At 43.7% G+C, this 275,477-nt stretch overlaps 1 protein-coding gene and 1 long non-coding RNA gene across 7 annotated transcripts; one reads left to right on the forward strand and one right to left on the reverse strand.

Annotated features, from left to right (window-relative positions):
* The first annotated feature begins 4,456 nt into the window (after positions 1-4,456).
* Positions 4,457-235,757, forward strand: DPF3 (double PHD fingers 3). Of its 6 annotated transcripts, XM_044271696.1 has the most exons (13): positions 4,461-4,491; positions 72,936-73,061; positions 89,180-89,340; positions 100,511-100,618; positions 143,729-143,853; positions 150,027-150,122; positions 156,043-156,109; positions 175,719-175,760; positions 177,435-177,581; positions 189,641-189,769; positions 221,826-221,938; positions 230,654-230,735; positions 235,276-235,757. In XM_044271696.1, the coding sequence occupies exons 3-13, from the start codon at positions 89,316-89,318 to the stop codon at positions 235,335-235,337; spliced, it is 996 nt and encodes a 331-aa protein (XP_044127631.1). In that variant the 5' UTR covers positions 4,461-4,491; positions 72,936-73,061; positions 89,180-89,315; the 3' UTR covers positions 235,338-235,757. The 6 variants fall into 6 exon arrangements, 4 of the variants coding, with proteins under 4 accessions (XP_044127629.1, XP_044127630.1, XP_044127632.1 ...); XM_044271694.1 differs by lacking the exon at positions 72,936-73,061 and having other exon boundaries at positions 4,457-4,491; XR_006387043.1 differs by lacking the exons at positions 72,936-73,061; positions 221,826-221,938; positions 230,654-230,735; positions 235,276-235,757 and adding exons at positions 194,665-195,666; positions 211,144-214,591 and having other exon boundaries at positions 4,457-4,491.
* LOC122921601 lies at positions 48,242-55,955 on the reverse strand. Its single transcript, XR_006387046.1, has 3 exons — positions 55,895-55,955; positions 48,597-48,741; positions 48,242-48,506 (listed from the first exon to the last, which is right to left on the reverse strand). It is a non-coding gene; the product is annotated as an uncharacterized LOC122921601 (long non-coding RNA).
* Positions 235,758-275,477: the final 39,720 nt, after the last annotated feature.

The raw sequence follows: 275,477 nt of genomic DNA on the forward strand, positions 1-275,477 counted from the left end.
AATCAACACAGATGGTGAGCGGCGATGCCGCTATTATCAGCGTAACCATCCCGCTTCTGTGTCTACTGAAACGCTCGCTGCTCACAATGAAGGCGGACACTTTGCATGTGGAAGAGGTGGAAATGTACACAGGGTAATAGCCAGACCACCCTCAGTTCGTCTTCTCAGCGCGAATTGGATGATGATGATGATGAGGAGGCGCAGAAGACAGTTGCCTCCGCTACAGGGGGAAGTACCCATAGCAGGTTTATTCCATCTGTTCAGCATGGATGGGTCGAAGAGGATGAGGAGATTGAGAGTCATTCTCCTGATGAGGACCGCAAAGTCTTGTCTGTTGGGACTGTGGCACACATGGCTGACTTTGTTATGCTGCTTTTCCCGTAACCCTCACCTTATACGCATTTTGGCCAACTCCGATTACTGGTTGTTCACCCTTCTTGACCTCCGCTACAAAGAGAACTTCTCATCTCTCATTCCTATGGTGGAGAGGAATAGCAAAATGGTGCAATACCAGAAGGTCCTTGTGGAAAAATTGCTCCAAGAATTTCCAGCTGATTAACACAGGCGGCAGAGTACGTAGTTCCTAGGGCAACCGAGCAGGGGAGCACAAGGCACTTCCAACAGAGGCAGGGCAACACTCTCCAATGCCTGGGACAGTTTTATGACACTCCGCCAACTCCCTCATCCTGATACATGGCCTAGTGTCACAAGGAGGGAAACATTTTGGAAGGTGGTGAAGGAGTAAATAGCAGACCGTGTCAGCATCCTCAGTGACCCCTCTGTGCCTTACAACTATTGGGTGTCCGAGCTGGACACGTGGCACAAACTGGTACTCTACGCCTTGGAGGTGCTGGCCTGCCCTGCTGCCAGCGTTTTGTCAGAGTGGGTATTTATTACTGCTGGGGGCATAATAACTGATAAGCGTATCCGCCTGTCAACTAAAAATGCTTACAGGTGGCTTTTATGGTGTATTGAATACACTATATTCCCATGCACCCCTTCCACCACTAAAAAGGGTATATGGTTTAATCTTCCTTTTTCTTGTCCTCCTTCTCCATCATATCAACATGCTTATTAGGCTGCCCTCACTCCTAATGTTTTAGAGGGTCAGCTCAGCAGCAGGCCCTCGCCCATAATGTTTTAGATGGTCAGATCAGCAGCAGGCCCTCGTCCATAATGTTTTAGATGGTCAGATCAGCAGCAGGCACTCGTCCATAATGTTTTAGATGGTCACACCAGCAGGCGCTTGCTCCAAATGTTTTTGAGGGTCACCAGCAGGCCATCAATCATAATTTTTCAAGGGTGTGTATGATGCCCTCCTTTATGTGTAATACAGGGTGCCGATTCCTTGTAATTTTTGGCAGCCCTTGCACTTTATGTACAAGTAAATATACAGGAAAGAATGTTTCCTAACAATTTTTCCTCTAAAATTGATTTCATCTTTGGTTTTGTGTGTATTATTGTCAGTCTGTAAAAGTGGTGTACTACTCGGACAACATCGTTCCCAGCAGCGACCTGGGAGTCCATGATGCATCCAGACATCCTTCCCATGCTGAACCATTTCAGTGGTGTTTCCATCAATTTCTGACCTTTTCCTATGAACCAGACATCCTCCTCTCTTCAGAGCAGGGGGTGCCTGGTTTAATGCTCTGATTCTCCCATTGACTTCCATTGTGCTCGGGTGCTTGGTAGAGCACCCGAGCATCCTAAAGTGTTCTACTTGAGCACCTGAGCACTTTGGTGCTCGATCAACACTAGTACAGTGTTTTGTTTAGTAATAGTATGTGGTAATGTTCAGTCACCATTTAGTGGTATTGGTAGCAGTCATGGTTTGGCATTACCTGGATTTGGGGCGAAGTCAAAACATTTACAAGGTGCATACTCACATTTGTTAATATTAGGGTGCTAATAGACTTACATTGTGTGTCAGGATAAATACGTCTCGCTCCGCATCCCAGGACAGACAGATAAACGCTGCAGGCAGCGTTTTGGTGTCCGCCTCCAGAGCAGAATGGTGACTGATTGCAGGCAAACTGACGCATTCTGAGCAGATCCTTTTCTATTCAGAATGCATTAGGGCAAAACTGATCCGTTTTGGACCGCTTCTAAGAGCCCATGATTGATCTCCCAAACGGAAAGCCAAAACGCGAGTGTGAAAGTAGCCTTAGGGTACTTTCACACTTGCGGCAGAGTGATGCGGCAAGCAGTTCAGTCGCCGGAACTGCCTGCCGGATCCGTCAAAGCGTATGCCAACTGATGGCATTTGTAAGACTGATCGGGATCCTGATCTGTCTTGCAAATGCATTGAAATGCCGGATCCGTCTTTCTGGTGTCACCAGGAAAAAACGGATCCGGCATTTATTTGTTTTCAAAAAAAAATTCGGTCTGCGCATGCGCACACTGGAAGGACGGCACTAATACATTCCTATAGAAAAAAGTGACTGATCAGGCATTCAGGCAAGTGTTCAGTTTTTTGGGCGGGAGATAAAACCGTAGCATGCTGCAGTTTTATCTCTGTCCTGATCAGTCAAAAAGACTGAACTGAAAACATCCTGAACAGAATGCTCTCCATTCAGAATGCATAGGGATAAAACTGATCAGTTCTTTTCTGTTATAGAGCCCCTAGGATGGAACTCAATGCTGGAAAAAAACGCTACTACTTCCTTTTCACCCCCCCCCCCCCCCCCCCCCAAATCAATTTCATGCCATAATTTATCATGTTTCCAAAGTTTGTAGTCAATACTTTTTGCAACATGTAATAATTACTTAGGCTACTTTAACACCTGGCGTTTTGGCTTGCAGCGTTTTGGTGTCCATCTGACGAAACTGAGCTAAACTGATTCGTTCTGACACACAGTGTAAGTCAATAGGGACGGATCTGTTTTCTATGACACATTCTGGCACCATAGAAAACTGATCCGTCCTCCATTGACTTTCAATGGTGTTCAAGACTGATCCGTCTGTGGATGCAGACGGTTGTATTATCTGAACGGATCCGTCTGTGTAGATCCATGACTGATCCGCACCAAACACGAGTGTGAAAGTAGCCTTAGGGTTCTTTCACACTTGCGTTGTTTGATTCCGACAGGCAGTTCCGTTGCCTGAACTGACTGCCTGATCAGGCAAACTGTATGCAAACGGATGCCATTTATTCTGACTGATCAGGCATTTTCAAAATGTCTGATGAGTCAGAAAAATGCATTGCAATACCGGATCCGTTTTTCCGGTGTCATCAGGCAAAACGGATCCGTTTTTTTCTTCTTTTTAAAGGTCTGCGCATGCGCAGACCGGAAGGACGGATCCGGCACTAATACATTCCTATGAAAAAAAATGCGGGATCCGGCATTCAGGCAAGTCTTCAGTTTTTTTTCGCCGGAGATAAAACCATAACATGCTACGGTTTTCTCTTTTGCCTGATCAGTCAAAATGACTGAACTGAAGACATCCTGATGCATCTTGAACAGATTACTCTCCATTCAGAATGCATGAGGATAAAACGCATCAGTTCTTTTCCAGTATAAAGCCCCTGTGACGGAACTCTATGCTGGAAAAAAAAAACGCTAATGTGAAAGTACCCTTACATTATTACATGCAAACCCTTATGTTTAGAGCAAATACAGAAACATTCTAAAAGAAACAAAAACCTGATCTTTCATGCAAATTGTGGCCGGTGTTGCTTCTGTCCATAGGCATTTAAAACTCAGAAACCAAACTGCAGCTGGTGTTTCATTTCACCTGTCAAAACAATGTCTCCAGAGGCCAAGTATGTGCCCAGCACAGAAGGCAGGGAGCGGGGGCACAGGCACGCTGCAGTCACCTTGTTTTTTGGAGTTGACAACATTAAGTGACCCCTTAGTGCACGGTGATGCCGGAGCACCGACTGCAGGAGATTAGCTGACACTGAGAAATCTAGGGCCAGAGGTGGGAGGAGGAGGAGTGTGTGTGGAGGGGGTCATATATCATTGCCAAAGAGCCCATCGGAAGAAACTGGAGAGAAGTGGGGGAGGGTTAAGGCAAGATAAAGCTGTGGGCACTGAAAAGAAATGTCAGGCACATGCAGCTTGTGGCTGGAGTCCAGGGTCTGCATGACGGGCAGCAAGTGCAATGCAAGCAGTGAGTTCCCACCTCCTGTAAAGTGCCCAAAAACGCATCCCACTCAGTGTTAACCCCTCTGCTCTGGGCAAAGACTGTACTTTCTGCACAACAGCTAGTAAAACGTCCCCCCTTCTACCTCCTCCTCCCCTACTGCTCCCTGTCCGGCCACCCAAGGGAGTGACCTCTGGTGCTTTGACAGCTCTCTAATACCTAGCAGAACAACCCTTCCAGGACACGCCCCCTCGTCAACCATTGGCTGCGACGCCGGTAGGGCCTGCGCTCATTGGCTCCCTCTCTTTGCCCCCCTCCCTTATCGAACGTTCAGAACTCCGAGACAGACAATATTCTGTTACATTGTAGCAAGATGGCGACTGTCATTCACAACCCCCTGAAACCGTGAGTAGAAATGTGCACAATCCGCGTGTTTCCATATGAAAAAAAAAAGGCGCCTTTCTCAGGCGGAGCCGTCCGCACATAGAGACAAGTGCACACTCCTGCAGGCTGCGCTGCCGCCTCCTCGGCTCCAGGCAGTGGCTCCCACTCCTATCTTTCATTACAGTGCAAATAGGATTTCTTTTAGAAACTGCTTCAGGTAGCTGAGCTGTAAGTTCCTGAGATGGCTCCTGGGTGCAGGGCACGGGTGGTGGCGTCCTGCAGGATTAGCTGTGCTCCCTGCCAGGAGGAGGCTTGACAGCAGCGCCGAGTTTGAGAACTTGGGGATTGAGCTGAGGCAGTGTTGACAAATGGGGGCTGTCACGTCGTCTTTTATCATCCACCACCCACTTCACTGACTGATGTGGAGATTGTCTCCAAAAGGATGAACCGATCCTGGAGTCATGGAGATAGAGCTGCCCATTATCACCAGCTGAGACCACTAGCCTCCTCTGAATGAAATCACATCTGACTGTCTTACTTTTCAAAAGGGCTGCAAATATAGAATCATTTTTGGTCAAAATGTAGAGTTTTTGTATTATTATTATTATTATTATTATTATTATTACTATTGTTGGCTGTCAAACTATCTGTAGTTAGATAAGAGCCTCCAGAGGTGTTGTATTGTTGCACCTGACTATTTCTGCTCTGTGCATGGTTCTACACATTTGTAATGCCATGGGCCAAAAATACTGTCAGATGAGTGATGGGTTGTCCATCTGCTCTCATGTCTGCAGGCAGCTGTATGGCAATCTTATGTGCTTCACAATAACAAATGATTCGTTAGCCCCCTGCAGTGCTGGTTTGTACACTCTGACCCAGGTTTACTAATGGATCTGCAATAAATATTTGCCATTTGATGCTTGAAAAGGGGGTGGGGCTTTGTGGAAATTGGACAGAGATTTGAAAAGGGGAGGGGACTAAGATGCACCATTTTGCTCCAAAATTTTGGCACAATTCCGGTGGAAACATTTTTGCGACAAGAAGTCGCACAACACTTGTCGTGTAGCCCTAGCCTAAGGCCTAGTGTGCGCTCCCTGGCCGTATTGAAGACCGCATTTGCAGATACGCAATACACGGGTTCCGTTCTGTGGGCATTCTGCATCACGGATGCGGACCCATTCACTTTAATGGGTCCGCAAATCCGGAGATGTGGAATGGAACAGTAGCACAGAACTGAGACCCACGGAAGCACTACGGAGTGCTCCCGTGGGGTTTTGTCCTGTACTTCCGTTCCGCAAAAAGATAGAACATGTCCTATCTTTTTTTGCGGAACGGCCGGATCGCAGACCCATTAAAGTGAATGGGTACGCGATCCTCTGCGGCTGCACCACGGTCGGCGTTCGTGAATTGCGGCCCGCAACACTGCCATGGGGCGCACACGTTTGTGTGCAGGAGGCCTAATTCTGCAGTTGTGTTAGCATGATAAATGGATATGGGTGCTCATCATTTATTAAAGACATGACTGAAGCAGCTTCCAAACAGTTAAAGGATTAAAAAAATAAATCTTATTGCTTTGTAAGCATGTTTGTCAATAACCACTATTATTTGTGAGAATCTGTTAAAAAAAAGTTTAGACTAATTAAATACAAGAGACGATTTAGGCTGAGTTCACAACAGCATTCAGCCTTTCCGTTCTCCCGTTATAGGAGCAGGAGAACGGAAAGGACGGATTCGGCACATAACTGAGCCAAACTGCGCGCACAACTTTTGTCTCCGCTCCAAAATAATCTTCTGAGCGGAAACCTAACGACCCCATTATAGTCTATGGGGTCCGTAGGCTCAGTTCGGCTCAGTTATATACCAAATCCGTCCTTTCCGTTCTCCTGCTCCTATAACGGGAGAACGGAAAGGCTGAACGCTGATGTGAACTCAGCCTTACACGTTAACTTTTTATGTATATATGAGGCTACATGTTTATTACCCCACTGACTATTTAAAGTAGGGGTTGTCCAATCACAGCCTTTAATGGCTTTGGCTACTTTCAGATGGAAATAACTCACATTAAGCTGCGGATCGGAGAGGCAGAGTTACGGAAACACACGGCGTTCCGCTGTTTCCATAACTCCCAGAGACATTATCATTGCTTGCTGTCCCCAGTGGAGCTCCCTATCAGTATATCTTTGGAGTGTGGGAGGAAACTGGAGTACCCGGAGGAAACCCACGTAAACATGGGGAGAACATACAAACTCCATGCAGATGTTGATCCATTTCATGTTTGATCATTACAGGAAAACTATTACTATGCAATGAATAGTGCAGTGCAAATTAAGCATTATTGCAATATGCATGCATTAAAATAGTTTTGTTTATGTACATTATTCTCATTGGTAGCACCCCCTGCTGTTAATTCTTTTGGTCCACCTTCCCCTGCATTCAGTGGTGGACTAACATGCTCAGTAGCTTCTTTCCTCTCCTCTTAGTGCTAGTGTTGTGCTCTCATGGTGAAAAGCTACATTTCTTTCTTTCTTTCTTTCTTTCTTTCTCTCTCTCTCTCTCTCTCTCTCTCTCTCTCTCTCTCTCTCTCTCTCTCTCTCTAAATTCATAAAAATATATAGCTATACCTCTTTGTACAGTAGAGAAATAAATTGGGTAGGGCATTACATGCCATATCTCTGCAGCTATAGGGACTATTTTGTATGCAGAGGAGGAAGGGGGCTAACGAGCTAATTGCAGTGCATCCTGGGAGATGCAGGACAGGTGCTTTGTTTTATGTGAGCTAATGCACACCCACAGAAAGGAAAGAAAGTTCTCATGATAAGTGAGTGAATAAAAGTTTCATACTTGTGGCATAACTCCTTTAAAAATGGGTTGTGCAGCAGTAGTATATTGATGACCTATCCTCAGGATAGGTCATCAGTATCAGATAGGCGGGGGTCCGACTCCAGGCACTACCGCTGATAAGTTGTTTGAACGGGTTGCAGCACTCGGCCTCTTAACTGTGCACCATCTAGCATGTTGCGGCGGTGCAATGTAAACGGAGCCTCCGTCTGCATTATTATGAGCGGATCCGTTCAGAACGGATCCGCCCGAACGCTAGTGTGAAAGTAGCCTAATTACAACTTTCAAGTGAATGACTGTGTGCAGTTAAACAGTGAAAAGTTCAGCCTTGCCAATCCGATATTGATGACCTATCCTGAGAATAGGTCCTCAATATACCAGTGCTTCACATACCAGTGCATTCACACGTCCGCAAAATGGGTCCGCAGCCGTTCCGCAATTTTGCGGAACAGGTGCGGACCCATTTCATTTTTAATGGGGCTGGAATGTGCTGTCCGGATCCGCACTTCAGTTCTGCAAAAAAAATTGCGGACAAGAAAAAGTATTTTCTATGAGAGTGCCGGTGATGTGCGATTCGCAAAATGCGGAACCCACATTGCTGGTGTCCGTGTTTTGCGGATCTGCAAAACACATACGGACGTGTGATGTGAATGGAATGGACCCTTAATGTTGTGTTTGCAAAAAACAGTGATAAATTCATTTCAGCCTGAATTCAATAAGAAAGCGCAGACCACAAAAAAGTCTTTGTTTTTATTTTAGTCTAAGGCAACCATAACAACTCAAAAAATCATTTTAAAATCGCCTGGATGCTCCATTTCTTTTGATCTCTTAGTAGAAGAAAGTCACAAGTGACCTTGCAAATCTGACAATAGTTTCAGTGGTGTCAGAAAATCTTAAAGCCTCATTCACACGTCAGTGTTTAACGGACGTCTGCGGTTTAATGTGTGTATTCAGACATCAGTGTTTTAGCACAGTCCGTGGGTCCGTGTTTTTAGCACGGATGCATTCTCTATTTTTTTCAGTGTTCACGGATTCATCACGTCCATTATAGTCTATGGGTCCGTGAAAACCATGGATGCAACACGGACAGCAAAAAACGGACACACGGACCCAACACCGATCCTTCACAGACAGCTTCACGGATGCATCACTGACACGGATTTGAGAAAGGACGCTGACGTGTGAATGAGGCTTAAAAGTGCAGGGTTTTATTACTGATGGCCTGTCTTCAGAATGAATATCAGATCGGCGGGACTCCAACACCCTGCACTGGCGCTGATCAGTCTCCAGCACCAGAACCTCACAGCTCTGTTCGGCTACTTTCACACTTGTGGTAGCATTTTCTGGCAGGCTGTTTCGGCGGGGGAACAGCCTGCTGGATCTCTGCTACTGCAAGTCCAACGTGCACGCTGCGGTTTTTGTCCGGCTGCCTCTCGGTTTGTTTGCAGTGCTGCGGCCGGACCTCCAGCCCGCCCCTATTTATAGTGAATGGAGCCGGAGCGGACCTCCGACGGCACGGTGGACGTGCGGAACAGCCTGCTGGAAAAGGCTACTGCAAGTGTGAAAGAAGCTTTCATTGTGGAGTGGACACCGGGCTTTTAACTGCAGTAATGCTCCTATTCACTTTAAGTCAAACCTAATAGGCATCTGGAGTTCAGGCGTCTATAGGGCTTTGGAATACGTACACTCGTACACCTCTTAAATATCCGTAGGGTACGGGAGTACAGATTTCTCTGTGGGGCTGCATTGAGCGATGTGCATAGACTGCATTGAGCACTGGCATAGACTGGAGCACCGATGTGTCCTCTCCTTCCTGCACATTGCTCACTGCGGCCCCTCAGTGGAATCGGTACACCTGTACACTTCTGACATGTCAGCTGTGTACAGATTCCAAAGCGTGATTGACACCTAAACTTCAGGTGCCTATTAGGTCACTAAAGCAGAAAAATAAGTAAATAAAGTATATTATAAAAATGAATTATGGACCATTTAGAATAGCTTGCGAATAAAATTATTCAAAAGCTTAGGGGCCCTTTAAACCATGCAATTCAAAATAAATTAGGCAAGTAATTGTGTACAGATCTTGGATATTCCTCTGAAAATATCAGCCCTTTTTACCAGGGGCTATCATTAATTGGGGGAGCCAATGGCAGGCGGTGACTGGGATGAGCCAATGGCATTGCGAGCGACAAGAACAAAATCAAAGTGTACATGAGATTTGTCAGATCTCATTTACTTTGCTGGTACTGTATAACGCTGGGGTTTTCTGCACATGAATCCACGCGGAAAAACCGCCCATAATCCACATCGTGTGCAGGCACCCTTACCTTGCCAAGCTCCCTCTCCTCCGGCACCACTCCATCCTCTTTCCAGGACTGCAGCCATGAAATATTATTTTGGCTGCAGCAGTGTGCAGGCGTCTCCACTGTAACCAAGCCATTGTCACAGCTGCAGCCTGAGGAAGAGGACAGTGTACTAGTGCTGGATCGGAGTTGTCTCTGGAAGGTAAGGTATGTTATTATTTTAACAGGATTATCATTTTGCTGCAATAAAAAAGGAACTCAGAAAATCCCTGTAAGCCATTCTTGAGTGGCTTCATTTGTGTGGGGACTGTGTGATTCAGATGTATGTAATGTTATTTGGATTGTCAGACTCTAGGCCGAGGGTAGGCAATCTGCGGCACTCCAACTGTTTTGTAACTACAATTCCCAGCATGCTCCATTTATTTCTATGAGTTCTGAGAAGAGCAGAGCAAGTATGCATGCTGGGAGTTGTAGTTTCACAACAGCTGGAGTGCCGCAGATAGCCCGCCCCTTCTGTAGGCCATGTCAGAAATTGAGGCTGCAATAACAGCTACCTGAAACTGGCCTAGGAATCTGTTCTTTTGCCAGGATTTTCCCACATTTAGGGCTCATGCACACAACCGTATGCCCTCCAAGACATAGGTTACTATGATTCTTTGCGCATAGGGCTGCCCATGGGACTATTGTCTTATGATCTTATGAGTGCAATACAATAGTCCCGCCGGTGGCCCGATGCGCGCAGCATTATAGTAACCTATGATGCTGTGCGCTCCCGTGCGCAAGATGTATGCCGCTCACGGACCGTATGTCTCGGAGGGTATACGGTCGTGTGCATGAGCCCTTACTCTGTAACTTTGTATCCCCTTTATGGCCTGCTTCTTTGCTGTAAAACTCCTAAAATGGTCAACGCAGATATAATACCAGTGAAGCAATTCATAGCAGTGAAAACCATTGTGCTGGTACTTCTTTCCTGCTCTATGGTGCGCCAACAAATATAATTCTTCCTTCATACTGTGTAAAATATCATAGAGGGGCGTCCCCTGCAGCTCTTGTGCTGAGAAACGTTTGCATCACCCCATATTAGAGGGGAAATATATAGCCAACGGAAGCTCTCACACTTGCATCCCGACACATTTTATACATTCATGTGTACCCATGCAGTACACATATACATTAATCACACTTTCATACTTGCCTTGGTAAGGAAAGAATGTGTCAGGGCAAGTGGATGATGCCAAACAGGACAGGAAGCAGCTGCTGCATCATAGGGGAGAGAGATCCGGTCCAGCAACTCAATAATTTTATAGAGCCGGCGTGCTGCCTCCTAGTGGCTGTATTATGTATCTATAATATAATATGCTAGTATGGAAGCTTGTACTGTTTGGCAGAATCTCTCTCTTTGCGATGATGCAGCAATTGGGGCTTTAAATGGAGGACAAATACGTAATTAAGTACTTAAACAGAACCTGTTATGCTGAAAATGGTATAGCGCAGGGGAAGCTGAGCAGATTGATATATACCGTATTTTTTGCACCGGCCCATAAGACACACCTAGGTTTTTGAGGAGAAAAAAAAGAAAAAATATATTTTGAACCAAAAGGTGTGCTTTTGGTGGGTTTTGAACTAATGGTGGTCTGTGGAAGACACTATTATGGGGGAGGGGGATCTGTGGAAGACACTATTATGGAGGGGATCTGTGGATACGCACTGTTATGGTGGATCTGTGGATACGCACTGTTATGGTGGATCTGTGGATACGCACTGTTATGGTGGATCTGTGGATACGCACTGTTATGGTGGATCTGTGGATACGCACTGTTATGGTGGATCTGTGGATACGCACTGTATCATATTGCACTCTATTCATATGTAACCTGTAGGCATGGGAGCTTTGTTAAACTTTATAAATCCCCTGAAGCAGGCTGGGCAGGCACGTGACGTAGTGAGTGACGTTACGCTGCCGCCCGACCTGCCTGCTACTGGAGTTTGGAGTGAGTACCACGTGGATTGCGATACTGCTTCAGAGGATTTCTATAGTTTAACAAAGCTCCCATGCCTACAGGTTACATATAAATACTACAGTGAGTGGGGCCCGGTGTAATAGAATACAGTGCTGCATCGGACCCGCTGCCATTCCAATATCAGTTGCCGGCCCCCAGCCCCTCCTCCCTCACCGCTGATACATTACCGATGTATCAGTGTTAAATGGCAGCATTCGCCCCATAAGATGCACTGCCATTTCCCCCCCACTTTTTTTTTGGGGGGGGGGAGTGCGTCTTATAGAGCAAAAGATATGGTAGTTTTGTGGGAAAGTATTCACTGTAACTTATAATGTATTCCTTTTATATCTGTGCCAATTCTGGGCGTTCATGTCAGCGAGACGTCCTATCAGTAATTGACAGCCTTCCCTCTTTGAGGTAGAGGTCCTGTCGGTGATTGACAGCCTTCCTTCTATCACTGTGTATATATAGATAGCTGTCAATCACTGATGGGACCTCTTCCTCATAGAGGGAAGGCTGTCAATCCCTGATAGGACCTCTTCCTCATAGAGGGAAGGCTGTCAGTCACTGATGGGACCTCCCCCTCATAGAGGGAAGGCTGTCAGTCACTGATGGGACCTCCCCCTCATAGAGGGAAGGCTGTCAGTCACTGATGGGACCTCCCCCTCATAGAGGGAAGGCTGTCAATCACTGATAGGACCTCCGCCTTATAGAGGGAAGGCTGTCAATCACTGATAGGACCGCCTTCTGTACTTCAAAGCCCAGGATGAGCACATACAGTCCTGATCAAAAGTTTAAGACCACTTGAAAAATGGCCAAAAAATCATATTTAGCATGGCTAGATCTTAACAAGGTTCCAAGTAGAGCTTCAACATGCAACAAGAATAAATGGGAGTGAGACAAAACATTTTTTGAGCAGTCAATTTAATAAAAACAACGAATAAACTGAAACAGGCTCTTTTTCAGCTGATCAAAAGTTTAGGACCACACCTCCCAAAAGATTATGAACTCAGTAATGAGTAGCTCCGCCGTTATTGTTTATCACTTCAAAAATTTGTTTCGGCATGCTTCATGCAAGCGTTTCCATGAGGGGAGTGGGAACATTTCTCCAAGTGGTGAAGATGGCCGCACGAAGGCCATCTACTGTCTGGAACTGTTGTCCATTTTTGTAAACTTCCCTTGCCATCCATCCCCAAAGGTTGTCAACTGGATTTAGATCAGGGGAACATGCAGGATGGGCCAAAAGAGTGATGTTATTCTCCTGGAAGAAGTCCCTTGTCCTGCGGGCATTGTGTACTGTAGTGTTGTCCTGTTAAAAAACCCAGTTGTTACCACATAGACGAGGGCCCTCAGTCATGAGGAATGCTCTCTGCAACATCTGGACATAGCCAGCGGCCGTTTGACGCCCCTGCACTTCCTGAAGCTCCATTGTTCCACTGAAGGAAAAAGCACCCCAGACCATTATGGCGCCCCCTCCACTGTGGCGCGTAGAAAACATCTCAGGTGGGATCTGCTTGTCACGTCAGTAACGTTGGAAACCATCAGGACCATCAAGGTTACATTTCTTCTCATCAGAGAATAAAACTTTCTTCCACCTTTTGAATGTCCCATGTTTGGTGCTCTCTTGCAAAGTCCAAACGAGCAGTTCTGTGGCGTTCAAGGAGACAGGGTCTTTAAAGACGTTTTCTGTTTTTGAAGCCCTTCAGTCTCAGATGCCGTCTGATGGTTATGGGGCTGCAGTCAGCACCAGTAAGGGCCTTAATTTTTGGTCGAGGATCGTCCAGTGTCTTGAAGGACAGCCAATTGGATCCTCCGGCTCAGTGCTGATGAATTTTTTTTGGGTCTTCCACTTGACCATTTGTTCCATAACCCTCAGGATCATTTAAGAAATTCCAAATGACTGTCTTACTGCGTCCCACCTCAGCAGCGATGGCGCGCTGTGAGAGACCCTGCTTATGCAGTTCAAGAACCCGACCACGTTAAAAAAGGGAGAGTTTTTTTGCCTTTGCCATCACAACATGGGACTACCTGAAAGAAAATGACAATGAATCCATCTTTGCACAGATTTGGCCTTTTAAAGGCATGTGGTCCTAAAATTTGGATCAGCTGAAAAACAGCCTGTTTCAGTTTAATCGTTATTTTCAGTTAATTGAATGCTCAAAAAATGTTTTGTCTCACTCTCATTTCTTCTTGCATGTTGAAGCTCTACTTGGAACCTTGTTAAGATCCAACAATGTAAAATATGATTTTTTGCCATTTTTCAAGTGGTCTTAAACTTTTGATCAGGACTGTATATAAAGAAATACATTGTTACATTAAGTTACACTGAATCCTTACCTACAAAACTATATATCAATCTGCTCAGCTCCGCCTGCTCTATAACATGCTGTCTGTAGCTGACATTGAATTTTCATGGTGAAAGTCTCCCTTTAAGTGTGAATGAGACCTAATGCTCTGTTCACGACCAGTGGTAGATATCATATATAGATTAGTTACTCTGCTTTTGTAGACAGTCTAAGTGTACTGCAGTCGTTGGAATATACCTGCTCATACCTATACATAGACATACCTGTTTTATATGTAATTCCTATAGTTATTTAAAGAGGACAGTCAACCGCTTTGTTCTTTAATCTTAATCAGACCACCCATTCTGGATATGTGCCTCCCCCCATTACTTAAGGGGCGTGGACGCTGGGTGTGGTTTGCCAAGGAGGCAGCATCAACATCACTTCCGTCGAGGTGGAGTCTCTCCATGGCTTTGATATTGATTAGACCGCATCAGAGCGATAACGACGACTCCATCCTGAGAGAAGAGAATCTAGTGCCTTGGCAAACAACACTTGGCTATATAGCTCCATAACTAATGGAGGACGTTTCTCTGGATCGGGGAGTAGCGACTTCTTGTGTCATTAGTCACTTTCAATTCTTTTTAGTTCTCAAAGCTTCTAAAAACCTGTGAATGGGTGATTCATATACAGTTGCAAGAAAAAGTAAGTGAACCCTTTGAAATGATATGGATTTCTGCACAAATTGGTCATAAAATGTGATCTGATCTTCATCTAAGTCACAACAATAGACAATCACAGTCTGCTTAAACTAATAACACAAAGAATTAAATGTTACCATGTTTTTATTGAACACACCATGTAAACATTCACAGTGCAGGTGGAAAAAGTATGTGAACCCCTAGACTGAGACCTCCAAGAGCTAATTGGAGTGAGGTGTCAGACAACTGGAGTCCAATCAATGAGATGAGATTGGAGGTGTTGGTTACAGCTGCCCTGCCCTATAAAAAACACACACCAGTTCTGGGTTTGCTTTTCACAAGAAGCATTGCCTGATGTGAATGATGCCTCGCACAAAAGAGCTCTCAGAAGACCTACGATTAAGAATTGTTGATTTGCATAAAGCTGGAAAGGGTTATAGAAGTATCTCCAAAAGCCTTGCTGTTCATCAGTCCACGGTAAGACAAATTGTCTATAAATGGAGACAGTTCAGCACTGCTGCTACTCTCCCTAGGAATGACTATCCTGTAAAGATGACTGCAAGAGCACAGCGCAGACTGCTCAATGAGGTGAAGAAGAATCCTAGAGTGTCAGCTAAAGACTTACAAAGTCTCTGGCGTATGCTAACATCCCTGTTAGCGAATCTACGATACGTAAAACACTAAACAAGAATGGATTTCATGGGAGGATACCACAGAGGAAGCCACTGCTGTCCAAAAAAAAAACATTGCTGCACGTTTTACAGTTTGCACAAGAGCACCTGGATGTTCCACAGCAGTACTGGCAAAATATTCTGTGGACAGATGAAACCAAAGTTGAGTTGTTTGGAAGAAACACACAACACTATGTGTGAAGAAAAAGAGGCACAGCACACAAACATCAAAACCTCATCCCAACTGTGAAGTATGGTGGTGGGGGCATCATGGTTTGGAGCTGCTTTGCTGCGTTAGGGCCTGGACGGATTGCTATCATTGAAGGAAAAATGAATTCCCAAGTTTATCCAGACATTTTGCAGGAGAACTTGAGGCCATCTGTCCACCAGCTGAAGCTCAACAGAAGATGGGTGTTAAAACAGAACAACGACTTAAACAGAAGAAAATACGCCTTCTGGAGTGGCCCAGTCAGAGTCCTGACCTCAACCCGATTTGAGATGCTGTGGCATGACCTCAAGAAAGCGATTCACACCAGACATCCCAAGAATATTGCTGAACTGAAACAGTTCTGTAAAGAGGAATGGTCAAGAATTACTCCTGACCGTTGTGCACGTCTGATCTGCAACTACAGGAAACGTTTGGTTGAAGTTATTGCTGCCAAAGGAGGTTCAACCAGTTATTAAATCCAAGGGTTCACATACTTTTTTCACCTGCACTGTGAATGTTTACATGGTGTGTTCAATAAAAACATGGTAACATTTAATTCTTTGTGTGTTATTAGTTTAAGCAGACTGTGATTGTCTATTGTTGTGACTTAGATGAAGATCAGATCACCTTTTATGACCAATTTGTGCAGAAATCCATCATTCCAAAGGGTTCACATACTTTTTCTTGCAACTGTAGATACTCCAATACATTCCTTGTAACTGTGTAGCATTGGGTCCAGGAGTTGGCAGAGTATATTGTTCATGGAGTAGGAGTTGTTTTATTTGCTTTAGCTATCATATTGTCTTTACTATAGCACCTCCCTTTAGCTGATAAGATATCCGTAAAAGTGTATTATGCATTAAAGAAAATACAATGTAAAATGGGGTAGATTTTTTTTATTGCATAAACACTTAAAGAGAATGTGTCATCAGAAATTACTTTAAATACAGTTTTTAACTCTCTCTCTCCTGATTTGTAGGGATTACTGTTTTGCAGTCATCTCATTGGCATCACAAGCAGAATTACAATGGCAGACGAAACCTTTGAATAGTTACCTCAGGGTTAACGATTCATAATTAGGTGATACTTGCAGCTTATCTACTCCCCCTCCCTGTACGGTGACCCCTGCAAAGGTCACGGATCATGCCTACAATCCCCTCCAGTCTATGGCCTGTGTGGCAAATCTAAATGCTGTTAACAGCCCAGGCAAGATGGCTGCCTCCTAATCTTGCATAGAAATAGGAAGTAAAAAATATGCAGTCAAAAAATAACAAAAGATTAAAAAAAAATGTAAATGTGTTGCTGTCTGATTGATAAGTTGTAATTGAGAGAAAAATAATAGGTGACCCATTCCATTCAATTGTAAGTATACAAGGCGTATGGAAATTTCTTAGAAGAATTTCTGTGCTAAGCGTAAAAATACATCTTTCAATGGTGAGATTTCTCACAAAAGTGCAGCAGTTGCAGAGAGAGAGCAGAGCCTCTAGGTGTAATGGCAACGCCCCCGTTGCTCCTAGAGGCTAATTTGCATATTTTAAAACATAATTTTTTTGCAGTGCGGACACATATGAACATGGGACCAACACAGATGTCTTCAGCTGCCGAGTGCACATGTAACAGGTCAGCCAGTGTCATAGGGACAAATCTGCTGACAGATGCCCTCAATGCAAAGTACCATATACATGTAAACAGTACGGCACCTGTAATTATAAAAACAATAAATACATCTTACGAAAACTGTAATCACAGGCAGATAAAAATAGTTGTTTGTGTCATTATTGTGTTTTTCACCAGAATTATAGGTGGCAAAGAGATCATTTAACAGAACGTTTTATTTTAGGTCTTGGTAAACAGGTTAGTGCAGACGGGTAATAAATGAGCTGAGAATCAAACCCATTTCTTTAGCTGGAAGGGGCTTTCCAGCTTTCACAAACTTTTAGGAAGCATACTTACCTGCTCACCGCCACTCTGTTTCGGCTCCTTCAGTCCACCGCATGCCAGTCCCCGCTTGTCAACTTCAGTAATGGATGGGGTTACATGTGTCAATGCAGCCGGTGACTGGCCTCCATGGTTATGTGTCCCCAAGCGGCACATCATGTCACCACTGCAGCCAGTCGTTGGCTGCAGCAGCCCATTTGACCCCCCCCCCCCCCCCATGCACCCCAGAAGCTGAAAAGCAGGGAGCTGGAAAGTATGCTTCCCTCTAAAGGTCTGACGAGGAGTGTGTGTGGGGGAAGGGGGGGGGGGAGGAGGTGCTGCCCAGTACATTTTCAACATTTTGTGAGACAGCGAATAATGCCTAAAGTTTTGCTTCTATGTGGCAGATATGGGGAGCATGCAAGTACAAGTAGCGTTTTACAAATCTCCATTTCCTATACCTGTGAAGGGAAAGAAATGGTGTGGATTTTGGGGCGTGTTGCAGATCTCCTCTATTGACTGCTGCAAGGGGATGAATGGCCAGAGATGCCAGACGTGTCTCCAATCTGATTGCCAGATCACGTCTTCTCTCGGTGAGACAATCCCTTTAAGCAATGTCTACAACGTGAGTGTTTTTGTATAGCACCAGAATCAGTCCCAAGGTTAATTTGCATACTGCTAATTGCTTTTGCATGAAGATCACATCTGCGCTTCCTGAAATGTGATCATGTAATCATAATACTTTTCTGTCATCAGTCCTGATGTTTGAAGCTGAAAATAGACCGAGCCCCAGAGTGGACATGGCTGGTATCCGGAGAAATGCTTGACTTTCTGATGCCAAAAGTAATTCACTTGTGTGGCTATAGACGATGTGGCCAAAAGTATGTGAAAACTTGTTCAGACTGATTGATCCAGTGATTCATCCACACCCATTGCAAACAGGTGCATAAAATCAGGCGCAGAGTCATGTCCTCTCTATGGACAAGCACTGGTGGTAGCATTGGTCATATCAATGCCCTGTATATTGAAGGCATTCTTCTGATATATGCCCTAATGCAGGGTCATGGACCTTTTTTTTTTTTTTTCTCTCTCAAAATTGTGCCCAATTATAGCCTTGTGATTACTGGGTTTGACCTAAAACACCAGACTATATTGCATATTTACATTTACAGTCCACCCTCCTCCTGGTAAGATTTTCTGTTTTTTGAGAGCAGCCTCAAGGCCATAGACACAATGGTCAGGAGGGGACCTCACTAACTTCTATGGAGGAGTTTTCTAGGCATGCTCTGTGACGTATGCAGAGGTCAGGAGGGAGAAGATGAGCTGTGATATCACCTATTGTGAATGGTTCATCTGTGTTATCTTTCTAGAGGTGTTACTTGTGATTGTAATTCTGCCTGTCCTGATAATGATAATGGCTGCTAAAAAGTTACCTCCTGACTTAGGCTACTTTCACACTAGTGTTCGGGGCTCCGCTTGTGAGTTCCGTTCAAAGTCTCTCACAAGCGGCCCCGAACGCATCCGTCCAGCCCTAATGCATTCTGAGTGGATACGGATCCGCTCAGAATGCATCAGTCTGGCAGCGTTTGGGCTCCGCTCAGCAGGCGGACACCTGAACGCTGCTTGCAGCGTTCGGGTGTCCGCCTGGCCGTGCGGAGGCAAACGGATCCGTCCAGACTTACAATGTAAGTCAATGGGGACGAATCCGTTTGAATATGACACACTATGGCTCAATTTTCAAACGGATCCGTCCCCCATTGACTTTCAATGTAAAGTCTGGACGGATCCGTCTGAGGCTACTTTGACACTTAGAATTTTTTTTTACAATATAATGCAGACGGATCCGTTCTGAACGGATACACCGTCTGCATTGTATGAGCGGATCCGTCTCAGACGGATCCGCTCTGAACGCAAGTGTGAAAGTAGCCTTACTAGAACTAGTGGCCAGTGTGAAAATTGCAGATTATATACATAAAAAAATTATACATATATAGATAGCGTCATATTCCTGCATAGGGGTTACAGGGTGAAAATCAAGGGGGCATCAGGATAACCCCCTTAGGACTAGCCCAAAGTCAAATCTGTTAGTTGGTACAGTGGTCCTCACCCACTGCCTGTTACATGTATAGAGAGATCTTGTATATATGGCATACTCCATGCCGCAAAAGGGATTATTGAATGTAATATGCACCCCTTAGATGAAATCAAGGAAGTGGAGTCCCCCGCTGATACAAATAATCAGCTCCTCAAAGATCATGGACCACATTTCAACGGAGAAGAAATCCTAAAAACTTAGACTGCATATTGTTATTTCCCGTATGGTCTGTCTTTTTCTAAAGCATTCCTTTTAAATGCACTTGCATAAGAGTCCGCTTCATTTTATTTACTATGTTTTATTGTGAGATACGCAATTTTCCATAAATCCAACATGCTCCAGTACAGCTTCAAATGGTCATTTACGTTTGACTCTCGTCCATATAAAATTCCAAACATGGGGTCCCTGCAATCAGTGAACATAGACATGCACACTTTGGTTTGCCTCCCTGTAGGCCAGCATCAACTTTATCAAACTGGAAGGTTTTCAAGGGTACGCGTTGCTTAGCAGCGAGAGCGCAGTGTCTAATACTGGTCATCTCAAGGTTGAGTGTCGAGATGATTCACCACAGTGTCGAAACGTCTGAATAGAAAATTCTCCTGAAATGTGTGAGAAGACTTGATTAGAAATCCCTAATCTACTTTGGGCTAATGCAGTGTAAACTTGGTTTGTTGTTACAACAGTAATTACAGAGAGAAAGCTTTCGTATTGAGTGAGACAATAATTTGACCTACTTGTTTGACCAACTTTTAACGTCTCTTTCATCCCTTTGCTGCACCTCCCATAAATCTTATGGTTCGTGCACTAAATATTTTTTTATAAAAGTTGTATTTTAGTTTCCTTCATCGTTAAGTGTGATAAGTTGGGTACCTAACCTTTTGGGTCTCCTAATTCACCTTTTATGTTATTGGATGAAAAGTGCCAGTTGTCCCATGAACTTCTTAAAGCCGTTTTGCTTTATTGCAGTCGGTTTTCTTTGTTATCATTGTTATTGCTATTGTTGGCAGTATGCTTCTCTTACCTTTTTGTATTCCATAGTAAAATTTAAAATGTTTGATGCCCCTTATAGAGCTACGTGACTAATGATGTTCAGCCTGAGGACAGTAAGTTTAGCCTCCAGCAGTGAACGTTTATTTTGTTTTTATTTTTTTACTGTAAAGCCATGGAATATAATTGTATCTGATCCCTTCAAGTGAGGCTTAAAGAAACCCTGACACCAGTCTTAATTTTCAAAATTGTCTTGGTACTCATTGTACTCTATTAGACTATGGTGTGGAGTGAAAGGTTCACTGGGATGCACTCCTTTGTAGTATAACCAGCATTTACAAACTTTAGCTGAAGGAACAATATTGGCAAAAAAGTAATATTTTATATACGACGCAGGTAGTAAGTAATGGAGATATTATTTCATTTGTAGAATTAGCACAGAGAGAAAAAGCACAGAAATTATTATGGTTTCGGTACCTATGGTTGAGATCGGCACTTTTGAGTATAAAGGAAAAAAATTGGTTTCAAATAGACACTTCAACACAAGTCAATGAGTGAATAGGGAATTTGGATCAGAAGATTTCTCACCTTTATAAAAATTTACTTGTATCTCGATTTGGAGGTGTTTCTTCTGCTGGCCAGAGGACCTTGCAAAATGAGTGTCCAATGATCCATTTGGATGACCAACAGAAGGTAACTTTGAATTTAAAATTGGTTTCACATAATTTTAATCACGTGGTGGTGCAGTTTAATATTTTACATAGACTTTGTTACATCTCTCTGGCTTAATAGATGTGGGATTAGGAATGACTCTAACTGTCCTAGGTGTGATATTCTGTAAGCGGATTACTTGCATATGCTCTGGTCCTGTGCAGATTTGAAACACTATTCATAAATATATTGAGGGAAAATTGAAGGTGTGGATCCCTTTCTCCGCGGAATGCTGGGTACTGAGGGAGCTGGCCAAGGTGAGCTGTCAGCAACATAAAAAAATCTTTTATTTAGGATAATGTTTTTGGCACGACTATTGATAGCACGCTCCTGGTTTTCACGTAACAGTCCCACTATGAATACATGGCTAAATCTGGTGAATACTACTAAGAGATATGAATATATTTTGTATAAGCGGAGAAATTCTGAGAAAAAATAGATTGGAATCTGTGGAGACTGGAACTCGTAGAGCTTCCTCGCACTTCACCCGTCACCACTACTCCTCGGTCTTAGGACGGAGGAGTGGTGGCAAAGGAAGACGCATCGCGCGGGGGGGGGGGGAGTATTTGCGGGGTTAAAGGAAAATATGTTGATATATGTTAATAACGACATGTTTTATGTAATGGTTGTTGTTGGATAATTAATAAAGTATTTAAAAAAATAAATTTGTCTTCCTACATGTGTGGCTATCGTTCCCACCATTCTTTCTTTTTCATGTGTCCCAATTCCTGAGCTATCAAGGCTGCCAGTTCTGGTGGCTGATATACTTTTGAGACTTAGGCCTGTATTACAGTGGCCAAGGGTCAGCCAGATCAAGTGTATACTACAGAGCCATGCCATAGAAGTGGATGGGACAGCTTCTTGTAATTACACCTGCTCGCCGCAGGTAAACAGAAGGCAGCACTGGCACGGCGTGCGCCTTCTTTTCAACCAGCTGGGTGCCGGGTGTTGGACTCCCGCAGATCTGACATTGATGACCTATCCTGAGGATGGGTCGTCAATAAAAATAACTTGGACAACCCCTTTAAGATTGGGGTGAAAACCGCCAGTCTTAAGTGTCCCACTGTGAGTTCAGGCCTCAACCAAAATTCCAAATTATGGCGCAGCAAAATTAATTCACTAGCTTTAGAGAGTTCATCACAGAAAATCTCTGACAGAGATTCTAACAAAATCTCATTCAAATCAGTGGACCATCTGATGTATATTCAAATTTATATTATATAGTGTATACTTTTTGTTAATCTGAAGACTATACCTCTCTGTTATGCCATCCCCAATGCTGCATGCTGCTGTGTGTTTGGTAAAAAACTAGTTAAAAAGATTAAGATCCTGAGGATTAATAATCTAGAACCATTAATAATGCACAGCTATTGAGCCATGGATAGCTGCCATTAAATCTATCTGGTGGCTGACTCCCACCTCAGCTGACTGTAATGAGATCGCTGCCAGAAGTGCGTGGGGTGTTTGAGATGACAGTGGGGAGAGGAAAACTGTTCATTTATATGACATTGGTCAGAAGAAAGATGCAAACCACCCTTTGTACTGTGCATACGCATGTTAAAGAATAAGTATAACCATTGTGAAGTTTCAACATTTTACATAATGCCTTATACCGAGGGGGTTAGGCTAGGTTCACAATGAACCCAAAAAAGAGGAAAAGGTATATTGTCTGGCAAAATGCCAATATTTATGCAGCAAACCCAACAGTCCCCATTATAGTGCATAGGATCTGCAGACGGTGTCCGGTATATGTAATTTCTTGGCAATTATGGTATACTGCTCCTATGTCAGAACGGAATACCAGAATTTGGATACAGACCGGAATCTAGCTTTATATATTGGAATATGGACTTCAAGATGTAATGGTTCCAGGTTACAATATTTTAATTTAGTACAGTATGGCCTTATCATATGAAATCACATGCCATGGGTAGTTCTAATCTACAATGTACAGTGTAGCATCAGAACCAATTGCAAATTTTCCACTAAAGAGGACCAGTCACCGCTCCTGAAATATATATTTTAGTAATTAATTTTTTCCATGTGAAAGGAGCCATTCCTCTATTTTTCCTGGGTGGTATGAAGTGGGTGAGTGTCATTATACACTGTGCACACAGAATTATGAGGGAAGAATATTTTTTTTTATGGGTAATAATGGTGAGAGGACCTCTTAAATACCTTCCAGACACACAATTTTGCAAATCTGACGTGTCACTTTAGGTGATAAAAATGTTTTTACTTATTCAACCGATTCTGAGATTTTCTACTTTGTTAGTTGTGAATTTGAGTTGGTATGCCTTTCTATTTAATAAAATAAAATTCAACATTTACAGAAAATTTTGAAAAATTTGCTATTTTCTAAAATTGAATTTCTCTGCTTTTAGGATGGATAGTGATACCTCATAAAATAGTTATTAACATTCACCCTATGTTTACATATGACATTTATGTCATTAAATTTTTTAGGACATTAGAACTCTTAGAATTTTAGAAGCAATTTCCAAAACCCACTTTTATTAAAGGGGGTTTCCAGGAATTGATAATGCTGACCTTTGCCCAATCATCTCCATGACAGCACATCCTGAAAACTGACTTCCTCTGATAGGACAGGAAAAAACACAGAGAGTGTTTGTTTGTTTTTTCTTGTCCTGCCAGGGAAGGAAGACCGGAGAGGTTCTGGGAGCTCTATGGGGTTCCTGGCAGTATCCTTCTTGACGCATCTTTGCGTATCTTCCAGTTCCGGCCGCTCGGCTCTCCCTCCTCCTGCAAAGGTCTGTGCTCGGGCCCCTGCTGGTTCCCTCCTGCGGCAGTCCAGGCGGGCTATATGCAGAGTGATAGGGAGGCTGGAGCGACGCTAGGACTCGCTTCCCTCCAGCCGCTGGGTAATGACGTCAGACACCGAGTGCATGCCCAGTAGAATAAAAAGGGCAAAATGCCGGCTGAAGATGGCGCCCAGCGTTTTCACCCCTGCTTCTGCCTCTGGCGATTTTGGTGGACGGGACCTGCTGAACATGAGTTCCCCTACCACACCTGGCTCAGGATCGGAGCCTCCTTCTACCCATGGTCCAGTGAGTAGCCTGTGTCAGGCACCTTGCCCTGTGGTGGCTGACCCTTCTTTCCCTTATGTTTCAGGGAGAAAAGGAGTCTTCCTCCTCGGTTAAGGTTAGGGACAGGAAGTGCTGCGTGTGTTTTTAAACGTCTGCCCTCTTCTGGTTTTAAACCGCTGTGCAAGGAATGTACTGCATCTGTTGTGAAGTCTGAGTCCTCTAGACTGTTGAAAGAGATCAAGGCCATGGTTAGAGAAGAGGTTAATTCTGCCCTGGCATCCCAAAAAAAAGATGCGTCCCCCTCTCCCCCCAGGCCCCCTCCTCCTAGACCGAGATCTTCTAGAGATCTTATCAGTGGGTGAAGTCATTCCGATTCAGTAAATCCTGATCTGTCGGATCCTGAGATCCTGATTATACCACAGGAATCTGACGAAGATAACGAATACAGAAGATTTCTGTTTAACCCTGCAGATATTGATGAGTTAATTAAAGCCATAAGGGCCACAATCCGGATGGAGATTCCCAGGAAGCCCAGAACAGTTCAGGAGGAGATATTCAGGGGTTTGGGGGAAAGGCATCGGTCTGTGTTTCCAGTGCCGGATAACTTACAGAAGCTAAATCCAGGCGAAAAGGGATAAACCTGAAAAGGGTTCCTTCATTCCCGCGGCATTAAGAGGAGGTATCCCTTTGACGAGGCAGATTGCACAGACTGGGAGTCCATCCCTAGAGTCGATGCTCCAGTGCCAAAGTCGCAAAATGCACGGTTCTTCCCTTTTGAAGATGCCGCACAATTGAAAGATCCCATGGACACGAAGACGGAAAGCCTTCTAAAGAAAACATGGGAAGCTACGGTAGCTGTGACATGTGTGGCCTGTACCTTAAAAGTCTGGTTGGAGCAGCTAGAGCTCCATTTATTTAATAAAACCCAGTGGGAGCAAGTCTTGTATAGCCTTCCCCTATTAAAGATGGCCACTAGCAGACGCCTCAGCTGAGTCCTTAAGATTATCTGCCCGTACAGCGTTCCTATCCAATACCATTAGAAGAGTCCTTTGGCTGAAGGCCTGGTTGGGTGATATGACATCCAAAAATAAGCTGATTTCTCTCCTGTTCCATGGCCAGCATGTCTTTGGCCCCGACTTGGATAGAATCCTGGAAAACGCCAACGACCACAAAAGGGGGTTTGCCAAAGACAGATCCAAAAATAAGAGTAATTTTTTTGGGAATAGACCACAACATCAGGATTCCAAAACAGATAAAGAAAAATCAGGAAGGTGGAGCTATACAAAAGGGGGGAAAGGAAGGAATTTCCTTTTTCAATCCCAATAAGGGGGATCCTTCCTCCTCCTCCTCCAAACAATGACGCCATCCGGGTTGGAGGAAGACTCTGCTCTTTTGTACACACCTGGGAGCAGAGAATCACAGACCCCTTTATTGTCAAAATTGTAAGAGTGTTATGTGATAGAATTGAAATTTCGCTCCACAAAAATTCACCCGGCTCCCCTTCTCTGAAATGTCCTTTCTGTCTGACGGCATAAGAGTTATTATGCCTGGGAGCAGTGGAATGTGTTCCCAACCGAGAAATAGGAAGGGGTCGCTATTCCCCATTAATTTTAGTCTGGAAACAAACCGGATAATTCAGGACTATAATAAACCTGAAACCACTAAAACAAATTTATCACTTATCGCAGATTTAAGATGGAGACAGTAAGATCTGCCATAAATCTCATCAAGAAGGGGGCTATGATAGCCACAATAGACCTCAAGGATGCTTACTTCCACATCTCAAGCCACCCAAAATCAAGGAAATATCGAATATTCGCAGTTCAGCTGGAGGGAAAGATCCATCATCACCAGTTCAATTGCTTTCCTTTCGGAATATCTTCTGCCCCTCGCATCTTCTCCAAAGTCATGGCAGAAGTGGTGGCCTCCCTAAGCCGGAAAGGAATGCTAATAATTCCATACTTGGACTACCTTTTAATTATAGCAGAGAATGCGGATCTCCTTCATTCCCATCTTCAGGTGGTCCTTTCTCATCTTCAGACCCTGGGCTGGATAATCAACTGGGAAAAGTACAACCTCCTTCCCGACAACAGAATATTTTTGGGCATCCTTCTAGATTCCGTTCTACAGAAATCCTTTCTACCTCTTCCAAAAGTCCAGGACCTGAAGTTCAGAATCCAAAAATTCTTGGAGTCCCATTTGTTCCATGAGAGAAGGCATGAGGATGCAGGGACGCCTCTCATCCTGCATTCCTGTAGTTGCCTGGGCACAATACCACACGGGACCTTATCCTCAGGAATTGGAACAGGCCACAGTTCTCCCTGGACCAGAAAAGAGCATTGAACAGGGAGGTAAGAAGCTCTTAACAGTGGTGGTCTTCTGGAATCAGAAAGAGGTTTTCTCGCTAACGACAGACGCCAGTTCCTGGGGCTGGGGCGCTCTTACAGCCACAAGCTTTTTTCAGGGGACTTGGACCGAACCTCTGAGGAGGAGATCTTCCAATTACAGGGAACTTCGGGCGATTATGGGAAGGTCTAAAAGCTTCACAGACTCGGTCATGAAACAGTCATGTACTGGTCCACCCGGACAACTCCACAGCAGTGGCTTTCATCCGTCATCAGGGAGGAACAAGGCAGAGTCCTCTTCTGGGTCTCTCAAGACAGATATTCTCATGGGCAGAGAAGAATTTTAAGATCGCTTGCAGCAGTGCACCTAAAAGGCTCTCTCAACCTAAGAGCAGATTTTCTCAGTCGACAGATATTGGATCCAGGCGAGTGGTCTCTTTCTCAAACAGCCTTTCAGAGGATCTAGTTTCATTGGGGCACGCATTGCACCCGCACTGAATCCGGACCCCTTCATTTCTATGGGGCTGTGCACATGAGCGGTGATTTTCATGCATCACTTGTGCTTTGCGTGAAAATCGCAGCATGCTCTATTTTGTGCGTTTTTGACGCAACGCAGGCCCCATAGAAGTGAATGGGTCTACGTAAAAAATGGCAAGCATCCGCAAGCAAGTGCGGATGCAGTGTGAGCTTGCGGATGCAGTGTGATTTTTCACGCATGGTCGCTTAGGAGATTATTGGGATGGGGACCCGATCATTATTATTTTCTCTTATAACATGGTTATAAGGGAAAATAATAGCATTCTTAATACAGAATGCTAAGTAAATTAGGGATGGAGGGGTTTAAAAAAAAAAGAGTAATAATTTAACTCGCCTTAATCCGGCTTCTCTTCTTTCTTTCTTCTTTGCTGTGCAGGAGGAAAAGGACCTGTCTCATCACATAGTCTCACATGATCCATTACCATGGTGATGGATCATGTGATGAGCGCTGGAATGTCATCAAAGGTCCTTTACCCAGGTCCTGAAGAAAGAAGAGAAGCCGGGCTACGCGTACAAGTGGATTAGGTGAGTATAAATATTTTTTTTTAATTATTATTATTATTATTATTTTTTTTAAACCCCTCCAGCCCTATTTTACTAATCATTCTGTATTAGGAATGCTATTATTTTCCCTTATAACCATGTTATAAGGGAAAATAATTACATTTACACAACCTTAAACCAAAACCTGAACTTCAGTGAAGAAGTTCGGGTCTGGGTACCACATTCAGTTTTTTTATCACGCGCGTGCAAAACTCATTGCACCTGCGTGATAAAAACTGAGCAACGGAACACAATCGCAGTCAAAATTGACTGAAAATTGCGTACCTACTCTCGCGAGTTTGCCGCAATGCACCCGGGACGCATCCTGAGCCAAAACGTGACGCCCGTGTGAACCCAGCCTAATACTCATATCCTAAGGACCCCTGCTGATTAGCTATTACAGGGAGCCACCGTGCTCACTGGAGCTCTGGTGAGTGTAGCAGACTCCCTGCATGTCTCCCAAACACAGCGCTGAACATAGTATTGCAGCTCAGCCTCATTCACTTGTATGGGGCTGAACTGCAACTAGGCCATGTGACCGATGTACAATGATGTCACATGACCTAAGAAGAGGCCGCAGCGTTTTCTGAGTGCCTGACTTCTAACAAGGGTCCTGGGGATAGATCATCAATATTTATTACTGGATAAGGCTACTTTCACACTTGCGGCAGTGTGATCCGGCGGGCAGTTCCGTCGTCGGAACTGGCCGCCGGATCCGCCGATCTGCTGCTGCCTGAAAGCATTTGTGAGACGGATCCGGATGCGGATCCGTCTCACAAATGCATTGCAAGGACGGATCCGTCTCTCCGCTTGTCATGCGGACCGACGGATCCGTCTTGTACATTTTTCGCATTTTTACCGATCTGCGCATGCGCATGCCGGAACGACGGATCCGGCATTCCGGTATTCTGAATGCCGGATCCGGCGCTAATACATTCCTATGGGAAAAAATGCCGGATCCGGCGTTCAGGCATGTCTTCAGTTTTTTTCGCCGGAGAAAAAACCGTAGCATGCTACGGTTTTCTCTTTTGCCTGATCAGTCAAAACGACTGAACTGAAGACATCCTGATGCAAACTGAACGGATTACTCTCCATTCAGAATGCATGGGGATATGCCTGATCAGTTCTTTTCCGGTATGGAGCCCCTGTGACGGAACTCTATGCTGGAAAAGAAAAACGCTAGTGTGAAAGTACCCTAACCCCTTCAAGGAAAAAGGTTGTCTCTGCAGTTTACAAAAACACTCTATATGTGGTCATAAACAGCTGTATAGGAACACCGCAGGGCTCAGAAGTGAAAGGGTGCCCTATGGTTTTTGGAGGGCAGATTTTGCTGGAATGGTTTTTGGGTGCCATGTCACATTTGAAGAGACCCTGAGGTACCCCTACAGTGGAAACCAGCAAAAAGTGACCCCATTTTGGAAACTGCATCACTCAAGAAATTTATACTGAATGCTTTGACCCTGCATTTCATAGAATTTAGAAACTCTTGACTATGACCATAAAAAATGTCATCTCCACCAATAAAATTTGCCTAAGGCCTCTTGCACACGAACGTGCCATGTTTTGTGGTCTGCAAATTGCGGATCCGCAAAACACTGTTGCCGCCCACGTGCCTTCCGCAATTTACGGAACGGACGGCCCATTATAGAAATGTATATTCTTGTCTGCAAAACGGGCAAGAATAGGACATGATCTATAATTTTTGCGGGGCCACAGAACGGAACAACTGATGCGGACAGCACACGTAGCCCATTGAAGTGAATGTGGAACCAAACCACGGTCGTGTGCAAGAGTTTTAAGCCCCACGTTTTTCATTTTCACAATGGGTAACATAAGAAAAAAACATGCTAAAATGTGTTACCCATTTTCTCTTAAATAATGCAACACCCTTTTATGTGCTCAAATCATATTTTTGTGTCACCATTTTCTGAGAGCCCTTTTATTTTTTTCTGATGATGATCTTGTGTGAGGGCTAGTTTTTTGCAGAATGAGTTGACTTTTTCATTGGTACCATTTTGGGGTAAATAAGACTTTTTATTTTTTTTATTCCTGTTGAACACAAATTGTTAACGTTTCTAAATTCAGTTTTGATTAATGTGAAGGGGGAGGTTTCGAAAATGGGTTCATTTATGTAATGGGTTCAATTATTTGTCTGAATTGATCTTTAAGGTTGGTTTTGGAAATTTTTGCATTCTAAGGCTTCTCCAACTTCCTAAATTAAAAAAAAAAAAAAAAGACATTTACACAGTGATGCCAACATAGAGGTAGATATATGGTGAATGTTAAGTAGTAATAATTTTTCAAGGTATCACTAAAAGCATTAAAAAAAAAGTTTAAAGGGATTCTGTCACCAGGTTTCGCCCCCTCCAGATAAAAATATGGTTATGTTCAGGGAGCTTTAACCATTCCTAATGTTGTCTTATAAATGTAATCTGTAGGCTCATTTTGCTAAAAATTCGCTATTACTAACCTGTCATTCATAAAAATAAGGTGCCCAAGGGGATGTAAATGGCTCCAAGCTGCCCGCCCGCACCTGCTGCCGTTCGTGCCCAGCGCCGCCTCATAATCTTCTGTGACGCCTCCTGCTGTAAGATTGCTGTGACGCCTCCCGCTCTCCCTCCCTCCCCCTCCTCCTGCTGTAACATTGCGATGTTACATTAGGAGGAGGGGGGAGGGAGGGAGAGCAGGAGACGTCACAGCAATCTTACAGCGGGGGGAGGGAGGGAGAGCAGGAGGCGTCACAGAAGATTATAAGGCGGCGCTGGGCACGAACGGCAGCAGGTGCGGGCGGCAGCTTGGAGCTATTTACATCCCCTTGGACACCTTATTTTTATGAATGACAGATTAGTAATAGCGTATTTTTAGCAAAATGAGCCTACAGATTACATTTATAAGACCACATTAGGAATGGTTAAAGCTCCCTGAACATAACCATATTTTTTCCTGGAGGGGGTGAAACCTGGTGACAGAATCCCTTTAATTTAGAAAATATTCCAAATGTTGCCAAACTTTCTCAAATTTTTTTTATTTTGATTTTTTTAAATAAAAACGTACTGACCCAAATTTACCACTAACGTGACGCACATTGTGTCATGACTAAACAATCTCCGACTTGGTTGGATAAGTAAAAGCATTCTAAAGTTATTACCGCAAAGAGTGAGACATGTCAGATTTGCTAAATTAGGCTGGGTCCTCAAGGTGAAAACTGACTGTTACCTCAAGTCATTAAATTAAGTATTACTGCCATATACATATTCTTTTTATGTACATTACTTTTTTCTCTCTGGTGACACCCCCTGCTATTTATCCTTCTGGTTTACGTACTTCTGCATTCAGTTGTGGACTAATGTGTTCTGTAGCTTCCCTGTCTTCTCCCCTAAGTGCTGGTATAGTGGTCCAGACACAATTTATTTATTTATACCTTTAAATTCATAGAAATATACAGCTATATATCTATGTAATCTATGAAGAAGGACATTTGGGAGGCTTTACATACCATATGTATCTCTTGGGCCAGGGGCTGACATACCGCCTGTGCAGCCAATTAAGCTGCACAGGGGCCCATACAGCTTGAACTGGCCCACTGGAGAGCCAATGAAATCCAACAAACTAACTAGTGAGCTTTCTCAGTTGCCGGTAAGCTCCGCCTCCTTGTGTGCACACAGTAGGTGTGGCTGGCTGCAGTGTGGCCCCCCCCCTTCCTGAACCGGAGAGGGACTGAGAGTTAATGTGCTGCTCAGGGGCTGAATATCAGGGCTAATTCATAGGAGGACTGACAGGTTTTAGTGTAATCAGCACTCCTGGTTAGTAAGGCTGTGTCCACAGGGTCTGATTTTTACTAAATTGTGTAAATAAAAAATAAAATAAAATAAATGCTGCATTTTGCTGCAATTTTCTCAAAAATAGGACCTTGTGTACCCATCCTGACTGACCAGGAGAGCTGATTGGACTAAAAACTGTGACTCAAAAGCACTGACAACCTCTCCTCCAATGAGCTAGCTCTGCTAATCAGGAAGGAATGAATGCTGCTGAGAGGGAGGAGCCTGGTCGAGAGGGGGAGGGGCCTGAGACTGCTGCTGAGAGTGGGAGGAGCCTGGCTGAGGACAGATGTAGAAGATGCAGCCACAAGAAACAGCAATACAGTGGGCCATGAGGTGAGGAAGGGATCTATATGTCATGTAGTGTAAAAGAGTGTCTGCATGTATGATAGTGTGTGTATGTGAGAGTGCCTGCATGTGTACAAGTGTGTGTTTGTGTTAAAGCACCTGCATGTGTACAAGTATGTGTATGTAAGAGCGTCTGCATGTGTACAATTGTGTATGTAAGAGCGTCTGCATGCGTACTAGTGTGTGCATGTGTGAGGATGTGGGAAATTTGGTGAAAAAGAGCGGCTGCATGTATAAAAGTCCAGTATGTGTGTTAGGGCCCATTCAGACGGCCTTATTCCGCATCCGTTCCGCACCCTGCAAAAGATGTGAACAGCACACTGTGTGTTGTCTGCATCCGTACTACAATTCCAAGGCTCCGCAAAAAAAATACAGCATGACATTTTCTGTCATAGGACGCACACGGCCAGTCTCCGTGTTTTGCAGATCTGTAAAACACATATGGCCAACTAAATGGGCCCTTAAGTTGGCTGTGGCTGCAACACACATTGTGCAGCCAAAGATTGCTGCAACACTATGTTACATCACGACTAGCAAAAGTAAATGGAGCCGTGACCTGACGGTCACAAAAATCCAACCTGCTGAATTTCTTGCGACTTTCTGTGATTGTAAGAAACTTCAAGGTCACAATGCAAGCCCATTCATTTTAACTCCATGCATCGCAGCATTGTGCTGCTGTGATCCTTGGTTGCCTGACACATTGTTGGTCAAAAGCAATGTGCAGCCTTAAAGGGGTCTTTTTATTTTATTTTATTTTTCATTTTCCCCCTTTTTCATTGGTACTGTACTTGGTAAATGTTGGTTACTGGGCCAGCGCTGCGCTTCTGGTCCTTACATGCTCCTTCCAGGATTATGCACATATTGTATATGTTTATGTCTGTATGTGTGCTTTGGGAAGGGGGGCACATTCTTTGCATAGGGGCCCTCTGCTGTCTGTGTTTGCCCCTGTCTTGGGATGTACGTGAGGAACCATTTTGTTTGTGGGGAGGAAGGGGTAAATAGGAGCTAATTTATTGTGCATGCTGGGAGACGAAGGTGCTTAATGACTTGTTGCCCACCCACAGAAAGGGAAGAAAAGTCCTTCTGATGTTAGTAAAAAATATTTAAAATTTATGGGATAGCCCATTTAAAGAATTGTCGTAGTTTTATTCCGCCCGCCTCTCGGCATGTTTGCCCGGCTGCCGCCGGAACTCCAGCCCACCCCCATTATAGTCGAAAGGGCCGGAGTGGTAGTCCAGGGGCACACGTGCAGTAGTGGCAGCACTGATCAGACAGGCTGTTTACCCGCCGGAACAGCCTGCCCGAGTTCTTTGCCGCTAGTGTGAAAGTACCCTTAGGTGCTTTCTCCCCAAGGAGAGATAGTACCCCCCAAATCCTGACTTGGGCCTCTCAACCAGTTAAGCCAGTACTCTCTGCTCTGCACTGATGAGGGGCAATCAACCCGAAACAGCTGTCTGCAGATGCGATGCTGGCTTATTTAATATCTGAGTCATGTCTCAAGGCCTATTTAAAGGGTTGAACATTGACTTATAGGATAGCTGCCTTACATCTGGTGGCATCAGAGGCAGAGCTTGTTAAGAGCTCATTTGCATCCCTTTCTTATCAAAGTAGCCTGCATGGTTTTGACCCTTTAACCCCTATACAGGGACCTGGACTCTGCTGCAGGGAAACGACCAGACCGTTACTTCTTGGAGTAGTTTCTGTTCATTAGGCTGCTGACCCACGGGTATCAAGGTACACCAGCAAAAATATAGTCGGGGACAAGCCAAGGTTATTGCAGGCAGAGTTTGTGCAATCTAGAGTCGGTCTGAAGGTCAGGGCAGGCAGTTCATGATCAGAATAGAGATCAGGCTGTCAGGTCAGGCAGTGAATGGTCCATCCCGAAGACAGGCAGAAGTTGGTACATTGGAGAGTGAACAATAAAAAAATGGCGCACCTTAGTTGGTACTAGAGTACTAGAACATATTGCTCAGGCATCTTCACAGAGGGGAAGGTGCATTAAATACCCTGGTGTTGGGCAGCTATAGGCTGGGGAACATTTAGGTGCGCACTCCGGTCCTTTACGAGCTGAAGAGTGACAGCATGTGGCCTACAGGCAGAAGCATTCAAGAAGCAGTCTCTGCTTGGTGTGGTTGAAGCAGTGCTGCCTTGCTGCTGTGCCTTCCGGGAAAAAGCAGGGGGACGCTGGCAAGCACAAACCACTAGAGAACCGAAGCAGGGGTACAGGTGGGTGCTCTGGTGGCCATAACCACCAGAGAGAGGGAGATGGCAGCCAGTGTGGACCACCAGTGTAACAAATAGCAGAATTGCTGTGCTGTGCCCCCAATAAAGGTGAATAAAAATTATGCAATACAGTACATATACCTGTATGTCCCCAAAATGGTGCCAAAATCTTGCATCATGATGTACCAGACTTAGGGCTCATGCACACGAGCGTATTTTTTGTCCGCATCCGATCCGCATTTTTGTGGGTCAGTAGTGGACCCAACACTGTGTGCTGTTCGCATCCGTATGTCCTTTCCGTAGCATCTGCAAAAATATAGAACCGGTTCTATTCTTGTCTGCATTATGGACAAGGGTAGGACTGTTCTATTTTGGGCCGGATCCACAATTTGTGGACTGCAAAAAACAGCAATGGCCGTGAGCATAAGCCCTTAGGCAGCACCCTTAAAGTAGTACTTGTATCTGGACATTTATGGCATGTTGATGGGATATGCCATAAATGCCCAGTAAATGCGGCTCTTGCCTGTTGGCTCTGCTCATATCTCAAGAACCCAATGTAAATGGAGAACAAACCGCACATTCCGAAAATTGCCAAGCATGAGCTGTGTCGTCTCCATTCATGGCTATAGTCTTTTCAAAAATAGATGAACACGCTCATTCAGCTTTTTTTCAGATGTCTCACAGCCGTGAATGGAGAGGACGCTGCTCATTGTGTTCTTCATTCAATTCAGGGCCCCGTTCTTCTGATACAGTAGATGTGGGTCCCACCTAAGGAACTTGCTCCTGTCAGATATTTTTGGCATATTGTAAAGATATGCTATAGATGTCCAGATGGGACAACACTTTTAAGGGGATAGCCTGCTATTTTGAGTTTGAGAAACCCATTTAAACTTACAGAGAATTTCTTAGATTTTAAAAAGCTATATCGTATAGTTTCCTGGCAGCTGTAAATTCTGGGTCTGTCCCACATTACAGGGAAACCCAATACTCCCTGTAGTGTTTTTTAGGATCTGTTGGTGCTACATATAATGTTCTGGGGAACCTCTCGGTAACTTTCCCATCCATGTGTCAAAACCCGTAAAATTATTTGTTTTCTCTTTGTATTTTGATTACTGTAACATGCATTTAATGTGACCTCCCTCGACTGAATGTTTTATCTTATAAGCAGCACAGCCAAAATGTTCTCATGGTTGCTTAGTTTCTTATCTGCTTTTGCCTTCCTGGAACTCGCATAACTTTCCTAAGGAAAAGGGAGGAAATTTAGTCAAGAAGTTATTGCTTCTTGTATCAGAATGTACATTGAAGAACAGTGTACAATTAAAGTTCTGGCATGCTCTACATGGCGTTAATAAACCAGAGTTTAGAGGCCATGTCCAGATCCTGTATAATTTATCTTTGCATTGCCTATTATTCCACATAATACATTTGGCAAATCTACCAACATGTGAACAGGGGTGTAACAAGTAATGAAAGTATTTCCCCCCAAAAACTTTTGTAGAACCACTGGAATATGAAAATATATTGAGTGAAACAGTTACACCATGTGTAACAAAAACTCTGGAAGTAGGAAATCCAGGAGCTTCCATCTTCTCAAAAATGTGCCCCTTGTCTGCCACAAACTGGCCTTTAAAACTATCTGCAACTATCTTTTTGTTTCTTCAGTGGATCTACAATACAAACATTAAGCAACTCTGAAAATATCTGGGACAACAACAAAAAAAACTCATCATGTTTGGTCTATAACTCCTATACAGATCTATGTTTCCCTTTCATCTGTCCCATATATCTTGCTAACAAGGATTCATTTTAGAGGTCTCTAATCAAGAATATTTTATAGGTTCCTCTGCTTTTATGTTGGATGCATTGGAGTAAAAATTAAAATAAAAAATTGCAAATATAGACATACCCTTTAATATTAAAAACAAACATACCTGGTTGAATACTAAACCCAAGTCTTTTGTTGGTGTTTTAACTTCTCCTTAACTTCTGCCATGTGTTGACACTGGGTATTTTTGTTAAGTGATAATAGAAAGGTGTCGGGGTTCGTTATTTGGATATATAGCTACCCAAGCTAGTCCTTGATGCTCTATCATGTTTTGCAGAGTATCAGATGATTTGATCACTTTCAGTTATCTGTGTATAAGTATTATGAACAGGTATGTAATAGGTTCATCCCGGCAGCTTTTGTTTGATGTGATGTGGATTCCGAGCCTCCCATTGTATCATTACTAGGAGTAATCCTAAAAACCAACTGGGGCAGTCACTGCATATGAGGCAGCCGGGGACTGCAAATAAAGACCCCTTCTAATTTTGTGGTTTACCACAGGCATCACTTCACAAGAACGGATCTGTCTTCTCTGCTGTGAACTCATTTGAGTCCCACTTTGAGGCTGATATCTCCCCTATATAGCTATATATATATATATATATATATATATATATATATATATATATATATATATATATATATATATATATATAGAGGTGACACCTCTTATCGTTGTCTAGAGGACCAGGGATGGGGAATATTTAAATTTTTATAAAATGAAGAGACCATGCGTGTCTGTTTTTCATTAGGTTTTTAAATTGGGATGTGAAAAGTAAGTGTATCCTAATTCCCACAGACTGGCAATTGTGTTTTCTTTAGGCACTTACTTCTACAATAGAACAGACATAACAAAATTAGTTTTTCTGCGAGTCTTGCTTCTGTGCTTATTGAAACTTTCACCAGACCACTGATGAATCCCATGCCTGAGGACTTCTATTTTGCCAAATATCAAATGGAAGTTTGACAATTCTAATTACATATTTAGTGGAGTTTTTTTTACCTTTTTTTTTTTTTTTTTTTTTTTTTTTTAGCTTTTATATAAAAATGTGGAAAATGTATGCTGCTTTGCATATTCATTATATAAAGCTTCTTAACATTTAGTCCCCAGATGCAGATGGGTACCACTTTTTTATGCATCTAGACATCCTATTGGATATAGTATCTAAAGGACCATTTACACATGCCTAGGAGAAGCCGATTGTTGGGAAGGAAGCGTTTCTTACAGACAGTCGGCAGCTTATTAAGTGGAGGTGAAGAGCTGTATTTACATGCAATGATCACCTATACTGTATGAGGACAAGTGATGGCTGCTGCTTTCGTTTGTCCCCATACAAAATTATGGGCAACTCCTGGGCAGCAGAGGCTGGTTAGATAGCACGATCTGCTGCCCAGGACTGATGATTGAGGTGTTTCGCTCGTTCATCAGGTGATAGGGTTTGTAGGAACGTTCGTTCCCTATAAATTTAAAGGTGATGTATCCTAAACAACCCCTGTCCATATGCTCAGTTATGGTCTATGGAAATCATAGATGGGAGCCCCCTCTGAACCAGAGACGTGTTTGTGGACCCATCTTTATATTGCAACTCTGGTCAATTACTTGAGCTAAATGTATCGGTAGCTTGATCTTCCTTGGTGATAGCAGCTGATCTTTGCATGGTCCAGGAGCCAGATATGCAGCATTTAACTGATTGTAGGTTGTCTTCATGAGACATCTCCGTTGGGGTACAGCTACACGATCAGTTTTCTGCATGCAGTTTTGGAAGCCAAAATCAGGAGTGGGTTAAAAAAAGAAAAGTCTTATCTTTCCTGTATGCTTTCTCTCCTTAGTCTTGCTAGTGTGCCTAGGCCGGCGCTTTTTCCCATAGTATGCAAGCACTGCGGCTGGGAGGAACTAAAATAGTTCAGGTCCTCTAGAACATCATGGAACCGGATTGAACCACAATTTTGTCTATATTTTCCAAGTTTCTATTTTGACCACTGCCTCTTTTTAAGAGGTTTTTCAGGACTAGAAAGTAGGGTCTTCCCTTGTCCTATAAACGGTGCCCCTTTTTTATCCATGGATCCAGTTTGGTATTTATATTTTTTAATTTAATTTATTTTTACAAATGCTAAACTTTAACAAGTATCTCTGGATGATTTTAAGTTTTTGGTAAATATACAGATAATGTGTACAGATAGCTTTGGGCTCAATTCTCATTTATGTCAACTTTTCAGTTTTTCTGTTTTGTCTGAAAAATGGAAATGTGCTTGATCCATTGTATGGCAGACACTAGTGGCACCCAAAGAACCCAGTTGATTCAATAGGTTTGTCTCATCTCGCCGTTACGAAGGCAAGATGAGACTAACTCCTGACCACCAGATGGCCGAGAAACAGCGGTGTGGCCCAGTACTCGCTGTTTCAGTGGCTCCCTTTGCATTGCATGGGAGATTCGGAAACTGTGTAGGACTGCATATGCAGTTTTTGAGTTAGGCCTCATGCACATGGCCGTTGCCTGACTGTGGCCGTATTGCTGCACGCATACAGCGGGTCCGCAATACACGGGCACTGGCCGTGTGCACCCCGCATCACGGATTCACTTGAATGGGTCCGCAATCCGGGAGATGCGGTGCAGAACGGAAGCACAGATCTGAAGCCTACGGAAGCACTACAGAGTGCTTCCGTGGTGTTTCTGTCCGTGCCTCCGCACCGCAAAAAAAAAATTGAACATTTTTTTTACGGTGCGGACGGATCACGGACCCCTTCAAGTTGAATTGGTCTCGATCCGTCCCGGCCGCCACACAAATGTTGCCCGTGCATTGGGGACCGCAAATTGCGGTCCCCAGTGCACGGAACGGCCGCACAAAGGCCATGTGCATGAGGCTTTATGCTGTTCCCGTAGCTGCCATGCACCGGAAAGGAAGCTACTGAAACAGTGGCCCACTCTGCTGCTTCCCAGCCACCTGGCGGTCAGAACTTCTCATCTTGCCTTTGTAGCGGTGAGATGAGACAACCCTTTTAAAGCACTGCATGGTGCGCTATCCTTCCTGTCAAATATGACACATTTCCCTGATGGAGGCTGCAAGCGGAAAAGTGAATAGAGCTTGAAGTTCTACTTCAAGCACAAAATCAAAGGTCTATAGAGCTTTAAAGGGAACCCGTCATCAACTTTATGCTGACCTCACTGAAGGCAGCATAAAGTAGTGACAGAAATGCTGATTTCAGCGGTGTGTCTTTTCTGAGCTAAAAGTAAGTGGTTGTCGAGAACCAGCATCATAATCATTTCAGGATGGGCCTTGAAAAGAGTCAAATCTACCTGAGAAGAGTCCTGGTTATTCATAATCTCCTGCTCTCCTAGAGAGAAAGGGAGGAAACTAGGTAGAAGACTGTCAGTCATCAGCAGGTGGGCAGGAGATCATGAATAACCGGAGTAATCGGCCCCACTTCTCGGTGGCTGTACCCTTGCTAAGCAATCCCTACCTGTCCAATGTTCCCAATTGCTGATGCCAATTCTTGAGAGTAGATGTCCCATGCAGTATAAGATCTCCAAGAATAAAAAAAGTCCCTACGCGTTTCCCCCATTTTATGTATCGGTTCATCAGGGGACCAGTTGAAAAAAGCGCAATGGCGTAGGATGATATGCGGCCAATGGATAATATCGACCTGTGGCCACAGGTCGATATTATCCATTAGGAACATTGGACAGGTAGGGATTCCTTAGCAAGGGTACAGCCACCGATAAGTGGGGACGCCCCTTTTGGGGCGATTACTCCGCTTTTAGGCAGGGACAGGATGGATATCTAGGGATAGTTTCTCTGATGCCTAAAAATGGACTTTGTAGTTTGGCCTCATACCTCTGCAAATCACCTGGAATCTCTACAATCAATATATCAGCCAATGCACCAAAGACCTGAGCAACCTAAAGTGACTGATTCGATGAATGAAAATCCATCTATCACAAGGGTCTTCAGGGCTGTGAGTAACCATACCTGTGGTAACATCAGAGTTTATTTGACCACAAATGTGGTAATATTCAATTGCTTTTTATACTATGTTTACGTCCCATTTGTTTTATAATGATCTCTTTACATTTATGTTTAGTTTGATTTTCTATTTGTGGGGATATATCTACAGGTGAAACTCAATTTTTTTTTTAATTAGAATATCGTGCAAAGTTCATTTATTTCAGTAATGCAACTTAAAAGGTGACACTAACATATGAGACTCATTACATGCAAAGCGAGATATTTCAAGCCTTTATTTGATATAATTTGGATGATTATGGATTACAGTTTATGAACCCCCAAAGTCACAATTTTGAGGTCCCCTTTGCTCAGTCGATATGGATTAATTAGCTGACTACAGCGTGACACTTTGAGCCTAGAATAATGGACCTTTTCACAAATTTCTAATTTTAAGCTGCATTAATGCAATTCCTTTTAATTTGTATTACTGAAATAAATGGACTTTTGCACAATATTCTAATTTTTTGAGTTTCACCTGTATATACATTTTATAAGAGTAATTAATAAATGTTATGTTTTAAAAGGTATTTACTCATTTAGTGAATTCCCTCATATATTTACCCTGTTTAATATTGTTATATGCCAGTGACTGTGGGTTTACGCATCCCAATGTTAGTCGATTGTCGGCTGCTCGTGAGGTGAAGGAGACCACTGCATTTACATGCAGCGATCTCCTTCACAGTATAAAGACGAGCAATCGCTATAGAGATCCCTTGTCCCCATACAAAATCATTGTTTCTGTCCAGCAGATCACTGTATAGATAGCACGGAAACGATGATTGAGGTGCCTGCACGAACGACAGATAGGCAGATTGTTGGGACCGAGCATTCGCAGTAATCTGTCAGAAAATCGGGCCATGTAAATCCACCTTTACATGCCCCATTGTTTAATTTTCTGAGTGGCACTGATATAGAGATCCTCTGCCGCCCATTTCAAGGTCACGGTTGATGCCTGTTTTGTCTTAGCATTGATTACATAAGCCATCCAAAAATGTGTGCAGTCCACCTTCCTTTATTAGATACCACATTTATTGTCTATTGCATGTATGCAGCGCATGGTTAGGGGGCTCAGAATTTGTTGCAGAAATTTATGCGACTAAAAACCAGTTCCATTGATCTTAATTTAATGGGGCTTGTGGAAATCATTGTGCTTGCTGCCACCACCATGGAGATGAGTTGAACTGTTTTTCAGTTGCAGAAATTTCTGCAACAAAATCTGCGTGAAGCCACCCTAAAGCTGGGTTCACACGTGACTGATTTGCGAATCTGCAGCGTTGTACAGTAATAACAAAGTGAATGAGCGTTCAGCAATTCTCAGTCACATGTGGCAGAAAAAAAAATCTGCAGCGGAAACAGACCTGTGGTGCGGCTTTTAAATCTATAGCATGCAGATTTTATTGCAGATTTCATCCTTTCCAATGCAAAGAACGATACTGCGTCTAATATGCAGCTTTTCTGCAACAAAATCTGCAGCGTGTGAAGGCACCCTTTTGGTTCCTTTCTTTTTTTTGCTGCAGATTAGAAGCAGAAATGCAGAAAATCTGCAGCTAATTAGTCACATGTGAACCCAGCCTTAAAATGAATTATCTGTGGGTGTTTATTGGCACCTGTGACAGCAACAAATCATGTTTAGTGCATGGTTAGACGCCACTTACGGTATCTGAGTGATACCGCTCTAAGGTTCCTCCACAGTCCTGCGTTGGTTGTGAAAACTAATAACCATAAACTTTTTTAGAATATGTATTGGAAATGGTCTCCTCTGTTTATTTTAGTGACCACATTTATTGTGTGTTTCATGTATAGAGAATGTGGTAAATGATTTGGGTCACTGACCGCTATGTAGCAGTAGGTGATCAAAAAAAAGTGGAGACTGCTTAGAGCACCATTGTAAAATACTCTGCTGTCCCTGGAACTCCTGTAGAGATGAATGGAGCTCCACCTGCCGCTCCCTTCATTTGGGGGTGTTCTGCCGAAAGTCTATAGTTTTACCGAAAGTCTATAGCGGAAGTCACGTGGCACGCTGCACAAGCGTACTTCTGCGAATCATTCCTGCAGCCTCCACTGCAGTAGTTCACACACCGCGCGTGCGCACACTTAAGGGTATAGAGACTTCTTAAAGTCATCTCCATTAAAATACAGCTCCGCCGGCACCCCCCCCCCAGTGCTCATCAATCTACATTAATTTGTACCCTCGCGGGCTCGCTTTGCTCGCCACGCACCGGGCTCGGCCTCGCTGAGCTCAGCATTTAGTAAAACTAACTCTATGCCGCCATTGATAGTAAAGAAGGAAATGGATGGTAAAGAAAGAGACTATCCATCTCTTTCTTTACCATCCATTTCCTTCTTTACTATCAATGGCGGCATAGAGTTAGTTTTACTAAATGCCGAGCGCAGCGAGGCCGAGCCCAGCAGGCCCTCGAGGGTACAAATTAATGTAGATGCTGTATTTTACTGGAGATGACTGTCACTTTAAGACGTCACTATACCCTTAATTGTGCGCACGCGCGGTGCGTGATGTACTTCATTGGAGGCTGCAGGGATGATTCGTGGAAGTGCGCTTGCGCAGCGCACCACGTGACTTCCGCTATAGACTTTCGGCAATCTATAGCGATCTGGCAGAACAGGGGCCTTGAGGAGTATGGCGTCGTCTTTCTTGTGATCGATGCTGGCCCCAGCGATCTTATAATTATCCCCCCATCCTGTGGATATAGGATAACTTGTCACTATCCGAATACCTTCTGTTTTACAGTTAGCAGGCTCCTTGGTATAGGAAGACTTCTTGTTGCATACTATAGGAATGTGCAAGGAGAAGGATAAGGAAGATGATCTTTCATCGCCCATTCTCAATAATGTGGAGGTATTGGCCTCAAGCTTTATTAGAATAGCTTCACACAGTTATTTTTCTGACAAATTGCGGTTTTTGTTGCAGTTTTTCATGGAGAGGTAGATACCTGTTTATACGTCTCCATCTTGCTAAATCCAGGTCAGGCTTTGGCTGGGAAAAAAATAATAATGCAGTTCCAAAAACTGCAGTCACATTCCCCCCCCCCCCAAAAAACTGTGTGTAACCCCCCTATGGGTGGTGTCACTGTCACACACAGCTTTTGTGGGACAGTTTTTTGTCCCAAAGCCAGAACTGTATCCAGCAGAAGAGGAGATGTATAGGTCCATCCTTTAAATGGCTCCTTCCCTTTAACCCACTTCTGGCTTTGGCTCAAAAAGCTGTGTGTGACGCCAGCCTAATAGAATGTAATTCTGCATGGTAATAATTAGGGATGAGCGAATTGACTTTGGATGAAACTTTGTTTCAATACTGTACAGAGTGAGCGCTCCGTACAGTATTAGAATGTATTGTCTCCGATGAATCGAAGTTATTACTTTGCGAAGTCTCGCCAGACTTCGCATAATATCTTCAGAAATTGATTTATATTGTAAAAAAAACATTTCCCGAACTCAGGTTCGGTTCCAGTAATAATAATAAGTGATATCTAGAGAACAGGAAATGTCTGCATGTTAGACAATGTGCACACTGCAATGTTTTATTTTGTTTTTAATATAGATGATTAAAGGGGGGTGTCCGTGAGATTTAAAAATCTTCAACAAGTCCTCCAGTATCCTGAAATTTTAAAAAAAATCATGTTCTCCTCACCCCTGTCTTCAGCACGGTTCTCTGGTATGCTAGTCCGTTCCTCCTAACGCTGCTTGTTTACAGACTGCAGCAGTGATGCCAGTGTGCAGCACATGACCGCTGCAGCCAGTCAATTTACTCAGCAGTTTAACGTGGAGGACACGGATTGGCTGCCATGTAATTTATGAAGTGTTCAAAGCCTCTTAATAACTACAAAATAATGGATAGATCGCATCTGAAGGGGCTCATGCTTAAAATGTAACTGTCATTCTTTTTTTTGTAGTATACTTTAATTGCTGAAATTGTACATTTCTGTTAGAAAGATAGTTCTAAAGTGGCCCATTTTGTGCCTTAGTAGCACCCCGTCTTTTGTTTACTTAAAGGGGTTGTCCCACGAAAAATATTTTCATCCCAGCACCAGGATCTGAATACTTTTGTAATTGCATGTAATTAAAGGGGTTGTCATACCCAGAATTTCATCCAGGCAGCCTTCCTGATATTGGCATTGGAGCATTTTATGCTCCGATGTGCTCCCTTGCGCTGCGCTGGACTGCACAGGTCAAGGGCTTTTTTATTTGCCATAACACACTGCTAGACTGAGGCTTCCTCCCAGCAGTATTTGGTGAAGTCACTGGCTCTGATGGGCTGGTTTTAGCGCTGCCCTAGCCTCCGCTGGCAGCCCTATGAAGAGCATGGTACGTTTCCGGATCTTCTGAAAATGCCTTTGTCTGGCGCGATTCATCAGGGGGACTGCCTGGATGCAATTCTGGGTATGTCAGAGTTCAGCTCTGAACCCGGACAACCCCTTTAAAAATTTAGCATAGCCACTGAGCTGTTCAATAAAATGTAACTGTATAGCGCCATCTGTTTTTTGTTATTTCTTTGTCCTGGCTCACTGAGATGGTTGCACATGCTCAGTTTCATCCTTCAACTGTGATAGGGAGAGAGCTGCAGCAGACTGGGCACGCCCCCTGAGCTGCAGCAGACTGGGCACGCCCCCTGAGCTGCAGCAGCCCTGCATTGGCCACTATTTTTGTAATGTATCATTTCAGTAATTAAAGTATATTACAAAAATGGTCAGTATCATTGCTCCTACACATTACAAAAAACAGTTACTCTGTATCCCAGGCTAAAATACTTGATATAATTCACAGGCTACCACCCTTAAAACTAACTTTTAATGTTATCTAAAACATACACAAAAGACCCTCCAACATAGAACAAAAATGATAGACAAACACAAAAACATGGAGCAAAAGCGCTAGGTTAGTACTTGATGTTAGGGTTAGTACTTAGCAGGGGTGGGGCCTAATATTAAGCAATGGGCTCTCTCCCTATAGCTGACCCTCTCGCTATTTATGCCCTGCCTATAAACGGAATAGCCGCCCGATAGGGCGATCCCGTATCAGGAACCTCCTGGGTACCCTCGGATTGCCCTGATTAGGGATGTCCCTGATAGCTAATGTATGCTATCCTATTAATAAACCATCATTATGATACCTAGCGACTATAATTGCTAAAAACAAAAAAACGATATACCATGAAAAAAAAATATTAAAACAGAGATTCAAAGATGTGTTATGTGATAATCAATATATCTCCTAATTGTAATCATAGATGCTCATTGTTAATTGTGAAATAGCACAAAATCCCATCCTGTAATATTAGCAGTGTTTGGCGTCAACCAAAATTGGTGACATCAATATCCCTTTAATTCAAGAACATTAGGATGCCTAAATTGATGACTTCCTCGTCTCAACGCGTTTCACCCTTATTGTCTGAGTTCATCAGGGGACAAATTGCACACAGAATGATAGGAGTATAAATAGTGCCTTAATATTTAGATGATATTTAAATTGGTAGTATATGACATTGATAGAAAATTGTCTACTTGCGTATCACAGACGTGGGTAGTATACCCAATATCTTCCTATAGTGACAGCCACCAGTAAAATGATATAGTGTGGATGAGCCACCAACTCACTTTAAAGTAGCATAGATTCACATTAAATACTTTTATGATTCAGTACCTGATTAGACTGGCCTTAGATTGTGACATACAAGGAGACGTGTCTGTAGTGAATATCCAATACAGATTATATTGCCGGGGTCCGGTACTCAGAAAGATTTAATAATGCTTCACATGTATCTAAGCCGACTTATAGTTGATACATGAATATATATGGGCCCAAAAGGTATATGTAGACTGCAGATATCTTACGGTGCAATCTACAAGAGGGTGAAATACTTGTTAATCAACACCAGGGGCGTTGCTAGGTTAAAACATTCGGGGCCTGGACCCCTGATGTTTTGTCCCAGGCCCCATATGTCCTGCCTGCCAGGACGGCAATAAAATTTAATCTAATGCCCTGCAAAAGCTCACAGGTCATGTGATCAGTTCTAAATGCAGTAGCTGAAAAGGACCTGCGATGATGTCACCATCATGTGACCAGTGCAGGACAGGACAGCTCAGCAGTGAAGAGAAGTCCTGGGAAGAGGCTGAGGTGAGGTCTGCTACATGAGGAGAGGTAAGTTAAGATTACTCTGTGTGAGAGGCAGAGCAATGTTGGGAGTTGTAGTTATTTAACTGGGACTGTATGTTAGGACTGAAGGAAGGGAAGTTATTTACATGGGACTAAAAATTGAGGGGGTGATGTTATTTACATGGGAATGCACGTTGGAGGTTGCTAGGGCAGGTGATGTTATTTACATGGAACTATATGTTGAAGGCGGCTGTGGAAGGGAGTGATATTATTTACACGGAACTGAATGATGAGGGGTAATGTTATTTACATGGGGCTGTATGTTGAAGGTGGCTGGGGAGGGGGTGATGTTCTTTACATGGGACTGTATGTTGAAGGCGGCTCAGAAGGGGGTTGTGGTATTTACATGGGACTGTATATTGGAGGGGGCAGGAAAGATGGTGTGATGATATTTACATGGAACTGTATTTTGGAGGGGGCTGTAGGAAGAGAGGGATGTTATTTACATGGGACTGTATATTGGAGGGGGCTGGAGAGGTGGTGTGATGTTATTTACATAGGACTCTATGATGGAGTGAGGGAAATAATGTTATTTACATGGGACTGTATGGTGGAGGGGCTGAGGAATTATAATTTCTGAGGACACTAAACGGAGGAATGCAACTATAGGGGGCACTGCAGGGGGCATTATAAATACTGGGGCGCTTCAGGGTGAGCATTATAACAGTAGAGGGCGTTATAAATATGGGGGCATTTTAAAGGGTTTCTACCACTTAGGTGTCACATATTTAGCTGTCAGACACTAGCGATCCGCTAGTGTCTGCTCTGGCCAACCATCCTAATATAATTGCTTTTGGGGTGGTGGTTTGGCTAAAAAACTACTTTTATTAATATGCTAATGAGCCTCTAGGTGCTATGGGGGCATCATTAGCACCTAGAGCCTCCGTCTACCTTCAGAAACTGCCGCCGCCCAGCGCGTCCCTCCAGCCCGCCCATCTCCTCCTGAATGCGATCCTCCTTGTGAGCGCCTGTATTCGGCGCATGTGCAGTAAATGTCTGACAGCTTCCCTGCTCAGACATCTCCACTGCGCCTGTTCCTCGGAGCACTATGGCGTCATCGCGCAGGCGCAGTGGAGATGTCTGAGCAAGGAAGCGGTCAGACATTCACTGCGCATGCGCAGAATACATACGATCGCATTCAGGAGGAGATGGGCGGGCTGGAGGGACGCGCTCGGCGGCGGCAGTTTCTGAAGGTAGACGGAGCCTCTAGGTGCTAATGACGCCCCCATAGCACCTAGAGGCTCATTAGCATATTAATAAAAGTAGTTTTTTTAGCCAAACCACCACCCCAAAAGCAATTATATTAGGATGGTTGGCCAGAGCAGACACTAGCGGATCGCTAGTGTCTGACAGCTAAATATGTGACACCTAAGTGGTAGAAACCCTTTAAATCCAGGGGACATTAGGCTTTCTTATTACTACTGGGGGCTCTATAGGAGGGACTTATAGATCTGCATTATTTCTACTAAGAACATTATAGGTGCCATATTACTACTGAGGGTTCTGTAGATATCTTTATTACCACTGGGGGAACAATAGGGGGTCTTATTTCTACTGGGGGCTCTGTGAGGGTATTATTAATACTGGAGGGCTCTTCTACTAATGGGGGGCACTCTTTGGGAGCATTATCACTGTTGGGGGCACTGTAGGCACTAATGAGGGCATTCTAGAAGGGAATTACTATTGGTGGGACTATTAGGAGCAGTATTACTATGAAGAAGATTATCTGTATGGCACTCATTTTTCTTCAGTATAGTATTTGGGGGTACAGAAAAGTGAGGAACCTAAGATGTCTGTGTGTCACACTCTGCTGAGCGAAGTTGTCCGGATCGAATAGAGAAGATGATGACATGAGAGGAGACGTCACCTTGGAGGCCCTGGATGTGAGAGGTATAGCTATATAGCAAGTACAGTAAAATGTCTTCAGTGCTAGTGTTTGGGGTGGTGGTGGGGTTCGGGTCGGTTGGTCGACTTAGAGAATTGGTCAATATGCATTGGGGCTTGGGCTTGGGCCCCGGATCTTTTGAGACCCTAGCCCCTGATCAACACCAAGCTTGTTTAATTTGCAAGAATGATTACCATGTTGTTTGAAGCTTCACTATATAAATATTTTCTACAGTGCAAGTGTCTGTTAAACGCTAAATTTGCAAGGATGTGATTAAACATTAGCCCAGCCAGACGTGACTGCAACAACATAGTAATTTAATGATCTGATTTCTACAAGTGTTTAGACAATGGTTAGGTAGCAGGGTTTTGCAAGTGAGCTAGTGAAGGAAACACAAAGATCTCCACTCGTGCTTCACTTTCTTGACAAGTCGCTTGTGTTACATTCTCTGCAGAAAGTCTCCTAGGGACTTGGGTTGCATCAGCTCAAAACGCTTTTCGCCGCTGGAGCTCCTCTCAATCCTCCTTCACACTTCACAGCGTGGCTGATGCAGCTCAGGGAGGGACGGGGAGCCTGAATTCCAATTTTATCTCGTCAATATTCAGATGGCTCTTTCCAGTCTGTCTAAGCTGTCACCCCACTGTGTCCTTACTGCTTACTGACCTGATGCACCTGACTTCATTTTGGCTTACAAAAACCCTCTGCGTCTTTTGCTTTTTCATATCCTGCGTGGTTCCATGATGGCGGATTTTGAGATGAAGTCCTGGCCTTTATGCAGTAGCTTTGATTGCAGTGTCAACGTTGTTTTCTAGAATCAAATCTGTATTATGAATTAACTATTTAAAATCTGGAAAATGAATATTTATTAAGAGAACTATATAAAAAAAATGCAATAAATAAAAATGCTATATGGAAGAGTACCTGTGACCAAAATTTTAGGTAGACATATTAGGCCACTTTCACACATGACTGAATAACTGCAGATTTTCTGCAACAGAAAATGTGCGGCTTTTCCTGCTTGTAATCTGTAACAGAAAAGAAAACGCGCCAAATGGAGTCAAATGCTGCAGATTAGATGCTGGTCCAAGTTTTCCTGGATTTTAATACTGATGATCTATCCTCAGGATAGGCCATCAGTATCTGCTTGGTGGGGGTCCGATACCCAGGACCCATCAGCTGTTTGATAAGGCAAACCGGCGCTCATGTGAAAGCATGCGGCCTTCTCTTTGCTTACCAAGCAAAGCACTGTACATTGTATGGGGAAGAGTGCCCTTGACCAAAATTCTGCCTTATTCAGTTCAAAATCCCAGAAAACTCCCTTAAATGGGACTTTCCAGGCGTTCTGCATTTTTTGTTGTTGTTGCGCAGCTTAGTAGCAGTTCCAGTTAGAGAGCATGCTACACGCCATGTTTTCCTCAGCGGCCACACGTGGAGAAGGAAGGACCGTGTCTCTCTTCCTAATGTGACGTGGCCGGAGAAGTCTCTGGGCGGGAGGAGAATGGTGCAACGTGCAAGTGGAGAGTTCCGCTTGCTTCTGATGCTGTATAGCGCAGGGCAAGGGCTGTTTATTTATATTTTTTTAAACTGCTAGGTGGAGGCTTCCGCCTAACAGTGTTCCCGGTTTTAGTGCATTTTACAGGCTAGGGCAGCGCTAAAGCCCGCCCATTGGTGCCAGTGATGTCCCCGGGCTCACTGCTAGGCGGAAGCCTTTGTCTAGCTTTACCCATGGAGAGTACAGTCACTGGATCTCCTAAAAATGCCTGTGCCCTGCATGATTCAGCGCAGGGCAAAGGAGAGCATCGGGCCATTTCATGCTCATCGCTTATGTTAGAGGGGCTGCCTGAACCCAGATAACCCTTTTAATTTGTGACACATGGTTATATCATTTTGTACTTTTATGATGTGTCTCACATTAACCCCATCAGATTAACAAACAAAAAAAAAAAATGGAAGGACTTTTAATTTTTGTGTTTTACGGCAGCATTCTGTTTTGCGACCAGACAGAAAACTGCTGCAAGCTGCAGTTTTGTGTCATTAAAACTGATCCGGCACTGAAAACAATGTAAGTCAATGATGACAGATCCGTTTTCTTAGGAGCCTAAAAAACCTGATCTGTCACCCATTGACTTTTAATGTATTTAGTGATGGATCTGTTTATTTCCGTTTTGATTTCACACAACCGCATCCTAACGTAACAGATGAATCCTGATGTGCAAAATCAAAATGGATCCGTTTAATTCTGGTATTGAGATAATCTGCCGGATCTCAATACTGGAAGTAACAACACAAGTGTGAAAGTAGCCTTACTTGGGTTTAAATTCAAATTCTGGTATCATGATAACCCTAATATCAGATAATGAAGTGCAGTCGCCTGTTATTGCATTTTATTACTCTTCTGTTCATGGTTTATATGACTCAGATTAGAAATAAAGCTTATGTAACTGTATGCGATCTTCCCGTGTAAGCTCAGCTGTTGGCTCACCTGGACTCTACTGCCTTTAGGGCTCATTCACACGACCGTTGTGCCTCCGTTGCCGTATTGCGGCCCGCATACATCGGGTCCGCAATACACGGAGTTCCGGCCATGTGCATTCCGCATCACGGATTTGGACCCATTCACTTAAATGGGTCTGCAAATACGGAAATACGGAACCCTACGGAAGCACTACGGAGTGCTTCCGTGGGTTCCGTTCCGTGCCTCCACACCGCAAAAAGATAGAACTTTCTCTATCTTTTTGCGTAACGGACGGATTGCGGACCCAATTTAAGTGAATGGGATCGAGATCTGCATGCGGCAGCCCCACTGCCGGTGCCCGTGCATTGCAGAACGCAATTTGCAGTCCACAGCACGGGCACAGAGGGGCAACAGTCGTGTGAACAAGCCCTTGGGGTGAGTCTTTCACCAGCGACCCCCCTATCCAACTGCATAGACACATAGCTGTGGTTCACCTGATTAAAACACAGTTTTTCTTTTGGTGATGTGAGGTTCCATTCCCGAGTTATGGTACTTTTTTTTTTAATATGAAAATTAAGCTTTTGGTGCAATGAGGGCACCACCATTGCTCTTGTTGCATCCAAGTTCTTCTTTCTGTGGCCAGCCTCTCCCTTACTGTTTTGCCGCTTCCTGGCCTTGTCAATGTAAACAGCGAGGGCTACAGAAAGGAGCGAAGCTTTGCTGCAACAAGAGCAATGGTGATGCGTTCATTGCACCAAAAGTAAAATTTGCATATTAATAGCAATTAGCATAACTTGGGAAAAGAGGCTCAGATCAACAAAAGAAAGAGCACTTTAATCAGGTGAACCAAAGCTATGGGTCTATGCAAACAGTTTAATAGGGAGGTTGCGGGTGACAGCACCGTGTCCGTATCTGACCACTGTGCCCGAGCCCACCCTTCAGCAGGTCACCCCCTCGGCTCACCTGCACACCGAGGTAGTGGTCAGTAGGACAAGATTGAGCTGCCGCAGCCATGATGTGGAAAGAGATGGCTGACTGCTTTATAGTAAGGAAATATGACCATGGTAAGACGGGTACTCGCTAAGGCTACTTTCACACTAGCGTTCGATCGGATCCGTTCTGAACGGATCCGATCATAATAATGCAGACGGAGGCTCCGTTCAGAACGGATCCGTCTGCATTATTTTAGCATATAACAGCTAAGTGTGAAAATAGCCTCGTACGGATCCGTCCAGACTTTCAATGTAAAGTCAATGGGGGACGGATCCGCCTGAAGATTGAGCCATATTGTGGCATCTTCAAACGGATCCGTCCCCATTGACTTACATTGTAAGTCTGGACGGATCCGCACGCCTCCGCACGGCCAGGCGGACACCCGAACGCTGCAAGCAGCGTTCAGCTGTCCGCCTGTCCGTGCGGAGGCGAGCGGAGGCTGAACGCCGCCAGACTGATGCAGTCTGAGCGGATCCGCTCCATTCAGACTGCATCAGGGCTGGACGGCTGCGTTCGGGTCCGCTCGTGAGCCCCTTCAAACGGAGCTCACGAGCGGACCGACGAACGCTAGTGTGAAAGTAGCCTAAACCTGCTGCTGGTCATTGGATCTGTGCTTTTCACTTGGTATGGAACATTGCTGGCTCCTGTACTGTGGACCGACGCAAGTGTTACATACTAGGTAAATGTGAACACCCAGCGGCATAGCTAAAGGCTCATGTGCCCTGGTGCAAAAGTTCAGCTTGGGCCCCCCTTAAAGGGAACCTGTCACCTGGATTTGGGGTATAGAGCTGAGGACATGGGCTGCTAGATCGCCGCTAGCACATCTGGAATACCCAGTCCCCATAGCTGTGTGTGCTTTTATTGTGTAAAAAAAAATGATTTAATACATATGCAAATTAACCTGAGATGAGTCCTGTCCCTGACTCATCTCATGTACAGGACTCATCTCAGGTTAATTTGCATATGTATCAAATCGGGTTGTTTACACAATAAAAGCACACAGAGCTATGGGGACTGGGTATTGCGGATGTGCTAGATGCCATCTAGCAACCCATGTCCTCAGCTCTATACACGAAATCCCGGTGACAGGTTCCCTTTAAGTGCTTTGAGGCCAGGGGCAGGGAGGCACATTTAAAGGCCCCCCCATGTGAAATTCTTGACCTAACCCCTTCCCTCCAGCCAGAGGTGTAACTTGACCATCACTTTCTATAAAACAGGTGTCTTTTCATGTGGTACAAGGGTTTTTGGGCCCCCTCAGGCTCCTGGGTCCAGTAGCGACTGCTACCTCTGCACCCCCTATAGCTACGCGCCTGTGAACACCAAAAAATCACTCAGTTTCTCATAGTCCTCACAACATTTTCAAGCTCCTGATGTTGTGTTCATTAGTGTATGTTGGCATCGGGAATAACCCTGCATAGTCCTGTCCACAAAAGAAACACATTAAAGGGGTCGTCTCACTTCAGCAAATGGCATTTATCATTTATTATGTATTGTGATTGTCCATATTGCCTCCTTTGCTGGCTTGATTCATTTTTCCATCACATTATACACTGCTCATATCCATGGGTTAAAACCACTCTGCAATCCAGCAGCAGTGGCCATGCTTGCACACAATAGAGAAAGGCGCTGGCCCACTTTATGCACACTCACATGGTCCTAGCCACCAGAAACACCAGCACTTTTTCCCATTGTCTGAAAGCATGACCCCCAATGATGGATTGCAGGGTGGTCGTAACCATGGAAACGAGAAGTGTATAATGTGATGGAAAAATGAATCAATTTAGAAAAGGAAGCAATATGGACAATCACAATACATTAGTATTTGCCTTGTATTCACTTTATCTACATGATAAATGCCATTTGGTGAAGTGAGACAACCCCTTTAAGGAACAAGAAGCGGAGGGACAGTGAAAGAAAATGCTGGGAGAGTTGTGAGATGGTAATAGCCCTTCAATTTGTGACACAAGAAGAAGCTTCTTCCTGCCAACCATATGAGCTGCCATGGGGCAAATTAGTCTCCCAATCAGAAGCTGGTTTTATCCTTTCCTCCTTGTCTGCTGGACATGGTCTTTCATCACTTTTAGGCCTCTTTCACACGGGCGTGTGCAGCCCGTTGCCGTATTGCGGACTGCATTTGCGGATCTGCAATACACGGGTGCCGTTCACTGGGCATTCCGCATCACGGATGCGGACCCATTCACTTGAATTGGTCAGCAAATCCAGAGATGCGGAATGGTGCAGAACGGAACCCTACAGATGCACTACGGAGTGCTCCCGTGGGGTTTCGTCCCGTACTTTCGTTCCGCAAAAAGATAGAACATGTCCTATCTTTTTGCGGAGTGGCCGGATCACGGACCCATTCAAGTGAATGGGTCTACGATCAGATGCGGCTGCCCCACGGACTTTGCTTGTGCACTGCGGCCCGCATTTTGCGGGCCGCAGCACGACCACGGAGCGCACGCGCCCGTGTGAAAGAGGCCTTACAATGCAGACACATAACCGATGGATCAACTGCTGAGAAAAGAGTTCCTGCTACCCAGCATTGGACTGGTCCACCAGAGTACCAGAGGATCCCCCAGTGGTCCCAAGCTCTGACAATGATGGACCCCTAATAAAACAGGGCCCTGTATACACAGAGGATGGGCCCTCAGAATAATTTTCTCCAGGACTTAAAGAACTGAAGTCCAGCACTGCTGCTAAGCCCTACATAGGTCAATTCTTGCATAAATTTTTGTATTATTGTCAACGTGCCCCATAGATCTTGGAACGCTCTGAATTTGCATCAATTCAACCTTCAGTCTTTCGCTCTAAATAAGTCGGGATTTAGAACAAATCCAAGGCAGGGTGCACTCCAATAAAAGTGTCAACATGTATTCATGTTATCGTTGAAAAGCAGCAGTTTTTTGGCCCGATATGGCCTTTATTGGGCCGAGACAAAAGCAAGCATAGCATCAAGAGTGCTCCATGAGAACCGTAAGCATACTATGAGTGCCGCATACATGTACAACAGGTTGCAGACTATCGAGAATATATAAAGTCAACCCATGCATGAACAGTTAAATATATACAAAGTATATAAATAATGCACATGCATTGAAAGAGCAAACTGAATAATGTATAGGCAGATATTGATAGCTGTCCAGTGAGCTATCCAGCAGTAAGGTATGCTCGGCAATGTAGTTCATGGAGAACTTCCTTGTTGGATATAAACTCCTTTCACAGATGCCAATAGAGTCTACCACCTTGTGCATTAAAGCTCGAAAATGGTAAAATAACAAACTTAAAACCCCTGCCCAACACCAAATAAAAAAAAAAGGAACAAAACAAGTGTTTACCGCTCTTACTTCTACATCCTATGTAAATAGCCGAAATATTTTTTTTTCTGTTGAGATTACTGGAAATCTGCTTTAACGTTGATACTATCAGTCCTTGGGAAAGTTGTTGGTGGTTTACATTGTGGCTTAGCACCTGACATAAATTGCCTTTCACACCTTTTTAGATGGAGAAAATACTATTTCCTGGTAGAAAAAAAGTGTTAAATCACGATATATTAGATAAGAACTCTCAGTAATATAGCCATAATCTCTGTACATCACGGGTCAGCAGCAACCTGTGGCACTCCAGCGGTTGTAAGACTACAACTCCCAGCATGATCCATTGACTTCCATGGGAGTTTTGAGAGTAGTCGAGAAAGTGTACATACTGGGAGTTGCAGTTTCATAATAGCTGGGGTACCTAAGGTTTCTGAGATGAATAGTGACTTCAGGGCTGCAATATATAATGGCTAACTCTCTGTTTTGGGTGAGGTGGCTCTCTGGCCCTTAGGACTCATGAACGTAAGGGCACCATGCTGCGGACCGCAAATAAGGTCTGCAGGGCCGGTGCAAGGATTTTTGCCGCCCTAGGCAAGATAAAAATTGCCGCCCCCCCCCCCCCCCCCTTATCAGATGATCTGCCCATATCATGACATCACATATGTTCCACGCCTTTCTCAGCATTTAAATCAAAAGAACTGCTATGTTTCCCTTAGGGTTAATAAAGCTTCTTGTAGCTGTCTCCTTGACAGCCGCTAGAGGTGCTTCCGCGATTCTCACTGTGAAAATTACAGTAGGAAGACGCAGAACATAGTTTTGAATGCGTGCGCATGCGCATTCACAGCTGAGAGGAGGATCGGGGAGAAGAGTTCCCAGTGCTGGCGCTGGAGAAAGGTAAGTGGCTGAAGGGGTTTCAACCCCTTCAGCCCAGTGGGAGGGGGACACAAGGGTGCCCCACTCCTAACAACTATATAGTGCCAGGAAAATGAGTTTGTTTTCCTGGCACTATAGTGCTCCTTTACCACCAGTACTGCACAGTGTCTTTTCTCTGCAGGAACAGGCTATAGGCACCAGTACCACTACATTAACTGTACTGGTTCTGGGACTATAGTGTCCTTTTAATGTGAGGTAAATTAGTTTCCAATGTAGTATTAATAACTAAACAATTAAATAATAAACATATTGCATTGTCTACTTACCACCAGGACAATAAGATGATCTGGTCTCTGGCTGCAGTCTGGCTCTGGGGACTCCCTTGTCACTCTCTTCTCCCCCCCCCCCCCCCCTCATCACTCTCTTCTCCCCCCTCCCTCGTCACTCTCTTCTCCCCCCCCCCCTCGTCACTCTCTTCTCCCCCCCCCCTCGTCACTCTCTTCTCCCCCCCCTCCCTCGTCACTCTCTTCTCCCCCCCCTCCCTCGTCACTCTCTTCTCCCCCCCCCTCCCTCGTCACTCTCTTCTCCCCCCCCCTCCCTCGTCACTCTCTTCTCCCCCCTCCCTCGTCACTCTCTTCTCCCCCCTCCCTCGTCACTCTCTTCTCCCCCCTCCCTCGTCACTCTCTTCTCCCCCCTCCCTCGTCACTCTCTTCTCCCCCCTCCCTCGTCACTCTATTCCCCCCCCTCCCTCGTCACTCTATTCTCCCCCCCTCCCTCGTCACTCTCTTTCCCCCCTCCCTTGTCCCCCTCCCTCCCTTGTCACTCTCTCCCCCCCCTCCCTCGTCACTCTATTCCCCCCCTCCCTTGTCACTCTCCTCTTCTCCCCCCTCCCTCCCTTGTCACTCTATTCTCCCCCCCTCCCTCGTCACTCTCTTTCCCCCCTCCCTTGTCCCCCTCCCTCCCTTGTCACTCTCTCCCCCCTCCCTCCCTTGTCACTCTATTCCCCCCCCCCTCCCTTGTCACTCTCCTCTTCTCCCCCCTCCCTCCCTTGTCACTCTATTCTCCCCCCCTCCCTCGTCACTCTCTTTCCCCCCTCCCTTGCCCCCCTCCCTCCCTTGTCACTCTCTCCCCCCTCCCTCCCTTGTCACTCTCTCCCCCCTCCCTCCCTTGTCACTCTCATTCCCCCCCTCCCTCCCTTGTCACTCTCATTCCCCCCCTCCCTCCCTTGTCTCTCTCATTTCCTCCCCCCCTCCCTTGTCACTCTCTTTCCCCCCCACCTCTAGTGTAGCGTGGCTGAGCTCTGTTCGGTCCGCGGTACAGGAGCTTTTGTTTCCTGTACCCGGCCAGACTGAAAGGAAGTGCTCACTAAGTGAGCACTTCCTGTCAGTCCAGCCGGGTACAGAAAACAAAAGCTCCTGTGCCGCGGACCGAACAGAGCTCGGCCAGGCTAAATTAGAGGCGCTTCCATCCTGTCAAGTCCCTCTCTTCAGGCTGCGCCCGGGCGGTGCACAATCATTGACGCGCCAGCCCGGGCAGTGCAGGCCCGGCCGCCACTTAACGGCCCGGCCGCCACTTAACCAACGCCTGCTAAATTGCGCCCTAGGCGGCTGCCTAGGTCGCCTTACAGGTGGCGCCGGCCCTGAAGGTCTGCAATGTGCGGACACTGGCCATGTGCACTTTGTGTTGCGCATACAGACACATTTAACTTGAATAGGTCCGCAATCTGTAAGATATGACAAAAGATAGAACATGTCTTCTCTTTTGCAGTGCGGAGGCATAGAACCGAAAGCCCACAAAAGAGCTTTGCAGCGTCTCCATGGGCTTCCAATCCACAAGATATGACATGTCCTTTCTTTGGCCATATCTTGCGGATCATGGACCCATTCAAGTAGTTGGGTTCGCACCTGCACCATGAGGTGCACACGGCCAGTTCCCGTTTATTGCAGACCTGCCGTTTGCGGTCTGCAATAGGGACACGAAACCCTTAGTTTCAGTCAGCCAGCTTGTTTTTAAAGTCCGAGGCAACTAATTCCCCTGCCTACTAGGTGTGAACTCTAAGGCTGGGTTCACACGGGCGTTACAGGAAAAGGTGCGGGTGCGTTGCGGGAACATCGGCATGTTTGGTACCCAAACCTAAACTTCTTCACAGAAGTTCGGGTTTGGGATCGGGGTTGTGTAGATTGTATTATTTTCCCTTATAACATGGTTATAAGGGAAAATAATACCATTCTTGATACAGAATGCTTAGTATAATAGCGCTCGAGGGGTTACATTTTTTTTAAACTCACCTTAATCCACTTGCTCGCACAGCCGGCATCTCTTCTGTCTTCTTCTTTGCTGTGTACAGGAAAAGGACCTCTGGTGATGTCACTCCGGTCATCACATGGTCCATCACATGATCCATCACCATGATAAAAGATCATGTGATGAACCATGTGATGAACCATGTGATGACCGGAGTGACGTCACCACAGGTCCTTTTTACCCCTCCAGCGCTATTGTACTATGCATTTTGTATTAAGAATGCTATTATTTTCCCTTAAAACCATGTTATAAGGGAAAATAATAATGATCGTCTCCTAGCAACCGTGCGTAAAAATCGCACCGCATCCGCACTTGCTTGCGGATGCTTGCGATTTTCACTCTGCCCCATTCACTTCGTGATAAACGCACAATATAGAGCATGCTGAGATTTTCACGCATTGCATAAGTGATGCGTGAAAATCACCGCTCATGTGCACAGCCCCATAGAAATGAATGGGTCCGGATTCAGTGCGGGTGCCATAGAAATGAATGGGTCCGGATTCAGTGCGGGTGCAATGTGCTCACCTCCCGCATTGCACCCGCGCGGAAATCTCGCCCGTGTGAACTCAGCCTAAGGCCTCTTGCATACGAATGTGTGCGCCCCGTGGCTGTGCTGTGGCCTGCAAATTGCGGGCCGCAATGCACAAACACCCACCGTGGCGCAGCCGCAGCAGAGGGCGGACCCATTCACTTTAATAGGTCCGCGATCTGGCCGTTCCTCAAAAAGATAGGACATTTTCTATCTTTTTGCGGAACGTAAGTACGGGATGAAACCCCACGGAAGCACTCCGTAGCGCTTCCGTAGAGTTCTGATCCGTGCTGCTGTTCCGCACCATTCTGCATCTCCGGATTTGCGGACCCATTGAAGTGAATAGGTCCACATCCATGATGCGGAATGCACACGGAACGGTGCCCATGTATTGCGGATCCACAAATGCTGTCCCCAATACGGCCACGGGGCGCACACGTTCGTGTGCAATAAGCCTAACAATCTTCACCATTACCACTTGCATAATCAGATCATGAACTGGTCTATACACCCCCTGCCATTTGTGGCAATTACGTCTTGCGACTGTCCAGTACAGACCCCATTGTAGTGCTTGGTATGTCTGCCTTTTTTGTAACTGACTCGATTCCTGCGTTAACCCTTCGTTAAGACTGACTGAAGCCAATATTTTTCTTTGCTACAGTGAACTAGAGTTCGCTGTAGTTATAGAAAGTGTACAGTATAGCACCAAAATCTGATGTGTTTAGTGTTAGCTTTACACACTTGGGCACAGATGGGTTTTGTTGCTTTATGTTTGAGACCCTTCGCCACAGATACATATTTACGTTGTGTATTCCATGACACATTGGATCTCGACATTAACCACAAAAGTTCCTCCTAGAAACAAAAATGTAACAGACACAACGTTTTCTTACATTAAGCTCTGCTTTGGTGGTGAAGATGTTAAATGGTAAAGCTTCTCAGACTTTATTTTTTTTTTTATGCCTTGGCACAAAGGGGAGTGCGGCGACTGAGTGATGGGTACAGGCAGTTGTCTAACCTCTCAGCTAACCTCAGGAGAAGGAAATTAATTGCTCTGTCAGAGGCACTGGAAGCCCCATAGAGCGGATGCTACTGCAGCCCCAATCAGCTGCCAATGCAGAGTATGTCGGAGGAGAAACCAAAGCAATGCAGTAGGACAGGACTGTGACAAAAGTGCAGCTTTTGCCGTTCTGTGTGATACGTACTGCGCCAAAAAGAACAATGGCAAAATTCTGCTTTTTGCTATAAATAAATAAAATACATCCCAGTGCTCGCGGAGAGTGTGGCCTTTCTATTGACCTCCGTCAGAGCTTCTATTTTCCTTTTTTCCCCCCTCAATAGTAATTGAACAGTGAGCCAAACCCCACCTAAGCAAGAAGATGGCGAAGATCACATTTCAAGGGAGTCTGACACCAATATGTAAACAATATAAACTGGTGACAAATACCCTGAGCAAAATTGGGGGTCACTTAACTTGAATTGACCCAGTCATTTTGCTAAAATTAGCATTGAGCAGCTCCAGCGCTCAGTCCAACGCTCAGTATAGCGCTCAAGCTTGGGAGCCCTTATATTGATGAGCTCTTTACCTCTCTTGAAGGGGTTGTCCCATCTTGGACATTGGGGGCAAATCGCTGGGACCCACCTCGTATCATTAGAACAGACTCAGAGCCCGCAAAGTGACGGAGGGCCCACACGCGGCCGCCCTCCATTCATTTACATGGGTCTGACGAAAATGGCCAAGAGGTGGCTTGGCCATTTCCGTGCTTGTGCAGTGCGCTTTCCATTTATTTCAATGGGACTTCCGAGAATAGCGCTTGGCTATTTTTGCCAGTCCCATAGAAATGAATGGAGGGCGGCTGCACGTGCACTGTGCGCCCTCCGTCGCTTTGCTGGCTCCATTCTAAAGAACCAGAGGTGGGACCCGCACCTATCAGACGTTTGGGGCTTATCCTAGCGCCATGCCCCCAATGTCCAAGCTTGAACAACCCCTTTCAGCCAGTCGGAAGAAAGATGTCAATAACTGCAGGGGGTGGCATGAATATGAAGATTCCTAAGCTCATGCTCAATATGGACTGGACTCCAGTGCTCCTCTTTCGCTGGAGCTGTTCAGTACTGGTTTTAGCAAACAACTGTATCAATTCAAGTAAATGACCCAGTGTTTGCCGAGGGTCTCGGTCACCAGTTTATGCTGCCCTCAGCGTGACTGGTGATTGATTCCCTTTCATTTGTGTTTAGAATTAAAGGGAACTTCTTAAACAGTTGGAAAATTAGCAGTGTAGCAAGTATGTTAAACTGACCTGTGTATTAGACAGTGTGTTTTCTGACTTTATACTACATCAAAAGCCAAGTTATATTTCAGGGTTGTTATTGATTTTTAAAAGTTTTATGGTATAACTACATCTGGTACATTTCTATTAGTCACAACTGAGGGCCGCGTCTCAGCTGAGTTCAGGCCCGTGGCATCAAATGAATGCAGGGAGCTATTTTTCTAAAGACAGGAATTGATCGGTTAATTTATTTTATTTATTATTATTAAATCATTAGCTGAATTTCAGGCTATTGGTGACTATGGATGCCAACACAGAACTATTCTTCAGTAATTGACCTGAATTATTATATAGCAGCTTTAATATTGTGTATCTCCATCACATTATTCTACACAGGCCCTCCCAAAGTATTTTACATTAAAATACACCAAATAGAGGGAAATCCTTACAGTCATACATTTGAATATGTCTTTGAATGGCGACTGCTTCAAGAAGTAACAGTCTGTGCTTTAAAGGAAGCTGAATGCTGCCACATTGTGGAAAACACATCAGAACAATACAGAGTAGCATTGGATATTACACGCAATCTAGTTTTTACAACCTATTTTGTCAGACATTGCACAGGTTAGAAAAGTCGATCCTCGGTTTCTACCTCCTACACATATCTGACCTTCCAATGAGAACATATAGGAAAATGGTACTGAAGCACTTTCTAAGTGGTTATATCCAGGCTACCGCGCCACCTTTTTGTATCTCACCGGATCCACAAAGTGGATGTGATTATGAAAACTATGGATGTGTTCATCACATTGCTATGGGATATCCTTACTTTTTTCAACTCTTTGTGGACCCCCTCATTATTTTTCAGGGTTCAACAACAAATTGTTGCCTCCTAAATAGACCTAGATAGGGTGTCACCCCCTTTTTATTTCCACCCCTTTTCTTTCTCCCTCTTTGGTTCTTCTTCTTCTTGTTCTTCATGGCTACAGCTACATATTGGGCTAGCAACATTTCAGAAGGTTGTATTACACTGGCAGATATTTTGGCGGATAATCACTAGCGATCGTCTTGCAGTGTAGCACTGCCGCTGATTGTCCGAGGAATGAGCAATTCATCAGGCAATTCGGATTTTTAAGCATGCTTAAAATTCAGGTTTTGCCGGCAGCAGATCGTGCTGTCTAATAGCAATCTGCCGCCGGCAAACCATTAGACAGTATGGGGATGAGCGATTTGCATGCTGTGGAGGAGATTGCTGACATCACTTGCTGATCTGCCAGTGTAATAGAGGCTTTAGTCTCATCCTTGTTAGGGCTCATTCACACGGCCATTGCCCATCCGTTGCCATATGACAGCCCACATACGGCAGGTCCACAGTACACGGGGCACCGGCCGTGTGCATTCCGCATCACGGATGCGGACCCATTCACTTGAATGGATCAGCAAATCTGGAGATGCGGTGCAGCACGGAATGGAACCCCACGGAAGCACTACGGAGTGCTTCCTGGAGTTCCGTTCCATGCCTCCGCAGCGCAAAAAGATAGAACTTGCTCTATCTTTTTGCGTAATGGACGCATCGCAGACCATTTGCGGTCCACAGCACGGGCAATTTGCGGTCCACAGCACGGGCACGGAGGGGCAACGGTTGCGTGGACAAGCCCTTAGGCAAGCTCATTGTAAATTGTTTGAGGAATGTTGTCCTAGACCTACTGCGCAGCCGCCGTTCCTGCTTTGGCTTTGTCTTGTTTTATTGTTATTTTGCATTAGGTTTATTTTGATTTATCAACCTCAACATGACCTTTTGAGTATGAGAGACATATATAGTATTCTAAGAAAAAAACTAATGTTTATTCTTCATACAGTATATTTTATTATTGGTACTGTACTTGCATTTTAGACTACATGCACACGACTGTATGTGTTTTGGGGTCCGCAAAATAAAAAAACGGATGACATCCGTATGCCATCATTTGCCTAAATGCCTAAAACGGACAAGAATAGGACTTGTTCTATTTTTTTGCGGGGCTACAGAACGGACATACTGTTGCGGATAGCACACAGTGTGCTGTCCGCATTTTTTGCGGACCCATTGAAATTAATGCATCTTATCCTATCCGCAAAAAAAACTGAACGGACACGGAAACAAACAACGTTCGTGTGCATGTAGCCTTAAAGCCTCTTTTCTTAGAGCTCTTGCATTGCGCCATTCTTCAGTTATTCCTCCTGGATATGCATGATTTTAATACAACTGGGCGTTGCCTCTACCATGGTCAGTGAGGAGTCTACATAGTCTGAAACCATGCAGCGAGTGCTGATGATGTCAGGCTGCAAGGTGAAGAGAAAACCAGCTGTGGATCAGAAACGGAAGGAAAGTATAAAGGTCAGCGTCTCCTCTGTTTTTGAATCCACACCTGGTTTTGGTATAAAAAACCCTAATGAAAACTGTATGTGTATATTGAAAGGGCTATTATTGTCCACATTATGGACAAGAGTAGGTCATGCTATATAATTTTTAGAACTGCCACATTGATCCGCAGAAAATATAGATTTATGCATGGCCCCATAGAAATGAATGGCTCATTGTTCTATCCACCCAAAAAATGCAGATGGCACAGTGAAGAAAAATGTGGTTGTTGTGCCTGAGCCTTTAGTGAAATGGTGGCCCTCGTGCATTATCACTGCTTTCAATCTCTGTTGGACTCACGGAGGAAGCAGAGAACAGCAATCTGCTATCTCATTAAGTCCCATAGACTTTGAATGAAACAGTAGTGCACGTGTGTGACCACCTCTCAATAAAACCAGGGACCGGGGATCCAGCAGCTGAACCCCTAGCAATGAGACGCTTATCACCTGTCCTGTGGGTAGGTGGTAAGTGTTAACTATTAGGCCCCTTTCACACAGGTGAGATTTCCGCGCGGGTGCAATGCGTGAGGTGAACACATTGCACCCGCACTGAATCCGTACCCATTCATTTCTATGGGGCTGTGTACATGAGCGGTGATTTTCACGCATCACTTGTGCGTTATGTGAAAATCGCAGCATCCTCCTCTTTGTGCGTTTTTCACGCAACGCAGGCCCCATATAAATAAATGGGGTTGCGTGAAAATCGCAAGCATCCGCAAGCAAGTGCGGATGCGATGCAATTTTCACGCACGGTTGCTAGGTGACGATCGGGATGGGGACCCGATCATTATTATTTTCCCTTATAACGTGCTTATAAGGGAAAATAATAGCATTCGGAATACAGAATGCATAGTACAATAGCGCTGGAGGGGTTAAAAAAATAAATAAATAATAATTTAACTTGCCTTAATCCACTTGTTCGTGTAGCCGGCATCTTTTCTGTCTTCTTTTGTGAGGAATAGGACCTTTGATGACGTTACTACGTTCATCACATGGTCCGTCACATGATCCATCACGCGCGAACAAGTGGATTAAGGTGAGTTAAATTATTTTTTCTTTTTTTTTAACCCCTCCATCGCTATTGTACTGTGCATTCTGTATTCAGAATGCTATTATTTTCCCTTATAACCATGTTATAAGGGAAAATAATACAATCTACACAACCTTGAACCCAAACCTAAACTATCGTGAAGAAGTTCGGGTCTGGGTACCACATTCAGTTTTTTATCACGCGCGTGCCAAACGCATTGCACCTGCACGATAAAAACTGAACAACTGAATGCAATCGCAATACACCGGGGCGCATCCGGACCTAATCCGGACACGCTCGTCTGCAAGGGGCCTTAGGAGACTCTTTCACTGGAGACATCCCATTAGCTTATAAGGGCTCATGCAGACAAATGTATTTTCTTTCCGTATGCGTTCCGGGTTTTTTTTGCGGACCGTATGCGTAACCATTTAGTCCGAAGGGTCCGCAAAAAAGACAGAAGTTACTCCGTGTGCATTCTGTTTTCGTATTTCCATTCTGCAAAAAAATGTCCTTATTGTCCACTTTACGGACAAGGATAGGACTGTTCTATTAAGGGCCTGTTCCGTTCTGCAAAATATGGAATGCATACGGACGTCATTTGTATTTTTTGCGGATCTGTTTTTTTGCAGACCGCAAAATACATACAGTCGTGTGCAGAGCCCTAATACTGTGTTATGGTAATGTTAGTAATAGCACAGCCTTGTTTTGCAATGCTTTCTATAGAAGTAGAAAACTGCAGTTCTTGCACATAGCAGCAAATCGGATTAATTCAGTGATTAGTTGCTATGGCACAAAACTAGTTTTACTATTTGTCATTTTGGATACATGAGCCCCATCATTACAACACCACTCTTATTATTACTTTCAGGCTTAAAGGGGTTATCCAAACGATAAAACATGCCCCCCAATGTCCGGGCCCCTCATATAGATTAGGCTACTTTCACATCTGCGTTAGGTGCGGATCTGTCTGGTATCTGCACAGACGGATCCACACCTATAATGAAAACGATTCTATCCGTTCAGAACGGATCCGTTTGCATTACCATTTTTTTTGTTAATGATAATGCAAACGGATCAGTTTTGACTTACACTGAAGTCAATGGGGGACGGATCCGTTTTCAATTGTGCCAGATTGTGTCAGTGAAAACGGATCCGTCCCCATTGACTTACATTGTAAGTCAGGACGGATCTGTGTGGCTCCGCATCGTCAGGCGGACATCAAAACGCTGCCAATGGCAGGCCACAATAGGGACGAGCTTTCCTAGCATTGCGGGAAATGCATCGGCGGCCGTGCGTGATAAGGAGCGATGCAGGGGATTATAGAATCTATATGGGGGGCATGTTTTATAGTTTGGATAACCCCTTTAAGATCTTATATGTTCAGTTGTGTTTTCAATAGCACCATAAGCTTTAAAGCCAGTGGACTAGTCACCAGCCTCGCCTTCAGTAGTTTAACAATAAGACCTCATGCACACGACCGTATTTTGTTTCCGTGTCAGATTTTTTTTTTTTTTGCGGATAGGATGCGGACCCATTCATTTCAAAGTGTCCGCAAAAAACGCGGACAGCACACCGTGTGCTGTCCGCATCAGTATGTCCATTCCGTTGCTCCGCAAAAAAAATAGTGCATGTTTTTTTTCTAGTTTGCGGAAAAGGATAGGCATTATTACAATGGATCCGCAAAAAAAAAACGGATGCCATACGGAACGTCATCAGTTTTTTTTGCGGATCCGCAATTTGCGGACCGCAAAACACATACGGTCGTGTGCATGTAGCCTAACTCAATGCTTTTATCCTCAAGCTCGCTTGAACACTTCCCAATTAAACACTTGGCATTGTTTGTTACTTAGAAGTAATCATCTATCAAGCCACCCAATGCATAACCCCTTTAACCTAATTAATATTAAAGGGGTTCTCTGGAATTTTTATACTGAAGGCCTGTTTTTAAGATAGGTCATTAATGTAAGATCAGGAGAAGGTGGGGTGTCCGACTCCTGACACCCCTGCCAATCAACTGTTGAGCGCTGGGGCCTTCTCACAGCTTACTAAGCATAGCGCCATCCATTGTATAGCGGCTGTTCTTGGTATTACAGCTCAGCCTCATTCAACTGAGTGGGACTGAGCTGCACCTAGGCCACGTGACAGATAAACGTGAAGTCACTGGCCTAAGAAAAGACCTAAGTGCTCACGGATTGTCTCTGCCTCTTCATACAGCTGATCGGCGGGAGTGCCAGGAATCGGACCCCGCAGACATTTGTGTAAATATAAATACCTGTATGCCGTACTATTCTCTATAATGTCTATACAACTTGTCATAAAGGCCTTCCAGGCCTGGTCTTTACCATGTTCTCCTTTCTGATTTGTTCAAGAAATAAAGATATGATTTAGGCATCTTGCACACAAACATTTTTTTTTCCCGTTTCCGTTCCGTTTTTTGCGTACCCTAGACGGAACCATTTAATTCAAAGAATCCGAAAAAAAAACGGAAGGTACTCCGTATGCCTTCTGTTTTTCCGTTATATTCAGGCTCCATTCAGACGCGGATCTGCAATACACCCGGCCGGCACCCCCATAAAAATGCCTATTCTTGTCCATAATTGCGGGGCCGTTCTCCGGAAATGCGGATGTGGAGAGCACATAGTGTGCTCTCCGCATCTCTTCCGGCCCCATAGAGAATGAATGGGTCTGCACTCGTTTCGGATAACTGTGGAACGGATGTGGACCCATTCTACGGACGTATGAATGGAGCCTTAAGGATAGAACATGTCCCATTATTGTCCACATAACAGAGAAGGATAGTACTGTTCTATCAGAGGCCAGCTGTTAGGTTCCGCAAAAAAACTTATTTTTTGCGAATCCGTTATTTGCTGACCGCAAAATACTGAAAAAGCCATACGGTCGTGTGCAAGAGTCCTTAGGCTACATGCACATGAACGTTGTTTTGTTTCCGTGTCCTTTCCGTTTTTGTTTTTTTTGTGGATAGGATGCAGACCCATTAATTTCAATGGGTCCACAAAAAATTGCGGACAGCACACCATGTGCTATCCGCATCAGTATGTCCGTAATGTAGCCCCGCCAAAAAAATAGAACATGTCCTATTCTTGTTTGTTTTAGACATTGTTACAATGGGTCCGCAAAAAAAAACAAACAATGGCCTAAGGGCTCATGCATACGACCGTATGTATTTTGTGTTCCACAAAAAATACGGATTACGTCCGTGTGCATTCCGTATTTTGTGGAACGGAAAAGCTGGCCCCTAATAGAACAGTCCTATCCTTGTCCATAATGCAGACAATAATAGGACATTTTTTTTTTGTCGGAACGGACATACGGAAACAGAATGCACACGGAGTAACTTCCGTGTTTTTTTTTTGCAGACCCATTAGGCCCCTTTCACACGGGCGAGTTTTCCGTGCGGGTGCGATCCGTGCGGCGAACGTATGGCACCCGCACTAAAACCTGACCCATTCATTTCTATGGGGCTGTGCACATGAGCAATGTTTTTAACGTATCACAGCAATGTTTTTAACGTATCACTTGTGCGTTCAGTTGAAATCGCAGCATGCTCTATATTTTCCGATTTTGACGTGACGCAAGCCCCATAGAAGTGAATGGGGTGTGTGAAAATCGGATGGCATCCGCAAGCAAGTACGGATGCCGTGCGATTTGCACGCATGGTTGCTAGGAGACCATTGGGATGGAGACCCGATCATTATTATTTTCCCTTATAACATGGTTATAAGGGAAAATAATAGCATTCTGAATACAGAATGCATAGTAAACCAGCGCTAGAGGGGTTAAAAAAAAATTAAAAATAATTTAACTCGCCTTAGTCCACTTGCTCGCGAAGCCGGCATCTCCTTGTGTCTCCTCTGCTGATGAACAGGACCTGGGGTGAGCTGCTCCATTAAATAGAGCTTAAGGACCTTCAATGACGTCACTCCGGTCATCACATGGTCTTTTACCATGGTGAATCACCATGGTAAAAGATCATGTGACGTACCATGTGATGACCGGAGTGACGTCATCGAAGGTCCTTAACCTGTATTTAATGGAGCAGCTCACCCCAGGTCCTGTTCATCAGCAGCGGAGACACAAGGAGATGCCGGGCTTCGCGAGCAAGTGGACTAAGGCGAGTTAAATTTTTTATTTTTTTTTAACCCCTCTAGCGCTGGTTTACTATGCATTCTGTATTCAGAATGCTATTATTTTCCCTTATAACCATGTTATAAGGGAAAATAATACAGTCTTCAGAACATCAATCCCAAGCCCGAACTTCTATGAAGAAGTTCGGGTTTGGGTACCAAACATGCGCGATTTTTCTCACGCGAGTGCAACGCATGACAATGTTTTGCACCTGCGCAGAAAAAATCGCGCATTTTCCCGCAACGCACCCGGCTCTTATCCGGGCAAAAAAACTCACGCCCGTGTGAAAGAGGCCTTAAAGTGAATGTCTCCGCATACAGTCCACAAAAAAAACGGAACGGACATGGAAAGAAAATATGTTTGTGTGCATGATCCCTAAGTCATTAAAAGATCAGGATTTGGCCTCTTGCACATGACTGTATAGCTTTTTCAGTATCTTGCGGTCCTCAAAATACAGATCCGCAAAAAATTTTTTTGCAGAACGGAACAGCTAGCTCCTGATAGAACAGTACTATCCTTGTCTGTAATGTGGACAATAATAGGACATGTTCTATCTTTTAACGGAAATACGGAAACAGAAGGCATATGGAGTACCTTCCGTTTATTTTATTTTTATTTTTTTTGCGGATCCATTGAAATGAGTAGTAAAGTATATGTCTGTATACGGAACGCAAAAAAAAAGGAACATAAACGGGAAAAAAAAACAACATTTGTGTGCAAGAGGCCTTTGGGCAAACGTGTGAAGCCCGTGCCTGTGCTGTGGACCGCAAGTTGCAGTCCGCAATGCACAGGCACTGTCCGTGGGGCAGGCGCATGGGGATCGCAGACCCATTCACTTTAATGGGTCCGCGATCCTTCCCTTCCGCAAAAAGATAGAGCAAGTTCTATATTTTTGTGTTGCGGAAGCACGGAATAAAACCCCAGAAAGCACTCCGTAGTGCTTCCGTAGTGTTCTGTTCAGTTCTGCATCTCTGGATTTGCAGACCCGTATGGCGGAACCGCAAATGCGGTCTGCAATACGGCACGTTCGTGTGAAGGAGCCCTCTCTGTAGCTGAAACTGCTATGTTAACACCAGTAGTGTGGCTTCAGTTCATATCGAAGACACAAAGCTCTGCCAGATGAGGCGCGTGATGGAAACCATAGTCTGCATCATGTCCATCATTACTGTGGGAAAGAGAGACCTGAATGCAGTGCTATTTTTCCTGTAAAATAGAGTCTACAAAGAGGCTCTGGATGGAGACTCCTATGGAGATCTGCACAGAGCCTTGTGTAAAGGTTCCGCCGATCACTCACTGAACCAGCAAACGCTCCCTGTTGCAGGCGCCAAAATTCTTTGTAAACTGCAGTCTACATATATAAACATAGAAAAGGTTTGAACCTATCATATCTTGAACCCACCCATACTTTTGGCATACAAATATTTGATGCCGAATACTGCTAAGTGTAAGTGGCCTCTATGGTGACAGGTGTTGTGAACTTCTGTGAAATCACAGCGGAAATATGCATGTGACATGCTAAGAGAAAACATGATACATCATGTGACTTCACAAAACTTTCGTTTTGGACCGCTTTTGTCACTTACTGGAAATGTGTGTGTAACTGTACCCATTGGTATAATGCTAGTAAGGAAGCTTAATTCTATTTGAACTTTAATTTTAACTTTAAAGAGGACCTTTCACCGATCCTGGCATTGTGAACTAAGTATACAGACATGGAGAGCGGCACCCGGGGATCTCACTGCACTTACTATTATCCCTGGGCGCCGCTCCGTTCTCCCGCTATGCCCTCCGGTATCTCCGCTCACTAAGTTATAGTAGGCAGAGATTTCGGTCACTAAGTTATGGTAGGCAGAGTCTTCCCTTGTTCTGCTGTAGCGCTGGCCAATCGCAGCGCAGAGCTCACAGCCTGGGAGGTTATTTTCTCCCAGGCTGTCAGCTCTGCGATGCAATTGGCCAGCGCTACAGCAGAACAAGGGCAGACTCCGCCTACTATAACTTAGTGAGCGGAGATACCGGAGGGCATAGCGGGAGAATGGAGCGGCGCCCAGGGATAATAGTAAGTGCAGTGAGATCCCCGGGCGCCGCGCTCCATGTCTGTATACTTAGTTCACAATGTCAGGATCAGTGAAAGGTCCTCTTTAAGTCTGTTCGGGGTACTCAATTTGGGAGGGAAAAAGAAGCAAACGTTAAGGTATGTTCACATCTGCGGTAGCAGATCTGGCAACCTGTCAGGCATAAATGCAGTGCTTCCGACTGACAAATACCACTGCATGCAGAGATTTTTGTCTGTCCGACAGCTGGCATTCTGGAAGAGCCTGCTGAATTTAGAATCTCAACTGTGAACATACCCTAATAAAATGGTTAAAAAAAAAAAATCCTTACTGCCAGCTTGTGAATGGAGACTGGATTGGCAGGAGATTGAAGAGTTTCTTTTTTGTTTTTGTGATGTATACCACCCCTCGTGCCCGCTTGACATCAACTACGTCGAGCTCACGAGACGCGGTATGGTCCCTGGTTACCAAGACGTGACGTTACACCCTCCTGGAGGAGTAGGTAAGGTCAGATTTGTACAGTTTACACAGACACCTCCTGTCCACGCGGGCACAGAGAGGCAACAAGCTGAGAGAGCCTTTTCACTGACGCAGTAAAAACAGTGCTGTCTCAGCCTGGGAAATCTGCCACCAGCTTCTCGTTTGATATAAGCCCGGTCCATTAACGGGATTATATAGGGTGAGAAACCCGCGGATAACTAGGCCGAAACACTGATGTGGGGATTCGTGATCGAGATACAAGACAGCAAAAGATTAAATTATATATTTAATCGCCATAAGGGCACACTAGCTAACACAATATACACTAAGAATATATACAGGGGTCTGAGGTTACGAATACAGGTAGTATGGTACAAATAGGATTACACAGATCACAAGTCAGTTACCGGGTAGATGAATGTTCCTTTGCTGTATTCATATGGAGGGCAGTGATGTCAGCTGGTTTCCAGGTCTCTCCAAACACATTTGCACGATGTGACCCCCTTTCAGAAAAAGACACGCCTGCTTACTGGCACAAGCCATTTAACCTGTAGCCGGCCACTCCTCTGGGAAGGGTCCTCTTCCTCCTTTTCTGGGCTGGCAGAAAATGACCCACAAAACCCCATAGGGTTCATAGGACCAGAATGTCATAGGGAGGTGGTCCGGGCCCAATTGATCCACCTGGGTTCCGGATACAACTAGAGTCCAAACATGGTGCCGCTATTGGGTTTCTGTGGGGAGATATGTATATCTCCCTTCCCTGGCATCCCACCATCAAACTAAGACCATGGGCATGTTCATCGTGGCCACCAGGACACAAATATGTATCCGGTTTGCACCTGTGATTCCTTATAAATCGCCGGTTCCATGCTGTCTGCTAGGTTCGATTGAACTGGGGAATGGCTTAGACCCCCTGCGGGGAGGTTTTCCTGCAGGATCAGTGCTGTCTGAATGGAGGTGTGAAATGTAACCACATGTGGCCTGCTAGGAGTTTTCTGCTATCTGGCTGCGCTTTGAAGCAGGGCCCTCCTGTGGAGTTCACTACCTCTGCTATCTTCCAGCAAATGGTGGGTGTGAGGATATGGCTGATAGTAAATATTAATCCATATTCCTTAGGGCTCATTCAGATGGCCGTATGCTGTCCGCAAAAATGTGGATCAGTTTTTTTGTGGATTAGATGTGGTCCTATTCACTTCTATGGGGCCTTTTCTTCCATTTCACGGCTCAGCAAAACAAATGAAACATGTCCTATACTTGTCAGTGAAAATCAGGACATATCCCTATTGAAGTCTTGGGTCAGCAAAAAAACGGAATACAATCCATTTTTTTGCAGACATGCTGAACTGTCCGCAAAAAAAACGGATCAGCATTTTTGCGGACAGCATACGGCCGTCTGAATGAGCCCTTACAGTTTTGTTTTGTTTTTTGTTTTTTTTGCAGCCTTATATATTTTCAACAACTGGGACAACCCCTTTAAGCATGAGATTAAAAAAGACATGGTCCATCTGCCTTCAGCATGTCACACATTCTCAGCTACTATATATAGATACGCGTGTTACATCCTTCGGCTGGAAGTAAATAGAATAGACTGATGACCGATTGCTTTTTTTATATACTCATGGCTTTGACTCTAAAAACTGCATTGAAAACTGCCACAGAGACTGCGATTCCTGCCTTATACCTTGGTTTGGCATACAAGGGAAATTAGAGACTGGCAATATAATGAAGAGCGCATTAGGAAAAGGGTATCGCGTAATGAAGATGTTATGATGGGGGGTTAGAGTAGTCAGGTTGTGCTTGGCTATAACTTGTAAGCTGTTGGATATAGTGATAATCTATGGCTTCTAAACATAGCTTCTGAGAGCCCCACGTCTACTTGTTTTAGCAGTAGCTGTAGAAGCTTGACCTACTTTCCAGTACTCTTACTGGGACTAAAATCCTTGTGGTAAAGCTGCTAATGAGACTTGTATTTGAGCCACAAGTGTGATCTTGTTTGTGCAACCTGGGGGTCTTTTAGAATGATATAAAGCAGTTTAGCTGAATATTAGATGCCGCCATGTACATTATTGGAATTGTATCTGGGAAGAACAGCCATTATGGAAAACCAAGGCGTAGACCACCTAAACTTTCCCGGTGACCATACTGTAATGTGTTTTACAGATACCGTACATGCATTGGCGTATAATATCAGTTTGTGTACCTGGATATAAATCGAGTGCTTGCTGATCCCTATGGAAGGGTTTAAAAATAACTCCTACTTCTCTTGGATCCTATCTGTGGATGACGGTAAAAAAACATATTCTGTCCAACTTCAAGTCATTGTCTAGCAACCCACAGACAACCTTATCTGCTTGATAACTTCATATTTTACATGCCGTGGCACTAATATTTGGATACTCCATAAGCTGCCTATAGATATTTATATTGAGTACTTCAAAAACTGTTCATAGTGATAAGTGGAGGTGTTTGGGGCAGCCAAGCATCGTCATGAAATTAAAAGGAATAACCTATTGTTTAAATCAGATTTTTATGTTACAATATCATTTTTTTTTTTTACATTTTCCAGTGCTGTTGATGGTAGAAGGGGTTAAACTTTGCTGAAGAGTCCAGTTGGGGGGGGGAGACACAGGGCAGACAGCTAAGGCTACTTTCACACTAGCGTTCGGGTGTCCGCTTGTGAGTTCCGTTTGAAGGCTCTCACAAGCGGCCCCGAACGGATCCGTCCAGCCCTAATGCATTCTGAGTGGATGTGGATCCGCTCAGAATGCATCAGTCTGGCACCGTTTGTCCTCCGCTCCGCTCAGCAGGCGGACACCTGAACACTGCTTGCAGCGTTCGGCTGTCCGCCTGGCCGTGCGGAGGCAAACGGATCCGTCCAGACTTACAATGTAAGTCAATGGGGACGGATCCGTTTGAAGTTGACACAGTATGGCTCAATTTTCAAACGGATCCGTCCCCCATTGACTTTCAATGTAAAGTCAAAACGGATCCGTTTGCACGATCATGAACCAAAAAAAAAAATTTTTTTTTTTTTTGTTCATGGTAATGCAAACGGATCCGTTCTGAACGGATCTAAGCGTTTGCATTATAGGAGCGGATCCGTCTGTGCAGACACCAGACGGATCCGCTCCGAACGCAAGTGTGAAAGTAGCCTAAGCCAGCAGATTGGGCAGTGCAGAGGGCGTGGCCAGAAGATTGGGCAGTGCAGAGGGCGTTGCCAAAAGATTGTGCAATGCAGGGGGCGTGGCCTTTTGCTCCAAGCAGCTCAGCCCTCACTGTGGAGTTCTGTGTACAGAGGCAGACCCGCTCCCTCCTGCTCCTCAGGCTTGTGCACAGAACTTCATCAGAGCGAGCAGGGAAAGAAGCTAACTAGGACGACAGGGCCCCTGGAGATGAAGTAAGTGAATTGAAAACCCCCTTACATTTGCTTAGAAACATACAAAGAACAAAAAATTACTTTGACAACCCATTTAAGTGTCCCATTTTGAGGGATTTAGGATACCGGCTCCACACATGAGAAATTGTCATCTTATCAGGTTTACAGTAATAATTCTCAGCATATTATTTTGAAATCCGATTTTTATTAAGGTTTTTTTTAAGATTTTCAAAACTGTGATAGGATATAAAACAATTTACAACACCGAAGATTGTCACCGTATTATTTCCAAGTTTATTACGTGTAATGGGGATATTATGCCTAGTATGAGGGTTCACATAGCTATATTATGTGTAGTAACTTAGTATATAAGTGGTTCTCTCAGGTTATGTTCATTGTAACTTAGAATTGTGCAAATAAAAAAAAAACGGTTATATATGAGAAACTATTTAGGCCTTGCTTGAGGGACAAGGATTAAAGAGAACCTGTCACCATGAAATGCAGTGCAGTCTGCAGGCAGCATGTTATAGAGCAGGAGAAGCTGAGCAGATTGTTCTATAGTTTTGTGTGAAAAGATTCAGCAGAACTTGTAATTTACCCTTCAAATTCTGAGCTACCTACCTACGGGCGGTACTAATCAGGGATTGACATCTATAATTGTATACACAGTCACTGACTCCTAAACTCAGAAAAACAAGATTTAAATGTCTAAATTACATATTGTGCTGAAGCTTTTTCCACTGTATATCAATCTGCACAGCTCCTTCTGCTCTATATCTTGCAGATTGCAATGCATTTGCATGGTGACATTCAAGACTGACAGCATGCACCACAATTGCACCTGCATTTTGGCACAAAGTAAGCCGACCAATAGGAGTTGTAAAGTTAGACAAAGTTTCTAAAAATGTGCCTGATACCCTCCAGCCTGAGCCACTTTAATGAATTTGGCACGTCTTAGACTGTATAGTCTGAGTTTAAGCTGTCTAAATATTAGAATTAGTAAATCTGCCGCAGTGTGCCACAGGCGTTACTGATTTGTGGCACATGAAAATGATTTTTTTCCCCAACCTTAAACTACTTAAAAAGATCTATACAACCACATTACCTCTCCTGCGTTGTTTGACAACATGCTTTATGAACCTAGGTTCATGAATAGAGAACAGTGACCCTTTTTTGACATTTCAATATCAAATTTCAAAGTTAAATATTACACGTGTTAAGACTTTATTCAAAATACAAACAAATGAAGAAATCAGACTAAATGTCAGTGCAGACCATAAACCCATAGAAGTGACTTCTGTAAGAGCAGGGACTGTGGAACTCTCCGCCAGAGGAAGTTATCCTAGTAAGGCCTCATGCACACGGCCTTCGTGCGGCCGTTCCTTGGTGACCGCAATTTGCGGTCCCCAATGCACGGGCAACGTCCGTGCGGCGGCCGGGACAGATCGAGACCCATTCAACTTGAATCTGTCCACACAGCAAAAAAAATAGAACATGTTCTATTTTTTTGCGGTGCGGAGGCACAGACAAACCCCATGGAAGCACTCCGTAGTGCTTCCATGGGGTTCCGTGCCTCCGTTCCATGCCGAAGCTCTGGATTGCGGACCTATTCAAGTATAGGTCTGCATCCGTAATGCGGGGAGCACACAGCCGGTGCCCGCATATTGGGAATCCACTGTTTGCCGCCCGCAATACGGCCACAGCTGGGCAGCGGCCGTGTGCATGAGGCCTAATTCAAAGGCTTGGCTACTTTCTAGGGAAATTTCTAAAATATAGACTGTAGTGCTCTGGCACAGGAAACTCTAAAGCACCTAATTTCTTACTGCACCTCCTGCTGCCTATGTATATGGTGTATAAACATTGGATTTGGACGTCTGTCTCCATAGCTGTCTGTTTCGTGATTTATACACGAGACTGCTTTCTCTGCTGCGTCCTCTTCTGCCAGGCACTGAATGCATCCAGCGCATGCGCACACAGATTTCTCTGGCATCTCTCATGCAACATTGATGTTTGTCGACAGCTCGTCGCCCTGTGTAACCTGGATGTGCTGCTGTCAATATGCAAGGTGAATTGTATCCGGCTCTACGTAAGTCCCTTTAAACCGGATCCAACTAATTGGTGTATCATTGATAGGCCCATAGTACAGGGAAATGAGCAGGTTTACAACTTTACACCTCATATTACTGAATCTTTTGTCACATTAACAATTTAAACAAAAATATGCAAATAAATACAAAGTCTTTCTTTTACACATATGTAAAACGGTGCTGTGTATATATGTACATACATGTGGGCAGTTGCCATTTACACAGATTGAGAGGTGACTGTTCTGCCACATTAATCAAATCAAATTTTAATTCATTCGCCCTTTCAGAGCCCGGCGATTGTGCGTTTGTTTGTTTTTTTGTTTTTAAATATCACAAAATCATTTTTTTTTTTCTGTCTGGTGGGCTGTATTGTGTGGTGTGCTCAGTCCTGCAACATTAAGGCTACTTTCACACCTGCGTTAGGTGCGGATCCGTCTGGTATCTGCAGAGACGGATCCGCACCTATAAATGCAAACGCTGGTATCCGTTCAGAACAGATCCGTCCGCATTACTCTGTCAAAAAAAAGTCTAAGTCAAACGGATCCGTCCTGACTTAAGTCAATGGGGGATGGATCCGTTTACAATTGCACCATATTGTGTCAATGTAAACGGATTCGTCCCCATTGACTTAGATTGTGAGTCAGGACGGATCCGTTTGGCTCTGCATCGCCAGGCGGACACCAAAACGCTGGTGTCCGCCTTCAGAGCGGAATGGAGGCGGAACGGAGCCAAACTGATGCATTCTGAATGGATCCTTATCCATTCAGAATGCATTGGCGCTAAACTGATCCGTTTTGGGCCGATTTGTGAGAGCCTTGAAACAGATCTCACAACCTGACCCAGAAACGCCAGTGTGTAAGTAGCCTTAACCTGTTGTAAGGGATTTCCCGTTCCGGCGCTGGAGATGTGAGGTGGTAGAGTCGGGAGCTGTAGTAAATATATATGTATATAAGGAAATGCTCTGCAACTAGAATATATAGCAAGGGTCAGCAACCTTCAGCACTCCAGCTGTTTTGAAACTACAATTCCCAGCATGATCCATTCATTTCTATGGGGTTATGAGAAGAGCAGAGCAAGTGTGCATACTGGGAGTTGTAGTTTCACAACACCTGGAGTGCTGGAGGGTTTCCTTACCCTGATATATAATCAGTGTGGGAGCGTAAAGGGTTTTTCCCTGTATGCATTAGAAAAGTTAGGTTTCTTTCTTGAAAAAGCAGTGCCACAAATCTGTCCACCGGTTGTGTATAGTTCTGCAGCTCAGTATAACATATTTTTTAAGTTAATTTACCATTTTTTTAATGTCTGACAGCTTACGGGATTATATAGGGTTAGAAACCAACCTGCAGTAACTTATAACTAGGCTGAAACACGGACGTGGGCATTCGTGATCGAGATACAAGACAGCACAAGATCAAATTATATATTTAATCGCCTTATGGGCACACTAGATAACACAATATACAAAAAGAATATATACAGTGGTCTGAGGTTACAAATACAGGTAATATGGTGCAAACAGGAGTACACAGAGTACAACTCGGTTACCGAGTAGACAAATGTTCCGTGGGGTTATTAGTCCTTAGGCTACTTTCACACCTGCGTTCAGGTGTCCGCTCGTGAGCTCTGTTTGAAGGGGCTCACAAGCGGCCCTGAACGCAGCCGTCTGGCCCTAATGCATTCTCAGTGGAGGCGGATCCACTGAGAATGCATCCGTCTGCCAGCGCTCAGCCTCCGCTCCGCTCAGTGAGCGGACACCTGAACGCTGCAAGCAGCGTTCGGGTGTCCGCCTGGCCGTGCGGAGGCGAGCGGATCCGTTCCGACTTATAATGGAAGCCAATGGGGACGGATCCGCTTGAAGATGACACCATATGGCTCAATCTTCAAGCGGATCCGTCCCCCATTGACTTTCAATGTAAAGTCTGAACGGATCCGCTCAGGCTACTTTCACACTTAGAAAATTTTCAAAGTTATAATGCAGACAGATCCGTTCTGAACGGAGCCACCGTCTGCATTAATATGATCGTTCAGAACGGATCCGCCCGAACGCTAGTGTGAAAGTAGCCTTAGCTGTATTTACCTGGAGGGCAGTGATGTCAGCAGGTCCCTCTAAACACATGGCACGATGTGACCCTCCTTCAGAGAAAAGACACGCACGCTTGCTGGCACAAGCCTTTTAAACTGTAGCCGGTCCCTCCTCTTCCCGACTCTGGAAAGGATCCACTCCCCCTCTTATGGGCTGGCAGCAAATGACCCACAAAACCCTTTAGGGTTCATAGATACCGGGCTTATATCAAACGAGAAGCTGGTGGCAGATTTCCCGGGCTGAGACAGAGCTGTTTCACTGTGGCAGTGGAAAGACTCTCAGCTTGTTGCCTCTCTGTGCCCGCGTGGACAGGAGGTGTCTGTGTAAACTGTACCAAGCTGACCTTACCTGCTCCTCCAGGAGGGTGTAACGTCACGTCTTGGTAACCAGGGACCATACCGCGTCTCGTGAGCTCGACGTAGTTGATGTCAAGCGGGCACGAGGGGTGGTATCCCTCACACCGGGTGTGTGCATTTCACATTATGCAGAACAGCCGGCCTCTAATAGAACAGTCCTATCCTTGTCTGTAATGCCGACAATAATAGGACATATTCTATCATTTTGCAGAACGGCCAATGCGGACATACAGACACGCAATGCACACAGTCTTTCTTTTATTTTATTTTTGCGGCCCCATTGAAGTGAAGTGAACGATACAGACATGGAAAAACAGTTAGGCCTCTTTCACACGGGCGTCAGTTTTTTTGCCCGGATAAGAGGCGGGTGCGTTGCAGGAAAATGCGCGATTTCTCCGTGCGAGTGCAAAACATTGTAATACGTTTTGCACTCGCGTGAGAAAAATCGCGCATGTTTGGTACCCGAACTTCTTCACAGAAGTTCGGGTTTGGGATCGGTGTTCTGTAGATTGTATTATTTTCCCTTATAACATGGTTATAAGGGAAAATAATAGCATTCTGAATACAGAATGCTTAGTATAATAGTGCTGGAAGGGTTAAAAAAAAATAAAAAAGTTAACTCACCTTATCCTCTTGATCGCGTAGTTCCCGGTCGGTCTCTTCTTTAGCTGTGGGCTAAAGGACCTGTGGTGATGGACCATGTGATTGGAGCATGTGATCTGACATCACCACAGGTCATTTAGCCCACAGCTAAAGAAGAGACCGACCGTGAACTACGCGATCAAGAGGATAAGGTCAGTTAACTTTTTTTTATTATTATTTTTTAACCCTTCCAGCACTATTATACTAAGCATACTGTATTCAGAATGCTATTATTTTCCCTTATAAGGGAAAATAATACAGTGAATAGACTGTCACCTAGAACTCATGCGTGAAAATCGCACCGCATCCGCACTTGCTTGCGGATGCTTGCGATTTTCACGCAACCCCATTCATTTCTATGGGGCCTGCGTTACGTGAAAAACGCAGAATATAGAGCATGCTGCGATTTTCACGCAACGCATAAGTGATGCGTGAAAATCACCGCTCATGTGAACAGCCCCATAGAAATGAATGGGTCAGGATTCAGTGCGGGTGCAATGCGTTCACCTCACTCATTGCACCCGCACGGAAAACTCGCCCATGTGAAAGGGGCCTAAGTGTCCCAGCATCAGAGCAAGCCGTGTTTCTTATCGTGCAGCAAGTGGCGGTGATGGCTTCTTTCAGTTTTATGTATACAAAAGTAAACCTCTTCTAGCATTCAGATACATGTCCTATGTGTCTCATTGCCAGCTCAAGCCCTGTTGTTTTGATGTGTGAATTGGCTGTACAGAAATTTGAATTCCATCACACCATTTTTTTGTATTCTTTAGGCTCTATTCGGTCACTGTGTCTCACTGACAATGAGCCAATTAAAGGGAACCTGTCACAGTGACTCAACTCACATACAGGACTCATCTCAGGTTAATTTGCATATGTATCAAATCGGGTTTTTTGCACAATAAAAGCACACAGAGCTATGGGGACTGGGTATTGCGGATGTGCTAGCGGCCATCTAGCAACCCATGTGCTCAGCTCTATACACAAAATCCCGGTGATAGGTTCCCTTAAAAGACTCATGCACACAAACGTGCGCAGGCCGCAATGCACGGTACCTACAGTAGGACTGCCGTATGCGGATGCAGGACCCATTCACTTGAATCAGATATGGAACAAAGATACGGTTGTGTGCATGAGGCCATAATCATTGGTCGAAGTGGGTCACCTGGCTGTCCAAATGATGTAACACAGGCATGCTCAACCTGCGGCCCCCCAGCTGTTGCAAAACTACAACTCCCAGAGCATTGTGGGAGTTGTAGTTTTTCAACAGCTGGAGGGCCGCAGGTTGAGCATGGATCCATTTGGGAAGTTTTTTTTTAAAGGGGTATTCCCATCTCAGACAATGGGGGCAAATAGCTAGGATATGCCCCCATTATCTGATAGGTGGGGGTCCCACCGCTGGGACCTGCACCTACAACGAGAACAAAGCGGGGAGCGCTGTGGCTGGAGGACCCTGGGTTTCCCACCAAGTGCAGCGCCCATAGAAGTGAATGGGAGCGCACCGTGCATGCGCGGCCCATGCTTCCATTCATTTCTATGGGGCAGATGGCAATAGCGGTCAGCTATTTTCGGCGACCCCATAGAAATAAATGGAGGGCGGCTGCGCATGCGCAATGCGTTCATTTCCCGGCTCCGTTCTCATTGTAGGTGCGGGTACCAGCGGTGGGACCCGCACCTATCAGACAATGGGGGCATATTCTAGCGATATGCCCCCATTGTCTGAGATCCTTTAAGAAGCCAGATCACCCCTTGGTGATACTTCTGATGCAAACACAATGCCTTAAAGGGTTGTCCGGCTAAATAGGATACCAGTTAAGTAGATGAGAAATTTTCCATTTGTAAATTGTAGTGCAGATTTTAAAATCTACACAGGACTCATTGAAATCGGCATAAGCTACGCTTCTCTGTGCATGTGACCTAAGGCAGCACCCTGTAAATTTCACAAGTGGTTTTTGCTTTGGTTTTTCATGTGCAGGCTTCTGCTGCAATAATGGCACAGATTTACTAATCCTGTAGATGGCTGATCATGGTGCCTGAGATGACAGCATATTACAGAGCAAAAAGAGCTGAGCATATTAATAGTTGGGGGGATTCAGTATAACTTGAATTTCATTCATTTACATTCCTGCCCATTCTGGGCTTTGAAGTCCAGTTGGCGGTCCTATCAGTGACTGACAGCCTTCCCTCTATGACTGTTTATACAGAGATGGTTGTCAATCACTGATAGGACCTCCTCCTCATAGAGGGGCGGCTGTCAGTCACTGATAGGACCTCCTCCTCATAGAGGGAAGGCTGTCAATCACTGATAGGACCTCCCCCTCATAGAGGGAAGGCTGTCAGTCACTGATAGGACCTCCTCCTCATAGAGGGAAAGCTGTCAATCACTGATAGGACCTCCCCCTCATAGAGGGAAGGCTGTCAATCACTGATAGGACCTCCCCTTCATAGAGGGAAGGCTGTCAATCACTGATAGGACCTCCTCCTCATAGGGTGAAGGCTGTCAGTCACTGATAGGGCCTCCTCCTCATAGAGGGAAAGCTGACAATCACTGATAGGACCTCCTCCTCATAGAGGGAAAGCTGTCAATCACTGATAGGACCTCCCCCTCATAGAGGGAAGGCTGTCAATCACTGATAGGACCTCCCCCTCATAGAGGGAAGGCTGTCAATCACTGATAGGACCTCCCCCTCATAGAGGGAAGGCTGTCAATCACTGATAGGACCTCCTCCTCATAGGGGGAAGGCTGTCAATCACTGATAGGACCTCCTCCTCATAGAGGGAAGGCTGTCAGAACGGAACAGCTGGCCTCTAATAGAACAGTCCTATCTTTGTCCGTAATGCGGACAATAATGGGACATGTTCAATTGTTTTGTAGAACGGACATAAGGAATCTGAATGCACAGACTTCGTTTTTTTTTTGTGGACCCTTTGAAATGAATGGTTCTGCATACGGTCCGCAAAAAAAAAAAACGGAACGTACACAGAAAGAAAATACGTTTGTGTGCATGAGTCCTTAGACAATGCCTCAGGCTTGATAATAAATCTGGTGCTGTGATAGATTTTTTGCCTAACTCTATACCAACTATTGTTTGGCTTTGAGACAGAATTTTATGGCAGAATTGTGATGTTGCATCTTAAGCCCCACCTCCTTGTTGTAAAAACCCTAATTGCAACAATTTGCACCACTTTTCAGGAAGATGTGTGCCCGACAGATCATCCCATGCAGATTAGTGCCCTTTCTCTGCATTACAAGCCATCGTCCCCTTTGGGGAAGCCATAAATCTGTTTGCCTGTTTAGCTCTAGCGCTTATAAACGTGGCATGACTTTGGTAGATTTATCATGCTTGAAGTGGTAGACATGGTGCCACCGCTTATTTAATTAATCGGTGACTGATGCTGTTACTGTTGTGCCTACAGACCGGCCTGCTTTCTAGCACTTTATAACCAGTCTCCCTCTTTGTGAGGCTTCTGTTTAGACTCCATATCATGAGGTGACAGCAGAGCAGAGGGATATTTACACGTTGTTCCCAAACTCTGCGCTCTTGGAGCCTCGTTTTTGTTAACTCTTGTAGTATTGGCAGGCAGCTCGTGGACGCCAAATCCTCTTTTTATTTCATTTCATAATTCCTGCTCTCCCGGTTGCCTGGAATCTTGCAGAGGAAGTAATTATCTCGTGGACAGCAGGGTCCTTCTGTGGATCATTTGCTGTCGGTAGGAGCGATGGGGGAAATTTATGAGCCAAATTATCTTTTCAATAAAGCCCTGCAGACAGCGCTTGGGAATCGGTGACAGCTAGAATGTAAAGGTGTGCTGGTGCCTCCTCGCACTGGAGTCCTCTCGTTAACCCTTTAGTTACTTTAAGATTTTTAATTTCACCACGGCGGCTGTAATGTTATGCGTGTGGTGCCAGCAGCTAGCTTTCCGGAAGGTATCCAGGCAAAAGGAAGCCAACGACCAGTATCGTGGAGGCCCAAAACAAGGGAATCCGAGGACCCGAATACTTTTTCAGATTCTGTCAGCAGGAGTTCCTTTTGAATAAAAGGCATTTAAAGCATGTTGTAGACATTTAAAAGATTAAAATGTAAAAATGTCAGCGCCATTGCTTTCAGGGAACTTCAGATCCTGCTTTATATAAAACAAAAATTCCGGGCTGTGCATTCAACGGTTTGTGCATTTGCTTTTATATGTACACATTTGCCAAGGCTCACAATGAGTGCACATAATACTCCAAGTTTATTTGTTCTTTTAATTCTTGAGCTGTGTTCACACCTTATATACTTAGGGAGTTAGTTTATAGCTAAGATGGGAGAAAGCAGACAACTGCATTCTTGCAGTGTGAACAGGGCCAAAAGAGTTAAAGAGGTTTTCCAAGATTATGATATTGATGGCCTTTCCCAGGATAGGTCATCAATATCAGGTTGGCGGGGGTCTGAAACTCATTACCCCTGACTATCAACTGTATGAGGAGGCCGCGGCAAGACAACTTATGAAGCACAGCGCTCTGCATTGCATAGCGGCTGTGCTTGGTATTGCAGCTCAGCCCCATTCTCCTGAATAGGAATAAGGCTCAGTTCACACGGGCGAGATTTCTGCACGGGTGCAATGCGGGAGGTGAACGCATTGCACCCACACTGAATCTGGACCCATTAATTTCTTTGGGGCTGTGCACATGAGCAGTGATTTTCATGCATCACTTATGCGTTGCGTGAAAATCGCAGCATGCTCTATATTGTGCATTTATCACGTCAACGCAGGCGCCATAGAAGTGAATGGGGCTGAGTGAAAATCGCAAGCATCCGCAATCAAGTGTGGATGCGGTGCGATTTTGACGCATGGTTGCTAGGTGACAGTCTATTCACTGTATTTTCCCTTATAACATAAGGGAAAATAATAGCATTCTTTAATACAGAATGCATAGTAAGTGGTCAATTGAGGGTTAAAAAAAATAAATAAAAAATTAACTCACCTTCTCCTCTTGATCGCGTAGCTGCCGGTCTCTTCTTACTACTTTAATCATGAGCTGCCAGCTAAAGGACCTGTGGTGACGTCAGTTCACATGGTCCAATCACATGATTGTGATTGGACCATGTGATCTGACGTCACCACAGGTCCTTTAAGCCGGCAGCTCATGATTAAAGAAGTAAGAAGAGACCGGCAGCTACGCGATCAAGAGGAGAAGGTGAGTTAATTTTTTATTTATTTTTTTTAACCCTCAATTGACCACTTACTATGCATTCTGTATTAAAGAATGCTATTAATTTCCCTTATAACCATGTTATAAGGGAAAATAAACACATCTACACAAACACCGAACCCAAACCTGAACTTGTGTGAAGAAGTTTGGGTCTGGGTACCACAGTCAGTTTTTTATCACGCCACGCGCGTGCAAAATGCATTGCATCTCGCGCGGGTTTGCCGCAACGCATCCGGACCTTATCCAGACACGCTCATGTGAACTCAGCGTAAGGGATCATGCACACGACCGTGCCGTGTTTTTCAGTCTAAAAATTACGGATCCGCAAAACACAGATGCCGCCCGTGTGGGTCATAAAAGAAATGCCTATTCTCGTCTGCAAAACAGACAAGAATAGGACATGTTCTATTTTCTTTGCGGCCCCACAGAACGGAGCAATGGATGCAGACAGCACACAGAGTGTTGTCTGCATCTTTTGTGGCCCCGTTTAAAGTGAATGAGTCTGCATCCGAGTCGCAAAAAATGCGGCTTGGGTGCGGAACCAAACAATGTGCATGAGCCCTAAGCTTGTCACGGTGGGGAGTGGGGGAAACTCCCCACCCTAAAATAAAGGTTAATCGGGGAAGCAGCTAGGCCAGGATGCCGGGATAAGGGAGCAGGTCCCCTCCTGAAGCGTCCCTAATCCTCGCCCTAACTCCTCACCATATGAGCGGACCTGGATGGTACCCAGTATACCTAGGACCCCGAGTCGCCCTGATAATCCTTCAAAAAGCAGGGGAGAGACGACCTGTTCTTCCCCGACGCGGATGAACCAGAGTCTCCCACAGCCCCCTTTCAGAGAAAACAACAGACAGGGAAAATGTCTAGCAGACGTGTAACAACGCACTAGTCATACACCACACCCTGAACATAAACCCACACCAGAAATACAACAAGAGAGGTGAGGGTACATAGAGGAAAAAGGGGAGACAATCTATGTCCAACAAGGAGGCCCTTAAAGACTGGGCAGGTTTACCCAGGAAAGAAGCAGAGCTCCATCACCAAACAAGGCTGGAGTACAACTGGCTCCAGCCAGGAAGCCACAGGTAATATCCACATAGTGGCCACACCCAGGACACACCTAAATCCCCACCAGCTAGAAGATTAACCCCTTGCTCATTAAACAGCAGGGAGACGCACCTAAAAGGGGAAGTGCACATGCAAACCGAAAACTACACGTTGCCCCCAGGCAACCAGTCTGCACAACAACCGCGTCACAGTCAAACAACAATATGACCGTGACAAAGCTGCACACTTGCAGAAGCACCATGGCTGCTTTAAACAGCTGATCTGCAGGGTTGTCGGGAGTCAGACTCCTGCACACTCAGAATAACCGTTAAGCCCTTAACCATTACAAAGGGTGGGGGGACGTCTGAATTTTATGTTTGTGATACAAAGCTCCAAATCCTTAGCATGGCTGCCACTATAGGCAGTTTATGTATGCAGTAAGTTCCCTTGCTCCATCTAGTGGTGACTGCAGGCAGTCGGCATGGTATGTTTTAATCAAAACTTTATCAAAAAGTAATCAGCACTTTCACATGCAGTATTTTGGTCCGTATTTGTAAGCCAAACCAGTGATGGAAAATAAAATAGAGAAAACATGTATTATGAAAAGATTTGTTACCTCTTTTGGTTTACAAGTCCTGATACTGCCATGTGAAATTTAAACACATTTCTGATGTACCATCATGAAAAGCCATCCTGTGCCATGGTCTTTATTTCCAGGGCCTAAATAACAATTGTGTGCTTCTCACCAACTTGTTTTCTGTAGGAGTTTATAAGTCTCATATCATACAGCAGAAATGTTGTTCCAGTCTTCATGATAACATTGCTTTATTTAATTGACATTTAAGGGCATTTGTTTTTGCACAGCTCCCGTGAGATCCCCTCACAGCATCTTAATGTGGTTGAGGTCTGGACTGTGACATGAAAATTTGGTATTTCCTTAGACATTAAGATGTCCGTTCGCTGCTTGGCATCATTTTCCTGTTGTAAGTCCTAATTTCGTCTGAGCTTAAGCTGCTGGACAGATGGGCTCAGATTTATCTCACATAGTCTGGCAGAAAGGTCATTGTTGTCTCAATGTATCCCAGGTCCTAGGGCTGCAGAACAAGCCCCAACCATCGCTTCTCCACCATCCTGTTTGACAGCTGGTATGAGGTGTGCATAGTGACATGCTGTGGTATGGGAAAACCGGACATCTCCACTTTCCTGAAATTCCTATTCCTGTGTTGACAAGCAACTTTCTTGAAGTCTCTTAATTTGTTAAAAACTTCTCTGTAGAATGGTGAATTTCAAATTATTTGGAAATGGCCTTACAACCCTCCCTAAAGTTTGTTTTCTAGGATCATGGCTGATGTCCATTCTGCTTGGCATAATGTAGACACACAGAACTGCCACAAGTTCTGCTTTTAGAGTGACCCTACACATATCAGTTCATGGCATGCATCTAAGATTCATATGGGCTCTGTTCTTAAAGGTGTTTTCTAGGAATTGATAATGATGACCTATCCTCAGGATAGGTCATCATTATCACATTGGTGGGGTTTGAGTCCACCCCCCCCCCCAGCTCTGGTGAGCTCCGCTGGCTCCCTGCATTTCTCCAAGCCCTGCACAGTACGTTGTATAGCAGCTGAGCATGTAAATGTACCTTAAAGGATAACTGTCATATTTTTTTATTTGCTAGTTTATTAGAGCTAGGCATGTATGCCTAAGTTAGTCTGTCAATGATTATCAAAAGATCTGTAATTACCCTTTAAAAACAGCTTTCATTAATGTCTCCTGTCCCTTTCCACTGCTCCTTTAAAAGACCGTTACTAGGGCTTATCTGTCTCCCAACTTAATGTAAACAGAAGACAGAGGCGTGGTCCTCCACACTGCATGCCTGAGTGAGGAGGCGTGTCTCTCAGTAATCCAATCTGATTGGCAGGCAGGGAGCTGCTGGTTACAGCATGTTTGTATGTGACCTGAGGAGCCATCTTGAGAAGATCCTCATAATGTAGGATTCAAAACAGCCATAACTAAGGGGAAAACTCAAGGAAAACAGTGGTAAATGAAGAAACTAAAGATTGCTTTATGCATAATGCTGCTGCAGCAGTAACATATGCTAAAATTATTATAATTTTATTGACATTGAAACGGGCACGTGTATGAAGCCTAACTGCAGATATAAGAGGGTGGAACGGAACCCCGTTTGTGTACAGGGACTAAACTTTAAAATAGGAAGCCACCACAAAAGGAAAGACCAATTCTTCTTATTTCACTTGAATGTCTATTAATTTGATATTATTTTTGCACCCCTTTGTTAAAGTCTCAGCATTCAGCAATATGTTAATTTGCATTTTGTCACCAACAAATGAAATGTGTTCTGTACCTGAACGCTTCCAGGCTTTTGTCATATGTAACTTACAAGCAGATGGTCTGCAGAATACCAGGCCTACCCTTCATATACCGCCTGACTGCCTGGTCACCCTGACCAGGCGGGCAGGTGGTATATAAATTGAAGGGGCAATACTGCCTGGTATATGGACAGCAGAGATGGCATCCTCTGGGCAGTACTGTCTATAGTCATCCTTCACCAGCACCCTGACTGCCATCTGCTTGGCCTGGCTCTCATGGCACTTCACTGCCTGCTGCTTGGCTATCAGTGACTCACCCCACACCTAACACTCAGGGTCAGGGAGGTGGCAGTCAACGTGCCTGTGAAGGATGAATTGACCATAGACAGTACTGCCCAGAGGATGCCATATCTGCTGTCCATATAATACCAGGCAGTATTGCCTCTTCATATACCGCCTGGTCACCCCACACCTAACACTCAGGGAGTACTGTCACACTGACTGTCAGTCACTCACTGTGTTAGTGTCGCTCTCGCTCATTCATTTAGGCTGCCTGTGGTTGTGGAGTCCTGAAGCGGCCGGCACACTGCAGGCGGCTCTTCTTCTTGCTCCGACTCCGCAATGTCTTTCCCGCCTGGAAGGTGGGCGGAGCTTCGTACTGCCGTGCGCGACCCGGCCCTGGTGATTCATCAGGGCGCGTGCATGCTCCAGATAGATACCGCTCCTCACTCTGCGGCGCTCCGCAGTGCAGCAGCTGCAGAGCAGAGGCAGAACTCAGTTCACAGATTTCCAGGCCCCCCCCCCCCCCCCCCCGCGGATGCCCATGATCGGGCTGGTATTTTGTAATAATCGTTGTTTAGTTCCTGACCGCATAATCATGAAAGATATGATATTGGCTTATCAATATGTTAGAGTGTTCAATACTTCGCTATCACATGTTCTTCTGTACTGAGGTAGTCTTATTTCTTTATCAATGGACTGAATGGTATACAGAACAGGACTGCTGAGGCCAGTGATAGGCTGCAGTAGTCACAAAAGGACATTGCAATGTATACACATAATGGTAAGAGGATGAGAGGTGTGCTGAAAAAAACAGCACTGGGGAAAAGTATATGATTATTTTTTATTTTATACAATGAATAAGCTTGGGGCAAAGTTTAATATAACACGGCCAACCCATTTATATTTTACTTGACACAATGTATACACACTTGTGTATGATTATTATTCCTATGTGTGTTCCTAACAGTATGTTAGATACTTACCCAGTGTTGTAATGGTTTTCTTTGCAGACTTGGGGATCAGTTCTACAAAGAAGCGATTGAGCACTGTCGCAACTACAACGCAAGGCTATGTGCTGAACGCAGTGTTCGCCTCCCTTTTCTTGACTCACAGACTGGTGTAGCCCAGAACAACTGCTACATCTGGATGGAGAAAAGGCACAGAGGACCAGGTATCGGTCATCAAAAATGCAAACATAGTATATAAGGCCGAAAAAAAAGATTTGTTCATCCAGTTCAGCCTGTTATCCTGCAAGTTGATCCAGAGAAAGGCAAAATATAAAACCTGTGAGGTAGAAGACAATTTTCCCCACTTAAGGGGAAAAATGTTTTTTTTCCCGACTACATTCAGGCAGATAACCCCTGGATCAACGACCCCTCTCTAGTAGCTATAACCTGTAACATTATTACACTCCAGAAATACATCCAGGCCCCTCTTGAACTCTTTTTTAGTGAACTCACCATCACCACCTTCTCAGGCAGAGAGTTCCATAGTCTCACTGCTCTTACCGTAAAGAATCTTTTATGTTTGGGTACAAACCTTCTTTCCTCCAGACGCAGAGGATGTCCCATTGTCACAGTCCTGGAGATACATTGATGATGGGAGAGATCTCTGTACTGACCCCTGATATATTTATACATAGTAATTAGATCTCTGTACTGACCCCTGATATATTTATACATAGTAATTAGATCTCCCCTCAGTCGTCTTTTTTTCTAAAGTGAATAACCCTAATGTTGATAATCTTTCAGGGTACTGTAGTCCCCCGATTCCAGTTATTACTTTAGTTGCCCTCCTCTGAACCCTTTCCAGCTCTGCCTTGTTCACAGGAGACCAGAACTGTACACAGTACTCCATGTGTGGTCTGACTAGTGATTTGTAAGGTGGTAGGACTATGTTCTCATCACGGCCATCTATGCCCCTTTTGATGCAACCCATTATCTTATTGGCCTTGGCAGCAGCTGCCTGACACTGGTTTTTACAGTTTAGTTTGCTGTCCACTAAAATTCCTAGGTCCTTTTCCATGTCAGTGTTACCCAGTGTTTTACCTTTTAGTATGTACGGGTGACTTGCATTATTCCTTCCCATGTGCATAACCTTACATTTGTCAGTGTTAAACCTCATCTGCCACTTCTCTGCCCAAGCCTGCAATCTATACAGATCCCTCTGTAGTAGTATACTGTCCTCTTCCGTGCTAATTACTTTACACAGTTTAGTGTCATCTGCAAAAATTGATATTTTACTGTGCAAGCCTTCTACAAGATCATTAATAAATATATTGGAGAATAGGGCCCAATACTGACCCCTGAGGTACTCCACTAGTGACAGTGACCCAATCTGAGTGTGTACCATTAATAACCACCCTCTGTTTTCTATTACTGAGCCAGTTACTTACCCACATACAGACATGTTCTCCCAGTCCGAGCATTCTCATTTTATATACTAACCTTTCATGCGGTACAGTGTCAAATGCTTTGGAGAAGTCCAGATATACGACATCTATTGATTCGCCGCTGTCAAGTCTAGAACTTACCTCCTCATAGAAACTGATTTAGTTTGACATGACCGATCCCTCATTAAACCATGCCGATATGGCGTTATTTGCTTATTTTCATTGAGGTACTCCAAGATAGCATCTCTTAGAAAACCTTCAAACTGTTTACCCACAACCGATCTTAAACTTACCGGCCTATAGTTTCCAGGCTCTGTTTTTGGACCCTTTTTGTATATTGGCACCACATTTGCTATGTGCCAATCCTGTGGAACATTCCCTGTCAGTATAGAGTTCTTAAATATCAGAAATAAGGGTCTGGCTATTACATTACTTAATTCTCTTAGGATACGTGGGTGTATGCCATCTTTTTAGGACGCCGCTGTACTTCCTGAGTCAGACAGGGCCCTTTTAATGGGGAATTTACTTTTACATTCTGCATTTCATCTGACAGTTTATTTTCCTCAGTGAATACAGTGGAACAGTGGAGAAAAAAATATTTAATAGCTTTGCTTTCTCGCTTTCTCCTCGTCGCTCTCTGCAACTCCCCCCTCATTACTCTGTAAAGGGGCGACACCTTCAGATTTATACTTTTTACCATTTATATAATTGAAGAACATTTTAGGGTTAGTTTTGCTCTCTTTGGCAATGAATCTCTCTGTCTCTAGTTTGGCCACTTTTATTTATTTTTTACATATTCAATTTTTTTCCTTTATAGTTTTTCAGTGCTTCCTCGCTACCCTCCTGTTTTAGTGATTTAAATGCTTTCTTTTTGTCATTTATTGCTTTCTTTACAGTTCTATTTATCCACATTGGTTTCTTCTTGTCCCATAACCTTTTTTCCCCCCATAAAGTATGTACCTCTCACAATTAGATGTTAAGATGCTTTTAAAAAATGTCTTATTTTGTGGCTCTATTTTTGAGGACTTTGTCCCAGTTAGTTAGGCCTATGGCTTCTCTTAGTTGGCTATATTTAGCTTTTTTGAAGATTGGTATTTTTGTTCCTTCCTGAAGAAACGCTCTTTTGAATGACAATTGGAAGGTTATTACTTTATGGTCACTATTTCCCAGATGCCCCCCAACCTGCACATCTGTCGTTCAGTCAGGTCTATTGGTTAATACTAAGTCCAGTATGGCCGTCCCTCTAGTCGGGTCCTGAACCAGTTGGGAGAGGTAATTGTCTTTGGTTATTGCCAAGAACCTGTTTCTCTTATGAGATATACAAGTTTGTTTCCCAGTCTATATCTGGGTAGTTAAAGTCCCCCATAATAACCACCTCATTATGATTTGCCGCCTCGTCTATCTCGTTTAGTAGTAGATTTTCTGTGGACTCTGGTATATTAGGTGGTTTATAATAAACTCCTATTAGTATTTTATTAATGTTTTTGCCTCCATGTATTTCTACACACAGTGACTGCACATGTTCATGTCCCTCACTTATATCTTCTCGGACTGTGGGCTTTAGACAGGACTTTACATAAAGGCAGACCCCTCCCCCTCTCCGGTTTTTGCGATCCTTTCTAAACAGACTGTAACCCTGTACGTTAACCGCCCAGTCATAGCTATCATCCAGCCATGTCTCAGTTATTCCCACTATGTCATAGTTCTCCTCAGACATCACTAATTCCAGCTCCCCAGTTTTATTAGTCAGGCTTCTGGCATTAGTATACTGTACATACATTTAAGAGGTTTATGTATATTTTTTACCCTACACCTTTCCTTCTGAACTGTTCTAGTCCCTCCTTTCATTCCTCCCCCAGTCCCACTACCTTGCCCAGGTCTCTATCTGCACTATCTTCCCCTCCTATAATGTAATTACCCTCCCCCCAGTCCCTAGTTTAAACACACCTTCTACCCATCTTCTCCCCCAACACAGCTGCGCCTTCCACATTGAGGTGCAGACCATCCCTACGATAGAGCCTGTAGCCGAGAGAGAAGTCAGCCCAGTTCTCCAGGAACCCAAACCCCTCCTTCCTACACCAGTTTTTGAGCCACTTGTTAATCTCCCACTGCCTTTCTTGTGTGGCTCGTGGTACAGGTAGTATTTCGGAAAATTCTACCTTTGAGGTCCTTGCCCTAAGCTTTTGACCTAAAACCTGCAGCAGTGCTCTCCCTGATCTGACATCCCCCTCATCTGCCAACCTTGCAAACTTGTTGGTGTGTGTCAGATAAGGGCTAGCCTCCCTGGCACTCTTCCCTCTACCCCGCTTACTAACTGTTATCCAGCTAGCTACCTCACTTTCCTCAGCCTCCTCGCTACCACGCTTCCCCTCATCTACCCCATAGAGTGCTTGCTCAGTGAGCAGCAAACTCTTTTCCAAATTGTGAACGCCTCTCAGTGTTGAAACTTGCCCGGTTAGATACTTTGATGTGCGATTCCAAACGGGCAATTTGCTCACATTTTGAACAAAGATATGCACCCTCAAACGGCTGTTCCAGGACTGCATACATTAGACAAGATGTGCACTGGTCTGCGTTGTCAATAATGGAACACATACTAAATGGGGATTACGCAAGAAAAGAGAAAAATACAATATAATGCAGTGATAAGAAAATTATTTACTGCAGTCCCCCACTAAAGTCCTGTAATCTGAAGTCACTTAATCTAAATTCACACACTTAATACAAAATGAAAAGTCTGTGAATTCATGTGGTGTAATTAAACGAACTGACCAGCGGGGTCCCACACCCTGCACCCCTGTAGACCAGTTGATCAGCTCAGCAGTAGCCTTGGCATCGGAAACAGACAGTTGTAGTAATAATAATCTTTGTTTATATAGCGCCAACATATTCCGCTGTGCACTACAATCGGGGTGTTCAAGTACAAACAGAGTCCTAAATAATAACATAGCAGAAAACAGGTCAACAATTAAAACAAGAGGAATGAGGGCCCTGTCCACAAGAGCTTACAATCTATGAGAAGATGGGGGTGACACAGTAGGTAAAAAGTGCTTGTTTCATACAATGGTCTGGCCATCATTACACAGTGGGGGAGAAGATATAAGGCTGCATGAGCCAGTCAGCAGCCGATATCTGTAGTGCTTCTAAATGCATAGGGTGTGGTGGACACAGGTTCAGAGGAATAATTCTGAAGGGGGTTGAATGGAGAAGGGTTAGATCAGGGGATGCAATAGGCTAACCTAAAAAGATGTGTTTTACGGAGCGCTAAAAACTGTGGATGTTATGGATTAACCTAATTGCATGGGTAGGGCATTCCAGAGAACTGGGGCAGCTCGGGAGAAGTCTTGGAGACGAGTGAGAGGTTTGGATTACGGTAGATGTTAGTTGTAAGTCATTAGCTGAACGGAGGGCACAGGTAGGATAGGTGACAGATGAGGGAGAAGATGTGGGAGGGTGCAGCACAGTGTAGGGGTTTGTGGGTGAGAATGACCAGTTTAAATTGAATCCTGTACTGTATGGGCAACAAGTGCAATGACTGGCACAGGGCAGAGGCATCAGAGTACTGGTTAGACAGATAGATGAACTTGGCTGCTGCATTCAGGAGAGATTGATGAGGGGAGAGTCTGGGGGAGCTGGAGGGGAGGCCAATTAGTAATGAGTTACAATAATGAAGGCGGGAATCCATCAGGGCAACAATGAGAGTTTTTGTTGTTTCCACAGTAGATTCTAGAGATGTTTTTGAGGTGCAAGCAGCATGAGCGGCCAAAAGATTGAATGTAGGATGTAAAGGGAAGATCAGTGTCAAACATAACACTGAGACAGAGGGCTTGCTGCCCAGGAGTTATGATAGTGCCACACACTGGGAAGGAGATATCGGGTTTAGGTAGGTTAGTGGAAGTAGAGAACACCAGTAGTTCATTTTTTTGAAAGATTTATTTTAAGATAGAGAGAGGACATAATGTTATAGACAGCAGACTGGTGGACTGTAGTACATCAAGGGTAATGTCACAGGAAGCAGTATATAGTTGGGTGTCATCGGCATAGAGATGGTACTGGAAACCAAATCTGCTGATAGTCTGTCCAATAGGGGCTGTGTAGAGAGAAAGAGGAGAGTATCAAGGACTGTATCAAGGAGAGTATCAAGGAGAGTATCAAGAACCCAAACCGCAAGGAGAGGAGGGGAGGTAGAGCCAGAGAATGATACACTACAAGAGCAGTCAGAGAGGAAGAAAACCAAGAACGAATGTGTCCGTAAGGCCGATAGATTGGAGCATGGTGAGGAGTAGATGGTGGTCTACAGTGTCAAAAGCAGCAGATAGATCAAGGAGTAATCAATTAGTAAAGAGTGGTCACCATTGCATTTTGCTGTCAGGAGGTCATTTGTCACTTTGGTGAGGGCAGTTTCTGTAGTATGTAGGGTGTAAAAAACAGATTTGTAATGGATCAAGGAGAGAGTGAGTGGAGAGATAGGGGATGAGGTGAGAGTAGACCAGACGCTCCAGGAGATTAGAGACATGTCTGTAGTTAGCTGCAGGATGGGTCGAGAAGTTTTTTTTTAAATAATGGGGTTATGACAGAATGTTTGAAAGAAGAGGGGAAGATACCAAGAGAAAGAGAGAGATTGAAGATTTGGGTTAGGTAAGTGGTGACAGCTGGAACGAGAGAATGTGGAGAGTGAGCCAGGGGAGGTGTGAGTGGCAAAGGGATCAATGACACTTAAAGGATAACTGTTGTATTTTTAATATCACCTTGGTGGCCCTATTTCAATTTTTACTGTGTATTCAATTACCCCTTAATTCCACATTTTTGTTCCCTGTACTGCCTACTTTTACCTGTGATTAAAATAGGTTTGCTAGGCAGGGTCCGTCTATCTGTTGATAGACTGAGCACGCAGTGTGCAGGCTCACATTACTGACAGCCAGGGACTGTAAGTAAATGATTAAAGCCAGGTCCTCCCCAGCAGCTGATAGCAGTGCCTGGGCTGTGTGCACTTCTCCCTGTCCCTGCGCTTGGCAGACGCTCCCTCACTCAGCAGAGCTGAAGAATGCAGAGTTGAAGCAGCGCAGACCAGGGAAGGGAGATATGCCGTCTCCTCAGTGTATAAATGAAAGCAACATGTGGTAAGAGGACCCCTTTGTGCTGCAGGAGATTAACCCTTTAGGGGGGAGGGCTCTGGTTACTGACACTTTTGGGGGGCTATTGTTACTGGCTAGTGAGGGCAGGCGGGATTAGCCTCAGGCTGAGGGCAGTGGCGGCCATCTTAACTGAATAGTGAAATTGCAGTTTTATGCAGACTGGTTGCGAAGGCCTGAATCTTATTAAATATGGGGTAAGTCAGTCTAATAGTAACTGATTCTGGAATATCATGTTATTAGTAACTACATATATGAAAATTTTAATTGGGGTCTAAATGTGACAGTTATCCTTTATAGACTGGGAACCGATTCCCTGCCGGATATTTTAAATTTCAGTTGTTCTGTTGACAAACAAGGGAACTGTATGGGAGTAAGCAATCGCAGTAACATTCATTTAGACCCACACATCACTGATCCTTCTTTCATGTAAATGCTGCTAACAATTGGGCAGTGATCGGGCATAAACATCCCTAATTCCCAATCATTGACTGCTCTGTTGGCCTGCGTAAAAGGGCCCTACGTTCCATGACTTGTATAAGTGAAAGTATCCTCCAGCCTTGAACTTTGTATATGATCACCAAACTACTTGGTAACTTTTACATTCTTCTATATATGAAGAGGAAAAAAAGTAAAAATAAATAAAACCCTTATAAATGTCAAAGGGTCTTCAAAAAACATTTTTAATTGCTATAGCCAAATTTGTGTAGTTTATTTTAAAAATGACAAGTGACCAAACTTTTCCATTAACAGGGTTATTGCATAAGCATTGCATAGTCTGATTTTCTTGAAGCTGACTATAGATAAAAGATTCACCTCTTCAGGAATGCAATCTGTATATTTAGGTTTTAGGTGGCATTTTTGTGCACTTTTACAGTTTTCATGGTGTTTTTTTGCACCTGCGTTTTTGTTATAAAATGTAATCTGAAGGTGTATGGTAAATATCAAACACAATGTTTTTTGTTTTTTTTTGCTGGTGTATTTGTTAATTAGGTGCCATGTTTGTCTTTTTGGCTTCTTATGAAGAAAACTCAGAATGCATATTTTTTTTTTTTTACATCATTGTCTCTATAGGGGAAAAAAGACATAAAGAAAACACTAGTGGGAAAATGCAGTGGAGGAGATGTATCATAGACCGCCCTTTTACATGGGTCTATGATATCCCCAACGCTGCCAGAGGATGCCCCTAATGTTTGACAAGGCACAGGCTACTTCATAAATCTGGTGCATCCTCCGGCAATTCATGCGCCTAAATAGAAATCTGCGGCAGCTCTAAGTCACAGCTGATCGGCGGTGGTGTCGGTAGTCGTACCCCTGCTGATCTGATATTGATGACCTATACTGAGGATAGGTCATCAATATTACAAAACTGGACAACACCATTAATGACCGTTGATCCGGAAAGGGTTATTAATCGGAACACAGAAATGTTACCATAGACTGCAGTAAACGTTTGTAGTTTATGGTAAACCTAATCCAATGATCCCATGTTCAAGTCCCTTAGGGTGACTGAAAATAAAGTAAAAAAAAAGTTTTAAAAAATCCCCCCAAAAACTAAAAATGATAAATCGCCTCTTTCCCCATTTTGTTTATATAAAAATAAGCCCACAAATTACTCAAAATATAAAAGTATTTATCCCGTTTGGTAATGGTTGTAAGGCCCCGTTCACACGGGCGAGTATTCCGTGCAGATGCGATGCGTGAGTTGAACGCATTGCACCCGCACTGAATCCCGACCCATTCATTTCTATGGGGCTGTTCACATGAGCTAGAAGACTATCGGGATGGAGACCCGATCATTATTATTTTCCCTTTATAACATGGTTATAAGGGAAAATAATTGCATTCTGAATACAGAATGCATAGTATAATAGCGCTGGAGGGGTTAAAAAATAAATAAAAAATAACTCGCCTTAATCCACTTGATCGCGCAGTCGGCATCTCTTCCGTCTTCATCTTAGCTGTGTGCAGTAACAGGACCTGGATCACATGATCCATCACCATGGTGATGGATCATGTGATGACCGGAGTGACGTCACCACAAGTCCTGTTACTGCACACAGCTAAAATGAAGACGAAAGGAGATGCCGGCTGCGCGATCAAGTGGATTAAGGTGAGTTAAAAAAAAATTTAACCCCTCCAGCGCTATTTTACTATGCATTCTGTATTCAAAATGCTATTATTTTCCCTTATAACCATGTTATAAAGGGAAAATAATACAATCTACAGAACACCGATCCCAAGCCCCAACTTCGCGTGTTCCCGCAACGCACCCGCACATTTTCCCGCAACACCCGTGTGAAACCAGCCTAACAGAAAAAAATTCTAAATGGCTGAATTGCCAGTGATCAAAAAGTCATATGTAAACTTGTGATCCGTCTCCGTACAGCATTAAAATGTACAGCCTCTAATTAGGAGAAGTTATTCACAATGTAGCATGAGACTTTGTTGCATAACGTCAGTACTTGATTTTTAAAGTGGAAAACTACACCACTTTATAGGTGGCATAACGTTAGATTTGACATGTTTTTTTTTTCTTCTTCTTTTTTTGGTGCACAGACAATTTTTGACACCTAGACAAAATCTGGTGCATGATTTAAAAGACTTTACATTTATGAAGGTCCATGCTTCATTCTTACAGAGTGCAAAGTGTAAGACTTAGTAAATCTGCCCCAGTATGTTTAAGAAATGCAGATCACCATCCCAAAAAATTTGCCCTTTTAACATATGTGAGAGAATTATAAAAAAAAGTTGTCAAAGTAAGCGAACAATTTTAAAAAAATTATTTTTAATAAATTGCGGTCCGCAATGCACAGGCACCAGCCGCATGGGTATTGTGGACCCATTCACTTGAATAGGTCCCCGATTCCTCCGTTCCGCAAAAAGATAGAGCATTATCTATCTTTTTGCTTTGCGGAAGCACGGAACGGAACCCCAGAAAGCACTACGTAGTGCTCCGTTCCGTGCTTCCGTTCAGCATCTCCGGATTTGCGGACTCCTTGAAGTGAATGGGTCCACATCCGTGATGCGGAATGCACACGGAACGGTGTCCTTCTATTGCGGATCGTGTGAACAACCCCTAAAGGGAATGTGAGATTTGTAATGACCAGTGGATGCCATAAATACGAAAACCCATAAAACAATGCCCTAATTCTGTCCCATTTATAATTTTATTCCAGTTTCTTTACATATTGTATGGATTATTAAATAGTGTCATTAGAAAGTGCAAGTTGTTCTTTAAATAGCTATTTAAACTGAAAAGTAAAAACGTTATTGTTCTTGGAAGGCAAGAAGGAAATAAACCGTGAAGAAAATAAACATTTTATTTAAAAGTTTATTTAAATTTGTGCATGTAAGGTTTGCTAATTTTACAAATAATAATTTCTTATAATGAAACTTTTTATATATCATAGCAAAAAGATGCACTATTTTCATTATACACCTCCATTACGATGAATAAAAGCTTTTTTAGCAAAGGCTACAAAAGATACAGAAGATGGGTACCTAAATTCTAGTGTTAAAAAAGTTCTAATCGTAATTTAAATATCTGCATGTGATCTGATTTATAGATGTTAGGTTGCCTGCAGGCACAGGTGTGGCCTGACGGCAGTAATTCACAGGTGAATCTTGCAGCTGGACCGCACCATGTACAGGCACCCTAAGGAGCAACCGTTCAAACAGTGTTAGGGTCCATTCACACGTCCGTTGCTTCTTTCCTGATCTGTTCCGTTCTTTGCGGAACAGATCTGGACCCATTCATTTTCAATGGGTCCTGAAAAAAATTGGACAGCTCAATGTCAGATTTTTTTTCAGGACCCATTGAAAATGAATGGGTCCAGATCTGTTCCGCAAAAAACGGAACAGATCAGGAAAGAAATAACGGACGTGTGAATTGATCCTTAGGGAGCGTTCACATGTCGTTTTTTAGTGGCCTTTTAAACACAGCTTCAGATGTCTATGGAAAGTCTATGGAAAATATGAAATGCAGGCCACACAAACGTTTTTACTCCTGGTGTTTTTTTTTTTTTTTTAATAGGTGTAATTTTTTGGTCTCCTAAATTCATTTTTTTAAATAAATGCAGCATATTGGAGCTTTTGCAGTTTTTTTTCATTGTGTCCAAAAACTGCCTGAAATCACACAAGTGCCCCCCAAAAAAGCTTGTTCTGGTGTTAAAACCAGTAAAAAAAGGCCAGAGCCAAATTTCATGTTTGCAAGGACCCTAATGGTCATTAGTGATGAACTGTTAGGTCTGAAGTAATATACGCTCACCAATGCAAATTTGCAGCTTCAGAAAGTGTAACATCTACCATAAGACCGTTAACATTTTACAGCAGGTGCCATTATACAGTCACCATCGTGTATAATGACAAATGTTTTTTTTATTTGTATGTATGCTCTCTTCATGAGAAGAGGCATTCATGTCTGTACATAGCTATAGAGATTTTTCAAATGACTGTGGTCTGCAAAGACATTTGGATGACAATATCAATAACCCTTATGTCTGCATGATCCTCGCTGAGCCATCCTGCTCTGAAAACTTGTGTTGTCAGTTGTGCCTACAACTGAGAAATTATATGTTTGAGTATGGGTAACACACTGTGGCGGTAAACCGGGTTGACATGCAGTAGTACTGCAAAAATTAGTTCAGCTATTAAATGCTTGTTTCTTTCTGTTTTTTTGCTCCATCTTCCTTGCCACTTGGTTGACCACAGCTGTTTTGTGTGCTCTTACCATAAATGATACAGCGCAGTACTAGCAAATCTACTTCATATTGAGCGATAACTTAATATTTTTCTTTTTATATGTTTGTACACAGGTGTGGCTCCGGGACAGTTGTACACATATCCTGCTCGATGTTGGAGAAAGAAGAGACGTTTGCATCATCCTGAAGATCCAAGGTTAAGACTCCTGGAGATAAAAGCAGGTGGGTGAATATTAGTGTACGTTCACACAGATTTTGTTGCACAAAATAGGTGGATTTGCCACTTCAACCCTCTGCATTGGAAAGGGTGAAATCCACAGCATTAAATTGACATGCTGCGTATTTAAGGTCCGCATTGCAGGTCAAGTTATGTGTGGATTCCGTTGTGGAAATATTCTGCAGTTTGTGAGTAAGAGTAAAAAAAAAAAAAATCTCATCCACACTTTGCTGCTACTGTAAAATCTGTAGATTCAATGCACACAGTTCTGCAGGGAAAAGTACGCAGCATATTAACCCTAAGAATGAATTCACAAATCTCTTCCATTAATCTAAATGTGGTTGTTTCTGCAGAAAGCACATGGTTTCCTAACAAGGGAACCTGTCATGTTGAACATGGTTTCTGCCCTGAAGGCCGCATGTTTTTAGAGCAGGAAGAGTTGAGCAGATTGATGTATAATTTTATGGGAAAAGATTCAGTAAAACTTTAGCCATTCTCATTCAGGACTTGGTAGTCAAAGGAGGCGGTCCTATCAGTGATTGACAGCTATCTCTGTTACACATTCATAGAGGGAAGGCTGTCGGTCACTGATAGGGCCGCCTCCTAGATGTCCAAGCCCTGAATGAGCAGGAATGTAAATGAATAAAATACAACTTATGTTGAATAATTTCCAAGAAAATGCCCTATAAGACGCACCCATTATCAGCCCCCAGCCTTTTAATCGGGCCCCATGCCTCAGATCACATAAAATAAAAAATCCACTTAACTCTCCTGCTCCAGACGCTGCCGCTCTTTACTTCCAGCGCTCTGACGTCTTCTTCCTGCTGTCGGCTGTGCTGTGACCCGACACGCACAGTGTAAGGTTACAGAGCGCCCTCGCGCTGTGCGCATCCACAGCACAGCCGAGGACCAGGAAACGATGAGTACAGAGCCCTTACCACTTCCTGGTCCTCCGGTACTAATGAGCGCTTTCATAATGCAGGCGCTCATTATTATTCACCCCATAAGACACAGTGAAATTTTCCTCTCCACTTTGGGGCAAAAAATACGGTATGTATCAGACTGTTGAGCTCCTCCTGTTCTATAACATGCTGCCTGCAGATCAATTTGCATTTTCAGGGTGACAGGTTTCTTTAAAGTCCTAGTTCATACTTCAGTGATTTGGTCAGTGATTTCCATGAACCGAAACCAGGAATGGGGCTACACAGATACAATATAATGCAGAGATCTGCAGCTGTTCTGTATTTTTGACCTGTACCTGGTTTTTGGGTCACTAATGGAAATCACTGCTCAAATTGCTGAAATGTGAATTAGGCCTAAGGCTGCATGCACATAAGCAGCATAATATAATACCAGCTATTTATATGAATTTGACAAAATCTCATCTACATGGTGTGGAAACTGAGCTGCAATACAGATCTTGTAATCTGCAGCATGTCCGTTTGTCAGGAGTTTCAGAGCAGATTTCAGCCTTTACAATGGAAAGTATGAGATCTGGGTAAATTTGCATTATACTCCGCAAGCAACACATGCAGATTTTGGTGCAGAAAGTCATCAAAATCCAGCCTGGAGACACAGAACATAATGTATTCCTATACAGGACTATTCTAATGCATTATAAATATAATATAAATATGTGAAATTGTAATGCATTGCTGGAATAAAAAAATAAGTAATAAAATAAAATCTTTTAATATGAAATACATTTTTACTGTGCATACACTACATAGTAGAAAACTTACAATATTGGGCATGTACACAAGGGTACTGACCTAAACATGGATTTAACAGGTTAAGTTTGAAACCTAAATCAAATAAAATATAAACAAAACAAAGCCGTAAATGTTTTTATATATTTGTGCAAAAAATGTATATAAATAACACAGCAATTTATATGTTCCCACCAAACCACTCCAAAAAGAATAATACAATTTTTCCCACATAAAACAAGGACAGCCACAACAGTGGGAAAAAAATTAACAGTTATAGCTGCTGAAATGCAGAAGGCTATGATGAAAAAATATAGCTGGTCATTAAGGTGCTTTCAGATGTGGTCATGAGCAGGTTAAGCATCTCTACAGTACGTGGCAGATGTCACAGTCTCTGGTCACATTACCACTATTCTTGTTGTCAATGGGATCCATCAGAATTTGTTGTGATGCATTTTAACATCGGACCATCATATCTCCATTTGGTCGTATTCAGACAGTGTGGTTAAAACTGCATCAACGCTGCACTGGAAAAAAAAAATTGAAGCAAAAAATGCACCATCTCAATACTCCTTAGGGCTCAGTGGCGTGCCTAGGGTCTTTGGCTACCCTGTACCCCCTCACAGTAGTATTGCTCTCATTGTACAACCTTCGCAGTAATTTTGTACAGATGTTTGCCCCCTCACAGTAGTTATGCCCTCTTTATGCCCCTTCACAGTAGTAATCCCTATTGTGCCCCCTCGATGGTAGAAATCCCCACTGTGCCCCCTCCCCTCGATGGTAGAAATCCCCACTGTGCCCCCTCCCCTCGATGGTAGAAATCCCCACTGTGCCCCCTCCCCTCCATGGTAATGAAGTCCTCTGTGCCCCCTCCCCTCCATGGTAATGAAGTCCTCTGTGCCCCCTCCATGGTAATGAAGTCCTCTGTGCCCCCTCCATGGTAATGAAGTCCTCTGTGCCCCCTCCATGGTAATGAAGTCCTCTGTGCCCCCTCCATGGTAATGAAGTCCTCTGTGCCCCCTCCATGGCAATGAAGTCCTCTGTGCCCCCTCCATGGCAATGAAGTCCTCTGTGCCCCCTCCATGGCAATGAAGTCCTCTGTGCCCCCTCCATGGTAATGAAGTCCTCTGTGCCCCCTCCATGGTAATGACGTCCTCTGTGCCCCCTCCATGGTAATGACGTCCTCTGTGCCCCCTCCGTATTAAAGAAAAAAAGCAAAGAAAAAAAAAAGCACAGTAACTACTCACCTTGTCCCGTTCCTGAAGATCACATACCTCTCTTCCCTGCAGACACAGATCGCTCTGCAGCACTGTGTGGGCGAAACTTATGCAGATTTCCAGGCTGCAGGCTCCGCCCACACAGGCCGGCAACTCGATCTGCTTCACCATTCAGAGCACCGCTGGCCTGAAGGAGGGGAGGAGCTCTGGGAGCTGATTGGTGAGTGACAGGACTGCAGGTCCCAGCGCTCCAGCAATGAGCGCTTCCATCTGTATTGATGGAAGCGCTCATTGCTTCTGGCAACCCCCTGAGAGCCGGCACCCTGGGCAGACCACCCCCCCCCCCCTAGTATGCCACTGTTAGGGCTAATTCACACGCCCGTTGTCCGTTCCATGCTGTCTCCAGCGCACGGGCACCATCCGTGCAGCTGCCACGACGGATCCAGACCCATTCAACTTGAATGGGTCAGTGAGCCGTTCGCACCACAAAAAAATAGTACATGTTCTAATTTTTTGCGGTGCGGAGGCACGGAGAGAAACCCCATACCTCCGACCTTCCGGATTGCGGACCCATTGAAGTGAATTTTCTGCCACAAAATCTCCCGCGTGTGAAGGCCTCCCTAAGGCGGCCTGCACACAACTGCAGGTGATCGCGCATAAGAGCCACATGAATTTCAGTGCAGATTTATGCGCATTTCTGCATATCCACAACAAAACAGTTCAACAGTGAACGCGACCGCGCCATTTCCCTGCAGTGTTTATTTTGGTGCAAGTGTATTTTGTTACTGCAAAAACCGGAATATTTTACATTAGGTCTACTACATCTATATGGTTTGCTACATTTCTTTCCTTAAGACTGCCATCACTAATATATTGGTCTAGCCTGAATATTTGCAGAGTAAACTCTCTATTTCTATCTAGATAATGGTGTCTAAAACAATTCTAGCCCAGTGAGCAGCAGTAATGAGACACATTCTGTATATTAAGAAAACATTAACATTTTGTAAATTTGTCACATGTGAGCTGATTTTTGTCCTCCTTCATCATCTCCCAAATGGGTCATAATATTAGGAGGTGCAATAAATTGGTAAAAATGTAGATTGTGTGCAGATGATCTGAACAGTCTGCTATCTGGGTGATTTATGGCCACGTCAGTGTTGCTGGCTGTATTTAATGGGCTTAATGAGTAGTGTTTGGCTCCATCTGTGCGATCAGCTTAAATGAAAAAGTGCCAATGCTAAATCCATTTTAATTTGTTAGTTGCACGGCTACCCACTTTCTCCACAATCCATGTTTATAATGGAACTTTGCAGTCTGTTTTTTTTTTCCTCTGGACAGATGTGGAAATCACTGACACTGAAAGATGTGACAGGATTAGGTATGTGTGTATATAAGACCCTGTCCTTCTATGATAAACTGTTGGGATCTTTATTCCGAATCCTAAGGCCCCTTTCACACGGGCGAGTACTCTGCGCGGATGTGATGCGTGAGTTGAACGACCCATTCATTTCTATGGGGCTGTTCACATGAGCGGTGATTTTCACGCATCACTTGTGTGTTGCGTGAAAATCGCAGCATGCTCTATTTTGTGCGTTTATCACGTAACGCAGGCCCCATAGAAATAAATGGGGTTACGTGAAAATTGCAAGCAAACGCAGGTGCAGGATTATAGGACCTGGCAACATTCCTGGACCCGTCAGTCAAGGTGGAGGGGGAATTACTAGATGAAACAGAGCATCAGATCCAAGGTGCACTGAAGGGCGCTTTGTGCACCAAATACCAAATTTGCATTATAGTTACAACTTTAATTGCATGTGAATAACACATTTGAATTACATACGAAATGCTTTAAAGGGGTATTCCGGTTAGAAAAAGTTATCCCCTATCCCACAGCTTGGACCTCCGGTAATCAGGAGAATGGGGGACCCCTTCCCCTCTCCAAAATGAAAGGAGCGGCTGGTTGGAATGTGCGCCGCCGCTCCATTCATTTCTATGAGAGCGCCGGAGATAGCCGTGTGCAGCGTTTAACTATCTCCGCTGCTGCCAAAGAAATGACCGGAGCGGTGGAGCCTATTCCAACCAGCTGCTCCTTCCATTTCAGGGGGAGCTCCACGGGGTACAGGGTCCCAGCAGAAGGACCACCACAGTCTAATAGTTGTCCTCTATCCACAGGATAGGGGTTAACTTCTTCTAACTGGAATACTCCTTCAACTGATCAAGATCAATCCTACCAAGCGTTGCGCCTGGTTTAATAGTGTTGATCCAGAGGCCACTATTGAGCGGTCATTCTGGAACATGCATGCATAAGCCAAAAACGTGATATATTGGTATAATAATGTACTACGGGCCACAAGTGACACTATTGTGTCACATAGTACAATATTATACCAAACACCGTTATTGTTCAATGCATTTACAATAAAAGGTTAGTGGCTTCTCCACGATGAAGCGTATTCTGCAGAACATAACATTTATGTCTCTTTGCAGTGTTTATATAGAAAAATATAAATATTAAATGGCTGTTTGCATATCTCGCGGACGGTGTGGATATCTATAATGATACAAACGCCATCCAACCTTTTGTGTTGACACTGGCAGCTGTGATAGCGAGAGCTGGCGATTCCTTAGGGCCAGTTGTGTGCCAGGGTCTGTTTCCATGGTAATTCTCAGCTTAATGGCCTCAGGAGCAGAAAGTGTAATTCCCGCAAAGTGTCTGCGCTCTCCTCCGTTCGCCAGTACCTTCTGTGGTGCTGCTTGCATGCAGATAACATGTTCTCCATCCATACTAATTGGCGATTCTGTCATTTATCACAAAAAGATGACTCCTGACTGAACGCATCCATTGTCTGGATGAAGAGAGGAAAAAAAAAAAAGAATTAAAGCTTTGTAGTCGCCCAAATCACAGTGGTGCAAATATTACATGAAATGACAGATACGGTAATTTGTGTCACATTTGTGTTATTAATGGTATTAAAGAAAAAAAAAGTTCTAGTGATTGTGAGAGAGAGACCTGCGTTTTTTAGTTGTTTTTTTTTGCATCAGTTTTGATGCGGTTGCGGTTTTTGCAGGTGCAATACATTTATGTAACACATTTCACCTCTGCATGCATGCATGCGGGGCCGGGGGGGTTCAGTGCAGTTTTGATGCCTCTACAGGAGTTGTCTGAGATGATACAACCCCCTTTCATCATTCTAGAATTAAATTTAAAGGGGTATTTTGGTTAGATTACGTTATTGCCTATCCACAGGCTAGAGGATAACTATTAGATCAGTGGGACCCCCACCGATCACGAGAACGAGCCCCATACCCCCTGCAGTCCCCTGAAAAAAACGGAATGGTTGGTCGCACATGTGTGTGGCCGCTCCACATGAGAGGTCCAGAGATAGCAGAGTATAGAACTCTGCTATCTCCGGATCTAATAGTTATCCCCACCTAAACCAGGCATGTTCAACATGCCGCCCTCCAGCCGTTGCAAAACTAAAACTCCCAGCATGCCCGAACAGCCTAACCTAAACCAACCAGAACACCCTTTAAGCGATTATTATTTAGATGTGACAGTTGAGGTTGTGGATACAAATCCACAGGAAAACAACACATGCAGAGTGTTGCTGTTGTTTTCAATGTGATTGTAGTTTTCACAGGTGAAAACACATTTAAAGGGCTTATCCAGTGATAGGTCACCAATATAAGATCGGCAGTGGTTCAACTCCTGGTACCCTCACCAATCGGCTATTTCAGGGAGCCTCCACACTTTGTAATGCAGCTCAGCCCCATTCACTTCAATATAATTCTTATTACATATATGTTGTTAGTTACGGTATGTTCGCTTTGTTAAAAGTCCAGACAAATAGAAAATGTAAAATCCAGGACAAGAACTAGAACACATGGAATGACTTCAAAAGTTATATCCAACTGTTTTAATAAAATAAATACATCAAATATTCATATACAGGTTAATATGTCATAAAAAAAATTATAGCAGTGCAAAATGTGCAACACTCATTGCCACATGCGTTTTTTCAAGGGCAAAAACAGCAATGAATGTCTGTCTATGGGACAAAAAAAGCGGAGTGAGGGGAAAAGCACCAGACCCAATGCATGCTACAATAAAAAAAATGCCCCCCCCCCCCAAAAAAAATAAACTAAACAAAACACAAAAAAGTGTTGCAAAACACCACAACAAAAAAGTGACATGTTTGTGCTGTGTTGACTAAGGCCTCTTTCACACGAGCGTGTCCGGATGCGTTGCAGGTAGGTACGCAATTGCAGTCAGTTTTGACTGCGATTGCGCTCCGTTTTTATCGCACAGGTGCAATGCGTTTTGCACGCACGTGATAAAAAACTGAATGTGGTACCCAGACCCGAACTTCTTCACAGAAGTTCAGGTTTGGGTTCAAGGTTGTGTAAATTGTATTATTTCCCCTTATAACATGGTTATAAGGGAAAATAATAGCATTCTGAATACAGAATGCTAAGTACAATAGGGCTGGAGGGGTAAAAATAAATAAAAAATAATTTAACTCGCCTTAATCCACTTGATCGCGCAGCCGGCATCTCTTCCGTCTTCATCTGTGAGGAATAGGACCTTTGATGACGTCACTGCGTTCATCACATGGTCCATCACATGATCTATCGCCATGGTGATGGACCATGTGATGACCTTGTGTACGTCAGTTTCAAAAACTAGCACAAGTGGAAGAGTGATCCCACAGCAACAAAACAAATTGTAGGATCTGATGCATTGTAGGCTATATACATGTTCCATATTTCATAAGAAATTTAGCAAGAAATCTGCATTGAAACACCTGTTCAAATCTTTTTACAGTCCACCTCCAATGCAAGTGGAAGTAAAGCCTGGCATAGCACACGGGTGCCAAGAAGCCTGCACCAAGGTTCTATGGCAGAGGTTTCAGCAGAGGGCACAGGCAGGAGCAGCGATGTGTGCTCCTATCAGTACAGCACTCACTGCATCGTATATTGTAAAAATCTGAAACCGTACACTGCCTTTCTGGCTATGGTGTACTGATTCTGTATGTGCTACAGTGAACAGCGCTTTAGGAAGGCCTGAACTTCGGGGGTCTATTTTGCTTCTGAAACAAAATCAATAAAGTATATTAAAAAATATTATTAGGCTAATTTCCGATGAGCGTGTCCTGTGCGGAAATAACTCTCCATGTGTGAGCGTGATTTCCTTTTATGGACACTGCTTGTTTCGCTGGAGCGTACGGCATTATAATGATGTATAATTCTGTGCTTCTCTGCATGACCTTAGGGTACTTTCACACTTGCGGCAGGACGGATCCGACAGGCTGTTCACCATGTTGGATCCGTCCTGCGGCTATTTCGCCGTGCCCGCAGACCGCCGCTCCGTCCCCATTGACTATAATGGGGACGGGGCGGAGCTCCGGCGCAGCACGGCGCTGCACGGAGAAAGGCCGCCGGACTAAAATTACTGCATGTCAGGCTTTTTAGTCCGGCGGCTTTCTCCGTGCAGCGCCGGAGCTCCGCCCCCGTCCCCATTGTAGTCAATGGGGACGGAGCGGCGGTCCGCGGGCACGGCGAAATACTGAAACTAGCCTAATACTTCTACAGAATTATATTGACATAATGCTGTCAGTATAATTCTGTAGATACAGGTCATGCAGAGACACACAGCATTATAAATCATTATAATGCTGTGCGCTCCAGCGAAACTAGCAGTGTTCATAACAGGAAATCACGCTCACACATGAAGCGTGATTTCTGAACGGGACACGCTCCTCTGAAAGAGGCCTTGGGGTATTTCTAAGGGCAGGTTCGCACAGTTTTTTGAAGGAGTTATTTCAGCCAAAGCCAGAAGTGGATTCAAAAGGAATCGGAGGAGATCTACACGAAGGACTTCTATTTCTTCTTCCTGCTGGATCCACTTCTGGCTTTAGCTGAAAAACCTGATCGGGAAACTGCTTCACAACCTGCTCCAAAAAACACAGTGTAAACCTACCCCTCACAGTTTAACCTGTTCTTGCAAATGAATGTACCTGTATGTCCACATGCGGTCTTCAAACATGGCACTTGCTCAGAAGCATACACTCGGGTTAATGTATATGTTTGGCGATGACACCGATCGCAGACATTTTACCCCTCAGATGCCATGGGCCAGAGCAGCTCTCCTGCTGAGACGTTTAGTTGTTAAGGCAGCCACACGCCTTCTGAAGAATTTTTTAAAGTATTAAAACACAAGAAAAACAATATAAAGTAGTATTTCTGTAATCGTACTGACCTAGTGAATAAAGGTAACAGGTCAGTTTTAAGGCATAAAAAGAATGAAACTCAGAAAACTGGAGAAAATGTGCTAGAACTTTTAGATCGGTGGGGGTCCTACAACTGGGATTCCCACAGATCACAAGAACAGGGACCCCCAAAATGATCAGAGTGTCAGGTTGAGCATGTACACTGCTGTACCATTCATCTGTACCTGAGTCCCAGGGACAGTCGAGTACATCACTCAGCTATTTCCAAAACTCCCATAGATATAAATGGGGTGGCAGTTCACATGCTGACCTGCTGCTCTATTTATATGGGGAGGCTCCGAGGGGTACGGGGTATCCATTCTTGTGACCTGTGGGGTCCAGAGGTAGGACCACCACTGATCTAATAGTTACCCCTGTAGATAGGGGATAACTTATAAAGGGGTGTTCTCATCTCAGACAATGGGGGCATATTGCTAGGATATGCACCCATTGTCTTATAGATGCGGGTCCTACCGCTGGGACCTGCACATATATTGGGAACAGAGCCCCGCAAGGTGGTGGCTGGAGGACTCCGGTCCGGCCTTCACCAAGCGCACTACCCATAGAAGTGAACGGGAGTGCACCACGCATAACCGGCCACCGGTCCCATTCACTTCTATGGGCCTGATGAAAATAGCCGAGCCAGCTACTTTCGGCAGCCCCATAGAAAACAAATGGAGGGCAGCTGCGCATGCGCAGTGCGCTCTCCACCACTTTCAGGGCTCCGTTCTCGATGTAGGTACGGGTCCCATCACTCCTATTCACTTCTATGAGGAGTGCGCTTGGTGGTGGCCGGGCCAGGGTCCTCCAGTCACCACCTTGCGGGGCTCTGTTCCCGATATAGGCGCAGGTTCCAGCGGTGGGACCCGCACCTATCAGACAATGTGGTCATATCCTAGCGATATGCCCCCATTGTCTGAGATGAGAATACCCCTTTAAGAACTGTAATACCCATTTAATGCACTGTTTGCTTTAAGCAATTATTCAGAACTTTGCCTTTTATTTGGCCTACAAAAATAAGAAATACTTTTCCTTGAGATTCCAGTTCACAGAAGGGCCATTGTTATGAGGAGATTGCATAGTGAGCTGGCCACAGTCTTATTTAGTGATATTGAACAGAAGTAAGTCAATTTAAACACTTTGCTTCAACAAAAGATCTTTATTTGAGATGTAGCTGAAACAGAGGCTGCTCCATATTGGAAATCAATGAGTTAAAGAAGCTTAACATAATGAAAAGGGATGAATAATGATTTCATCATTACCCAGTATTTGCAGCTTCAGAGCACATCACTAGCTGGAAGGTTGTACGCTGTATACTTCTAGGCAGAAAATATGTTTCACTTGAGTAAGCAGAGAAAAAGTAACTTTACATTTCTTCTGTAAGTACACATTTATTAGTGACGATGACTCTACAGAACAAAAGTAAAGGAGCCTCTATAGCCTCTTGGGAATGTTACATCTGCTTCACACACAAGTTTGTTCTGGTGTTTTTCTAAACGCTATATAAACTGCTTGCTTCCATACGGCATGATTTTTTTTTGGGCTGTTGGATGGCATTTTTTTCAGTTTTTTTTCCCCTAGAAATGTGATAGAAAAATGCCTGACAAAAATGCTATTGCTTCAGCATGCTAGAACCAAAAACCACATGTGCAAAATGCAAAAGTACAGGATAAACACCACTAAAAGCCACCCTTTTGGGTGGTTTCTTATTTATTTTACTTTTTAAAATGCTACCCCAGTTTTTTTGTACCATTTTTTTTTTTAAAAGCCAAAGCCAGTAGTAGATCCAGGAAAAACTACGGTACATGAATAAATAAGACACTGCCAGACCTCTCTCTCTCATATCCTCTGCAGGAACAAAGGATTGTAATCACAGGACTACAGACCGACCTGGAAGTTCTGTGATTTTTTTTGTTTGTTTGTTTTTCCTCCACTGCTTCAGCAAGTTAGATGCTAGTGTCCAGCTACGGCTACTTTCACACTTGCGTTGTCCGGATCCGGCGTGTACTCCATTTGCCGGAATTACACGCCGGATCCGGAAAAACGCAAGTGAACTGAAAGCATTTGAAGACGGATCCGTCTTCAAAATGCGTTCAGTGTTACTATGGCACCCAGGACGCTATTAAAGTCCTGGTTGCCATAGTAGGAGCGGGGAGCGGAGGAGCAGTATACTTACAGTCCGTGCGGCTCCTGGGGCGCTCCAGAATAACGTAGCCCAAGGCTACTTTCACACTTACATTGTTGGATTCCAGCAGGTAGTTCCGTCGCTGGAACTGCCTGCTGGATCCGTCAATCTGTATGCAAACCGATACCATTTGTAGACTGATCCGGATGCGTATCCGTCTCACAAATGCATTGCAATACCAGATCAGTCTCTCCGGTTGTCATCCGAAAAAAACGGATCCGGTATTTATCTTTTTTACATTTTAAAAGGTCTGTGCAGGCACAGACTGCAAAACCGGATCCGTTTTTCCAGAACACTTAGGGCCGGATCCAGCATAAATGCATTTCAATGGAAAATAATGTCGGCATTCCGTCATAGGGCATTCCGTCAAGTGTTCCTGGAATTTTGAACGGAGACAATACCGCAGCATGCTGCAGTATTTTCTCTGTCCAAAAACCGTACAGTGACTGAACTCAAGACATCCTGATGCATACTGAACGGATTGCTCTCCATTCAGAATGCATTAGGATAAAACTGATCCGTTTTTTTCCCCGGTATTAAGGCCCCTAGGATGGAATTCAATGACTGAAAAGTTTAATGCAAGTGTGAAAGTGCCCTAAGGCTAGTTTCACACTTCACGCTCTCGTTACTGATAATACAACCATCTGCATCCGTTATGAACAGATCCGGTTGTATTATCTTTAACATAGCAATGACGGATCCGGCATTAAAACCATTGTAAGTCAATAGGTGCCGGATTAGTTTTCTATAGTGTCCAAGAAAACGGATCCGGCACCATTGACTTGCATTGAGTGTAATGCCGCTTGCAGTGGTTTTCTGTCCGGTATGGAAACTTAACCAAACGGAACGAAATGCATTTTGCACAATGAATGGGGATAAAATGGAAGTGATTTTCTCCGGTATTGACATTCTCTGCTGAATCTCAATACCAGAAAAGTAAAACGCAGTCTATACTGTTCATTCAGGGGTTGCTGGGATTGCTGGGGATGTAGATGAAGGAAAGGATTATAATGGTAGGTAGATAGAATATTTAAAGGGATTGTCAGAGTTTTTTTTTTTGTAAAAGCTAGGGTTGGTGTTAAAAAATGTAAGCAAAAAAACAACAAGCCTCCTTCTGGTCCAACACCAATTTTTCAGTCTTTCCCGGCATTATTTACAGGACTCCAGTGGTGTTAGGCCCTTGTACCGTTTGTGAACGCTGAAGCAAATCACTTCAGTGATCTTTTGCCATGTATACCACTGAGGCCTTTGGTTGCCAAAAACATGTCATAACTATTTAATCGTAGCTGAAGAGGTCTAATTGCCTTGGACAACACCTTTAATGGTAGGATGGAAAAAGTAGTCATTGGACAAGCCCAGGTGCCAATCTGACATTTTGTTTGTGGCCCAACAAATGTAGTACATGGTGAATATCAAGTGTGTACAATATAGCAATAAGACGGCACTACCCACTGGACGCTTCCAGCTGATCCAATCTGTGGCGGTGCCTGCAGCGCCGAGTCCCGGCCTCTCGGTCTCCACAAACATCAAATGATAGTATAAAGCCACGCTGTTTTTGGTGCAAATAAAAGATCAAGTGTGTGTTATTCCACAAATAACCATTTTGAAATACATATGTCCTAAGACAAAGGCATGGCTAAAAGTCATTGTGGCAAATTTATTACAGGAGTGCATTAATGTTTGTGCACATCCACAGAAGAGAAATATCTGTCGTGCCTAGCAAGTTTCATCAAACACAAATTGTCTTGTGCACCACATTGATGAATTGGTTACAGGTTTTGCTCTGTTACAATCATGCCTTCTACAATTGATAAATCTCCACCACTGATAATGCTATGGTTACAGGGGAAGAGTTAGGGTCCATTCACACGTCCGTTTTTTCTTTCCTGATCTGGTCCGTTTTTTCTTTCCTGATCTGGTCCGTTTTTTCAGGAACAGATCAGGACCAGATCTGGACCCATTCATTTTCAATGTGTGCTGTCCGTTTCCGTTGTTCCGTTCCGCATGTCCGTTTAAATATAAAACATGTCCTATTCTTGTCCTGAAAAATCGGATCCTGGTACAATACAAAGTCAATGGATCCGCAAAAAACGGATGACATTCGGATGTCATTCCGTATGTCATCCGTTTTTTCCTGGAAACACAACAAATTTTTTTTAATTTTTTCAATTTTTTTTTCAAAGAAATCCAAACAACTTTATTTGATTATTGAAATGTATACATGTTTCCGTTTTTTGCGGATCCGCAAAAAACGGATGACATACGGAAGCATTTTCAGGAACAACGGATCCGCAAAAAACGGACCGTTTTTTCAGGATGAAAAAAAACAGGACGTGTGAATGGACCCTTAGGGTGTGTGACGTAAAAAATCCTTTCTGAATTTGCACATTTGAACCTTACAAATGTTGTACATTTTACTTCATGGTAAGGAATTGGTGTTCTGCTTGTCAAATAATTTGATGTAATAGTTTGAATTCCTCTGGGGATCACAGTAACTGATAAGTCACACAACTGTATTTTGTTTCAGTGCACTAGTTTTTTTTATGGATAGCACAGTGGCCTATACAAGTCAGTGGGGCTGTTCACACATCAGTCTTATTACTAACAGATCTGGCTTATAGTCTGCAGTCAGTGTTCCTGCAGTGTCAGACCTCCCTGACTGCTGGATTTCCAGTTGTCCCCTCAGTCTGGAGCTCTTACATTCCCTTGCCCAGCTTTGTTAGTTTTCACCAGTGCCAGCTGCACGGCTTCTCTGTCCTGGAGTAAAGTGTCCAGTGTCGGAGTGAATAAGTAATCTCACAGCAACTGTCTTCATCCTCCGCAGTGCAGTAGCAGTACACCCCACCCTGGTCTAGTGAGCTCCGCTAGTAGGAAAGATGCTGGCAGTGTCAAAAGGGGATGGCATGTGGGGACTGGTCATGTACATCTTCAACATAAACTGTAAGGGCTCGGTGAGTAGGGGGGTGTTGGCCACGTATGGGCTGGGCCCCAGGTTGCGGCCTGTATTCGGCAGCTTCCAGTTACTGGAGGGGAAGTTTGAATGGGGTGTGGGAAATCCTGTCACTGGACGATAATGTCCCATTGTAGGCTGATGTACCCTCCATGCCTGTCACTATACAAGAAATACATGAGGTGCACTGGGCAGGTGGGAGAACATCAACCTGGCATACAAGGGCTGGGGAGCTGTGAAGGGCATGCAATGGATGTATAGATGGGTGAATTATTGACAGGTGAGTTGTCCCTAGACATGAGCAAATTTCTGATTTTGAAATTCGTTCACGCTTCGTTTACTGGTAAAAGGTGAATTGTGTTATGGATTCCATTATAACAGACCATAACGCAATTCTATGACGGAATGCATAGCGGAAAGCCTTTAGAGGTATTCCGTTGTTCATTCCATCATAATAGAAGTCTATGGGCTGCAAAACAGATCCTTCCCATTTCCGTTATGCAGGGGAGTCCTCTCCTGACGGATCCGTTATGCAGGCCATAGACTTCTATTATGACGGAATGCCTCTAAAGGCATTCCGTTATAGAATTGCATTACGCTCCATGGTAACGGAATCCATAACGCAATTCACCTTTTACCAGTAAACGAAGTGTGAACGAATTTCATAACCTGAAATTTGCTGATCTCTTGCTGTTACTGGAAATACAATAGGAGATTTTGACTCAACTGCCTATGCGCATCCTGTGGGCACCAGGATGGGTGGGCTGGCACTGGCTGAGCAATAGAAACATTGCGTATTGGCACTAGGCATACATTGGCAATAATGATAGGGAGCTGGTGCTGGGTGTGCAAAGGGAATGCTCCAGTGTAATGCCTGCAAAGGGCTGAATGATTTTGACACCTCCACTTCATTAAACCACCAAGGAAAGTTAAATTATATTTTTCTAATTTTCTGTTGTCTAAACCTGGCGTGCGTCTTATAGTCTGAAAAGTACAGTACTTCTCAAAAGTGACGGTGAAAAGAGAATTATAAGGTTTGCAGCATCAAACGCTGAGAGAAAAGCATTCAGTTTCTGAAGGGTTTCCACTGCTGATTGATCAAACCTGCAGAATAAAAAGCTTTACCTTCCAAAGGAGATTTGTTCTTAAAGGTAACTCAGACAAAAATGGGTTAGCTGGTGGAAAATTGAATATTTTGCCTTTGAACATAGCTTTAGATGTCACTGCTTCTCAGCTGGGTATCTCCTTGTATTGTCTGGCGTTTCATCTTCATCTGATCTAGGAGGATGAAGGGGACAGGAAGATATGACAGTCACCTTATTCTGAAATGACCCTTATGGAATGTTTTACTTGTTGGACTTTCTTGCTTTCATCCCTTCCCTTTCATGTACTGTAAATTCTACTTACAATCTATTCCCATTTTATTTCCTCTTTCCACTCTTGTATGAACATCGTTTATGGTTCTCAGTAAGAGTCCATTCCTCTCCAGTGATTACTATTAATGGTTTATTTGAAGTGGCTGTGAAAACGTATATGCACAATGACCTCATATAGTCTTCCCTTTTAAAAAGGGTTATACTGGATACTATTGTTGTTTCTGCTCTTGCAGCTAAAGTAACTCCTTGGTCTACCTCGCATCAAGCACAGGTACTTTCACACTAGCGTTCGAGGCTCCGCTTGTGAGTTCCGTTTGAAGGCTCTCACAAGCGGCCCCGAACGGATCCGTACAGCCCCAATGCATTCTGAGTGGATGCGGATCCGCTCAGAATGCATCAGTCTGGCACCGTTTGGCCTCCGCTAGCGTTCGGGTGTCCGCCTGGCCGTGCGGAGGCAAACGGATCCGTCCAGACTTACAATGTAAGTCAATGGGGACGGATCCGTTTGAAGTTGACACAATATGGCTCAATTTCTTTTTTTTTTAAATTCTTTCTTTATTTATAAGTGTCAAGAATATGATGAAACCTGAAATATGTTACATCACATATAACAGAATGGCAAAGCCGAACCCAGTCCGACAAACAGTCATGGGTAACACATTGATATTCGGACAATAAAATCTGAATATATGTAGCATATGGTAGACCTGATAGTGACTGAGTAACATAAAAAAATAAGGGAGGAACACATTAAACCACAATCTAAAAGTGGCATATCACATTGTAGTCTCAGCATAGTACTAATAAGACCAAATATGACAGAAAAAAGACAGGACACACCACAAAAGGAAGGGAAGGACATACACAGTAAAAGAAAACAAAAGAGGAAGGTTAGGCGGAGAGGACATCATCAGGTAAGTAAGAATTGGTACTCTGTAGAATATTGAAAGATAAACCAGGGGGTCCGAATAGTAACAAAGGCTTTGTGGTTGTTCTTCAAGGACGCTGTTAGTTCCTCCATTCTCCGGATCTCTTCTACTTTTTGAATCCACAACTCAGTGGATGGTGGAGTAGGGGATTTCCACTTCACCGGGATGCAAGATCTAGCCACAATGACCAGATGACGCAAACAGGAGCGTCGGAATAAACTCAGTGGTAAATCTGAGTGAAACAATAAGAAAAAAACTGGCGCGTTTGGTATGGGGAAAGAGAGAATAGATGTCAAGACCCTATGAATCGAGTCCCAAAAATGCCTGATTCTGTCACAATGCCAGAAAATATGGAGAAGTGAGCCCTGAGACGTTTTGCAACGCCAGCACAAAGAGGACGCTGTCGGAAACATTCTCTGGAGACGGATCGGAACATAGTACCATCTTGACAGTATTTTGTAACTGGCCTCTTGATACTTACTGGCAATGGAGGATTTATGACAGGGCTGTGGAGTCGGTAGAGAAATGCTCCGACTCCGACTCCTCAGTTTTTTGTACTTCCGACTCCGACTCCGACTCCCCGACTCCGACTCCTCTGTATTTAATATGCAAATGTATTTTATACATTCCTTGAAGGAAAGAAAGAAGTTCTTCTAAGCTCTTCTAGCACAGAGAGGTAGTTGGGCAGAAGCTGCTGCCTTCTCCTTTGTGTGCTAATCTTCTGCTGAAGATAGGGCAGTGGGAGGATCCAGGAAGGGACATTTATTTTAAAACATGATTTCCCTAGAAGAATCCCATAGTCATGTTTAAAGTTTAAGATAACATTCTGAGTTTACACGTTTTATAGCCTTAGGCCCCATGCACGCGGCCGTGTTTCACAGCCGTGTGCGGGCCGTGGAACCGCGGCCTGGATCCCTCCTGAGAGCAGGAGCGCACGGCGTCACTGGTTGCTATGACGCCGTGCGCTCCCTGCTGCCGGCACAGTACAGTAATACACTGGTATAGATCATACCAGTGTATTACTGTACTGTGCCGGCAGCAGGGAGCGCACGGCGTCATAGCAACCAGTAACGCCGTGCTCTCCTGCTCTCAGGAGGGATCCAGGCCGCGGTTCCACGGCCCACACACGGCCGTGAAACACGGCCGTGTGCATGGGGCCTTAGCTGAATGACAGCAGTTTTTCCAATGGTTTACAGCTTCAGTCTTGAACTATTAACCCTCCATTCCCTTCACTTATACAAGTGTCTCTAGTCCTGCAAAACACATATTTACTTAATCCCTTATCAGTGAGAGGCTAGGTAAACCATGGGCATTGTGTTCCCTGTAACATCAGAACACAACACAATGGAAAGTATATGTATTGCCACTCCAAATTGTGCATTGCGTGCCATATAGTGAAGCATATGAAAAGCATGCTTCTTCACATCACTGAACGTGTTTGTTTTGCGGTTACGTGAGGCACTGCGTGCATTGGCCTTTATTCTTACAGTAGAGAAGTCATTAATTATAACTGTTTATGAATTCGGACATTTAAACTTTTTTTTTTTATTCCAATTTAAATTTAGTAGGAGTCGGAGTCGGAGTCGGTTCATTTTTTGCCGACTCCGACTCCGACTCCAGGTACCCAAAATTGAGTCCGACTCCTCGACTCCGACTCCGACTCCACAGCCCTGATTTATGAGCTAATTGAAATATTTTGAACCATTGGTCGGAAGAGATATCAATCTGCAGATCTTGAGTCCACTTGTCAGAGTAAGAGGGGAAGAAATCTACATCGGGCGTTACCAACGCTTTATACAGTTCCGAGAGAGAGTGGCGGTATACTCCTGAGCCTATGCAAGTTTTTTCAAAGGAAGTAAGAGCTCTATCAAAGCCCGGGGAAGAGAGAATAGAGGAAAGGAAGTGATGCAATTGCCTAGTTCTCCGTGGACCAAAAGTACAGGGTTCAGATTGCCCCAGGAGTTCAGCGTGAGTGAACCAGCGTCCCGAGGTTCTAAAGAAAGGCGCACAACACCTCCCACTCCGTCTCCACTGAACAAACAGGCCGGAAAGTCCGGGTGTCCCAGGATTGGGAACATCAGGGATGGTGGGGAGATTGTGGGAATATGTTGGCACTTGCAGAATTGAAGTAGAGTAGGGCCTATGATAGGGTGTGAGGAGATTGTAGACTGAGTCTTCCTGTCAATCCATGGTATGAGAGCCAACGGGGTTCGGGAAGAGAGTTGTTCAATAGAAATCTATTTAAATGGGACGTGTCGGCACCAGTCTACCACCCGCTGAAACATGGAGGCAGCATGATATTTCCTCAAGTCAGGTATCCCTAGACCCCCCCCCCCCCCCCTATCCCTCGGGACATGCAGCAAGGATCTAGATTCTTGGATGTCTTCCCGACCATATAAACTTGAAGAGGTCACAGTGAGCAGAATTAAAGAAACTAGCTGGTATGTGGATAGGGAGCGTTTGGAATAAGTATAACAGGCGCTGTAGGACATTCATTTTAAATATGGCACACCTGCCAAACCAAGTATATAGGCCTTTGGACCATCTTTTGAGGTCCACCCTAATCAGACTCAAGAGGGGAATGTAGTTTGTAGAGAAGACTTCCTTTTAGATCTTTGGGGATCATTGTGCCCAAGTATCTTATGGCACCTGTCGTCCATCTGAAAGGTAAGGAGCCCGCCAGTTCCGCCTCGAGGGAGTTTGGTATGGATATATTAAGAGCTTCAGATTTTTGTAAGTTAATTTTCAAGTTAGACAAGTTGTGAAACTCCTGAAATTCAGCAATTAGGTTGGGGAAGGTGATCCGGGGTTTGGTAATCATAAACATCAGATTATCTGCATAAGCTGCTATTTTAAATTCCTGACCCCCCACTACCAAACCAAAGATATCAGGGTTTTGCCTAATTGACCTCAAAAGGGGTTCTAGGATAAGGATGAAAATTAAGGGTGATAGGGGGCATCCTTGGCGGGTGCCATTCCTAATATCAAAGGGATGCGAGAGCACACCATTAACCTTTGTGGACGCAGAGGGTGAGGAGTAGAGAGAGTGTATCCATTATAACAAAGGGCCCTCGATGCCCACATGGCTAGGTACTGCGTGTAACCAAGGCCATCCCACTCTATCAAATGCCTTCTCGGCATCGGTGGACAGGAGACATAGGGAGGAGCATTGTATTTTGGCATGATGTATCAGGTTCAATACTTTCGTGGTGTTGTCTCTCGCCTCCCTAGAAGGGATAAATCCAACCTGATCTGTATGTATAAGATCTGATAGGAAAGGGGTCAAACGGGTAGCCAACACTTTGGCAAATAACTTAATGTCAACATTAAGTAGAGATATAGGGCGGTAAGTAGCGCAGGCGGTTGGGTCCTTACCTTCCTTATGGATCACTGTAATGTGAGCGTGCAACATATCCCTGGGGAGGGGATTACCTGAGCTTACTTTGTTCAGGGTGTTAGTAAGAGGTGTTTGGAGGAGGGGAAGATATCTCTTATAGTATGAGGCTGGAAGACCATCCGGGCCTGGAGCCTTACTAAGCTGCATGGACTTCAGGGCCTCTCCTATCTCCCCAGCCGTAATCGGGCTACTCAAACCTTCAAGGGCCTCACTCGGCAGTCTGGGTAGACCTGAACTGGACAGGTATGTACTCGTGGCTAAATCTAGGGATGAGCCCAAATGGTTAGACTGCGGGAGATTATAAAGGTTCTGATAAAAGTGGGCGAAAGCCTCCGTTATAGAGTTAGGATTACTCAGGGTGTGGCCCCGTGGAGGAGTAATGCGGGGGACGTAATTCCTAGCTCTCTGTTCTCGCAATGATCTGGCTAATAGTCTACCACACTTATTACCATACTCAAAGAAATGTCTTCTATCCCTGGAAAGGAGAAATTTCGTACGGGTGTCTAACTTGTCTTTAAGTTTACACCTGGCCAGTAAAAGAGCCGAACGAGCCGATTGCGCATGAGAGCGTTTATGAAACTGCTCCAGCTCTGAGATTTCCTTTAGGATTTGAGAAATTTCCAGTGCCCTCTCCTTCTTACGCCGGGTTCCATGTCTAATGAACTCCCCTCTTATCACACATTTGTGGGCAGCCCACACAGTCAGGGGTGAGGTGTTGTTAACCTGGTTTTCCTCAAAATAGCGAGAGAGAGCCAGGCCAATGTCTTGTGAGACTACCAAATCCTGCAGTAACGACTCATTAAGGCGCCACTGCCAAGATCTAGCCGATGGAAGAGGGGATTTCAAGGAGACATGTAGCATGGCGTGGTCAGAGAACGTGATGGGGTCAATTGAAGAAGCAATGAGTGGAACAGCCGAGTGTAAGCAAAAAATAATCCAGTCTGGAGTATACATCTCTAGGGGCCGAGTAAAACGTGTAATCTCTATCTTCAGGATTAATTGTTCGCCACACATCCACTAACTGATGAGTATGGAGAAGGCTCCTGATGCGGCGGATATAGGAGTAGGATAGGTGAGAGGATCCTTTAGAAACATCTACAAGAGGGTCCAGTGCAACATTTAGATCTCCTCCGACCAATAGAGTGCCTTCCGCAAAATCATCTAATTTAGATAGAATCCCAGTCAAGGCTCTCAATTGTTTTGTATTAGGCAGTATGGCTCAATTTCAAACGGATCCGTCCCCCATTGACTTTCAATGTAAAGTCTGGACGGATCCGTCTGACTAACTTTTACACTTAGAATTTTTTCTGAAATATAATGCAGACGGATTGGACTGTGCAGTTATGGAGTCAGCAGAGCCCTGGCAACTTTTATGGACTATGCAGCACTCACTGACCCTGCTCTGTAACTTTACTGCGTCTGACACTTCGTGGCTGAGTTGCTGTGGTTCTTAAAGACTCCCACTTTGCAGTGATACAACTCGCAGTTAGGTCTCTTGCACATGACCGTATGGCTCTTTCAGTATTTTGCAGTTTGCAAAAAACTGATACGCAAAAAATACGGATGACATCCGTGTGCATTCCGTTTTTTGCAGAACGGAACAGCTGGCCCCTGATAGAACAGTACCATACTTGTCTGTTAGGGTACTTTCACACTTGCGGCAGAGGATTCCTTCAATCCGGACGCAAACGGATGGCATTTGTCAGACGGATCCAGATGCGGATCCGTCTGACAAATGCATTGAAATATCGGATCCGTCTCTCTGGTGTCATCTGGAAAAACTGATCCGGTATTATTATTTTTTTGCATTTTTAAAGGTCTGCACATGCGCAGACCGGAAAGGCGGATCTGTTTTGCCGGAACACTTAATGCCAGATCTGGCACTAATACACTTCAATGTAAATTAATGCTGGATCCGGCATTCCGGCAAGTGTTCAGTATTTTTGGCCGGAGAGAAAACTGCAGCATGCTGTGGTGGTTTCTCCATCCAAAAAACATGAGGGACTGAACTGATGCATCCTGAACGGATTAATCTCTATTCCGAATGCATTAGGCTGGTTTCACACGGGCGTTGCAGATTGGGGCCGGATGCGTTCAGTGAAACTCGCACTATTTTGCAAGCAAGTTTAGTCAGTTTTGTCTGCGATTGTGTTTAGTTGTTCAGTGAAAAACGCTGAATATAGAACATGCTGCGATTTTCACGCAACGCAGAAGTGATGCGTGAAAAACAACGCTCATGTACACAGACCCATTGAAATGAATGGGTCAGGATTCAGTGCGGGTGCTATGCGTTCACGTCACGCATGGCACCCGCGCGGAAATCACGCTCGTGTGAAAGGGACCTTCGGATAAAACTGATCAGTTTTTTTCCGGTATTGAGCTCCTGTGACGGAACTCAATACCGGAAAACAAAAACGCTAATATGAAAGTACCTGTTCTATCTTTGAACAGTAAAACGGAAATACACAAGGCATACGGAGTACCTTCCGTTTTTTTTGCGGATCCATTGAAATGAATGGTTCCGTAAACGGTCCGTATACGAAATGCAAAAAAGGAATGTAAAAGGAAAAAAAAACCCGTTTGTGTGCAGGAGGCCCTAAAGGTAAAATATCCAGAAGAGATTTTACTAACTGACTGCAATGGTGAGATCCTATAACCAGATCATGCTCTAATTCAGTGAGCTCTAAGGGCTATGTGAACAGAAAAATAAAAAATGTATGATACTGGGAAAGAAGGGAGTAATAAACCAATATACAAAAATGGAAAATCCCCTGATTCTGGAGGGGTTGTCTCACTACAGCAAATAGAATTTATCATGTAGAGAAAGTTAACACAAGGCACTTACTAATGTATTGTGATTGTCCATATTGCCTCCTTTGCTGGCTTGATTCATTTTTCCATTATACACTACTCATATCCAGGGGTTACAACCACTCTGCAATCTCAGTGGTGGCCATGCTTGCACACTATAGAAAAAAATATGGGAACAAGGGAGCAGGAATAGGCACGCATGCGCAGCAGCTCCGGTTCCAGCCACCTCGTATCTGTGCTGCAGCAGTGGTTGTAACCCCTGGAAATGAACAGTGTATAATATGATGGAAAAATGAATCAAGCCAGAAAAGGAGTAAGTGCCTTTTATTAACTTTCTCCACAAGATAAAGGCCATTTGCTGAAGAGAGACAAACCCCTTAACCCCTTAGTGACTAAGCCTGTTTGGGCCTTTATGACCAAGCGTTTTTCTTCCTTTTTTCATGGTCTCGTTCCAAGAGCTATAACTTTTTTATTTTTTAGTCTATATAGCTTTATGAGGGCTTGTTTTTTACGGGACAAGTTATAGTTTTTAATGGCACCATTTTGGGGTACACATAACTTTTTGATTAACTTTTATTAACTCTTTCTGGGAGGGAGATGGGGGAAAATAGCAATACTGCCACTGCGTTTTTACATTATAAATTTTACGGCGTTCATTTTTCGGTACAAATAACATAATATCTTTATTCTCTGGGTCAGTACGATTACAGTGATACTAAATACTTATAATTTTTTTTTACATTTTACTACTTTGTTTTCCAATAAAACCCCTTTTATTAACCAAAAAAATGATTTTGCATTGCCACTTCACAGGACCCATAACTTTTTTTTTCTTTTTCTATGGAGTTGTGTGAGGGCTTGATTTTTGAGGGACAACTTGTATTTTTCATTGGTATCATTTTGGAGTAAATGGCGCTTTTTGATCGCTTGTTATTACGTTTTTTTCGGTGGAAACTAAGAATAAATTAGAAATTCTGTCTTTTTTTTATTTTTATTTTTTACGGCGTTCACCATAGGGGATAATTTATGTAATATTTATGTAGTCCGGGTCGTTACGGACGCGGCAATACCAAACATCAATGGAAAAAAAAGCATATTTTTTTATTTTATGGAAATTTTTTTATTTAATAAATGTATTTTTTTTTCTATTTTTTTTACTACTTAAAAGTCCCACAAGGGGACTATAATATACAGTATTTTGATTGCTTTTAAAATGTAATGCATTATCTCTATAAAGCATTACATTTCAATAGCAATGCATTTCAAACATTGACCAGCAGGCTGCGCCAGAGAGGCACAGCCTGCTGGAGAGAACTGAAGACAGGCTCGGGGCCCTGATCGGAAGTGAGGTAAGCTTCCGAACACATCAGCACCCCGCGATTTTATTTTTGGGGTGCTGATGGGAGACAGAGGGAGTCCGCTCCCTCTGTCACCACTTTACATGCAGCGGGCGCCATTGCGCCCGGCATGTAAAGGGTTAAACAGCCCGGATCGGCACTTCTGCCGGTCCGGGCTGTTAGAGCAGGGTCCCGGCTCTCATGTGAGAGCCGGGTCCGAGCTCCCCGCTGCACGGGAGATCCGTGCAGCGCTTAGACCGGGCCGCCGTAAAAACGCGGCGGCCCAGCCTAAGGCCCCTTAGTGACCGCCGTAAAAACACGTATGGGTGGTCACTAAGGGGTTAAATGACCAGGGTTGGGGTTTCTCAAATACTGGTCACTGTGTGCAGGTGTCAACTGTATTTGTGTAGGTTCACACAAGTTTTTTGGAGGAGGTTTTGAGGCAGATATTCCTGCAGGTTTTTCAGCTAAAGCCAGAAGTGGATCCAGCAGGAAGAAGTACAAGTCCTTCCTTTATATTGCTAATTTCTTTCTAATTCAATTCTGACTTTGGCTGAAAAACCTGCAGGAACATCTGCCTCAAAACCTCCTCCAAACAACTCAATGTGAAGGTTACAAAGCCAGGAACATGGCTTGTGATCCTGCTTCATACTCCCCTTGTGCACCTTGGAGGGTACATAGTAAGGCTGGAAAAAAACATAAATCCAACCAAGTTCAACCAAGGGATGGGTGGGGAATGGGAATGGGAATTTTAAGAAATGGGAGTGAGACCCAGACCTCTACACATTTCCATAGGCATTAATCTTATTTAATTTTAAGAAGTCATCTAAGCCCTTTTTTTTTAAAACTGTCCACTCTTCTTGTTTGTTACTATGTCCTGAGGTAAACTATTCCACAGATTCAGTTTTTATGGTGAAGAAGCTTTGACACCGCTGGAGAATTAACTTTTTCTTGCTTCAGGACATCCTTTCTGTGCTTTCTGTGGACTGGTGCCTATAACTGGTCCAAATTCCAGGTGAGGCCACACCAGAGCTTTGTAAAGTGGTAATACGTGTCTGTCCCGCGAGTCCAGCCTCATTTAAAACATGACAGTATCCTGATAGCCTGAAGCAGCTGATTGACACCGAATTCTGTTATTCAGTCTATGATCTACAAGTACACCTGAATCCTTCTGTACAAGTGACTCTCCCAGTGTTACCTCCCCTGGGACATATGATGCATGTTGATTATTTGTAACCAGATGCATAACTTCATATTTATCCACATTAAATTGTATTTGCCAAGTTGATGGCCAAACATTCAGAGTGTCCAAGTCAGCTTGTAGTTTATGTACAGTACTACATAGCTTAGTGTCATCTGCAAAAATAGAAATGGTGCTATTAATCCCATCCTCTAATAATAGCAGGTCAGACATCACTAACCTGATCAATCACAGTTTTTTGGTAGAAATTATATTTCTACATGGCAAATAATTTACTAGCAGGTGTAGTAGAGTAATAGAAACCCAACAGATCCAACAGTTATGACATGCATGCTGCTGATTCTCTGTAATTGAATCACTAATTGAAAGGGGCATGTTCAAAATAATAGCAGTGTGGAGTTCAATAAGTGAGGTCATTCCTTCTTTGAAAAACAGATGGCAATTATTGACCTCGTTTAAGGAAGGAAGGCAGCAAATGTTATACATGCTGGTTATAGTGAATTTCTCTCTGAAATTCTGAGGAAAATGGGTCGTTCCAGACATTGTTCAGAAGAACAGTGAAACTTGATTAAAACGTTGATTGGAGAGGAGAAAACATATAATGAAGTGCATAAAATTATAGGCTGCTCAGGTAAAATGATTGCAAATGCTTTAAAATGGCAACCAAAACCTGAAAGACGTGGAAGAAAGCAAAAAACTATCATTCGAATGGATAGAAGAATAGCCAAAATGGCAAGGACTCAGCCAACAATCAGCTCCAGGAAGATCAAAGAAGGTCTAAAGTTACCTGTGAGTACTGTTACAATTAGAAGACGCCTATGTGAAGCCGAACTATCTGCAAGAAGCCCCTGCAAAGTCCCACTGTTGAAAAAAAGACATGTGCTGAAGAGGTTATAATTTGCGAAAGAGCACATTGACTGGCCTAAAGAGACATTTTGTGGATTGTTGAAAGTAAGAGTGTTATTTTTGGGGCCTAGTGGCCGGAGACAGTTTGTCAGACGACCCCCAAACACTGAATTCAAGCAACAGTTCACTGTGAAGTCAGTGGAGCATGGTGGCGCAATACTAAGGTGTTGGGCCTATTTATCGCGTACCAAGGATCATGGATCAGTTTGAATACATCAGAATACTTGAAGAGGTCATGCTGCCTTATGAGAAGGAAATGCCCTTGAAATGGGTGTTCCAACAAGTCAACGACCCCAAACACCCCAGTAAACGCGCAACATCTTGGTTCCAGACCAACAAGATTGACGTTATGGAGTGGCCAGCCCAATCCCCGGATCTTAATCCAATAGAAAACTTGTGGGGTGACATCAAAAATGCAGTTTCTGAGGCAAAACCAAGAAATAGAGAAAAACTGTGGACTGTAGTCCAATCATCCTGGGCTGGAATACCTGTTCACAGGTGCCAGAAGTTGGTTGACTCCATGCAACGCAAATGTACAGCAGTTCTCAGAAACAGCGGTTATACAACTAAATATTAGTTAAAGGTAACCTGTCACCAGTTTTATGGTGTCCTAACTAAGGGCAACATAAATAAGTGACTGATTCTCTTAGCAAAATGCTGGGTCACTTTCTTTAATTGACCCAGTCAATCTGCCAACATCTTGTATTGAAAAGTTCCAGCTGATAATGATGAGTCCTGAATATTCATGAGCTCCTGACTCTCCCCGCCCACCTGCTGCTGATTGACAGTTATTTTCCATATGAATCAGCAGCAGGTGGGCAGGGGAGTGGCTATAGCTGTTAATTAAATAAACGCTGGACTCAAATCAGCTCATTAGCATGCGGCATGTGGCATCTTTGTGTGTATGTTATGAGGTAACCATCTGTCACACCAGTATGTTAATACATCTAAGGTACTTTTTAGTAGTTAATGATTGTATATAATTAGTTAGATTATAATCAAATATCCACATGACGACAGGTTCCCTTTAAGTGATTCAAAGGAAAGCAAAATCTTCATCAGTTTATATAGTGAATGTTTGAGTTTGTAAAGAAGAATACAAACACTGCTATATTTTTTTTTAACAGTCTAATATTCAGTTTTGTTAAAAAAAATTTTTTGCGGAACACAAATTTTATAGATTTTTCTTCATGTTTTGATTTAGAATAGAATGTGTAGTGTTCCCAATGCATTTGTGTGTATAGAAATAAAAGCTATTAGAAGGATTTTGAGCTTGATTCACTTTTTAAAACACACTGCTATTATTTTGAACACAACTGTAAGTTAAATAATAGAGGACCCAGCACTGAACCTTGGGGTACACCACTTTTAACTGGGAACCACTCAGAAAGGCAATCGATGACCACAACTCTCTGGACACGGTCCTTCAGACAGTTTTCAATCCAATTACAAACTATACTTTCCAAGCCTATAGACCTTGTTTTACCTATTAAACATCTGAGGGACAGTATCAAATGCCTTCGCAGAATCCAAGAGCACTACATCCACAGCTGCCCGCCTGGCCAAGCTTCTACTCACCTCATAAAAACAAATCAGGTTAGTCTGACAACTAGTGATGAGAGAGCATGCTCAGCCGAACCTGCTGTTCGGCTCGAGCATCGCTATGCTCGGCAGATCCGAGTGCTCGGCCGAATAATTTGGGTGCTCGAATACTATTTAATACAATGAAAGTCAATGGGAGACAACCAAGCACCCCCTGCTCGTTTGAGAAGAGGGTGTCTGGTTCATAAAAAAAGGTTAGAAATTAATGGAAACCCCATCAAAATGGTTTGGAAATGGCATTAAAGATCTTCTGTCACCCCCCAAAACAAATTTTTCATTTTTGGGCATATTAAAATCCTTATTGTACGACTATTCCCTATATAGGGCTCTTACCTTGTTCTGTGGCTTTGTTTCATAAAAAAATAGAGCTTTTAAAATATGCTAATTACTTCACTACCAGCAAGTAGGGCGTCTACTTGCTGGTAGCCGCCGCATTATCGTTTTAAAAAAACGCCCCCTCCTCCAGTTGATTGACAGGGCCAGCGAGCGCTCTCCTCCTCCGGCTGGCCCTGTCAGCATTTCAAATCCCGCGCCTGCGCCTTACGTGTCTTCATTCGGCGAAGGCGCTCTGAGAGAAGGACGCTCGCTTCCTCAGCACTCCCTCAGTGCGCCTGCGCCGATGACGTCTTCTCTTTCGGGTTTAGAGGTGACGTCATCGGCGCAGGCGCGCTGAGGGAGTGCTAAGGAAGCGAGCGTCCTCCTGAGCGCCTGCGCCGAATAAAGACACGTAAGGCACAGACGCGGGATTTGAAATGCTGTTCGGGCCAGCCGGAGGAGAAGAGCGCTCGCTGGCCCTGTCAATCAACTGGAGGAGGGGGCGTTTTTTTTAAAAGGAGAATGCGGCGGCTACCAGCAAGTAGACGCCCTACTTGCTGGTAGTGAAGTAATTTGCATATTTTAAAAAGCTAGATTTTTTATGAAACGAAGCCGCAGAACAAGGTAAGAGCCCTATATAGGGAATAGTCGTACAATAAGGATTTTAATATGCCCAAAAATGAGTTTTGGGGGGTGACAGAAGCCCTTTAAGAGGATAGCTGGATGCGTCTTAGACTCAACGCACAAAGGCTGTATGCCAAAAGCAAGGTATGTGCAAGCCATCGATCTATCCATGAGACAGATGACAGACTTAGTGCACAAGGCTGCCATTGTAAGGTATACTATCAGATAGGGCTGCAGCTAACGATTATTTGAATAATCGATTAGTTGCCGATTAATTTCTACGATTAATCGGGAAAAAACGACAAAATTACAAAACAGAGGTTTATATGATCTTACTTGAAAAATTATGTTCAAAGGCCATATTAAAACAAATTGTGGACGACACTATTATGGGGGATCTGTGGACGACACTATTATGGGGGATCTGTGGACGACACTATTATGGGGGATCTGTGGACGACACTTATGGGGGATCTGTGGACGACACTTATGGGGGATCTGTGGACGACACTTATGGGGGATCTGTGGACGACACTTATGGGGGATCTGTGGACGACACTTATGGGGGATCTGTGGACGACACTTATGGGGGATCTGTGGACGACACTTATGGGGGATCTGTGGACGACACTTATGGGGGATCTGTGGACGACACTATTATGGGGGATCTGTGGACGGCGCAGTTATGGAGAGGGGGATCTGTGGACGGCGTAGTTATGGAGAGGGATCTGTGGGTGGCGTAGTTATGGAGAGGGGGATCTGTGGGTGGCGCAGTTATGGAGAGGGGGATCTGTGGGTGGCGCAGTTATGGAGAGGGGGATCTGTGGATGGCGCAGTTATGGAGAGGGGGATCTGTGGACGGCGTAGTTATGGAGAGGGGGATCTGTGGATGGCGCAGTTATGGAGAGGGGGATCTGTGGACTGCGTAGTTATGGAGAGGGGGATCTGTGGACGGCGTAGTTATGGAGAGGGGGATCTGTGGACGGCGTAGTTATGGAGAGGGGGATCTGTGGACGGCGTAGTTATGGAGAGGGGGATCTGTGGGTGGCGCAGTTATGGAGAGGGGGATCTGTGGGTGGCGTAGTTATGGAGAGGGGGATCTGTGGGTGGCGTAATTATGGAGAGGGGGATCTGTGGGTGGCGCAGTTATGGAGAGGGGGATCTGTGGGTGGCGTAGTTATGGAGAGGGGGATCTGTGGGTGGCGTAATTATGGAGAGGGGGATCTGTGGGTGGCGTAGTTATGGAGAGGGGGATCTGTGGGTGGCGCAGTTATGGAGAGGGGGATCTGTGGGTGGCTCTGTTATGGAGAGGGGGATCTGTGGGTGGCTCAGTTATGGAGAGGGGGATCTGTGGGTGGCTCAGTTATGGAGAGGGGGAACTGTGGATGGCGCTGTTATGGAGAGGGGGATCTGTGGGTGGCTCTGTTATGGAGAGGGGGAACTGTGGGTGGCGCTGTTATGGAGAGGGGGATATGTTCACTGTTATGGAGAGGGGGATCTGTGGGTGGCGCTGTTATGGAGAGGGGGATCTGTGGGTGGCTCTGTTATGGAGAGGGGGAACTGTGGGTGGCGCTGTTATGGAGAGGGGGATATGTGCACTGTTATGGAGAGGGGGATATGTGCACTGTTATGGAGAGGGGGAACTGTGGATGGCGCTGTTATGGAGAGGGGGATCTGTGGGTGGCTCTGTTATGGAGAGGGGGAACTGTGGGTGGCGCTGTTATGGAGAGGGGGATATGTGCACTGTTATGGGCATAACAGTGCACAGATCCCTTTCCTCATAACAGTGCACAGATCCCCCTTCCCATAGCAGTGCCATACACAGACCCCCCCTCCTCCCCATAGCAGTGCTATACACAGACCCCCCTCCCCATAGCAGTGCCATACAAAGACCCCCCTCCCCATAGCAGTGCCATAGACAGATCCTCCCCCCTCCCCATAACAGCCCCGGCCCCGATGCTTATAAGTCGGACTAATCACTGCATCTTTATTTTACCTTTTTACAATGACGCTCCTGTAACAGCCAGGCAGAGCGGACGGCGGCGCAACGTCACTCACTCACGTGACGCGCCTGCTCCACCCACCTCATGAATGAAGGAGGCGGAGCAGGTGCGTCACGTGAGTGAGTGACGTTACGCCGCCGTCCGCTCTGCCTGGCTGTTACAGGAGCGTCATTGTAAAAAGGTAAAATAAAGATGCAGCGACCGCCCGCCCGCATAGCAACGAATCGGCGATTATTCGATAACTGGATTCGTCGACAACGAATCCAGTTATCGAATATAATCGATTACATCGATTAATCGTTGCAGCCCTACTATCAGATATTCCAAACCAGCTCTCATCTGACTGAGAACCAGTGAACCTCAAAGTTATTTTGCATCTGTTGGATGGCTTGGGTGGACTGCACACCTAGATCAATATCATTAGGGTGCCAAAAAGTTTTCCGATTGTCCTAACATAATAGTCAATAACTTTCTATACAGTTTTGTCATGTAAAAACTCATTTGCATAAAAATGGGCGCATGAGAAAGACATGCAAATGAGTAGAATCTGCCTTGTTTTTCAGCTGTCATAAGACTATGAAAACCAATAGATGGCGCTATTGAGTTATGAATAGCGCCCTCTATTGGTTTTACAGTCTTATGACAAGACAAATATTCTTGTCAGAAGACTATGAAACCAATAGAGGGCGCTGTTCATAACTAAATAGCGCCCTTACTACATAATTATTACATAATATTCACTATATTGCTATATATTAGTTTTTTAGAATATTTGTAAAATTCTAAAAAAACGAATATATAGCAAATATTATGTAATAATTATGTAGTAAGTCAGTGATAATATCTGACACTGGAAAAGCTGGGTAATAACTCAGTGTAGATCGCGAGTTATTACCCAGCTTTTTCAGTGTCAGATATCATCCTAGTGTAGATTGCGAATATTCTAATCGTGAATTTTCCATGCAAAAGGCTACACTAATAAGCTTGTCCTAAGACTCAGTCTAATATTCTTGTCAGAAGACTATGAAACCAATAGAGGGCGCTTTTCATAACTCAATAGCGCCATCTATCGGTTTTCCATGACAGCTAACCAATTTCTAACCTTTTTTTATGAACTATACACCCTCTTTTCTTCTGAGCAGGGGGTGCCTGGTTGTCTCCCATTGACTTCCATTATACTGGGGTGCTCGGCCGAGCACACAAATATAGCAATGTGTTCGGGCCGAACACCTGAATACTTTGGTGCTCGCTCATCACTACTGACAACTTCTGTCCTTGGTAAACCCATGTTGGTTATCACTTATGATATTATGTATGGCCACATACTCCTGTATTAAGTCCCTTAGGAGTCCTTCAAACACTTTTCCCACAATGAAAGTTAAGCTCAACTTATTTAACTTAGCCTGCACCTTATCTACATTCAGCCAATGTAGTTTATTACTTGTATGCATTCACAGCACTGGCACCACCTACATCAGCTACTCTCTTCTTTTGTATATGCAGAGCTTTAAAAAAATAAAAAATTTGTAGCTTTAAAACTTGGATCCGAACTCTGCTTTGGTTCTGACTGGTATTGTTTTCCTTAACCTCCCCCCTCATACCTAGTTTAAATACTCCTCCAGCCCCACTAGAATACTCTCCCCAGCATAGCAGACCCCTCACCATACAAATGCAAACTATCCTTGTAATACAGTATGTATGAAAAGTCAGCCGTGTTCTAGAAACCCAAATCCTGCTGCCCAACACCAGGACTTAAGCCATGCATTTAGCTCCCTGAGCTCCCGCTGTCTTTCCTATGTTGCACATGGCACAGACAGTAATTATTCTTAAGGACCCTCCACTTTCTATGTATTCTGTCATTGGTTCCAACATGGACAATGACTGCTGAGTTATCACCAGCCTCTCCCAGTAAGTCATCCACCTGTTTCACCACATGCTAAACCCTGGCACCAGGAAGACAGCACACTGATTAGTTGAGGCTAGGGATGAGCGAACTTCATAATTTGAAGTTCGTGTGCGGGTTCGTATTGTGGTATTTACTGAATTGTGTTATGGATTCTGTTACCACGGACCAGAACGCAATTCTATGATGGAATGAATAACGGAATGCCTTTAGAGGCATTCCGTTATTCATTCCATCATCATAGAAGTCTATGGGCTGCAAAACGGATCCACCTGGCTTACATTATGCAGGAGAAGACTCCAGCATAATGTACACCGGACGGATTTGTTATGCAGCCCATAGACTTCTATTATGATGGAATGAATAACGGAATGCCTCTAAAGGCATTCCGTTATTCATTCCATCATAGAATTGCGTTCTGGTCCGTGGTAACAGAATCCATAGCACAATTCAATAAATACCACACGAACCCGCACACACAAACTTCAAAATATGAAATTCGCTCATTCCTAGTTGAGGCGGTCTTGGTGAGACATTATTTTATCCTTCTTCCCGCTTTTAGAATCCCCTATAACTATTAGCCCTACCTGCACTACCATCCTCCGACTACTAGCTGGGCTATCCTTCCGGCTGTTAGGCAAACACCCTTGCATCATCACCCAACTTGGCAATTTCACTTGGGAGCACAGAAAAAGGCCTTCCTTTTCGTGGACCCCTTTTTACTCCCTCTGACTACATTAACACAGCTACCTACCTGCTCCTCCTGATTCTGACCTCCATTTCTACCCCAATAACCTCTTGCTCAGTAACCAGCATGCTTCTTCTAAGATTGTCATCCCCCTTAGTGCTGAATCCTGTTCTTCCTGATGTCTAATGCAAGCGTCCAGATGGGCAACATGCTGACATCTGTCTTGACGTAATTCACCATGGACCTCCTGCTCCAATTGTGTATATATGTGGCAAAATGTGCACCAAATAAAACTTCCAATCTGACTAGCCATTATCCAAGTTACAACCACAGAGAACAGTTATGGGAAAGTAAAGTACTTACTGAGACGGACTAACTTGCTTCTAATTCCTGATTTTTTTTTATGCGACTAGCAAGAAGACACTTTTGCAAGCAGCATCCTGTACAGCAGCCCTCCTAATGCAGCAAGCTCGAAGAGGTACAGTTACATCTGGGTAGAGGAAGGGGTTAAATGTGGCAGTCCTTAAACGATCAAAACCACCCCCTGTCAATAATCCCAATAACTGAAGGGGAAGACAGCTAATAAAATTATGTAACGGTACTTCGTTAATACACTGCAGTACTGTATACTGTGCCTTGTGCCTATATTAAGCCGGTCAGTATTACCTAATAGTCTCTCGTACATCGCAGATCTGGGGGGCATTTTTAGGTGCCCGGTCTGCAGTGGCAACCCATTGGCACCCCAGCTGCGGATGGCCCAGACACAGCTCTCCAGCTGTTAATAGTACAGTGTAGTGTAAGAACTACATGCTTGCCTCAACATACTATTATCGCACTGTCCAGGAAGGGGTTAAACAGATTGTGCTCTGTGTCTCCTCTTCCCTGGATATCTTGCAATTAAGGTTCCTCCTGCTGGACTACGTTCAATATGCAGTGGCAGCATCCGTACGGAAGGATTTATGTGTCCAATCCTATTCCACAGAGCTGAGGGCTAAATTGCCGGCCATGGCCTGCCTAATCCTGCCTTACACTGAAAGTGGCAGGCAGCCATTGTGACCTTGACAACACCGCTCTTTCCCAGAATGCACTTAAAATCATTTGCAAACCCAATGAAACGTTTAAAATACAAAGTAATCATGCTTTTAAGCAAAATCTGCTGAAAGGTCAAATTTTTTTTTTGTTGCTTTCCTGGTTTACCTTGACCTGTCTTATATATTAGGAAGAACTGCTATATTGTCTTCATCTGTGAGAGGGCATATATGCAGGATTTGGCAAAAAGAACATTTTTTTTTATGGGGTATGAAAACATCTGTGCATCTTTAGAATAGATGTGACCATTCACTTCTTCATATTCAATTTGTACAGCATAATTCCAGCTGCCAGGTGCACAGAAAATATATGTGTTCCTCCAGAAAGAGTGCCGGAGCCCCTGCTCTTGCAGCTGCTGCCTTTTATAAATGGCATGTCAGCCGCCACAGCCTGGAGATTGGACGCTTCCCAGGGCAGATGAGGAGAGGGAGCCACTATTGATCACTGTGCTCAGTGTGCATCAGTGGTGATCAATCTTCCAGCAGCCTCTTCCCTCCCTCATCCATGTTATTGATAGAACAAAAGGAGTCCAACCTAGTTCCTAATTTATTCTTCAGTGATTTAGCCTCATGCATCCTTGTTTTTTTTAATTTAAAGCTTTGTTCTCAAAAACATCCCAAAATCTGTGAGGTGCTATGTATTAAAATTACGGAGGTGCAGACAGCATGCAGCCATTTTGCGGTCCCGCTGAAATGAATGGGTCCGCATCTGATCTGGACCAAAACTATGGTTCTGTGCATGAGGCCTGAAACAGACAGAAACTCTTAATTTAACAAGAAAAGATGATAATGAAGATTATAACCAATAATTATCCATAAAGTTTAAATAATCTAGATTTTTTTTTTTTGGGGGGGGGGGGGGCCCATAATCACCTACACCTATTATGCAGTGTTATGTATGCAACTGGTTATATGCTCTAAAGCGGACCATACACATGATACTTGTCAGTTATGACCCCCTGTATAAAGGAGAGGGATGTGCACTCTGCTGCTGTTCTTTTGGTGGTTTATACTCAGGAAAAGAAAGGATTAGCCCTAGACGTTTTGAAATCCATGTTAGAAAGGTGACTTGCTGAACCTATAATGGTGGGCAACCTTCATAAAAATTCTATTCAGCCATTTCGTGATTATGCCTGTTTTTTTTTTGTCACGGAGTAATCAACATCGCCGTAAGGCCACATTATGAAGACCTACAGAATCAAAGATCAGATGCCATTTTACAAGATGGCTTTGCTTCTAGGGCAGAATACCTCTGTAACTGTGTATTGCTGTATAAGTCCCGGTGTACGCATGAGGCTGCTTTCACACTAGCGTTCGGGTTTCCGTTCGTGAGCTCCGTTTGAAGGAGCTCACGAGCGGACCCGAACGCAGCCGTCCAGCCCTGATGCAGTCTGAATGGAGGCGGATCCGCTCAGACTGCATCAGTCTGGCGGCGTTCAGCCTCCGCTCCGCTTGCCTCCGCATGGACAGGCGGACAGCTGAACGCTGCTTGCAGCGTTCGGGTGTCCGCCTGGCCGTGCGGAGGCGTGCGGATCCGTTCAGACTTACAATGTAAGTCAATGGGAACGGATCCGCTTGAAGATGTCACCATATGGCTCAATCTTCAAGCGGATCCGTCCCCCATTGACTTTACATTGAAAGTCTGAACGGATCCGCGCAGGCTACTTGCGCACTTGCGAATTTTTTTAAAGTTATTAATGCAGACGGATCCGTACTGAACGGAGCCTCCGTCTGCATTAATATGAGCGGATCCGTTCAGAACGGATCCGCCCGAACGCTAGTGTGAAAGTAGCCTGAGCCTGAATAGGCGGTATATCACCGCTGAGGCCAGTCATTGGCTGCAGTGGAGCATGTGACCATGCCCATTCTGCATCTGAAGCTGGGGACTAGAACACGGACATACGGGAGCCATCGCCGAGAACCGTAGCAGCGGGGAGCAGGTAAGTATGAATCTTCCACTTACTGAGGTTGGTTGCCAACACTAGCTAAAAACTAATTATTCTTGGACAAGCCCTTTAATGCTGTTAACTGTGTTTATGTCTGGGTTCTTCTCTTCTTTGATTAGTATGGGTTTGGTCACCATTGTTCTGCTCCGTCATATGATCTGTTCAGCCATTTTTTTTTACCAACCAAGAAGTACAACTCTAGACAGGTGTCAAGGTTCAGATCTGAATCGCGCAGGGCAAAGGCTTTTTCTGGAGATTCGGTGATGTACTGGGCTCTCCATGGGAATGCTAGGTGGAGGCTTGCACCCAGCAGTGAGCCTGGTGACATCACCGACACTAATGGGTGAGCTTTAGCGCTGCCCTAGCCTGTAAAACAGCTAGGCCAGCACTAAAGCCGGCCAATCAGAGCCAGTGACGTCACTGGGACCCCTGCTAGGTGGAAACCTCCGCATAGCAATGTAAAAATGTAGAGGGAAGGACGCTTCCTCACCGCGCCTGCGCAGAATACTGAACGGTGCGAGATTTCCCCAGGGCACAGGGCAGGCAGGATGCGAACGATGCCTGGCCCTGTCCATCAACACTTGAAAGACGTGACTTGAGGTGGGAGACGGGAGCCTCTAGGTGCAGGAGCAACGCCTTCCCTGCTCCTAGAGGCTCATTTACATATTATAAAAGTAAGAATTCTACAGTAACGGGGGCACGGATAACCATTAGAATAGCAGAGTCAGGTGCAGCTGACATTAGCACATCGCTACTGTCAGCCAGATTAATACTGAAAATTCTAGTGACAGACCCTTTAATAGCCGTACACACAGGTAATGAATTCTAACTTTACTGCCAATGGCAAAACAGATGACAAATTCTAAGTGATGGCTCATGTACTATTGCTTAGAGAAGAATAGTTACACGTGTGCAGGCTAAGTCTCCATAACAATACCAGCCATGGCGCACCCATAAGACACCACCACAGTAAAAAAACATCTTACAATATGCCTGTACTGCTAAAATAGAACCAGTTTGCCCTCACACCCCTGCAATGCAGGGGACAGGCACAAGACCAGCTCCTCTGTCCTCCATGATCCAGACCTCAGCATTAAACCTGCACCTTTCTTTGCCTTCCTCTAGCACTCGGATTAGACACTTCAGCTACTGGTTGAGCAAGTTTACCTCTAAAATATTTTATAGATTTTCAAAGATAAAAGATCAGTTTTTATTCTATAAAGGTTTTAACATCATACATTTAGTGGAGGACTGAAAACCATTGCTGGAAGGCAAAGTAATGTGACACCATTGTACTGAGTGTATAGGTACTATATTATTGGAAGGCGCCTAAAAGGTCATACTAATGATATAAAACAGAGGGTGACTGAGAAATGGCATTTACTCAACCACAAACTGATTGAGAAACTGGGTACTACAGAGAAGGGTGAGTTATGAGACCACATTTCCTTGCAGACTGTAGAGAAAAAGACATGGGGGATCATTTATTAAAGGTCGTCTGGCATAATAATAGCCGCAAAGGGTATTTTTGCGACTATTTTAATACCTGTGTGACAAAATTTGGTTGCACAAGCGTTTTTACGCAAAGTACAAAAGATGGGTGGAAAGGGGGCTTTTCCTGAACTCCGCCCCAGGAAGTTTACTACTTTTTCGCCTGGACACAGGTGAAAAAAGTAGATGAAAAACCATACCAGTCAGGGCCTGGCGTAATTTTTCAGACAGGTCCACAGACTGCCATATATGTGCCTAATTTATATACAGCAGCGCAGGAGGGGGAGCAACTAAGACCAGCATGTAAAGCCATCTCAGTAAATGTCCCCCATGGATCGCATATACCATGCATTGATATATTGCCGTTAAAGGGCTTCTGTCACCCCACTTAATTTTTTTTTTTTTTTTGTTTACTTATCCCTATAGTGCGATTTCTGCATACATAAGCTAAATAATCATTTCTGTTCAGTAGAATTTGTTAAAAACGTAATTGTAAAATATGCAAATTACCTTGCTACCAGCAAGTAGGGCGGCTACTTGCTGGTAGCAGCCGCATCCTCCGATCCTAAAGACGCCCCCTCCGCATGTTGATTGATAGGGCCAGGGAATGGAATCGTTCTCTGCTGGCCCTGTTTGAATTCAAAATATCGCGCCTGCGCCGTACCTGTCTTCAATCGGCGCAGGCGCACTGAGAGGCGCTCGCTCGGCCGCTCCATCCTCAATGCGCCTGCGCCGGGTGTGACACCGCACTCTCAAAAATCTCTTGTGTCATGTCATCAATGTGGACTGATTGTTACCATCCACAGCTGTCTGTGCTCCTGTCAGCATGCAGCATTCTGCAACCGGTACTTCCTTCAGGCAGTTTATAGGTTTTATCACTTCTAGTGTCACCAGGTGAAATTACGATAGATACAAACTACAAATTGGCGTGGTATTAAAAAGCAGGAAGTGCTCAACCCCATATGCAGTGGTGCATCTATACTGGGGGGGCAGATCCTGCACTTGTGGCCCGTTGCTAATGGCAATCCCCAGCAAAAATGCATACAATGGAGGATGCCTGCAGCGGACCACAAGTACCACAATGGACATTCTACACAAGATAGCAATTGTGTGGATGTGATAAGCAGTCAAAATAACATAACATAACAAAAACAGACAGGTGCACTATGCGGTTATACTAACCCTCATACTGGTGTAAAATTGAGAATTAGCCAACATATCCTGCTTGGAGGACATGTCTGAGCCCGAGCACCACGCCAAGGTTTCTCAAGTAGCTCGGGAACCTAACGCTAAACCTACCTGGGCCGTATGGGCAATACCAGGAGCCAGTGGGCGAATTACAGGTGCGCAAGGTCCGACTCAAATCAATCACCCAGTAACCTCCAGCATGTGACCATGCATACAATGGGAGGAGGCAGAGAGCTCTGAGCCCCACCCAAGACTGGCTGATATAGCCCGGGCCTCACATGTGCACCAGAATGCTGCCTGTGGGTGGAAATTACGATAGAGCATAAGTAAACAGCAGTAACAGCCAAGCAAGTATCAAGGGGAGTATGCAATAACAATGGAATTTCACAGGGCAGCCTTTTAATATACACTGGCGATCAAAATTAGAGAACAATTTATGAACTCTTCATTTTTTCATAAATAATGTAATCTACATTGATCATCATTTGATCATCATTTGAAGGATTTTTTGTAAGGGGTACACCATGCCATTAGTGTTTTCCAAAATAACCTAAGTATATCAACATAAAACCTTTATTTTTCAAAAAACCTGATGATCATAATTAGAGAACAGCAATGACTAGCAGAGAAAAAGATTCTAACTACATTTTCTGAAGGTTACACCGGTCACCAATCAGTATATAGGCCCTTGGCTGTGAATGACTTCAGCACACCTGCGGCCATCGGACATCACTTGTCTCTCGCTCTGGTGGGATTTTGCTCCACTCTTCTTCCAGTCTCTTCAACAGTTCTGTGACTGGTGTGGGTTTCTTGACCATAACTTTGTCACCAAGGGTTTTCCAGAGGTTTTCTATTGGGTTTAGATCAGGACTCTGGGCCGGCCATTTCATTGGTTCAATGTTTTCAGTTTCAAGGAACTGCTTTACCCGTTTTGCTGTGTGACGGGGGCATCGTCCTGCATGAAGATTGCCGGCTGATTGAGTGATGAACGCAAGGAAGGAACCATGTGTTGTTGAAGAAGGTTCTCATACACACTTGCATTCACTCTGCCATGTAGCTGTATGAGAGGTCCAACTCCTGCTGCAGAAAACATTCCCCAAACCATGACACTTCCTCCTCCACCTTTCACTGACTTCTTTACACACTTTGGGTTCAGTCTTTCCTCAATTTGTCAATGAACATAATGTTTCTCATCAGACCCTAATAAATTAAACTTGCTTTCATCACTAAAATGAACTCTGGGCCACTTCTCCTCTGTCCACACAACATGCTCCTCAGCAAAGTCTAGCCTTTTGATTCTTTCTGCTAATGAGAGGTTTGGCCACTGCAGAGTGGGCTTTCAGTCCAAATTCTCTTAAACTAGAGAGATCCTTAACCTGTTCAGTGCTGAACTGGCGAGCAATTCCAGCTGCAGTGTCGAAACGATTACCCATGGAGATTCTTCGCATTATCCTGTCCTCTGTTGCATTTGTCTTTCGAGGGTGACCAGCCTTCTTGGGGGACTTGAATGAGTTTATGATGTAAAGATGCAATATTCTAGAAATCACAGACTTGGAACGACCAACTTCTCTTGCTATGGCTGATGGGGTCACCCCTTTGGCCTTCATCTGGACAACCTGCTGCCGGAGGGTTTCAGTCACTTTGGAACGGCGCACCATTTTGTCAGTCAGTGAAAACTGGAAAGTTAGGCTGCCAGTTACATAGGGTTTGTCAGATCATTAAGGAAATCAACACCAGTTGCCAGATTAACACCAATAACCTGCAGGTATCTGAAAGTGTTCTCTAATTATGACCAGAGTTCCTTTTCAATTATCTCATTTACATTTTTATTCTGTGCTTTAGAATAAATACAATTTATGAAATAATCTTAAAGTACTGCTATTTTACTCATGTTAGGATATATTCACATAGGACTACACTATGATCTTGACATTTTGGAAATTGTGTGTTGTTCTCTAATTCTCTAATCGCCACTGCACATATATTATTTTGAAGCATTGTTACAGTACATATTGAAACAACACATTAAACATCCAGTCGGCATAATAGTCCATTCACACGACCATATCCGTTTTTGGGGACCACAAAACAGATACCTGCCACGTACATTCCACATGTTGCGTATCGGAACATATTCCCTATGATAGAAATACCTATTCTTCTCCACAAAAATGGACAAGAATAGGGCATGTTCTATGTTTTTTGCAGGGCCGCGGAATGGAAGTGCGGATGCGGACAGCACACGTGAAGCTGTAGTGAACTCCATGCCCAAGAGAGTTAAGGCAGTGCTGTAAAATAATGGTGGCCACACAAAATATTGACACTTTGGGCACAATCTGGCCATGTTCACTTAGGAGTGAGCTCACTTTTGTTGCCAGCGGATTAGACATTAATGGCTGTGAGTTGTGTTATTTTGAGGGCAAATTTACAATGTCATACAAGCTGTGCACATTGTATCAATGTGTCAGATCTTCAGTGTTGTCCCAAGAAAAGACAGAATAAAATATTTACAAATTTTTTTTTAGGAGTGTACTCGCTTTTGTGAGATACCATAGTTCTGTGGAAAAAGTTTGATCAAAACTTGTAATTTATAAATATAAACCTCAGCTGTTTTTGAAGTTGAGCATTCCCCTGTGTCCAACAATCAGTGACTGACAGCTATCTCTGTATACACACTTAGTCAGAGACTGATATCCCTGATAACACCACCCCCGTGTACAGATATCAGTGACTGACAGCTATCTCTGTATACACACTTACACAGGGAATACTTTCAATCAGTGATACCACCTCCTCATATACAGATATCAGCGACTGACAGCTATCTCTGTATACTCACACAGAATGCTATCAGTCTCTGATAAAGACAGCCCCTGTGTACAACTGAGCTCAGAAAGAAGAGAGATTTAAAAGTATAAATTAACATCTCGCTGAATCTTTTCTATCAAAAAACGGGGAATAAATGTGTTCAGCTCCTCCTGCTCTATAAAATGCTGCCGCTGATTGCACCACATTTTGTGGTGACATGTTCTCTTTAATTGCATACAGTGTGCTCCATACACATGCACACCTGTAGTGGCTGTGCTTGGTATTGCAGTTTCTTTCCATTCCCTTGTAACAGGACACTTGTAATCCTGGAAAGCCCCTGTATGGTGTTTTTTTTTATGACATCATGAAAAGCACTATAGAAATCCTGGTTAGGTGGTAAGGCCAGAAACAAACATTTGCTCAGAGCCCAAGAGCTTGAAACTACAACATTAATTCTAATTATTGTCTAACCAAAGATTTATATGACATAAAAAGTTCCATATAAATTGTTCTGCAAATATTCAGCTACTCTTATATAAATGCCTCGCTGCAACCACCCAATAAGTTAAAGGGGTTCTTCGGGTTCAGAGCTGAACCTGGATATAACCTCTTCTTTATACTTTTAATACATATGAGAGGAGTAATGGAGCATTTCCTTGCTTCGATGCTCCCTCCTTGCCACACGTGACGACACTGTTTGTTTTGTGCGGGTGACGTACCGGGCGTCGCAGCACTATGCTAAGACGGGACTTTCGCCTGCCAGTTAGCCTGGTGATGTAACCGGCACAAATGGTTGGTCTATAGCGCTGTCCTAGGTTGTTGTGGTGGCGAGTACTATGCTACTTTGCATAGTACACACCTCCAAAACAGCCTACGGCAGTGCTATAGACCACCCATTTGTGCAGGTGACATCACCAGACTCACTGGTAAGCAGAAGTGTCCGCTTAGTATAGTGATTTGAAACCCGGTACGTCACCGGCTCGCGCTGGGTGGACAATCGGAGCAAGGAAATGCTTGGATGCTCCTTTCATATGCAGTAAAAGAATAAAGGGGTCATATTCGGGTTCAGCCCAAACCCAGAGAACCCCTTTAACCGTTTAGAATTTCTTCTCATATAGGACTTTATAAAGAAAGTATATGACTGCTTATTTGCGCATCCTCCTTTGTTACAGATGTAGACTTCCCTTTGCGGAAAGACAACGTTATGTCGGAGGGTACCACACTAGAAGCCCTTCTACGGGGTGAAGGACTAGAAAAGAAAGACCTCAGAGATGAGGACAGTCTACAAGAAATTCAGGTAAACTGTTACTGAGTGAAAGCTGAAAAAGTGCTACATTGTTTCTTTTTTGTAATATATGGCAATTTTTAAATATGTAACAGCAGACACAAGAAAAATATTATATGTACAGGAGAGCATGTACCGTATTTTTCGCCCTATAAGACGCACCGGCCCATAAGACGCACCTAGGTTTTTGGGGAGGAAAATAAGAAAAAAAACATTTTTAACCAAAAGGTGTGCTGTGGGTTTGGAACTAATGGTGGTCTGTGGATGGCACTATTACTGGGGATCTGTGGATGACTGACACTGTTATGGGGGGGATCTGTGGATGACGGACACTGTTATGGGGGGGATCTGTGGATGACGGACACTGTTATGGGGGGGATCTGTGGATGACGGACACTGTTATGGGGGGGATCTGTGGATGACGGACACTGTTATAGGGGGGATCTGTGGATGACGGACACTGTTATAGGGGGGATCTGTGGATGACGGACACTGTTATAGGGGGGATCTGTGGATGACGGACACTGTTATAGGGGGGATCTGTGGATGACGGACACTGTTATGGGGGGATCTGTGGATGACGGACACTGTTATAGGGGGATCTGTGGATGAAATGAACGGGTTCGCATCAGTTCCACAAAATTGTGCATTTAACTCCTCAGATGCCATGGTTTATTGTGACCATGGCATCTGATGAGTCATTTACTGGAAGAAAGCTGCTTCTGGTGACCAAACGTTCCCCTGCTACGAGATCGTGGGAGCCGTTCAGTTGCTATGACAGCCCGATATCTTCTGAGCTCTATAGCAAGTTTCTACTGGGTCTTGACTATGGTAGGGCTTTATAGAAACACAGTGATTTTACCAGTATAAGCAATCTTAAGGAGAGGACCTTTCATGGGTCCAGACATTATGAAATAACTAGCAGGTTATGTAGGGCACTGTGCACAGATGTAATATTGCTTACTAGTTTGTCTGGGCGCCGCTCCGTTCACCCGCTGTGCCCCCCTGCAGTTTTCTCGGCTGGTGTGCTAATGAATACCAACGGTATAGGGATGAGGAGACTGCCCTGTTTCTCAATGGGAGAAAAAAAACAAAAAAACAACTCACTTTCTCCCTGGCTGTAACGCTCTCCACTGTGATTGGACCGCGCTACAGCCAGGGAGAAGGAGACGCCCATTGAGAAACGGGGCAGTCCCCTCCCCGTACCAATGCTATTCATTAGCACATCAGCTGGGAAAACTGCAGGGGGGGCACAGCAGGCGAACGGAGCGGCGCCCAGACAAACTAGTAAGCAATATATCATCCGTGCACAGTGCCCTACATGACCTGTTAGTTATTTTATAATGTCTGAACCCATGAAAGGTCCTCTTTAACAACTACATAGTAAAAAAAAATGTTTAAAAGTATAAAAAAAATCAATTCACCCTCTTTCCCTATTTTTAACTGAAATTGCCACATCCATGCCCACAGCGGGATAAAAACCAAAATGTATGAAATCGCTTTTTTTTTTTTTTGCTGCTTTGTCTGTTTTTGAATAAAAAGTGATAAAAAAAATTATACAGAACTGAAAAAGGTATGAATAAAAACTACAGATCACCCTGCAAAAAGAGCTCTGACACAGCTCCACAGGAAAAAAAATAATTTCCATCACCATATGCGATATATACAGTATTTTTTTTAAGCATTAAACCAACGGCGTTAATACCAATAACTATATAAATTTGGTATTTCTGTAATTGTACTGATCGGCAGAATAAAGGTAACATATCAGTTTTACTGCCCAATGAATGCCGTAAATATTAAGCCTGTAGAACAAGGATGGAATTGCAGTTTTGTGAATAGAAAAATAAGGCAGGGAGTAAAAAAAAACAAAAAAAAAAAGGTGAACATTTGCTGCACCCATAACTCCTTAAGGACTCGAGCCGTACATGTATGGCGCTGGTGGATGTGACTTAAAGACCAGCGCCGTACATGTTTGGTGGGCAGACCGGGCGGGTGCAGGAGCTGCTCCTGCCTGATCCCAGCAATCACTGACAGCAGGGCCCCTGCTGCATATGCCGGCATCGGTGAAAACACAGATGCCGGTGTATTAACCCCTTGTATGCCGCAGTCAAAGCTGGCATGCAGAGGGTTCGTGGTGGCTATGGGTTCAGCGCGGGGACCCGATGGCCGAGAAGGCAGCCCAATGCCTTCCATAGGCATTGGGGCTTGCCTTCTATGGAAGCCTGTGAGATCCAGCCCCTTAGGCTGGGTCTCACAGGCAAGGCTGTCAGCATAAAAGCTGACAGCCAATGCATTACAATACAGGTTGTATTGTAATGCATTGCAGAGGGGATGAGACCCCAGAAGTTGAAGTCCCAGAGTGAAACAAAAAATAAAAAGTAAAAAAAAATTTATAATAAAAAAAAAAGTTTCAAGTAAAAAAAAAAAAAACCTTTCCCAAAATAAAACACAGAAAATTGTAAGAAAAAAACAGACATACTGGGTATTTCCGTATCCATAACGACCGGCTCTATAAAAATATCACATGATCCACCCCCTCATCTAAACGTCATAGAAAAAATAAAATAAAACTGTGGTAAAACAACCTTTTTTTTGTCACCTTACATAACAAAAAGTGCAACACCAAGTGATCGAAAAGGCGTATGCCCCCCAAAATAGTACCAAACAAACAGTCATCTTATCCCGCAAAAATTATACCATACTTAAAGGGGTTCTGCACTTTCAATTAACTGATGATCTATCCTCTGGATAGATCATCAGCTTCTGATCGGCGGGGGTCCGACACCCGGGACCCCCGCCGATCAGCTGTTTGAGAAGGCAGCGGCGCTCCAGGAGCGCCGCGGCCTTCTCACTGTTTACCGCCAGGCCGCCCGCCCACTGACGTCACGACTTGTATCAAATACAGTGGGCGCGGCTAAGCTCCATTCAAGTGAACAGAGCTTAGCCGCGCCCACTCTAGTTGATACAAGTCGTGACATCAGTGGGCGGGCGGCCCGGCGGTAAACAGTGAGAAGGCCGCGGCGCTGCTGGAGCGCCGCTGCCTTCTCAAACAGCTGATCGGCGGGGGTCCCGGGTGTCGGACCCCCGCCGATCAGAAGCTGATGATCTATCCAGAGGATAGATCATCAGTTAATTGAAAGTGCAGAACCCCTTTAAGACAATTGCCCAAAAAATAAAAAAAACTATGGCTCTCAGAATATGGAGACACTAAAACATGATTTTTTTTTTTAGTTCTAAAAATTAATTTATTGTCTGAAACTTAAATAAATAAAAAAAAGTATACATTTTAGGTATTGCCGCGTCTGTAAGAACCTGCTGTATAAAAATATCACATGATCTAACCCTTCAGGTGAACACCGTAAAAAAAAAAAAATATCAATTTTGTCACCTTACATCACAAAAAGTACACCAAGCGATAAAGTCATATGCACCCCAAAATAGTACCAATCAAACCATCATCGAAAAAATGTGACACTACATAAGACACTCGCCCAAAAAATAAAAATAAATATGGCTTTTAGAGTATTTTGACACTCAAAAAATAATTTTTATAAAAAATGCTTTATTATGTAAAACTAAAACAAAGAACCAAATACATATTTCGTATTGTTGCGTCTGTAACAATCTGCTCTATAAAAATTGCACATGATCTAACCTGTCAGATGAACATTGTAAAAAACAAAAACTGTGCCAAAACAGCTATTTTTTTTCCCTTTGCCTCACAAAAAGTGTAATATAGAGGAACCAAAAATCATATTTACCCTAAAATAGTACTAACAAAACTGCCACCTTAACCCCTAGCTTCCAAAATGGGGTCACTTTTTTGGGAGTTTCTACTGAGTGCATCAGGGGTCTTCAAATGTGACATGGCAACTCAAAATTATCCCATTGAAACCTGCCCTCCAAAAATCATATGGCGTTCCTTTCCTTCTGCGCCCTGCCGTGTGCCTGTACAGCATTTCACGACCATATATGGGGTGTTTCTGTAAACTACAGAATCAGGGTAATAAATATTGAGTTCCGTTTGAAGGCTCTCACAAGCGGCCCTGAACGCATCCGTACTGCCCTAATGCATTCTGAGTGGATGTGGATCCGCTCAGAATGCATCAGTCTGGCACCGTTTGGCCTCCGTTCCGCTCAGCAGGCGGACACCCGAACGCTGCTTGCAGCGTTCGGGTGTCCGCCTGGCCGTGCGGCGGCAAACGGATCCGTCCAGACTTACAATGTAAGTCAATAGGGACGGATCCGTTTGAAGTTGACACAATATGGCTCCATTTCAAACGGATCCGTCCCCCATTGACTTTCAATGTAAAGTCTGGACGGATCCGTCTGAGCAACTTTCACACTTAGAATTTTTTCTAAACTATAATGCAGACGGATCTGTTCTGAACGGATCCCATCGTCTGCATTATAGGAGCGGATCCATCTGTGCAGACACCAGACGGATCCGCTCCGAACGCAAGTGTGAAAGTAGCCTTAGCCTTCTAACGTCCCCCCTCAAAAAAAAAGAAAATGTAATTTACAAAATTATCCAAACATGAAGTAGATATTTGTGAAATGTAAAGTACGGTAATAACTATTTTAGAAGGTATCACTATCTGTTTTAAAAGCAGAGAAATCAAAATTTTTAAAATTGCGATTTTTTTTTTTTCCCCCTCAAAATTTTGGGTAAATTTGGTATTTTTTTTATAAATGCTAATTACATATTTTGACTCAAATTTACTACTTTTATTAAGTACAATATGTGACGATAAATCTCAGAATGGCTTGGATAAGTAAAAGTGTTTTAAAGTTATTACGACATAAAGTGACACATGTCAGATTTGCGAAACATGGCCTGGTCCTTAAGGTGAAAAATGGCAGGTTCCTGAAGGGGTTAAGAGGTTGTCCCACAAATAAGTATTCATTTACTCTGTTAGATCAAACAAAATGTAGCAAGTTTTCAAAGTTGCTCTTACATACTTAATATAGCAGCCCCTGGTGTTCTTTTGATCTCCTCTCAGAATGTCCACCTAAGGGAGGAGATTTATTAAGACCAGCATTGTGTACACTGGTCTTAATTTAAAGGGGTTCTGCACCTTCATTTAACTGATGATCTATCCTCTGGATAGATCATCAGCTTCTGATCGGCGGGGGTCAGACACCCGGGACCCCCGCCGATCAGCTGTTTGAGAAGGCAGCGGCGCTCCAGCAGCGGCGCTCCAGCAGCGGCGCGGCCTTCTCACTGTTTACCGCCAGGCCGCCCGCCCACTGACGTCACGACTTGTATAAACTAGAGTGGGCGCGGCTAAGCTCTGTTCACTTGAATGGAGCTTAGCCGCTCCCAATCTAGTTGATACAAGTCGTGACGTCAGTGGGCGGGCGGCCCGGCGGTAAACAGTGAGAAGGCCGCGGCGCTGCTGGAGCGCCGCTGCCTTCTCAAACAGCTGATGGGCGGGGGTCCCGGGTGTCGGACCCCCGCCGATCAGAAGCTGATGATCTATCCAGAGGATAGTTTATTAGTTAAATGAAGGTGCAGAACCCCTTTAACTTGCACTGTCATGAGGTGCCTATTAATTGTGGTGCATATCGGGCCGCCTATGTACCATAACTGAGTTCTTCTCCTGCCAGGACCTGGAGTAGATCTCTGGTGTGATGGTGACCAGTTTAATGGTGCACATGTTGTTAAATGAGTCAGGCCGTAGCAGTCCTGCCCACTTTTTTGAAAAGTAGCGCTATTGTCACAGAGAGATTTTTTTTTTTTAAAGTCACATTTTCTGCACCAGTTCATACAGCTATAATAAATCTCTCCGAGTGTGTCCAGTGCCAGAGGTCACACATGCTAAGTAGATCAGTCACACTGCCCGATCCTCTTGTACACAGGTGACAGAGTGATTCCTGCTGTTTGTGCAGGCCGGCCACTTAGAATTAGCTTCTTCTCTCTAGCATTGAACATGTTATGTACACGTTTGGAGGAGGAATATAAAAACACCAGGGGGCGCCATGTAGCAGATATCTACACCCAGGAAAACCAATGCAAAAAAGTTATAAGCTGATTTTAAAGTTTCAGTTTTTTATTTTAAAATACACATTTATAATTTAGTTGTTTTGTCCATGTCCATAACCCTACCAGTGTGATTGGATTTGTTTTCATAGTACACTTGTGTACTCGTGTAATTTACCATCTTGTGGCATTTATTCAGAGGGTTTTAGAAAATGATGAAAATGCAGATGATGCAAATGGTGATGATGACTTTGAAGAGGAGCTTCCAAAAAGAAAGAACCGGAGCAGGGGACGGGTAAGAGAGCCATTATTTTTGGAAGCACATTTTTTATGATCAATATCTTCATGTCCATGAGCCCATCCTGGGCAAATCTTTTCTAAACTAAATCTCATCATTTAAAGAAAAACGTATGGCTACATAATGTAAGCAAATTATTGTCAAAATTCAAGGATAATGGGATCTGTGTCGTTCCTACTAATCTGAGTTTTGAAAGTAAAACAGAAACCAAACCATTTGTTTGGCAAATCTATAGCATCTAGTCCATCATTTACAGTTTCTTCTTGTAAAGAGTACAGACATTCAACATTTTGACTGATCAGCCTTTTAAAAAGAAGTTAGAAGTATAATGGGTTATTTTCTGTTATCTGGTACAGAAATATGTCTTTTTATGGCAATACTATTACGTAAATTATGTTTAAACGCAACATAAAATTTTTAAATCTGCCTTCCTCTAATAATTAAATAAAATATACTTATAGATTAAATATACTATTAGATTCCAACTTTAAAAATAAAAGGTGTGCAAGTCAAAACAGTGCTCTTTAAACACGTGTGTCCTTCACCTTTGTTGTAGACTAGTATATTTATAGTTACTAGACTAATGGCTGCCCAGAGCAGTCTTTAACACGGAGCAAAAGGGGCAGCTGCCTTCCTCAGGACAGCGATACAGATGGATGTGCTGCGGCGGGGCAGGGGAGGGAGAGGCATCGCTCCGCCTGAGCTGTACAGCGCGGGACACAGGCTGGAAGAGGCCTACATCGCATCGCTGCCAGCCTGATGGAGGTAAGTATAAGTGTTTTTTTTTTTAATTAGGTACTACTACTGGCACATGATTGAGGGGCATCTATGGGGGCACATCTTACTGGCACATTATTAGGGGGCACTGTGGGGGCATCTATGGGGGATCTTCTTACTGACACATTATTGGTGGCACTTTTTACTGGTACATTATTGGGTTGCACTATGGGGGCTTCTACTGAGGCCACAAAGAAGGGGCATTTTATACTGGGGCACATTATGGTAGGTACTATGGGGAAGGGGAGAGAGGAGTACTATAGGCTCATCTATGGGAGGGCACTAAGAAGGGGTATTTTATACTTGCAAATTATGGGGGACACTGAGGGCATCTACCAGGGCACTATATTTGGGGCATTTTATACTGGTACATTATAGGGGGCACTAGGAAGAAGGGGGAGAGGCGCACTATGGGGCATTTACTGGGGGCACTATATAGGGGTATTTTATACTGGCACATTATGGGGACATTAGCTCAACTGGGGGCATTAACAGGGGGTATTTTTTGCACTGGCACATTATAAGGAGAATTATTACTACTGGGGGCATTATTACTACTGGGGGTCTATGGGGAACATGATTACTAGTATGGGCACTATGGGAGCATCATTACTTCTGGGGCACAGTGGGAGCACTATTACTACCATGTGTGCTCTAGCAGTGAATCATTCCTATTGGTGGGACTTTTGGAAGCACTATTACAGTGGGGGCACCTTGGCACAGTATCAGCTTACCACAATTATTTTTGGGGGACGTTATGTTTACACTATTAGTGTCAGGGTCACTATTTGTTGGGCGCAGTTATTTTAGGGCACTATCTGCATGGTACTACTTTTATCAGGGGATTTATCTATTTCTGCAGTATAGTATTGGGTTGCACAGCGGCACAGTATTGGGGGTGGTAGGATGATTTGTCCGGAAGATGGGAGGATGATGGAAAAGTGGTAAACTAAGATTTTGTTTGTCAAACTGCAGAGACGAGAAATGGCTGAAAAATGGCGGTCTGGTCTGAAAGGAGAAGATGAGGAAAGAGAACATCTACATCAAAGAGATCTCACTGGATGTAAGAGGTATGTGGCGCTGTATTACCCTGTATGTAGGGGTGGATGGAGGGGTTAGTAGTACAGTACTACGGTATCTACACACATTGTAAAAAAAAAAAAAAAAGTAATCCGCAAAATACTATATATTTGTGTCAGAAGTTGTTTTTTTTATTTTTAGAATAATGATACAGCCATTTTATTTGATACTTTTGTGTCGATTCTTTTTTATTTCTCTATATTAAAGGGACACTATAGTCACCAGAACTACAACAGCTAAACGTAGTAGTTCTGGTGTCTATAGCGCGTCTCTGCAAGCTTTGTAATGTAAACACTGCCTTTTCAGAAAGAAAGGAAGTATTTACATTACTACAAAGGAACACCTTTGATGCCACTCATAATTTTTAACGTTTACTACTCTACGAGGTGTGTGTGTGTGTTGTGGTGGAGGGCGTGATTGCATGCTAGGATGTGGGAAGGCGGAATCCAGGGGGCCCAAGTAAATTCTTGTCCAGGGTCCAATCAATATTAAAGACAGCCCTGTGGCTGCCACTATTGTTGAGCGATGCGAGCTTTGAATGCTTCATCTGAAGTTGCTTCGTTCAAAACTTTGGAGTAATACTGTACAAAGATTCGTCTCCATACAGTATTAGAATGTATGGGCTCTGATGAGCCGAAGTAAGTTATTCACTAAGTCGCCCGTGACTTCGCTGAATAACTTCGGCAGTTGATTTTTAAAGTGGAAAACCATTTTAAAACTTGAAACCGTGGCTTTGGTTCTAACTAGTACCTCGGATCCGAAGCCACGGCTCATCAGAACCCATACATTCTAATACTGTAGTATTAGTCCGAAGTTTTGAACGAAGTAACTTCAGATGAAGCATCCGAAGCTCGCTTCACTAAACACTAGCTGCCACCATTCTCTACTGAATATAGTTTAAACCAGGGTTCCAGATCCCCTGTTTCTGACTTATTAGTAGAGGGTATGTATGCAAGTAAAATATTGACAAGTGCTAGTCTGCTCCCTACACTGCTTCTGGTTCAGGATTTTAGACGAAAAATCCATTTCACATTTTATTTTTTATTTTTTTTGGGTCCTAGTAAACATTGAAGTCTCCAGAATTTCAAATTAAATTGATTCGCAGGATGGCAAATTCTCATGCATCTGGAGAATGGCTCAATAAGGCTTCCACAGGATGTGCCAGTATATTGTAATATATGACGGCGTAGCTGTGGAAAAGTTTTGCCCACAAAGTTTTGGGCAGGGGAACATACACGATGACATACACCACTCCAGTGGATGAGCGATTTATGAATTGATCGATCCTATATCTTTTCTGATCAGTCGTGCCTGTTGTGAGATGACTTAATCTTAGATATGATCCATCAATACATGTGATAGATAGAAAGAAGGCTTATATTAATATTTATATAACACTGCATGGCAAATTATACACATATTTAATATATTGATCCATCATATCTATGAACCCTAAATAATGGTTCAGTTTGGTAATAAGAAAATATTTGACACTTTCCTTTGGTTTTCTTTTCAGAGTACAATATTTTCTTTACTAGTGTAATTATGTTATAACAGTATCTTTATCACGTGGTAAATGGTTAAAACCTCCTGATTGACACATGATGTGTTATGATAGGGCAAAGTGGTTCAATCCAATCACATGAATGCAAGGTCAGCTGTAAACTGGAGAGGTTTATCCAGTGTGGTCACGTGACCACAATACTGGTCGCAAAATGGAAGTGACAGAGGGTGAGGCTGGTCATGTGACCATAATGCTGCCTATTAAACTGGAGACATGTAAGCCAGAAGCATTAAAAGATCACATGATTTCAGCTATGAGCATATGACTTATTGACACCACCCCATCTTGTAGCATCCTTAGGTGACCAGACGCTCTAGCCAGTAATAACTAGTGGTACTGCCCCCATGGGCATATCTTTATAGCATGTTCAGAAGCATACAAAGGTCTCCTAGGGCCACCTAGCAAAACTTAGTATGGGCCCCTACACCTAGTTTCTCATTGTATGTGCATCAATCACTCCCAGAACAATGCAGAACATGCGCAGTACTCCAGATTTCTGACATATTTACGTTTTATTTAATTAAGTTAATGAAATTTTAATTAAATCCAAATTGTCATAAAAAGTTATCTTTGGTCTTGGTGCTGATTATGAACATATTTACACAAGAATGCTGGCATAAATACATTTATAATCAAATGAACGAGCAGGCACACCACCTTCCGGAGAAGAATATAGCAGCAATTTAATCCAATAATAGAGATAAAATGTGAGTGTATACTCAGTACATAATAAATGCTCAATACATAAGAGATGAATGGATCCAGTACATGAAACCAGATAAAAATATAAAAGTCTTAGTTTTAATATTTGTATTAATATTTGTTTCATGTACTGGATCCATTCATCTCTTATGTATTGAGCATTCATTATGTACTGAGCTTTTATTATGTACTGAGCATTTATTATGTACTGAGCATTTATTATGTACTGAGCATTTATTATGTACTGAGTATACACTCACATTTTATCTCTATTATTGGATTAAATTGCTGCTATATTCTTCTCCAGGAGGTGGTGTGCCTGCTCGTTCATTTGATTATTTCTCTTTGCCTTTACTGGGTGGGTGACCCAGTGAGCAGTGAACCCACCGTTACCCTTCCATCCAGGTGTTGAGCCTCCCATCCGTTTATTTCATTGTAAATACACTTATAAATCCCATTTCTCTTCTATTACAAAGCTAGCTGTCTATCTGCAGACACCACTAGGTGGAGCTCAGTGCATAGCAGTTAATACAACGAACATAGAAGTTGTAATTACCTCTTTGCATTGAGCTCCCCCTAGTTCTGTGCCTGGTCCCACAGAAGTTGCGTGGTCGTAGGTACGCAACATTCTCAACTGGAAAATATGACACTATTGATATGAGACAGCAGCATAGTGATGACAGTATTGAGCCAGTCTATATATAGTATGCATGGTTCGGCATTGCTTTGCCAAAACTGCTGTTGTCCATAGTCCCCTGATGATGCTGCCCTGGCAGCAAAATATGTCGGGAGGGCATGTGGATATTTTACTTGCACGGGTACCATCTACTATTAAGTCATAAACATTGGATCCAGATCCTTGGTTTAGACTATATTTACAAAATATTCAGTAGGGAATGGTGGCAGCCATCAGTCTAGTAGCTATAAATATACTACTCTACATCACAGGGACTGATGTGTTTAAAGAGCACTGTTTTGACCCGCACATCTTTTATTTTTAAAATTGGAATCTAATAAAGTATATTTTAATGGGTTACTAGAGGGAGGCTGACTAAGGCTACTTTCACACAAACGTTTTTGCTGGATCCGGTAGGGTTCAGCAAAAATGTCTCCGTCACGATAATACAACCGCCTGCATCCGTTATGAACGGATCCGGGTGTATTATCTTTAACATTGCCAAGACGGATCCGTCATGAACTCCACTGAAAGTCTATTGTGTCCGAGAAACTGGATCTGTTCCCATCGACTTATATTGTGAGTCATGATCCGTCTTGCTCCGCCCCACATTGCGGACAGAAAAACTCTGCTTGCAGCGTTATTCTGTCCGTGATGGGGACGCAACCAAACTGAACAGAATGCACTCCGTTTTATTCAGTTCAGTTTCGTCCGCAATTAATGGGGACAAAATGGAAAAGTTTTCCCCCGCTATTGAGATCCTATGACAGATCTCATTAGCAGAAAGGGAAAGCGCAAGTGTGAAAGTAGCCCAATCAGTCTGGCATATGCCTGACTGGTGTTTACTGCTATGTTGCAAACATTAATATGGGCAGCACAGTGGCTCAGTGGTTAGCACTGGTGCCTTTCCTCCAGGTACTCTGGTTTCCTCCAAAGACATACTGATAGGGACCTTAGATTGTGAGCCCCATTGGGGACAGTTGGATGCTAATGTTTGTAAAGCGCTGCGGAATATAGTAGCGCTATATAAGTGCATAAAATAAATAAATTAACTTCCCTAAGCTATAGTCCCTCTGGGGTCTTTATTTGCTTTGTAAAAAAGTGTGTGTACATTTTAGGCTCGTGGTGGCAGGAGGAGGAACGATACTTCTTTTGATGAGCAGGATAAACCTTACGTATGTGACAGTAAGTAAACATATCCTGATGTACTATGTACTAGCAGTCACTTGCATTATGTTGCTTGTATGTTTTAACTATTTCTACACTGGCTATATTTTCCGTCTAAAAACTTTTAAATCATGCTGTACGTGATAAAATTGTTCTGATGCAGCTTGACATGTCTGTGACTTTTAGCTTCATCAAGTGTCTGATATCAGTATATCTTAGTTTTAGTATGCAGCAAGGTGCCCAGTTAGTCTCTGAATAGTCATATACCGTAAAATATAGTACTTAAAGAATGTAGAAAAAAGTTTAAAAGCAACCAAACTATTAAATACATCGTTCAAATTTTTTAATTATAATCACCAAAAATATGATGAACTATATGTAACTTGTAATGAACGTGCCATAAGAGCATTAGTGAGGTTGGGCACTGAGATTTGCAACAAAGCCGGGCTTGCAGGCAGTGTTTTATTCATACTGAAAGTCTTTGATGGGCTTGAGGTCACCTCCTATGCCAAAGCACACAAGACTTTAGAAGGCTACTGTCTACTTGGCTGTATGTGATTCTTTAGCAATGCTTGTAGTTCTTTCCAGTTAGATCAGTGCTTCTATCAAGTAAAAAAATGTCATGGCATCAGCTTTTAGAGGAACCACTCTTTCTATTTCTGTTGCCAACATATTCCACTTGTGAACATAGCCTAAATTGGTCAAACCCACGTTTGGCCATGTAGTATAGCCTTCTATACCTTTCACCTGATAACATTATAAAATATTGCTATATTGTCTTTCTTAGTGGGGGAATAGTCACAAAAGCCCCTTTAGTTAACTTGGATTGCGGTATAACTAAATGTACTTTCATACGGCTATGTGAATAGAAAAATAAAAAGAGTTATGGTTACGGGAAGGCAATTTAATGTTGGAAGGCTTTTTCCCCTCATATTCAAAATGTTTGCATTTAGGAAATCTACTCTCCTGTACATTTAAAAAATAAATAAAAAGCAGAATCAGATCTGAGCACCTGGACCATTTATAGTCCCCTACAGGTCAGAACACAAGAGGTTATGCTCGTTAAAGAGAAGCTGTCAGCTCATGTATGCAACCCTCACTGAGTACAGTGACAGACTCGCTGATTTCAGCAGTCTCCCACTCTGGTGTTGGAATTCAATAATTTTAGGTTGCTAACCCGCTAAAGCATGCAACATGTGTCAGCACTGCGAGAGAGATGAGTCAGATTAAGCATGCTGCCCCGCCTCCACACAGTGATTGACAGTCTTGTTTCCTATGCTCAACAAGAAAGAAAACTGTCAATCATTTTTGGAAATAGGCGCAGCATGATTGATTGTCCTAATCTCTCTCGCAGCAATGGCATGTGCTTTAGCAGGTCAGTAATCTACAACCACCATGCAATCACTGGAGTGGCAGCCCACTGAAATCAGCAGGTCTATCAATACATAATGCATACGGAAGCTGACATGTTCCCTTTAATTTATGGAGCAAAAAAATAGACACTGCTTTTGAAATATCATTCAGTAACATCACGCGTGATTTGATTAATTTTGACCACAGCTAGCACTAATTACTTGATGCAAATGACCAGAAGTGAACATTTGCAATTGACAATAATTACTTCCATGATAATTGAAGTTTGTAACTGACCCTACTGAGGTGATCACCAGGTGTGAGCGGGAGGCATTCTCGGTCATCAGCATAGTAATAACTAGCCTATTCAGACTATATTAATTTTGTACAGTGTTTAACAATCAGCATAATAATCATCTAGCGACCATAATTGTCAATGTACAGCCAAGCTTATAAGACCTCGTCGGGTAATGGAAGGTAGAAAAACTCATTTGATATCTATGACCTGCAAACAATGTTTTTTGTAGGGCGACGATAGCCACCTAAGAACACCTGCTGGGTACAGGTACCATCTAAAAAGTGATAAAACAGTCACTGTTTGTGGTGACATCCCTGAGTAGGGCAGGTTTCCCTATAATTGGTGTGATAGCTAGGCAGGGCTTTTTCTTAATTTTTTTTGGGACACAATGATTTATCCATTCATTAGATACAACTAGGGCTGCAACGATTAATCAACGTTATCGAATAATCGGCCGATTTGTTGCTATGCCTGCGGGTCCTTGAACTTTGAATCAGCGCATCTTTATTACCTTACAATGAAGCTCCAGTAACAGGCAGAGCGGGCAGCGGCGTAACGTCACTCACTCACGTGACACGCCTGCTCCATTCATAAAGTGGGCAGAGCAGGCGCGTCACATGAGTGAGTGACGGTACGCCGCCGCCGCCCGCTCTGCCTGTTACCGGAGCTTCATTGTAGGGTAATAAAGATGCGCTGAGTAAAAGTTACTGCCAGAATAGTCTACCGCTGTGCAGGGCCGGGGCTGGTTTAGGGAGGGGGATCTGTGGATGGCACTGGTATGGGGAGGGGAACTGTGCACAGTTATGGGGAGGGGGATCTGTGGATGGCACTGTTATGGGGGAGATCTGTGGATGACACATATAGCATAAGATGCTATATAGTGTCATGCACAGATCCCCCTCCCCATAACAGTGCACAGATCCCCCCTCTCCATAACAGTGCCATCCACAGATCCCCTCCATAACAGTGCCATCCACAGATCCCCTCCATAACAGTGCCATCCACAGATCCCCCGCATAACAGTGCCATCCACAGATCCCCCCCCATAACAGCGCCATCCACAGATCCCCCCTATAACAGCGCCATCCACAGATCCCCCCTATAACAGCGCCATCCACAGATCCCCCCTATAACAGCGCCATCCACAGATCCCCCCTATAACAGCGCCATCCACAGATTCCCTCCATAACAGTGCACAGATCTCCTCCCCATAACAGTGCCATCCACAGATCTCCTCCCCATAACAGTGCACAGATCTCCTCCCCATAACAGTGCACAGATCTCCTCCCCATAACAGTGCACAGATCTCCTCCCCATAACAGTGCACAGATCCCCTCCATAACAGCGCCATCCACAGATCCCCCCCATAACAGCGCCATCCACAGATCCCCCCCCATAACAGCGCCATCCACAGATCTCCCCCATAACAGTGCCATCCACAGATCTCCCCCATAACAGTGCCATCCACAGATCTCCCCCATAACAGCGCCATCCACAGATCTCCCCCATAACAGCGCCATCCACAGATCCCCCCCCCCATAACAGCGCCATCCACAGATCCCCATAACAGCGCCATCCACAGACCCCCATAACAGCGCCATCCACAGATCCCCCCCATAACAGCGCCATCCACAGATCCCCCCCCCATAACAGCGCCATCCACAGATCCCCCCATAACAGCGCCATCCACAGATCTCCCCCATAACAGTGCCATCCACAGATCTCCCCCATAACAGCGCCATTCACAGATCTCCCCCATAACAGCGCCATCCACAGATCCCCCCCATAACAGCGCCATCCACAGATCCCCCCATAACAGTGCCATCCACAGATCCCCCCATAACAGTGTCATCCACAGATCCCCCATAATAGTGTCATCCACAGATCCCCATAATAGTGTCATCCACAGATCCCCCATAATAGTGTCATCCACAGATCCCCCATAATAGTGTCATCCACAGATCCCCCATAAGTGTCATCCACAGATCCCCCATAATAGTGTCATCCACAGATCCCCCATAATAGTGTCATCCACAGATCCCCCATAATAGTGTCATCCACAGATCCCCCATAATAGTGTCATCCACAGATCCCCCATAATAGTGTCATCCACAGATCCCCCATAATAGTGTTATCCACAGATCCCCCATAATAGTGTCATCCACAGATCCCCCATAATAGTGTCATCCACAGATCCCCCATAATAGTGTCATCCACAGATCCCCCATAATAGTGTCATCCACAGATCCCCCATAATAGTGTCATCCACAGATCCCCCATAATAGTGTCATCCACAGATCCCCCATAATAGTGTCATCCACAGATCCCCCATAATAGTGTCATCCACAGATCCCCCATAATAGTGTCATCCACAGATCCCCCATAATAGTGTCATCCACAGATCCCCCATAATAGTGTCATCCACAGATCCCCCATAATAGTGTCATCCACAGATCCCCCATAATAGTGTCATCCACAGATCCCCCATAATAGTGTCATCCACAGATCCCCCATAATAGTGTCATCCACAGATCCCCCATAATAGTGTCATCCACAGATCCCCCATAATAGTGTCATCCACAGATCCCCCATAATAGTTCCATCCACAGATCCCCCCATAACAGTGCCATCCACAATTTGTTTCAATATGGCCTTTGAACATAATTTTTCAAGTAAAATCATATAAACCCCTTTTTTTGGTCATTTTGGTGTTTTTCCCTGATTAAGTGATTAATCAATGAAATTATCGACAACTAATCGATTATTCAAATAATCGTTAGCTGCAGCCCTAGATACAACACTATTGTAACTTCTGGACAATAAGTCTCTGTGTAGGTCATATACAAGGTTAATCCACTGTAACACCATACAGGAGATTGTAATGGGACAAAAGCACAACCAAAAGCAGTCAAAATTTGTTGTTGACCACTTTTTGTAGCTCCCAGATCTTTGGGTGTTTGTGGACTCAAATACTTTTTTTTTTACCAATGCAGTTAAACAAACATACAACCTCCATGAGGTATCATTGGATATACCCACCTTACATAACTGGATGCAATGTAATAGCAGGCCTAAAAGTAGGATAGCAGGGTAGATTCTGTTGATAGGTGGCTGTCCTTTCCCTAGAGAAAATATAGTTATACAAGTGATATATTCCTACAAACACCAATTTGAGAGCACACATATTCAAAATATCATATTTATTTTATTATATACCATCATTACATTATAGGAACAATAAAACCCATAAGGGACAGATTATGCAGGAGAGACTATGGAAACAATGTGTGTCCCCCAATTACACTGAACCGGTAAGGACACAAAAGCAATAACATCAAATTATAACCATCATGGTTAAAGGGACTCTGTCACCACTTTCTAACCCCCACTTTTAAAACTATAGTTCTGTCCATGGAGCCCCTGTGATTTCAATGGTGTTGTTATATGCGAAATCCGCAGGCTCGTTTTGATAAAAAAAACCTTTTATCTAACCTGTCACTCATGAGGATAAGGTGCCCAGGGCGTTTCTCCTGGTCTGAACATGCCGCCCGCCGCCGCCGCCGTTGGTGCCCAGCTCCTCCTCTGCCTTGAATTAGCGCTGCCTGAATGAGAAGAAATACGCCTCCGGCTCTCCCTCAGTCCCCCCTCCTTCTTTTCTAAGATCCCGCACGTGCAGCAGTGTTCGCGTTATCGGGAGGTTGAGCGAAGTGCGCATGCGCACTTCGCTCAATGAGGCTGAATCGAAAAGTCCGCACGGGCGCATCAGGCACAGGCCTGTGCGCACGCGCGAAATTTTAGAAAAGGAGGGGGGACTGAGGGAGAGCCGGAGGTGTATTTCTTCACATTCAGGCGGCGCTGAAAGGATCAGAGGAGGAGCTGGGTACCAACGGCGGCGGCGGCATGTTCAGACCGGGAGAAACGCCCTGGGCACCTTATCTACATGACTGACAGGTTAGATAAAAGTTTTTTTTATCAAAACGAGCCTGCGGATTTCGCATATAACAACACCATTGAAATCACAGGGGCTCCATGGACAGAACTATAGTTTTAAAAGTGGGGGTTAGAAAGTGGTGACAGAGTCCCTTTAAGTAACAAACACTGCCCGAATCCTACACACACCCACCCAGCATCCATCAACAGCACTCAAACTCAGAAGGCACAATGCCTAGCTGTGTAATAGAGACAGGTGCCTGCACCCCCCACCGGGAATGCTAACAACAAGTCCTCAACACACTATTAGGCTGGGTTCACACCTGAGCATATTCGATAAGGCGTTTTTGAGGCGTTTTTGTATTTTTGAAACATGCGTCGTATGCGCGTTCTTGCTGACCACAATGAAAAACAGAGCTCCTGTACTTCTTGGGGCGTAGGGCGTTTTACAGCACGTTCGTACGCGCTGTAAAACGCTTAGGTGAGAACCATGCCCATAGGGAAACATTGGTTTTTGCCTGTTGAGTGTTTTACAGTAAAACGCTCAGGTGTGAATCCAGCCTTACTCTTGAGCAGCCTAGTAGCATACACATACAGTACAGACCAAAAGTTTGGACACACCTTCTCATTCAAAGAGTTTTCTTTATTTTCATGACTATGAAAATTGTAGATTCACACTAAAGGCATCAAAACTATGAATTAACACATGTGGAATTATATACATAACAAAAAAGTGTGAAACAACTGAAAATATGTCATATTCTAGGTTCTTCAAAGTAGCCACCTTTTGCTTTGATTACTGCTTTGCACACTCTTGGCATTCTCTTGATGAGCTTCAAGAGGTAGTCACCTGAAATGGTTTTCACTTCACAGGTGTGGCCTGTCAGGTTTAATAAGTGGGATTTCTTGCCTTATAAATGGGGTTGGGACCATCAGTTGCGTTGAGGAGAAGTCAGGTGGATGCACAGCTGATAGTCCTACTGAATAGACTGTTAGAATTTGTATTATGGCAAGAAAAAAGCAGCTAAGTAAACAAAAACGAGTGGCCAGCATTACTTTAAGAAATGAAGGTCGGTCAGTCCGAAAAATTGCCAAAACTTTTTGAAAGTAAGGGCTATTTGACCATGAAGGAGAGTGATGGGGTGCTGCGCCAGATGACCTGGCCTCCACAGTCACCGGACCTGAACCCAATCAAGATAGTTTGGGGTGAGCTGGACCACAGAGTGAAGGCAAAAGGGCCAACAAGTGCTAAGCATCTCTGGGAACTACATCAAGACTGTTGGAAGACCATTTCAGGTGACTACCTCTTGAAGCTTATCAAGAGAATGCCAAGAGTGTGCAAAGCAGTAATCAAAGCAAAAGGTGGCTACTTTGAAGAAACTAGAATATGACAGATTTTCAGTTGTTTCACACTTTTTTGTTATGTATATAATTCCACATGTGTTAATTCATAGTTTTTATGCCTTCATAGTCATGAAAATAAAGAAAACTCTTTGAATGAGGTGTGTCCAAACTTTTGGTCTGTACTGTACATGGACACAACTGTAGGGATACCAACCAGCGATCAGGAGACACACCACCCCAACGTACGTTTCGCCGTCGCTTCCTCTTGGGGCGTGTCTATAATGTAATTATGGTATATAATAAAATAAATATAATATTTTGAATATGTGTGCTCTCAAATTGGTGTTTGTTTTATTATCACACATTATTGGCTGCGACTTGTTTTGTCCTGCAAACTCTCTCCTTCTCATAGGGCACCTTACAAAGGCAACCAGGCTTACCATGTACTAAAGCTTGAAAGACCCTGAGGTCTAGCAGAGTGTAGTAAAGCCATCAGCCCCACTGGATCTTCAAGTGTAAAACAAAAAAAAGTTAAATGTTAAAATGTAAATAAAAATAAATTGCCTTTTCCGATATCCTCTCATTTATAATTGATAAAAAAAATGAAAACCTAACTACACACAATCCCCAAAACATGTAATAAAAAAGTGATCAAAAAGTCGAGATACCCCAAAATGGTATCAATAAAAACTACATTTTGTTCTGCAAAAAACAAAGCCCTCACATAAAAAAAATGATGCCCCCAAAAAGATTACAGCAAAATCCATGTTCGAAAATCCAGGTATGGCTCCTTCCCTTCTAAATGCCATATCTCCAAACAGCAGTCTATGACCACATATGGGGTGTTGCTGTATTCAGGAAATAATGCATAACTAATTGTGTTGGTGCATTTTCTCCTATCACCCCTTGGGAAAATGAAACATTTGGTACTAATGCAACATTTTATTGTAAAAAATGTAATTATTCATTTTCACAGCCAAGTGTTTCTAAATTCCTTAAGGGGTGCAGTTTCCAAAATGGGGACTCTTTTTAGGAGATTCTATTGTTGGGGTATCTCAGGGTCTCTTCAAATGCATAATGGTGCCCAAAAACCATTCCAGCAAAACCTGCCCTCCAAAAACAATATTGTGCGTCTTCTCTTCTGCGACATGTGCCAATACATCAGTTTACGACCACATATTGGATGTTTCTATAAACTCAAGAACCAGGGTAATCAATATTGAGGTTTGCAACTTATTGTGCAACAAGAAAATGGATTATAATGGAAAATCTGCATAAAAATCTTTAAAATTTCACCTCCATTTTCCTTTAATTCCTGTGGAACACCTAAAGGCAGGCATTCTCAAATTGCGGCCCTCCAGCTGTTGCAAAACTACAACTCCCAGCATGCCCGAACAGCCTACAGGTATCAGCCTACAACAGGGCATTGTGCGAGTTGTAGTTTTACAACAGCTGGATGGCCACAGTTTGAGGATGCCTGCCTAAAGGGTTAGCAAAGTTTCAAAAATCTATTTGGAATAGTTTGAGGGACGGTTTCTATTATGCAAGCCCCACAAAGTATGAAAAAAACAAATGCTATTTTGTGTGGTCTTCCAAGCGGCACAATCAGCATCAGTCCAAAACAACAGGAGTAGGTTTCTTCTCCTTTCTTAACCAAAATAAACTGCAATTCAGGGTCCGCGCTTGAACTTCATCAGTAAAGAACAGTTCACACACAGCAACACTTCCACAAGACTATTTTATCTCGATTCCAAACAATTCTATCCACCAGCAATCACAGCTCTTTTATCCTTTAAAAGGAACACGACATAGTGCATTACCCACGGGTTATTGAAACACTACGTATTTTATTTTACTTACAGGATCGACTCTTGTTCACATCACATATAAAATCAAATTGCCCGACCCGGGTTTCGCTAGAAGCAGTTTGGGCAATTTGATTTTATATGTGATGTGAACAAGTGTCGATCTTGTAAGTAAAATAAAATACGTAGTGTTTCAATAACCCGTGGGTATTGCACTATGTCGTGTTCCTTTTAAAGGATAAAAGAGCTGTGATTGCTGGTGGATAGAATTGTTTGGAATCGAGATAAAATAGTCTTGTGGAAGTGTTGCTGTGTGTGAACTGTTCTTTACTGATGAAGTTCAAGCGCGGACCCTGAATTGCAGTTTATTTAAGCCCCACAAAGTGACTACAGAACTGAATTGGTCCTTAACCCTTTCAAGACCAAGCTATTTTTCACCTTCGTGACCAGGCTTAATTTAGCAAATCTGACATGTGCCACTTTATGTGCTAATAACTTTGGAATGCTTTTTATTTATCCAAGCCATTCTGAGATTGTTTTCTCATGACATCTCGTACTTGATATTAAGGGTAAATTTGGGACGATAACGTTGATCTTTATATTCTAAAAAATTAAAAAGTTACTGAAAATTTGGAAATTTTATTTTCTAAATTTGAATTTCTACGCATTAAAGGCAGACAGTGATACCTCATTAGAGAGTTTTTACTTAAGATTCCCTATATGCTTACTTTATATTGGCATCCTTTTAAAAATTACATTTTATTTTTTTAGGACGTTAGAAGGCTTAGAATTTAAAAAGCAATTTTTCTAATTTTCTATAAAATTTTCAAAACTGACTTTTTCAAGGAGCGGTTCAGTTCTGAAGTTACGTTGAGGTCCTTACATAATAGAAACTACCCATAAATTACCCCATTTTAGAAACTACGCCCCTCAAATTACTCAAAACTGGTTTTAGGCTACTTTCACACTTGCGTTCGGAGCGGATCCGTCTGGTGTCTGCACAGACGGATCCGCAACTATAATGCAAACGCTTAGATCCGTTTAGAACGGATCCGTTTGCATTACCAAAAAAAAAAATTTTTAATTTTTTTTTTGTTCATGATAGTGCAAACGGATCCGTTTTGACTTTACATTAAAAGTCAATGGGGGACGGATCCGTTTGAAAATTGAGCCATACTGTGTCAACTTCAAACGGATCCGTCCCCATTGACTTACATTGTAAGTCTGGACGGATCCGTTTGCCTCCGCACAGCCAGGCGGACACCCGAACGCTGCAAGCAGCGTTCAGGTGTCCGCCTGCTGAGCGGAGCAGAGGACAAACTGTGCCAGACTGATGCATTCTGAGCGGATCCGTATCCACTCAGAATGCATTAGGGCTGGACGGATCCGTTCGGGGCCGCTTGTGAGAGCCTTCAAACGGAACTCACAAGCGGAGCCCCGAACGCAAGTGTGAAAGTAGCCTTACAAACTATGTTAACCCTTTAGGTGTTCCCAAAGAATTAGCAGAAAATTGAGGTAAAATTTAAAGTTTTGGATTTTAAATTTTAATCCAATTTTTCCTATAACACAGCAAGGGTTAGCAGCCAAAAAAAACTATATTTATTACCCTGATTCTGCAGTTTACAAAAACACCCCATTTATGTTCATAAACGGCTATATGGGCACACAGCATTCTGTGTAATTCTAATGTAATTCTGCAAGTTTTTATTTTTTTATGGGGTTCTTCATGTGGTATATTTGATAAGATAATTTCATTTTGTGGGTTCATACGGTAATGGCGATACCAAATTCATATTGTTTTATTTATGTTTTACCACTTTTATATCATTAAATATATTTTAATTAAACTTTATTAATTTTTTTTGCATCGCCAAATTGAAGACCCATAACTTTTCGATTTTTCCATCAATGTAGCTGTGTGAAAGCTGAATTTCTGTCAGTGTTTTTTATTTTTATTTTTTATGGGGTTCTCTTTGTGGTATAGTTGATATAATTTTATTCTGTGGGTTGATACGGTTATGGCAACACCAAATTTGTATTTTTTGTTCTATGGGGCTTATTTCTTTATGGGGTGGGCTGTCATTTTTATTGATATCATTTTTGGTATGCATATGACTTTTTTTGTTCCCTTTTTATTCATTTTTTTTGGGAGGTCAGCCATAGTTTTTTATTTTATTTTTACAGCGTTTACCATGCGAGATTAGTACCATAATCATTTTTTAGATCAGGTCATTATAGACGCGGCAATATAAATGAGCGGATATATAAAAAGGCTGTTTATTTTCTTTTTAATTTACATTTTTACTTTTTTTTATTAAGTCCCACTTGGATCTTGAAGATCAAATGGGGCCGATGGCTGTACTATACTTTGCAATGCTCTTGCATTGCAAAGTGTAGTACTATCAGGTTTTGAGATGGCAATACTGGACGCCTTTGGAAGGCGTCTGGTTGCCATGGCAACCATCGGGCCACTGCCATTGCAGCACGGCAGCCCGATGGTTGAGAGAGCCCCCTTCCTCTATTTACCCCACGGATGTCGCGGCATCTAAGGAGTCATAGCAGAGTGTCCGCATACAGCTGAACTGAGTCACCATCATCAGATTCAGCAAGACCGCAACAGGGGGCACAGGGGGATCAGATGGAGGCAGTGAACAGTTAAAGCCAGAGGGCGCTGATCGGGCAGAGAGTACGGAAGAGGCTGGCAGGACACATTACAGCGCACAGATAGGGGCTAAGATCGGGGCAGGGGGCACAGATTGCGGGCAAAGATCAGCTAATGCCCGAGTGCAGATCAGAGCCTGAAACTGACATTTTTTCACTGCTGCGCTCCAATTCGTTAGTCTGCATAGACTACCAATTGGAGAGATTGTCGACAAGGGATCACTCTGATTGGTCCCTTGCCAGCATTAGTGGACTCTGCACTGTCCCTGACAGCAGAAGTGCAGGGGCAGAAGCTTTGCAGCGCTTGGATTAGAGATCTGCCAGAACGTTTATATACGTGCTATCTGCATGGGGTATGTGCAGATAGCACGTATATAGACGTATGGCAGTCATGAAGGGGTTAAAAAAGTAGTTTTTTTAAAAAAAAAGTCTTCAAAATTGCTTTTAAAATTCAATGTTTTCTAACATCCTTAAAAAAATAATTAATTACGCCAACATAAAGTAGACATATGGTGAATGTAAAGTAATAACTTATCTTGAAAGCAGAGAAATACAAATTTTAAAAATTGCTAACTTATCAAAATTTCTGTAAATTCTGGATTTTTTTTAATAAAGGTAAAACATATCAAATATGTATTGCGAGAAAACTATTTTAGAATGTAAGAATAAGTAAAAGTGTTCCAAAGTTAGTACCACATAAAGTTACATGTCAGATTTGAAAAATAGGGCTTGGTCATTAAGGCCAAAACTGTCTGCAGAGGCAAAGGGTCAAAGGGGTTTTCCAAGATCTTATTACTGATGACCTATCCTCAGTATAGGTTATCAGTATCTGATCGGTGGGGGTCCAACACCCTGGACACTTGCCAATCCACAGTTTATGAAGGCACTGGCGCTTCCACTAGTGCCACAACCATAGCACAGTTTTCCCTAGGCCAGTGATGACACATTCATCAGTCACGTGGCCTAGGCGCAGCTCAGCCCCATTCAAGTGAATGGGGCTGAGCTATGATGCCAAGCACAGCCACTCTACAATGTACAGCACTGTGCTTGGTAAGCTGCAAGAAGGCAGCAATGCTCACAGGAACACCAGTGACTTCTCAAACAGTTGATCGGCAGGTGTCGGACCCCCAACTATGCAGAGAATAGGTCATCAGTTATAAAATCCTGGAAAACCCTTTTAAAAATTTTATCCTAGACTATCATCATCGTCCATGATCAATTTTATATATTTTCCATGGTAGTCATGAGATATAAAGCAGATAACGTTTTTAGATCTGCATTTGATGATAAAAACAGAATAAATGGATTAGAATCATCCATGTACTGTACATAATCACAGTAAGATCAAAGACAAAATATTTGCCAATAAGAAACTTACGGTAATACAAGGGGGTGATTGCTCCCAGCTAAACCCTTTGCCAAGCAGAAAATTTTAAGTCAACAAGTTTTGAAAACCATATTTTGAGTAAGGTGCAGCAGATAGCAGACTGAATGTCAGACTAAGGCAACATGCACACGACTGCTGTGTGTTTTGCGGTCCGCAAATCGCGGATCTGCAAAACACGGATGGCGTCCGTGCACGTTCCACAATTTGCGGAACGGCACAGAGAGCCTTTAATATAACTGCTTATTCTTGTCCGCAAAGCGCGGACAAGCATAGGACATGTTTATATTTTTCTTTGGCGGAGCCATGGAATGGAGTGCTGTCCGCATCTTTTGCGGCGCCATTGAAGTGAATGGGTCCCCGACTTAAACAACGGCCGTGTGCATGAGGCCTAAGGCTACTTTCACACTAGCGTTCTTTGCGGATCCGTCATGGATCTGCAAAAACACTTCCGGTACAATAATACAACTGCATGCATCTGTCATGAACGGATCCGGTTGTATTATGTCTTCTATAGCCAATCTGTTTGGCTCCGCTTCGTCAGGCGGACAGCGAAACGCTGCAGGCAACGTTTTGGTGTCCGCTTTCAGAGCCTGATCGGAGGCAAATAGATGCATTCTGAGCAGATCCTTTTCCATTCAGAATGCATTAGGGCAAAACTGATCCGTTTGGACCGCTTGTGACAGCCCTGAATGGATCTCACAAACGGAAAGCCAAAACGCCAGTGTGAAAGTAGCCTTAGCTTTGATGTAGTGATGCAAAATCAAGAAATACCGTATTTTTCGCCGTATAAGACGCACTTTTTTCCCCCCAAAAGTGGGGGGGAAATAGCAGTGCGTCTTATACGGCGAATGCAGCTTATTTTGCGATTTGCGAATTTTCGTGCGAATTTTTGCGCGAATTTTTGGCGCAAATTATTTTGCGATTTTCAATGATACACCCGCCGCGATGCCGCGCGGCGGGTGTATCAGCTGTGAGGGAGGAGGGGCTGGAGGCCAGCGTCTGCTTTTATAATGACAGCGGGGCCCGTGCAGTGACTATTCTACTACACGGGCCCCGCTCACTGTATAATCATATGTCTAATAGTAAATAGTTATGTACATAATCGCATAATGAGCGGAGTACTTACAACTACAAACGCTCGCCGAGAGGAGGGAGGAGGCAGGCTGGGAGGACGGGCGCTGGCAGTGTGTGAGTCATACGTCACACGCCTGCGCCGCCGACTTTATGAATGAAGCAGGCGGCGTGGGCGCATGACGTATGACTCACGCTGCCAGCGCCTGTCCTCCCGGCCTGCCTCCTGCCTCCTCTCGGCGAGCGCTTGTAGTTGTAAGTACTCCGCTCATTATGCGATTATGCACATAACTATTTACTATTAGACATACGATTATACAGTCAGCGGGGCCCGTGTAGTAGAATACAGTCACTGCATGGGCCCCGCTGTCATTATAAAGCCAGATGCCGGCCCCCAGCCCTGTATTAAGGGTCATTCACTACAGGGACACTTATGGAGGGGATCTGTGGATGACACATAGCATAAGATGCTATATATGTGTCATCCACAGATCCCCCCCATAACTGTCATACACAGAGACCCCAATAAGAGCCACCCACAGATCCCCCATAAGTGTCACCCACAGATCCCCCATAAGTGTCACCCACAGATCCCCCATAAGTGTCACCCACAGATCCCCCATACGTGTCACCCCCAGCTCCCCCCTAAGTGTCACCCACAGATCCCCCCTAAGTGTCACCCACAGATCCCCCATAAGTGTCACCCACAGATCCCCCATAACAGTGCGTCACCCACAGATCCCCCATAACAGTGCGTCACCCACAGATCCCCCATAACAGTGCCATCCACAGACCACAATTAGTTCAAAACCCACCAAAAGCACACCTTTTGGTTCAAAATATTTTTTTTCTTATTTTCCTCCTCAAAAACCTAGGTGCGTCTTATAGGCCGGTGCGTCTTATAGGGCGAAAAATACGGTATATAAAAATATATAAAGTATCATGCATGAGAATTAAATGACAAACACCTTGAAACAACAGTTGTGCCTCCAGAAGTGTTTCTTAACACTTGGTAATTGCACTCTGTTACTCAGATCATAAATAGCCACACGTAGTATAGTAATACTATCTTGTGCACCAAGGTCGTCTATATTTATAGTAATACTGTCTCCTATACCATTACGAAACATGCAACAAATACTGGGACACTTTCAGTGAGGTAGAAGCACTAGGGAAATATGTGGAGATTAAATATTAAGATGCTTTTATTAGATACGACATGTTGCGGCACAGAACTGGTGCCTTCATCGCCATTATTTGGTTAAGTTTGATATACAACTCTGGTCCATATTGCTTAAAGAGATTGTCTGGGTTCAGATCTGAACCCGGACATACCCATATTTTCACCCAGGCATACCCACTAATATGAGCATCGAAGCATTTCATGCTCAATGCTCTCCCTTGCCCTGCGCTCGATCGCTTAGGACAGGGGCTTGTTTGTTTACCTCCGCACACTGGTAGGCATAGGCTTCTGCCCAGCGGTGTATTCGTTGACATCACCAGCTCTGATGGGCGGGCTTTAGTGCTGCCCTAGTCTGTAAAACGGCGAGGGCAGCACTAAAGCCGGCCCATCAGCGCTCCACTGTTTTAGTATTATACAATTTCCTCCACTGAAGGAAGATTATTGTAAATTTGGCAAAAATGTCATTGGGGGGGCATACAAAGCTTTGCTAAGGGGACTTATGGGATCTGTGTACCCCACTGGGTTTAGTTCCGCTATTTGACTAAAAATGTAGAATGTAAGAACCCCTCACATCTTGGGTTATGACCACATGTGCGAAAATTTTTGTTGCATATTTCGCCCTGTGCATTGCAATGGCTCAAATCTGCAGGGGATATCTGCAGCATAAATTGAAATGCTGCAGATTTAAATTCTACACTGCAGGTCAATTTATGCTCCAGTTTTTTTGTTATTGCACTTTGTGAGAGAGGTTTCTTAAAATCTCATTCTTTTTGTTGCTAATGTAAAAAGTTCCCGATTTTCCACAGGCAAATCCACAGCGTATCTGCCCATACACATGCCATACTGGTTTTTGCAGAGTACATTTTGTTTACACGAGGATAAGCACTTGAGTAAGCATTTTTAGTCACAAAGTTTCATTCTCACAAAAAACATATAGCAGGGATCAGCAACCTCCGTCACTCCAGCTGTGGTGAAACTACGACTCCCAGCATGCTCTATTCAATTCTCTGGGAGTTCTGAGAACAGCCAAGGAGGTGTGCATGCTGGGAGTTGTAGTTTCGCCACAGATGGAGTGCCGAAGGTTGCTGATCCCTGACATATAGTATAGTAGCCGTTTATGGTGTGCACTGTATATATTAATCAGCTCTGAGTGACGGCAAAATACTGCATGGCCTCTGTTCAGCATTTTTGAGAAATATATTTATATAGAATTATATAAACTTTGCACATCTTGATCTATTTGTGTGTGTAAGATTTAAAGCAGCTTGTAAATTTCTTGTTTGTCACAAAGTTACATAAAAAGTGCATGACATCAAGGCAACTGTAATCGTCAGGTGGCAGGTTTAGGGTCTATTCACACGTCCGTATGTGTTTTGCAAAACACGGACACTCGCAATGTGCGCTCCGCATTTTGCGGACCTCACATCGCCGGCACTCTCATAGAAAATGCCTTTTCTTGTCCGCAATTGCGAACAAGTATAGGCCATGTTCTATTTTTTGGGCGGATCCGGAAGTGCAGATCCGCAAATGCGGATGCGGACAGCACATTCCAGTCCCATTGAAAATAAATGTGTCCACACCTGTTCCGCAAAATATATATATTTTTATCCAAATAAGTTATTCAGTGCACTGTGGGAGAGGCCAATCCATTTGGTGCAAGAACACTCCCCCAGTAACACTGATCAGCATCTCCCCCCTCTTGTTTGATTGACCGTATCTGGGAGTTTAGAGCTTATAGCGGTGACATAGGGGAAGCCATGCGCACCAAACAATTTTTTTTTTTTTATGTTTTGGAGCACCTACGCTATGCGACGGTATGGTCACACACTGAAACTGGTTTTGGAGCCGACACAACCCCTTTAAATCCAGATTTTTTTTTTTTTCTCTTTTCACTTCTGGTGCATGGGCACATGTGCACTACATATCAAAAACAACTATTTTCTTAGGAGATGTTGTGCATAGAATTTTGTCCTTGGGTCAAGCACTTTTTAGCCACAAATAAGATTTTTTATGACAAAGTACTCTCTGATGCAAACATTTCAAGAAAATACTATTTTGATGATGTGCCAGGTTTATACTTTTAGAACAAATATGGGTATGTGAGTTTATTTAATAATCTAGGTTTTATCTTTTCATCGTGAAAAATGTCCTAGCTATCAGAGGTACAAAATGTCCAAAAAACCCTTACAGTGAAAGGGTTAAAAACAAAAACAAAAAAACATCAACTTACAGCTCTTTCAGAAAAGTGATTTAAAAGTTTTCAGTGTTTCAGACTGTAGAGTGTTTTTAAATGGATCACATAAGGATGTAATTTGTGTGCTATCCATTCTTTTCTTGCACCCAGTTTTGTGGGAATATGAGACCTAAATGGTGCATGCTGCCCATGTGCGAAATCATGCATATTAGGGCTCATGCACACGAACATGCCGTGTTTTGCAGTCTGCAAATTGGGGATCCGTAAAACACGGATGCCGCTGTCAATTTGCAGAACGGAACAGGTGGCATAGAAATGCCTATTCTTGTCCGCAAAACTGACAAGAATAGGATATGATCTAAAATTTTTGCGGGGCCACGGAACGGAGCAACGGATGCGGACAGCATACTATTGAACTGAATGGGTCAGAATCCGAGCTGCAAAAAATGCGTCTTGGATATGGAACCAAACCACATTCGTGTGAATGCGCCCTTAACTGATCCATTGTCTATAGTAGGACTCTGTTAGGTCCAGGTGACGTCTGTTCTAGACCTGAACAGCAGTCAGACATGTACATCGCTTGTCTGAAAGAGCCCTTAGTCTTTTGTAATATATCCAATACAGCACTAAATATTGTCAGTAATGAACAGTTTACGTGCAATAAACTGATTTTTGCATTGAATAGAAACGAAAAATGAAGTTTCTCCAAGTTTTTTTTTTTTTTTACTAGTATATCTGATCTATATATATGTAGGATACGTCATAAATGGTTGATATCTGATAACAAAAAGGGAGTCCTTTGATCCCTAATTGTACTGAGAAAAGGTTACTACACATTTAAAGGGAGTCTGTCACCACATTTTAGCATGTTAGGCAGTGCGGTACAAATCGTAGCGGGCGCATGCGCAATGCGATGCCCGCTCCTGGCAGGGCATCGCAATACCTATTGCGCATGCGCCCGCTACGATTTGTACCGCACAGCCGCAGTGGAAAGGGACAGGGGAGGGGAGTAAACGGGCGGGCAGAGGCGCACGGAGGGCGGAGTTATCAGTCGTTTAGGAGGTGCCTGCCTGGGGCTCCGAGGATTGAGAGACCGCCCTGGGCACTTGAGAGGGCTCAGAAGATAATCTTATAAGTTCGTTTTCTGCAAATTGAAAAGTCCGTTTTCTACCACAAAGGTACCGTTTTTATGTTCTGGCTGGATCACATAACCCTATTTTAACGGTCTAACATGCTAAAATGTGGTGACAGACTCCCTTTAAATTGACAGCATATCAATGATGTATTAGAGAATATAAATACAATTATTATTTTTACTGATTAATCAACCCTCAGGTAGTGAGGTTTCTTGTTGGGTTATATGTAATCCTGAGAAGGATGAATGACAACCACAAGAATTGCAGCAGTTAGAATTCTTGTAAGTATTGCAAATTGCCTGGAATTCTCCCTCTGCCCCCAACCCATTAAAATTTCACAAAACTCCTTAAAGAGGACCTTTCATGGGTCCAGACATTATAAAATAAGTAGCACGTTATGTAGGACATAAAGCAGGGATCTAATAGCGCTTACTAGTTTGCCTGCTGTGCCCCTGTTAAACTCTCCCTCCTGGTATGCAAATTAATAGCATCGGAACAGAGAGGAGGAGACGCCAGGTTTTGTCAATGGGCATCTCCTTCTCCCTGGCTGTAGCCCGGTCCAATCACAAAATCAGACCTCACCTTCTCCCTGGCTGTGATGCTCTCCTTGTTTGGGCACCTTTTATTGGGGGGAAGGGAAGCAAAGGGAAGCATATACAGTACACCTGCTCCCTTGCCTTGGCTGCTTTGCTCAGGTCCCCCGCGGACAACATCCGCTTTGACACCGCTGCAGCCAGTAATTATCAAAGCGGATGTTTACAGCAGGCGAGGCAGTCAAGACCGGGAGCTGGGACCCAGCGGCAGGTAAGTATGTTTCTCTTTGCAGGTCTGCCCAGGAGGGGATGGGGAAGGGGGTGCCAAAAAACAACCAAAAAGGCCAACCTTTTCAAAACCTATGGGAGTTACAGAAACAGTCACTGTACCTGGACATGTCTGATTCATGTAGATTCTACTGAATAGAGCAGCAGGTACTGTATGTCTGATCAGCTGTCACATTTTCCTAGTTTCTTCTCCGCTCTGCTTGATACAGTAGGATTTATCAGACTCCTTTTATGACGTATTCTATGGATACACCTTAACTGTGTGGTCAGAATTCACCTCTAAAGAAATGTATTTTAAACAAGCATAATATATCCGCTTACTGTCAGCTCCCATAAAGATTCATCTAAATACACTGAAAATTCCTCTTGTTCATACCTATTCCCAAAATGCCTTGTTATCCAGCAAGGTTCATTTTTCCCTGTTTCTTTTTCTCTTTGTTGCAGATAGTTACAAACAAAAGCATAACCCAAAAACAGCCGAAAAAGGTACTTATTACCGCTCTATCCCCTTGCTTTGTACCAAATGTTACCAGAGGATTGTGGCTGTGTGACAATGCTAGTTTGGCTGCTGACTGTACACAGGGACAACATTAGAGGGAACCTATCACCAGGACAGGTCCCTTTTAGATTAGGGCATGTGGAAAATGCCCTGTTACAGATACCCCTTTTGACTAATAAATGGCCTCCGACATTACCAAAAGTGCTGCCTTCCCTTCCCCCCTTTTTTTTATTTTATTTGGGTTAACATGTGATGAAACATATTGCTTATGCTTTAGCTGAGAGAGCTCCTAGGGCAAAAGTATATGCAGCAAACTTCTTTTATCACCCGATCAGCACTTCTGAAGGCCATCTTAGTAGGTACAATTTCAACCTCCATATCCCTGTGACAGCTTCCCTTTAATCTATACAAAGCTATGTTTTGAATGTTATGAAGCATGGATGCTTTTGCAACAAATGCACAACATTTTCAAGTGAATTCAAGTGAAGCTTACAGTGACTGCTCATGTTCATATGTCTTCCACTTGTGGGGGCAATATATATCGAAAGTGTCAAACAAAAGTTCTTGTGCAATAAAAATAATATTTGGTATTATCTATGTATTTACTGCAAAAAATATATAAAAAATACCAGATATATAAATATGGCAGGCACGAACAGCCAATATATGTATATATCAAACCGAAAAGGTGTGCTAAACATCTATAGAACAGAACTCGATAATCTCTTAGTAAGACATGAAAACGTAGCCATGCGCGTTAGGTAAGGTATAGAAATACAGGTAGCATGTTTAATGTTATAAACTGTACAGCAAACTGATACATACAAATCAAATTTCAAACATTAAAATCATTTAAAAAATTACAGTGGGCACAAATAATATAATTAGAGACCCCCTAGCAGCAGACACATAATAAGGTCAGATCAAGAGGAAGCCCACAAGAAAAAGGTTATGCCCTACTAACGTGATCAATGAAACCCCCCTCGGTGATCACCATGGATATCTGGCAAAGTGGCAGGTGTAGGATGCTACATAATGGAAATGAATTTCTATATTAACCGTAAAGTGACATCCAATGTGTGACACAAGAGAAACCAGTTAGAATACCATAAAGACAGTTGTGAAGGGAATACCACAGATAAAGCTAATAAAAGTGCCGTGATCAGGTCCCATGTGCAGCTTCCTCAAGGGTCCCCGGATTATGTTTGTTTTGGGCTACCTCTTGATCTGACCTTATTATGTGTCTGCACTGCTAGGGGGTCACCATCTATATTACTGGTGGCTATCTGTATTTCTTTATTCCTTTTAACTGGTTTTAGTGTCAGATTTAATGTGTGTCATAAGTAATATCTCTATCGTTTTACCTTATTTAATAGGTTCTGCTTCTTTTTCATGTGTTACTATATCTAAGTAAATACAAAATATTGAAAATATTCCTATTTTTGTGATTACTGTAAGGGAATAGCACTGTATATCTTGTGATATAAAACTAGCAAGTTGTAAATACTGTTAAATTATATTAGTACATCCTTCAGAGCAACCAATTTCAGACTATTTGTTAAAAGGAAAAATTTCAAAATGGAAAACTAATGTATGTTTGTTATCTCTTGTGGCACCCTATTATGGCAGCAGGAATCCATTTTTAAATGTTATCTTTTTAGTCTGTGGAAAACGTTACAAGAACAGACCTGGCCTGAGCTACCATTATACCCACACTCATCTCGCTGATGAAGAAGGGACAGACAGCAGGGACCAAGAATCTCGATCTCCATGTTCCCCTTCCATTCACAGAAGTGAAAACCAGAAACGTAAGTTCACTTTGACACTTTTCTGTTTGCGAAAATGGATGCAGGTACTTGAAGGCACAAATCGACTATCTCAGTTTCTTAGTCCAGTAGGGGGATACAATTTTAAGGCTATGGATACCTTTGGAACTTCTGGTATGACATAAATAATAATTTATCTTATTATTGCATTCTACTCATGTTGGACAACAAATATTTTTTCAGTTGTTCTTTATCAAAAATTTTCTACAGTTTTTGTGTCTACGGCTTGCTTCCCCCTTCTTAGTGAATCCATCAGGAACATCTTATGACAGCTCAATCTGTAGTCCAATAACTTGACTAGGAAACTGAGATATGAGTTGATTTGTGAAGGTCTTACTGTGTAGAATGATGGTAAAATGGAAGAAACTTGGGTCCCATATATTCTTCCCATCACAATATAGTGGCTTTATGGCATTTGTGTCATGACCAAGACTTGTAATTGGTTAAAAAGATGCATATGACAATTGGAGTGTAATTAATAAGTGTGAAAGATGGAGACAAGCCCTTTAAAAGGATATGTGCAAGTTTCTCATGGGCAAAAATCTTTTTAGATTTGTATCTGTGAAGGCCTGAGGTCACGCGATGTGGGTGGCTGTATTCTGTATTGCGTTATATCTTATACCCTCTTACCCTCACAATGCACCTTAGAATCAATGTTCCCTCAAATTTGTAGATAGCAAGTGGGACAGTTAGAGACCTGGCAATGCTCCCTCTAAGGCAGACAATACAGAACCACAGCTCATAAATATTAACGTAAAGTACTCTTAATTAGCTATAAAGCAGCCTGATATATAGGCTAAATGTGTCAAAGGGGTTATCCTGGATAAAATAACGGTGGCCCATCCTCGGGATGAGTCATCATTATCACACAGGTGGAGGTCCAAGTCCTGGCACTTATGAACATGAGACTGACACAGATGTCTTCAGCTGCCAAGTGCACATGTAACAGGTCAGCCAGTGTCATAGGTACAAACCTGCTGACAGATACCCTTTAACCTGAAATAAATCAAAGCAGCCAACACAGAAGTAAACCACTAAGTGCGTCCCCTTACACTGTTAGATACAGTACTTAACCATAACTACCTGACTATACAAGTCTTATAGCAAAGCAATTCCGTTTTTTCTCTGAAAACGATACTTTTAATCCATTTGTTTTAATATGAAAGGAACAGACAGGTGATTACATTGACCCTTTGTCTCAGGATCGTCAGTCTAGCCGCAGGCACACTTCCCTAGTCTATTTGATTAAAGGATTGGTTTATGAGGGCTAAGCCTTCTTACATTAATGCAACCTCAGAACGTGCCTCGCTTGATTACTGTAATGGTGGGTGACAAGCTAAGATAACAGCAAGACCTTCCTAATCACATTTGGTTGGGGGGGGGGGGGGACGTATAAAAGACCTGAGCACGGTTTTCATTTCCGTATAGCCTGTTTGAGACCTGACATCCTCTGTGTGTTAAACTAAACTATATAAATATATAGGATACATTTAAATGAGTCACATTTGCTGCTCACATTTCCTATTCACTGATAAATATTTTGGTGTAACTGAGCATAGTACTAATATATTAAAGGTGTTTTCAGAGCTTTTTTCTTAACTGATGAGCTATCCTTTGAATAGGTGATCAGTATCTGATTGGTGGGAATCTGACACCCGGGACCCCCGCCAATCAGCTGTTTGAGAAGTGCCCAGCGCCCGCAGTAGCACTGTTGCCTTCTCCAGCTTTGCCCAGTCCATGTGACATCACATACATCGGTCACATGGCTAGGCGAAGTGAATGGGACGGAGTGTGATACCATTATACAATGTACAGCACTAAGCTTGGGGAGCTGAGAGAAGGCCGCAGCGCTGCTGCAAGCTCCGCTGCCTTCCCAAACAGCTGATTGGTGGGGGTCCCGGGTCTCAGACCCCCACCGATCACATACCATCTCGAGGATAGGTCATCTGTTAAAAAATATCAGTAAACCCCTTTTGTATTTAAATACAAAGGTCGAGCAGACATCAGAGCTCCACATAAAACATGCAGTATCTCTTCGGTTACGTATTTAATTTACTTTTACATCATAGATCATGAAGAAGTGTACTGTGAATATCTTATGAATGTTTTTAAAAAAATTTTTTTAACCTTTAGCGGAGTATCAAATGCCTTATAATCTGTGTCTACATCCTGACACCCATACATGCAGTGTGAGCGAAGAGGACTAGTAATGAGCATGCTGCTCAAAACTAAATTGGAAAGCCTAAAGCTGTATGTAACACATCAGAAGTCATATTAGAGGTGGAAAAACATTGTGTAGAAGCAGAAATATTCCTTCTGTACGGATCTTTCATTGAAGGTTGAGGTTTACCAGCAGATTCTTAATGGCTGCTGGAATGGTTTACACGACAGACACAATAATGACAGGTGGCAGCATCCACGGGTGCCGGTTGCCATGACAGCATTCCAGACTAGTACAGGCTGGGGGCCTATCAGGCAAAGAAGGAAATCAGCAGGATTCCTCCTAGGCACAAATTGGACACCATGCAATCCATAGGAAGCCTGGCTTGAAATGCATAATACATTGAGACATCTCTCAGGGCTGAATCTTTTCATCCAACACAATCTGCATTCCATACAAACCACTCAGAGGTAGAAATTTCTGGAGAATTAAAAAAGAAGAAACAGGGGTTGTGCAGTTTAAAAATAAAAAGGGGCAATAATGGGAAAAGCCATAAATAATAATAAAAAGCAGCATTACTTGACTGTAAGATCCAGCAGCTGTACTCTCATTTTCCCCACCAGCATTTGTTAAACTGGCTGCAGCTGTGATATCACGTCAACAACACTGCAGCCAAACACTGGTCTCAGTGGTGCACTGCAGAAGTTTAATGTGTCAATGAAACCTCTTCGCTAGAGACACGTAAACCTAGCTCTGCACTGCTGCTGGATCTTATAGGTAAGTAATAGCTTCTTTACACCAAAAAACGGCGGTCTATGGGAAAAAATGTTCCAGGCTATGAAAGAGGGGAAGGGGGGGGGGGGGGGGAATACGCCAGAGCCTGAGCAATCTGCAATTTGAAAGAAACACCACCAACCCCAAAAATACACAGCTTAACGGTGAAAGAACACCACCACAAAAATACACCCGTTGTGTGTTAAATATTTTCCCCAAAAAATGCAAGAAAAAAAAGCACCAAACAAAACTGTATCACCAGCCTATCGCTGCTTTCATTATTTTATGTCATTTCCGACCATTGTCTAATTTTTATTGTTTTTTAAACCCGAAAACCCCTTTTAAGTTTCTATTTAAAGGGAATCTGTCACCAGTTTGATGCTACCCTATGTGAGGACAGCATGAACTGTTGTCAGAAATCCAGGTTGAAACTCTGGGGTCACTAACGTAAGTGGACACAGTGGACTCCAAAGCTCGCCTGACAATGGAGATGCTCAAAACTGTGGGTTCACACTAGCATTAGGGATTCCGTTATGGCTTTCCGTTATAACATGGTTATAACAGAAAATAACGGAATCCATAAGACTGAAGGAGGGATCTGTTCTTCTGCCTATAGACTTGTATTATGACGGAATGCAAAACGGAAGCCATTAAAAGGCATTCCGTTTGCTTTCCGTCCTAATAGAAGTTTATCGGAATCCAAACTGATCCGTCTGGGTCCCGTTATGCTTTCCCATAGACTTCTATTAAGACGGAACGCAAACGGAATGCCTTTTAAAGGCTTCCATTTTGAATTCTGTCTGGGCATTCCGTTATTTTCCGTTATAACCATGTTATAACGGAAAGTCATAACTGAATCCCTAACGCTAGTGTGAACCCACCCTTACCAGTTTATTCTGCCCGCGGATAAGGCTGCATTAAACTGTTGACAGATTCAATTTAAAGGGGTTGTCCCAGTGAAATAAAAACTCTGTCAGTCTCTGTAAATGGTCTAAACAAACGAATGAATCAATATTCACCTAATTTCTTCCCTGCCATTCTTGCACTTTACTCCAGTAAACCTGGCTGTTATTATTTTCCCGGCTGCAGCCGTGACATTCCTTGCAGCCAATCACCTACCTCAGTAGTTACGTCCTATGTACTGCTAATACTACTGATTGGCTGCATGGTAATCTGTCTGCACAGAATGTCACCACTGGAGCCAGGAAGAGGACGTCAGTGGTGGCCATACATTTTACAGTAGGACGGAGACTAGATTATTAACAAAGTTTTCAAACAAATCGGGTTCGTATAGAGCAATCTGAAACAGATTTGCTCAAGCCTACCCCCAGTATTTATAATTGCCCCAAGTCTGTTTCATGTCTCCAAGCTTTGTCTCCTGCATTTATAATGTGCCCTCTCTGTACTGCCCCCAGTAGTGCCTCCTGTTTTATTATGTCCCCAAGCAGTTCCCACTTTGTTTTTATAACACTCTCCTTTTGTACTGCCACCTGTTGTGCTCCCTGGATTTATGTCCCTCAGCAGTGCCCCCTGTATTTCTGCATCCCCAGCAATTACTATAATGCCCCCTTTATTTATAATGCCCTCATTTCACTCCCGCTTAAAGTCGCCATCTGCAAAGCGTTGCCTGTGTCCAGGGACAGATGGTGTATTCACTTGCGCTGGGACTCAGGTAGATGTGAGGTTGTCATCATGCCGCCCAAGACTAGTGCACGAGGTCGCGTTACTAACGCAGCCTCTGCAATTGTTACTGCCTTATAGACTTCAGTTCTAAAAGAGCAATTGGCACTGTCTGGGCAAGATGTGGCACTGTATGATCCACCTGTTGTGTGGCCCCACACAACTGCGTTGTTTATGTGGTGTTCAAAACCCCCACTGATCATAGAGATAAATGGACAGATTAACATAGTCAGCAAACCACAATTATTGGGAATCAGGCATTTAAAAGCTCAAATACAAAACACTAGTGCTGTTGCTCTTAGGCCCCTTTCAAGCAAGTGCGATTTTCACGCACGGTTGCTAGGAGACGATCGGGATGGGGACCCAATCTTTATTATTTTATCTTATAACATGGTTATAAGGGAAAATATTAGCATTCTGAATACAGAATGCATAGTACAATAGCGCTGGAGGGGTTAAAAAAATAATAAAAATAATTTAACTCCCCTTAATCCACTTGTTCGCACAGGCGGCATCTCTTCTGTCTTGTTCTGTGAGGAATAGGATCTTTGATGACGTCACTACGTTCATCACGTGGTCCGTCACGTGATCCATTACCATGGTGATTGATCATGTGATGAGCGCAGTGACTTCATCAAAGGTCCTTTTCCTCACAGATGAAGACAGAAGAGATGTCGGCTGCGCAAACAAGTGGATTAAGGCGAGTTTAATTTTTTTTTAACCCCTCCAGCCCTATTGTACTATGCATTCTGTATTCAGAATGCTATTATTTTCCCTTATAACCATGTTATAAAGGGAAATAATACAATCTACACAACTTTGAACCCAAGCCTCAACTTCTGTGAAGAAGTTCGGGTCTGGGTACCACATTCAGTTTTTTATCACGCGCGTGCAAAACGCATTGCACCCGCGCGATAAAAACTAAACAATGGAACGCAATCGCAGTCAAAACTGACTGCAATTGCGTACCTACTCGCGCGGGTTTGCCGCAACGCATCCGGACACGCTTGTGTGAAAGAGGCCTTAGAGAAACCGACTGATGAAATGAGTTCATCACTGGGCAATGGTTTATTATCCTGTTTGGCTTGAGATTTCATTTGAGATTCTATGAATCTGTATATTTGTCTGGGCTGTCTTCAGTCAGGCTGCTTAAAAGTTAAAGGCTATGTACACCTTTGGGGGCAATTTATTTTATTATTGCATCATACTTATTTTGAGCTAAAAATCTTTTTTTCAATTGGTCTTTATTAACAATATGGGATCCTTTTTTCTGTACAGAGCCGACATGCTCTACTAGCTGCCTGTGGATTATTTCTCCTTTCTGTCATCTGAGGAGAAAAGGGACTTCTTATCTCTGCTCTCTGACCTTATAAACACTCATTAAAGCTCAATCCTTATCTTACTGATAAGAATGTGGCTTAAATAAGTGTTTGACCTCTTTGTAGTTTAGAAATAAGGGTAATTAGATGACAGGCACAAAGTAAAAGTGAAAGTACTACTCACACAGTTAGAAAAACAGTTAACCCTTTGTGACTGAACAGCTCAATATTTTTTAATAAAGGCCAATTAATAATATGATTTTTAGCCAAAAATAAGTTGAATGCAATCATAAATAAAATAACTCCAAAAGGGGTACATATCCTTTAATTTCCTGCTGTGAACATTGCCCTGCGATGTCTATGCAGTTGCCCATTTTATAGAGTTATACTGAAAAATCTATGTCCTAAGGGATCATGCACATGACCGTATGTGTTTTGCGGTCCGGATCCCAGCCGTGTGCGTGCTGCCACGGTGTTCTGTCCGCATTTTTTGAGGCCCCATTGAACTGGATGGGTCCGCATTTGATCAGCAAAAACTAAGGACTGGATGCAGACTAAACATATGGTCGTGTGCATAAGCCCTTCATGAAATCAGGTTCATCATATACTGAAGGTGTAAATATTTTACAACTATAGGATGTATGTGTGGAAGTGAATCCCACTGAAAGTGCAGTCAGCATGAGTACAGGGCAGAAGAATCTGAGCAGTATAACACATATTTAAATCTCCGCTCATTCTGGGCTTAGAGTCCACTGTGAGGCTAGTATTTTATGACTGATGGCCTTCCCTGTATGAGGGTGAATGTAGAGATAGCGGTCAATCACTGAGTAAGACCATCCAGTAGACCTCTAAATTCAGAATAAGACATAAATGAATAAATTGCAGATATAGTATATATACTGCATATCAATCACTTCCCTTTTAAGTATTTTGTCCATTTAAATACATTGTACAAAACTGCATTTATGGAAATCTGCATCACTGTACCGTTTTTTAAAACTGTATTAGGCTACTTTCACACTAGCGTTCGATCGGATCCGTCTGCATTAATAACTTAGAAAAATTTCTAAGTGTGAAATTAGCCTGAGCGGATCCGTCCAGACTTTCAATGTAAAGTCAATGGGGGACGGATCCGCTTGAAGATTGAGCCATATGGTGACATATTCAAGCGGATCCGTTCCCATTGACTTACATTGTAAGTCTGAACGGATCCGCTCGCCTCCGCACGGCCAGGCGGACAGCTGAACGCTGCAAGCAGCGTTCAGCTGTCCGCCTGTCCGTGCGGAGGCGAGCGGAGCGGAGGCTGAACGCCGCCAGACTGATGCAGTCTGAGCGGATCCGCTCCATTCAGACTGCATCAGGGCTGGACGGAGGCGTTCGGGTCCGCTCGTGAGCCCCTTCAAACGGAGCTCACGAACGGACCTATGAACGCTAGTGTGAAAGTAGCCTTAATGCAGTGGTTTTACCCTGTGACTTGTCTTCAGAATTAAGATGGGTTTTGAAGGTTCCTTACTTACAAATCCCAGTCACTGTTACAGGGGGTTCAGACCTGAGCGTTCTGAAACGAGCGCTCTGTATGCGCGATTGTACGGGCGTTTACAATCGCGCATACAGAGACAGGCGTGCCCACATTGTCGCGCGTTCCCGAATATCTATGTACGGGAACGCGCGACAAACGCCCCCAAAAAAGCTCAAGAACTTGTTTAAGCGTCGGGCGTTTTACAGCGCGATCGTACGCGCTGTAAAACGCCCAGGTGAGAACCATTCCCATAGGGAATCATTGGTTTCTCTGTGTTGAGCGTTTTACAGCGTGTAGGAACGCGCTGTAAAACGCTCAGGTCTGAACCCAGGGTTAGTGTAATGCCTGACTGATGTGGGAAATGACTGCTCTTTGTGAGGTGCAAGTTTCTACATTTTCCGTTCACATAGCCATACGAGGGCTTGTTCTTTGTGAGACAAGTCGTATTTTCGAATGGCACCATTTAATATTGCATAGAGTGTAGTGGGAACCTGCCATAGTTTTGTTTTTGTGTTTCCTACGCAGTAGAACTGACCTGTTACTTTCATTCTCTGGGTCAGTATGATCACGATACCACATTTTTAAATTCTTTTATTTTTATTCTGGCAAAAACTTTGGAAAAAAACTTTGGATATGCCCCCATTGTCTGATAGGTGCGGGTCCCACCTCTGGGACCCGCACCTACAAGGTGAACGGAGCAGAGAAAGTTGAGGAGGGCACACTGCGCATGCGCAGCCGCCCTTCATTCATTTCTATGGATCCGCCGAAAATAGCCGAGCGCTGACGATATGCCCCCATTGTCTATGATGCGATAACCCTTTTAAGGCCTCTTTCACATGAACGATACGGATTGGCTCAGGATGCTTTTAGGGTGCGTTCAGTGAAACTTGCACCATTTCACAAACAGGTTTAGGGCTGATGCACACAACTGTTGTTGTTTTGCGGTCTGTTTTTCACGGATCCGTTGTTCCGTATCTGAGGTTTTATTTTCTCTGATTCCATTCCGTTATTGCACAAAACATATCCGTATGGTTTCCGTATTTGATCAGTTTTTGCGGATCAGAAACAGTGACTTATTAATCACCAAACACGTGAGAAATATACGCTGGGCATATAATTTCTACAGTATGGATCCGCAAAATATGGTTGAAATACGGATGTGTTCCGTGTGAGTTCCATATTTTTTGCGGACCCATCTCAGACCGTGATTTGTGGACAATAATAGTGCATGCACTACTTTTTTGCGGCCACTGAGTACATTCCGTTGTTTTTGCGGACCCATTGAAGTGAATGGTTCCACATACAGTCCACAAAAAAAAGTGAATGGAAGCGAAAAGAAAGTACATTCGTGTGCATGAGCCCTTAGTCAGTTTTGTCTGCCATTGTGTTCAGTTTTTTCCACACAGGTGCGATGCGTTTTTCACACACGTGAATTTTTTTTAAGGTTTACAAACATTTCCTAGCAACCTCCAGTGAAAAAGGCATTTCACCCGGACAGCATCCAGATTACATCCGGATGCAATGCGTTTTTCACTGAAGGCCCGTTCGCTTCTATAGGGCCAGGGCTGCATGAAAAAAAGCTGAATATGGCCTCATGTACACGGCTGTCGTTTTGATCCGCATCAGAGCCGCATTTTTGGTGACTCGGATGTGGACACATTCACTTCAATGGGGCCGCAAAAGATGCGGACAGCACTCTGTGCGCTGTCCTCATCCGTTCCTCGGGTCCGTGGCCTCGCAAAAAAAATATAACCTGTCCGAGATTTGCAGAACTGTTGGGACTTTTCTTAAGAACCCTAGAAGCTGGACAACCCTTTTAAATTCTAATTTGCAAACTTGCGGTCTCAGCATTGCTGCCTGGTTTGACTTTACCTGTCACTGCCTGCCCTGTGAGAGATCTAAGAAGATCGGATAGACTTGCAGCACGTGAGTCTATCTGACTGGTCTTTCTGTGTTTCCCTTCTGTTTGTTGTTGTGGGCAGGATCTCACCCTCTCCACAGGTTCTGCTCATTAGCTGTTTAAGAGGCTCTATTTAAGTCCGCTTCTTACTGCTGACTTTGTGGTTGATATTTTTATTCTGGAATTCTATACACGTTGTTTGTGGATCCTCTACGGAACTTCTTGCTCGTCTCAAGCGAAGTCCTCCCCTTTGTGGAGGTTGACGCGTCAGAATTGGGAGTCGGAGCATTTTTGTCGCAGAGTCCTTCTCCTGACAAATGGCGCTCTTGTGTTTTTTTTTTTTTTTAACTCTCTTCTGCTAAAAGAAATTATGTTGTTGGTAATAGAGAGTTGCTGGCCATTAAATTGGCCTTTGAAGAATGGCATCATTGGTTAGAAGGAGCAATTTATCCCATTCCGGTAATTACTGATCATAAGAATCTGTCTTACTTACAATTGGCAAAGTGTCTGAATCTAAGTCAAGCCAGATGGTCATTGTTTTTTACCAGATTTAATTTTGTGGTCACTGATTTTGGCTGATGGGGGGGTGGTGGTTTCTCAAACTTGAGGCGGAGGTGGTGGAAGCTTAAGGTGAGGCACCCAATTCCTGTCCTCCAGGGAGGTTGTTTGTTCCTTCTGGGCTTCGGCACAAGGTGTTCAAGGATACTGTCCTTGCGGGACACCCTGTGGATCTTATTTCTCTGAGATTCTGGTGGCCAGGTTTATGTAAAGGTTGTGGAGGGTTATGTGGCAGCCTGTGAGACGTTTTTTTTCTCCCAGGCTGTGAGCTGCGATTGGCCAGCGCTACAGCCTAGGAGGAGGAGACGCCCAGCAGAACAAGGGCAGTCTCCGCCTACTATAACTTACTGAGCGAAGATACCGGAGGGCATAATGGGAGAACGGAGCGGCGCCCAGGGATAATAGTAAGTGCAGTGAGATTCCCTGGGCGCCGCTGTATATGTCAAGATACGTAGTTCACAATGTTTTCCCAGGTGAAAGGTCCTCTTTAAGAGGCTCTATTTAAGTCCACCTCTTACTGCTGACTTTGGTGTTGATATTTTCCTTCTGGAGTTCTTTACAGGTTGTTTGTGGATCCTCTACTTCCCGCTCGTCTCAAGCTAAGTCCTCCTGTCCTCCCCTTTGTGCGTGTGTTGCTTCTAGGTCTCAGGGAGACGCTTGTCCCTTCACGATGGAAGGTACTGGCTGTCTCATTCCCCGCTCCCCTAAGTTAGGGTTTGCTTCAGTGTCAGCAGGGTTAGGTTCCAGCGTATGAGTTCGTTCACCATCAGAACTTGCTCATACTGTCAGCAGTCAGGGAGAGGCTCAGGGCTTGTTAGGAGGTTACCATTCCCTCCTCCCTAGCTTTGGGGCCTAGTCTGTTTACCTGTTGCTGTTTGTTTACTTGGTGTTCCTCTTATCCCCACTTGCCGTGACATTACCTAAAGGATTATCTGAAAATAAATGCACAGTAGCAGTGTATATTATGTTGCATAAAAGTGGTTTACACAATGCAAATATAATTGTAAAAACGCTTATCCACAAAAATCAGCCCGATTATCGGTCTGTGAAAGGGTACTTTCACACTAGCGTTATTCTTTTCCGGGATTGAAATCCAGTAAAGGGTCTCAATACTGGAAAAAAAACACATTGGTTTTGTCCCAATGCATTCTGAATGGAAAGCAATCCGTTCAGTATGCATCAGGATATCTTCCGTTCCATCCCTTGTACGGTATTTAACCCGACAAAATACCGCAGCATACCGCACTTGCCAGATCCGGCATTAATTTCGAATGAAATGTATTAACGCCGGATCCGGTACCAAGTGTTCTGGAAATTACTGCATCGCTGGATCCGGTTTTTTAGTCTACGCAGGCGCAGTGCTTTCTAGCTGTGAAAATTTTAAATACCAGATCTGTTATTCCAGATGATACCAGAAAAACAGATCCGGTATTTCAATGAATAGGTCTACTGGATCCGGGGAAAAAAAAAAAAAAGATATCCGTTTGCATACTGATTTCCGGATCTAGCAGGCAGTTCCGGACGGATTCTTCTAACGCTAGTGTGAAAGTACTCTAAAAGGACCTTTACCATCTTTTGAGAAATCAGTGGAGCAAGTCATAAGAAATTTCAACTATAGTTAATGGGGAAATTAGAAGCATTTCAAGATATATGGGTCCATGGTTAGAACATATGAATTTTAGAGGGTGATTGTTTCTACTTTTTTAATTTTATTACAATTTTTTATTTTATTTTTATCCTCCCTTAGCGTCTTGGTGGTTTAGGGCAATATTAGTTCACTTTATCTTCTTTTTTAGGATTAGCTTTTTTTGTATAATGATATATGTTTACAGTATATGGAATATTTTGTTATGCCTTATGATATTGATGAAAGAAAAAAAAAACATCTGTTAAAAACTGCAAAACGGCCATTTTCTTACAGATACCTTTCTGAAAAATGGCCCCCTTAACCTGTATTGGGGTTGTCCGGCTGTAGAAATGGCCAAAATAAAACATGTCCTATTTTGTGACAGCTAGCCTGTTAGAAAAAAAACTGAAAACACCCATAGACTGTTGTGTGAACAAGTCTTTACAGGTTGCAGAGTAATGAAAAGTTTCATACCATTTACCATATCCATGTTACTGTTCTAGCTCGCAAAGGAACAGATGGTGCTATACTTTCCAATAACTACTGTGATTTTTGCCTTGGAGACTCCACCATAAACAAGAAAAGTGGACAACCAGAGGAACTTGTATCCTGCGCAGACTGTGGACGCTCTGGTAGGTCATTCCTCTTTCTGCTCTGAATCTGTTCTTAATGAATTCTTAATTAAGAAATGTGCTTGAATACGGACATCAATTCTTGCATGGCATGGTCCAAGACAAATATAAAAGATAAATGAATAATTAATTGCTTGCTTTTTTTTTTTTTATATATATATATATACACACAAGTGTCATTGTTAAGGTTTGTGTGTGTGTATTTCAAAACTGATATGGCAAGTTTGTATCTCTAATGGTAATTATGATACTAATCTGAAAATACAGCATTGTTAATGGAAATCACAGGGTTATTTCAGATTTGAGCCAATTATAATGCTTTTGAAGTAATGAGACCAGAATATTAAAGCGTACCTCAAGTGATCCATTTAAAGACCTTTAAGGATATATACTCCATTAAATAAATTTAAGTTTCACATGTAATGTTTTGTTTTTCTTCACTGGAAGTATGCTTTAAGGGGGACTAATCCTAAACTTCTGATCACTAAATTTAATTAGAAGCACCCCCACCCCCCTTAAAACAAAACAAAAAAAAACAAACACATTCCTAAGCCTCATATACTTACATTGGTATTTGGATTCGGAATTGTGGACCCATTCATTTCTAAGGGGCCGCACAATGTGCATCCCGGATACAGAATTGCGGGTCCGCAAAAAAATAGAACTTGTCCTATTCTTGTCCGCAAGATTAGGCATTTTCTATTAAGTGGCGGCAATGTGCGGTCCGCAAAATGCGGAACGCACATTGCTGGTGTCCGTGTTTTGCGGATCTGTAGATCCGCAAAACACACTACGGACGTGTGACTGGAGCCTTACTAGAAGTATAATTTGGTGATTACCTAAAAAATACAAGACAGCACATAAACTACTGGTATAAAAAAACAATACACTTACAAGTACTTGACAAATGCATAAGGTCCACGTGACGGCTGCATTTCCTGGACCAACCCATGGTCGTCTGACTGAACTCGCTGCATCATAGTGATTTATAAATGGTTGGGCTGGAACTCTAGAACAGAACACTATGAAGCAGTGAGTTTGGGTCAGATGAACAGCGGTCAGTCCAGGAAATGCAGCCGTTACACAGAGTATTTCCCAGAACGATCACACTTGAATAAAACTGACCTAATACATGAGTTGCTAGTTCAGCTACTGAGACCCACACAAACCAGCTGATATTGCAGGGAAAGATGCTGTTGCTGCAGCTGTTAAAGAGGGGGATGAAGTATTATTATCTAGTCATCAAGTCTGCAAGAGCTACTGCTTCAGAGCAGCTCTGGGTCTTGGGGGGGGGGGGTCCTTAACAAAACAGCCTCCTCTTTCTGATATCAATATGCCTTAAAAGGGCATCTGGACAAGGTTCATCAGGCTGGGAAAACTTTCTGGTTATATTACTATTTTTGGCTTTTGTGGTTCTGTGAAAATGGCTTGAGTGGGTAAGCTCACACATTGCTGGTCAGTTGTGGATGATACCTATAACACTTGTTAGTTGTGGATTTAACCATTTCACTGCCAGGGGTTTTTGGACATTTTGCACTTCTGATAGCCAGAACAATTTTTGCAGTCCTGACACGTATACATATCCATATATGTTCTTGAATATGTGTCAAAATGTCACTCAGGCACCTTCATGCAATTTTGCTTCAAAATTAAATTTTTGCATAAAAGTTCAGGCTTAGCCACAAAAACAATGTAAAAATGATATGTGCGCAAAGCTCATATACCACAACTGTATACAGTAATAACAGCTTATGCTCTTCATACACTGAAACAGTAGCTATGTAATATATGGTCATCTTCCTCAAATGTTCAAAATTACACGACAAACAGCTTCTAGTGTATGTTAACCAAAATCTAAGTTTTCTAGTTAATATAAGTTAACTAGTTTGCACCTCCGGTTATTTAACCCATCAGATGCCATGATCAGTAGCAGGGCTGCCTTTGGCTGATGACTGAAGACCCCCAGGTGAAATGTATGGGATTCCAATCCATTGCTAGGACAGCCTTGTGAAGGCTCTCAGCGCTGTCATATTAAACTGCCTGCAAAGCCATGCCCGAGGCATGGCCTGACAGGCTGGCAGTGAAAATCCCATAGGCTGCAATAGTATTCTATTGCAGTCTATGAGACAGGTTATCCCCTATAAGGACTAAAAATTACATCCTTTTTCCCAACTGTACATATAAAAATAAACAATGGTATCACCAGAACTATTAAAATATAAAAATATACATCGTACATGAGCAGCATTGTAGCAGAAACTTCTAACTGGTGATTTTGGTGCGGATTAGATGTGGTTTTGCTGCAGATCTCACCCTTCAATGGAAAAAGGTGAAATCCACAGCTAAAACATGCTGCAGATCTGGAAATCTGCCCTGCAGGTCAATTTCTGCATGGAGACAAGCCGCTATGTGTACATGAGATTTGTGTAATCTCATACACTTTGCTGGTATGTACTACACTGCGTTTTTTTTTTGCACTAAAATCTGTGCGTATTCTGCAACGTGCGGAGGTGGCCTAAAGCGGGAGAGCTGCTTTAACCTGGAATATCTCTGGCTGAGTAGCAGCTAAATATGAGCTGGCGATCTAAGCTTTGACATAAGACCAGAATTGTGGCGCTAGCTGCCCTACAACCAGAGATACAGCTTTTAGAAACTGTGTCTCACTGTGACCCATTTCTAACAGCTGTATCAAAGGATCTATCACAGCAAGCACTGCGATAAGCTCATTTTAAATCTTCGATTGTCAACATTAAAACTGGCTGATATCTCAAGCTGCTGCACAGCATGAGATCAAGCCATCAGTAGCAAATACGTATCCTAGGCTACTGAAGTGCCACCCTGCAAGGGCACAGAAGACATGTTCTTGGCAGAGAAAGGGTTTAAACACCTCTGAAGTTAAATGAGTTTTCCCATTACAACTTACCCCCTAACTACAGGGTAGGCCCCACGATCACTAGGACAATGGTACATTTTCCCCCTTTTAAAGAGTGCATGCACGGGACAATCCCCTGAATTAAAGAAATTCACACACAATCTACAAGATAATAGCATACTGCTAATTTAAAAGCTTGATCCATCTGCAGCATGTAGATGGACTTTGAAAATCCCAAAGGCTTGTATTCTACCAAAGTTTACTGTGAATTTGCAGTGCAGAATCCAAACCCAAAACATCTCATCATGTTATAACTGATCCCAGGTTTTGATGCATAAAGTGGTAATCTGCTGAGAAAACGCCCACTCTATTTTCTTTAAAGGGAACCGGTCATCAACTTTATGTTGACCTCACTAAGGGCAGCATAAAATAGTGACAGAAATACTGATGTCAGCTCTGTGTCACTCATGAGCTAATAGTAAGTGGTTGCTGAGAACCGGCATCATAATCATTGCAGCCCAGGCCTTGAGAAGAGTCACATCTACCTGAGAACAGTCCTGGTTATTCCTAATCTCCTGCTCTCTCCCCATCTGCTGATGATTGGCAGTTCTCTCCTAGAGAGAAAGAGAAAACTAGGTAGAAGACTGTCAGCCATCAGCAGGAGAGCAGGAATTTATGAATAACCAGGACTCTTCTCAGGAGGCCGTGACTCTTTTCCAGGCCCAGTCTGCAATGATTGGGATGTTGGTTCTCGGCAATCACTTACTTTTAACTTATAAATGACAGATCTCTGAAATCAGCTCACCTGTCTGTACTTTATTCTGCCGTTAGTATGGGCAGCACAAAGCTGATGACAGGTTCCCATTAATGTTGTATATAGTAAAGCAAATAATGCATCTTCTTGGACTTGAAAACAGCCACCATTCAATAATGCATAGGCTCTGTGCACAATGCATGCCATCTTCTATCAGAGGTATAACTCGGGAACAAGTGGCATACTTCACCCATTGACTGCAATCATGAAAAAAAAGGGAATTCTGTGTGGTATACATCTGTTGTGCTTTGCTAAAACAGCTGAAAATAAAGTTATTCCTTCATATACCAATCTGACAAAGTCCAAAAGGGTTAGATGAATGGAGCCCTGTGAATACATTTACCATACATGGTGGGGGAGCTCTTCCCAGTGTATACATAGATGTGGGGCTCTAATACAGTGTGCACAGATCCTTAGCTTTACCAAACTCTACTTTCAACTTGCCTTTCATTAATTCTACCAAAGATTCATTTTTATAGCAGAGAAACAAAGATAAAGGAATTCTACCAGTTTCTTTAAATGGTAGGGTAACAGCTCAGCAAGAATAAATTAATAGTAAAAACAGGCATGTGCTGATGAAACTTACATTCAGAAAAGGTACTGTAAGACCCTCAGTTCTGACTTCTGACCTATTTACTGCATGTCTTATGTATTGTAAATGTGAAGCATATAACCAAGCCTGACCTAGGTCATCGCAACGAAGCTGCCTCCTATGGATTGGCTGGTTTCTTGTGAATTACTGCCATGCTACATCAAGAAAAGATTTTAATACAAAGTTTGAATTTGGTTAATACCCACAAACAGGACAGACACAATTCTTATGTTTATTTCATAGTCAATGTATAGGCTGGGTATTCCTTTCAGGCTACACTATATATAGGTTAGCTATGTGCATGGGTGAGTGAGCAGACAGTATTCGTTAGACTTGCTGGGTCTGTAAGCAGTATACATACAAACGTGTTGCTGGAATCAATTTGCTTGGTGTTTTTGAGTAAATAGACTTGTGTGAAAATGTATATGTAAATATATAACCCTTTTGCTGCCAATTTGTGTACTGAGATAGATAGTTTTAGTCAAAGGTTATGAATGCTTGTATATTTATTTAGCTTTTTATTATGCTGTCTTGGTGGTGTGGATGTGCTAGTTAATATGCATAGATAACTGTATGTTACTTAACCCTTGTGCTGATATATTCATCATACATGTCAGCTCATTTGGGAAGAGAAAGCAGAAAAGAGGAGCTGCACAACGCAGAGGACTTGTTCGGATCCACGTCAGAAAGCGACACTTCCACGTTTCATGGCTTTGATGAGGATGACTGGGAGGGGCCTTCCTCAGCCCGAGCCACTCACTCCCCCACTGCAGAGGACTGGGGAGACTGCTAAAGCAAATGAATTGGATCACCCCCATCTTCTACCTGACACTTTCAATCCCTACCTTCATTTTTTTTTTTTTTTTGTTTAGCACTTTCCCCTCGTTAAGATTTTTATTTCTTCTCCATTTACAAAGCACAACTGTACCCAAACTGGACATTGAAAAATTATCTGAATATTTTGCAAGTTCGTTTAAAATGAAAACTGTGGATACACATATTTTTTTTTTCCTTCGGTATGAGCAGAGCTCATCTCCAGTATTAGCCAGCAACCCAGAGCTGGTGTTAAGGCCACTTTGGATAGATAAGTGAATGCCTTTAATAGTCACAATTCACAATAAAAACAGATGTCAGGAAAACACTGGAATCCTACTTACTTTCTGTCTGCGACCCTGATTACCTCAGTGACAGAAGACTTTTGTAAAATAATGGTTTTATGGGATTTTGCACACACAGTGAGGAATCAGCCTAAGATAATGCAAACACAGCTGTACAAGGAGCAAGTTCCTCATTATTTTTCTCCACTTGAACCTCTGCATGAGGACAGAGGTTTTTTTGTTTTGTTTTTTAGTTATAGGACAAGTATAAAAGCAAATAGGATAAATACCTCAGACTTGCTTTTTTCACTTGCAATGATTTATATGTGCTATTTATTTTTCTTTGGCTCAAAAGACTCCCTGATGTCTAAAAGGCACCTTTTTGTCTCCTTATTCAATACCACCTACTAGAAGATACCAAAGCAACACCCATTAATGGTCCACAGGGCAATGGAAATGAGACCAAACTATCATCGCACCTGCTGAGCTGAATTCAGACTGCGCTGCAGCAGGATTGCAAAGGTACGCTCCCTGCACATTTTATTCCATCCCGTTGCTCTGTCACTCGCTCCAGAGAATTTTTTTCTGTTAGGTCACAAGTGGGTTTCTTCCATCAGAATGGAAGAAACCCAAATAAAAAACAACAGAAGTATATAAATGTAAGAAAAAGAAATAAGCAATAATGTAAACTAACATAACACATAAATACAGACTATAGGGCATACTGGAAGCAAGTTAGAGGATACAAAGCAAGATGGAAGCAGTGATAGTTGGAGTATTCCCATCTGGGACACTGATGGTATATTACTAGGGTATGCTATCCATGTCAGATAGATGTAGGTCCCCTCCCAAAGTGAAGGAGACTGTGCCGTGCATGTGCGGCATGTTCCCCATTCATTGCTATACGAGTTCAGAAAATAGCCGAGTGAGCACAGTCGGCTATCTTCAGAAGTTCTATAGCGGTGAATGGAGAGCTAGCCATGCAAGCGCAGCCCCCTTTCCATTCACTGCTATGGCATTGCACACTGTTATTTTTGAAACTCCCATAGCATTGAACGGAAGGGACCCGGAGAGAGGACACGTAGTGTAATGAAGAAGCAGCGCTCAAATGGAGCACAGCTTCCGCTTCAAACAGCTGAATGGGGCGGTGGGTGCTGGGTGTTGGAACCCCGCCAATCAGATATTGATGACCTGTCCTCAATATCTGTGCTGGCATGAGGTGCACCACAATTAGTAAGAGGCGCACACCTCTTAATAATTGTGGTGAATGTTGGGTCAACCTGCTCTGCTTGGCTTTTTCTTTTGGTCGATTTTTCAGGGCAGGTTTTAGCACCCAAGTACAGTATAAATGCATGTGAGTGGGCATTGACAAAAATGTGGGATTTTGATGCAGCCTGGTGTCAGCAAGATCCACATGTAACATCACAGTGTGTAAATGTGGCCTATGGTCTACGTGTTTGAGTCCCTCATTACCTTTTTTGTTGTTGTTGGTTTTCAAATAACTTACATCTGGATTGGAACATTGCAGAAGGAAAAATGGACCTCACAAATGCTTGTGTAAGCAGTAAAGCTTGACATATTTGTGTGTCTATTAAGCTAATGATTGATAAAAGAAATGTTCAATGGGATGCAGATCCTCTATTAAACAGCAAATGAACACTGGACGATGTGAATAGCAACTATCCAGTCAGCCAGATAAATTAAGGGTTCTTGTTGTTTATCCTGCTTCCATCTTATCTCTGTCACAAGTGCCTAAAGAGATATGAACAGCAAATGTGCAGAAGGAAACTGAAGTGCCACCCCTGAAGGGTTTCCTCTTATGTAGAAGTAAAGCATGTAGCTGAATGGGTGTGTATTCTTATGAGCCATAGTGTGGATCCCCACTGGTGTGAACAAAAGGCAGTTCTTCGGTGTGGCAGGCAACGCAAAGTGAATATTACATTATATTTCACCAACAGCATAGGCAATTCCCAAACATGCTATTGCCACACAGCTCTCACAAGCAATAGCTCTAAATGTCCTGCTGACGAGCAGAATACTTCACTGTAACATGTCTGATGTCAAAATAAAGAAAATTAACACCTTGGATTTGTAATGTAATTTCTACCACTTAAGACTGACGTTAATGGGGTCGAGGTTGTGACTGTCATCCCAGAATTGCAAATATTCAACACTGCTGGATTTTTTGCTAATCTCGGGTCACAGTAATTTCTGAGGCACATTGCAACCCCATTCACTACCATGATGCTGCACAGCTACACAGGATCTTTGGTCGTGCAGCGCTTCTTGCAGCCAAAACTGCTGTATAGCCCCGGCAAGGTTAGCAAAAAGGGTACAACTACATTGCGACAGCGGTCATGTCACGCAACATTTTTTGTAATGATAGATTGCGACATGACAGTCACACAAAAATCCAACTTGGATAGATTTTTTGCGACTGTTGTGTTGCAGCCGTCACAGTGCGACACCTTTGACTACAGTATAAAAAAAAAGTTGCGTGACTTTTCTGCGGCACATTTCGCAATGTAGCCCTAGCCTAAAAGTGCTGTGGTGCTTACCTGCCTGTCTCGGCTTCACACAAGTGAGATCTTCTATTCCAGGGATGCTCAACATGTGGCCCTCCAGCTGTTGTAAAACTACAACTCCCACCATACCCTGCTGGTGGCTGATAGCTATAGGCTATCCAGGCATGCTGGGAGTTGTAGTTTTGCAACAGCTGGAGGGCCGCCGGTTGGGCATCCCTGTTCTATTCCATGTTCCCTTCATTCTAGCATTAGATATGAGGACGGTCGTCTTATCTATACGAAATCTCAAGATATTTTTTGTGTTCAAGATGTACATATACTTAACTTATTAAACTACTGACTGTATACACAGCTAACTTTTTTTTAATTTATATCCTGTTTTACATCCCCTTTATTTAAAGCAAAATGCTGCTGGAAGCCTTGGCTAACAGGAAACGTAAAATTTGAGACGTGTGAGTTTTGGCATACAGTTAGCAGTAGTGGGTCTGGTTACATCTACACTGTGCTCATCTGATTTAATAGGGGGAAGTCTGCCACTTGCTATATAACAGTGATATGCACAGCGCTCATTTACTGCCAAGTATTTACAATCCAGGGGCTTAATGGAATTTCTTCTTCCTTCTCTACAAGGCATGGCTGTCAATGTTAGATAAAGAAGCAGCCATCTAGAAGCATGAAAGTATGTGTGTAGATTAGTCCTATTCAGCTAAACTACACAGGACATATCAGGGGGAACACTGGGTATGTGGGTTGTGCTGGGACCTGTAGTTCCTTAGCACAAAGATTATTTACTTACTTATATGGCGCTAACATATTCTGCAGCGCTTTACAGATATTATCATCTCTTGCTGTTCCCAATGGAGCTCACAATCTAAGTTCACTATCAGTATGTCTTTGGGCATACTTGGTTCAGTGGCATTTATTTCTGGTTAAACTCAGACCTGCACTTTAACCCTTTATGTTTATGATACTGGCATTATGTACTTAGCACCCAGCACTATAAATGCACACCATGGGCATAGTGCAGGCACAGAAGCTATGCTCACACCATGAACAGCAGGTGTCAGCTGTATATAATAACTTGGGATTGGAGCACCCTGGATGCTGTAGGCAATAATGACAGCAGCATCTAAGTAGTTCCCATGGGTGCCCCACAATGTGATCCAGGAGCCAGTCTGTTTCCATGGCATCCAGAGGCCTAAAGATAGCCACTAAAACAAACATGTGTAAGCCAATGCCTAGTTTTGTACCTGTGGCACTAACCAGTCTATAAATCAAATTTTTATTCCATCAGGTTAAAACAAACAGCATGGTGGATACAATTTATCCTCAGGACAGGTAATCATTATCAAATCACCGGGGGTCCAAGTCCTGGCAACTTACCGATCAGCTGTTTCAGGGAGCCGCTGCGTTCACTGGAGGTCTGATGAGAAAAACAGGCTCCTGGCAGCTTTCCAACGACAGCGCCGTTCATCGTATAGTGGTAGTGGTTGGTATTGCAGCTCAGCCCGATTAACTCTAATGGGGCTGCGCTGCAAATAAGCCACATGACCGATGTACAGTGATGTCGCTGGCCTAGGAAGAGGCTGCGGTGCTCAATGCCTCTTCTAACAGCTGATCGGTTGGGGTCCTGGATGTCACATCTCTGCAGATCTGATACTGATGAGCTATACTGAGGATAGTCATAAACATATTTTCCCCGGATAATCCCTTTAACATTGAGTTATTTATCCCACACAGCAAAGTCCTTAAAAAGAAAACAAAAAAACACACCAGAATCATTACATCCTACAGAATATATCGCCAGTCGGCACAAATGGAAACTACAACTTTCTACATATTTGTATATAACATAATATTGTGCCATTCCTATATTATTCCTACTAGAAGTTTATGAATTTATTGCCAGCAGGCTGCAGCGAATAAGGTCCAAATCTGTGTTGCCAGTTGGGGGGTGTCACTGCACCGTCTGACACTGGCAGCACAAACTATTAACCCCTTAAGGATGCGGCTTATTTTGGGTCCTAATTTTTATTCAGTTTTTTCTTCCACACCACATTCCAAGAGCATTAGAGGGGTTTTCTGAAACGTAACTACTCAGCAGTATCTAATCAGTGGAGGTCAGACACCCGGGACCCCGGTGATCAGCTGTTTGAGAAGTCACCGGTGCTCACTGCAGCGTCACTGTCTTCTTGCAGCTTAACAACCACAGCTCCATACATTGTACAGCGGCTGTGCTTGGTATCGCAACTCGGCCCTATTCACTTCTATGGGGCTGAGCTGCACCTAGGCCAAATGACCAATGAACATGACATCACATGGCCCAGGCAAAACTGCGAGAAGGCAGTGGTGCTACTGTGAGCACTGGTGCCCCATGATCAGATCGGATGTTTAATCCGAAGTCTATTAGCTCATCCATAGTTACCACAGTGCAGCGCAGAATACCTCCCAGCAGCAACAAATAAATATCACAATGTTGATCTTTTCGCTTATACCACCGCTTTGCTCCCATTAATGTGTGTGAAGCAGTACAGTAAGGCAGCGGAGAGCCAGTACACGAGCACAGCCACTACCCAGTTCATGGAGACTACTGCTTCCGGCTCCAACTGTCATGTTTCTGGTACCAGAGGTACCTGATCAGTGGGGATGATGGGTGTCGGACACCCTGATCGGATATTGATAATCTCTCCTGAGGATAAGTTATCAATATCTACAGACTGCAAACCCCCTTTAAGTCACACCCCTTTCCTGCTAAGCTAAGCCCCCTAACTAGCAAGGCTTATTATTATTTTTGGTGCCTTTGATTTATAGATATATCTAAAATTAAGGCTACATGCACACGACCATATGTGTTTTGCAGTCCGGATGCCATCCGTGTTTTTTTTTTGTGTAGATCCATTGTAACCATGCCTAAAATGGACGAGAATAGGACTTGTTCAATTTTTTTGCGGGGCTACGGAACGGACATACTGATGTGGACAGCACAGGACAGGAAACGAACAAAGTTCATGTGTATGTAGCCTAAAATGTACAAGTTTCTCGATGCAATCACTTCAGTAAATATGGGCAGTGCCTCTTGCTCCAAAGAACCCAACTCTTGTGCATTACATAGACAGACCATTACTTTGAATGGGCACTTTATAATACTTCATTTGCAGTGATGGTACAGAGAAAATGTATACTTCCACATTACAGCTGATAGCAGCATGACACTTATGACTGCTTGTTTTTGCACCATTTAATGGGGTTGTCTGGGTTCAGAGCTGAACCCGGACTTATCACCTTCTTCCCCCACTCAGCCTTTGCCATGTGCTGTATCACCATATACACTAATCAAAACACAGTACCCCACAAAGAAATACAAATAAGTACAGATTAACAAAACTTTATTAATTTACTATAGGATGTCCTATAAAAAATTTTTTATAAATAAATCTCAACAGCAGCATTACCATGAAAAGAAAAGGCGGATACAGTGGTCATGTAGTAAATAAATGTATACAATAGGTGGGCTAGTTGTAAAAAGACATTCAAATAGATAATCTAATTAACTGGGCACATCAATAAATAAAGTGCATAGTGCATATGAGACCTGGACAAATAGAGAGTAAGTGCAACAGATCATATACATATAAAATGACAGAATACAGCCCTACATAGTGGTCAGATACAGACCAGAGTGCTGTATCACGCAGGCCAAGGGCTTCATTGTTGAGATTTTTACACTGCTAGGCTAAAGCTTCTGCCTAGCAGTGTTCCCGGTGACGACATCGGCACTAATGAGTGACTTTAGCGCTGCCCCAGCCATTTTACAGGCTAGGGCAGCACTAAAGCCTGCCCATTAGTGCCGGTGATGTTACCGGGCTCACTACTAGGTGGAAGCCTCTGCCTAGCTTACCCATTGAGAGCGTGGTACTTCACCAGATCTCCAGAAAAAGCCCTTGCCCTGCGCGATACAGCGCAGGGCAAGGGAGAGCATCGGAGCATTAAAATGTCATGTCAGTCCGACTGCAGGAAGAAGGGGATATGTCTGGGTTCAGCTCTGAACCCGGTCAACCCCTTTAATATTGCATACAATGTAGAGGGAAGAAATTCCAAATTGGGTGGAACTGGAAAACGAATGCAATTCTACCATAGTTTTATGGGTTTCGTTTTTACGGCGTCCCTATGTGGTAAAACTGACTAGGTCAGTAAGATTATAGCAATACTATATTTATCGTTTTTCTTGCATTTTTAATACTGAAAACATAAATTATTATTATATTTCTTTTTTTTGCATCATCATAATCTAACCCCCATAACTTTTAAATCTACAACTATGGAGCAGTGTGAAGGCTCATTTTTTGTGGGGCAATCTATTTTTATTGATACCATTTTGGAGTGTGTGTGACTTTTTGCTAACTTTATATTCAATCAGCCATTTATATTTTTTTTAACAGCGTTTACCGTATGAGATAAATACCGTATATTTTTAGATGCAGTGATGCTCATGATGTTTATTTCTTATTGTAATATATAGAGACATGAGGTGATTTTAATATATATATATATATATATATATATATATATATAAAAAAAAACAAGGAAAGACACCGCAGCACATCCGTAGGTGAAATATTGTGGATCTTTATTCACCCTTGCGACGTTTCAGTCCTCTTACTGGGACTATTTTCAAGCAATGCATCATACAAAAGTGTGGGTATTTATGTGATCAAATCAAATTAATATACATAAGTGGTGATTAACAACATGTATAAATATACAGCAAAATACCTCATATATAAATGAGAAAAATACATTGTGTCTGGAAAACCGTATGGTCAGTCCAGATATCCATATAAAACACATCTAGTATTGTGATTTATCAGAAAACATGACATAATTTACAAATGATAATTAACAGGAGTTATACTCATCACCTGTGAAAGTATAAGTGTGGGCAGGGCCGACGAGGAATCAGGTGGGCTCAATGGCTGGCGGATACACTATTGCGGCTTCTCCGCATGGATACGGCGTCCCGGAACTAAAGCTGCGCATGTCCATGATCTCACTTCCGGAATAATCACATGAACTCCTTGCGTAAGGATAAGACTGTATCTGCACATGTCCGCGAGGTCATCCCCAGAGCAATCACATGACCTCGTGCAGAGACATCACATGATCGCCTGCGGAGACGTCATCCGACAGGTCGCATAACAGTCTGTTATAGTAAATCTTCTAATGTAGAAGCAGGCGTATTGAATCAGTATAGATAAGAAGTATCGGCTTATATAATCAGGATATGACACCCCGGGTAAAATATCGGGTAACATGCTATCTTGCGATGCGCTGTCATCCGAAAGTTATGAAAAGAGAAGGGGGAGAGCAGCGGCAGCCGCTATCTTCCCTTCTCTCTCATTATGTAATAACCCTATCAGGTGAAAATTATCCTGTATTGCCATAAAAATAACGCTTGCCAAACATATGTTTTCAAAGAGACTGACAAAGTCTAATAAGTATGCAGCTGTCACGGGAAAAGTCGTACATTTTCTAGAGTATCCACCCTCCTGTTGAGCGAACCCTGTCCTCCGTGGGTCCTATAAGTGATAAAGAATAAAAAAAATACATTATCCAAATGTATTTAATAATAAAAAACAGATTCTTCAATATATGGGTCAACAAGGATAGGACAGCCGGAGATCATATGAATAGCCAAGGCTTATATTCGACATTCAAACCCCCCGGTTTAACCGTTTGTAATTTAAAAATCCATTCGGATTCACGCTTTTTTAACATTTTGATGCGGTTTCCGCCAGTTCGCGGTAATGGGACATGATCAAGGATCATAAATTTTAGATCACTTTCAACATGATCCGCAAAGTGATGCGAGACAGGCAGATCCATTCGTTTCTTGCGTATTGAAAAACGGTGTTGATTAAAACGGGACTTGAAATCACAAGTGGTTTCACCCACATACAATAACTTACATGGGCACCACAACACATAAATTATAAAACTTGAGTCACAGGTCAAAAAGAATTTGATGGGATAAATAACCCCTGTGCGGGGATGAGTGAAGTCACGCCCCTTCACCATGTATTTACAATTTACACAGTGGAGGCACGGGTAACTGCCAATTTTTTTAGGAGCCAAAAGTAATTGACGTGTGCTCTTTTGTGGGCCTATGTCATTTTTTACAAGCTTATCTTTTAAATTACGGACTCTCTTGTAAGACATAATTGGTCGGGTAGAAAATTCTGGAATGTTCCTGTGTTCTGTACTCAGAATCGGCCAGTGTTTGTTGACAATCTTACTAATGTAAGGGCTTACTTCACTGAAAGTGGATACAAAAGGTATTTTGTGGGCTTGGTCCTTTTTAGTGCCCTGAAACAATTCGCTTCTGTCTTTTTGATTAATGCGTTTCAGTTGTTGTTGTAATATAGTAGTCGGGTATTCTCTTTGTTTGAAACATTGTGTCATATTGTCAAGAGTTTTATCTAATGAGGTGGGATCACTGATTATTCTTTTTGCTCTAATGAACTGACTATATGGTAGTGACCGCACCATCGTCCGAGGGTGAGCACTGTCAAACCTCAGGGCGGTGTTGCGGTCAGTCGATTTAGTGTAAATCTCAGTACTCAACACATTTCCCAAGCGTCGAACACTGACATCCAAAAAATGTATTGTACTTTCAGAATGCTCCAACGTGAATTGTATATCGGGGATCAGGCTGTTCAAAAAGTTATGGAACAATTGTAGCTCCAATGCTGAACCCGTCCAGATGACAAAAATATTGTCTATGTATCGCCACCACCTCAGCACATGGCTGAAGTGGTGGGATACATAGACGTAATGCTCCTCCAAATAGGAGACGACCATGTTGGCGTAAGTGGGGGCCACATTCGTCCCCATGGCCGTCCCCCTAATTTGCATATAATAATCGTCTCCAAAAAGAAAATAATTATTATATAAAATCATTTGTAGCAGAGCCAGAAAAAAGGTTTGTGCCTCTGTGGTGTAGTCAGACTTTTCCAAAGCCGATTTTACCACGGTCATGCCCAAGTAATGCTGGATCGAAGTATACAGACTGACGATGTCGAAGGAGGCCAAAATGGCGTCCTCCGGCATCGTCACGTCTGCCAATTTTAACAAAAAGTCAGTTGTGTCTTTCAAGTAGGATTGAGAATTGACCACATAGGTCTGTAGAACTTTGTCTAGAAAAATAGAAGCATTACTGAGTAAGGAGCCACGGCCGGAGACGATCGGTCTACCCGGCGGGCACTGAAGATTTTTGTGAATTTTTGGTAATAAATACAGTATTGGGGTAACCGGATAATCTATCAGTAAGAACTCACTCAGTTGGTCATCTATGAGGCCCATTTGTGTATATAAGCTAACAAGTGACTTTAATTCTCGCTGTATGTCAAATTTGGGGTCCCTTTGGAGTTTTGTATACACAGCAGTGTCAGATAACTGGCGGGTAGCTTCAGCTAAATACATAGAAGTATCCATGACCACTATCGCACCACCCTTATCAGCAGGTTTGATGGTGAGAGAGTGGTCATGGATTAACTGATCAAGTGCTTCTAAATCCTGTTTGGTCACATTTGGATGTTGAATGTGATCAAAGAGGCCCGAATGTTTCAACTCCTGTATGTCACTCAACACAGCATCTGAAAATACCTCAAAAGCTTTAGAGGATATTTGTGGAGAAAAATCTTTTGTCACACGTAATCCCCAATTAGACAAACATAATTCATGCATAGATACAGTAGTAGTCTTCTGTACATCCTGAAAATGAATCCTCAATTTGATCAATCTAAAGAAAAATAATAAATCAGCTTCCAGTTCGTACCAATTGATAGCACTAGCCGGACAAAAATTCAGGCCCTTTTCAAGCAATTGTAATTGTGCCAAAGTCAACAAATGAGAAGAAATATTTACCACTGTCCGTTCGGTCAAATGTTGATCTTTCTCAGGGTTTTCTGACTTCTTGTCTTTACGGTATCTTTTTCTACGCCGGCCGCCCCTTCTTGTGGTTTTCTTGTGTTGGTAAGTTGAGGTCCTAAAAAAGTGGCGGAATTATTGGTGTTTAGATCATCACGCTTCTTCCCTTTCTTTTGACCTTGATTAAAGTTTTGTCGATTGCCGTCAGTCCAATTGTATATGTGACCTGTTGTATAGTCCATTGTATCCCGTTGCCATTTCCCTCTTTTTGTTTCCTGAATCTCGCTTTTAAGCTTATTCAAATGGGGTTGAAGCTTATTCAAATATTCATCCAAATCCTGCGAGGATAAAGTTGCCTTTAGGGAGGCCTCCTCCTCTAGCTTGCTCACTGTTGCAGACATCAATTCTTTGCGCATACATTCAATATTAAGAAGCATCAGATCTAGAGAGTATTTATTGGAGATACGTTCATATTGCGAACGAAACTCCAGATCATGTGAGTACATAGAAGATCTTGGTTGTATGCGCATGCCTCTGGGTATACGATTAGTTTTGACATATTCAACTAAAGTTGCGGAATGCAATTCCAAAGTGAGACATTTTTTGACATCGCGTTCATACCTCTTTTTGATGTCCAACAGTGAGGGAACGGAAAGGAAGTCCACATCGCCCGCACAGGTCTCCACGATCCTGTCCTTGTCGGCCTCAGTATATGAAAAAATAGCGGGTGAAAACTGGTTGAGCAGTGGATCCATAGTTGCCAGATAGTGTGGAATGATGATGTTAGAGATGAAAAAATGGGTGCCAGCTCCTGCGGTATAATGCAGACTGTGTAGAATCAGGGCAGCACACCTAGTATCAAACCGATGGGTGCCAGCGGTGAAAACACCTTACCAGGGTGTATGATATAAAACAAGGAAAGACACCGCAGCACATCCGTAGGTGAAATATTGTGGATCTTTATTCACCCTTGCGACGTTTCAGTCCTCTTACTGGGACTATTTTCAAGCAATGCATCATACAAAAGTGTGGGTATTTATGTGATCAAATCAAATTAATATACATAAGTGGTGATTAACAACATGTATAAATATACAGCAAAATACCTCATATATAAATGAGAAAAATACATTGTGTCTGGAAAACCGTATGGTCAGTCCAGATATCCATATAAAACACATCTAGTATTGTGATTTATCAGAAAACATGACAATTTACAAATGATAATTAACAGTAGTTATACTCATCACCTGTGAAAGTGTAAGTGTGGGCAGGGCCGACGAGGAATCAGGTGGGCTCAATGGCTGGCGGATACACTATTGCGGCTTCTCCGCATGGATACGGCGTCCCGGAACTAAAGCTGCGCATGTCAATACAGGATAATTTTCACCTGATCACATAATGAGAGAGAAGGGAAGATAGCGGCTGCCGCTGCTCTCCCCCTTCTCTTTTCATAACTTTCGGATGACAGCGCATCGCAAGATAGCATGTTACCCGATATTTTACCCGGGGTGTCATATCCTGATTATATAAGCCGATACTTCTTATCTATACTGATTCAATACGCCTGCTTCTACATTAGAAGATTTACTATAACAGACTGTTATGCGACCTGTCGGATGACGTCTCCGCAGGCGATCATGTGATGTCTCTGCACGAGGTCATGTGATTGCTCTGGGGATGACCTCGCGGACATGCGCAGATACAGTCTTATCCTTACGCAAGGAGTTCATGTGATTATTCCGGAAGTGAGATCATGGACATGCGCAGCTTTAGTTCCGGGACACCGTATCCATGCGGAGAAGCCGCAATAGTGTATCCGCCAGCCATTCGGCCCACCTGATTCCTCGTCGGCCCTGCCCACACTTATACTTTCACAGGTGATGAGTATAACTCCTGTTAATTATCATTTGTAAATTATGTCATGTTTTCTGATAAATCACAATACTAGATGTGTTTTATATGGATATCTGGACTGACCATACGGTTTTCCAGACACAATGTATTTTTCTCATTTATATATGAGGTATTTTGCTGTATATTTATACATGTTGTTAATCACCACTTATGTATATTAATTTGATTTGATCACATAAATACCCACACTTTTGTATGATGCATTGCTTGAAAATAGTCCCAGTAAGAGGACTGAAACGTCGCAAGGGTGAATAAAGATCCACAATATTTCACCTACGGATGTGCTGCGGTGTCTTTCCTTGTTTTATATCGTACACCCTGGTAAGGTGTTTTCACCGCTGGCACCCATCGGTTTGATACTAGGTGTGCTGCCCTGATTCTACACAGTTATATATATATATATATATATAATCTTTCAACAAGTTGCATTTATTAATTATGTACATAAATTTAAAACAAAGCCGTTATCCCCTAACGGCACTTTAAAGGGGTTGTGTCACTTCAGCAAATGGCATTTATCATGTAGAGAAAGTTAATATGAGCCACTTACTAATGTATTGTGATTGTCCATATTGCCTCCTCTGTTGGCTAGACTAATTTTTGCATCACATTATACACTGATCGTTTCCATGGTTACGACCAGCCTGCAATACAGCATCGGTGGTCGTGTTTGCACACTGTAGAAAAGGAGTGCACATAGGCCGGCGCTTTTTCCTATTGTGTGCAAGCACAGCCACCGATGCTGCGTTGAAGGGTGGACATAACCATGGAAATGAGCATGTATAATGTGATGGAAAAATTAGTCTAGCCAACAAAAGGAGGCAATATGGACAATCACAATACATTAGTAAGTGCCTCGTATTAACTTACTCTACATGATAAATGCCATTTGCTGAAGTGACACAACCCCTTTAAGTGCCGTTAGGAGACAATAACGTGATCATCTGATCACTTCTCTCAGACAAACAATTTAACATTGCAGCCTATGGGAGCTTCCCTGTGTTTCTATGGAAACCTGTCACTAGCAGGGCTTAATAGGAACTTCGCTGTGGCAGGCCTCAGTCTTCAGAGGGCCCGAGGCTGCCATAGCAACCAAACTGCTGTCTCAATTCCAGTGCTGGGGAGCCATTTGATCCCCGGGAGTACAGCGGTCCTGGAAAAGACCTCTCAGATGCCTGGGTCAAAATTGACCATGGCATCTGAGGGGTTAAATGTCCATGTTCAGTGTTCTTTCCGCTAGGTGTCTGCTCTGTAAAGCCCTGACTTTCGCAGTATATGTCATGAAGGGGTTAATCAGTTGGGAAAGTCAAAAGCAAAATGTATATGACACAAACGCAAAAATGCAGCCCTTATGTGGACTTTACATGATGTCACTATACCGTAAGGGTTGAAGTTGTCATTTAACAGCTGATTTTCTAAACTGCCATAACAGACATTAAATACCAAGTCTTATGTAAGATAACTGATAAAACATTGTTAGATGTGACACAATAAGCTTGATGTAATCAGTTATCTTGCTGTATAGATTTTTAACCCTTTTGCTGCCACAGGTTTTGGGGAGAGATTTTTCACTTTTTTTTCCATAACTCTTAATTTTCTGAAAATAGGCACCTTAGACAAGCATTCATGTATTTCTCCATGCAATTTTGCAACACTGTTTTGTAAAAATGCATAAAATTCATATTTGTACCTAAAAGTCACCCAAGCAGAGTCCGAGACGAGTCATAGGCCCTAATTTATCGAGACCGACATGTGCCACGCCAGTGTTGATAGTGCCTGTGCACCTGAATCAGGCATTTTAAGCTATAATGAGGTGCAGGCCTGGTCATGATGTTTTAGACACCAGTCTTAGTCATTATTTACTCCAAATTTCTGAGTACAGCTCTCTAATACAAAATTCATTCATTCCAGACTTGCTCATCTGTAATGACTCATTATGTAGACCTATAGCCTATATGTATTGACTTGCCAGATCACATTATATACAGTGAGGAACAGAAGTACTGTATTTGAACACCCTGCGATTTTGCAAGTTCTCCCATTTAGAAATCATTGAGGGGTCTGAAATTCACATTGTAGGTGCATTCTCACTCAGAGACAGAATACAAATTCAGGAAATCACATTGTATGATTTTTAAAGAATGTATTTGTCTTGCACTGCTGAACATAAGTATTTGAACACCTGAGAAAATCGGTGTTAATATTTGAACCGGAAGCCTTTGTTTGCAATTACAGAGGTCAAACGTTTCCTGTAGTTCTTGACCAGGTTTGCACACACTGCAACAGGGATTTTGGCCCACTCCTCCACACAGATCTCCTCTAGATCTGCCAGGTTTCGGGGCTGTCGCTGAGCAACACAGAGTTTCAGCTCCCTCCAAAGATGTTCTATTGGATTTAGGTCTGGAGACTGGTTAGGCCACTCCAGAACCTTGATATGCTTCTTACGGAGCCACTCCTTGGTTATCCTGGCTGTGTGCTTCAGGTTGGTGTCATGTTGGAAGACCCAGCCACGACCCATCTTCAATGCTCTGAGGGAAGGAGGTTGTTGCTCAAAATCTCACAATAAATGGCCCCGTTCATCCTCTCCTTAATACAGTGCAGTCGTCCAGTCCCCTTTGCAGAAAAGCACCCCCAAAGCATGATGTTACCACCCCCATGCTTCACAGTAGGGATGGTGTTCTTGAGATGCAACTCATCCTTCTTTTTCCTTCAAACACGACAAGTGAAGTTTAGACCAAAAAGTTGTACTTTGATCTCATCTGACCACATGACTTTCTCCCATGCCTCCTCTGGATCATCCAGATGGTAACTGGCAAACTTCAGATGGGCCTGGACATGTGATGACTTGAGCAAGGGAACCTTCCATGCAATACATGATTTAAAACCATGATGGCGTAGTGTTCTACCAACAGTGACCTTTGAAACTGTGGTCCCAGCTCTTTTCATGTCATTGACCAGGTCCTCCCTTGGAGTTCTGGGCTGATTCCTCACCTTTCTTATCATCAGTGATACCCCACGAGGTGAGATCTCGCATGGAGCCCCAGTCCGAGGGATACTGACAGTCGTCTTTAGCCTCTTCCATTTTCAACAGTTGATCTATTTTCACCAAGCTGCTTGGCAATTGCCCTGTAGCCCTTTCCAGCCTTGTGGAGGTCCACAATTGTCTCTAGTGTCTTTTGACAGCTCTTTGGTCTTGCCCATGGTAGTAGTTGGCGTCTGTCTGACTGACTGTGGGGTGGACAGGTGTCTTTAAAGAGCTCAGACAAGTGCTACTAAGTTAGATTAATGAGTGGAGTAGAGGTGGACTTTTTAAAAAAGCACAGTAACAGGTCTTTGAGAGACAGAATTCTTGCTGTTTCTCAGGTGTTGAAATACTTATATTCAGCAGTGCAAGACAAATACACTTTAAAAATCATACAATGTGATTTCCTGAATTGTTTTTTTTATTCTGTCTCTCAGAGTGGGATTGCACCTACAATGTGAATTTCAGATCCCTCCATAATTTCTAAGTGGGAGAACTTGCAAAATTGCAGGGTGTTCAAATACTTCTGTTTCTCACTGTATGTAATATAGAATGAATAATTAAGCTAATGAGATTTATTTTATTCATTTTGCTCTATTTTCCACACAGGTCACCATGCCCTACGATGATCATCTACTTCCTACAAGAAAGCAATCAGAGTTGGTTTTGATGAGGATAACATTGACTTCATGTAACGATACTCTGCACCTGGAGCCCAACCCTTGCTTGTGCAATATGAGGGATATAATAATACTGGCGCCTGCTGAAGATCTTTTTGGGTTTAAATTTTATATACACATTTTTAGCTTAGATTTGGTGTTTGACACCCAGCTAGTTAAATGTAAATTTAACAAACAAAACAATATTGCTCCTTATTTATTTCAATATTTAAACAGAAAATAGGATATCCCAGGGCTGAAGTTGCACAGTATACTTGTTTTCATACATTTTACGTGGACCAGGAGTATCGTACTAAAATGAATGAAAGCACTTATGCAAAAAGGTGCTGGTGACTTTTTTTTATTCATTTTCTATCCTGTACAAATGTAAAGAAGATTTGTTTAGGCTTTTTTTCCCCCTCACAGGTTTCTTATTATGTTTACCAGGTTTATTTTTTCTAATTTTGTAGTGAAATTATTGGTATGTATAAGTGAATAAGAAATTTACATTTTGCGTTATGCTGGCTGGTGCCTGCCACCCCTGCTGAGATGTTTACCAGGCTGTCAATCACTGATAAAATGGATATGCGCTGTACCAATGTACAAGAAATTACTGTGACTTACTGTTAAATCTGCTGCTGAATCGATAACGGTACAGGCAACACTGGTAGGGCTCAACTTTTCCCACAATTATGTAAGTTATCGTGTTTTTAATTAATTAATATTTTTTTTAAGCAGTTGGATGCATTCTACATACCCACATACAAATCTATAAGCAGAGCTCAAAGTTGTGCATTTTTTTTTTTTTTTATTAAAAAAAAACTTTTTTGCACTTGTCATTGAACTGAAATTTCAGTATTGTGCCAGTAAAAAGTGCCCTTTGGTTGGTCTCACATACTGCAGTTTGTATCCAAGGATCCATTCCTTCTCTTAAAGGTTAAAGGGGTTGTCCTGCCATTTATAGTGATGACCTCTGCCCAGGATAGGTCATCAATATCAGACACCCCTGACTATCAAGAGGAGGTGGCGGTCCATGCGAGCGCTGCTCCCGTTCATTACACTGCCTGTAGTCTTAGAAGTGCAGTGTAATGACGAGTACTCGCTCTAGTCACTTAAATACAGCAAGTACTTGTAATTACAGTATGCCACAGCTTCAGAGGAGTAGTGTAGTAAAGAGGAAGCAGTGCTCGCATGGAGCTCTGCCTCCTCTTCGGGAGTATTGATGAACTATACTAGTGATAGCTCATCAATATAAATGGCAGGACAACCCCTGTAAGTGGAGCCCAGACCATACAACACATTGCTGGGTTTTACTGTGAAGTTAAAGGGGTTGTCCAGTTTCTGATATTAGTGACCTATCCTCAGGACCCCCCAACTCCAAAAATCAGCTTTTTGATGAAGATCACAGTTCTCATGCAAGCACTGCATTCTCTTTACTTGTCAGCTGTCACCATTGCAGCTGCAAGCAGTGTAACTACAGCTCCTCCATCCAATTCACTTAAATGGTACTCAGTGTAAATACAACTGCTCCTTCCCATTCAAGTGAATAGAATGGATTTGCTGTGATAACAATGGTTGCCGCTGCAGCTGATCAGTGAGTGTGCCATGATTTGGACCCCCACCAATCTGATATTGATGACCTATCCTGAGGATAGGTCATCAATATCAGAAACCAGACAACCCTCTTTAATACTTTGTCCTGAAAGTTTATGCAGTATTTTAATCTGGCAAATTTGTGATAACCTATAGGACAGCAGTCCATATTTTAAAAGGAAAAAGTAACTAGCAACAGTTTATCATAAAAAAATAAAACAAAACCTAGTTGTCACATCCTTAGATGCTTTTTTTAAGGCAAAGAGTGAATCCAAAAGGAAGAAAATTTATAAAGTAAAGATAACTGCATCCTATTTTTGTGTAAACTCATCCTTACCTCATAAATCTTGGGAACGTACCCCAAATGAGCTGTGTGTCTGCAACATTTTTACCACACACTCCAAAAAAATAAATAAATGGAGAAAAAGTGAAGGCCAGAACATACATGACTATTTCATAAATGTGTCCCGAAGTCTTCTTTAGAATATGAAAGTTTTTATGCTTAGTGGCGAGTATTAATGGGAGCTTGTAGTCCATGCACCATTCAGTGTCAGTGTTATAATAATGACCACGGCATCAAGATTTTGTGTATAAAGAAGGGACACGTTATGCCTTATTTATGTCACTCCAGAGAGGTTTTGTGTCTATAGCCATAATATGTGAATTTGACTGATTACGGTAGATATGAAATAAGCTGTATGGAATGAGAGCCCGTTACTTTAGCATCTTTCCTGTGGCTGCCTATGCTGCACTTTCAATGTAAATATAGCTGTATTTTGATGCCAATATTACGCCAAGACCTGGATTCCAAAGCTTCAAATAAGCTGAATTTGGGTCACTATATAGAACCCTATGGAATAGAAGTTCGGTTCAGCAGAATATGGGTATTAAGGGCATAATACAGACTTTACTATACAGCTTTATTATTTTTCTGTAACCGAAGGCAGACTAAATGTAAACCCATACTAAAGCTACACCACATCTCAAACAGCCTCTGCAGAAATATTGCTATCCCATGAAACAACAAAATTTGAAATACTGTATATTGGGGATCTTTGAGATCCCCCTAGACAGCTGGAGGACACGCTTAATTTATGATGAGGCACAGGCCTAGTCATAAATTAGATGTATCCTGCAGCAGTCCACGTGTCTAGAGTAGATTTTAGTCATCATTTACACCAGTAAACTGGCACAAATATTAGTGAATGTACTGGGAATGATGGCCCAGCAAACAGCTCACCCTCGCCACTCTCCCTTTTCAGAAAGTGGAGAGGGTGACGTAGAAAAACCACTTGATCCTACATTTAGGTGCAATGGCATTAAAAAATTCTCAAACCACGGGTTTGTGACCCTTTTTCACACCAATTTCTGGCGTAGGGGGTCATAGTAAATTTATAAAATGCTGGATGGCATTTGATAAATTTGGTACATCTCTAAGCTCAAAAACTTTTGTCTAGAGAGGTTACTCCAGGTCTTGTATGCTACCCCCCACTCTACTGGAGGGAGATTGAACCTTTTTCTACATCATTATAAAAAACTGCCGTTCATAAAGTATGCCAACTCTTCACCCCCAATTTACAAAAGTGTGAGGGAGGTGTAAAAACAGAGTAGCAAAGTTTTTGTGCAAACATGGTAAGCACAAAAAACTGCTTTTTTTTTACACTTTTCCCGGTATAAGTGGAACGATCAATACATCCTAAGGTCCCTTTCAGACTAGCGAGTTCCACGCATCAGACTTGCAGAGTGAGTATGCAGCAGCTCCCGTCCTGATCTCTTAACACTGATGGGGTCGCAAAGCATTATATTTATTTATGATGCTATCTAATCCTTACAGTTCTGGAATGTATTGGATAACACTGACATAATGCTGTCAGTGTTATCCAATACATCCCTGAACTGTAAGGATTACATAGCATCATAAATCAGCATAATGCTATGCAACCCAGTCAGTGCTGGGAGGTCAGGACTGAAGCTGCTGCGAGTCCAGTGCGTGGAACTCACTTATATAAAAGGGGCCTAAGTCTCCCTACAATATTTTTGACTGCAATGACAGGGCAGACTGCAGAACCACTGTTGGGGTACAACAGAGCAGATCCAGGATGGCTCTCATGGCTCAGTTATAAGCTGATGCCATCAGGGTACAATGAGCAGAGCCTACATGAGAAAAATACTGCATATGACAACTGGTCTTACCCACAGAGTCACTGATTAGATAAATGTATTTTAATACAGGGTGACCCATGAAAAAGTAGCCTGCTTAGTATCTCCAAATCAAACTGCCTAATAGTAAATCTGTCTTAGTTGTCCATAGAAATCAATCAATCAGAGCTCAGCTTTCATTTCTTTAGAGCCCTGTAGGAACTGAGAGCTAAGCTCTGATTGGCTGCTATGGACAATTAAGACAGGGTGACTTTCGTGGGCCACCCTGTATTACTTCAAATAGCCCATATAATTTGCTCAAATGATAGTATAAGTGTACTCTAAACTTGAACACTACTTAAAGAGGTCATCTGGTTTCCCAAGGAAACTGGACTACCCTTGGGATCTGCCTGCATTAATGAGTACAGTGTAGAGAGTTCTGGACACTGCACATTAGGTGAATGCCCCCTGTATACTTGCGTTCCCAGTGCCAGGAGGATTATCATTGAGTTCTTAGTCAGACAAGAAGGCTGACCATGCCCATAGGTATGTGTACACTGCCTACATAGCTCTGTCAGAAGTTCTGAACAATCTTCCTTTTAAAAGGGGTATACCAGTTAAAGTTATCCCCTAGCCACAGGATAGGGGATAACTATTGGCTGCACTGGGACCCCCACCGATCATGAGAACGGGGGCCCTGTACCCCATGGAGCTCCCCTGAAATGGGCAGAGTGGCTGGTCAGAAATGTGTGGCGCTGCTCTATTCATTTCTGTGGGAGTGCCGGAGACATCTGAGCGCTGTACTCTATCTTCGGCACTCCCATAGAAATGAAGGGAGCTGCACCGCGCATTTCCAAGCAGCTGCTCCATCCATTTCAGGGGGGCACTATGGGGTAGGGGGCCCAGCTATTGTGATCAGTAGTATCTCTACTGATCTAATAGTTATCCCCTATCCTGTGTATAAGGGATAACTTCCTCTACCCGGAATACCCCTTTCAGCTTTATTTATCTATAATTAAGCTATGCCATCAGTTACGGTGTGGGTCTGACACAGCTATCCCTATATTGGAGGGTTAGCGGACAGTTTGGTTGAGGGTGACACAGTGTAATGTTTCAATCACTATGCAAGACAACTGCAACACAGCCCCAAGTCAAGCACTGGGTTGGGAGTAGCGCTGGATCTAGGAGGAAAACATTAAGGGGGAGATTTATCAAACTGGTGTAAAGCATAAGTGGCTTAGTTGCCAATAGCAACCAACCAGATTCCACCTTTCATTTTTCAAAGGAGCTGTGAAAAATGAAAGATATCGAACACGTGGGATATTTAATGCTAATGAAAACAAAGTAGCAACATGTGGCAAGTGTAACGCTGCATTTACACGGTGCTGCTGCCGCAGTGCCGTTTCTGGTGCAGTTTTCTAAGATCGCAACAAAACTGATATGGTTTCTGCAGCGATTTTGAAAAACTGCACCAAAAACCAAAAAAAGGTGCTCCAGCAATATGTGAACACAGCTCTAGGTATGTAGATTTGGGTGTGAAAAACTAAGCTAATTTGCTTTTCACTTTCTACATTAGTTCTTTATATAGAATTACTAGCCTGTTTGATTTATAATTACAAGAATAGTCTAAAGGATGTTTCTATGGCCATGATACTACTGATGGACATACATGGTTCCTCTATACATTTTCAGCACTATAAAGATATTACTATAATGTTTTATGTCAATAGTGAAGTCTTCACCAGAGTAGACAAACGCCATTACTCAGAAGTTGTAAATGTGTCCGTGGCCGATTCTACATGCTGTGTGTATATCCCATTGCTTCTCGTGCTTCATTTTATACTGATTTACTGTGCAGTGCAAGACAGATGCATCATTTTGAGATGGTTTGAATGAAATGGACCAATCTCTAGCCAAAGTAACTATGTAACTACAATTGTATTTAATATGCTCACAAGCAAAATGAATTAAATCTCTTTAGTTTGGAAATAACATTGTGTCTACAAGAGTGTTCTTTTGCTGTGGTTTAAATCAAGGCCCTGTGTTTCCTATACTTCACATATACAGTACTGTATGTAAAAACAGCCAGGTCCATAAATATTGGGACATCAACACAATTCTAACATTTTTGGCTCTATACACCACCACAATGAATGAACAAGATGTGTTTTAACTGCAGACTGTCAGCTTTAATTTGAGGGTATTTACATCCAAATCAGGCAAACGAGTTTGCATCTGTGCCCCCCACTTGTTAAGGAGCCAAAAGTAAATGGGACAATTGGCTTCTCAGCTGTTCCATGCCCAGGTGTGTTTTATTCCCTCATTATCCCAATTACAATGAGCAGATAAAAGGTCCAGAGTTCATTTCAAGTGTGCTATTTGCATTTGGAATCTGTTGCTGTCAACTCTCAAGATGAGATCCAAAGGGCTGTGACTATCAGTGAAGCAAGCCATCATTAGGCTGAAAAAACACAACAAACCCATCAGAGAGATAGCAAAAACATTAGGCGCGGCCAAAACAACTGTTTGGAATATTCTTAAAAAGAAGGAATGCACCGGTGAGCTCAGCAACACCAAAAGACCCGGAAGAACACGGAAAACAACTGTGGTGGATGACCGAAGAATTCTTTCCCTGGTGAAGATAACGCCCTTCACAACAGTTGGCCAGATCAAGAACACTCTCCAGGAGGTAGGTGTATGTGTGTCAAAGTCAACAATCAAGAGAAGACTTCACCAGAGTGAATACAGAGGGTTCACCACAAGATGTAAACCATTGGTGAGCCTCAAAAACAGGAAGGCCAGATTACAGTTTGCCAAACGACATCTAAAAAAGCCTTCACAGTTCTGGAACAACATCCTATGGACAGACAGAACCAAGATCAACTTGTACCAGAGTGATGGGAAGAGAAGAGTATGGAGAAGAAAAGGAACTGCTCATGGTCCTAAGCATACCACCTCATCAGTAAAGCATGGTGGTGGTAGTGTCATGGCGTGGGCATGTATGGCTGCCAATGGAATTGCTTCTCTTGTATTTATTGATGATGTGACTGCTGACAAAAGCAGCAGGATGAATTCTATTCAGCCAAATGCTTCAGAACTCATTGGACAGTGCTTAACAGTGCAGATGGACAATGACCCAAAGCATACTGCAAAAGCAACCAAAGAGTTTAAGGGAAAGAAGTGGAATCTTAAGCAATAGCCAAGTCAATCATCTGACCTGAATCCGATTGAGCATGTATTTCACTTGCTGAAGGGAAATTGCCCCAAGAACAAGCAGGAACTGAAGACAGTTGCAGTAGAGGCCTGGCAGAGCATCACCAGGGATGAAACCCAGCGTCTGGTGAGGTCTATGCGTTTCAGACTTTAGGCTGTAATTGACTGCAAAGGATTTGCAACCAAGTATTAAAAAGTGAAAGTTTCAGTTATGATTATTATTCTGTCCCAATACTTTTGGTCCCTTAACAAGTGGGAGGCACATATGCAAACTGTCGTAATTCCTGCACCGTTCACCTGATCTAGATGAAAATATCCTCAAATTAAAGCCGACAGTCTGCAGTTTAAGCACATAGTTAGTTTCATTTCAAATTCATTGCGGTGGTGTATAGAGCCAAAAACGTTACAATTGTGTCGATGTCCCAATACTTATGGACCTGACTGTATATGGATTTAAGTGGTAGGTCTAAGAGTGGATATAAAATAAAATAAAAGTTCCACTTGTATTTTAGTACAGGACAATCACTTCCCTGATTTAATTTGCATTAGCAACAGAACAGCATGACAAACACTTGATATAGTAACCCTCATACTGTAAATAGCAGTATTGTGTCATTTAATGTTTCCCAGCCTACTACACTTTACAGTGCTGGGCAAGTCAAGTGGTTTTGTGTCAGGGAGATGTAAAACAGTATGTTGTGTATCATCCTGACTATTCACTTTGAAAATTCTATAGTTTTATTGACCATTGCTTATTAACAGAGGTTGTCTGCTTTTTACTGCTGATGACATATCCTCAGGATAGGTCATCAATATCAGATCGGCGGGGGTCCGAGTCCCAGCACCCCTGCCGATCAGCTGTTTGAAGACAAGGCAGAGCTCATAAGCGCTGCCTTCTCTGCTCTGTTTATCAGCATTTGCAGTGGTGAGCAGTGTAATTACAAGTATGCCATCCCCATTCACTTTGATGTGACGGCTCTGTCTGTTCAAGTAAATAGTACGCAACCGTCCCAGAGAAGTGAACGAGGATGCCATGGGGGGGGGGGGGGGGATAGGTAATCAATAGTGGACAACCCCTTTAAGGCTCTGTTCACATTTGCACATGGGTTCTGTTAAGGTTTTCATTATTTTTAATGGCAAGAACTGAGCAGCATGCAGCACTATTCTTACGGTCAGATTGATCGAAACATCTATGAAACCCTAGCAGACCCCATTACAAACAGACCCCGTTAGTCACCCTTGCAACACATAGCTTGAAATTCACAACAAAATTGCATGTAAAACAGATTTTGTTGCAGATCAGTGTCAAAATCCACAATACATAATATTTTTTCTCTTGTGTACATGCCATTAGTGTTTAAAAGTTGCACGGTATATCTGAAGCTACTGAAGACAGATGTTGTTAGTGTGAGATTGCACCCTCAACATGCTCTCTGCCATGTTAAACACAAGAACATTATCATAGAATAGGCACTAATTTTATTTTTTCTCACATTTTATACTGCGTTAATGGTTTCCTTATGAACAGACACTTTAATGTGGTGTCGACTCGATGCACTTAAAAAACTGCGGCATCTGCAAAAGAAGCAGAGACCTTGACATTTGATGTTAGCCTCAGGATAGGCCATCAATATCTGATTCACTTCAATGAGGGGGCAGGGGGTATTGGACTCACACCAATCAAATATTAATCTGGAGGATAGACTATCAATATTAAAATCCCAGAAAAAACCCTGTTATTAAGTGAAATCAGAGTGACAAACAGCTATAGTATCTAATGTCTTTGGAAACCTTTACACCCAGTACTTCTCAATTCCAATTTACTGTGGTTTTAAGTGCACTCACAGTCATATTACAGGAAATATGTGCATTATGTTATATGCAAGCAGCACTCTTTAAAGGGAACCTTTCATCAATTGTATGCCTCCCTCACTGAGAAGTATTACACAACTGTCTGAGAAGAGTCACAATTATTCGGGTCCTGCTCTCTCCGTCCTAGCTCATGAGTGATAGACCACTGAAATCAGCTGGTCTGTTACTACTGTATGGTTCCCACAGTGAGGACAGCATAACATGACAGGTTTCATTAGAAAGGAAAATTCAACCATTAAAAATTTAATCTATACAGCAAGACTGTAAGAATATAGATATAAGCTTCAAGTTACTTTGTAATTTGAGTAGTAGAAGTAAATCCTTAGCTCAGAAACACTGGTTTAAAGAACTGTATCCATGACTTTATGCTAAAATATTATCTATAATGTGACATATGGTGCATATTTAACTAGCATATACAGTAATTCAGATTATAAATAAAATATGTAAAAAATATTTTAAAAGGGGTTGTTCAGGAATGCAAACCAATGTTAATGGGACCAGGCATGGTGTAAAAGTAAAAAAATAAAAACCACTCACCTGTTCAAAGTGTTCCTGGTCCAGGGGTGAACTCCAGACTCTGCTGCTTTTGGTCCCTGCTGTACCAGAAGTGGGACATGCTGTCTATATGTACATTACCGTTGGCCAATCAGTGACCTCAGCAGTCACATGAGCAGGAAGGGCTGTCAGTGGTCACATACCATTCCTGCATAGGTCACTGCTGAGGCCACTGGCTGCCTGGTAGTGGAGACATGCATGTAGACTGCACATCACACCTCTAGCCCAGTGGGTCAGGAAGTGGCACAAACAGAACGCCAGCACTAGAATGGGAACACTTTGAGCCAGTGTTTTATTTTTATATTGGTTCCCAGTCTCGGACAACCCCTTTAAGAAATCCTGTAAAAAAAAAAAACTAAAAACAAAAATAAAATAGGTGGCCACATATCAGTACCTACATTTTGCCAAAATGCAAGGGGCCTAAAAATAAATAAAAAATCATCAAACAATAGGAAACAATTAAACAGAAATGTGAGTAACATGTTTATGGCAATCTGCTGAATACTGTATGTTAAAAACACATAAAATGGACAATGTACCATGGTTAAGAGGCGCAGTTACAGCGATCACCGAGACAAATTTGTTTTTCCTCTGGTTATAGCCGACAAGAACTTCCAAAGACGGATAGAACATAGAGAGACAGATAGAAAGATACAGTAGATAAATATTTTTTGTTTCTTCTTACGCATCTTGATTTTTCTTGCAGCTGGACATTTGGCTTTATGCTCTTCTACTGATAAGTGTTCTCTGGGTGCTTCATCGTTACAAAATGTGGATTGGAAATGCATGCCACCACCCAAAAGTTTCAACCCAAGTTTCCCTTGTGCGCAGCTTCTTTCCTTGTGTTTTAGAAAGTTAAACTTTAGATTTTCAGTTTTGGTATGAAAGTAGCATACCATGGTTGTGTTATTTTTTGCTCAGGGTTCTTATAAATAAAATGGACACTGCAGGACGACAAACATAACACAAGTATAACATCATCAACTGAAAGTGTTTTTAAGTGCACTGAGTATTCATACCAAAGAAAGAAAAAAGTGGATTGTTGAAGCAAAGATTTTAGTAATCTGGTGGTGTCTATTTGTTTGCAAGAGCCCAGAGATATTGGCTTTGCCTACGAGTGTGAGTGGAGCTATATGTAATTGGCAGCAAAAGGGTTACTGCTTGCTGTTACCCTACTTAGCTACACCCTGTTGCACTAAAGTTCGTACAGTATCACTAAAGACAAATGTTTGTCAAAATGTTTTTTTGGTTTTGCAGGTCATCCAACCTGTCTGCAGTTCACTGTAAATATGACAGAGGCTGTTAAAACCTACCAGTGGCAGTGCATAGAGTGCAAGTCCTGCATCATTTGTGGAACCTCAGAGAATGATGTGAGTTTAAGCTACACTCCTAGTGTAAATATGCCCATATGATTGCTAGGAAATTACCCATTGTACACATTCGTACAGAAAGTACTCTGGTAAGAAGGGAAGCTTTTTGTATTCTGACCTTAGGATACATGCTTCTCTAAAAGTTTAAAGGGAACTTGTCACCATGAAAATGCATAAAGCAGGAGGAGCCGAGCAGATGGATACATAGTTTTATGGGAAAAGATTCAGTAAAACTTGTCATTTATGCATTTAAATTCCTGCTTATTCTGGGGTTTGAGGTCCAGGAGGCGGGCCTATCAGTGATTGACAGCCTTCTCTCTATGACTGTGTATACAGAGATAGCCGTCAATCACTGATAGGTCCATCTAGGGTTGGGCGATATACCGGTATCACGATATACCGCGCTATTAAAAAAACTGCGATATGGCGATATCACTGTTTCCTAATTACCGCAGTATTTTGTGACAACATCGCTTCAAAAACTGCATCCGCCCGCCCCCTGCATCATTATCTACCAATTGCTTCCCGCAGCAGCCGACCTGGCTCCTCCTCGCTTGCTCCCATGGTGCAATCTCCGCCCACCGATGTCTAACGTCGGAATCAGGTGACGCCCAGGCTGAGTAAAGCAGCGCAGTACAACAGCAAGTGGCGGGAAAGTCAGTCAGAAGAACTTAGTCCCACACTCCGTCCGACTCCGACCCCCACAGAATTCACGCATGTGGAGAGAAGAGATCCTATATATCACACTCTGCCTATCTTTATCAAATTACCCCAATTATATCATGCCTGCCTGCAACTAGCTGCATGCTCTGCACTGCACATTCAAATAGCAGCCAGCAGGGAATGAGCCATCATGAGTCCCTCCCCCATGATATGACCAACAAGAAGGAATTACTGTATGGTGGCACGCAGGTCACAGTCACACAGGTGGCCATAAGACATTGGGGGGGGGGGGGCGCAGCACCTTGTGGCTGCTGCCCCCATACTGTCCGTAATGTCCTTTTGTGGCTGCTGCCCCCATACTGTAATGTCTCCTTGTGGCTGCTGCCCTCATATGTCTCCTTGTGGCCCCCATACAGTATAACGTCTCCTGCTAGATGCCAGCCTGCCCCATACAGTATAACGTCTCCTTGTGGCCCCCATACAGTATAACGTCCCCTTGTGGCTGCCCCCATACAGTATAACGTCCCCTTGTGGCTGCCCCCATACAGTATAACGTCCCCTTGTGGCTGCCCCCATACAGTATAACGTCTCCTTGTGTTTTTTTTCTTTTAAACAGGTATTTATCGCGATTTATATTATCGCGATAAATTTCTTAATATTGTTATGGTCTGAAAATTTTTGATATTGCCCAACCCTAGTTCCGTCTCCTTGACTTCAAAGCCTAGAATAAGCAGAAATTTTAAATTAATAAAATATAAAAGTTACACTGAATCTTTTCCCACAAAACCATGTATAAATCTGTTCAGCTCCTCCTGTTCTATAACATGCTGCATGTAGCTTACATTGCATTTGAATGGTGACATGTCCCCTTTATAACTCGTAGGATACCAGCGCCGTATATGTACGGCGCTGGGAAGTGGGTCAGAAATCCCAGCACCATACAGCTACGGCGCTCTGATTAGGCGGGCACAGAAGCTGCGCCCGCCTGATCAGCTGCAGGGTCCGGCAGTCACTGATAGCTGCAGGGTCCGGCAGTCACTGATAGCTGCAGTGCTGCATTATATCTTGCACAGCCGCGGTCAGCCACGGTCACTGAACGCGGGACGTGCGCTATCCTGACGGGTCCACGTGTCCATCGGGTCCCCCGCTGCTGTGATGGGGAACGGATGGCTTGGACGGCAGCCCGATGCCTTCCTTAGGCATCATGGCTGCCATCCGTGTCAGCCTGTGAGATCCAACCCCCTAGATCTCACAGGCAGGAAGGCTGTAAGTGCATTACTCTGGTAATACACTTACAGCCAATACATTATAATACAGAAGTATTGTAATGCATTGTAAAGGGGATCAGTCCCCCAAAAGAGTGGGACAAAAAAATAAAGTTAAAAAGATGTGAAAAAAAATTTGTAAAAAAAATTAAAGGGAACCTGTCACCAGTTTTATGGTGTCCTAACTAAGGGCAACAAAAACGCTGGACTCAATGACATCACACTGGACTCAAATCAGCTCATTAGCATGCGGCATCTTTGTGTGTATATTATGAGGTAACCATCTGTCACACCAGTAAGTGAATACATCTAAGGTACTTTTTAGTAGTTAATGATTGTATATAATACGTTAGATTATAAATCAAATATCCACATGACAGGTTCCCTTTAAGTTATAAATCAAATATCCACATGACAGGTTCCCTTTAAGTAAAAAAAAAAAAAAAATTGTACAAAATAGGGAAAGAGAGAAAAGTAGACATATTAGGTATGTCCGCGTCCGTATCGACTGGCTCTATAAAAATATCACATGATCCACCCCGCCAGGTGAACACTATAAAAAAAAAGTGTAACACCATGCGATCAAAAAGGCGTATTTAGCCCAAAATGGTACCAATCAAACTGTTCTCATCGCCCCAAAAATAGGGCTTTTCTGTTCAAAAAGGCTTTTACTGTGATAGACATATATATTAGGTATCGCCACATCTGTAACAACCTGCTCTATAAAAATATTACATTATATACCCCCTCAGGTGAATGCTGTAAGAAAAATAAAAAATAAAAACTATGCCAAAACCTTGTCACCTTGCCTCACAAAAAGTGTAACACCAAGCGATCAAAAATTCCTATGTACCCCAAAATGGTACGAATCAAACAGTCATCTCATCCTGCAAAAAATTAGCCCCCACATAAGATAATCACTTAAAAAATAAAAACCAATGGCACCCGTAAACCAATCCATCAAAACCTAAGCTGCAAAAGCCATACGGCGCCATGCAGTCCTGCCATGTGCCCCCATAGCACTTTACCACCACATATTTGGTATGACTGTATTCATGAGAAAATAAGTAAATTATGGGGTGCTTTTTCTCCTGTTACCCCTTATGAAAATGAAAAATTTGGGGCTAAAGCAAAAATTTTTGGAAGAAATGAAACTTCATTTTCACAGCCAAGTGTTTCTAAAATCCATAAAATGCTTAAGGGGTCAAAGTGGTCAGTGCACCCCCTTAATATAGTCTTTAAGGGGTGTAGTTTCCAAAATGGGGTAACTTTTTAAGGGTTTCTACTGTAGAGCGTACGTCAGGGTCTCTTCAAATACAAAGTGGTGCCTAAAAACCATTCTAGCAAAATCTGCCTCCAAAATCCATATTGCGCTCCTTTACTTCTGACCAATGCCACGTGCCCATAGAGCAGTTTACCGCCACATATGGGGTATTTCTGTAAACTACAGAATCTGAGTAATATATATTGAGGTTTATTTTTGAACTTTCACCTTAATTCTTGTGGAACACCTCAAGGGTTAACAAAGTTTGTAACATCAGTTTTGAATAATTTGAGGGGTGTAGTTTCTAAAATTTATGGGTGATTTCCATTACGTAAGCCACTCAAAATCACTTTATAACTGAACTGGTGCTCAAAAAATGCTTTGGAAAATTTGAAAAATTGCTTCTAAACGTCTAAGCCTTCTAACATCCTAAAAAAATTAAATGACATTTAAAAAATAATGCCAACATAAAGTAGACATATGTGGAATTTTAAGTAATACATATTTTATTAGGTATTAGTTTCTGTTTTAAAAGCAGAGAAATAGAAATTTTGAAAATTGCGACTGTCAACATTTTTGGTAAATTCTGGATCTTTTCATAAATAAAGGTGAAATATATTGACTCAAATTTATGACTGTCATGAAGTACAATGTGTCACGAGAAAATCTCAGAATGGCTTGGATAAGTAAAAGTGTTCCAAAGTTATTACTACATAAAGTGACATGTCAGATTTGCAAAAATCGGCCTGGGATTTAAGGTGAAAAGTGGCTCGGTACTAAAGGGGTTAAATATCTCTGCTGAGTATAGCCAACAACTGTATAAATATTATAGTTTATAAAATTACATACTGTTATTAGGTAGGTATATGACTCAACACTGGTTGGTAAACAGGAGGCATGTGTTTTCTTATGCTATGACTAGGGATGAGCGAAGAGAGCAACGGATCCTAGATCCAAAGTCGCTTTGCTCAAAACTTTTGGTTCAATGCTGTAAGGAGATCAGTCTCTGTACAGCATTAAAGGTATGGCCTCCGACGAGGTGAAGTGAGTTATTCCCGAAGTCTCGCGAATAACTTCGGTATTTGATTTTTAAACTGAAAAACCATTTTAAAACTTGGATCCGAACTCAGGTTTGTTTCCGAGGTACAGGCTCGGACTGGCCCACAGGGTTGCAGGTGAATCCTCTGGTGGACCCCTGAAGCAAGGTGATGCCCTAGTCTCCCACCCCCGGCACAAGTGGCACATAAAACAGTAGACTTACTGCACTACATGCATATACTCAATGTACAGCACCTCAACCAGCCTATGTTCATAGAGAAAAACTTGATAGATTATTAAAGAAACTCTCCAGTTTATTATTATAAATCCGATCGAAGCTGAGATGACTTCTAGGTATAGAGAAAAGCTGCCAATGTCCTCCTTTCACAGGACCTACCTTCTCAAAGTTGCTGCAGCGACCCCCATATTCAATCATCTGGTAGCATCTTGCTGCTGTGTGAGCAGGTAATATTTGAATGTATCCGTACGGTGGCCCCCCAAAATATATTTTACTGGTTAGCACCCAGTCCTACACTGCAGAGGTACCACATTTTAATGCTGTACGGAGACCATAAAACATTGAACCAAAGTTTTGAGTGAAGCGACTTCGGATCTAGGACCCGAAGCTTGCTTCGCTCAGCTATGCCTAACACCACATTCACACAGTCAGGATTTGGTCAGTATCTTGCATCAGTTTGTGTAAGCCAAAACCAAGAGAGGAACCTACAGAGAAAAAGTATAATGGAAAAATGTTTGCCTCTTCTTTTGACCCACTCATGGTTTTGGCTTATAAATACTAATGCAAAGTATTGACCAGTTTTCTACGACTTCAGTTTGATAATGCCAGGTAACTGGGCCAACGAGCAAAACAGAAATCATTGTTTATGCTGACACCTAAATCATTGTTTTTAGGAAGCAAATGCTGTGCAAATACCGATCAGGTGCCCAGAAACTATGAATTTGTACGAGGACGGGCGATACATACAGTGGACTTAGTTGCTGCATGTAAATGCGGCTCTTTCTTCCACTGAGAGTTTTCAGGAAGGTTCCGATAATGGCCTGCATTCACACGACAAAATGGCCATGAAAAAAAGAAATAAAATAAAAAATAAAAAAAGAAAGACTGTTTATCCGTTTTTAACTCATGCAGAAAAACCTCAGTCTAAGGCTACTTTCACACTTGCGGCAGAGTGATCCGGCAAGCAGTTCCGTCGCTGGAACTGCCTGCCGGATCTGGCAATCTGCATGCAAACGGACAGCATTTGTAGACGGCTCCGGATGCGGATCAGTCTCACAAATGCATTGCAAGAATGGATCCGTCTCTCCGTTTGTCATACGGACAAACTGATCCGTTATATATTTTTTTCCGATTTTTACTGGTCTGTGCATGCACAGACCGGAAGGACGTATCTAGCCTTGCGGTATTTTAATGCCGGATCCGACACCAACACATTCCTATGGAAAAAAAATGACAGATCCGGCATTCGGGCAAGTGTTCAGTTTTTGGGTATTCGGTATTATCTCCGTCCTGAACAGTCAAAAAGACTGAACTGAAGACATCCTGATGAATCCTGAACGGATTGCTCCCCATTCAGAATGCATGGGGATAAAACTGATCAATTCTTTTCCGGTATAGAGCCCCTAGGACGGAACTCTATGCCGGAAAAGAATAACGCTAGTGTGAAAAGTATCCTAATACAAGTACCAGCCAAGTGAATAAGATTAGACAAATCTCATGTACACATTTAGGGCCAGATTTATCATTAGCTCAAGTCAGAATAATGGAGTGAAAAAGTTTTCTGAAAGTGGGCATGTTTTCTTATGTAAATTAATCTCTAGACAGATTTACTATTGCGACTAAAAAGTCGGAAAAAAAATGTCCAATTTCACTCCAGTGAGGACTATGCTTACCTTTGAGACTTTTTAATAGAACATGTGACTTTTTCATAAAGATGTGCGACTTTTGTAAAGCTGCTTACTGATGGATAAACTGCTACCGTCAAACCACATTTATTACAGTCCTAAAGGGCCGATCATAAATCTGACTTGGCTAAAACTGACTTTAGCCATATGTGAAAGTGGAGGGAGCTGTCAGAGTCATGATACATCTGGCCCTTAGTTTTTTTTTCTGTGCAGAAACTGACTGGCTATGCAAATTTTTAAATCTGCAGCATGTCAATTCTTTCTGTGGACCACCCTCTTCAATGCAAGGCTGAGGTCTGCTGAAAGTCTACATCAAATCAGTACCAAAAACAATTAAAAAAAGCACAGAAATCCATATGAAAAACTGTGCAGATTTTCTGTTTTAAAACCTGCTGTCAGGAGTTCAGAGATAAGGGCTTCACATACAGAAGTCAGAGAAGCTGGTTGATGGATTATTTGTAAAACAGAAAGCAAGGTAGCAAGCAACTGTTGGAAAGACCAATTAAAAAATGATTTTTAGCCCAAATGAGTAAAATGCAATGATAAACTTCCTCCAAAGATATTTATGGCCTTTAATGTCTTGTGTATTGTACAGCACATAGATAATGCAAGGGTTCTAAATTAAACATGTGAGGCCTTATTCACACACTCCATGTTTGGTCAGTGATTTCCATCAGTGATTGTGAGCCAAAACCAGATGCAGCTCTAAACACTGAACAGGTGCAGATCTTTGCCTTATACCCTAGGGCCGCTTTCAGACGAGCGATTGTCACGCTCCGGACTCTCAACGCAGCACCCGTCCTGAAACTTCCAGCACTGACTGGGTCGCATAGCTTCATAAATCAATATAATGCTATGTAACCCTTAGGCCCCTTTCACACGGGCGAGTATTCCGCGCGGGTGCGATGCGCGAGTTGAACGCATTACACCCGCACTGAATCTGAACCCATTCATTTCTATGGGGCTGTTCACATGAGCGGCGATTTTCACGCATCACTTATGCGTTGCGTGAAAATAGCAGCATGTTCTATATTCTGAGTTTTTCACGTAACGCAGGCCCCATAGAAATGAATGGGGTTGCGTGAAAATCGCAAGCATCCGCAAGCAAGTGCGGATGCGGTTCGATTTTCACGCATGGGTTCTAGGTGACAGTCTATTGACTGTATTATTTTCCCTTATAACATGGTTTTAAAGGGAAAATGATAGCATTCTGAATACAGAATGCATAGTAAAATAGTGCTGGAGGGGTTAAAAAAAAAAAAAAAAAAAAAAAAAAAAAAGTTAACTCTTCTCCTCTTGATCGCGTAGTTCCCGGTCTCTTTACTTCTTTAATGATGAGCTGTGGGCTAAAGGACCTGTCGTGACGTCAGACCACATGCTCCATCACCGCGGTGATGGAGCATGTGATCTGACATCACCACAGGTCATTCAGCCCACAGCTCATCATTAAAGAAGTAAAGAGACCGGGAACTACGCGATCAAGAGGAGAAGGTGAGTTAACTTTTTTTTTTTTTTTTTAACCCCTCCAGCGCTATTTTACTATGCATTCTGTATTCAGAATGCTATTATTTTCCCTTATAACCATGTTATAAGGGAAAATAATACAATCTTCAGAACATCAATCCCAAGCCCGAACTTCTGTGAAGAAGTTCGGGTTTGGGTACCAAACATGCGCGATTTTTCTCACGCGAGTGCAAAACGCATTACAATGTTTTGCACTCGCGCGTGTTCCCGCAACGCACCCGCCTCTTATCCGAGCCAAAAATAAGACGCCCGTGTGAAAGAGGCCTTACAGTTCTGGAATCTATTGGATAACACTGACAGTCAAAATAATGGTGGCTACATTTGTATATGGCACTGAAGATCACATTACAGCAAGATAATTTTTTTTCAAAACTCTATAATTTGCCACTTTTTGTATAATTACACTATGAAATAGTACCTTCCCATATGTCTCTTTTCATTGTCCGTGTCAAGGAGTCCCTGCTGCAAGCCTGCCAATCTCACTCTGATTGACACTCCCTTACCTGCTCCATGTCATCGGAAATATTGTCAGTGTGTCATAATCCTCTTGCCCTTCTCTCCTTACATGCACAGTGAGGATGAAGACAAGGTGTATACACAGGATGGACGGTGCATGCATGAGAATTCAGAAGCACTGGAGATGTCAAAGTGATATGGCTGGGCTTGCTGCAGCGACTCCATCACTTAGTCAGTAAAAGGAGATCCCCCAATGACTCCAAGCCCCTCATTTACATATGGAAAGATACTATTTCGAAGTGTAACTAAATCAATACGGCAAAGCAGAGAGTTTTGAAAATGACAGCAATGATTTTGTTGTGATGTGATCTACAGTGCTATATAATTAGTTGAATATGGCAAACCGTGCAGTCAGGTTCCCTTTAATGAAGGGATATTTCATAGCTCTGAGCAGAGACTGTCAGTAATTGACTAATTTAACGTGAAACAACTGTCTAATCAAAATACTAGCATATATAGTGCATGTCAGATTCAATTGCACTGATTTTGCATTGATATTGTGTGCATGTTTATTTCATAAAGGAACAGCTCCTCTTTTGTGATGACTGCGATCGTGGATATCACATGTACTGCCTCAGTCCTCCAATGGATGAGCCACCAGAAGGTACCCTTTTTTTTTTATTTATATTTTTTATTTTTTTTATACTTTAAGTAGAAGAATCTATTTAAATATTTTCTTATGATAGTTGACCCTTCAATCGAATTATCAAAATCTGCAAAAATAGAAACCACAACAGTGAACACATGCATAATTAAGTATATACTGTACATTACGCTGCTGTTCAAGGGGTTATCCGATATGTAAAATATCTCCCCCCCCCCCACAATGGCCGGCCCCTTGTATGGATTATACTACCAGAAACAGATGTGGGATCCAGCGAATAAAATAATCCCTGCTGTACATATGACTGACGCGTTTCGACCTGTACAGATCTTATTTAGGGATGAGCGGATCGACTTCAGAAGAAACATTTAATAAAACATGGTACGGCAGACACATCCCCAAATTAATAGCCGGTCATCAATGTATCTGCCGTACCATTTGATATTCCTTTTCTCCAGTATGGATTATTCTCACTATAGAAAAACATGGATTCCCAAAATGCCATAGCTAATTTGGCAGGGGGATGTGTCTGCCGTACCATCTTTTATTGAATACCTGAGCAATAATGAGTTTAAATTAAAATTCACCTATACAGTCAACAAAAATGAGATCACTTTTTTTTTTTTTTTTTTTTTTATGGAGTAATAAATCAGGTTATCATAACCTCCACCTCCAGAAAACCAGTTTCAGGTAACAACCTTTTGCGTGCAAAAACATACTATCCTAAACCCACACTAAAAGCCATCCCTATAGGACAGTGATGGCGAACCTATGGCACAGGTGCCAGAGGTGGCACTCAGAGCCCTCTCTGTGGGCACCCACACTCTGGAAAAAATCTATGGTGTACCAATATGCCTTAGACTTCTCCTGTCAGTCATCGGCGCAGGGCGCACTATGAACAGCACAGGCAGCGCACTGAATGTATTCAGCTATTATAGCTAAATAATAAAGTACATGGAAGATATTCTATATTGGACTGTAGTATTCAAGGTAAATTGCTGTGTTGGCACTTTGCGATAAATAAGTGGGTTTATGCTGCAGTTTGGGCACTCGGTCTGTAAAAGGTTCGCCATCACTGCTATAGGAGAACTAACGAGGGCAAAGCACAATTGTAATAAAGAGTCCTTATTTGAACAAGAGGCAAACATACACACCAGGCTATTAGCTAGGGAGTTGCCAACATTGGATGTTCACACGAGCCATGACACGGGTCAGCAAAAAAAAACTAGGCAGCATTTGTTATTTGATAAACGTGATAAAAATAAGGATTTGATAATACCTACTCTGACATTGCAGTACAACCCACCGTTTTATCGTATACGTTCTCTCTTATTTAGGCATTTACCCATCCTTTTATGAAGATGACAAATTACAGCGATTACTTTCCAATGGATACAGAGTAGCATATAGAAAAGCTCCCACGACTGGTCAAAAAATAGCACCTAGTGACACCAATATTAAATATACACAAACCACATGGCTATATAATGCAGGTTTTTATCGATGTGGAGGTCATCCGTGCAAAACCTGTACCTATGTTCAATCTACTAGGGAGTGTCCGAGGGTGTCATTTATAAAATAACTTGCACATCCTGCAATCTTTCCTACATAGGCAGCACTACAAGAAAACTAAAAACATGCTTTTTAGAACATTTAAATGACATAACGTTTATGAAGTGTCTAAACATTTTAAGGAAAGGCGTGACTGAAAAAAAGCTCCTCTTAAAGTGACAGCTATTGAAAAAGTCAGAGCACATAGAAGAGCTGGACACTGCTGCTTTTTCTTAAGATGGATTATACTTACCTGCTCCCCAGCACCCATGTCACTCTGGATCCCTGCACAGCCGCTGCTGCTTCTCCCCGTCGCATTGGATCAAAACACCCGGTAACGGGGGAAGCAGCAAATAGCAGGCCGTGTGGGGGTCAAGCTCACTTGAGGCTGCTCACCGTTGTGGCCTGCTCTTGGAAAATCTGCCCCTACCCCCATGTTTTGATCTGAGCAGCAGCCGTGCAGTGATCCGGAGCGACGCCAATGCTGGGGAGCAGGCTAGTATAATCCATACAAGTGGGCCAGGCATTAGGGGGGATATTTTAAATATCGGATAATCCCTTTAAGCCCACATGTCCCAGGTCTCTGCCTTCTGGTGGTCTGGGTCTGCTTCCCTCTTTCCTTCATTTCCCTGCAGGCCAGGCCACCAGAGTAACTACGCTCCTTCTAGCAGGCACAGGCCAGCTTGCTTGGGTGCTTACCTTGCAACCATAGGCCACAAGTGCGCTCCCCTAGCCCTTAAAAGACCAGCACGTGTGTGTCCCAATCTTCACCAGCCAATGGCTAGCAGCCTCAATAGGACGGTGCCTGAGCAAAAAGGTCCTTAGCTTGCTAGTTCCTTGAAAAGGTGTGATTTCTGTTTTCTGGCCATGTTCAGACCTCTGCCCATTCCCCGACTCTGATCCACCTGGTCACCGTACTGGCCCTGTTCTATCTGCCCTGATCTCGGTTCTGTTGCACATATTCATACAAATTTTGCCTGCTCTGACCTCAGCCTGTCACTGACTACAAGTTTTGCTCATTCCTTCAGGACACACAGAGACTACTCCGAGCAGTAGTGGCCGGGTGCGTTCCCGGCAGCAAAGTCCAGATCCCTGTATAAGGGTTAAAGGATGAATACCAGGAAACCACCAGGATAACACCCTTAGGTTTAGCCCTAAATCAAATCCATTGGTTGACAATGGTTCTACACAAACCGCCATAACAGTGATTTCAACAAATTAACATAGTTTGAAAATATCTGTCACGTCACCTTAAATTTCTAGACAAATTTCAATTGTCTATAAAATGCTTGCTCATTGCCCCATCCCAAATAGACTGGGAAACGGACCATAGCCTTCATAGTAAGGGTCTATTCACACATCCGTGTGTGTTTTGCGCTTCCGTGGATCCGCAAAACACAGACACCGGCAATGTGCGTTCTGCATTTTGCGAACCGCACATCGCAAATGAATGGTACCTAATAGAAAATGCCTATTCTTGTCCGCAATTGCGGACAAGAATAGGACACGTTCTATTTTTTGGGGGATTGGAATTGCGGACCTGGAAGTGCGGGGCTGCACATCATGCGGCCCCATAGAAATGAATGGGTCCACAATTGCGGGCGTGTGAATGGAGCCTAAGGCCTCATGCACATGCAAAAAACAGAAGCCGCCCGTGTGCCTTTTGCAATTTGAGTAATGGAACAGGTTGCAGAAATGCCTATTCTTGTCTGCAAAACGGACAAGAATAGGACATGTTATATATTTTTTGCGGGGCTACGGAACGGTGCAACGGATGTGGACAGCACACTGAGTGCTGTCCGCATCTTTTGTGGCCCTATTGAAGTGAATGGGTCCACATCAGAGCCGCAGATGCGGACCAAAACAACGGTTGTGCGCATGAGGCCTAAGACAGCAGATTGGAATGCAGTATCACACGGCTTTTAAAATAAGTATATGATCGTGGTGGGTCTGAACACCACCAATCATGAGAATGGGGATCTGAGCTCCCTGACTGGTTATACTTTTCATTCTCTATGGGACTGACAGACAGAGACATGGTGAAAAATTATCCATATTGCCTATTAATGCCATCAAATATGGAATTGATAATTGCACGGTTAATGAGTAACTAACGTGATCTGAATGGAACCACCACCTGCTTTGAATAACACTGAGCCCCCCCTCCTTAATCTTTTTTACCCTCAGCAGTTAGCTAAAATTTATAATGGAAGTGGCAGTGCTCTCTCTCAAAAGGGTTTTCCAATTTATTTATTTTTACAGCTGACCTATCCTCTATGTCATCAGTATCTGATGAGTGGAGGTCTGACACCCAGGACTCTCACAAATCAGCTGTTTTGAGATGGCACCGACGCTCCTGTGATCACCACTGCTTTATCAGAGCTCACCAAGCACAGCGCCGTACACCGTGCTTGGTATCACGCTCTGCCCCATTCACTTCTATAGGGCTGAGCTGCTCCTAGGCCACGTAACACAAGAAAGTGTCGTCACTGGCCTAGGCTAAGGTGCTGCTGCCTTCTCAAACTGCTGATCGTCGGGGGTCCCGGGTGTCAGAGTCCTACCAATCAGATACAAATAACATATCCTGAGGATAGGTAATCAGTATAAAAATCTCAGAAAACCCCTTTAAAGCATTACACAGTGTCAATTGAGATCAATGAGCAATCTACAGAATGCACAGATATAAGCAGCCCCTCTGGTAAATGAGTAAAGATCCTAAACAGTGGATTCTCTTTTATAACTCATCATCCACTAATATGACATTTGAAAATTTTCTAAACTACACAATAGTTGTTTTTTTAATTCTATTTTACAAATCAGCAGAAATGTGAAAAAAGGACAGTGTAGTCTCCTTATTCAAATAATGTTCATAACGTTTCTAAGACTGAACTCAACTTAGCCCAGTCTTAGAAACACTGTGAATATAAAATCATTAGGTTAACATTTGATGTGTAATTTGATTGATACATTCTTATTCTTTCTTCTATAGGAAGTTGGAGCTGTCATCTGTGTGTGAATGAATCAAGAGAAGACTCTTTGTCTCAAGACTAGGATTACATATAATACATAGAAAATGAAAGTGAAGACAATAGTGATATGACAACAACTGGATGTGCTTCATCGTCCTCGTTATGAGGATCACTGTGATTGTGCTTCACTCATCTATTACTGACAGCCACTCATATGGATACTGACTATAGATGATGGCTTATAGAACAAACACAAACTGCCTGAGAATATGTGAGAAGGGAGTGGCTTTTGGATCATAATTATATAAGCTACTAACAAGTATTTCAGTAGAATATATACAATACACAAAAATTAAAAGGGTTGTTCGGTTTCAGGATGAATGTCCAATGTTTCAAGCTGCAATGAATGGATAATTACCTAACAAATCCTATGCTACCACTCCGGTACTCCCAGCCAGGCTCTATTGACCTGGCTGCAGCGGTGATGTCATGTCAACAACAGGTGACCAGTGCAGCCAATCACCAGCCTCAGTGATGCCCCCAAAGATGCCAATGACTGCCTGCAGCAGTCACATGTCATTGACGTGACATCACCGCCTCTGCTGCTGGTTAAACAGAGGCTAGCCGTGAGAACCAGAGCCGTGTTACGGAATATGGCAGGTAAGTACTTACTTAGACATTCTTCACTGCAGCTTGACAGCTTGATCCAGAGAGTGAGTTGTCCAGAGTTGAAACCAGAACTCCCTTTAAAAAAGATGGCCCTACAAGGAAAATCCTTTTACCATTAATGTTCAGGGCAATGCTTCCATTTTATTGCTAATGCAGTACCAGTAAATACTAACAATGGAGACTCATGCCTTGCATCTTTCTTTTGCACTCTGTATATACCTTGGCCTCATATGACTGAAAACTCCTTTGAAAAGTGTTGCCTTCTTAGTAATTGCTAAGTGCACTCTGTGTTCACACCTGAATTATTTTTAGGGGATGTTCACACGTGGTGGATATGCTGGAGATTTTTGTGCTGTTGAACTGCGAGCAGAAAATCTGCATCATATAACGATAGCAGCAAAGTGAATCCGATTTTACAAAATTCCATCTACACACTGCACAAATAATATGCAAATTAACCGGCATTGCAGATTTTAAATCGATGTTTGGTCATCAAGGGGTTAATACTTGTTCTCCTTTTAGAATCCAGACCTGAGCGCTCCAGATGGCGACCAAAATGGTCGCCAATGCGCCTTGAAATGCGCAGATGCCAACAAGACTTTTTATCCTTGTCGCCATTTGAAACAGGGCTGCCGTGCTGTAGCTGAATATTGCGGCGGGGCATGGGAGCCAATAATTCCTTGCTCCGCTGCCCCAGCGCAGGCGTTCGCTCAGCAGCACAGGGGAGAAGGAAGCAGTCTCTCCCTCCCCCCGCTGCCACCAATGAAGAGACAGAGGGAAAGATTAGGAGGGGCTGTGGCCACTGCGCCACCAATGATGTTAACTCACCCATTAATTCAAATACAGGAGGCGGGTGCTGGCTGCAGAATCACATAGCCGGCACCCGACCTCTATGACCGGTAGCTGCCATCCATGGCAGTTAACCCCTCAGGTGCCGCAGTGTGCCCCCCAAAGTATTAAAGTCATTGGTGGCAGTGGCCATATGCTCCCCTCCCCTCCTCCTCAGTGGCAGTTCCCATCGGAGCCCCAGCAGTGTAATCTTGGGTCTCCGATCAGTTACCATGGCAGCCAGGACACTACTGAAGCCCTGGCTGCCATGGTAAGCTCCCTGCTGCTGTGTGTACTATGCACAGGGCAGCAGGGAGAGTGTACTGTCCTATTCACCCTATTAGGGTGAATAGGACAAGGGGGCTAATAGTAAATAAAAAGTGTAGTTAAAAAAAAAATTAAGTTAAAAAAACACAAACACCAAAATATTAAGTATAAGGGTACTTTCACACTAGCGTTATTCTTTTCCGGCATTGAGTTCAGTCCTAGGGGCTCAATACCGGAAAAGAACTGATCAGTTTTGTCCTAATGCATTCTGAATGGAGAGGAATCCGTTCAGTATGCAGCAGGATGTCGTCAGTTCAGTCTTTTTGACTTTTCAGGACGGAGATAATACCGCAGCATGCTGCGGTTTTATCTCCGTCCAAAATTCCGGAACACTTGCAGGAATGCTAGATCCGGCATTTTTTTCTCATTGACATGCATTGTTCCGGCAAAATGGATCCGGCATTGCGGTCTGCCCATGCTCAGACCGCAAAAAATGTAAAAAAAAAAAAAAAGAAGAAGAAGAAATGCCGGATCCAAGAGACGGATCCTGCATTTCAATGCATTTGTCATACGGATCATACGGGAATCCTCTGCCGCAAGTGTGAAAGTACCCTAAATCGCCCCCTTCCCCAATTTTACTTATAAAATATATAAACAAGAAATAAACATATTACATATCGCCACATCCGAAAAGTTCAAACTATTAAAATATTTTAAAAAATCTCCTATGCGGTGAACATCGTAAAAGAAAAAAAAATAACAGTGTCACCTTGTCCCCACCAAAAATAGGATAGGACTGTTATGGGCTGGACATTCCATAAAATGCGGAATGGTGTTTGTTTTTGTTTTTTTGCGTTGTATTGAGTATCGCAATACTTTTTTATGGTATCGAAACCAAATCCAAATTTTGGTATCGTGACACCCCTAATATGTAGTGCTGGCTCATTACATATATTTTCAATTTGGCGACAAATTTAATTTGGCTCCTAAATTTTTCAGTTTAGGATCCAATGGCTCCTGTTTATTTTTTTTAGTCTGGAGCACTGGACCTGATCAGAGTTTAAAAAACACTACTGAAAAAACTGAATCTGTGGCCGTACCTCTTACATCTAAAAACCTGTAGTTTCTGTTTGCCTGACTACAGGCTCTCTAACGCTGGGTTCACACCTGAGCGTTTTACAGCGCGTTCCTACGCGCTGTAAAACGCACAACAGGCAAGAACCAATGATTCCCTATGGGAATGGTTCTCACCTGGGCGTTTTACAGCGCGTACGATCGCGCTGTAAAACGCCCGACGCTCAAACAAGTGCTTGAGCTTTTTTTTGGGCGTTTGTCGCGCGTTCCCGCACATAGAAATTCGGGAACGCGCGACAATGTGTGAACGCCAGTCTCTGTATGCGCGATTGTAAACGCCCGTACAATCGCGCATACAGAGCGCTTGTTTCCGAACGCTCAGGTCTGAACCCAGCGTAAGGCCTCGTTCACATCTCCAGCAGAGAACAACCTGATGGATTTAGCTGAATCCTCTGGTTCACCACCAGATCCCCATTGACTGTAATAAGGTCCAGTGGTGATCAGGTCGCTTTTCAGCATAAATTACTAGTTTCGGCAGAAATAAAACATTGCATGCATCTTCTTTACGGAGATGTGAACGAGGCCTTAGGAACTCCACTTACCCACAACAATCCAGACAGTAGATTCTAGAGCATCTCTGTGTGTCAAGCTCCATCTCCATTAGGCCCTGCGCATAACTTTGCCCAAGTGTTTTTCTTTTACATTTTCACAACACTACAGACCTATACAAAGGCTTTATACAAAGATTGAATTATAGGAATCTTTAGCACAGTTGGGTAGGAGAAGTGCCAAAGGGACCATGGTTTCTACATTTTCAGGACTGGTAAGGTCCAGAGGACCACGCTGATCAAACTCCTATGGCATATCCTAGCAATCTTAGAATCTTATACGTAATACCTCTTTAAATCAAGTTTTAAGGTAAAAATTGTACTGAAAGTGATTCCTTTGTTACAACTAGAGATGAGCGAATTTCATATTTTAAAATTCGTCCACGCTTCATTTACTAGTAAAACGCGAATTGTGTTATGGATTCCGTTACCACAGACCATAACGCAATTCTATGACGGAATGCCTTTAGAGGCATTCTGTTATTCATTCCGTCATAATAGAAGTCTATGGCCTGCAAAACAGATCCGTCCCATTTCCATTATGCAGGAGAGGAACGGATCCGTTTTGCAGCCCATAGACTTCTAATATGACGGAATGAATAACAGAATGCCTCTAAAGGCAATCCGTCATAGAATTGCGTTATGGTCTGTGGTAACGGAATCCATAACACAATTCACGTTTTACCAGTAAACAAAGCGTGAACGAATTTCAGACCTGAAATTCGCTCATCTCTAGTCACAACGTACTACATTTATTAGTGCAGTTTGCACACCTTCCAAATCCCTTTAGCCATTCCACCTGCACTAAACTAACCTCCATGATATAATAATCTGGAACACATGCCGCACTTTATTCTCCCGTGGTTTTGGGCCAACCATTAGTCACCATGAACACAGAATGCACAGGGAGGAGATGAGGATATGCCGTTATTGTACTGACAGTCACATCTTTAGCATTAAAAATAACATTTGCACAACTGTTGCTTCACATGTACCAAAAGCATGTAAAAATTATAACTGCATTGAGAGGGCAACCACAGTCCTGTCTGCTGACAAAAACGTATTCATAAAGTGGAACCCCCCCAGGTGAGGCACCTTTACCTATTGGTGCAAAGATGATTTTCTATGCACAAGAAGATAATTTCATGTTTTACTGTAAATAAAAGGAGAATAAACTTGTTAATCAGTGTTGATACATGTTGCTCACAAAACGGTGCAGCAGCATTTGCTGGAAGTCTTCAGAAACTGCTCATGACTCAAGTGACTGTTATTACAGTATTACAATATGTTACACTTGGTCGTTATAACACATTTCTAGTATGTTGTGTGTCTATTACTTTTTCCGTTGCATTAACAACCCTTTATCATAAACACTAGTAGTAGTCCTGTGCCTGTAAACTAGACAGCATGAAACTTCTTGCTACTGTTTTTTCTATTGTTATGTTTTCAATGTTACTCGTTTACAAATATATGCATTAAAGATCTGGTTGATAAATATCATGTCTTCTAATGTGAGCAGTATTTTGTACATACCTTGGGAACATCTTCTGAAAGGTCACTAAGAAATAAAGGAAGGTGTCGTCATGGGATCTGCGATAGTGGTGTTCCCCTAAAGCCATTTGTTTTCAGCTCCTTACATTTCCAAACTTATAATCTTGGATCTTGCCGTCAATAGAGCAGAACTATGCAAATTAGCCCCCTTTCCAAAAAGAAAGCCGAGCCTATGATGCCACCAGAGGTAAGGTAGCTATACTATAAGTCAATGCTCGATCTTTAAAACAGGCCTTGAAGAATAAGGCTACGAAAGTGAAAAATGGCCGTTTTTAGAACAAATGTAAGTCAAGTCAATGGGGCTATTCACAAGGCATTTTTTACGTATTCTATTTTTGGCCTTTTTTTACAGCCAGACAAACCCCACTTAAATGGATGGGACCATTCTTAAATGTCCATTAGACAGGAGTGCACCCATATAACGGCTGTTAAAAATAGGTATACTAGTGCAAAATGGCCTTTTTAAAAAAAATTACCTCATTCACTTGCACGCAGAGAGGCTGTCGATCCTCTCGTGATGCTGAAGGACCTGAGCTGAAGCATGACGTCACCACGCACTTCCAGCAATCTTGCTGGGAGTGTTTGGTGGCATCATCACGCTTGAGTGTAGGTCCTTCAGCATCAAGACAGGAGCAACTGGCCTCTGCATGTGCAAGTAGATGAGGTAATTTTTTTCCAGCTTAAAACACATTATTACAGCTGGGGTCCACTATGGGGGACATTATATATACTTCAGGGTTTAGGATTTTATTAATAAAGCCAATTCAAATAATCCAAAACAGTCATTATAAATGGCCAAATGCAAAACTGGTTGAAAAATGTCCATGAAAAACTGGCAGCGCGTGATGGAAATCACTGTCTGAACACTGACGTGTAGATGAGGCTTAACTTGGAGGTTTACCTTAGGGTAAATTCAAAGGGGCAAATGGGGCACATTTTCAAGCTAGTCTGTTTTCAGGCATATTTGATTCGGCTGTCAGTCTTTTGCCTAGTATTTATTAAAAGTCGCACAGTCTTTGATGAATTAGACTAGGCATTTTGCTATTAGGCCTCTTTCACACGGCCGTAGTGCTCCCGGGGCCGTATTGCGGGCCGCATACGGCGGTCCAGCAATACACGGGGCACCGACCGTGTGCATTCCGCATCACGGATGAGGACACTTGAATGGATCCGCAAATCCGGAGATGCGGTGCGGAACGGAAGCACTACGGAGTGCTTCTGTAGGGTTCCGATCAGTGCTTCCATTCCGCAAGAAAATAGAACTTGTTCTATCTTTTTGCAGAACGGACGAATCATTGACCTATTCAAGTTCAATCGGTCTGGATCCGTCCCAGCCGCCGCAAATTGCGGTCCTCAATGCATAGAACGGAACCAATACGTTTGTGTGAAAGAGGCCTTACTCTGACCTCTGGTGGTTCTTTTTCAGTTAGACAGGTTCATATTCACTTAGACTGGTCTAATTTGTATGAGCATGAAAAAAAGTTGCACTTACATAAATAGATTGGAAACTCCTGAATTAATCTAAAACGTTAAAATAATTAAAGGGGTTCTGCAGTTTTTTTAAACTTATGATCTATCCTCTGGATAGATCATCAGCATCTGATCGGCGGGGGTCCGACACCCGGGACCTCTGCCGATCAGCTGTTTGAGAAGGCAGTAGTGCCGCAGCCTTCTCCCTGTTTACCGCAGGCCCAGTGACGTGACGTCACGGCTAGTGTCACTGGCATGGGCGCGGCTAAGCTCCATTCAAGTGAACAGAGCTTAGCCCCGCCCAGGCCATTGATACTAGTCGTGACGTCACTGGGCCTGTGGTAAACAGGGAGAAGGCCGCGGCACTACTGCCTTCTCAAACAGCTGATCGGCAGGGGTCCCGGGTGTCGGACCCCCGCCGATCAGATGCTGATGATCTATCCAGAGGATAGATCATAAGTTTAAAAAAACTGCAGAACCCCTTTAATTATTTTAACGTTTTAGATTAATTCAGGAGTTTCCAATCTATTTATGTAAGTGCAACTTTTTTTCATGCTCATACAAATTAGACCAGTCTGATTGGCAGGGGTCCCGGGTGTCAGACCGCTGTCGATCAGATGCTGATGATCTATCCAGAGGATAGATCATCAGTTTAAAAAAAATGCAGAACCCCTTTAAACGAGGCGCAAAAGCCTCCAAAATGGGTGCAATTTCAGTAGTAAATCCTAATCCCACTAATAAAATTAGACTAAATTTTTTCAACTAAAAACAGGTGCAAACACTATAGTAATTGTACCCCAACGTTTCCATCCAGGTGCTGTCTGTTTCCACAACTGACAGCGTCTGAATTAACCACTGACGAATTAAAGTCAATTGGGGAGATTTATTAAACTGGTGTAAAGGAAAAGTGGAATAGTTGCGCATAGTAACCAATCAGATTCCACCATTCATTATCCAAAGGAAGTCTGAGAAAAGAAAGATGGAATCTGATTGGTTGCTAAGGAAAAGCAACTTTTCCTTTACACCAGTTTGATAAATCTCCCCCAAAAGGTTTATTCATGTCAGTTTTTTCTGACTGACCATTTGCTTGCTCAGGCAGCATGTTCTGTCTTCATCTGTTTTTCAAACAGGACACATGGACGGCATCTGTGTGCGCTCTGCTTTTCACTGGTGATTGCGTGTCATTTAAAAAAAAAAAACGCATCAAAAACTGATAACATTGCAGATTTGCAGGAAAACACTGAAGAAACACTAAGGTAGGGCTGAAACGATTATTCGAATAACTCGATTAAATCGAGTCAAAAAATTCATCGATGCAGTTTCCCTGCATCGAGGAATCGTTCAGATCACGTGATCACGGAGCGGGAGTGAAATTAAGCGTCTCACTCACCGCTTCCGTGCCCTCCGGAGCCAGAGAGGCAGGACTGAGCGGCCGGCACAGCTGAGGGAGGAGGAGGAGGAGGAGGGAGTCTCTCCCTCCCCACTGTGCGCGGCTGCCGCTGAAGACCAAGTAGGAGGAGGAGGAGGAGGGGAGGGGAGGGACTGTGGCCACTGCACCACCAATGAATGTGCCGGCCATATCCCACAGGGTCCCCCTCCTCCCCCCCATCATTGGTGGCAGTGTCAGTTCCGATCGGAGCCCCAGCAGTGTAATGCTGGGGCTCCGATCGGTTACCATGGCAGCCAGGACGCTGCTTAAGTCCTGGCTGCCATGGTATGTTAGTGAGCAGAGAGCAGCGCATTATACTCACGTGCGCTGTGGCCGGCGGTCGCTCCTTCTCATAGGTCTGTGCGGCGCATTGCTAATGCTGTAATCATTAGCAATCCGCCGCACAGACCTATGAGAAGGAGCGACCGGCGGCCACAGCGCACGTGAGTATAATGCGCTGCTCTCTGCTCACTACTAACATACCATGGCAGCCAGGGCTTCAGTAGCGTGACTCCTGGCTGCCATGGTAACCGATCGGAGCCCCAGCATTACACTGCTGGGGCTCCGATCGGAACTGACACTGCCACCAATGATGGGGGGGAGGAGGGGGACCCTGTGGCCACTGCCACCAATGATTAATACTGGGGAGGGGGGGTTGCGTTACCAGAGGGGGCATATCAGAGGCTGGGGGAGGCAGATCAGAGGCTGGGGGGAGGGGGGGGAGGCAGATCAGAGGCTGGGGGAGGGGGGGGGAGGCTGGGGGAGGCAGATCAGAGGCTGGGGGGGGGAGGCAGATCGGAGGCAGATCAGAGGCTGGGGGAGGGGGGGAGGCAGATCAGAGGCGGGGGGGGAGGCAGATCAGAGGCTGGGGGGGAGCCAGATCAGAGGCTGGGGGGAGGGGGGAGCCAGATCAGAGGCTGGGGGGGGCCAGATCAGAGGCTGGGGGAGGGGGGGGGGGCAGATCAGAGGCGGGGGGGGGAGGCAGATCAGAGGCTGGGGGGGAGCCAGATCAGAGGCTGGGGGGAGGGGGGAGGCAGATCAGAGGCTGGGGGGGGCCAGATCAGAGGCTGGGGGGGGGGCCAGATCAGAGGCTGGGGGGGGGCCAGATCAGAGGCTGGGGGGGGCCAGATCAGAGGCTGGGGGGGGGCCAGATCAGAGGCTGGGGGGGGGCCAGATCAGAGGCTGGGGGGGGGCCAGATCAGAGGCTGGGGGGGGGCCAGATCAGAGGCTGGGGGGGGGGGCCAGATCAGAGGCTGGGGGGGGGGGCCAGATCAGAGGCTGGGGGGGGGCCAGATCAGAGGCTGGGGGGGGGCCAGATCAGAGGCTGGGGGGGGCCAGATCAGAGGCTGGGGGGGGGGGCCAGATCAGAGGCTGGGGGGGGGGGGGGCCAGATCAGAGGCTGGGGGGGGGGGCCAGATCAGAGGCTGGGGGGGGGGGGGCCAGATCAGAGGCTGGGGGGGGGGGGGCCAGATCAGAGGCTGGGGGGGGGGCCAGATCAGAGGCTGGGGGGAGGCAGATGGAGAGAGAGTGGTTAATGGAGGCTGCAAGCACCACCTTGGCATGTATAAATTTATTGGTTTAGAGAGGGGTTAATGAAGGCACCTCCAAGGTGCTTTCATTAACCTCTTCAGACCAATAACTTTATACATGCCTAATGCCAAGGTGCTTCCATTAACCCCTCCAAACCCAATGGGCATGTATAAAGTTATTGGTTTGGAGGGGTTAATGGAAGCACCTTGGCATTAGGCATGTATAAAGTTATTAACCCCTTCAAACCAATAACTTTATACATACCTAATTACGTACGTTATTTTAAGTAGCTTTTTCTTATTAGATTACTCGATGAATCGAGAAATATAATCGATAGAATACTCGATTACAAAAATATTCGTTTACTGCAGCCCTACACTAAGGGATATATAAATTCTGTATTGCTTACCTAAAAGGGGTTGTCTCATGTCGCCATTACTAAGGCGAGATGAAACTAAGTCCTGATGACCAAGTGGCCGGGAAAGAGCGGAGCGGGCTATGGTTCGCTATTTTTATTAGCTCCCATTGCAGTGCATGGAAGCTATAGAAATAGTAGTACAGCAAGCTTTGCTGTTTTCCGGCCACCTGGTGGTTGGGATTTAGGCCTCATGCACATGACAGTGAATAATGGCCTTGTGACGGCCGTTAAAGTAATGGCCGTCACACCGCCATTTTTAGCACCAATGAAAGTCTATGGGGCTATTTACATGGCCGTTCTTTTAACGACTAGTGAATAGCCTCCGTCCAAAAATAAGACATGTTACCACGGCCAGACGTACCCCATTGAAATCAATGGGACCATTTTTAACGGCTGATTAACAGGAGTGCACCCTTCTAACGGCCGTTAAAAACAGGTACACTTTATCTATATGGCCATATAGGGGTTAAAAAAAAAAAAAAACACAAAAAAAAAAAATCACCTCATCCACTTGCTTGCGCTGCGGCAGTCTCTTTATTGAGCAGGACCTGCTGAAGAACCTGTGATATGCGTGGTGACGTAACCACGTGGGAGAGTTCAGTAACGTCATCGCGCACATAAAAAAAAACACACAGCAGTGGGCCACTATGGGGGTATTATTTAAACCATGGGGGGAATTATTTAAGATGGGGCCCTATATTGGGGGCATTATCAAAGCTGGGGGCAGCAAAAAAAAAAAAATTTAAAAAAAATTAAAAAAAAATTTAAAAAAATTTTAAAAAAAATCACACACTATGGGGGACATTATTTTACCAGGGGGCCTACATGTGGGACATTATTTTAGCTGGGGGCCTACATGGGGGCATTTATTAAAGATGGAGGCACGATAAAAAAAAAAAAATTTACACTGTGGGAGACATTATTTTAGCTGGGGCCAAAATAGGCAGCATTATTAAAGCTGGGGGCAGTAAAAAATAAAAAATAAAAAAAAATACTACACTATGGGGGACATTATTTTAGTTGGGGGCCTACCATCCTGTGGGTGTTTTCAGAAGAGTGGGTCTAGAAATAACTGCCAATCAAATTCATCCATTTTTCATGTCCTGTTTTAACGACCGTTGTGTGCATCCGTGGCCGTTGTGCCGTTTTCAGTTTTTTTTCGCGGACCCACTGACTTTCAATGGGTCCGTGGAAAAATCGGAAAATGCACCGTTTTGCAGCCGAGACCGTGATCAGTGTATCCTGTCCGTCAAAAAAAATATGACCTGTCCTATTTTTTTGACGGACAACGGTTCACGGACCCATTCAAGTCAATGGGTCCGTGAAAGAACACGGATGCACACAAGATTGGCATCAGTGTCCGTGATCCGTGGCCGTAGGTTACTTTCATACAGAAGGATCCGTCTGCATAAAAGCTTCGGGAAAACTCAGATCCGACAGTATATTCTAACACAGAGGCGTTCCCATCGTGATGGGGACGCTTCTAGTTAGAATACACTACAAACTGTATACATGACTGCCCCCTGCTGCCTGGCAGCACCCGATCTCTTACAGGGGATCGTGATCCTACAATTAACCCCTTCAGGTGCGGCACCTGAAGGGGTTAATTGTACTATCATATCCCCCTGTAAGAGCTCAGGGCTGCCAGGCAGCAGGGGGCAGACCCCCCCCCTCCCCAGTTTGAATATCATTGGTGGCCAGTGCGGCCCCCCCCCCTCCCTCTATTGTAATAAATCGTTGGTGGCACAGTGTGCGCGCCCCCCCCCCTTCCTCCCTCTATTGTAATAAATCGTCGGTGGCACAGTGTGCACCCCCCCCATCGGCCCCCCCTTCCTCCCTCTATTGTAATAAATCGTTGGTGGCACAGTGTGCGCCCCCCATCGGCCCCCCCTCCCTCTATAGCATTAACAACATTGGTGGCCAGTGTGCGGCCTCCCATCTCCCCCCCTGATCATTGGTGGCAGCGGAGTTCCGATCGGAGTCCCAGTTTAATCGCTGGGGCTCCGATCGGTAACCATGGCAACCAGGACGCTACTGCAGCCCTGGTTGCCATGGTTACTTAGCAATAGTACAATAGTAGAAGATTCATAGTTACCTGCTGGCTGCTGCAATGTTCGTGTCCGGCCGGGAGCTCCACCTACTGGTAAGTGACAGGTCTGTGCGGCGCATTGCTAAATGAACTGTCACTTACCAGTAGGTGGAGCTCCCGGCCGGTCACGAACATTGCAGCAGCCAGCAGGTAAGTATGAATCTTCTACTATTGTACTATTGCTAAGTAACCATGGCAACCAGGGCTGCAGTAGCTTCCTGGTTGCCATGGTTACCGATCGGAGCCCCAGCGATTAAACTGGGACTCTGATCGGAACTCCGCTGCCACCAATGATCAGGGGGGGGGAGATGGGAGGCCGCACACTGGCCACCAATGTTGTTAATGCTATAGAGGGAGGGGGGGGCCGATGGGGGGCGCACACTGTGCCACCAACGATTTATTACAATAGAGGGAGGAAGGGGGGGCAATGGGGGGCGCACACTGTGCCACCAACGATTTATTACAATAGAGGGAGGGAGGGGGGGGGCGCACTGGCCACCAATGATATTCAAACTGGGGAGGGGGGGGGGGGGTCCTGCCCCCTGCTGCCTGGCAGCCCTGATCTCTTACAGGGGGATATGATAGTACAATTAACCCCTTCAGGTGCGGCACCTGAGGAGTTAATTGTGCTGATCACGGCCCCCTGTAAGAGATCGGGTGCTGCCAGGCAGCAGGGGGCAGTCTTGTACACAGTTTGTAGTATATTTTAACTAGAAGCGTCCCCATCACCATGGGAACGCCTCTGTGTTAGAATATACTGTCGTAAATGAGTTTTCACGCTCTAACTCATATCCGACAGTATATTCTAACATAGAGGCGTTCCCATTGTGATGGGGACGCTTCAAGTTAAAATATACCATCGGATTGGAGAAAACTCCGATCCAATGGTATAAAAGGGACTCCAGACTTTACATTGAAAGTCAATGGGGCCGGATCCGTTTGAAATGGCACCATATTGTGTCAACGTCAAACGGATCCGTCCCCATTGACTTGCATTGTAATTCAGGACGGATCCGTTTGGCTCCGCACGGCCAGGCGGACACCAAAACGACTTTTTTTTCATGTCCGTGGATCCTCCAAAAATCAAGGAAGACCCACGGACGAAAAAGCGGTCACGGACCTACGGACCCCGTTTTTGCGGACCGTGAAAAAATACTGTCGTGTGCATGAGGCCAAAAACTGACAGTGTGTCAGTTTTTAACGGACGTTATTTTTCACTGTCGTGTGCATGTAGCCTTAACCTCATCTCAACTTAGTAATGGCAAGATAGGACAACCTCTGTAAGGCCTCTTTCACACAAGCGTGACAGATTGGCTCCGGATGCGTTCAGTGAAACTAACACCATTTTGCAACAAAAGTTCTGTCAGTTTTGCCTGCAATTGCATTCAGTTTTTTCCGCGCGAGTGCAATGCGTTTTGATGCGATTTCACGCGCGTGATTAAAAAAACCTGAAGGTTTACAAACAACATCTCTTAGCAACCATCAGTGAAAAATGCATCGCACACGCACTGGCTTCCAGATACAATGCGTTTTTCACTGAAGCCCCATTCACTTCTATGGGGCCAGGGTTCCGTGAAAAACGCAGAATATAGAACATGCTGCGTTTTTCAAGCAACGCAGAACTCATGCGTGAAAGAAAACGCTCATGTACACAGACCCACGTTACATATTGCACCCGCGCGGAAAACTCGCTCGTGTGAAAGGGGCCCAAGTCCTCTTTCACAAAAGTGAAACTAAACGTGTCAGAGTCTGTTCAGTGAAACATGGATTATTATTTTATTTTTTTCCCCGTTCTTTTTTTGAATCAAATCGTTTTTATTGAACCAATAAATGCAGGATATTATAAAAACAATACATTGTCTTTCCTTACTGTATCCACCTTGTGGAATCGATATACAGCAATGTCTATAGAAATACCAACACACATTTATATCAGGTATCTGTATACAGCATGTACACATGTAGAATCAAATATTGAGACAAATATTTGTATAAGTCCTAACAATCCCAGAACCCCTCCCCACCCTATTAACTAGTCATGAACCGTCAAAGGCCTATATAACCACGTGAGTATGAGATAACCAGTCACTCCACAATTTATCAAACTTCTGAGGACACCCTCTCTTCACATACACCCCTTTTTCCAATATCAGCATGTCATGCACCTTCCGCTCAAACTCTTCCAGTGTAGGCGGACTTCCCTGGATCCACCTCATAGCCACCAACTTCCTGGCCACATACAACAACCTCCCCACTGCTACCATAACCGATTCAGTCCCTCCAATCTCAGACATATACCCCAATACACACACCTTGGGGTCATTTTGAATTTGCAAAGTCATTTTACTGTTAATCATATTCCTTACAGCATCCCAATAATTACCAATCACTGGACAAGACCACAGCATATGCAACAAATCCGCACCATCCTCCATGCACTTTGGACACTTGTCATCAATTCTTACTCCAACCTTTTTTTTAGGAACACCAGTGTTTTGTATACTCTATGTATGATAAATAGTTGGGACAGTTTGCCCTGTTCACTCAAGGACACCCTGGGGACTCCTTCCAGTATATCATCCCACTTATCCTTAGACATACCTCCCAAGTCAGCCTCCCATTTCTTCATTCTTAAGAGCGGAAACCCCTCTAAGAATTTATCAAGTAAAAGAGCGTACACCTGTGATATCAGCCCTCTTTCCTCCCCCCCCCCCCCCCCCCCCCGTCGGGAGAACAAGCTTATGAACCGTCTCCATTTGGGCTATCACACAACCTTTCCGCAGCGTGACCTCAAGGGCATGCCTCAATTGAAGATATTTATAGAACCATCCCCTAGGGATATTAAATTCCTGCTGCAGGTTCTGAAACGACTTACATAACTTGCCCTCCATCAATTGGCCAATTCTCATCACTCCATGAGTTTCCCAGTTCCGAAGTCCTGACATGGCAAAAAATTCAGGCAATAGGTGATTATTTCTAATAGGGGAAAGCTCACTGATTCCACCTACACCTCTCAATTGCTTCACCCTTGCCCAAACTTTTTTCATAAGTTCAATAAGAGGGAGTTTTTCCCTCCCAGCATGCATACCTGACCCTTCCAGAATACCCATTAGGTCACGACTGCCCAACCAATGCTGCAAAATCTGCCCTGTCATATCCGGCACTTGGAAGCTAATCCAACCCTTGAAATGCTGACATTGGGAAGCTAAAAAGTAAATCCATGCATTAGGAACAGCCAGGCCGCCTTCAGACTTAGGGTACTGCAATGTCTCTAGTTTAATCCTAGCCTGACCATATTTCCAAGTAAGATTCCTAAATATAGAGTGAATTTTCCTAAATCTGTCCAGGGGTATCCACACGGGAACATTGTTCAGTACATAGAGCAACTGGGGAATCATAACCATTTTTAAAAGGTTCACTCTACCCACCACCGAAAGAAAGAGCCTACACCATGACCTCACCTTTAGCCTAAAAGTAGCCAGCAACGGAGACAGATTAAGGTCCTCAAATTCCGACAGTCTAGGTGTTATATACAGTCCCAAGTATTTAAATTTATCCACCCAAGGAACCAAACTATCTACACGCCTACCTGCCAGGGCCTGCCCATCAATTGGCATCAAAGAGGACTTTTGCTTATTTATCCGAAGCCCAGAGAAGCCACCAAATCTGTCAATCAATGCCATGGCCGCATCCAGGGATGCACCAGTATCGCCCATAAAAAGCAGAGTGTCATCCGCGTACATAGCCACTTTATTGTGCAGCCCACCATATCTAAACCCCTCTATATTTGTTGATAAGCGGATATAAGCCGCAAGCGGCTCTATTGAAAGAGCAAACAATAAGGGCGACAATGGGCATCCCTGTCTGGTGCCCCTGGCCAGGGCGAAACAGTCTGACAACCCTCCATTAGCTCCGATTCTCGCCTTGGGACTAGAGTATAGGACCTTCACCCACTGAACGAACCGCGGTCCAAAGCCCATGATTCTCAAGACCCCCCACAAGTAGCTCCACTCCACACTATCGAACGCCTTGGCGGCGTCGAGAGCGAGCAAGGCCCTGTCTCCACAATTATCCGCCGGAATATTTAAGCTAGCATATAGCCTACGAAGATTAATAGCCGTCGACTTCCCAGGCATAAAACCCGTCTGGTCCGGGTGCACGATAGTCAGAATCACCCTGGACAACCTGTTCGCCAACACCTTCGCCAGGAGCTTAACATCAGCTGTGAGAAGCGAAATTGGTCTGTAAGAATCCGGCATTTTAGGATCCTTCCCAGGTTTAGGTATAACCACAATTATAGCTTCCTGCATCGAATGTGGTAGCGAACCTGCCTCCAATGAGTGCTCAAGCACCTTAAGTAATTCAGGAAGTAATATCCCCTGCAGCTTTTTATATACCTCTACAGGGAGGCCATCAGCTCCAGGCGCCTTACCATTCGCCATACCCCCAAGCGCAGCTTCCAGTTCCTCAAGAGAAATCGGCTCCTCCAGCCTTTCTCTATCTTCCTCTGACAGCACCGTTAACTGTGCCCCCACCAGGAAATCATTCAGAGCCTCCTCAGAACTAGAGCCGGTGGAAGCGTATAGAGATATATAAAAACTTTTTAGAATATCTAATATTCCTTTTGTGTCCTGACTACTATTCCCCATGTCATCTCTCAGTTCCTGAATACAAGAGGAGACTCTCTGGGCCTGCGAAACCACCAACAGATGCCCCACCTTTTCACCCTCTTCAAAGGATCTCTGACGATAAAAACTTCTCTTTCTTTCTGCGGCCTGCACTAAATGACACCTCAGCTGCTCCTGAGCTACCGCCAGCGCCTCACTATTAACCAGGGTGGGGAGTCTACCAAACTCTCTCTCAGCCTCAGCCACTAGAACATGCGCCTTAACATCCGCCTCCCTAGACCTAGATTTATGCTTGCTAATTTCTTTCATCAAGACTCCCCTCAGGAATGCTTTCATGGCGTCCCAGACCCCCGGTATCGAAGCCGTCCCTGTATTGATAGCAAAAAATTCTCTAATCTCCAGAGAGATCCCAGATAAGTCACCCAACACATTCAGCCAATGTGAGTTACATTTCCACAGCCTAGGTCCCTGTCTGAGCACCCCCAGGCACAAGTCAATCTGCACCAGAGAATGGTCAGACAACGACCGAGGATGATAGACAACATCCCTCACCAGTGGCAGCATTATATCATTAACAAGGGCCAAATCAATACGCGATAGCGAATGATGCGTGGCTGATCTGCACGAGAATTCACGCTTATCAGGGTTACGCAATCTCCATACATCATGTACTCCTATTTCACACATAATATTCCTGAGGGCCACGCTCCCCGGTGAACCACCTGCTCCTTCCACCCTACATCTATCTAGGGAGTCATTCAGCGTGCAATTGAAGTCCCCAAGGCAACCCAGGGAAGTCCGCCACAAAGTCCATAATCTCTCTTATCAATGGGGAAGCAAATAGTGGGGGCACATACACAGACACCAGCACCACCTGTATTCCATCCACCTTACACACAACACACACATACCTACCATCAGCATCCACACAGTCCTGCATATGCTCATATCTAATGCTATTGTGCACAATCATGCTCACACCTCTAGAGTGAGAGGAATGAGTTGAATGTAGCGCATAGGACACCCAATTTTTACTCATCCATTGTAGATTATCTCCAATCAGATGCGTTTCCTGAAGACAACATATAGCCGGCTGAAACCGTCCTAAGTACTGAAAAACACACTGTCTCTTTCTTGCATCTGCCATTCCTCTCACATTCCAACTTAAAACTCTAATCCCCTGTGACATGATAGAACTTCAAACCATACTTGAATCTCACAGCCCACTCATACTCCCTCTGCTCATAGTTCAAGACCTTAACCCTTCCCCCCAACTGTCCCCCTACCCTCCCACCCCCCTCCCTCCCTCTCATAATCAGATTGCTGTAACTGGGGATCACTATCCCTTTGATATCAACCTCACACTTTAAAACAGGGCAATCCGAGAGCGCCTTGTCCCCCAACATATAATAATCATAACGGATTATAACACAATTCCTCAGGTAGAGAATCCTCCCCACATCTGAGAAAAACATTTTCTCCCCTCTCAGCCACCTACTCCCTCCACAGGATCTACCTATGGGTAGCATTGCATAATACACTTCTTAACTGGTGCAACATTGAAAACAACCCCAGAGTGCAAATGCATATATCAAGTAAACATAAGAACCATATCTTTGCCTCCTTCAAGTGTCCAGGGCCCCACTTCTCAATTGTCGCTCGTGGACGTCCAGCCACTGCGCGGCCTCTTCCGGATCTTCAAAAAATCTGGTGGATCCCAGTGCCACCACACACAGTTTAGCAGGAAACATAGCGTACTGGACTTGTAATCCTCTCAGCCTTTTCTTTATGTCCAGAAACCTACTTCTCCTCCGCTGCACCTCGTTGGAATAATCCGGGAATATGGACACTTTAACCCCATTCAGGACCATCTCCTCATTGTCCCTTGATTGCCGCAGGATAGTGTCCCGGTCTTTAAAATGCAGGATCTTCGCCAGTATAGGACGGGGAGGCCTGCCTGGCGGGAGCGGCCGCATGGGGACTCTGTGCGCCCGCTCCACCGCATACAGGGAAGATAAACCTTTTTCCTGAAATAGCTGACGCAGCCAGTTTTCCACAAACTCAGTGGCATTATCCCCCTCCGTCTTTTCTGGCATTCCCACAATCCGCAGGTTATTCCTTCTGGACCTGTTCTCCAAATCATCTGTTTTGGCATATAAAGCAGCTATGTCTTTAGAAGTCGTTTTTGCCGCCATTTGCAAAGGCTGAATATCATCCTCTATGGTGGACACCCTCTTCTCCAACTCAGAGGTGCGCTCAGAAATCTTGTGTAGGTCGTGCCTAATTATAGACACATCTGACCTCAGGCTGCCAACTTGCACTGTAAGCACCTTCAGGGTGCTGTTACAGCTGGCCACAGCAGCCATGATATCTTTTAAAGTGGGTTCCTCATTGGCCACAGCTTTAGGGCCTACCGCGCTTTTAGCTGGACGTGCAGGGGTCAATGGCGGCCAGTTCACCGCATCCAGGGCCTCACCATCTATGGATCCATCCTCCTGTTCAGAGGAGGTATGTGCGTCTGTCTCCTTTCCCTCGGCCCCCTCGCCCAAACCGCAGTCAGTGCGAGCGAACCTGCTCAGCTTTGCGGCCGCACTCTGGCTCAGTTTCAGCTGTAAGGCCGGCCCCTCTTCTTCCTCGGCGCCATGCTGGCTCACCTCTGGCACGTCGGATCGCGGCCCCTTGCTGGACTTCCTCGGCATGTCGGAGTACACAAATTTGTCACCGCACCAGGTAAGGTAAAATCAGCGATTCAGGGGTTGCTACCACACTAATAGTCAGGATGCTGGCAGGAGCTATGAGCGGTGCGACTTACTCCATGCGCTCTGAGGCCACCCCCCCCCCGAAACATGGATTATTTTGCATGAAAGTTCAATTAATGTTGTCTGTGATTGTGTTTAGTGTTTGTTATTTGCATGTGAATTACATTAGCTTTTCATCTATATTGGGAAAACTGGGGGAAAAAAAGTCTTTGTGGGGTAAAAATTTTGAAAAACCCACAATTCCGCCAAAGGTTTTGGCATTATAGCGCTAAAAATGACATGATGTCCTTATTCTGCAGGCGGCTCAATACGATTATGGCGATACCAAATTTGTGTAGTTTTCAATTTTGTTTTATCACCAGATAGCCGGAACTATTTTATATTTTGGCTATAGAACTATATGACAGCTTGTTTTTTTGCGAGACGAACTGTAGTTATTATTGGTACCATTTTTGGGGTACATATGACTTTGTTCACTGTAATTCAACTTTTGGGGGACAAAGTAAGAAAAAAAAAAAAAAAGGACATTTGCGCGTTTTTATTGTTTTGTCCATTATTTCACTGTGCGTGGAAATTTTTAAAATATTTTAATAATTCAGACATTTTCAGAAGGGGCAATTTTTTTTATTGTTTATATATAAAATTGGAAAAGGGGGGGGTGTTCAATTTTTTTATGTTTTTTTTTTTTTCATTTATTCTTTAACTTTTAGCCCCCTTAGGGGGGGATCTTTTAGGAGCAATTCAGAGGTCGTGCAAGGCCTGGCACTACAGCCCTGCCGAATTTACTAACATTTATGCCTGGAAACAGGCAGGAGCAGGAGTACCTTTTTCACCAGATGCAAGGACTACCATAGATACAACTAATTTATAATGCACACATATCAAATTAGTCGCACAGGTCTTCAAAAAAGGTCACAAAAAGGTGGTTGTAGGACATTTTTACACCAAAAACTTATGGAAATATGTTCGTAAATGACCCCCAGTGACTTTCTTCCTGTTGACATTTACAGCTTACCCACTCCCAAATACCCAGAACAAATTTTTTTTTAATAAAAAATGAGTTCCATTCCCAGAAAACCCTACTCCTACCATTATTTTAGTGAAGGTAAAGAATAACCACATTTTTGGACTATTGACGCACCTAGGATTTAGAGGAAAAAAGGACCCCAGATCAGACCCAAAAATCAGACCCCCTAGCTCCAGACTCCTAAGCTCCATCAGCCTCAGATCAGACCCTCCAAGCTTCACCAGTCTCAGATAAAACCCCATCAGGACACACCCCCCTGCCCATCCCCCTGGCCTCAGATCGGACCCCCCCAATCAGACATAAAAAATAAAATAAAAAAATTTGCTTTGCTTGCTCTGGACGGCAGATCCACTCACCGCTCCCTGGTCTTCTTCCGGCCCACACCACACTGTGACCTAATGTTGCACAGCATCAGACTGTACGCAGTCAGGACACAGTGCAGAGCTGAAACTGGAAGACGACCAGGGAGGGTAAGTAAAGCAGCACTTCCCTCACCACTCCCCCTGCATGGTAATGACTGCTTCCATAATGGAAACTGCCATTAGCATTCGTACTGCCATTTACCCCCCACTTTTTTGGGGAAAAAGATCCCGGCTGTGAGCATGCTGCCTCCACCCCTGCGCTGAGCACCTGATATGGGGGTCTGCGCTGAGCACCTGATATGGGGGTCTGCGCTGAGCACCTGATATGGGGGTCTGCGCTGAGCACCTGATATGGGGGTCTGCGCTGAGCACCTGATATGGGGGTCTGCGCTGAGCACCTGATATGGGGGTCTGCGCTGAGCACCTGATATGGGGGTCTGCGCTGAGCACCTGATATGGGGGTCTGCGCTGAGCACCTGATATGGGGGTCTGCGCTGAGCATCTGATATGGTGGTCTGCGCTGAGCATCTGATGGAAAAAATACTGGTTTAGTTTACCGGTAAATCCTTTTCCAGGAGTCCTATATGACAGCACTCATGGAGGTTGTCCTATTGGTCTCTGTAGGGACAGGAAGCGAGAGAGATTATAAGGCACCTCCCTACCCCTCCAGATTGGGATGTAAAAGCGCCCCCTGCGACAGGAGATCCTGTCTTTTTGGAAGGGGCATCGGTTCCTTGATAGACATCTTCAAAACTGAAAACCAGGCTCTTTTGGGCCAGGCTGGTGCCACCAAAATCAGTGTAGTTGTACTTGATCTCAGCTTCAGAATTATCGGGATGAGGGGACGTGGAGGAAATGCATAAGCTAGACTCATGTCCCATTTTTGGGATAGAGCATCTACCGCCATTGGTTTCCCTCCTGGGTCTAGTGAGAAGAAACCATCCAGCTGGGTATTTTGGCTTGTTGCAAACAGATCCACCTGCGGATTCCCCCATTCCTGACAAATCTTTTGAAACCCCTCCTTGTTTAATTTCCACTCCCCCGGTTCGAGGGAGACCCACAAGGGAACTTACATGGACAGGAATGTCTGTACTAGCCTCCTGCATAGACGACATCTGGACCTCCATGACTCAGACTGACACCAGCTGACATCACCTTTATATCTTACCTGGTCCGTCCTGTCGCCGCGCAGCTCCGCCTCCCACCTTTCTGGGGGGGAACTCATTCCGAAGAAGAGTCAACCCCCTCCCAACACGAGACCGCCGTCCCGGTCTCCCACGTTACATGGACGCCGCCATCTTCCTCCGACCATGTGATCCTCCTTCCGGTCACATGGTCTTCCGCCCGCACGCCGTCAGGAGGAGCGCAGGAGCCGCAGCTGAGCCCAGAGCTCCCGATCCGGAGAAGCGGCCTCGCCCCCCCCAATACTGCGGCAGAAGGTACAGGAGTATCAGGGCAAGCTAGGGGACCCCTACCCAGAGAGGTGCTAGCCACTAGGCCACCAAAACCTGAAGAGGAGAGGCAGAACTCCCCCGACCAGATTCGGCCTACGTACTTTTCCCTAGAGCAGGGAACAAAAATCTCTCTGCTCCTATCCCTGTAGGGACAGGAAGAACACTAGAGAGTGGGGTGGGGAGGTGCCTTTTAATCTTTGTCGCTTCCTGTCCCTACAGAGACCAATAGGACAACCTCCATGGGTGCTGTCATGGAGGGACGTCCTGGAAATATTTCTTATTTACCCCCTCAAATCTGGGGTGCATCTGATCATCAGGTGTGTCTTATAAAGCAAAACATACTGAAAACTGTATTGAAGTACAGATGTTTTGAACCACACTCAATTTACAGTATGGTCATGACCCCTGAAACAATGCGACACAATTTGGCATTTTACATTATAATAATACACAATGCTGACCCCAAAAGCAAGTACCCCTAGGTACACCCACAGTTTCCTGGCTTACCAAAGGAGAAACACCCAGAATGAACCCGCAGAATAACCCCCCTGTCCTAGGAGTTAGTGGGAAAATAGGGTGGGACCAGGGGCGGATTAAGTGCATGATAGGCCCGGGGCTGCCTACCCAACTCGGCCCCTCCCTCTATTTTAGTTTAATTTTGTTTCTGTATAAGGAGGCTGCGGTGCTTTGTGAGCGCCACAGTCTCTTCCTAGACTATATGACTTCACAATCATCGTTCACATAATCTAGGCGCTGCTCAGTCCCATCTGAGCGATTGGGCCTGAGCTGCAATACCAAGCACAGTGCTATCAAATGGACAGCACCGTTCTTTGTGAGGATCAAAGAGGCTGCGGTGCTCACTGGAACATCGCAGTCTCCTCAAAATGCTGAATGGCGGGGGTGCGAACAGTCAGACCCCCACCATCTCATAACTCTCCGAGTACAGATGTCATAGATGTTACCTGCAGTCCTATGTAACACCCCACATAACACATTTAATTATTGTGTTATGTGGGGTGTTACACAGAACGGCAGGGAACATCTACTACATTATCTGTACACAAAGTTATCACTGTTATCTGGGCTGTTACATAGGACTGCAGGTGACATCTACAAATTAAAATTTTTGTTGCTAAATTTTAAATACATATGATATGATAAAAAAAGTGAGCCAGCTCTTCATATAGGAGAATACAGCACAACATACCTTGTACATCCAGTGACATCTCCTGTCAAGTAGACCTTTTTCTTCTTCTCCTTTTGACACAGAACACCATGATATTTTGTAATTCTTGTGCGTTTTTTTCATGCGTTTTTTTCAGTCATATTATGCCCAATGTTCTCCTTTCACCAGTCCATGAAGGAAATTTTCAGATACGATTGCTTTTTTTTTAAATACATCTTTGTTTTGGTCACATCAACAATAACATTAAATCTAAGTGTAAATAATCCTAATGGTTACAAAGTGTCCTTTTAGTCATAATTATACAATAAATATACATAAAAATCATCTAAGGGCTCTTTCACACCTGTGTTCTTTTCTTCCGACATAGAGTTCCGTCGTCGGGGCTCTATGCCGGATGAATCCTGATCAGTTTTATCCTAATGCATTCTGAATGGAGTGAAATCCGTTCAGGATGTCTTCAGTTCAGGACCGGAACGTTTTTTGGCCGGAGAAAATAGCGCAGCATGCTGCGCTTTTTGCTCCGGCCAAAAATCCTGAAGACTTGCCGCAAGGCCGGATCCGGAATGAATGCCCATTGAAAGGCATTGATCGGGATCTGGTCTTAAGCTAAACGTCGTTTCGGCGCATTGCCGGATCCGACGTTTAGCTTTTTCTGAGTGGTTACCATGGCTGCCGGGATGCTAAAGTCCTGGCAGCCATGGTAAAGTGTAGCGGGGAGCAGCATACTTACCGTCCGTGCGGCTCCCGGGGCGCTTCAGAGTGACGTCAGGGCGCCCCACGCGCATGGATGACGTGATAGCATGGCACGTCATACATGCGCATGGGGCGCTCTGACGTCATTCTGGAGCGCTCCGGGAGCCGCACGGACTGTAAGTATGCTGCTCCCCCGCTCCTACTATGGCAACCAGGACTTTAATAGCGTCCTGGCTGCCATAGTAACACTGAACGCATTTTGAAGACGGATCCGTCTTCAAATGCTTTCAGTTCACTTGCGTTTTTCCGGATCCGGCGTGTAATTCCGGCAAGTGGAGTACACGCTGGATCCGGAGGCCTAATTTATCTAATGTGTTCTAACACAAGTTGTGTGAATGGTGATACAAAAAAAAGTGCTGCATTGATGAGTGAATGTTTTCCTTCTGTGTATAAGTCTAATCAAATTGAACTAATGTATAAATAGTGAAAAATAATTGAGAATGACAACATACTATAATAATAGAGGTTGTGTGACATAAATATCAATATGTCCTCCAGTAAATTCTATACCTAATAATAGTGGTGACGATATTTCTAATGTGACACCCTTCTGTTTGTGTTATAGGGTGGGCGTGCCCATCGCAGAGGGAGGATCGCAGTGCTGAGGGGCACACCCCCAAACATCTAGAGGAATCCGAAAATCTACAATTCTGCATTAAGGCCTGCCGGGATCAGGCTCCCAAATTCATAACATTTCCTTGACTCTGCTCTGGACATAGTTTCGATATGTTTCCCTCCTCGCCAATGTCTATCGATTCTTTCCAGAGCAGTAAATATTAACCCCTTACAATCTTTGTTGTGGGCTTCTTTAAAGTGTCTGGACACTGGTTCGTCAGATGTTCTGAAATTCTTGTTTTTAGGGCCCTTTTGGTCACACTATCATATAAATTACACTCGTAGAGTTACATGTCAGGAAGAGTTTGATCTCTACCGAGAAAGAGTTTTGGGTTGAGATCACTTGTGTAGTTTAGTTTAGGAAATACTGTACTTTTACAGCCACGACATTTCCCACACCTATAAAAACCCTTAAAGAGGACCTTACACCGATCCTGACACTGTGCACTAAGAATACAGACATGTAGAGCGGCGCCCGGGGATCTCACTGCACTTACTATTATCCCTGGGCGCCACTCTGTTCTTCTGCTATGCCCTCCGGTATCTCCGATCACAAAGTTATGGCAGGCGGAGTCTGCCCTTGTTCTTCTGTAGCGCTGGCCAATCGCATTGCAGAGCTCACAGACTGGGAGAAAATAACCTCCCAGGCTGTGAGCTCTGCGCTGCGATTGGCCAGCGCTAGAGCAGAACAAGGGCAGACTCCGCCTACCATAACTTGGTGACTGAAATCCCTGCCTACTATAACTTAGTGGCCGGAGATACCGGAGGGCATAGCGGGAGAACGGAGCGGCGCCCAGGTATAACAGTAAGTGCAGTGAGATCCCCGGGCGCTGCTCTCCATGTCTGTATTCTTAGTTCAGTGTGATAATCGGTGAAAGGTCCTCTTTAGCGCCAATCCAATTATGCATTCTAATCTGTTCTTTACTTTTGTATTTGATCGATGGTGCTACTTTAATACCCAAGTTAGATACCTTTGTGTATATTATTTGAGGTACCATTGGTACCAAAGGCCGCAAGAGTTTATCTTGTAGGATATGGTGCCAATGGCGTTGCTCCAGACAAAAAAAAATGACCAGGAGCCGTTGGCTCCTAAACTAAAAAATTTAGGAGCCAAATTAAATTTTTTAGTCGCCAAATTTAAAATGCATATAATAAAAAAAAAAAGGACTTGGAGAAGATGAGACGCAGGTCACAGTAGTGAGCCAGCACTACATATAGGAGAAAACAGCACCACATACCTCTCACATCCAGGGACATCTTCTGGGGGACAAGGTGACAAAAAATGGCGAATTGTGTGGTTTAGAGTTTTTTTTTTTCTGTTACGGCCTTCACCGAGCGGAAATATTTTTTAATATTTTAATAGCTCACACTTTTTGGGACGTGGTGATATGTAATATGTTAATTCTTTATTGTTTGTAAATTTTATATGTAAAACTGGGAAGGGGGCCATTTAAACTTTTAGTATTTTGGTGGTTTTTTTTTGTTTAACTTTTTATTTAATAACCATTTCTTCCTTTAGGACTAGAACCTGGATCTTTTCATCCCTTGTGCTATTCACCCTGATACAGCTCTATCAGGGTGAATAGGATCTCACACATCTCCCTGCTGCCCTGTGCTCTGTGCACACAGCAGCAGGGAGCTGAACATGGCAGCCAGGACTCCAGTAGCGTCCTGGCTGCCAGGGTAACGATCTGAGCCCCAGCAGTGTAATCTGCCACTGCCACCAATGGAGTGGATGGGGCCCTGTGGCCACCATATAACAATGGGGGGGGGGGACTTGTGGCCAGTGATAATGGGGGGATGAGGCTTTGGGGGGGCGCACTGCATCACCAATGAATGTAATTAAAGAGGACCTTTCGTGGGTCCAAAGAATATTAACTTATTAGTAGCAGGCTACATAGAGCGGCGCCCAGGGATCTAAGTGCACTTACTATTAGTCCTGGGCTCCGCTCAGTTCACCCGCTGTGGCCCCCGGTAATTTCAACATTCAGAGCAAGGAGGAGGAGACGCCAGTGTCTGTCCTTCCCCCTGACAGCAGTGCTGACCAATCACAGCACAGAGAGAGGGAGAAAAAAACAACTATGTTGAAAATGGATCCCTGGGCGCCGCTCTATGTAGCCTACTACTAATAAGTTAATATTCTTTGTACCCATGAAGGTCCTCTTTAACTCCTGTCGGCAGCGGTATCACAGACCCGGCACCCGGCCTCAATAACAGGGCATGCGATCTGTGGCACCTGAGGGGTTAATTACCGCAGATCGCATGCCCTGTTATTGAGGCCGGGTGCCGGGTCTGTGATACCGCTGCCTATACTTATGTTTTACATTCATTGGTGGCGCAATGGCGACAGCTCCTCCCCTCCTCCTCCCTGCTATCTGCCCATTGGTGGTAGTGGCGGCCGCGTCACAGTGGAGAGGGAGTGACTCCTTCCTTCTCCACTAACTGTGCTAGTTAGGAGAACTTGGGCTGCGCAGGAGCGCGGCGGTACAGTCGCAAATGGCAACAAGACTAAAAAGTCTTGTCGCCATCTGCAAATTTTAAGGCGCATTGGCGACCGTTTTGGTCGCCATCTGGAGCCCTGTTAATGATTGATTCAATTTGTTTATGTTGTATACAATATGGTAGAATCAATCTAAAATTTGTGGTGTTTGATGTTATTTGTAGTGCTTTTGGTACAAAAAAGGATGTTCTGGGTATGTTCCTTACTTTCTCTAAAGCATCATCTACGGTTTTAGATGGATATTGTTTTTCTAAGAATTTTTCTTTCATAGCAGATACTTCATTCTCGAATTGCAAATTTTCCGTACGGTTGCGTTTTAAACGCCGAAATTGGTCAAAGGGGACATTAAGGAGCCAATTGGGCAGATGACAACTGGAATACAAGATGAATCCATTTCTCGCTGTAGGTTTGTGATATGTGCTACAAATATATTTATTGTCTCTCTGGGTAATTAGGAGATCTAGATATTCTATTTCTTTATTTTCATTCGTTGTAAACACTAAGTTGTATATGTTTTTGTTCAAGTTTGTTATAAATGTTAACAATTCTTCTTTTTTTTCCCTTTCCATATTAATAGGACATCATCCATGTACCTTTGCCAGAGCACCAGGTTGCCCCCACGCTGTGGGTCAATATACTGGTGTTCCCAATGTGCTAAAAACAAATTAGCATAGCTGGGGCAAACCTGGTGCCCATGGCAGTACCTTTTATTTGTAGATAATATTGTCCTTCAAAATAAAAATAGTTGTGTTCAAGGATATGATTCACTCCCTCTAATATAAAATCAATCTGTTGTTGTTTAAAATTTCCTTGGGATTCTAATATAACTCTTAAAGCAGAGGTCCCTTGATTATGGTCTATTATGGTATAAAGTGACTGAATGTCCAGGGTTGCCATAATCCAGCTTGAATTAATTTCCATCTTCTCCAATATTTGGATAATCTGTGTCGTGTCTTTTAGGTAAGATTTAGTATTTCTTACTAATGGTTGTAGCCACGTATCCAAATATTTTGACAAGTTGGACGTGAGGGACCCAATTCCCGAAACGATAGGACGTCCCGGGGGGTCCACTGGGTTTTTGTGCACCTTGGGCAAACAATAAAATACTGGGAGTCTCCCTGGTGTTCCCATAATAAAATCAAATTCCTGTTTAGATAAAATGCCCAAATATAGGCCTCTATTGCAATAATCCATTAATTCCTCATTATATTTGACGGTTGGATCATTTTCTAATTTTTTTATAAGTAGTGCCATCTAATAATTGTCTGAGGCATTCCTCATTATAATTATTTGTACTCAAAATGACAATAGCTTCGTCTTTATCGGCAGGGCGAATAGTAAATTGTTTGTTTTTCTGTAATTTTTTAATGGCCATTATTTCCTTGTTTGTTAAATTATAATTACATTTTGTTTTCTCCTTTAATTTTCTTAGGTCTGCCTCAACGTTTTTTTGAAAACTGGATATTTCTGGCCCTATTTCATTTCTGGGAAACTTTCTAGATTTGTTCTTAAGAGTCACCTGATCCAATTCTATGGACGCTCTAGTTTATATGGAAGAATTGGGTGCCTCTGATCGAGACGCTACCTCGGCATTCTGGAGGACCTGGGACCCATGGAACCAATTCCGCACCTCTACCTCCTTTTCAGGTTGGTTGACCACTGGCAGCATACCCGTTAGGAGCTCCTAATGTGCTGACTGACATATTCATTCCATTTCTAAGCCCTTTCCCTCCCTTGCCTTATGTATCTGTCGTGTCCTTACTTGTCTTTGTATCGTCCTGTCCTGTGCCCCTGTCGGTGTATACGTTAGGCCAATTATATGAGGGTACGTGCCCTATCTATACTCCCTTGACTGGTACCAACAGTCTATTCTATGTACTGTCATATCCGGTATAGGTTACTTTGTCTTTTGGTACTTTTAAGCCTTATCTTTAGCCAATAATTGGACCCTGCATGTATCTTTGTATTTTGATATGCTTTGCTGTATAATATACTTTTCTGCTTTAATAAAACAAAGTTTGAACTGTAAAAAGTTATTTCATTAGTTGCCTTTATACCTTATATGTTACCTATGTTCTCAAGTTGATTGAGCTAAGTCTACTTTTACACTGGCGTTTTGGCTTTCCGTTTGTGAGATCCGTTCAGGGCTCTCACAAGCAGTCCAATGCATTTTGCCCTAAAGCATTCTGAATGGAAAAGGATCCGCTCAGAACGCCTCAGTTTGCCTCCGTTCCGTCTCCATTCCGCTTTGGAGGCAGACACCAAAACGCTGCTTGCAGAGTTTTGGTGTCCGTCTGACGAAACTGAGCCAAACGGATCTGTCCTGACACACAATGGAAGTCAACTGGGACGGATCCGTTTTCTATGACACCATCTGGCACAATAGAAAACGGATCCGTCCTCCATTGACTTTCAATGGTGTTCAAGACGGATTCGTCTTGGCTATGTTAAAGATAATACAAATGAATCTGTTCTGAACGGATGTAGACTGTTGTATTATCTAAACGGATCCATGACGGATCCGCAAACGCGAGTGTGAAAGTGGCCTTAGTTGATCATTATTCTTTGTTTGTCACCAATTATACATTTTATTATAATTTTGCAATGATTGTATACAAAATATATATATTTATTTATAAACAATTGTTTCCCTCTTGTCCTCAACTCATCGCAGATAACCAACTCTTGTTAAAGAGGACCTTTCACCGATCCTGACATTGTGAACTAAGTATACAGACATTGAGAGTGGCGCCCGGGGATCTCACTGCACTTACTATTATCCCTGGGCACCGCTCCATTCTCCCGCTATGCCCTCCGGTATCTTCGGTCACTAAGTTATGGTAGGCGGTCACTAAGTTATAGTAGGCGGAGTCTGCCCTTGTTCTGCTGTAGCGCTGGCCAATCGCAGTGCAGAGCTCACAGCCTGGGAGAAAAGAACCACCCAGGCTGTGAGCTCTGCGCTGCGATTGGCCAGCGCTACAGCAGAACAAGGGCAGACTCCGCCTACCATAACTTAGTGACCGAAGATACCGGAGGGCATAGCGGGAGAACGGAGCGGTGCCCAGGGATAATAGTAAGTGCAGGGAGATCCCCGGGAGCCGCTCTCCATGTCTGTATTCTTAGTTCACAATGTCAGGATCGGTCCTCTTTAAATTTTGATTTGTCGAAATAAGTTGGAATCTCCTCCATTACAGATCCTTGCTTGTTTTCATAAATAGAAAACAGTTTATCAGAGCAGTATAAACATTCTAACATCCACAGAACGAAATCTTTTGCGGCTCCGTTGAAAATAAATGAGTCCGCACCCGTTCCGCAAAATTGTGGAACAAATGCGGACCCATTTTGCGGACGTGTGAATGGACCCTTAGGATACCTACACACTACGGTGAAAAATGGCCTCATGATGAAGTTTTTTTTTAACGGCTGTTTTTAAGAACAGTATAAGTCTATGGGGTTATTCACACACAATTTTTTTAGTTTTAATAGCGGCAATTAACCACTTCAACCCCGCTAGCTAAAACCCCCTTCATGACCAGGCCACTTTTTACAATTCTGCACTACACTACTTTCACAGTTTATCGCTCGGTCATGCAACTTACCACCCAAATGAATTTTACCTCCTTTTCTTCTCACTAATAGAGCTTTCATTTGGTGGTATTTCATTGCTGCTGACATTTTTACTTTTTTTGTTAATAATCAAAATGTAACGATTTTTTTGCAAAAAAATTACATTTTTCATTTTCAGTTGTAAAATTTTGCAAAAAAAAAAACGACATCCATATATAAATTTTTTGATAAATTTATTGTTCTACATGTCTTTGATAAAAAAAAAAAGGTTTGGGTAAAAAAAAAAATTGTTTGGGTAAAAGTTATAGCATTTACAAACTATGGTACAAAAATGTGAATTTCCGCTTTTTGAAGCAGCTCTGACTTTCTGAGCACCTGTCATGTTTCCTGAGGTTCTACAATGCCCAGAAAGTACAAACACCCCACAAATGACCCCATTTCGGAAAGTAGACACCCTAAGGTATTCACTGATGGGCATAGTGAGTTCATAGAACTTTTTATTTTTTGTCACAAGTTAGTGGAAAATGATGATTTTTTTTTTTTTTTTTTCTTACAAAGTCTCATATTCCACTAACTTGTGACAAAAAATAAAAACTTCCATGAACTCACTATGCCCATCACAAAATACCTTGGGTGTCTTCTTTCCAAAATGGGGTCACTTGTGGGGTAGTTATACTGCCCTGGCATTCTAGGGGCCCAGATGTGTGAGAAGAAATTTGCAATCAAAATCTGTAAAAAATGACCGGTGAAATCCGAAAGGTGCACTTTGGAATGTGTGCCCCTTTGCCCACCTAGGCTGCAAAAAAGTGTCACACATCTGGTATCGCCGTACACAGGAGAAGTTGGGGAATGTGTTTTGGGGTGTCATTTTACATATACCCATGCTGGGTGAGAGAAATATCTTGGCAAAGACAACTTTTCCCATTTTTTAATACAAAGTTGGCATTTGACCAAGATATTTATCTCACCCAGCATGGGTATATGTAAAATGACACCCCAAAACACATTCCCCAGCTTCTCCCGAGTATGGCGATACCACATGTGTGACACTTTTTTGCAGCCTAGACACGCAAAGTGGCCCAAATTCCTTTTAGGAGGGCATTTTTAGACATTTGGATCCCAGACTTCTTCTCACGCTTTAGGGCCCCTAAAAAGCCAGGGCAGTATAAATACCCCACATGTGACCCCACTTTGGAAAGAAGACACCCCAAGGTATTCAATGAGGGGCCTGGTGAGTTCATAGAAAAAAAAACAAGTCTCACTTTCCGCTAACTTGGGACAAAAATTTCAATCTTTCATGGACTCAATATGCCCCTCAGCGAATACCTTGGGGTGTCTTCTTTCCAAAATGGGGTCATTTGTGGGGTGTTTGTACTGCCCTGGCATTTGAGGGTCTCCGCAATCATTACATGTATGGCCAGCATTAGGAGTTTCTGCTGTTCTCCTTATATTGAGCATACAGGTAATGAGATATTTTTTTCCGTTCAGCCTCTGGGCTGAAAGAAAAAAAATGAACGGCACAGATTTCTTCATTCGCATCGATCAATGTGGATGAAAAAAATCGCTGCCAAAAAAAAAAGGAGGGGAAAGGCGTCTGCCAGGACATAGGAGCTCCGCCCAACATCCATACCCACTTAGCTCGTATGCCCTGGCAAACCAGATTTCTCCATTCACATCAATCGATGTGGATGAATAAATCATTGCCGGGATTTTATTTTTTTTATACAAAGTGTTTGCCAAAGCATAGGAACACCGCCACCTCCTCAGCTCATATGCCTCGGCAAACGTATCTTTTACTGCAGAGGAGAAATCTCATCTTGCAGCGCCGCATACACCGACTTGTGTGTAATCTGACAGCAGCGCAATGCTTCTGTCAGAATGCACATCAGTGCTGCAGCTAGTCGATCGGTTGGTCCACCTGGAAGGTAAAAAAAAAATAAAAAAATAAAAAAACCAGGCCGCAACGCAACAATTTTATTAACTTTTGAACAGAACATATAAACTTTAACTTTTTGAACTGAACATTAACCTTTTTGCGTACTGGTGATTTTTTTTTTGTTTTTTACCTTTATAGGACAAACCTCTCCTTCCCCATGGGACAATGTGCAAAGCGCAAATCGCCCAAAGATGTGGCGAAGTACATTATGCACTTTATCCCAGGTGAAAGGAGAGGTTTGCAGCAGCTGTATGTGAATGGGCCCTAATAGCCCTGTGTGCCTGTCCGCCTGTCCTGGTGAGATGTGATCCCTATGCTAGGTGTACCCGTGTGTGGTACTTCTGGAAACACTCTCCAAAGCATAGGGCAGTCAGGACAGAAATATCGGGTGTCACGCCTTATTCCACTCCTGCTACAGACACGACATCTTTTTCAGGGTGAAGGTTGGGTTGAGGTACCAGGAACGACATTGGGGAAATGTCGCTCGTGTAGACGGCTAACTACACTGGTGGATGGGGCCACAGAAACTCCTGGATACAGGAGGTTCTCGATGATCTCTTCCTGAAATTTGAGGAAGGATCCTGTTCTCCCCGCCTTACTGTAGAGAACAAAACTATTATACAGAGCCAATTGAATTAAATATACAGACACCTTCTTATACCAGCGTCTGGTGCGTCGGGAAACTAAATACGGAGACAACATCTGGTCATTGAAGTCCACCCCTCCCATGAGCGCATTATAGTCGTGGACACAGGGGGGCTTTTCAATGACACGGGTTGCTCGCTCAATTTGTATTGTCGTGTCTGAGTGAATGGAGGAGAGCATGTAAACGTCACGCTTGTCTCTCCATTTCACCGCGAGCAGTTCTTCGTTACACAAGGCAGCCCTCTCCCCCCTTGCAAGACAGGTGGTAACGAGCCGTTGGGGGAAGCCCGCGCGACTAGTTTGCGCGGTGCCACAGGCGCCAATCTGTTCTAGAAACAAATGTCTAAAGAGGGCCACACTTGTGTAGAAATTGTCCACATAAAGATGGTACCCCTTGCCGAATAAGGGTGACACCAAGTCCCAGACTGTCTTCCCATTGCTCCCCAGGTAGTCAGGGCAACCGACCGGCTCCAGGGTCTGTTCTTTTCCCTCATAGACATGAAATTTGTGGGTATAGCCCGTGGCCCTTTCACAGAGCTTATACAATTTATACAATACAAAATGTATAAGGGACTCGTCTACGCAGATGTTTTGCTCAGGGGTATACAAATCTGCAAATTTCTGGTTGAAGTGGTCTATGAGGGGCCGAATTTTGTGGAGCCGGTCAAAAGCTGGGTGGCCTCTGGGACGAGAGGTGCTATTGTCACTAAAGTGCAGGAAACGCAGGATGGCTTCAAAACGTGCCCTGGACATAGCAGCAGAGAACATGGGCATGTGATGAATTGGGTTCGTGGACCAATATGACCGCAATTCATGCTTTTTGGTTAGACCCATGTTGAGGAGAAGGCCCAGAAAAATTTTAATTTCGGAAACTTGGACTGGTTTCCACCGGAAAGGCTGGGCATAATAGCTTCCCGGGTTGGCGGATATAAATTGAGTGGCATACCGGTTTCTGCCACGACTAAGTCCAAGAGCTCCGCAGTCAAGAACAGCTAAAAAAATCCCAGGGCCGAACCGATCTGAGCTGTCTCAACCCGAACTTCAGACTGGGCGGTGAAAGGGGGAACTACAGGTGCGGCTGAAGTTGGGGGCTGCCAATCAGGGTTTGCCAGCACCTCTGGGATTCTAGGGGCTCTACGGGCCCGTCTGTGCGGTGGCTGCGACGGGGTAACTAATGCACGTGCCACCGTACCAGCTTCAACTGCCCTTCTGGTGCACGCCACTTCACCATGTTCTACGGCAGTGCTGGTACTAGGTCCAGGGAGGGCTGCGCTGCTGGTGTATGCCTCACCACGTAATCCGACAGCGCCAGCCCCACTCTGCTGCCTTTGAAGCGGATCCTGCACAACCTGTGGTCTAGCGACACGGGGCCGGGTACGCCTGGTGGTATCAGGGACCTCAGCCTCCTCGTCCGAACTTTGGGTCAGAGTGCCACTGCTTTCTACAGGTTCATATTCTGACCCGCTAGATTCATCAGATGAGGGTTCCCATTCCTCATCCGACTGGGTCAGAAGCCTGTAGGCCTCTTCAGAAGAATACCCCCTGTTTGACATTTGGGCAACTAAATTTAGGGGTATTCCCTGAGACTACCCAAGAAAAAAAGAAAGCCTGTCTTACTAATGGGAGGCTAGCGAAGTACCGGAGGCCGCTGCGGTTGATAAAAAATATCAAAACTGATTTTTTTTATCGCCGCAGCGCGTGTAAAGTGAATGTGCAGTGATAAAAAATAAAATAAAAATTGTCACTGCGGCGGGGCGGGCGTGGGTGAACGCACGTGTGGGCGACCGATCAGGCCTGATCGGGCAAACACTGCGTTTTGGGTGGAGGGCGAACTAAGGTGACACTAATTCTATTATAGATCTGACTGTGATCAGTTCTGATCACTTACAGATACTATAAAAGTACAAAAGCTGATTAGCGATACGCTAATCAGCGAATAAGTGACTGCGGTGCGGTGGGCTGGGCGCTAACTGATCCCTAAACTACCTAACCAAGGGGCCTAAACTATCCCTAAAACCTAACAGTCAATACTAGTGAAAAAAAAATATGTGACAGTTTGCACTGATCACTTTTACTAGTGATTGACAGGGGCGATCAAAGGGGTGATCAAAGGGTTAATTGGGGTGCAGGGGGTGATCTGGGGCTAGTGTGTGGTGTTTGGTGTACTCACTGTGAAGCCTGCTCCTCTGCTGGATCCAACAGACGAAAAGGACCAGCAGAGGAGCAGGGAAGCCATATAACACATCATATTTACTAATATGATGTGTTATCTGGCTTCTCATTGGATTTTAAAAAAATCAGCAACCTGCCAGCAACGATCATTGGCTGGCAGGTTGCTGACGTGACCCCCCCTTTAACTTTTGCCGGCCCGCGATGCGCATGCGCGGGCCGGCAAAGCGCGTCATCTCGCGTCTCGCGAGATGACGCGTATATGCGTGACTCTGCGCAGCGCTGCCATCTCCGGAACGCGAATCTGCGTTAGGCGGTCCGGAGGTGGTTAAAAAACAGTAGTACAGTATATCCTGTTTTGTCTGTTTTCCCCACCCGACAGCCCCCAAAGAATTAAAGGGGGGCATCTTTAACATCTTTAATCAGTGAAAAAAAGCTGTTAACAGTTAATAGACTGTTTTGCTGTTTTTGCAATGTCTTTTCTTATTACTTTCATGTGAATGTATTCTAAAAGAAACTCCATTATGTACCTCACGCATTAACCCCATGTTGTCCACTATGTGAGGAGGTACTTGATGGGGTTACAAATCATGTAAGGCACAAGGGTTATCAATTAAGACTTCCATGTGCCTCACATTATTAGGCCTCATGCACACAACTGGTCGCGGGTCCACAAAACACGGATGGCGTCCGTGTGCGTTCTGCAATTTGCGGAACGGCACGGACAGCCATTGATATAACTGCCTATTCTTGTTCGCAAAACGGACAAGAATAGGACATGTTATATATTTTTTTTTTAGGGGCCACGGAACGGAGCAACGGATGCATTGAAGTGAATGGATCCGCATCCATATGGATGCAGACCAAAACAACGGTCGTGTGCATGAGGCCTTAGTAAGTGACCCCATCAAGCAAGCAGCTCATTATATAATTGACAATTGATACTTTGCCAAAAAATATAAAATAATACACATTCAACACAGTTATCAATAAAAACATCTGGCGACGGTTGGGGCATCAGTGATGCTAGGAAGGCTCGTTTCCGTCGTGGCCTACTATCGGCTTCCCACGGAGAGATGCAGCAGCCATGCGGGCATCAGAAGCGACGCAGGTGTTGGGGAGCAGGTAAGTACAATCTTTTAGTCATATTTTCTTCGTCTGTCAGTCTTTTAAACAATATAACAAAATAACACCCTCAAGGTGATCTTAAAATTGAGAGATTAGCGGTGTAGGACATGTCTGAGCCCGAGCACCGCGCCAAGGTTTCTCAAGTAGCTCGGGACCCAACACTCACCTACCTGTGCCATGTGGGCAATACCAGGGGCCAGGGGGCAAATTACAGGAGCATATGTGGCCAACTCACAAACAACTCACCAGTTACCTCCTGCATTTAAAAACTGAGAGATTAGCCAACATGTCCTACGGTGTAGGACATTTCTGAGCCCGAGCACCGCGCCAAGGTTTCTCAAGAGCTACTTGAGAAACCTTGGCGCAGTGCTCGGGCTCAGACATGTCCTACACCATAGGACATGTTGGCTAATCTCTCGATTTTAAAATCAGCTTGAGGGTTTAGTAAGGGCTCTTTCACACCTGCGTTATGGTCTTCCGGCATAGAGTTCCGTCGTCGGGGCTCTATGCCGGAAGAATCCTGATCAGGATTATCCTAATGCATTCTGAATGGAGTGAAATCCGTTCAGGATGCATCAGGATGTCTTCAGTTCCGGAACGGAACGTTTTTTGGCCGGAGAAAATAGCGCAGCATGCTGCGCTTTTTGCTCCGGCCACAAAAACTATAGACTTGCCGCAAGGCTGGATCCGGAATGAATGCCCATTGAAAGGCATTGATCCGGATCCGGCCTTAAGCTAAACGTCGTTTAGCTTAAGGCCTACTTACCATCCGTGCGGCTCCCGGGGCGCTCCAGAGTGACGTCAGGGCGCCCCAGGCGCATGGATGACGTGATCGCATGGCACGTCATCCATGCGCATGGGGCGCTCTGACGTCACTCTGGAGCGCCCCGGGAGCCGCACGGACGGTAAGTATACCGCTCCCCCGCTCCTACTATGGCAACCAGGACTTTAATAGCATCCTGGCTGCCATAGTAACACTGAAAGCATTTTGAAGACGGATCCGTCTTCAAATGCTTTCAGTACACTTGCGTTTTTCCGGATCCGGCGTGTAATTCCGGCAAGTGGAGTACACGCCGGATCCGGACAACGCAAGTGTGAAAGAGGCCTTAGACCGCAGAGTGCACCTGTCTTTGCTATTATTTTGTTATATTGTTATAGTGATTATCACATCCACATAATTGCCATCTTGTGTAGGATGTCTATTTTGGTACTTGTGGTTCGCTGCGGGCATCCTCCACCGTATGTATTTTTGCTGGGGATCGTCATTAGCAACAGGCCACAAGTGCAGGATTTACTCCCCTGTATATATATATATATATATATATATATACACACACACAACTGCATGTGGGTTTGAGCACTTCCTGCCTGTTTAATACCACGCAATTCTTTTCAGTTTGTATCTGTCAGTCTTTTGCCTCATATTTATTAAAAGTCTCACAGCACTCCATGAATTAGATTAGAAATATACCGGCCCCAACCTCATCCAATTTGGGGCTTTTCTAGGGTGCTCACCCTGTTCTGGTTATACTCCACCTAAGGACCTTGTAAGAGCGGTTTCACATCAGCGTGTGCAGTCCGGAAGTTATGCTCCGTGTGTGAGCGTGATCCTCTGTTCTGGACACTAATCGTCTTGCAGTAGCGCACAGCATTATACGGATTTATAATGCTGTGTGCCTCTGCATGACCTTCCTTCTACACTACAGGATCACAGTGACATCAAGCCGTCACTACGATTCCATAGAAATAAGGTCATGCAGAGGCACACAGCATTATAAATCAGTATAATGCCGTGCGCTACTGCAAGTCCAGAACGGAGAATCACGGGCCGGATCATGTTATGGCCCCAAATGTTGCTACTGTAACGCACTTCGGCTAGAGTAATAAAGAAATTACTAAATACCATTTAGTGCCGTCTGAAGTCGTTTTTCTGCATGAATCAGACTAGGCGTGCTGCTATTAGTCTGACCTCTGGTGGTCTTTCATCAGTACGACAGGTTCACATTCACTAAGACTGGTCTAATTAGTATGCAAAAGAAAACGTGGCGCAAGTGAGCTGAACGTAAGCGCACGAGTCCATGAAAGTGCAACTTTTACGGTAAAATGTTGCGCAATTCACCACTCAAAACTGACAAAGAAAAGTACACCAGCCCTGGAGTGGAGTAGAAATTAGACTGTTTTTGGGACTAATTACCGCTAGGTGTAAAAAAAAAAAAAAAGGAGGCACCTACATAAATAAATAGATTGTAAAACAGGCGTAAAAGTTAGAAAACTTCTAAATTATAAAAAAAAAAAAACACCAAACACCATCTAAAACAGCATTTTTACACCTAAAAAAGTGCGGGCAGTACAGTAAATGTGCCCCAAAGGGTTAAAAAAAAATGTAAGTGTGCTGCTTCTGTCAGGGACACGTGCCTGACGTGCAGAAAACCGCCACTGGTAACGTGCGCCATATGGTAATGCGCCAATTCTGTCAATGTGACATAGCTGAGGCAAGTGTGAGGTAACCCAACTACAAAAAGTGCAACAAATTAGTCAAAAAGAGGCATAACCCTCTGCCCTCAGGATATAATGGTCAGGGATAATGGGGGTTGTCCTCCTAACTATATTGCTTACATTTATATGAGAGGAGCCTTGTTTGTTTGTTACATTTTACCTCAGGTGACTCGGTACACACATACAGTTCATTCAAAAATAAGCAAAGTGATAATATAAAAAAGTACTTTTTCTAGAAAGAAAATTATAAAATGTGTCACAGTCTATTACCTCAGAGATAACACGCCAGTCATGGCGGCCGAGAACGAGCGCGCCTTACCTCACGGTCGAGCAGACGATCCGCCCGCTCACTCACAGCTGACACCTGCTGCGGGGGCCGACGCTTACCCTGCCACCCGCGCTGCTGGTTATGTCGCCCCCTGCTGGCAGGATGTTCACATTGCGGACTGGCGCTCCTAGAGATAACGTCACGCTGTGTGGGATTATGTCGTTATACTGTGCAGCTACCCGAACTATGACGTCACACTTAGGCTGCTCCTTGTATTACTTTCCCAAATGAAAGGGCTGCAGCTAACAATGACATTTTCCTAGTGTGTGTGGCTTCCATTTTACTTAGTTAAAAAAATATCATAGAAGGTGTTGCTGTTTGGGGAAATTGTGTACATTTTCAGCCCAATAAACAAAGAATACATAAACGATTAAAATCATCCATGGGGTGGGCATTATATAGCAGCTGCCGAAACCATCTATTCGCAATGGCAGCACAAATCTGTGGGTTAACGGAGGTATTGCCTTCAAATTCATGTATACATTGACCTCCACGCTAAAAATTTAAAAGGGGTTGGCCCATCTCCGATACTGGCGGCATATTGCTATGGACACGCTCCTATCTCCAGAACGGGGTCCTGAAGCTAAGGAGAGCGTGCCGCACTCCATTTACTTCTATGGGAGAGCCGAAAATTGGATGATTACATTTACTTTCCTTTAGGACCATCGCTCAGAGGAATTATAATAACGCCATATATGTACGTCTAAGTAAATGTATGATGCATAAATGTAAATAT

Source organism: Bufo gargarizans, chromosome 11, assembly GCF_014858855.1.
Source record: "Bufo gargarizans isolate SCDJY-AF-19 chromosome 11, ASM1485885v1, whole genome shotgun sequence".
NCBI classification, from domain to species: Eukaryota; Metazoa; Chordata; class Amphibia; order Anura; family Bufonidae; genus Bufo; species Bufo gargarizans.

What these genes read in the sequence shown, in the direction of transcription:
- DPF3 (XM_044271694.1), top strand. Translation starts at nt 4,460, where the DNA reads ATGGCGACTGTCATTCACAACCCCCTGAAACC. An exon ending in CAGAAGTGAAAACCAGAAAC is followed by an intron (nt 177,582 to 189,640) that starts GTAAGTTCACTT and finishes TTACTGTTCTAG; the next exon opens with CTCGCAAAGGAACAGATGGT. An exon ending in CGCAGACTGTGGACGCTCTG is followed by an intron (nt 189,770 to 221,825) that starts GTAGGTCATTCC and finishes TTGGTTTTGCAG; the next exon opens with GTCATCCAACCTGTCTGCAG.